Below are 253,865 nucleotides of genomic sequence, written 5' to 3' on the forward strand. Positions count from 1 at the left end.
TGGTTTTCTGTTTCCATTTCTCACTTCTACCTACGTTTGAAGCAGGTCAATTTACTGCATTCCTTTGCTTGGTAAAATCACGAATCAAGGTGAATCTTAAAAGCTGTAGTGCTGCGTCAGATTTGCTACACCAGCCTGGTTTAAGATAACGGGCGAAGGAGAAACCAGTTGTCTGCAGTGAAGCCAGAGGACTTGTTGCAGCGTTTTCTCTGTGTTCTCATTTCCTCTTCACGTTTCTTCCCACCCCAGCCATCACCTGTCCCAAAGTGCAGGCTGGTGTGATGCCAGTATTATCGGTTTTGTTTTGGCTTTTTTGAGGCAGGGTCTCACTCTGTTGCGCAGGCTGGAGGGCAGTGGCGCGGCTCACTGCAGCCTTGATCTAGGCACAGGTGACCTCCTTGCCTCAGCTTCCTTAGTAGTTAGGACAACAGGCACACACTACCACACCCGGCTAATTTTTTATTTTTTGTAGAGATGGGGTCTCGCTCTTGCCCAGGCTTGTCTCCTGGCTGGGATCAAGCGATCCTTTCCTCTCAGCCTCCCAAAGTGCTGTGACTACAGGCATGAGCTACTGTCCTTGTCAGGATTTTAGAACCTACTTAAAAATAAATGGTCAGTAGAAACAGATGTTGATTCAAAATCCTGACATTATTTCCTTCTTAAGGTTTATGGAAATTCTTTGATTTTGGCAAGGCATTTGTCACCATTGAAAAGAATCAGTGTATTTTCTTTGGACTATTATAAGGATATACAAAGCGCATGAGCTAAGTTTTTAGTGCACCTACAGAAGTGCACGTTAATAATGTATGTATCAAAGGCCACTGTAGCATAGACTTCTTTCCGGAGTAAAAAAAATTTTTTTTTTTTTTTTTTTTTTTTTGAGACGGAGTCTCGCTCTGTCTCCCAGGCTGGAGTGCAGTGGGGTGATCTCCGCCCACTGCAAGCTCCGCCTCCTGGGTTCACGCCATTCTCCTGCCTCAGCCTCCCGAGTAGCTGGGGCTACAGGCGCCCGCCACCACGCCCGACTAACTTTTTATGTTTTTAGTAGAGATGGGGTTTCACTGTGTTAGCCAGGATGGTCTCTATCTCCTGACCTCGTGATCTGCCCACCTCGGCCTCCCAAAATGCTAGTGCTGGGATTACAGGCGTGAGCCACTGTGCCCGGCCTTTCCTGAGTAAAATTTTTATAAATGACATGGTTAAGGATCCTGATGTTTATCAAATTTATAGATAACATGAAACTGGAAGTAATTATGAATGCCTTCAGAGATTAAAAGAAAATTCAAGGCCGGGTGCGGTGGCCCACGCCTGTAATCCCAGCACTTTGGGAGGCCGAGGCGGGCAGATCACGAGGTCAGGAGATCGGGACCATCGTGGCTAACACGGTGAAACCCCATCTCTACTAAAAATAAAAAAAAAAATAGCCGGGCGTGGTGGCGGGCGCCTGTAGTCTCAGCTACTCAGGAGGCTGAGGCAGGAGAATGGCGTGAACCTGGGAGGTGGAGCTTGCAGTGAGCCGAGATCGTGCCACTGCACTCCAGCCTGAGAGACAAAGAGACTCTGTCTCAAAAAAAAAAAAAAAGAAAAAAAGAAAATTCAAACAATCTCAGCTAATTAGACAAGTGGCCAAACGTGACAACTTATAAGTCCAGCTCCAAAAGCCAACTGCCTGAGCTCAAAATGGAGGATATATGATTTAATAAGTGTTAAAGAAAAAGACCTGGAGGATCTTATCGATCACAGACTAAACTGGTGCAAATAAGGCTGTCAAGTTTAGTGCCTAAATAAGGAAAGTGATAGTCTGCCCCTTTGTCCTTCAGTTGTTTAGTCTGGGTCCAATTTTTTTTTTTTTTTTTTGGGACGGAGTCTCTCTCTGTCGCCCAGGCTGGAGTGCAGTGGTGCAATCTGGGCTGAGTGCAACCTCCGCCTTTCAGGTTCAAGCGATTCTCCTGCCTCAGCATCCTGTGTAGCTGGGATTACAGGTGCGCACCACCATGCCCAGCTAATTTTTGTATTTTTAGTAGAGACGGGGTTTCACCATGTTGGTCAGGCTGCTCTTGAACTCCTGACGTCGTGATCCACCCGCCTTGGCCTCCCAAAGTGCTGGGATTACAGGCGTGAGCCACCACGCCTGGCCTGGGTCCAATTTTTGAATGGAGATAAGTAAATTGTTCACTCATTCAGAGGGAACTGAAAAATAAGAATATTTTCTTTCAAGGAGCAATTGTAAGATCTCTGAATGTTTAGCATGAAGAGAAGACTTGGGATAGCCACAGCATCTTTTTTTTTTTTTTTTTTTTTTTGAGACGGAGCCTCGCTCTGTTGCCCAGGCTGGAGTGCGGTGGCGCAATCTCTGCTCACTGCAAGCTCCACCCGCCGTGTTCCTGCCATTCTCCTGCCTCAGCCTCCCCAGTAGCTGGGACTACCGGCACCCGCCACCACGCCTGGCTAATTTTTTTGTATTTTTAGTAGATATGGGGTTTCACCATGTTGGCCAGGATGGTCTCGATCTCCTGACCTCGTGATCCGCCCGCCTTGGCCTCCCAAAGTGCTGGGATTACAGGTGTGAGCCACCGCGCCGGGCCTGGAGCCCACAGCAATCTTTAGGGACTATGAAGAAAAGGAGGGATTGGTCTTTTTTTCATCATCCTAGAAGGCAAAGCAAAAACCAATGAGTTTAAGTTACAAGAAGTTAGATTTTTGTCAACAAGCAAGAATTTTCAAACACTTAGGGGGAAAAATGTGTGTAGAAAAAGTGTTGAAGCAGAACCTGGAATTCGCTTGTCTGGAATGTTATCAAGGGTAAATCACATATTGGGGTCACACTAGATGACCTCTAAGGTCTTTCCAACTGTAAGATTTTGTTAACTTAGACACCAGGGACCAAGTATCCTGTAATCTCTTGTTTCTAAAATTGTTAATTATACTTTTTTTTTTTTTGGAGTTGGAGTCTCCCTCTATCACCCAGGCTGGAGTGCAATGGCATGATCTCAGCTAACTACAACCTCCGCCTCCTGGGTTCAAGAGATTCTCCTGCCTCAGCCTCCCGAGTAGCTGGGATTACAGGTGCCTGTCACCACGCCTGGCTAATTTATTGTATTTTTAGTAGAGACAGGGTTTCACCATGTTGGCCAGGCTGGTTTCGAACTTCTAACCTCAGGTGATCTACCCGCCTCAGTCTCCCAAAGTGCTGGGATTACAAATGTGAGCCACCGCGCCCGACCCTTTTTTTTGTGGGGTGGGGGTGGGATAGTCTCGCTGTCGCCCAGGCTGCAGTGCAGTAGCTTGATCTTGGCTTACTGCAACTTCCACTTCCCAGGTTCAAGAGATTTTCCTGCCTCAGCCTCCCAAGTAACTGGGATAACAGGTGCATGCCACCACACCTGGATAATTTTTGTATTTTTAGTAGATGGAGTTTTACCATGTTTTACTGTGTTGGCCAGGCTGGTCTTGAACCTCTGACCACAAGTGATCTGCCCACCTCAGCCACCAAAGTGCTGGGATTACAGGTGTGAGCCACTGTGCCCAGCCAAGTTGCTGATTATACTTAAGGAAGCACAGTGGACAAAGAAGGATGAATTATACATTCTACTTATACACAAATGGAAGTGAGTACCTTATATAAAGGGGAAAATAATGTGTTATTCTTTTTTATTGTGAAAATGGTTTTCCAATGTTTCAAATATACAAGCAGAATTGTTTGTTTGCCAATAAATATAATAAATTGAAGCAGAAGTTCAAAAATTAACAGCCACAATAGTTTATTTACAATTGAACTCTTTATAAGATATTTACAAGACAACCAATTTTACACATCAGAAATGGTATCAAAAGTTATGAATTACAACACAGACAACAATATGAAATGGGCATAAAACAAAGCTGAAGTAGACAGACAAGCAATTTTTTTTAATTTATTAACACTAGCTTAAACTTTGTTAAAGAAAAACAAACAACTATGTTTTAAGAGAACTGCAGGGCCTTCAGTTGAAGATTGAATTCACAGTGTTGTATCCCATGTAGGGAAAAATAAGACTAATTTTCCCCCCACACTCTAACACACTGTAATTTTGCACTTGGAACTTTGCTAATCTACTGTCCAACCTCCTTCTCAACAAAGTCAAATCAAAGGAGAATTAACCTAGAAGAGGGGACAATAAAATAAGAGGTCCTCAGGGAGAGAGAGAACCAAGGAAGTAGAATCTACTTAAGTCTGGCCAGATAGCACCTTGTGGATTCTTCTCAGTCTACTTCAAGTCAGAAACTGGGGAGTCCCCTGGGTAGGGCACAAACATAATGGTTAAATTTGCTAACTCATACCCAAAATTAGAAATCCGACACATGCTGAAATCAAGAAGAAACTGAGAGGGATTAAAGAACAAAGTCAAGAGACACTGATTAGGTCTTTTTTCTTTTCAGACACGTTATGAAGAAATATAACATAGGTAAGAATAAGAAAACTGAACAGCCTGCCACATTAAAATGATGGAGAACAAAGAAAATCTGGCCCAGTTTTTCTAGAAATCTCCTTCTTAAGGTGTGAGATGAGAGCCCCTAGTGGAATTAAGTCCTATTTCTCTCTACATCCTTGCTGCAATGAAGTTTACAGCAGGTTCCCTTATAGAGAGCCCACTCTCCTAAGCAGATGGAGTTACAAATGAAAACCCATAGCCACACACACACACACACACACACACACAAAAGGAGAAATAAGAGCAGCAAGATCATCCAAGAATACCACATGTGCTGCCAGAATAATTCCTTTAAAAGTCAAATCCAGGAAGCACAGATCAACATCTCACAAAAAGCTTTAGCAGTGGGAGGCCCCTGAGGAACTTTTCTTCTCTTCCCACAATGGTATCCCATTCTCTCTCGTGCTCCACTGATGGGCCAGCCACACACCCTACATACCTTGGCTTCTCCTCTAAAAGTGCTAATAATCTGGGGACATATTCTCTTTAAGGATAAAAGCCCCTACCTTCTAGGAGATTAGACCCCTACTTGTTTTCACACAATAGTCCTGAAGACTAAAGAAAGGCAATTCCTATATATTTGAGACCAGAGGTCTTGGCTCTATTTTCCTTTCAGATAGTTAATAGAGATCTTACACTGAGACCAAAGTGGCCTGGGAGTGCTATCCTGATATTTTAACAAAACAGGGGAGGAGAGAGGACCAAGATGGTACACATACAAATTATTTTTACAAAGTGAATGGAGAAGCTCATTAGGTACATCTGTTTGTTTCAAGATGTAGGCATTTGCCAGCCAAAGGAAGCACCTATTTCCACACACTCCCCCTACCCTCCCTAAGTCTCTATCCCACCACCAAGAGCTCAGCTAAAAGGATGAAGCCCAATGAAGGAATACTTGAGAAGTGATGTGATACAAGGACATTTATACAGGTTTTGGCATGCCATCCCAAATGCTAACTGCTTTTGTTTACAGCTGTAACTTGTTCTGAAACTAACCATCCCCACTTTCTTTTCCAAAGATTTTGTTTTTTGAGGGGTAAAGAAATTCAGTTACCCATTAACTGAAAAAATAATCACAGCCAAACATCCCTTCCCACATGACTGTATCACAGAATAGTTTTAAGAGAACAACTATCTTTTCAGACAGTTATCTACCAACTCTCCGACGTCTTTTCTACTCTGTGAAGATGGCTTGCTTCATCGCTTCACTTGTCATTCCTCTTCCGGTCCTAAAGCTCATGGTGAGGTTGTTTGTTTTAGGGTTAAAAATCACTATACCCACTATAAGGAGGGTGTACCAGGGTGAGAAGAGTGCCATGCAGGCACAGCTCTAAAGGAAGGGGTTGCTTCATCTTCCACATGTCTAATGAAGAGAGCCCTTTTACCCTTTTAACATAGGCAAATGTATAGAAACAGACCCCTGAAACTTCTCAATCTGCCATCCTCTAGCTTTAGCTTGAGAGCCCATTTCCCAAAAAAGGGAAAAGAAATCCCAATCACCCTCCATAACTCACAATTAGCCGAATGAAAGAGTTTTTGTGAAATCAGAGTGATGAAAACAAAGTCAAGGGAGTATGAAAGGGTATTATCAGCGAGTGATAACATATGTGAGGACAAAGGTCACATATACAGGTCTCTGCCACTCTCAGGAATGGCATGCTACAACTATCTGAAGACAGGGTTCTTGCCAGCACAGCTATTTCCTACACGTCCGGTGAGGTGTTTGCTTCTTCTGGATCTCCAATCTGCATCGGCTACGCTCATCCAACCAGGGTAGCTCAAAATTCCTGGCAAAAAAGGATGAGGAAATCAACTTGCAAGACTAGAAGGGATTCAGTGTGGACATGATACCAACTACAGAAAAGTCACTGTGTCCCTTACCACTCCTATCCCTGACTAGTTTGGAGTGTCTTTCCTGCCTCAAAGCCAGATCAACTGTGTACCATTAAAGTGATGGAATCATCTATTTCTAACTCAAAAAGCAATCCTTCTAATTATTGGCTTAGGAATCTCATTACAAAAGCTAGTTGCCCAGGTAGCCTCATTTCTGTCAAAGACCCATGGCTATCCCTAAGCCACCTGGTTGCACCTCATATCTAGGCTTCCATGAAGTCTGAAAGGAATGTGCAGGTTACCTGGAATGGGAGAAAAAAAATGTATACTTACTGTGGAGTTAATTTTGGTAATGGTCGTCCAAATGCTACAACAGGCAAGAAGGGGGTAATCATCAAACTTTCAACTATGGGAGAAAGTCAAACGAGAGCTTATTAGTAATACAGATGGGAAATGTCTAGAAGCTATATCTGCTCCAAAATACATTTCATTCATTCAGAGCAAGTTGTACCCTGGAGCCTTGCACCCTCCTCCTCCTTTGAAAAACCTACTCTTGGCTGGGCGCAGTGGCTCACGCTTGTAATCCCAGCACTTTGGGAGGCCGAGGCGGGCGGATCACGAGGTCAGGAGATCGAGACCACGGTGAAACCCCATCTCTACTAAAAATACAAAAAAATTAGCTGGGCGTGGTGGCGGGCGCCTGTAGTCCCAGCTACTCGGAGAGGCTGAGGCAGGAGAATGGCGTGAACCCGGGAGGCGGAGCTTGCAGTGAGCCGAGATTGCGCCACTGCACTCCAGCCTGGGAGACAGAGCAAGACTCTGTCTCAAAAAAAAAAGAAAGAAAAACCTACTCTTTTAGATGGACACAACTTACCATCATCTGGCTCAGGGAAAAATGAGGTAACCTCAGGCTCAGATTCCTGAATTCCTTTCTTTTTATACATTCTGAGCTGCAGTCGCTGTAAAATTCTTTGTTCCCTGATCCTCTGAATATCCCATCTGGGAAAAACAAACCAAACAAAACAAACAAACCCAACATTACTGTTTACCCAAAACCTGCTCTATAAAAGCAACTCACACAATCCAGATGCTAGGAAGACCCTTGCTGACTACTCTAGACAGGGTAAAGAGAAACGACTGCCTGGTTAAGGGAGAGCTGTTTAGGTCTACCGTCTAGATCATGTGTTGATGTTCCACAGAAAGTAGAATTGAGGAAGGTCATACACAAAAAGAGGCCAAACATGTTTACCTACAACAACTACCATTTCCAACTAAGATATTCAACCAACTGGGAAGCCAGTAATGTAAGAGTGTTAAGCACTCCAAGATTCTCCACAGCATGAAAAAGGGAGGTCAGGTTCCCTGATCCTCTGTCCTAGGTCCTAGGGCTCAGTTGTTTCCAGGATGGACATCTCTGGCCTCACCTTTTCCTTCTCTTCTCATCCAGCTCCAGTTTTGCATGCCGCTTTGAAAACACACTGTCATCCAGGTTCTGTGTAAAGAAAAGCAGCTGATAAGCTATTTATCACCATATATTAGTTACACACGTATACTAATTTCCAGCTTCCGGGAATGTAAAATCTTTCACCTTCCGGTTCTACCTGAGTCTGTGGGTTCCATGGACAGTATGGGAACCTCCTGGTAACAGAATCAACAAAACACATACTCCTTTCCCCATCCACATCCTTTTAGAATCTCCATATTTCAAAATCATTTTCATAACTTTCCAAGGTAAACATCACATCAAACTAAAACCCCCAGACTGTCATAAACCCTCCCCGCCTCCATACTTTGTAAGAGTCTGACTTTAAAATAATCGAAACTTCAAGAGTCAAATGAGCTTGGAATATATAATTTTATGGCTGAGGGGTACATGCTTTTTTTTTTTTTTTTTGTAATAGAGTCTCACTCTGTTACCCAGGCTGGAGTGCACTGGTGCAATCTTGACTCGCTGCAACCTCCGCCTCCCGGGTTCAAGCAATTCTCCCTGTCTCAGCCTCCCGAGTAGCTGGGATTACAGGCGTGCACCACCACACCCAGCTAGTTTTTTTATTTTTAGTAGAGATGGGGTTTCACCACATTGGCCAGGCTGATCTCTAACTCCTGACCTCAGGTGATCCACCTGTCTCAGCTTCCCAAAGTGCTGGGATTATAGGCGTGAGCCACCACACCCAGCCCTAACTTTTCTACTTAGCATAAAATCTACCTTTGTTTTAAACATTACCTAGCTATTTAGTTTTTAATAAATCACTTAACTACTCTAGACCTGTTTTTTTAATCTATAAAATGAAGGAGCTGGACTAGATAATTTATCAAGTTTCTGTCTGGCCTTAAAATTATTCAATTCATCCATAGTACTATGACATTTTCCAGTTATACCCTCATGTTCTATTTAATCTCTTACTCTCTTCAATTGAGTGCTCTTGGTTACCTACCTCCAAAAGGTCTGAAGGATTTGGGTCCCTTAGAGGCTCTACTGAGTGGTCCCTCCAAGAAGGAACTGAAAAAAAAGAGAGAGAAAAAGAAAGGGAGGAGGGGTGGAACCACCCTTAAATCCAAAGTCGCACAACTATTCACTAGGATAAGAGGTCTCTCCCCAGAAGAGACAAAGTTACCAAGTGATAGGAATCCATTCTATGGCCTCCCTGAAGCCATATTCAGTGTCCTTGCTATGGTATAAAAGAACCTAAAATGCCATTGCAGTCTGCCAAACTCAGGATCACAAAAACCCTAAACCAATACCTGACAATTCATATAATGATGCTATAGCAGTTCCTGAAAAACAACTGAAATTTGTTGTCATTTTGAAGTCTATAGTAGTGTGATCAACCATACACCAAGAAATCTCACTCTCCCACATCCAGTGGATGGGGAATGCAGCTCCCAACCATCCACCATCCCACCAACCCCCACCCCAGGCCCAGCCAGCACAATTCCTATTCTACTCACCAGCCAAGACTGAAGTTTCTCCTGCAACACTTGATGGCATCAGACACCCTAAATAATGCAGGAAAGAAGAATAATCTCAGTGTAAAAAGAAAAAAAGCCCATACCCCAAATGGAGGAAAGGATCATCACTGAAGTTCTCACTAGGAAGCCATTTTGTTTTTTGAGTTGTTCTTTTGAGAATTTCTCTCTGGGGGAGGGGAAGAGGGAACAACAGACAAAAGAAAAGAAAATAAGCCCACCACTTTTTTTTTTTACACTGAGACGACTTCTTTTCTTCATTATTTAGGGTGGTTTCCCTGCAACAGTTGATGGCCAAGGATATCAAACCTTAAACTCAGAACATGGCAGGTGAGTAAAAGTTGACCCTATTTTTCAAATAAAAGATCAGTGTTCTCAAAACTTACATATGTAGTCTTCTTAAACAGCTCCCTCCTCCCTCCAAACAAACTACCTTGCTGGTCCAGCCTGAACAACATGCACAAAGACTTTGGCTCCCCTAGAACAAGCCATTGAGCCTTCCTCTTGAGATAGGGGCATCAAGAATAAGGATTCACATGTTTATTCACAACTCAGGCTCCTCAAGGCGCTGGGATCTCCCCAGTCAGACTCCTTTGTTTCACTATGCCCACAATCTCAGAGGTGTTTGAAATTGTCTGTACTAGGGAAGACAGGATTTTCAAAAATAGCCAGTCACACAGAACAGCTCTGGACCAAGCCATTACCCAATCCCGGATGGGAAGTTGCTTCATGTTTCTCTTAAGTTGTTACGCAGCATTGCCATGGCAGCAAAAGAGGTTAACCATTAAGGAAGAACCTGTTCAACTGACTGAACCAACAAAAATCTGAACCTAGATCAGGATCCTGATCTATCTCATGTACACAAATGTGAGGCCTAATAGAGGTTAGATCATTAAGACGACTAATCTAGCTTTCCCACTTAATTTTGTCACCAGAACAGCCAAACAAAGCCTGGAGAACGCTCTTGTCTCACTGGAATGGATTTCTATCCCCATCCTGCTAGGCAAGACACAGTGGTAGAAACTTGGGACTGTGGCTCTATCCTAGAAGGCCTCCCCAACCATTACCCCAGAGTAACCGCAGTGACTGACATAGACTAATATTACATGATTGAAGGCACATTCCAGTTACTGGTTGATGTAGAAGATAGGGGAGCATCTCTGTGTGGAAGCCATGAAGAAAAAAAAAAGGGAATGAAGACCAAGGTCCCACATCCCACACCCTCCCCAAGCAGCTCAGATATCCCAAGATAGTCCTTATTGTTTGAAAAATAGTTTGTAGACCATTTTATTTAAATATATGAACAACCAATGGGCTACTGCAATCCAAGTAAACTCTTCACATTTTAGAACCTTTGTGAAGTATAGTAAGATAAAGTAAGACTGTTGGTCTTTGGCAGATTCCTCCTGCCCCCCAGACAGGGACATAGATATACAGATAAATATTTATATAGTTAAAGAGCGGAGGCCCAGGTGAAAATTCCCCACCCCAAGCTGGCTCCCCAACCCAAAAATTACCATTGGCCCCTGAGAACACCCAAAGACCACCCTCCCAGATTTCACACAATATCAATTGCAGGAACAGTCGTGCATGGCAAAGTATAGTTCTATGCATTTCACAGCACAGAAAACCCTTCTTTCAGAGGGCATGCAAGTTGCCGGAGATTACACCCCCAAGTCTGGTGCTCTTGTGATGAGCAACTTACTGGCAAACACATCTCCCAGTGTTGTAAGCAGGCAAATACATTGAGCACATTTTGCTGTAATTCCATCTATTTGCAATGCCTGCACAGTGTCTGTCTCTGGCTGTTAACTTACTCATTCTTGACAGAACTCTGCTTTATTGATTGCACTTTTTTAAAAATGCCAAAGGCATTTTCACACTTGTTAGCTTGACCGCCACCACTAGGGTATAAGAGCAAGTGTTCTCTATGCCTTACTTGCTACAGTCTCCTCCTTCTTTGGAGAGGATTCCCGTAATGGTAACGGTGATGGGGGAGGCTGGTGCCAACGACACAAATACATTTCTGTGGTGGAAAGGTACGGCAAATCTTCTATCTCACTTGAGAAGGCTTTCTCCTTGGGATGGGTGCTGGGTCCCTTTTGGGGAGTGGAGAGTCTTGGTGGGGTGTCCACTGAAGACCGGGGCTTTTCTGGGGTTTCTTGGCTCCTCAATTCACGTTTACAAACAGTTTCAGATAAGGAACCACATGGTTCCTCTTTAATAGGAGAGTGCTTAGGAGTTTTTGTTTTGACTTTTGAAAATTCAGGAGCCAGCTTTTTAACAGGAGTCTTTCTTTCTGTACTTCCAAATGGGGATTTCCTATTAGATAGGGAAGAAAACATTATAAAATTTATTGACACTTGAATAAAATCTAATTTGAACACATTCTGGAGCAAAAGAATAAGCTGGTTCTTTTGCCCCAAAATGACAAGTACTCAGGTACCTAAATGTCTGGTGCTCATTTAGCAGTCATGAGCAGAACAGCCCAGGCTTAGCAGTATATAAAAGAGGCCCATAGTAAATGTTTTTGTTTTGTTTTGTTTTGTTTTGTTTTTGAGACAGAGTCTTGCTCGGTCACCCAGGCTGGAGTGCAGTGGCATGATCTCGGCTCACTGCAATCTCTGCCTCCCGGGTTCAAGCAATTCTCCTACCTCAGCCTCCTGAGTAGCTGGGATTACAGGCATACACCACCATGCCTGGTTAATTTTTTTTGTATTTTTAGTAAAGTCAGGGTTTCACCATATTGGTCAGGCTGGTCTCAAATACCTGACCTCAGGTGATCCACCCACCTAGGCCTCCCAAAGTGCTGGGATTACCGGCATGAGCCACCTGCACCTGGCCAGTAAATGTTGAACAAGGAGTTTCCATGCTTAAGAATATTCAAGGTCCACCAGACGCAGTGGCTCACGCCTGTAATCCCAGCACTTTGGAAGGCCAATGCAGGCGGATCACTTGAGGTCAAGAGTTCGAGACCAGCCTGGTTAATATGGTGAAACCCCGTCTCTACTAAAAAAAAAAAATACAAAAATTAGTCAGGCTTGGTGGCACATGCCTGTAATCCTAGCTACTTGAGAGGCTGAGGCAGGAGAATCGCTTGACCCTGGGAGGCAGAGGTTGCAGTGAGCTGAGATCATGCCACTGCACTCCAGCCTGGGCGACAAAGTGAGACTCTGTCTCAAAAAAAAAAAAACAAAAAGAATATTCAAGGTCCTTTAGCCAACATTAGGTACCACTACAACCCACATTAGGTGCACCTATTTCTTGTAACCTAGAGATCAGTCTCTTTCCTTCCCCCCCCCAACCCTGTACCACATTAATTATAACCTTTATTTCCTTTTTCTTACTGTCTGCTGGCATTCTCTAGCCTCTTTCTTCTTCCCTTCTTCCCCTACCACATCCCAAGAAAGTCATCTCCCTTCTTCTTTACCAACCTAAATTTTAATACTTTTTTGGAATCTCACTCCGTCACCCAGGGTGGAGTGCAATGGCGCGATCTCTGCTTACTGCAACCTCCACCTCCTGGGTTCAAGCAATTCTCCTGCTTCAGCCTCCGGAGTAGCTGAGACTACAGGTGTGTGCCACCACGCCCGGCTAATTTTTCTATTTTTAGTAGAGACAGGGTTTCACTGTGTTAGCCAGGATGGTCTCCATCTCCTGACCTCGTGATCCACTTGCCTCGGCCTCCCAAAGTGCTGGGATTACAGGCGTGAGCCACCACACCCGGCTATACTTCTTTTTCAAGACTGATTTCTACTTAAAGTTTCACAGTTCTAACCCAGGATAATTTTTAATATCCCTGAATCTTACAAAACTTAGTTTAATGTCTGTAATCCCAGCACTTTGGGAGGCCGAGGTGGGAGGATCACTTGAGCCCAGGAGTTCGAGATCAGCCTGGGAAACAAAGTGAGAGCCTGTCTCTACAAAAACTAAAAAAAGTTAGCCCAACATGGTGGTGAGTGCCTATGGTCCTAGCTACATGGGAGGCTGAAGTAGGAGGATCACTTGAGCCCAAGAGGTGGAAGATGAAGTGAGCCATGTTGGCGACACTTGCACCCCAGCCTGGGTGACAGAGAGAGACCCTATCTCAAACAAACAAAAAACCTTAGTTTATATCAGGCGTTGTACATCTACGTATTTTACAGCATTTGCATTCTGAGTTTTCAAAATGTATGCCCATCCTTACAGTTGGGCTAATTTCTTTGAGTCCAAGGACAGTTCCATTTTACCTTTTTTTTTTTTTTTTCAATTGAGACAGGGTATCACTCCGTCACCCAGGCTGGAGTGCAGTGGTGCAGTAACAGCTCACTGTAGCCTCAACCTCCTGAGTAGCTGGGACTACAAGTGCATACCTCCAGGCCCGGCTAATTTTTGGATTTTTTGTAAAAATGAGGTCTCACTATGTTGCCCAGGCTGGTCTCAAACTCCTGGGCGCAAGCGATCCCTCCTTCCCCACTTTCCATACGTTCCATACTCCCCCACCTTGCCCTCTCAAAGGGATTACAGGCATGAGCCACCACGCCTGGCCTGTATTTTACTTTTCTACGTCTACCAGTGCACGACACAATGAAGGAATGTACCACTTCCTAACTTGAAGTGAACTGCTATAGTTTTCTTTAAGAAACTCAGCTGTCACACTTGTTGCCCATTCTCTTTATGATGTAAGCTGCATTCAATAATTATTACTGTGACCAAAATACTCCTAAACAGACTTTTACAGCCTGCATAAGAATGTTTCAAGATAGTTTCTCAGCATAGAAGACTTTTTTTTTTTTTTGACAGAGTCTCGCTCTCGTTGCCAGGCTGGAGTGCAGTGGAGCAATCTCGGCTCACTGCAACCTCTGCGTCCTGGGTTCAAGTGATTCTCCTGCCTCAGACTCCCGAGTAGCTCGGACTACAGGCGCTCGCCACCACGCCCGGCTAATTTTTTGTATTTTTAGTAGAGACGGGGTTTCACCGTGTTGGCCAGGATGGTCTCCATCTCTTGACCTCGTGATCCACCCGCCTCGGCCTCCCAAAGTGCTGGGATTACAGGTGTGAGCCACCACACCCGGCCCTCCGCATAGAAGACTTCTAAAGCAAGTTATGATTGCTATAAAACCAATTCATAAATCCCAATCTCCTACTCTCAATCACTAGTAACAAGGGTCCTCATCAAACAAAGTTATCAGCACACCTTTTATGTCCCTTTCCACTCCGCCCACATGAGAAAGGCTTGGGAGGCAGAGTCTGGGATGTCTCGGAAAGCTCCGGCTGGCACTCCAGTTTAATTTTCTCAGATAGCTCTGTTTCCTCTCTCTCTTCAGTTTCATAGCCCTGAAACAGCTTGTGCCTTTCTTTCTCGTTATCCTTCTTTACCAGCTGCATCCGCCTTTCCATACGTTCAATCCGAGCAAGGAGCTAAAAGAGAGTAGCAAAATGCAGACTTAACACATAAAAAATTAAACACACAGATACTTAACCCCATTTAGGAATCAGTATAGTCTTCTGCCTCTTTCTACGGACCACATCAACTCAACTTTTTAAATAGGCAGACATTAATCTGAACAGTTTTCCTTAAACAAAATAGAGAAGACGAGGTATACTGTTAAATTTTAAGGGCTAACCTAGATGGGAAGAGGCATGGGGGAATTTGTAGTTCATTGTTCTGTAGGGAGATCCTCTCCACTGGGAGGGGCCATAACATGCCTTTTAATGGCATGGTCTCTGCTACTGCTACCTGTGTGGCTCCAAGTTAGTTTGGGAGTTTCCAGAATTAATTATATACATTTTTTGTTTGTTTGCTTTTGTTTTTGTTTTGAGATGGAGTTTTGCTCTTGTTGCCCAGGCTGGATTGCAATGGCTCACTGCAATCTCCGCCTCCGTGCCTCAGCCTCCCGAGTAGCTGGTATTTCAGGCGCCCGCCACCACACCAGGTAATTTTTGTATTTTTAGTAGAGACAGGGTTTCACCATGTTGGCCAGGATGGTCTCTATCTCTTGACCTCGTGATCCACCTGCCTAGGCATCCCAAAGTGCTGGGATTACAGGCGTGAGCCACCATGCCCAGCCTACATGATCTTTTAAGAGGCCCTAAGATTGTCCAAATTCTATCCTTTCTACTTCTACTCCAAAACTCTATACACAACAGCAAAGTGCAAACAGTATATTGAAAAGAAATTAAGAGCTCATACAGTGCCACCAGGAATGGCAGTGTTATTTGAAAGGGGTATGTGTGGGAGGGGGTACTTTTAAAACAATGAACATTTCATTTGGAAAATAGAAATCAGTACCCATAAATTCCAACAATCATGACATAAACACATTGCTTTGTAGTTGAGGTAACACAAAAAATTATACCTATTCATCTAAATATTTATTAAAATCAAAGTTCCTTTAGTTTTAGTTAAAAAGAAGAACTAAAAAACTAAACAGAAAATGGAACTCTATTAGTATTGAAAACTTTGTGTTAGTTTATTTTTGAGAAAAGGTGTTGTGCTACTTATACTCTATTACAAGAATTTTATCTGGGTTAGACAGTGATGTTAATGCTGCCTTCATTACATTCATTGCATAGATTTCAGACAAGGCCAAACAACAACTGGAATAAGTGAAACAAGCTTAAGTAATATTAAGATTGCAATACACAACAGAAGCAGTGAGTACCAAGTTCAGACTGACACTCTATCCTTAACTCACCCCACTTTTCCTGACTAGGAAAGCCTGCAAAGGGGCCATTACCTCAGGAACTGAGCAGAAACCTCCACAATCAGCAGAGAACCCCCCTATCAGCCATACTCTCATTTCATCTCCTTGTATATGTTTTGATTCACAGCCCTTAACCACTGTTTGTGGGTGACATTTCCTTGATTTTTTTCTCCTTCACTGGTCCGTCTTCCCACTCCCCCCATACAAGGATATGCTGTGTTGTAATTACGGTACCATCACACCCCTAGACTGCAGTACAGTCTGAGCAGTGCCACCTCCATGTTGAGTAACTTCCACAAATCAACACCATGAGATATTTTAATGAGACCTGCCCCAGCTCCCAATCCACCTTGCAGAATGCATTCTCCAATAAAACAGCCACCCGATGTGATTCATTTGGAAAGCAAACAAAATGAATAGCCGCCTGCTCCCTTGCTCAGCTCTTAGCGCACACGACGCCAGAGAGAAAGGAGAGAGGGAGAGATGAGGATGGCGGGGAGGGAGGGAGAGAGAGAGACAGAGAGAGAGAAAGGGAAAGAGAGAGGGAGGGAGGGAGGGAGGAAGAGGGAGGGAGAGAGGAAGAGAGAGACTGCTGCAGCCTGAACACAACAATTGTAGAAACCATGTTTATTTTTAGGCAGCTGTAAGGTATGCTAGCACAGTAATACCCCCCACCCCAGCTTCCCTCATATCTGAAGGAATATGCTTTAACGCGGAGATGCCCTTAACTACTGCTGCAGTAAAAACAAGCCTGTGTCGTCCAAGCTCCTCAGAAGTAAAGAAATAATAAACGACTTTCCTACTCCCTAAGATTCTAAAATAAGGATGGGGAGGTCTATTTAATACATTTAATAAGCTTACTTTCCCCTGATGCCCTAAAATCTTCCAGCTTCAAACACCATGCTTATGAAAGGGACCTGGTCAATGGGTCATGTATTAGAACTCAGGTTCCTATTAAAAGCTGTCTGAAATCAAAAGCAGTGATTCTCTTAATATCATTTAAGAAAACTAAAATAGGATTCCATGTAAATCACCTCTACCCCTGTGCCCACTAAAAGGCCTACTGCCCTCCTATCTAAAGATGCTGCAGCAGTGGTGAAAGCAACAGCTGCTTGCTACAGCCCACTCCTCCACCGTGCATTTCTAACGCAATAGCTCTTTAATTTAACCCTTCCATAAGGCCACAACACCTACACCCCACCCTTTCATTTTTAACCCCTCACAGATCACGTCTTTTCCCACTAAACGTCTTTCCCACACGTCTGGGGCTGTCATTTTAAATTAACCCTTTGGCACCTGAAACCCCTCCCCCTCCCCCTGGGAGGCTGCCCTTTAACCCTTCCCTCCAACCCAACGTGACTGTGAGCCTGGCTCCCAGAGACCCAGCGCCTAAGATACTCCTTTGCCGGTGGCCAACCTCCTTTACCCCTAACCCGGGGGTGCCTTAACCTCCTACAGCCCCCTTCCCCCGAGCATGCGCACAACTCGCTCCTCGGCCCGAATGCAGATTAACCCCTCCCGTACCGTGTCTCTCTCTGACTTCAGCTCCTCGATCTCCTTTTCCTTGGCCTGCAGCTGCTGCTGCTGCTGTTCGATGAGGTCCAATTGCAGCAGAAGGATCTGTTTGAGGCAGGCGGCCTGACTGGAGGCTCCCGAGCCGCCACCACCCCCGAGAGGGCTCTTCCTCATACTCTTCCATCTGCCCTCGCTGGCCGCCAGGGTCCCGGCGGTGGCGGTGGGCGCGAGGGGTGGCGGCCCGGGCAGAGGTAGTGGTGGGGGTCCCGCCGGGTCCGAGGCGGTGGCAGCGGGGGAGGCCGCCCCACCCTTGTCCCCAGCCCAGGGCGTAGGCTCTTTGGCCGCCGCCACGAGAGAGCCCGTCTGAATGGGCAGCACCGCCTGATACTTGGGCCGGGGGCTGCAGCCGGCTCCGGCGGGCTCCCCACCAATGCCGGCTTGCTTGGTGGCCGGGGGCGGACAGGGCAAGGGCACCGAACCGCCCCAGCTCTCTTCCTGCTGCCCGGGGGCCGCCCCGGCCGGGAGTAACAAGCCACGGCCCTTGCCGCCGCAGCCAGCCGGGGAAGGCGCGGGGCTCCCGCCCTGGGAAGAGGCCAGCGGGGGCCCCGGCTCCTTGAGCTTACGGTGCCGGGGGAGGAAGTGGGCTTCGGCCGCCCCGGGCTCGTCCTCGGGCCCGCCCAGCGCCGCAGCCCGCTCGTAGTCCAGTCGCTGCTCAGGGTTGCCGCCGGCAGGGGCCGCGGCCGCCTTGAACACCGCGGATCTCATGGTCATAGTGGTCCGGAGCAGCGCCGGGCACCGAGGCAGAGGAAGGGGTGGGGAAGGGGCGAGGTGCGGGGGGTCGAGGACTGAGGGGGGGAGGGGAGTTTGGCGGGCTCGCCTCAGCAGCGCGGCAGCAGGCCTCCGCTAGCGCGGCTCCTCCGGGGCCCGGGCGCCATCCGGCCGGCGTGCGGAGACGTGGAGGCCGCGGCTGAGGCCCGCCGCCGGCCCATGGGGGCCTCGCCGCCGCCTCTGCTGCCGCCGCCGCCGCCTTCGCCTCAGAGGCAGGAGCTCGCACCCAGCCGCCCCCGAGCTCATCCCCGGAGCTCGCTTCGGCCCCCCCTGGCCCGGCCGGGCCCGCCTCGTCTCCCCACCCCGCACCCCCCCTTCCCCGCCCCGGCCCCCCGCCCCGGAGCTCGCCTCAGCCGCCCCGAGCCTCCATTTCCCCCCCTCCTCCTCAGGAGGGGGTGGAGGGCTGGGTCCGCCCAAAGCCCTCCTACTCCGGGAGAGGGGGTCTGTCGCCTCTCCCGGGGGTCTCCGCGGCTTGGAGTCCCCCTCCCCCACAGTCACCCCCGGCGCCTCAGCGTTTCCCTTTAAAAAAACGGAGCCGCTCGTAGCCGCCACCGCCGCAGCCACCGCCGACCGGAGGACGCATGCGCGGGGAGGGGAGCGGGCGGGAGTGCACCGGCAGCCGAGAGGAGGGAGGCGGACCGCGCTATTGTGAAAGGGGCCGCAGCCGCCTCGAGGGGGGCAGGGAGGGGACCGCGGGGGCCGGGGGCCGGGGGCCGGCGAGGGGAGGCCGGGGCTGAGGGGCGAGGACCGAGGAGCGCGCGGAGGAGCGGGGTGAAGGTGGGCTGCCGAGGGAGGGGCGAGCCGGGGGAGGGTCAGGAGGGGGAAGAAGGGCGAGGGCGGCCGCGGGGAGAAGGGGAAAGCGGAGGCTCCCCGGGAAAAAGAAGCGCGAGAGAATGGAGTTGAGAGGAAGGAAGGAGGGTACAGGCGGCCTATGTGTGGCCTACGTGGGAGCGCCTGGAGCGCTCCACGTCCCCGGCCTGTGCCGGGCGGCCCCTTCCCCGGGCACCTTGGCAGTGCGCCTGGCCCAAGCCGGAGGGGCCCCGCGGCCCCGCACGCCTGCTGGACCAGTCAGGATCCAGGCTCCTCTTTGAGCCCGCGGGTGTTTCATGGGGGTGGAAGTCTAACCCCTCCACCCCCTCTCCTCCCCAGCAGTCCCACGCGGGTATGGGAGAGAATGAAGTTCTTTGTCTCTAAGGGATTCAAACCAGAAACGGAGGGACCTCTGGTTCCCAGAGGGAGGAAAATCCATGATGTCTGCTGCCCAGGGAGCTATTGCCACCGCCTCCTTGAGATGAAGTATTGCCAGCTACCAACAGTTCCTTTCCAACGGCCATCTTCCAGCCTTCTTAAACGACTCCTAGCATCTTCGGGAGGTTCCTGAAGGACTGAAGCAAAGGAAATCTCTGAAGGGATTTAGTCCTTGAAAGGGAGTAGGGATTCTTAGGGTGTTCTATGTTGAGCGCTTCTTCCTATCTCTCCAGCTTCATGTATGTGTGTCTTTATGTCCAAGCAATTGAGCCAACAAGTCCTCAGAATTCCTTGTGAAAAAAACTTTTTTTTTATTTTGAGACGGATTCTCACTCTGTCGCCCAGGCTGGAGTGCAGTGGTGCAATGTCAGCTCACCGCAACCTCCTCCTCCGGGGTTCAAGCTATTCTCCTGCCTCAGCCTCCCGAGTAGCTGGGATTACAGTCACGCGCCACCACGCCCCGCTAATTTAGTATTTTTAGTAGAGACAGGGTTTCTCCTTGGTCAGGCTGGTCTGGAACTCCCGACTTCAGGTGATCCACCCGCCTCGGTCTCCCAAAGTGGTGGGATTACAGGTGTGAGCCACCGTGCCCAGCCCTGAAATAGTCTTAATTGCTTGTTTTTCTTTTCTGTCTGAGGTGTGCTTTTTAAAATCTCTATGGAGATGGAGAAGACTGACATTCTCTGGCCTGATGGGAAAGCCTCTCATTAAAACTGTGTCTGTGCTTTGTGGGCTGAAAGCATGAAACACTGGAAATTTTAAACAAATGGGTGTGAATGTGTTAAGAAACCAAGAGAGTCCAGCCCTTTTTTACCAGACTGTATGGCCTCAGATCAGCAAGGGAAGTATTGAGCTTAGGGACACTAAGTAATGGAGTGGGCAGGGATGAGAGGGCACATAGCATGTGGTGATCTCTTTCCATGTCAAGGCTTGTGTGTTTCTGGCACTGGGTCTCACTGTGTCCCCAAGGCTAGAGTACAGTGGCACAATTATGGTTCACTGCAGCCTCAACCTCCTGGGCTCAAGTGATCCTCCCACCTCGGTCTCCTAAGTAGCTGGGACAACAGGCTTGGGCTGCCACACCTGGCTAACTTTTTATTTTTTGTAGAGACGGGGTTTCCTTTGTTGCCCAGGCTGGTATTGAACTCGCTCAAGCGAGCCTCCCACCTGGGCCTCCCAAAGTGCTGGGATTATAGGAGTGAGCCACTGTGGCCAGCCCTCAGTGTCAAGACTTTCTGCACCATCTCTACACTGACAGCTCCCTAATTTATATTTCTTTCTGGACTCATCCCCTAACTCCAGAATCATATATCCAGCTATCTGGTATACATACGCAGTTGGATGTCTAATAGGTGTTTTTTGTTGTTGTTGTTTTTTTCTGAGACGGAGTCTTGCTCTGTCGCCCAGGCTGGAGTGCTGGAGGGCTGGAGTGCAGTGGCACGATCTCGGCTCACTGCAAGCTCCTCCTCCCGGATTCACGCCATTCTCCTGCCTCAGCCTCCTGAGTAGCTGGGACTACAGGCGCCCGCCACTACACCCGGCTAATTTTTTGTATTTTTTAGTAGAGACGGTGTTTCACTGTGTTAGCCAGGATGGTCTCATCTCCTGAGCTCGTGATCACCCGCCTCGGCCTCCCAGAGTGCTGGGATTACAGGCGTAAGCCACCGCGCCCAGCCCAGTCTTCTTCTCTTTGTCACCCCATATCTGATTAGTCAGCCAACCCTACTGCCTTTCAAAATGTATGTCCAAGGCTGGACGTCGTGGCTCGCGCCTGTTATCCCCAGCACTTTGGGAGGCCAAGGCAGGCGGATCACAAGGTCAGGAGATTGAGACCATCCTAGCTAACATGGCGAAACCCCGTCTCTACTAAAAATACAAAAAATTAGCCAGGCGTGGTGGCAGGCGCTTGTAGTCCCAGCTACTCGGGAGGCTGAGACAGGAGAATGGCGTGTACCCGGGAGCAGAGCTTGCAGTGAGCCGAGATCCCGCCACCGCATTCCAGCCTGGGTGACAGAGGGAGACTCCATCTCAAAAAAAAAAAAAAAAAAAGTATGCCCAAAATCCCACAGTTTCTCAACACCTCCACAACTTCCACCCTGGCCTATGCCACACAATCCTATCTCACTTGTTTTAATTGCAGTAACTGTAATTGGTCTCAGTTTCAACCTTTGCCTTCCATCACTTAAGTCTACTCAGCAGCCACAGTGGTCCTGGTAAGATAGGAGTGAGATCATGATCTTTCTCCACTCAGAACCCTCTCATGGCTTCCCATCTCACTTGGAGTAAAAGAAAAATCATTAAGGCTTGTAGGATCTGGCTCCCTGGTACTGCTCTCTGACTTTAGCTCCTACTGTTATTCACTCCTTTCTGTTGGCCTTCAGGCCCTTGCAGTTGCTGTTCCCTCTACCTAGATCCCTCTTCCTTCAGATGTCCACATGACTTCCTCCCTCAACTCCTTCAGCTCTTTACTGTATGTCAGCTGAGACCTTTGGCCCCCCTATGTATACTCACAGCCTTCTCCAAACGGTCTCTTTCCTTTTTTTGCTTAATTTTTCTCCTTAGCATGTATTACCTCTAATTTACCTTATTACCTTATCCTCCCCCACTACAATATAAACTTCATGGTTTTGGGGGGTTTGTTTTTTGAGACGGAGTCTCACTCTTACCCAGGCTGGAGTGCAGTGGTGCAATCTCATCTCACCGCAACCTCTGCCTCCCAGGTTCAAGTGACTCTTCTGCCTCGGCCGCCCGAGTAGCTGGGAGGGATTACAGGCGTGCACCACCACGCCTGGCTAATTTTTGTGTTTTTAGTAGAGACGGGGTTTCGCCATGTTGACCAGGCTGGTATCAAACTCTTGACCTCAAGAGATCCACCTGCCTCAGCCTCCCAAAGTGCTGGGATTATAGGTGTGAGCCACAGCGCTGGGCTGCTTCATGTTTTGTTACTGCCGTATCCTCAGCACCTAGAACCATACCTGCCACAAAGTAGGCATTTAATAAACATTGGTTAAATGATTAAATGAGCTGTTTAGATATATTAAGAGAAAGCATCTATCTACCTTTGACGTTTAGCTTGACTGAGGGTGGCAGTTCTATAAAAAATAGGGCCAGTTGTGGTGGCTCACGCCTGTAATCTCAACACTTTGGGAGGCCAAGGCACGTGAATCACCTGAAGCCAGGAGTTTGGGACAAGCCTGGGCAACATAGTGAGACCCTGTCTCTACAAAAAAATTTAAAAATTATGGCTGGGTGTGGTGGCTCACACCTGTAATCCTAGCACTTTGGGAGGCTGAGGCAGGCAGATCACTTGAGGTCAGGAGTTTGAGAACAGCCTGGCCAACATGGTGAAACCCCTGGTCTACTAAAAATCCAAAAATTAGAGTAGGAGACCGTGTGGCCTAATGGATAAGGTGTCTGACTTCGGATCAGAAGATCGAGGGTTTGAGTCCTTTTGTGGTCATAACGTTTGGCCAGGTGCGGTGGCTCATGCCTGTAATCCCAGCACTTTAGGAGGCCGAGGCAGGCGGATCACCTGAGATCAGGAGTTTGAGACCAGCCTGGCCAACGTGACGAAACCCTGTCTCTACTAAAAATGCAAAAATTAGCCAGGCATGGTGGTGGATGCCTGTAATCCCAGCTACTCGGGAGGCTGAGGCAGGAGAATCGCTTGAACCTGGGAGGCGAAGGTTGCAGTGAGTCAAGATCCTGCCATTGCACTCCACCCTGGGTGACAGAGCAAGACCCCCATCTCAAACAAACAAAAACAAAAATTAGCCAGATGTGGTGGTGCACACCTGTAATCTCGGCTAGTTGGGATGCTGAGACAGGAGAATCGCTTGAACCCGGGAGGCAGAGGTTGCAGTGAGCCAAGATCAAGCCACTGCACTCCAGCCTGGGTAGCAGAGTGACGCTCTGTCTCAAAAAAAAAAAAAGAAAAAAAAAAAATTAGCCGAGCATTGTGGTGCATGCCTGTAGTCCTAGGTACTTGGGAGGCTAAGGCGGGAGGACTGAGCCCAAGAGGCTGAGGTTATAGTGAGCTATGATCACACTACTGAACTGCAGCCTGGTTGATAGAGCAAGACTCTGTCTCTAAAAAAATAGTGAAACCTAGAGAAGAGTAACATTGTCTAGGAACACATTTGAACATACCATCTGGAAGGAATTAAGGAGGAAGTGACAACTGAGGTGGGCCTTGAAGGTTGAGATCAAAGGACATTTCAGGCAGAGGTAAGAACATTGCAGCTGGGCACAGTGGCTCACACCTGTAATCCCAGCACTTTGGGAGGCCAAGGCGGGCAGATCACGAGGTCAGGAGATCGAGACCATCCTGGCTAAGACGGTGAAACCCCGTCTCTACTAAAAATTAAAAAAAATAGCTGGGCATACTGGCAGGCGCCTGTAGTCCCAGCTACTCGGGAGGTTGAGGCAGAATGGCGTGAAACCGGGAGGCAGAGCTTGCAGTGAGCCGAGATCGCGCCACTGCACTCCAGCCTGGGAGACAGCGAGACTCTGTCTCAAAAAAAAAAAAAAAAAAAATTAGCTGGGCGTGGTGGCATGTGCCTGTAGTCCCTCCTAATAGGGAGGCTAAGTCAGGACAGGAGAATCACTCAAACCCAGAAGGCAGAGGTTGCAGTGAGCTGTGATCTCACCACTGCACTCTAGCCTGGGTGACAAGAGCGCAACTCCGTTTCAAAAAAAAAAAAAGGATGTAATTGTAGAAAATGGGAGAAGTTCCTTGAAGTGTAATTCTGGATAGTGGAGGATGTAGGGGATAAAACAGATTGAGGCCAGATTATAAAGGTCTGAAGGCCCAATTAAGGAATGTATAATTTATCAGCCTTGGTGAAACATCAGAGGATTTCCACCAAAGTATAGAATGATTAGATTTGTGTATCTGAAAGCTAACTTCGATATTTGTGTCTCTGCACCAAAAGCCGAAGGCCAACTTGAAGGCTGTTAGTACAGGTGTGAGATGATGAGTGGTTAAGATACTAATAGTATGGGGATATAGAGGGAATGACAGGAGGAGACTCAGCTATTAAGAGCAAAATTTCTGGTGTGAAACTGCAAATAGCAATCACAGTTCTCCCATTTAGTGGCTGTGTGTTACTTAACCTCTACCTCAGGTTGCTTATCTGTAAAATGACTATACTAATACCTTACTTCACAGGGTTATTGTGAGAATTAAATGAGATCCATGTAAAATGTTTATCATAGCATGTCGCACCTAGTAATTCTTGATAATGTAGTTATCACATTATTACTAATTGGCAGCATTTGTTGATCAATAGAAAGGGGGGTGAGGGAGAAGGAGGACTTTACTGTCAAATTTCTAAGACTAACCAGATGGCAATTCCATGAATAAATTACATGTTTTCTTCCTCTCTAGCCCAATTGCGGTTCCAGGCCAGCACCTTCAGTATCACCTGGAAACTTGTTAGATATGCAAATTCTTGGCTTCCCACCCAAGACCTAATGAATAAGAAACTGTGGGGTGAGATGCAGCACGTGGTGTTTTAACAAGCCCTCCAGGTGATTCTGATGTACTTCAAGTTTGAGAACCACTGCTTGGGACTCTACAACTGGGGTTGGTTGACTTTTTTTTTTTTTAAAACGGGGTCTGGCTGTGTTGCCCAGGCTGGAGTCCAGTAGCTGTTCACCGACATTATCATACTGAATTGTAGCCTCGAACTCCCAGGCTCAAGTGATACTCCTACCTCAGCCTCCTGAGTCACTGGGACTACAGGTATGCACCACCATGCCTGGCTAATTTTTACATTTTGTAGACATGGGGCCTCACCATGTTGCCCAGGCTGGTCTCAAACTCCTGGGCTCAAGTGACCCATCCACCTTGGCATCTCAACGTGCTGGGACTACAAGCATGAGCCACTGTGCCTGGTCTCAACATTTTTTTTTCTGGAAACTTTACAGCTCTGAAATCCAAAGTCTAGGATTTCACTGCTCCAGACAAAGTAAACATGCTTTTCCCCACCAAAGCCAAAGCTGGAATTTTTGGATTGGAGGTCTGATCCTGATCTCAATACACAGGATGACCTGGCTAAACCACCAGAAAACTGAAACCTGAGAAGAGAAGGTCTTCTAAGAAGGGAAGGGAATTCTTGCTTCCAAACCATTAAGTTTTAAGCTGTGGTGATCCCTGAACTAAGAAATGTAAAGAAGGGAGCTCTCAAAGGCCAAGAGGGGCAAAGTGGAGTTGCCAGCTGTGAGGGAGCCTAGGAAAATTGTGTTTAGGACCATAAATCAAGTCCTTAAGTCTTTTTTTTTTCTTTTTTTTGAGACGAAGCCTTGCTCTGTCACCCAGGTTGGAGTGCAGTGGTGCAATCTCAGCTCACTGCAACCTCCACCTCCTGGGTTCAAGCAATTCTTTTCTGCCTCAGCCTCCCGAGTAGCTGGGATTCCAGGCGCCTGCCACCATGCCCGGCTAATTTTTGTATTTTTAGTAGAGACGGGGTTTCACCATGTTGGCCAGGCTGGTCTCGAACTCCTGACCTCAGGTGATCCGCCCACCTCAGCCTCCCAGAATGCTGGGATTATAGTCACCGTATCTGGATTGAGCCACTGTGTCGGGCCTCCCTAAGCAATTCTGTCCCTAATAAGATAGTGACCATTCTTTTTGCCTTCTGGCTAAGGGTATGGAAAGAGTTAAAGCCAATAATTTCACCACCCCTCTAAGTCTTATAGAATGGCAGAATTCCATTTCTACGACCTACATTCTTTGAAGGGACTATGTCGTGGAAAGAGGACGCAGCAAGCCTTTTCACTTGACCGGGCTTGATTTTCCCAGACCAAAAAATAGAATGGAAATAAATCATCTTTAAGGTCCCTTGCAGCTTTATGACTGTATAAAGCTACGTTTTCCAGCTAACAGTGGGGCAGAAGTAGGTAGAAAAAAGAGGAGACTTGTTTTGGCCACTCCCCAGGGAAAGAGGATTCATCTGGGTGGTTTCCTGAAGCTCTCGGAAAGGTAACTAGAGACTGGAGTTGTGTGGCTGGTATTACCCCAGTCCTGTGGCACTGAAAGGACACCACGGTTGGAGAGGCCGCCTTTGCCTTCTCCGGGAGGACGGAGGATGGGAAACCAGCGTGGAGCCACAGAGGCTTCCAGCTCCGCAGCCTGGCCTGGCTCGGCTCAGCTTTTTCTGGCAGAAACCATGCCCTGCGTTCCAGGCTTCCGCGAGCAGGATGCTAGTGTGCTGCTCTCCTGCTCCCCTCTGCAGGGGCCTCTCAGAGAGTAGGACACACCCTCCTTGCCTATTTTTCCCCCCTATTAAAAATCACAACTCAAATTTGGGTATTTTTCTCCCTGTGCTAGCCCCGCCAAAACTTTCGGCGCGTTCCGCCCACTCCACGTGGACCTCCCTTCCCTGTCCCAGCAGCCCCTGCGAGAACCCTCACCCCAACATGTGACCAATTGTTATGTTTCCTTCCTGGAGCTCTCTTTCAGCTGGCACCAGCTAACGACTGAACAAAAGTGCCCTCTTCAGGGTGAATGTGAGGCAGCAGCTTGAGGGGAGGAAAGCTGATGAGGGCTCAAGTACAATAGGGGAATGCGGCTGCCTCTGCTTAAAATGATTTCATATCTACATAGCTCCCTGGCTAAGGATTACACGATCAAGTGATGAGACAAATGCAAGAGAAGGATATCATCAAATAAAACTACTTTGGGATGGAGTTGAATAAAGTTTTAATTTCCAGCTGCAAAGTTGGTTACCTCTACTCCAACTCCATTTCCCGTTGAGTTCATGATGTTGGCAGAGCACTCAGATCCTCCCATTCCAGACAAGAGCCAAGAATGCCCTAATTATGGGCTGGGTGATGGGAACAGGGCCTCCTCTGGGTGGGTGAGCTGCTTTTTGCTCATTACCACCACCCCCTTCCCCAGCAACACTCTAGTTGTCTCTTTATGAGCTTGGACTCCTCAAGCTGACATAGTTTCCAAAATGGAATCTCTCCCTCTCTCAGCATTGGGGAACATTTTCCGTGGATGGGAAGAGCCCCAGGAGATCATGTTGGAGGAAGGAGGAGTAGGGCGGGGCAGCAAAAATTAGTCCAGTGGGAAGCCTTGGTACATGGAACAAGGGGGCTAACCAGGGAAAGTTAGAAAATAGGTCAAAGGAAGCCACACAGAGGGAACTAGTTTCCTTGGAAAAAATTCTAAGCTTTGTCCATTTTTCACCTCACTCTTATCCCCTACAGGAGATGTGGGATTGGTGGATTGGGTAGGGAACTGGGGGTGAGGGAATGTTCAAGATCGGAGGCTGACTTGGGGAAGGATTTGTGGGCAAGGCTCAGAGAAGGAAAACTAGGACTAAGTAGTGCAGGTAGGGAGGGGTAAATTTAAAATCAGAATTATTGTGGGGCCATTTCTTCCTCCAAGGTCATAGGGGTCATGAACAGTGGATGGTCCAGAAGCTACAAGCCTGGGAGCCCTAGGAGGGGGATCTCGTAGCCAGGAAGCACACTACCCAGGGGCATGTTAAACAGTAATTTGTGGAAGACAATGGAAGGAGTCCTGGGGCACCTATTTTTCCGTGTGTGTGTGTGTGTGTGTGTGTGTGTGTGTGTGTGTATTTCAACTTTTATTTTAGATTCGGGGGTACGTATGCAGGTTTGTTACAAGGGTATATTGTGTAATGGTGAAGTTTGGGGTATGATTGAACCTGTCACCCAGGTAGTGAGCATAGTACCCAATAGGTAGTTTTTCAATCCTTGCTGGGGCACCTGTTTTCAAGGGAAACAGCCCAAAAGCGATCAAACTAGAATGTTGAGGACTCTAGCCAGGACATTTGCTCCCCTATAACTCAGCATCTGTCAGCGCTCCCATTACCAGGTGCTATTTCCAGAGTCCTGGGCTTAGGGAGAGGGAAAGGGAGGGGCGGAGGTGGAGAGGCAGAGGGAGACCCGATGGGCTCCTCCCCCAGCACAACTGCAATTCCAGCTTTTAGCCACTCAGGGGCTCCCAAGCTCAACCACAGCCCCAGCGTAAGGAGGGAAATTGAGTTAACAAGCCTCCAGAGGACACCTTGGGTCATCAGGGATGACCCTGAGCAGAGGGGTGACCCAGGAGTCATGTGCTCTGAAGCTACAAGCCAATGAGAAGGCCTCCAGCCTTAACCTTTCTCTCTAAAAGGGACTTAGGGCACTGAGAACTCACTCCCCACCTCTTACCCTCACCCCCTTCTCTGTGGTCATTTCCTCCCCCCGCGTTTCCTTCCCCTCCCCCATCCTCGTGGTGGGAACCATCCCCCAGCCTGTCAGAGTCCTGAGGAATGTTTTTGCCTTGACTGGGCGCCAAGCTGTGGACTTCCTGGGCTTTGGGGTGGGACTTGGCCAAGGGGAAACCCTTTGGACCCAAGAGCCACTCAGTTCTGCACAGCCTGCTGGCTTTCTCTCTCTCTCTGCTAAGCAAAAGGCTCATCCATCACTTTGTGTCACGACTGCCTCATTTCCTTCCCCCACAATAGGATTTCCTTGCCAGGGCAAATCACACAATCTGGAAGCAGTGGTCATCCTAATCACTGTGGCTTATAGTGGGAGAGAGGGAAAGCACCTATTTCAGAAGCTGCCTTCTCTGTTCCAGAAGGCCAGTAGCTGGAAGGAGGGATTCAGTTGCCAGGGTCTTGAGGTAAGGACTTTGTAAATGGTAATTAATCTTGGGGGCTCCTTCTGGATCCTTCTCAGAACCCTTGAGTCTAAAGAAGTACAGGGTCTCTATATAGTTAAGCCTGGGAGTAAGTGGATTTCTGCATATCTGACCTTTACCCAGCCTTCATTTCCCTGAAATAAATCAGCTGAAATCCAAACTCACTCTTCCACATCATCTTTCCAGTCCCCTGCAGCAGACCAGTGTAGGTTCAGCAAGAACAGGGAGCAGGCAGAAACCACTCCCAAATCTCATTAATAGAGACTGGGCCTGTCAGGGACCACTGGCTCCTCTCCAAGGGGTCACTGCTCAGGTGTTTTTGCATTTGATCTCTTCTGATCTCTTGTCCACAAAAAGCCCTCAAATGACAAAGTGAGAACATAGTCCTGTGGCATCCCCTGCCTCAGGGTCCAGTCCCTCAGTGCCACTTTTGCAGCCTGTCTGCCTGATGTCATCATCTGTAGACCTGTGCCAGATTCCCAAGTTCCTATCTTGAAACCTCAGCCCCCGCACCCAGGGCCTAGGGGAGAGCCAATGTAGGTCACTGCAGCTGAGCCTGCAGGGCTGTCTGCTCCTTGAGCCCAGAGCCTTTCAGGCACAGAGAGAAAGCCTTGCAGAGAAGCAAAAGAAAGGGCTCTGTGAGAATCAGAGAAAAGCTTATTCCTCAAAAAATGAAGCAGGGAGAGGCCGGGAGTCAGCTGCTCAGACTGAGACAGTAACAGGAGTTCTGCTCCTGAGAACTGCCTGTGATGGGGAGAAAGCCCAAGGAGAGGGGCTGGGCATGGCTCGCATCCCTCCCAACCCCCTAACCCCCATTTGCCTGGGTCAGGGAACCCGTTGGATCTGGTGTCCATCCCTCATTCTCTACTCTCTTTCCAGGCTCAGGTTTCATTCTCAGGAGCTTTTGTGATTTGCCTTAGGGACCCTTTGTTTCCTCTGGCCACAGTTTCTGGGTCTCAGGAAGGTGGAGTAGGCCAGGGATGACCCCGCCCTCCCCTATTGAAAGACTTTTCCTGCTTGTTATCTGCTAAACTCATTTTACCCAGGGAACTTCCAACCTTCTGGGACCTCATTCCTTCTCTTGGTCTCCCTACCCTGGCATCTGAGATCTCAAGGAGTGAGTGTTTGTGTTTGCCTGTGTGCATGGTCCTCATCTTCTTTTAGTTACTCATGGGAAGTCAAGAGCCTATGCCTGGCCAGGCACGGTGGCTCAAGCCTGTAATCCCAGCACTTTGGGAGGCCGAGGTGGGCGGATCACGAGGTCAGGAGATCGAGACCATCCTGGCTAACATGGTGAAACCCCGTCTCTACTAAAAATACAAAAAAAAAATTAGCCGGGCGTGTTGGCGGGCGCCTGTAGTCCCAGCTACTCAGGAGGCTGAGGCAGGAGAATTGCGTGAACCCGGGAGGCGGAGCTTGCAGTGAGCCGAGATCGCGCCATTGCACTCCAGCCTAGGGGACAGAGCAAGACTCCGTCTCAAAAACAAACAAAAAAAAGAGCCTATGCCCGTTAACTAACTTGGGGTCCCCATGGCCAGCAAAAATAGATAAGGGCTTAATTTCTACCTCCAGCCTCAAAACAATTTAAGCCACAATCATTTGTCCTAATAGGAGCCCTGAGACAGGAAGTAGGTAAGATAGAGAAAGGATAAACAAATAAAATTCTAACCTTTTATTTCTTTCATTCTTCCCTCACCCAGTACCTTCCACTCTTCTTTGAGATCTCAGCTACTCATTAGCCTACTACTGTTGTGCCATTTGCCTGCATTTCCAGAATCTGCACACAGGAGGCACTCAATAAATGCTTTTTACACTGAGTCAAACTAAATCTGATTATGCCCTGTGGCTGGACTTTGAGATGAAGCAGCACAAAGGGGGAAGGTAGACATGCCCCTAGATCTTTTTTTTTTTTTTTTTTTGAGACAGGGTCTCACTCTGTCGCCCAGGCTGGAGTGCAGTGCGTGATCTTGGCTCATGGTAACTTCCACCTCCCAGTTCAAGGAATTCTCCTGCCTCAGCCTCCTGAGTAGCTGGGATTACAGGCACACACCACACCTGGCTAATTTTTGTATTTTTTTGTACAGACAGGGTTTCACCATGTTGACCAGGCTGGTGTCCAATGCGTGGCCTCAAGTGATCCGCCTGCCTCAGCCTCCCAAAGTGCTGGGATTACAGGGATGAGCCACCACACCCAGCTGACATGTCCCCAGATCTTGGGCTAGATTCTTCTAGAGGACTGATTGCTAGGGACCAAAGACCTAGAGCAGTGGGTCTCAGGCTTCCCAGAATCCCAAGGGCCTTAACAAAACTCAGATTGCTGGGCTTTGCTCCCAGAGCTTCTGATTCAATCGGCCTGGGATGGGGCCTGGGAATTTTGCATTTCTAACATGTTCCCAGGTGACCCTGATCCCTCTGCTTATCTTGAGAACCATCGTCTTAGAGAACCCCAGCCCCTCACCCCACTGTTTACCATGAGGACTTGATTGGTTCCATTTTTTTTTTTTTTGAGACAGGGCCTCGCTCTGTTGCCCAGGCTGGAGTGCAGTGGCGTGATCTTGGCTCACTACAACCTCCGCCTCCCGGGTTCAAGCGATTCTCATGCCTCAGCCTCCCAAGTAGCTGGGATTACAGGCACCCACTGCCACGCCTGGCTAATTTTTTTTTTATTTTTTGTAGAGACAGGGTTTCACCATGTTGGCCAGGCTGGTCTCAAACTGACCTCAAGTGATCCGCCCACGTTGGCCTCCCAAAGTGCTGGGATTACATGGTTCCAATTTTATATAGGAGGAAGGAACTGGTACCACCCTAACCAGTACAGAGATCTTAGAGAGGGTGAGGGTAGGCGTAGGTGGGTCTCTGATTATCCATTCTGTCTCTTTTTAAATAGTCCATTGATTCCATCCTTATTGAAAGTCACTTCCCCAAAACATGTTTTGCAGCAGCAACAGGAGCACTAGGAATTTCCTGTGACGAGGCAGCGCCAGTGCTGGGGAGGGGTGGAGGCAGTGCTGAGCGAGCGCCTTCCCTTGGCTCGGGCAGGGCCACGTGCCCCACCCCCTCGCTTGCACATGTCTCCACCGCCACCGCCGCAGCAGCCGGGCTGTTTATGAGCGAGTTGTTGTGGTAGAAATGGAGCAGGCTGCACATGCCCGGGCCATGTGACCCCGGCAGCCCGCGTGAGCCTCGAGCCGGCACAAACACACTGGGCCCCTACCTCCACGGGCCAGAGAAACAGGAGGCAAGATGAGGAAGGAGGGAAAGCGCGCGGGGCTCCCTTCTTGTCTCCTTGCGCTTTATCCTGCTTCTGTCTCCTTTTGTCTCTCCTGAGCCACCAGGGGAGCAAACACCCAGAAAAGAAACATGGTCTGCCCAAGCATATTTTCCTCCCAGGCAGCCCCTTGGTGTTTTCACAACCCAGAACCCTAAGCCTCGAACAAAGGACCTTCCCAAGCCAAGAACACAGAACAGCCCACCCCAGCCCTCATGGTGATGTGCTGATGTCAGCCCAGAGCCAAGACTTGGCTTCCCTGTAGCTTGGGCTCCCCAACCCAGGCTACCCTGTCCCCTCTTTCTAGGAAGGAGGATGACACACACACACACAGCAAGTGCCCACTCCTGGGTCAGAACAAGGACAGTTCAGGGATTTGGGGACATGAAGCAAAGGTTCTGCAACAGTGGTCTGTGAGGTTAGTGGACCGGAAAGGGAAAGTCCCTCTGCTATGGAGATGGGGAAGAGCCGAGGGCTGGAGGAAACCTAGAAGGGCTTTCCCAATAACCCATGTGTAGCTGCGGAACAAATGCGGGTGCAAAAGGCAAATTCAGCCTCCATCCCTCATTGAAGTGCCCCCTTCCGTCTGCCCGGCCCTCTAAGCCCCACTGGTCCTTTTCTGGGCACTCTAACCACAGACCCCCACTTCTGGCCCTCTGCTTCTGCCCCCTACTCGTGACCCCATTTCTAAGCCACGGTGCCTCTTGCTGGGATATGAGACTATGCTAGAGTCAGGGGGACAGTAGGTTAGCAGGAACAAGCAAATGAAATGAGCACGACCCACATTTCCTCATCGCACCAAAACTTCGCAGATCCTGCATTGCAGAGCTAGCGCTTTTTTTTTTTTTTTTTTTAATCTCCGCTGGGCCCCTACACACGTCTGCATTTTTGCAACCAGCACAGATTTTTTTTTCCAGGGTGCAAACTGCGCATTCTAATGAGCCAAAGCTCCTTCCTGCGGCATTGAAAATCTCTTTGGAAAATTGCTTCTTCCCCACTTGCCCTCCCCCCAATTTAGAAGAGGAGGAGGGATCCCAAATTTGTGAAGTCGCATCCTCTCTCTCTCCTTCTCCTGCCCCCCCTCCCCCAAGATACCGCAGTCTTTCCAGCCCAACTAACAGCTGCAGACCAGGGGAGAGGAGTGGGAGGAGGGAAAGTAAGCCTTGTTCCTTCTTTCCACTCAGGCTGAGCTGGCCGGGCGGGGGTTGCTTTTTTCCCTGGGTAGCCCATTGCAACCCCCCTTTCCTCCCCATCCCAGCCAGTGTTTATGTAAGCCTCCCAGAAGCTACACAAGGCCCCTAATGCCTGCCCAGGCCACTGCTCCTCCGAGGTCCATTCTGCTCACGAGGACTGTCATGAGCCTCTGACCTCCCCAGGCAGCTGCATGGCGATCTGCAGAGGCCCAAAGGATGGAGAGACACCGGATGAGGAGAGGGTTTGAGATGGAGCTTGGGATAAAGGGTGGAGATGGAAGCAGATGCAGAGCACCCCCTCTCCCTTTCCCCCACCTCTCCCACATTCTCCCTGCATCTGAGTTCTACAGAGGCTCAAGGGCAGCCAATGGGCAGGTGCAGGGGCCTGGAAGATGACACCACTGTGGCTCCAGCAGCATGGCAAAGATTGGGCAGGAGGCCTTAGCATAGCATGTACTGGATGCCAGAAAAAGGGTCATCTGGGGCTTAGTCTCCACTGCCAAGGACAATCCATGCCTCCTCCAGGATCCTGTGATGTGGGTGAGATCCTGGGTTCTGAGAGGGGGGACCCTTCTTCAGGTTCTTCAAAGCATCTGCTGAAGAAGCATTGATTGGCCCAGGACAGTGGCTTTCAGAAGGGCTGGTTTTAGAGGTGCACATTGCTCAAGCAGGTAAATGGGGAAGTGGGATGCTGTTTCCTTAAGGCTTTGGACACAACTTTTGTTGGTCCTTGGTGGCCTTCCACACGCTCCCTCAACCAATCTTCTTAATACAGTCCCTGGAAGGAAGCACCATGGGACTTTAGAGGGCCCTGACCTACTTGCCCCACTCCCCTCACCACCAGCAGCAGACCCCAAATCAGAGGGTTTGGGTAGAGAAGAGAGTTCAGACGCCTGCTTCTGTTAGTCACCTCTATAGCAGTCTGTGGTTTGTGCACCCTGTTCCCGCCCTTTCTACTTTTAGAACCAGATGAGAGAAATGTAGGACGGGGAGTGGGAAGAGTTTAGGGGAAGAGGAAATGTGCCTGGGGTTAAGAGAGAGATTTTGGAAAACCGAGGTACTCCCCGGGACAGGAACAAGGGGTGCTTCAGGCTTCTGTTCTTGGTGATATATCCCACTTCCAAGCATCACCATTGCTTCGGAAACACCAGGATGAGTTTGCTGCTCAGACATTCCCCTAGGGTGGCAGTAATCTGTCTCTCTAGGAGGGGCAGTCTTGCTAGTAGAAAGAGTTTCATCTTCAGGACTGGGGTTGAATCCCCAGCATTGCCATTTTCATTGTGACACTGACAGTGGTAGTTCCAACAGATAGCTGGAGGGGGGATTTAGCCCCTCCAATAATCTCCATCAGCGCTATCATTCTTTGATGGACATCTTCTCAGTCTTAAGTGCTATGCAAATTACAGCTTCAAGACTAATCACCTAGACCCTCTGGCACCCTGGGCAAGTTAATAAAGTTCTCTAAGTCTCAGTTTCCCCATCTCTAAAATAAGAATGAGACCTACAGCATAGGGTTGTTGTGAATATTAAATGAGATAATGTGTACAAAGCACTTTGCACAGTGCCTGGCATACGGTTGGTACTTAATACATATTTATGGCTTCCTTTCCTTGGAAAAAGCAGTAGTGAGGTAAAGATAGAATCTGAGGCAAAACACATCCATGGAACCCAGCCCTGGCTCCTGCCTCGCCCTTTCTTTCTCCATCCCCCTCCCCCCACCACACTGAGAAACAAGTTAGCTCAGACTCTGTCCTTCCTGTGGCATGTTCTTAAAGTTCTCCCCAAAACATCCAGGCTTTGGGTGGGGTAGGGAAAGATAGCTGGCCTTTTAGAGACAAGGAAAAGGCTTTAGGAGGGCAGGGAGTGAGTCTCTCCCAGGCACATGGCTGGTTCCCTGATTCAGGGGCATCCCCAGCATTTCTATACCAGGTTTGCATCACCTGGGCAGACAGGTTTCTACTCTGGGCAATGGTTCCTTGGTGAGAAAGGAGGGGGATGGGAAGGCACCTACAGAAGCCTGACCTGTTTCCAGCAAGGACCCACCCTCAGTCAGTCACTCAGTCAGTCAGTCAGTCAGTCAAGCAGTTGGCCCAAGATTTAGGCCACCCAGAATTTGCACAGGGCGTTGCCCTGTTAGACAGAACAACCTACTGAAAGGGAGAAGAGATCTCAGATCAAACACGCACACCCACACACACAGCATTCACACTCACACACAAACATGCAGTCTCACTCATAGTCATAGAATCACACATACACACACACGTGCACACATCCATAACTGACCAGAGCTTAGTGTTCTCAATACCTTTCCTCCTTCTCCTCTGTCTGCTGTCCTCTGCAGTCCAAATAAATCAAGGCAAATTAACGACATATTTGGAAACACACAGGCAGGATCCAACACTGCCCCTAATGGGAAGGTTCGTCCCCAGAATCCCAGACTCGGGAATCCAAGTGGAAGTGTATGCAGAACCAGGCAGTGCCTTGCTGTACCAGGTTGTGAATATGCATCTATTCTACCTGGATCCAATCTGAGTACTATTTATGAAGAGTTAAGTCCTTTCTTGAGTTGAACTGGGCTATGGGAGAAATGGTGTGTGTGTGTGTGTGTGTGTGTGTGTAGAAGTGCACAGCAGGCCGGGCAGGGTGGCTCATGCCTGTAATCCCAGCACTTTGGGAGGCTGAGGCGGGTGGATCACCTGAGGTCAGGAGTTCGAGACCAGCCTGACTAATATGGTGAAACCCCATCTCTACTAAAAATATTAAAAAATTAGCCAGGCGTTGTGGCGTGCGCCTGCAGTCCCAGCAACTTAGGATGCTGAGACAGGAGAATGGCTTAAACCCAGAAGGTGGAGGTTGCAGTGAGCCACTGCACTCCAGCCTGGACGATAGAGTGGGACTCTGTCTCAAAAAAAAAAAAAAAAAAAAAAGGGAACAGCAATGTCCAGCTGGAGGGGTAGGTGAGGAAGGTTGTGTTGAGATGCACCTGTTGTCTTAAGGTCTTACGGTCAAGGTTGAGGTCAAAGAGAAGCCAAGATTCTACTCCGAATCCCCCAGAGCCAGACAACCCAGCCTTTCCCCCCTCCCTTTGGTGGCTTTGGGTCTCATAATTTCTGCCCTTCTCCCAGCAGCTGCTGATAGAGAAAGGAGCAAGGTACACAGACTGACTAGAAGCTTCTGAAGCCAAGAGAGAACCTGCCTTTTCATTCTGTACTCCTCTCACCAGCTGTAGAAGAAAGATGCCCGAATTACTTATTTGTCAGGGAGAAAAGGAGGGGCCCTATAAGAAATGGAAAGGAAGGAAGGAAGGAGCAAGGGGGTAACCCCTCTCCTTTGCCCCCTCCCTCCCAGCCTCTGCCTTCACACCACACACAGACTGCAGAACAACCCAGGTTTTGCCAAGAGGAGAGTCAGGCTGACTGAATTTCAGCTCTCTCTACCTCTGCTCCCTCCTCCTTCTCACTGGTTGCAGCAGGGAAGGAGTCTTGACCCACCCCGGCTCCCACTCCTAGAGGAACAAACATCCAGCAAGTATACAGAGGGTGGGCAGGACCACCACAGCAGCAAACAGAGCTGTGGGCCTTGGGGAGGACCCAGGGCAAGTAAAGGGAGGGTGCTAGTGGTGGTGCTGGGCTGTGGGGAGCTAGATGCAGGCCAGGGGTCCTGATTTTGAGTCCAGCCCTGACAGACACCTGGGCTCTGGCCCTGGCTCTGACTTGGAGTCAAGGTCACAGAGAGCAGGCAAGGGCAGGACAGGGCAATTCACCTCCTAGCTTTCCCTCCAGAGCCCAGAGGGCGGAGGGCGAGGGGGTAGAGGCTGAGAACCAAGTTTTCCTGAAAAGCCTCTTTCCTTGTTTGTTTTAGCCCCTCCCAGTCCCTCCCACACTCTGCTGCAGCTTCCCAACTCTGGGCCAAAGGGCCAGAGAAAAACCCACTGCCCTCTCTCTCCCACTTTTTTTGGGAGCAGGGGAAAAAAGCTAAAGCCTAGCCCATTCTAGGAAGCTCATCTTCTACAAGGAGTCAGAGGGTGAGTGGTCAAGCTCCTGCAGTCAACCTCACTGTCCTCACTACCCAGTTTACTCCTGTGCTCATATTCTTCTTCTTCTTCTTTTTTTTTCTTTTCTTGAGATGGAGCTTCGGTCTTGTTGCCCAGGCTGGAGTGCATTGGCGCGATCTCAGGTCACTGCAACCTCTGCCTCCCGGGTTCAAGCGATTCTCCTGCCTCAGCCTCCTGAGTAGCTGGGACTACAGGCGTGCGCCACCACGCCCAGCTAATTTTTGTATTTTTAGTAGAGACAGGGTTTCTCCATGTTGGCCAGGCTGGTCTCAAACTCCTGACCTTGGGTGATCCACCTGCCTTGGCCTCCCCAAGTGCTGGGATTACAGGCATAAGCCACCACCACACTTGGCCTTTTTTTTTTCTTTGAGATGGACTCTCACTCTGTTGCCCAGGCTGGAGTGCAGTGGCATGATCTTGACTCACTGCAATCTCCATCTCCTGGGTTCAAGCAATTCTTCTGCCTCAGCCTCCCAAGTAGCTGGGACTACAGGCGTGCGCCACCACGCCCAGCTAATTTTGTATTGTTAGTAGAGACGGGGTTTCACCATGTTGGCCAGGCTGGTCTTGAACTCCTGACCTCAGGTGATCTGCCCACTTCAGCCTCCCAAAATGCTGGGATTACAGGTGTCAGCCACCACCCTCGGCATCCCATATTCTTTTTCTCTGCCTTTTCAGTGGCTTCCATGTTTCCCAGGCATCCATCAACACCATCCTAGGAGCTGCCCGTGGAGAAGGGCTTCCTATGTGAAGAAAACCCTCTCTAGAAGCACTGGGACTGGGGAGGAATTAGCGGGAGCAGCAGGTGGCTCAGGCTCCCTCTCCTTTCACTGCCTGAAGAAGCTTCCATCCCCTCCATGCCCCAAGCCCTCTAACATGATAGATCTCCTCTACTTGAGATTTGTTATTACTCATGGGACAGTTGCTGCTCTGAAGGGAAATGCTGGCTGTTTTTTGTTTGTTTGTTTGTTTGTTTTGGAGACGGAGTCTCAATCTAACCCCCAGGCTGGAGTGCAATTGCGATCTCAGCTTACTGCAACCTCCACCTCCCGGGTTCTAGCGATTCTCCTGCCTCAGCCTCCTGACTAGCTCGGATTACAGGCACCCACCACCACATCCGGCTAATTTTTGTATTTTTAGTAGAGACGTGGTTTCACCGTGTTGGTCAGGCTGGTCTCAAACTCCTGACCTCAGCTGATCAACCCACCTCAGCCTCACCAAGTGCTGGGATTACAGGCATGAGCCACAGCGCCCGGCAATGCTGGCTGTTTCTAACCCCTGTTCAGTATTTCACTTGTACATCTACCCACCTCCCTGTTCGGGGTGGGCAGATGAAACTAGCAATGGACGTCTGACCTTGGGCCGGTCACTTCTCCTAAGCCTCCTGTTGCCCACTAGTAAAAAGAGGGAGGCTTCAGATGATCTACATGTTCCCCTCTGAGTAGTAATCTTCTGTGGAATTCATATTTTACCCTCCAGCACCGAGGGGCAGGGGTGTCACTCTGCCCCCACCCCCTGCCTCACCTCTTCCCCATTACTGGAGGACCTCAAAGCACTTTCACTATTAGTTCCCCTCTGTTGTCCTTTTTATTTCCCAGACAAAGGGAAATGACTCACCCCAAAGTCAACTGGAGTGGGTGGAACGGTGTCATACAAGCAAACAGGGAGTCCCTACAGACATCCCTACCTCTGTGGCAACTCCTTCCCCTGGAGATGTTCTCCCTAAGGCGAGTAGAAGGGAAACGGGGTCACATTTCCTTTCCTTCTCTGGACTTTGCCCCGAAGCAGAGGGCAGCCTAAGCTCCTGACTCCAGGGAAATCTCCCTCCCCGGCTTCTCTCTCTCCTGGTCACCAGTAACCTCAGGACGAGGTCAGTCCCGCAATCACGTGAAGTCCTCACGTTTGCAAGGTTTGCAGAAAGGGCCTCTTAGCTTTGATCTCCCAGACAGCAGCCAAGCTTGCCAGTCCCTCCCCAGAAATTCACATGCCCCTGCCATACAGGCTTTCTAAACACGCCACCCTGACTCTTCAGCGCACCCCACCCCACCCCACTCTCAGCTCCTCCCAGGTCCCGGCAAGCGCTTTGCCAGGCAGAAAGGGGAAAGGCACGCAGTACGCCCACTTTGTCAGTGGACTACAAATCCCGACAGTCTTCTTGTTGCGCAGGCGCACAGAGCTCAACGTGCCGGCTGTTGGAAAAGTGTGTCACTGGGGCACGAGGCGCTCCCTGGGATCACATGGTACCTGCTCCAGTGCCGCGTGCGGCCCGGGAACCCTGGGCTGCTGGCGCCTGCGCAGAGCCCTCTGTCCCAGGGAAAGGCTCGGGCAAAAGGCGGCTGAGATTGGCAGAGTGAAATATTACTGCCGAGGGAACGTAGCAGGGCACACGTCTCGCCTCTTTGCGACTCGGTGCCCCGTTTCTCCCCATCACCTACTTACTTCCTGGTTGCAACCTCTCTCCCTCTGGGACTTTTGCACCGGGGCTCCAGATTCGCTACCCCGCAGCGCTGCGGCGCCGGCAGGCAGAGGCACCCCGTACACTGCAGAGACCCGACCCTCCTTGCTACCTTCTAGCCAGAACTACTGCAGGCTGATTCCCCCACACACTCTCTCTGCTCTTCCCATGCAAAGCAGAACTCCGTTGCCTCAACGTCCAACCCTTCTGCAGGGCTGCAGTCCGGCCACCCCAAGACCTTGCTGCAGGGTGCTTCGGATCCTGATCGTGAGTCGCGGGGTCCACTCCCCGCCCTTAGCCAGTGCCCAGGGGGCAACAGCGGCGATCGCAACCTCTAGTTTGAGTCAAGGTCCAGTTTGAATGATCGCTCTCAGCTGGTGAAGACATGACGACCCTGGACTCCAACAACAACACAGGTACTGAGATTCCTTTACTATCATCTTTTCCCTGTCACTGTCTCCCCACCTCCATCTACACCTTATAACAAGAGGAACTTTGTAAGGGACTGGGGAGTCCCTCGGCCCGGAGATTTGCTAACATGCTGCGGGGCTTTAGTGTGGGATTTCCAGAGCGGCTTGTTCGGGCTGGAAATGCTCTCAGAAACGCCCCATCACCACCCCTCAGAGTCCCAAAGCTCCAGTGAGCCTCGAATCCCGGGGCGGGAGGAAATGGAGAGGAGGTACGGGTGGGGAAGCGAAGAATTTAGGGGGACTGGGAGCTTTGGAACAGTGCCCCAAAACGGCTCCATCTGTCCACTACCTGCAGCTGTAGTATGCCTGGCCTCAGAAAACGGACCCTCTCCCCTCTTGTCTTCCCCCTCCTCTAGTTCCTGCAGGCGCGAGGGAATCTGAGAAGCAGCGGCGCGATGGGGCTCAGGGAAGGAGGGGCTGGGAGAATCGTTCGGATCTCACTGGGGAATCCTCAGTGACAGGAGGGAGCGACACTTGAGGAATCCAGAGCGTGGTGCCCGGCCCGAGGGAGGGCACCTACAGGGCCCCGGCCGCTGGGAGGGCTCACATGGCTCTAGAGCCGGGCCCACGTGCTGCGTTTGTTTTCATTCAGCAGAAGCCGTGGCCGCCACCCCATTGGTCGTTGCCTCCCGGCCTCGTTACATAATGAGCTCCGCCCCCCCGGTCGCCCCGGCAACGCGTGTTCCCTTCTCTCCTCCCCTAGGTTGTCCCGTCCCTGCTAGCGTTCGGGGTCCAGCCCACGACCTGGTCGCCGGGGAGGGGCGGGGAGAAGGCGGGGCGACTGCTCTCGATTGACGGGAAGCGAGGAGGGCGGGGCCTCGAGTTCCGGGGTTCCTCGTTGGGGAGCCACGTGCGAGAGGCACACGTGGAGCAGGGACGTGAGGCCGGCTGAGGGCCCAGCTCCCGCCCTGCCCCGCCCCGCCGAGATCTGGGTGAAGCTGGGCTGACTCACCGCCCCCGCCTGCCTCCTTTTCCGGTCCGCCTGCCCGGCCCCTTCCCCCCCATCACCAAAACAAAGTAACATGGAGCCATTCCTGACCTTTCATGGCCTTCTGTTTTACGCTCCCTAAAGAGACCTCACCCCAACCACCCTTCTCACTCCTTTCCACTTCACTCTTATTTGCACCTACTTCACTGTACTGCATTTAGACTCAGCTTCCTCACATTACAAATTCTCTGTTCCCCAAGCTTCTCTTTCCTTAGTTCTGCGAGCACTGCCTTACCCCCATCTCCACCAGACAAGCTGCAGTTTGCCTACTAAGGGCTCCCCAAAGCAACTGCACCCCACAATCATAGCTGAAATGATATTGTCCTCTCTTTTTTCTCACAAGAAGGAAAACTGAGACCCAAAGAGGCGAGTTGATGTCCTCTAGGTCACAAAATAAGTTGGTAGTGATGAGTTTAGACCTATACCTAGACTCAAATTTTGCGTATGTTCCTCACTTCCACGCTGGAAGCCTCTGCATGAAGGTCTCACTTCTTTTTGGGGGATGGGTGAACTAGGTCAAATTCATTTACTGCCAACTAATGATTCCATCCCCCACCTCAGCCCTGAAACCGTGGGAGCTGATCTGTTGTGCAACTATTTTCCAAGGAGCTGGGTTCACCCTGACCAACCTTGAGCTATTTTAGGGCCGCCCTGCCCAGTTTAGTGTGTGTCAGTGGGTGAGCAAGACATGTGCCTCTGCAGACACAGTGGCATGGTATGTGTTAGCTCACACGTGTCCTGGGATCCTCCCTTCTCCCACCCCACCCATGGCAGACCAATCTAGGTGCTTGGCAGAGGTGTGGCAGGCAGGTCACCTTTTTCTCCTGCGAATACCACGGGAGCACAGCCACCTCATTGGCAGTGTAACCAGAGGGTCAAAGTCCCTGAATGGCCAGAGAGCCAAGGTCATTGTACCAGGCTGAGATCTGAAGGTGGAATTTTAGAGCCCTAGGCTGGACAGTTTGTACTTCCACCTCCTGCAACTCGCACCGCGAAGTCCTTTCTGGACACAGAGATAGAGTCCACTGTGGCTCACTCTCTTAAGAGGCCAGGGGAACCAGGCTGGGCAGATTCCTTCCCTTCAGTTCCTTCAGAGAATATATGTCCCAGACTAGGGGGAAAGTGACTGTCTTACTTTTGTAAACCCTCCATTCTCTTTACTGTTTGCTGCCTATCCCTCCATGGTCCATGGTCTCATTCCTGGAATGGTCTTAGTGTTAAAAATCAGCAGCTGGGTTTTTGTTTTTGGAGGACTGGGCACTTTGAATGGTGCTCAGCTGCCCATCCCATCCCCAGATCTTCAACTGACAACTAAGTCATTAGCTGCAGTCGATATTCCCAAGGAAGGCATATAGGGAAGGGGGGCACCTATGCGAGATGCCACAGGGGTCATGCCTCACACTGAAAGCAGAGGCTGAAGGTGTCCTGCAAAGGGTCGTGGGTGTTGCTTGGCCATGCCATGTCTACTGTGTGTTGGGGAATTGCTTATTAACTCCAAGATTAGGGGCTCCACATGGTGAACTGAGTGGCCAGCAGTGTTCTGGGCAGACAGGTGGGGATGAGCACAGTGGCACCCTAGGTCCTGAGACATGGCGGCTGACACCCCTTCCCTTTTGTTCTCTCTCCAGGTGGCGTCATCACCTACATTGGCTCCAGTGGCTCCTCCCCAAGCCGCACCAGCCCTGAATCCCTCTATAGTGACAACTCCAATGGCAGCTTCCCGTCCCTGACCCAAGGCTGTCCCACCTACTTCCCACCATCCCCCACTGGCTCCCTCACCCAAGACCCAGCTCGCTCCTTCGGGAGCATTCCACCTGGCCTGAGTGATGACGGCTCCCCTTCTTCCTCATCTTCCTCGTCATCCTCCTCCTCCTCCTTCTATAATGGGAGCCCCCCAGGGAGTCTACAAGTGGCCATGGAGGACAGCAGCCGAGTGTCCCCCAGCAAGAGCACCAGCAACATCACCAGTGAGTACCTTTCCAGCTGATTCGGGGGAAGGGAAGCAGGCCAGGGCCAGATTGGGAATGGGTTTTTACGTGACACCAGTCTTGCCAGGGCCTATTCTGGCTTCAGGAATTTCTCCTAGAGTGGCACCAGCCCCTCTTCAGCCCAGTCTTGTCCCTCCAGTTGCCCCTCAACACTGGAGTTCCTCCTTAGCTTTTCCCTCCCTGGATCTCCAGCCCAGAAAGCCTCCACACCTCTGGCCACTCAGCCTGGCCTCTCCTGCTCACCTGCTGCCCGTCTCTTCCACAGAGCTGAATGGCATGGTGTTACTGTGTAAAGTGTGTGGGGACGTTGCCTCAGGCTTCCACTACGGTGTGCACGCCTGCGAGGGCTGCAAGGTGAGGCGGACTGGGGGTAAGGGCAGGGGCAGGTGGCCCCCTCCCCCTGGACACAGAGGCCCAGCCATGATGGAGGTGGTCACTAACCGCCCCTGCCCTCCAGGGCTTTTTCCGTCGGAGCATCCAGCAGAACATCCAGTACAAAAGGTGTCTGAAGAATGAGAATTGCTCCATCGTCCGCATCAATCGCAACCGCTGCCAGCAATGTCGCTTCAAGAAGTGTCTCTCCGTGGGCATGTCTCGAGACGGTGAGGCAGCATCCCCACATCCTCCCCCTTTCTTCCGCCCAAAGTTTCTGAATTAATCCTTCCCTTTAAAAAAGTTACAAATGGAGACATATCATACTGTGAATCACATTTGCACAGGGGATGTCCATCCTTCATTTGCTTGGGTCAACATATACTTCTATCCCATTGGTCCCTCGGGTCACCTCCTACCAGCAATCCCTCCTAGGGAAACCCCCTTGATGGGTGGGGCCTTGCTGGTTTTAGTTTTGATGTGAAACCCCAAGCCTTCAGGGCCTTGCCCTTTCAGGAGGAAGGAAGGAAGAGAAGCACGTGAGCGTTGTTGAGAATTTCCTGATGCTGTTCTCATCCTGTTGCAGCTGTGCGTTTTGGGCGCATCCCCAAACGAGAGAAGCAGCGGATGCTTGCTGAGATGCAGAGTGCCATGAACCTGGCCAACAACCAGTTGAGCAGCCAGTGCCCGCTGGAGACTTCACCCACCCAGCACCCCACCCCAGGGCCCATGGGCCCCTCGCCACCCCCTGCTCCGGTCCCCTCACCCCTGGTGGGCTTCTCCCAGTTCCCGCAACAGCTGACGCCTCCCAGATCCCCAAGCCCTGAGCCCACAGTGGAGGATGTGATATCCCAGGTGGCCCGGGCCCATCGAGAGATCTTCACCTATGCCCATGACAAGCTGGGCAGCTCACCTGGCAACTTCAATGCCAACCATGCATCAGGTAGCCCTCCAGCCACCACCCCACATCGCTGGGAAAATCAGGGCTGCCCACCTGCCCCCAATGACAACAACACCTTGGCCGCCCAGCGTCATAACGAGGCCCTAAATGGTCTGCGCCAGGCCCCCTCCTCCTACCCTCCCACCTGGCCTCCTGGCCCTGCACACCACAGCTGCCACCAGTCCAACAGCAACGGGCACCGTCTATGCCCCACCCACGTGTATGCAGCCCCAGAAGGCAAGGCACCTGCCAACAATCCCCGGCAGGGCAACTCAAAGAATGTTCTGCTGGTAAGAGCATGGGGGTGGGCGGGTGCGTTAAGGGTCGGGGGGGCCTGGCAGAATGGACTTAGTGTAGGGCCGCTGGGGGTTCCTGGAGGCTGAGTGTGGGGATAGCGTCTTCCCAGGAGAAAATGTCTTGCCTTGCAGTCTGGGCTCTGCCTGGGAATCTCTGATCTCCACCTGGCACCTAATTGCTACTTTATCTGAAAGATCCATCCTCCAGGGCCACAGCCCCTAGCCCAGGCAGAATATGGGGTCCAGCTCTGCTTGGGGCGTCCATTTGACCCAGCCTGGCTGACACTCCCCTCCTTCAATCCTTTCCTCCCCCAGGCATGTCCTATGAACATGTACCCGCACGGACGCAGTGGGCGAACGGTGCAGGAGATCTGGGAGGATTTCTCCATGAGCTTCACACCCGCTGTGCGGGAGGTGGTAGAGTTTGCCAAACACATCCCGGGCTTCCGTGACCTTTCTCAGCACGACCAAGTCACCCTGCTTAAGGCTGGCACCTTTGAAGTGAGTGACTGTTTATGCTTCCGGTTTGTTTTTGGTTTTTTGAGATGGAGTTTCGCTTGTCGCCCAGGCTGGAGTGCAATGGTGCGATCTCCACTCACTGCAACCTCCACCTCCTGGGTTCAAGCAATTCTCCTACCTCAGCCTCCCAAGTAGCTGGGATTACAGGTGCCCGCCACCACGCTTGGCTAATTTTTATATTTTTAGTAGAGACAGGGTTTCGCCATGTTGGCCAGGCTGGTCTCGAACTCCTGACCCCAGGTGATCCGCCCGCCTTGGACTCCCAAAGTATTGGGATTACAGGCGTGAGCCATTGCACCCAGCCGCTTCCTGCTTTTGACCTTGGGAAGGATCCAACAGAAAGCCCTGGTGTCTGGGGTGGGCAGGACCTCTGAAAGGTTTTGGAACCCAGTATCTTTGTCCTTATAGCCTGATTGGTGGAAGGGGCTGAGCTGCTCCTGCTGCTGCCTCTTGATGGCTGGGACTTCTGTCATCTCAGCTGGAATTTAATCACAACCCATTACACTGAAATAATGCCTTGGGTGCACTGCTGCCTCTATTCTAGACAAGAGCAGATTAACTTTGGTGAGTGCCTTGCCCAAGGTCACAGGTAGTGACAAAGCTGACACTCAGATTCAGGCTTATCGGATCCCAAAGCCATCCTTCCACCTGGGCTCCCTCATTGCCCATTCAGAAACAACCCCCACTCTGCTGAGAAATCGAAGGCAGCACCACTAAACCCTCTGGCAAACTACAGGGGCGATTTGGCCAGTGCTCCTCCCGCCCCACCCAGGATGACTGTTCCCACTCCCCCCTAGGTGCTGATGGTGCGCTTTGCTTCGTTGTTCAACGTGAAGGACCAGACAGTGATGTTCCTAAGCCGCACCACCTACAGCCTGCAGGAGCTTGGTGCCATGGGCATGGGAGACCTGCTCAATGCCATGTTCGACTTCAGCGAGAAGCTCAACTCCCTGGCGCTTACCGAGGAGGAGCTGGGCCTCTTCACTGCGGTGGTGCTTGTCTCTGCAGGTAGGTCAGGCTCTCGCCTGACCCGGGGGAGGAGGCAGACGCAGTTCAATTCAACACACCTTTTATGGAGTACCTACTCTATGCCAGGCCCTGCACCGGGCACTGAGGATACAGACATGATTCAGACACAGTCTAGCTTGGGAAACAGACTCATGCCCGACTAATTATAAAACAGTGAGATAAGTGTCACAGTAGAAGCATGAACCAAGGAAGCACAGACAACTATTTCTGCCTGGGGGAGCTGGGGAAGGAGGTGACACTTGAGTTGGGGCCTCAAAGGACAAGTAAGATGTTGCCAGGCAGAGAAAGGGGGAAGGGCATCCCAGGCAGAGGGAACTACACAGCAAAAAGCAAGGGAGCCTGGCCGTGTTTGGCCTGTTGAGGAAGGGAAGGTGGTCTTACGGGATGGGAGGTGACCAGCCCTGCTGAGCCCACGCTCCCAGCTTTCAGGCACTTCCTGCTCTTGGGGCAGAGGCCTGGGAGAAGGTATGGCACTCCTTCTCCTTCCCCATCGGCCTTCTGGGGGGCTTCAGGGAGAGGCTGCATTGCCTGCCAGGTCCTCGCAGACCTCCGGTTCCTCCTCAGAGGAGCTCGGGGAGTCCGCCTCACTGCTGTCGTCTTCCCCACAGACCGCTCGGGCATGGAGAATTCCGCTTCGGTGGAGCAGCTCCAGGAGACGCTGCTGCGGGCTCTTCGGGCTCTGGTGCTGAAGAACCGGCCCTTGGAGACTTCCCGCTTCACCAAGCTGCTGCTCAAGCTGCCGGACCTGCGGACCCTGAACAACATGCATTCCGAGAAGCTGCTGTCCTTCCGGGTGGACGCCCAGTGACCCGCCCGGCCGGCCTTCTGCCGCTGCCCCCTTGTACAGAATCGAACTCTGCACTTCTCTCTCCTTTACGAGACGAAAAGGAAAAGCAAACCAGAATCTTATTTATATTGTTATAAAATATTCCAAGATGAGCCTCTGGCCCCCTGAGCCTTCTTGTAAATACCTGCCTCCCTCCCCCATCACCGAACTTCCCCTCCTCCCCTATTTAAACCACTCTCTCTCCCCCACAGCCCTCCCCTGGCCCTCTGATTTGTTCTGTTCCTGTCTCAAATCCAATAGTTCACAGCTGAGCTGGCTTCTGTGGTGTGTGCTCGTTTGGGGGGTGGGGTGGAAATACTGCCAAGGCTGGGGGGGCCACCTCTCCATCTGGTCAGTTTGTGGGGTGGGTACTCTGCCAGCAGATGGGAGGATATAGGGAAACAGCACACAAGTCTAAGGGGGGTGCCCAAGGGGGTTATTTTCATCATATATTTATTACATAAATATATAGTAAAATAGACGAGCAACAATTACCATAAAAATATCTTTCTTTAAAATCCTGACCCAAAACACAACGGGGTGAAAAATCGCACATAACAGACATACTGATTGTCAACGTGGGGCAGGAGTAGGAGCCCCTCAAGTCACCCCTGCCGGTCCCACCCCTCCCTGGGGAAGAGACCTACCTCCTTCCCTGTTTCTGGCCACAACCCCCCTCCCCCAGCCCAGCACCAGCTTCTCATACATTCAGTAGCGCCTCTGGGCAGTGTCCCCCTCCCCCCTGCCCAGGAGTTCCCAGGGCAGGAGTTACTGTCCTCCTTATGGACGGTGTCTCTCTCACACGCCCTGCCCTCTCCCAGCCCTGCAGACCCGCCACCAGGAGAAGGGGTAGGGGCTCCTCCCCCACCCTCCCCAAGTCTGAGCAGGGAGGAGGCTGGATGAGGTATGTGTGTTATGAGTGATGGGAGGGGCAATACTGAGATGGAGAGGCGGGTGGTGGGGGCGGGGTAGTGGTCATGGCTCTGGCACCCCCTTGTCCTGGCCTGGCCCCCTCGTCCTATTCCCAGCAACCCGTCCTCCCACCGATACTGCACCTGCTGCTCCACCCTGCCTGCCCTAGTGCCCCGGGCCAATACTAGGGGAGGCATGCTGAGCACCCACATCGAGGCCATCCCCCTCATTAGCACCAATGGCCCCCAGGAGAGGGCCCTGTCCCCTACTTCCACAGCAGGGACTGGGACAGCTGCCGCTCTAGAGCAAGTGCGTGGCACTCCTGAGTCGCCCTGGCTCCTCCCCTACCATGTGTACTCACTCACACATTCACGCAGAGGAACGCACACATACACCCCACATCACCGAGGGGGAAGGGAGGGGTCCGGGGAGGATGGGATCACAGCTCATATGATTGGGGAGGGTGGGGGAGTCCCAAGTGCCTTATAAGAGGCCAAGGCTCTTCAAGGCCTTTTCTCTGCCGTGTCCATGGCTGAGAATGGGGATGGAGGGGTTGGGGTGGGGATGGAGGGATGGGGAAGACAGCAGACAGGTCAGGAATTCCACTGGGCCCCCAGGCGTGGTAGGAAGGTACAAGAGGGCCTACCCATGGGACTGGAGTAATACAGGAATCAGTACTCCAGGAGAGAGAGAGAGGATAGAGACAAAGACAGCGCGGGCAGCCCGAGGCCCCAGCAGGGTGGGACAGGCACATGCACAGGTGACAGCGAGTGCTCCTCCAGGCCCTCCACCCCTGTTGGAACACCTGAACGATGGGGGAAGGACAGTGCCCTGATGGGCAGCATAGCATTGCCTTCCCATGTCCGTGTGTGCATGTACGTGTGTGTGTGTGTGTGTGTGTGTATGTGTGTGTGTGTGTGTGTAGGGGGCTGTGGCAGGCTGAGGGTCAGGGTGGGGTGGCAGGTTCCCCACTGCTTAAGACATTTTTGCCCCAATAGTGCAAAGCGCAGGAAGCCCTGGCACCCCTCCCCCCACCCCCTGCCCCAATCCCCATGGCTTCCGGGGGCATCTATGTCCACCCATCCATCCCTGCCGACATGCAGCCCTGAGCCCAGCGCCCTCTGGTCTGCTCTGTCCCACCCCCACCTCCTGCTCCCATGGGAGGACCACCTCCTCTCTCCCTCTCTCCCCTGAGGAGTGGGCGGCAGCCACAGGGAGGGGGAGGAGGACAGCTCACCGAAGTGCAGACCAACAGAGCACCCTCACCAGGAGGGCGAGAGGGGCTCAAGCCAAAGTCCCTGAATTAGAGAAAAGAAGAGGGGAAGGGGTCCCGGGGCAGAGGGGCAGCTGGCCAAAAGAGCTTTAAAGAAAAAGGAGCACCGACCACCCCTCCCCTGGGGCCCCAACTAAGTGTCACTTATCTAAACACCCCCATTCTGGTGCCTGCCCGCCCAGAGTTAGTGCAGTGAGTAGGAGCGGGGGAGGAGGGCAGAGGTTAGAAAGAGCCCAGAAGACAGATGGGAAACAGGGAAACAGAGTGCTAAAGGGGTGGAGGGTTCTGGGAGATGCTCACACACAGCCCTCCTGTCCCCCGCCCCTACCCCCGCCCCCACCAATGCAGCAGCATCCGGTTTCTAGCTAATACTGCAGGATATGAGGAGGGTAGGAGCTGGAGCCACAGTTTTTCCTGGGTGGGTGCCAAGGTGTGGAGGGAGGAGGTGGATGGGGAGAGGCCCCTAGGGCTGGGCACTTAAAGGGGAGCTGTGTGGGCATCAGGGCAGGCTGGTGAGGGGCCAGCTGGCATCCAGCATGAGAGGTAGATGGAACTCAGCGGGCACGAGTGGCAGAAAGCAGAGGACATACTAGGGTTGGGGGGTGCCAAAGGGGCACAGAGGGCGGGGTATGGCAAGGGGGGTGGCCAGGACCCTGTTGTGTTAACTCACAGCTCTGATCGGCAGCCCTACCCTTGGGGCTCTGGTGTGGGGGCATTTCTCTCTGATGTGGGGGAAGAAGGGGCAGCTTGCAAAGTGCATGGGGTAGTAAAGGGGGGGTCCTCCCCTCTGGTCAGCCTCAGTTAATAACTTAATATCATCTCTCTCTATCGCTCGCTCTCTTTTTTGTATTTTTCTCTCTGTCTAGTTTTTCTTCATTTGTCTTCTCCCCTTGCTTGGTTTCCAAAGTGCAGTTAGAATGACTATAAATTTTAACCTCCAGGGGAGGAGCCAAGCCGTTCTTTGCACCCAGGCATCTGGGGAAATAGAGAGGCCCTCAGCCTGGAGGGGAGACCTAGGCCAAGGAACTGGGTGGGGGCTCTCTCTCGTGTGTGTAGGGGGTGAGTTGAGGGCATCTTCCCCCAGCCCACATTCCTCCTTCCCCTACGGACAAGGTGGCTTGTCCCCTCTCAGTCCTCCCGCCCTTCCCCTACCTTCTGAGAGGATGGGGTCCTGGGAACTGCAGGACACGGCTCCCGCAGCCTCCCACACTGTCCTTTCCATAGCAAGTTCATTTGTTTGCCCTGTCCCAGGGCTGGAGGTCTGAGGAGGGACCTGGGCAGTGCGGGTGTGTGTGTGGGAGCTGAATCTATCCAAGGACGAGAGGAAGGAGAGAAGGGGTGTGGGGGGGTCTCCCTCAGCCCCCAGCTCTGCCCCTTCTCTCCAGGCTCCTCCCCACCAGCTCCGCACACCCTCTGGCCGCCTGAGGCTTTAGACTTCCTGATCCTCAAAGACCTCGAGGAAGAGTGGGGGGAAGAGTTCGGTGGGGCACTCGACTTTCATGTGGAGGAAGCGGCTGGCGTGGCAGGCCCCGATCATGCGGAGGTCAGTCACCTTCATCAGCAGCTTGGGCCAGAAGTGCGGAATGTTGTGTTTGCGGTGGTTGACGTAGTGCTCGAACGCCAGCAGGTACGCCTCCTGACTCTTCTCGATCTTGTCCACACACAGCAGGCCCGAGCGGTCTGTGGGGGAAGAGGGGCGTGAGGGGCGAGGGGCTGGCCGACGGCCTGGAGATGGGGAGGGTGAGGTGTGGGGGTGTGGGAAGAAAGGACTAGAGGGGAAATAGAGACAGAGAGGCTGGGGGAGGGGAGGGGAGAAGCTCCCTCTGAGGGACGTGGACAGGAGAAGCACAGGGAGAGGGAGGCAGCTGGGAAGTGGAGAGGGGCAGGGGGGTACTGGGGGGAGGGGGCAACGCAAGGAGGACAGAGTGTCAGGCCGGGGGCTGGGGGAGAGAGAGGAGCCTTGGAGTGGGGAGGACTGAGGTTGGTGGTCAGAGAGGTGGGGTGCAGATGGGGGTAGGGAGGGGACTGAGGGGTAAGAGATGGGACTGGGAGACAGAGGAGGGATGGGGGAATGGAAGGTGGCTGAGAACAAAGTGGGGAGTGGGGAACAAAGGGGAATGTGAGTGACAGAGGGACGGGGCAGCGAGAAGGAAGGAGACAAGGACAGGAAAAGGCACAGAGCAGGGATGGGGAGGCAAGGGATGGGCCTGGGGAACGAGTGAGAAGTGGGTGACAGAGCAAGGAACAGGGGACAGGGGATGGCCCAGGTGACAGAGAGGTAGCCCAGAAGAAGATTCAGGAGGGAGTTGAGCAACAGGCCCAGGGTCCAGCCAATCTCTGGGACCCCTGGAAGCTTCTGAGCCCTCCCGGCCAATCAGCAGGTACCTGTCGACATTAGCAGCACAGCCTGCAGCAGAGCCACTTCCGTGTCATCCAGGTTAAAGGCAGAGAGTGACTTGCCCAGTTCAAAGATGGCGTCGGAGACTACGCCCAGGCCGCCATTCTTGAGCTGCTCCCGCTTGACAGCCATCTCCCCACTCAGCGTCAGGGTGTCGCTCTCAGGGTCGTAGCGGACAGCCGCCCGCAGGGACATGATCTCCATGCAGCACCCCTTCAGGAGGATGATCTGGTCTTCGCAAGGCAGCTGTGGAGCGGCAGGGCCACAGGAGCACTCAGCATACCCCTCCCCGCGTCCTTGAGTCTCCCTTAGAGTGTCCTCCGGGAGCCGTGAGGCCCGCGAGGCTCCCATGGACTCTGAACGGCTGACCTTGTGTTGGGCCATGTGCATGCCCTATTCCATTTAAGCCTCACAGTTATGCCTGTGAGGCCCGGCGCAGTGGCTCACGACTATAATGCCAGCACTTTGGGAGGCCAAGGCGGGTGGATCACTTGAGGTCAGGAGTTCGAGACCAGCCTGGCCAACATACATGGTGAAACCCCATCTCTACTAAAAATACAAAATTAGTTGGACGTGGTGGCACGTGCCTGTAGTCCCAGCTACTCAGGAGGCTAAGGCAGGAGAATTGCTTGAACTCAGGAGGTGGAGGTTGCAGTGAGCCCAGATCGCGTCACTGCACTCCAGTCTGGGCAACAGAACGAGACTCCGTCTCAAAAAAGAAAAAAAAAAATTATGCCTGTGAGTTAGCACCCATCATTATCCCCAGCCCACTCCAGATGGGAACACTGAGGCACAGGGGATGGAGGTAACTTGCCCCAGGTCACATGGCTAGTAGGGCAGCCTGTCTCCAGCACTAGTGCTGTGGAAAATGAGAACTTTCAGGCTGCCTGGAGTTGGGTGGCCGCATAGACTTGAAGGATGAGGGGCTGTGGAGGGGAGCACTTGGAGCCGGCTGATTTCTTAGAGCAGCCAGACCCTGGCGTGTGTCTGTGTGCTGGGCGTGTATGTGTCTGTGTGTATCTGTGTATGTGTGTCTGTGTGCTATGTGTGTGCTGGGTGTGTATGTGTCTGTGTGCATCTGTGTATGTGTGTCTGTGTGCTATGTGTGTGCTGGGAGGGTGTGTGTCTATGTATTTGTGTGTTTCTGTGCTAGGTGTATGTGTGTTTGCGTATGTATCTGTCTGTATGCTATGTGTGTGTCTCCGTGTTTGTGCAGGGTGTGAATGTGTGTGACTGTGTACTAGGTATGTGTGTGTGTGTGTGTGTGTGTGTGCTGGATGTGCATGTCTGTGTATGTGTCTGTGTGCTAGGTGTGTGTCTATGTGTGTGTGTGTCTGTATGCGTCTGTGTGTGTGCCTGTATGCTGTGTGTCTATGTGTTTGTGTGTGTGTCTGTATGTATCTATGTGTGTGTCTGCTAGGTGTGTGTGTGTGCGTGTGCCTGTGTGCTGGGTGTGTCTGTGTGCTAGGTGTATATGTCTGTGTGTGTGTCTATGTGCTAGGTGTATATGTCTGTGTGTGTGTGTGTGTGTCTGTGTGTCTATATATCTGTGTCTGTGTGCTAGGGGTGTGTGTGTGTCTGTGTGTTGGGTGTATGTGTATGTGTGTGTATGTGTGTCTGTGTATCTGTGTGCTAGGTGTGTGTGTGTGTCTGTGTATGTGTCTGCATATGTGCCTGTGTGCTGGGTGTATGTGTATGCATGTGTGTGTATGTGTGTGTGTCTGTGTATGTATCTGTGTGCTAGGTGTGTCTGTGTCTGCATGTGTGCCTGTGTGCTGAGTGTATGTTGACCTACAGGAATTGCTCCTTGTCCAGAGAACCTCAGATGAGCCTGTACTGGGTGACCGGGGGAGCAGGTTTCCCTCCAAAACAGCACCACATCTCTCCTCCCTTCTGCCACTCACCTCGGAGAACATGGGCAGTTTTTTGGCAAAGTCCACCACACGGGTGATGGCCGGGGTGATGATCTTGGTAAACTCGCTGAAGGCTTCCAGGTCCACCTTGTCTCCGTCCGGCATGGAGACAATGGGTGACTGGCCAATGTCATCGGGCTAGAGAGAAAGACGGGGGTCAGCTGGGGCCGCAGACCCCTTTCAGCCTGTCACTGAGGCTCCCTGCCCACCAGGGGGAGCTCCAAGGCAGCTTGGGGAAGAGGGGCCGCCGGTGCCTGAGTCCCAGCCCCAAAGCTTTTCCTTCCTCTTGAGCAGAGAATAGACCAGAACCAGAGCTCCAAGTCAGCTAATAATAACAATGGTAATAACAGTAGTAGCAGCTATAATGACTGAATACTTAATATATGATCAGGCATCAGGCTACATGTTTTACATGTCTTATTTCATCCTGACCATAATCCTAAAAGGAATAATTATAATAATCGCCATTTCACAGATGTGGAAACTGAGGCATGGGGCAGCTAAATAATGTTAAAGTCATGTGACCAGCAAGTGGTAGGACCAGGGTTTGAACTTGGGCAGTCTGACTCATGACTGTTACACATCTGCTTGGAATCAGAGCCCGTGCCCTTAACGGTGTGCACTGTGCCGCCCTCCAGCACGCCCCACCATGAACCAGGTGCTGGTTTTCTGCCTTCCTTCACCACGTATAGCCAACTGTCCATCTCCTCCCAAACTGACCTTTTTTTTTTTTTGAGAGAGGGTCTTGCTCTGTTGCCTGGGCTGGAGTGCAGTGGCATAATCATGGCTTACTGCAGCCTCGACCTCCCAGGCTTAGGGGATCCTCCTGCCTCAGCCTCCCGAGTAGCTGGGACCACAGGCACACACCCCCATGCCCAGCTAATTTTAAAATTATTCATAGAGAGGCCAGGAGCAGTAGCTCACACCTGTAATCCCAGCACTTTGGGAGGCCAAGGCAGGCAGATCACCTGAGGTTGGGAGTTCAGACAAGCCTGACCAACATGGAGAAACACCGTCTCTACTAAAAATACAAAATTAGCCGGGTGTGGTGGCGCACGCCTGTAATCCCAGCTATTTGGGAAGCTGAGGCAGGAGAATCGCTTGAAGCCGGGAGGTAGAGGTTGCGGTGAGCCAAGATTGCGCCACTGCACTCCAGCCTGGACAACAAGAGTGAAACTCCATCTCAAAAAAAATTATTTGTAGAGGGTGGGCATGGTGGCTCACACCTTGTAATCACAGCACTTTGGGAGGCAGAGGCGGGTGGATCACTTGAGGTCAGGAGTTCAAGACCAGTCTGGCCAACATGGTGAAACCCTGTGTCTACTAAAAACACAAAAATTAGCCAGGCATGGTGGCCGGTGCCTGTAATCCCAGCTACTCGGGAGACTGAGGCGGGAGAATCACTTGAACCCAGGAGGCAGAGGTTGCGGTGAGCCGAGATCATGCCACTGCACTCCAGCCTGGGTGAGAGTGAGACTCCATATCAAAAAAAAAAAAAAAATTATTCATAGAGGTGGGATCTCTGTATGTTACCCAGACTGGTCTCAAACTCCTGGGCTCAAGCGATCCTCCCACCTTGGTCTCATAAATTGCTGGGATTACAGGCATGAGCCACTGCACCTGGTCCCAAACTCATCATTTACTTAGCAACTAGCTTGACCAGGGCCTAACAATGTCTGGCACCCAGCAGGTGCTCAAAAATACTGCGACATAACTGTATCCTTACCCTCTCCTCCCAGTCACTATGGGCAGGAAAAAGAAGAATGGTTGCCCCCACTCCCTGGAAATTCGATGAGGAAGGCAAGGCCCTGTCCTCATAGAGCTCCCAGTTGTATGGAGTAGACACAGTCCAGACAGCAAGGACACAAACACAAGTGTATTAAATCTGGACAGCAAAAGTGTGAAGAGCATGTATTTTGGGTTGGATTACACTAAGACGACTTCCTGGAGGAGGCAAGACTCCGAGCTCACTCTCCTCTCCCTGCCACCTGGCTGCTGCTTTCCCCATGCCCCCTTTCTCCTTACCAGGAATTTCCGCCTCTGTTTCCAATGGCTGCCCTGGGCATTGGTGCTGCGATGGGCCTCCGTGGCAATGTGGATCAGATCCCACTCTTCAGGAGTGGGCTCTGGTCGCTGCTGCAGTGATCGGATCATCTCCTCCTTCCGCCGCCGCTCCCGGTTCTGCTCAATCAGCTTACGCTTGGCCACCCGCTTCGAGTCATCTAGAACCACTGTGAACAGAGAGGCACAAGGTCTGATGCATGGCACCCTCCATCCCCTTTCCATAATGCTCCCGGAAACTACTCTTTCCAGAGTACAGGTTGGGGAAACCGAGGGCCATGGAGGCTAAATGACTTCCCAAATCACCTAGCAGTTGGGCAGCACAACCTGGATCATGATTAATCCCCGGGACCATGTCAACAACAGTTTGGGCTGATCCAGATGAACATCATGTTCTGATCTAATGGATTATGGTGATGGTGGTTATTCGAAGATCCTGCCACCCAATCCCCAGTCAATGGAAGATGCCCTGTCTCATCTAGAAGTGGGGTGCCTTCGCTGGGAGTCAAGAACAGTGTGCTAGAGTGGGTGCCCAGGAGCTCTTTCTACCAAACGACTCCCTCTCTAAGGCCCTTGAGTGTTGTAAGGCAGGTAGGCACTGGGGCCCACACAGGGATCCTGTTTCCTTTTGCGCAGGAAGGAGGGCAGCAGGGACCGAGACACTGAACATTCTGCCCTCAGCCTGACCTAGACTGGATTGCCACTCTGCCCTGTGGGTTCTGAGGGTACCCTGGAAGGAAGCTGCCCTCCCAGAACTCATCCCCACCCCAGGCCACCTGGCTCTACTCCCTCCACCTGGGTCCCTTACAGTCCATGGCCATGCCCACGGCGATGCACTTCTTGAAGCGGCACAGCTGGCACTGATTGCGGGTGATCTTGTCAATGACACAGCAGCTGTCATATTTGCAGGAATAGGTGGGATGGAGGTTCTTCTGGATTGTGCGGCGAAAGAAGCCCTGGGGTTGGGGGAGATGGAGCAGGCTGTGATCATGACATGGCTTCCCCTTCCTGAACCAACCATGCAGTTTACTAGGGGTCAGGGGTGGAGAGCAAGGAAGGCAAGATCAGTGAGGGGACCTGGCATCCTCCTGACACCATGAGCCCAAGATTACTGGGCTCGAGGACCTGAGAAATATATGCCCTCAGCCCCTAGGCTGCTGAGGGGTTGGGGGTGCCTGGGTAGTGTTTGTGGCAGAGGTAGGAATGATGTCTAGAGCAGGCAGCTTTGAACCTGGGATAATGTGAGGCCTTAAGGAATAGCAGCTTTGGAAATCCAAGTCGCCGGGCGCGGTGGCTCACGCATGTAATCCCAACACTTTGGGAGGCCGAGGTGGGTGGATCAACTGAGGTCGGGAGTTTGAGACCAGCCTGACCAACATGAAGAAATCCTGTCTCTACTAAAAATACAAAATTAGCCAGGCATGAGGCTGGGTGCAGTGGCTCACGCCTGTAATCCCAGCACTTTGGGAGGCCGAGGCAGGTGGATCATGAGGTCAGGAGTTCAAGGTCACCCTAGCCAACATGGTGAAACTCTGTCTCTACTAAAAGTATAAAAATTAGTCAGGCATAGGCCGGGCGCAGTCGCTTATGCCTGTACTTATCCCAGCACTTTGGGAAGCTGAGGCGGGTGGATCACAAGGTCAGGAGATCAAGACCATCCTGGCTAACACAGTGAAACCCCGTCTCCACTAAAAATACAAAAAAATTAGCCGGGCATGGTGGCGGGCATTTTAGTCCCAGCTACTCGGGAGACTGAGGCAGGAGAATGGCGTGAACCTGGGAGGTGGAGCTTGCCATGAGCTAAGATAGCGCCACTGCACTCCAGTCTGGGTGACAGCAAGACTCCGTATCAAAAAAAAAAAAAAAAAAAATTAGCCGGGCGTGGTGGTGGGCGCCTGTAATCCCAGCTACTCAGGAGGCTGAGGCAGAGAATTGCTTGAACCCAGGACACAGAGGTTGCAGTTGAGCCAAGATCGCACCACTGCATTCCAGCCTGGGCGACAGAATGAGAGTCCGTCTCAAAAAAAAAAAAAAAAAAAGAGCATGCGGTTCTATAGTGTAGCAGTTATCATGTCTGCTTTACATGCAGAGGATCCTGGGTTCGAGCCCCAGTGGAACCACGGCGGGGTCCACCCCTTGGCCAGGCGCGGTGGCTCATGCCTGTAATCCCAGCACTTTGGGAGGCCCAGGCGGGCAGATTGCCTGAAGTCAGGAGTTCAAGACCAGCCTGGCCAACATGGTGAAACCCCATCTCTACTAAAAATACAAAAATTAGCTGGGCTTGTGCCTGTAATCCCAGCACTTTGGGAGGCCCAGGCGGGCAGATTGCCTGAAGTCAGGAGTTCAAGACCAGCCTGGCCAACACGGTGAAACCCCATCTCTACTAAAAATACAAAAATTAGCTGGGCCTGTGCCTATAATCCCAGATACTTGGGAGGCTGAGGCAGGAGAATCGCTTGAACCCAGGAGGCAGAGCTCGCGTTGCACTCCTGCCTGGGTGACAAGAGTGAGACTTCATCTCAAAAAAAAAAAAAAAAAAGAAAAAAGAAAAAATTAGCTGGTCGTGGTGGCACATGCCTGTAATCCCAGCTACTCAGGAGGCTGAGGCAAGAGAACTGATTGAACCCGGGAAGCGGAGGTTGCGGTGAGCCAAGATTGTGCCATTGCACTCTAGTCTGGGCAACAAGAGCGAAACTCTGTCTCAAAAAAAAGGAAATCCAAGTAAAACCTCATTTTCCATTTTGCTAAATGACTCTAAAAACAACACTGACCCAAAAACCATTCTATGTTGCCTGTTGTCCATGCAGGTGGAATTCATAAAACAGGGGAACCAAAAAAGTCAAGGAAAGGGACTGAGTATGAACTCTAGAATCCCAATTCTCTACATTGGGATTCACCTTTATTTTATTTTTTTAATTTAATTTTTTTTTTTATTTTTGAGATGAAGTCTCACTCTGTCACCCAGGCTGGAGTGCAGTGATGTGATCTCGGCTTACTGCAACCTCCACCTCCCAGGTACAAGCGATTCTCTTGCCTCAGCCTCCCGAGTAGCTGGGACTACAGGTGCCCGCCACCACGCCCGGCTAATTTTTGCATTTTTATAGAGATAGGGTTTCACCATGTTGGCCAGGCTGGTATCGAACTCCTGACCTCAGGTGATCTGCCCACCTCGGCCTCCCAAAGTGCTGGGATTACAGGCGTGAGCCACCGCACCCAGCCTCACCTTTATTTTAAAGGAAACACCTCAAAACTCAAGATGATTGCAATAATATGAAGAATTAGTATTTTTTCACATTTACAATGTGTCAGTCACTTAGTAAACATAAGCCTTGCTGGCCAGATGCAATGACTCACACCTGTAATCCCAGCACTTTGGGAGGCCGAGGCAGGCAGATCACTTGAGGCCAGGAGTTCAAGATCAAGACCAGCCTGTCCAACATAGCAAAACCCCATCTCTACTAAAAATACACAAATTGGCCAGGGGTTGTGGCATGCACCTATAATCCCAGCTACTCTGGAGGCTGAGGTGGGAGGATTGCTTAGGATTGCTTGAGCCCAGGAGGTCAAGGCTGCAGTGAGCTATGATCGCACCACTGCACTCCAACCTAGGTGATAGAGATCCCATTACAAAACAAACAAACAAACAAAAAAAACCCAAAAGATAAGCCTTGTCTTTCATGGAACATCACAGTGAACCCTCCGGACAACCCTATGTTACTGCCTCCACTTTGCAGACAAGGAAACTGAAGCTTGGTGAGATGAAGCAATTTGCCCAAAGTCATGTGGCCAGTGGGCAGCAGAGTCAGAACTGGGCCTCAGGTATGGGACACCAACGTCTGAGCTCTCAGATTCCAGGGGGCATTAAAATCACCAAAGGCAGCCGAGTGCGGTGGCTCACACCTGTAATCCCAGCACTTTGGGAGGCTGAGGTGGGTGGATCACGAGGTCAGAAGTTCGAGACCAGTGTGGCCAACATCGTGAAATCTCGTCTCTACTAAAAATACAAAAAATTATCCGGGTGTGGTGGCGGGCACCTGTAATCCCAGCTACTCAGCAAGGTGAGGCAGGACAAGTGCTTGAACCTGGGAGGCAGAGGTTGCAGTGAGCCAAGATCGCGACACTGCACTCCAGCCTGGGTGACAGAGTGAGACTCCGTCTTGAAAAAAAAAAAAAATTCACCAAAGGCACCTACCAAAGAAAGAAGATTCCTGGGCCTCACTCCAGAACTACAAAATCAAACTCTCCAAGGGTGAGGCCAAGGCATCCCTGTCTTTTCAGGGTGCTTGCCTGGGACTCAGATGTCCGTGAGAGTAAAAGATCCTTTCTCTATGCTACACTGTTTGTATTGCTTCCAGAAGGATTGTATTGCTTCTGCCAGGGAACTCTAAATCCCTGATGGTCTTGGTTTGGTTGACATCAAGAAAGAGAGAGAAACTTCAAGCCTTAAACTTTTTTTCTTTTTTTTTTTTAGACAGGGTCTTGTTCTGTTGCCCAGGCTGGAGTGCAATGGCTTAATCATAGCTCACAGCAGCTTCGGCCTCCCAGCCTCAAGTGATCGTCCTACCTCAGCTGCCTGAGTAGCTGGGACCACAGGTGTGCGTGCACCACCATGCCTGCCGACTTTAAAAATTTTTTTTGTATAGAGAGGGTCTCACTATGTTGCCCAGGCTGTTCTTAAACTCCTGGGCTCAAGCAATCTTCCTGCCTTGGCCTCCTAAAGTATTGGGATTACAGGCGTGAGCTACTATACCTGGCCTTTAACATATAAATAATTCTGTTTCTTTTTTTTTTTTATTTTGAGACAGAGTATCGCTCTGTCGCCCAGGCTGGAGTACAGTGACTTAATCTCCGCTCTCACTGTAACCTCCATCTCCCAGGTTCAAGAGATTCTCCTGCCTCAGCCTCCCAAGTAGGTGGGATTACAGGCGTACATCACTACGCCCAGTCAATTTTTGTATTTTTAGTAGAGACAGGCTTTTACCATGTTGGCCAGGCTGGTCTCAAATTCCTGACCTTACTCATTCATTCATTTGCTTATTCATAATCCCTCCTCTGTCACTCACAAGAAAATTGCCTAACTTCTCTGAGTCTCAGTTTCTTCATATATAAAATGGGGATAATCATTTTATCTACCTTATAGCACTGTTGGGAGAATTAAATGAGATAATTCACTTGAAGTGTTTAAAACAGTGCTACCAGGTGCGGTAACCTCACGTGATCTGCCTGCCTTGGACTCCCAAAGTGCTGGGATTTAAATAATTCTGTTTCTTGGAAGGCCTTGCATTTTTAGGAGGTGATCCTGGAAAGGCTATCCAGGCTGAAATGATCAAAGTGAAATCTAATTAGGCCTCTCAAGCACTTTGGGAGGCAGAGGCAGGCAGATCACCTGAGGTCAGAAGTTCGAGACCAGCCTAGCTAACATGGTGAAACCCTATCTCTACTAAAAATACAAAAATTAGCCAGGCTTGGCGGCAGGTGCCTGTAATCCCAGCTACCCATGCTGAAGCAGGGAGAATTGCTTGAACCCGAGAGGTGGAGTTGCAGTGAGCCAAGATTGCACCACTGCACTCCAGCCTGGGCAACAGAGAGAGACTCCGTCTCAAAAAAAACAAAACAAAACAATTAGGCCTCCCAAAGTCTATGACCTTGTCATCCCCTCTGCTGGGAAGAACCTGCTGTCCTCTTCTCCTCTGTGCTCCCAGCTCCCACTACACCCCCAGTACTGGCTCTCGCTCTTTCAGGTGCATTGGAAACACTCTGGGATTCTGTTAAAAGGAAGATTCCTGGGCTCCACAAAAGGGCTCTGAGTGAGCAGGGTTAAGATGAAGCCTGGGCAGGCTGGGCGCAGTGGCTCATGCCTGTAACCCCAGCACTTTGGGAGGCCAAGGCGGGCAGATCATGAGGTAAGAGATTGAGACCATCCTGGCCAACATGGTGAAACCCCGACTCTATTAAAAATATAAAAATTAGCTGGGCGTGGTGGCGGGTGCCTGTAGTCCCAGCTACTCGGGAGGCTGAGGCAGGAGAATCGCTTGAACCTGGGAGGCGGAGGTTGCAGTGAGCCGAGATCACACCATTGCACTCCAGCCTGGGCAACAGAGAGAGATGCCGTCTTAAAAAAAAAAAAAAAAAAAAAAAAAAAAAAAAAAAAAGGATGAAGGCTGGGAATCTGCATTTTAACTAGTAGGACAGGTGGTCCATGAACCACATTTTGAATAACACTGATGTTTGTTTCAAGTTGTGTCTCTCTCTCTGACAGGCTGTGAGCAGCTTGAGGGCAGGGTACGTACTACACTCTCACACCTAATAATACACTGAATGAATGGGTGATGGCTGGCATTTATCAAATGCTTCTTATGCACATGGCACTATTTTATTTTTTATATTTTATTATTTTATTTTGAGACAGAATCTTGCTCTGTCACCCAGGCTGGAGTGCAGTGGCACCACCACTGTTCAATGCAGCCCTGACCTTCTGGGTTCAAGCAGTCTCCCACCTCAGCCTCCTGAGTAGCTGGGACCACAGGCATGTGGCACCACACCCAGCTAATTTCTTTACTTTTGTAGAGACAGGGTTTCACTGTGTTAGCCAGGCTGGTCTCAAACTCCTAGGATCAAAGGATGCTCCTGCCTTGGCCTCCCTCCCAAAGGGCTGGGATTTTAGGCACCAGCCACAGCACCCAATGGCACTGTTTTAAACACTTCAAGTGAATTATCTCCCAACCTATTTAATTCTCTCAACGATGCTATAAGGTAGAGAGAATGATTATCCTCATTTTGTAGATGAAGAAACTGAAACTAAGGCTCAAAGAAGTTAGGCAATTTTCCTGTGAGCGGCAGAGGAGGAGTTATGAATGAGCAAATGAATGAATAAGAGAAGAGAAAGTAACCAGGCAGGTACGCCTGTAATCCCAGCACTTTAGGAGGCCAAGACGGGTGGATCACCTGAGGTCAGGAGTTCGAGACCAGCCTGGCCACATAGTGAAACCCCGTCTCTACTAAAAATACAAAAAAAATTAGCTGGGCCGGGCGCGGTGGCTCAAGCCTGTAATCCCAGCACTTTGGGAGGCCGAGGCAGGCGGATCACGAGATCAGGAGATCGAGACCATCCTGGCTAACACGGCAAAACCCCGTCTCTACTAAAAATGCAAAAAATTAGCCGGGCGTGGTGGCGGGCGCCTGTAGTCCCAGCTACTCGGGAGGCTGAGGCAGGAGAATGGCGTGAACCCGGGAGGTGGAGCTTGCAGTGAGCCGAGATCACGCCACTGCACTCCAGCCTGGGGGACAGAGCAAGACTCCATCTCAAAAAAAAAAAAAAAAAAAAAAAAAAAATTAGCTGGGTATGGAGGTGCATGCCTGTAATCCCAGCTACTCAGGAGGCCGAGGTAGGGGAATCACTTGAACCTGAAGGCGGAGGTTGCAGTGAGCCAAGATCGCGCCACTGCACTCCAGCCTGGGGGACAAGAATGAGACTGTCTCAAAGAAAAAAAAAAAAAGTGATGACCTAACAGGTGGGCTTTAGGTGACATAGGGAGTAATATGGGGGCTCAGGTGGCAGGGGAGGGGCAGGATGTAGCTTCCATACCTTGCAGCCCTCACAAGTGATACAGCGGTAGTGATAACCAGTTGCCTTGTCCCCACACACGACACACTGCTCGTCTTTGTCCAGGTAACTAGGGATATACCCTGGCAGGAAGGAAAGGATGGAGGAAGGCAGGCATGGCTTGGAGTCCCAGCAGAGAGGCTCTCACATTTTTCCCCATCCCTCAACTTTTTGTTTCTGGCCCCTCTCCTAGCCCAGCCTCCCTGGTAGAATACTAGAGAGACATGAGGTGAACCTGTCCATCTCTGCCCTAAGAGTATGAAGAATCTCAGTTCTTCTGACTGCCCATTCAGGGCTTTCTTCTTGATCTATCTACAAGGCAGAGGATGGTGGAGAGGGAAAAATAAATGTCAGCTGCTCGCTGGGGATAATATAGCCCCTCAGTCCTTCAGCTCAGGCCCTGATTCTGGTGGGGCCTCAGATGAGGGTATTAGGGGAAGAGGGAAGAGGCCTTCCTGACCTAATCCACCCTCAAAAGCTGGGCACATCCCATATCACCTTTCTCACCCCCAGAGAAGTCCATCCCAAGCCCTCTAGGAGGCTCCCCCCAGGGAACACAGGAACTACTGTTCCATGTCCAGGTCCAGAGGAGCCCTGACTGGGTTTGGTGGGGTTGGGGACGTGGAGAAGGGGCACACACAGCCAGCCTCACCTGACATGCTGGTTTTCAGGGAACATTGGCCGTTCTTTCTTTTTCGCTTTCCATCTGGTGACCTGGCACTGGATGGAGGCAAAGTGGGCAGAATCACAGAGCAGTCTTCGGGCAGCCCCTTTCTCATCCGAGAGGCTTATACAATCCCCCAAGGCCTGATTCTTTCCATTTTGTGTCCTCATTCTACCTCCCGCCCCCCAGGGTCAGCTGACAATGCTTAAAAGGGTCCAGTTATCTGGAAGTTGCAGGGGAGAGAGATAAGGGGTTTGGCTGTGGCACAAGCATATTCTAGAGCCCCAACACACACGCATTCACCCTCCAGAAGACCTGAAGCACGCATAATCCGCAGGACATCCTCATCTTTCAGTACATGACAAATACGCTGGAAGAATTCTCAGGATATGCTTAAAGCTATGTAACCTTTAGAACACACATATACATATGCAACATAACACTGGCACAGATGAATAACCATGCAGCCTTCACTATAAACCCACGGATGGTGAGTATGCACCAGGGCTGACATATCTGTGAAATTTTCAGGGCATTCTTAAATGTGCTATACAACCTCTAGGATATGCCCATGTGTTACACAACAGTCTGCACAGGCACCTCATAAAACCACCCTCGTCCCTCCAGTGTGCACGTGTTGCTTGAGCTCCAGGTCGTACACACATGCTAAATAACCCACAGCAATAGGAAACACTACACCCTCTGCACAGCCTCCATTTAACAGAGCAGCAAACTGAGACTCTACTTGTGCCTGGTGACACCATGAGCCGGAGTCAGAGCCGGGACTGAGCCCCTCTGTGCAACGTATTATTAGCAACCCTCAGCCACTGCACATATATGTTGCCAGGCTCTCCACATACATGTTACATAACCTCGGTGCACACAGGTTACATAAGCCCTCTACATGCATGCAAGGATTGTATAACCTCTCACACCCACCCCGCATGTGGCATGTTGCAGGCCCCTTCCTCCTGGAGCCGGATGCAGCTCCCAACACACTGACACAGTGACCTTGGCCAGGGTCACAGTCACAGACGGCCCTGTGCTCCACGCCCCCTGGGGATTACTCCTGTCTACTTCCTACGAGGCTGAAAGGTCAGGTCTCCCTCACGCCTTCCAGAGGGTTGGGTGCAGGGGAACTCAGGCCACCTAGGCCCCAGTTGAGCTAGCGGCTTCAGCAGTTACCACCAGACTCACAGCCTCCTGAGTGTAGTCCTAGAGATAGCCACAAGGTGGCGCATAGACATGGGGGAGGGGAAGGTGATGGGGGAGGGGCTGCAGTCTTAGGGTACTGGGAACTGGCATTCCTGCCTTTCTCCAAACGTTAGGGGCAGACTCTTCCAGACCCACAGAAGCCTAAGCTGGGAGACACAGGGGCTGCAAGTGACAGCCACATGGCGACAGGTCAGATCGTCCTCAGAGTCCTTCCTGGGGTGAGGCTGTGGGGGAGGGGAGCTACCCCATGCCCTGCCCAGCTGTGAGTTCCATCTACTTCCTCTACCCTCCAGGGACCCAGTTGTGGGCCTTGGGGCTTTGCCTGGCCAGGCCTCTGGCTTCCTGGCTCGGGATCTGATCTCCTAGGCAACAGTCAGCCACACTGCTCCCCGGAGCACCCCCACCCCCACCCTCTCCCTGGCCATAGGCACAGTCTGTACCCAGCTCCCAGGGCACCGTGCCAACTGGGACAAAGCTCTGTGCCACTTGGAGCTGATGGAAAAGGCAGAGACCCTCTGGGCTCCTCAAGGGCAATGCAGATCATAGGTAACCATCCCTTGGTGTATGTGCAGGGCTGACACCTCACCCACGTGGAAGCAAAACCATCATGGTTGGCGTGCACTTTCTGGGAGGAGCCCCATCGCAGTGCCCACCCTTGACCATGAACAAGGAAGAGCTTGTGGGGCTCCCAATAGATTCCGAATATAAGCGTGGGCTATGACCAATAGTTACTGGTGCATGTGCCCTGAAATGTCATACTACGTGAACCGCAGCTTGTGGACAACACACTTGTGGTCAGATAGTAAATGGGCTGGTAGGGAGAGGAAGAAAATAGCAAGGCTGTTTGGATCCCACATGCTCAAGGTGAGGGCAGCAATGGTGGAGGGGACGTCGGGGGCATCTGAGACTGCCCAGCAATGTCTAGGGAAGGGCCCCTTTTGTGCTCCCTGTAATTGCTCTGTATCACTCCCCGCTTCAAAATGAGCATCTCTCAATCCAAGTGCCTGTCACATCTGAACATGACCTCATCTGCCAGACAAAGGTAGGCAGAAGGCTTGCTGGCCTCACGTCCATCCCACAGAGGTGCTTAAAGGTGGTGCCTAAAGGAGAGCTTAGCCAGGTGCCCATGCCTGCTGCTTAGGAGTTGGCATGACCTAGTTGCTGAACCCATTACCTGTTCTCCTCTGGGTCTGACCCACACTCCACCTTGCTTGGCTTCTGTTCCATTCACTTCAATTCCATCCAGGATGCCCTCCAGCACGCCAAGAGACTGGGGTGGGCACACTGGCCCCCCCGGCACGCCCACAGGCCACCCACCCCCTGCCACCCAGGCCCTAGGGCACAGCACCCATGACACCCGCCTCAGCACTTGGCCTTTCACACCATGCCCTGCGCCCCAAGGGGGGCGGGCGGTGGGAGGGGCCAGGGAGTGGCAGGTGAGAGGGCTGGGGGCAAGCTGGGTCTGTGGGTCCCGGGCTGTGTGCTGGGGGAGTAGCTTCGGAGTCTTGTCCTGTCCAGAGATCCCTGTGGAGAGAAGACAGAGGCAGGGGTAAGAAGGTGTCAAGGTAGGAAGGTGGGTAGGATCCCTTTGGTGGCAACATTTGGGGCTTTGGGGTCCCATAACAAGACAGCAGCGGGCAGGAAGGGCAGGCATAGAGAGGAGTCCAGAATAATCCCTTAGATCACAGGTACAGCAGGCGAGATTGGAGATCCACCTTCTAAGCCCCAGACATGGGAAGGAATGGAGGGAGAGAATGAGATCATTCATGTACTAAGTAATACGTCTCAGTCTTCATATTCAGACAAATGCCTGGCCCTTAATGAGCATCTATTAAACACTAGCTATTGTTACCACCACTCTAGAAAAGCTTTCCTGAAACTCATCTGTATTATAGGGGCAAGAGGGGACCAGAGACAAGCAGTTTTCAGCATAGGCAGGGGGGGTATCTGTGAAGGAAGGGTGGGACATAGAGCGGCACGCAGTGAGCGTGAATGCCTATCTTTGTGCCTTAATAGAGAGAGATGTTGAAAGCTGTGGGGAACTGACCTCCCATGCTGCCGGCCAAGTTATGATCCCCAACTCTGGCCCCTCAGGGACTCCAGAGCTTCCCACGCAAGGTCTCGAATCCCACTTCCCAGGCAGAGGACCAGACTTCTCAATTGGTTTAGCTGAGCTGCTATCGACCAGGATGGCAAGAGGGAAAGGAAAGGAAACTAACACACATTAACTGGAGAGAGAATCTGTACCCTCCAAAGCAGGCAGGAAAACTTCACCGATGAGGAAACTGAGTCTCAGAAAGCTTGGTCATTCACTCAAGTTCACACAGCTAGTAAGCAGGTGGCTGTGGGATAAGCCTCACAGCCTGGCCCTAATGCTAGCCTTGTTCTGCTACCTGGAGTCCAGGGCAGTGCCAAGCTGGGCCCACCATTCCTACGGCATTTCACCTCTGACCCTGGGCTGCAGACCTGTGGCTTACTGTCTGTGTGCACACAGGCAGGTGTGGCAGGTAGGAGGGGGACAAAGGGTACAGCTCCCCGACATACGACCTCGACCTCTGTCACGTGGCTGCTGCATAGGAGACCTCACCCCTAGGCCCCCTGGCCCCACCCCCAGGAGCTGATAAGGAGCCAGGGTGGGAAGAGAGAGGGAGATAAGTCAGGGGATTGGGCAGGGCCAGCAGCAGGACAGGGCCTCTGCACCCAGGCAAGCCAGTAGTGTGGAGAGCATGGCCATTGCACAGAAAAGTGGCCCGTTCTGCCTCTGATACCCACCCCAGACCAGGACTGGGCAATGGGGGCTGGACAGGAGACTGGGGTGGGGGGGCATGAGCAGGGAGCCTTAGCCCAGGGAGCCATCAAGAAAGTAGGTCAAGTTTTTCTTGGCTTGTGGAGAAATTCCTGTTATAAATTTATAATGGCGTAGCCAGCCCTAAGGGGTGGAGGTTGGGGAGGAGAAGGAGTGGGTGGGGAAGCCCAGGGGCTGGACACTGGGGCCTAATGCTCTCAGCCAGACAGTGAGGGGCAGGGGGCGAGGGCCGCTACGGGGGTTGGGCTGGACAATAGAGGACAATCTTCTGACTCCACGTCCAGCGAGGCTGCCTGCATATGTCTGTCTGTCTGTCTGTCTGTGTCTGAATGTCTCTCTCTCTGGGTCTGGGTGTCTCCTTCTGCCCCCCAGGCTGTGCCTCGGTGCTTGGCACACCCTGGCTGTGGTGCTGCCCCCGCCTGTCTCCTGCCCGCCTGGCACACTGCCACCACTTGTTTACAGAAGCTGGAAAAATCCACTCGCCAGCTGGAGGCCCAAGCGCCCCCGGGGAGGGGAGGAGGCAGGCACAGAAGTGGGCATGCTGAGAGAGGGGCAGCCCCGGGGAGCAGGCCCTGGGGGCAGCCGAGGAGGACCAGTGTGTGCAGGAATGAGCATTGGCTGCTGTGGGCCGGGCCAGGCAGGGAACACCAGTGGCAGCCACATGGCATGGGCAGCTCCTGCCCCAGGCCAGGGCTCCTGAGGGCCCCCTCCCCCGGGCCCTTGCCACTTACCAGTTGCTACATTGCAGACCTGGGGCAGTGCCAACCTAAGCCACCATGTTTATTTCCCCTTCCCTCTCTCCTACCCAGCCTTAACTCCAAATGTGTCTGGGTACTGCCAAGGGCCTGCACGTGCCCGCTGGGGTGAGGGGCAGGCTCGCTCTCTGCCCCACCCCTCTGTTGAACTGAATGGTGCCCCGGTGCTGGGCAGTGCAGCCCAGGCTACAGTCAGCCCCTGGTAGTGGGCAGAGGAGCAAAGTGCTGCCCTTGCTGCCTAGGGCACCCTCACTGGGTACCCAGAAAGAGGCTGGAACCCCTGGGGACTCCTTGGCATCTCTCCAGGGACACACTTGGGCCTTTGCAGTGATACAGAGGCGAGGCAGAGGGCCCAGCATGTGGGGAGACACACACCACGTAAGCCTGTGTTAGCCACGGGCAGAAAAAGGTCAGCAGGTAAGGGGCATGGGGCAAGGGTACCCACCCTGAAGGGCAGCCTCTCTCCCCTCCTCCAGAGTCCAGCTTAACTCCCCAAACTCCTTCCCGGCACCTCCTCTGCAGAGGTGAGGGAGGCCCCGCCCCAAGGAGGCCGAGGGGGTGGAGCTGTGGGGTTCTGTGCCCAGGCTGGACAGCAGGACAGCAAGACCCACCTGTCGGCTGGCCTGGCCACCCACTCCCTCCTTGTGAGATAAGAGCTGCTGGGTGGCAGTGTAGGCAAAGTGCCTGCGGAGGGGGAAGCATTTCATTAAGCTTAAGTACTTCTGCCATGGGGGGACAGGGACACGGGGCCAATGCGGCATCCACAGGCGCCCCGCCAGGTTCCCACTGCCAGGCCGTCCCAGTCTGCAGTCCTGTGGATCTGAGGACACCCCCAAAGGACTCCTGGGGCTGCCAGAGGGGAGTTTCTGTCCCCAGGACCTAACCCCCAATACTACCCATATTAATCCTCCTGCGTATCTGCTCTGGGCTTTGGCCCCACCTTTCTGGGGCCCCTGAACTTTGTCCTTAGTGCTCTGAAGAAAGCCCAGCCCTCCTTGCGAGCCACAGGGACACATACATGCGGGGCGGCTGAGAAAAGGGTAGAAAGATGGGAGGAGGGGTAAAAAGGCTGGTGGGGGAAAGAGGGAAGAAGGGAGGAGGGGGAAGAACAAAGAAATGGGACAGGGCTGGGGTAGAGCTAGGGGTGACAAGGCAGTAGAGGGAGAGGAAGAAAGGGGAGCCAGAGATGGGGGATGGGGAGAAGGGGTGAGGTAGAAAGGAGGACAGATAAAGGGAGGAGAGACACATGAAGGAGGGGAGACAAAGAGAGAAAGGTAACAAAGAAAGATGGGTGGGGGGGCTTCGCACCCTGTCTAAGTCCCACCCCATGCAGGCTGGGGGGAGGGGGGCGTAGGAATGGTTTCCACGGTGACAGCTGGTTCTTGGTGGCCTGGCATGTGGGCTATTAATAGTTCTGTGGGTAGGTTCACACCTCCCTCTCCCCTTCCCCTCTGCCTGCTGCTAGGGTGGGGGGAGATCCCTCCCCCACCACCCACTCCTGATCACCCAGCCTCCCACCATGGGAGCCAGGAAGGGCGATGCTGAGGGGCCGGGACAGCTGCCGTGGCCCAAACACATAAATGGGCATGCATGGGCACAGGCGTCGGTCGGCAGCACTGCCCCCATGCCAACACGGGCACCACAGGCAGCCACCCACACCAAGGGCCCTTGGGAGTCTGTGGTGGTGGCAGTGCTGCAGCAGCAACACGTGCCCCCATGCTGAGGGGCAGAGGCCTCTCTAGGACCGGGACTCCCTCTCCTTTCCCATACCCCCTGTTCTATTCTCAGGTATTGAGCAGGGCTGCCCCACCCAACTCTCTGTTATCCTAGTGCCAGGAAGGAGAGGAGGAGTGAAGGCGGGAAGGAAGGTACTATTTGGCAGGTGTGATGTGGCAGAGGAGTACACACAGACTCAGGGCCCCAGCCTGGCAGGCATGGGGGAGACAGGAGGAGGGGAGGCGGCACCCCTTGGTGAGCTCTCACTGGGCCCCCAGGAGACAGGTTCTGGAGCTGGGGGGCAGTGACTCATCACCTAGCCACTGTGGGACCTTAGAGGCTAGAGAATGGGAGATGGGGTGGGGATCCTCATAAGGGGGAGATTGGTTACTTAAACAAAGGATCCTCCCCACCCCGCCCCAAAAGAATATAACAGGAAACCCCCCCTGCAGGTCAGAGACAGAAAGACATAAACAGCAGCCTTGACTTGGGCCAGATGCCCAGTATTAACATCAAAGACTGTGCTTCCCACCCGGCTCCCCCATAGCCTCACCCACCTGCTGCTCTCCTCGCCCTCCTCCTGCCCGGGCCAGCTCCAGCCAGGCATCAAGGTGGGTGCCCAGGTCTGGAGGTCTCCTCCCAGGTCACATCCATCCCCCATGACCACTGATGGGTGGTCATGCCCACACCCATGCTGAAGAACTCAGCCCCTCCTTATCAGCCCACAGAACTTCACGCCCCCCTGCCCAATTCCCCTCAGGAATGGAGGCAGGAGATCCAAGTAGCCAAGAAAGCAGAAGCAGGAGCACCCCCAAGCTGGGCACGGCACATTCTCCCCACCCTCCCCCAGCAGCCAGCGGGTAATTGGAGCTGGGAGCTGGGGCAGCTGAATGCTGGAGGCATGAATGTCACGGGGCCAAGGCACTTGCTGCAGATGGCACTATGGGCACAAGGCTTGGGGTCCTCCCTCCTCACTCCCTCATCTAAGGCAGTAAAAGAAGTTGCCTGCAAGCCCTGAGGAGCATGGCCCAGGAGGGGAGGGAATGGTGGAGGGGGAAAGACAGGCAGGGATGTTCTCCCAAGCACCCCAGAGGCTGGAGCTAGCCCCTAACCAAGCAGAACTGGCAGAGGCAGAGAGACAGAGACAGAGACAGAGACAGAGACAGAGAGACAGGGAGAGAAAGGGAGGAGGGAGGGAATAGGAAGGAGGGAGGAAGGGGGAGGGAAGAGAGAGAGAGATTGAGAGTGTGTGTGTGAGAGAGACAGAGAGAGGGAGGGAGAGAAGGAGGGAGAGAGAGAGGGGGGAGGGGGAGAGAGAGGGAGAGGGAAGAGGAAGGGAGGGAGGGAGAGAGAGAGGGAGGGAGAGAGGGAGAGAGAGAGGGAGGGAGAGAGGGAGAGGGAGGGAGAGAGCGCGCGCGTGAATGCAGCTGAGTCTCCGGCACACACACGGACACGTGCAGACACACACACTCACCCCGCATGCGCAGAGCCACAGGGCTCTGGGTACCGTTCCAGGAGATATTCAGAGCCCTCCCCAGCCCACACATGCACAAAAACACTCTCACATGGATGCGTGCACAACACACCCACTCACTGATGTGTACAAAAATGCCGAAAGACACCAAAGCCTCGGTTCCCCTGTTTCCCCACCCCCATGCCTGGTAAAAGAGAAAAAGAAACAGGCAGCTGGGGCTCTGGGAGCCAAGAGCCGATCTCTTCCTTAGAAGAGGAAGAGAGGAGGAGGAGGAGGTGGGCCAGGGGCTTGGTCCAACCATTCTGCTCTTGGCCACTGCTGAGGGGCATGGCTGTGGCTTTGGTACCAACCTTTAACGCCCACCCCCATAACAGGGAAGCAAGGATAGTATTTCCTGGGCACCAGTAACACCCATCTTGCTTCCCTTGTCTACCCAGCAAACTTCTGACCCTCCCTCTGGACCACCTCATGCAATGGCATACTGGAGTGAGGTCCCTATGACCCCAGCTTTGGCCTGCCAAGTGACACCAGGGTGGAACCACATGTGCCCCCACCACACAGCAGCCCCAGATACTTCAGTGAGAGACTGAGAACTGTCTCTGGTTCCAGGCAGCATGTGTATGCCCCACCCTGGCATGTGTCAGTCCCTGGGAAAAAAGGAGAATCCACAGGCATTGCTCACCATGCCAGGATGCAACATGGATTGAACACAGGGGCATCCCACCTTGTATTATTTGCCCTCAACCTGAGTGAGACAGGAACCATTGTCTCTAGATAATGAAAACCCAGGCCCAAAGTCATACAACTAGCGAATGTCAAAAGCCAGGCCTCCCAACTCCCAGCCAGTGATCTTCCCACCATGGTCATGCTTGCCTCCCTCCCCAAGGTACACAACAGTTCTCCAAAGTCCCCTAGACACCTTTGCAGCCATGAGAACTAGAGTTGGGTTTTTTGTTTTGTTTTCTTTTGGTTTGGTTTTTGTTTGTTTTGAGAGGATGTTTGTGGGGGGGTCTCACTCTGTTGTTCAGGCTAGAGTGCAGTGGCACAATCACAGCTCACCGCAGCCTCGACCTTCCAGGCTTAAGCAATCCTCCGGCCTCAGCCTCCCAAGTAGCTGGTAACACAGGCATGCGCCACCACGCCTGGCTAATTTTTTAAAGTTGTTTTTAGAGATGGGGTCTCACTATGTTGACCAGGCTGATCATGAACTACTGGCCTCAAGTGATCCTCCCGCCTTGGCCTCCCAAAATATTGAGATTACAGGCATGAGCCACTGCGCCCAGCTGAGAACTGGAGTTGAGATTGGTTCCCACTCCAAAGGCTTCCCGTCACCCCTACAGGGTATCCTCCCATTGTCCTTGCTTCACCTTGAGGGGCAGGGCTAAATAAAAGGGGTTTGGAGAGGGGATCCTGATCACCAGACTCACAAAGGGAAAGAGGCAACCCAGGACAGACGCTGGATCTCAAAGTGCTGTGCCCACCACACTGGTCCTTACTCAGTGCCTCAGTTTCTCTCTGCCACCACCTTTCACACTAAGTACCACTCCATGGAGGGGAGGGGAATCTGGTGCCTATCGCCAGGGCTGGGTCCTGGTTGACCAATGCTGGGCTCCCAGGAGGGAGGAAGGGCACTGCCTCCTCTTTGAGCCCACACATAAGAAAGAGAGGGGACAGCTTTCCTTGTTCTCTCTCTCCCAACTCCCGAGCTCAGACTCTGAACAGAGATGCAGTGATGCCCAAAGATTTATGCAGGTGCCCCTAGCTGGTGGGGTGTGTCCCAGGCTGAGGGGCCAAGGGCTCCTTGTAAGCTGAAGGGCGAGGGTCAAAGGAGGGTGGGGCAGAGGGGCCTGCCTTGGGCTCTTTCCCATACACTCATTCCAGGTTGCAAAAATTTGTCTGGGAGGAAAAGATTACATGACGGTGAGAAGGCTGGAAATTGGAGACCCACTGCCCCAGGCCCCAGTCTCACTGATGTCTAGGAGATCCAATTCTCCACTAAGCTTCTCTAAGAAATCTGGGAGACCCCAGGCCCACAGCTTCCTTCACCCATCACAACCGCTCACATATACGGTTTGTTATGAACTAGGCACTTTTAAAAACATTTTTCCTCAAAAAAGCTAAATGAGGTAGATATGATCATCCCCAATTTACAGATGAGGCAACGGGGAAGTTAAACCGCTTGCTCAAAGTCACACATCCAGCGAATGACAGAGCTGGGATTCAGACCCAGGCAGTCCAGGTCAATCATGACCATCATGATCACCATCATCATCCCTGTTCTTAGCTGTGATGGCACATCACCTGCTTGACAGATGCCTTGTTCTTTTTTTTCTTTTTCTTTTTTCTTTTTTTTTTTGAGACGGAGTCTCGCTCTGTCACCCAGGCTGTAGTGCAGTGGTACAATCTCAGCTCACTGCAACTTCCACCTCCTGGGTTCAAGTGATTCTCCTGCCTCAGCCTCCTGAGTAGCTGGGATTACAGGACCCCTCCACCACACCCAGCTAAGTTTTGTATTTTTAGTAGAGATGGGGTTTTACCATCTTGGTCAGGCTGGTCTTGAACTCCTGACCTCAGGTGATCCACCTGCCTCAGCCTCCCCATGTGCTGGGATTGCAGGCGTGAGCCACTGTGCCCGGCCCAATGTCTTGTTCTTTCATCCAGCTATGTGTTCCCTGAGACCAAGCCTCAGTCTTTCCCCTCTGTAGGTGCCCTGTGGGTTCTCTGCCAAGTGCCTCCACCTCCAAATAGGCCAAGGATAGAGGGGAGCATGGCAAGAAGTGCCTGGTGCCCCCGGGCTCGATGTCTCCTGCCCGAGTTCCCCCTCCTCAAATTCCCTCTCTGGAAGAGGTACCCCTTCTAGGCTGGAACCTGCACTCACGGGTTGGGGGGCCTCGCTTAGTACACACTTAGTCTGGGCAGCTGTGCCCTCAGAACCAGGCCCTGAGGCTGGGCAAAAAGGACACAGCTGTTGGGCATCTCTGAGGTGGGCCTCAGCTGCCAGGGGTGTGGAGAAAGGCCATTGTGAGCTCTGCAGAGGACCCAACTCAGCAGGGTCCTGCCAGCTCCCGCCACTGCCCATGGGGGCGGTTCTTTCCCAGCTTGGGTCAGTGTGGGGGGAGCCTCTTCACTGGCTTGTTTAAGAGCTGCTAGCTGGCTGCAGCCTGCACCCCGAGGGTGCCCACAGAACTGGTGTCTCCAGACACGCAGGCCCGAGGGGTCAGCATGGGCAGTGGCTGACCCCCCCCTTCCCCCATTCCCAGCCCCTAAAACTTGCTGGCTACAGCTGCAGCACTAAGGAAGTGCAGGAAGTCCTGAGCAGCCAGCTGAGCCCCCCGCCCCCCACCCCAACCTCAAGCTGACCCCAGAGGCTGCGCGGGGCGGGGGGGCGGGGGGCAGAGGGGCGGAGCTTGAGTATTAACAACTGGAAAAGTATGAAGAACATTGCTGCCAGTCTCCAGCTCTGAGACAAGGACAGGGGTAGATGGGGGGTAGCGACAGGGTGAGAGAGAGTTACAGACTGGCAGGGAAACAAGGAGAGAGAGAGAGAGAGAATCAGACACTGCAAGACAGAGCAACAGAGAGAGTTAGAGAGAAATTCCAAGTCAAAAGTACCCATCACTCATACAGACACTCGCCAGCCGATGGCCTCTTAAGGAAAGCTTCCAAGTTTGGACAGCAGGGTCCAGGTGGGAAAAACGGCCAGACTCAAGGTGGGGCGCAGGAACTCAGCTGGGGGTGACTGACTGTTCCCAGGAAAGACCCAGGCAAATGACTCAGAGCAGGAGCAGTTAGACACCCCTGGGCTTTTAGGGTAGGGAGGAGAGCAGCTCTCCCCTTCCCCAACAGTCAAGAGAATCCCAGCTTCTAGAAGTCACTGGACACTGCTTTGAGCCCATGACTCGGCCCTCTGGAACCCCCCTGAACCCACTGTCTTTGCGCTTGTTTCTCTGTCCCTCTAAAAGAAAGAAAGAAAAAAAAACAGCCCATTCCTGCACAGTGGCTGAGCCTAGAGGAAAAAGGGGAGGAGGAAGCTGAAGGGGAAAAGTCTGTGATTGTGTGCATCTAAGTGTGTGCTTGGCTGCACAGGCTGCAGTTGTGTGCATCTGGGGTTGTGTGGACACGACTGTTGGTGTGGACCTGCAACTGTGGGGACCTGGGCCTTGTGAACTCGTTCTGTACCTGAGTTCAGGGGACCGTGTGCAAATGAGTGCACCTGTGTCTGCAGGTTCCACAGTCAATCAACTAACAAGTATTTACAGAGCAGCCCTTGTGCTAGGCTCTGAGGGGGATCAAGAGCTCTTTAAGTGATTCTCCCAGGTCTCCAAGAGCTCACTGTCTAGTAGGGTGGTATCTCAAGCGATAGAGACCAAGAACATGTAATTGGGAATGCATGCTTTGCACCATTACGCAGGAACACCTTTTCATACAGCCAAATTTAATATTCTTGGGAGCAAGGGTTTTGTTGCCTACAGAACCTCAGAGCTCCACAGTAAGAGTCCAGGAAAATACTTGTTGCTAAGTTGTGTATACATGTGTTGATGTGTAACTGTGTTTGCATCTGACTGAGTGACAGCGACTGTCACGGCAAGCAATGATGTCTGTGTGACTGTGCTCATGCGAGCACGTGTGTGCCTGTGAGTGACAGGGTCTTTTGTAATTGTGCTGCTGTGTGCAACTGCTCTGTGTGCATGCATGCATGTGACAGTGACTTTTTATGTGTGGGTGACAGCAACTCCTCCTTGCCCCAGTGTGTGACAGCATCTACGTGTGACCCTGTGCGTGGGTATGTGCATGGATCAGTCCCCATGCTCTTGGTCTCCCATGGGTATATCCCACCCCTCTGAGCTCCACGGTGCAGCAGCAGCCTGCCTCTTCCCTTGTCCCCATGTGGGTGTGTCCAGTAGCTCCTGTCCTTGAGTCTGCCTGGGTGTCCCTGGGTGTGCATGTGGCTGTCTGTGTGGACATATCTCTGTGTCTGCGTGTCACTTTTGCTTCCCCCCTCATTTTGGACAACAGCCCCCTTCATCCCCTCCCCCTCCTGGAGCCAAAGCCAGCACTGAGGGGCAGGCTCCCACCTCACTGGCTTTCCTTCTGTGTCCCCCACCCCCACCCCTGGAACGGTGGTTCTTTCAATTGCCCCTGTCATCCCCCCAGGCCTTTCTTTCACGCTGGACAAGGGAGGGCCCCAGATGGAGAAGGGGCACCAGAGACACGTTGCAAGGGGAGGGAAACAAGGTGGGGTACACACACACACAGGTCCATTTCTCCCTCTCCTCCCCAGCCAGCAACTCTCCTAATCATCTAGGCACCACCAAGTACACCCCTTCCAAACACACATTCCCCCCAAGAGCCGCGTTTTTGCAATTAGGAGTGTTGCAACCAGACAGCCATGCTCAACCAGGAGGCGGGTGAAGGGGGGGGGGACTTCCCTCTCCCCGGACCCGTGCAAGACCACCCCCGCCACCGCACTCATACTGCCCTCCGCAGCTGGAGGCAGATTTGTAAAGGCCACTCGGGCCTCAGAGGCTAGGGGTGGGGGCTGGGGGGGGGGGCAGGCCTCCGGCGCACCGTAAACAAACCGCGGCGCGGCGGGCGGGGGAGCTCCGGCGGCCGGCAACGGGGCCCGGCCCGGGAATGCGCAGCAGACTGGCCGGACAGAGGCCGGGCGGGCCCTCCAGGGGGAGGCTCGGACGCCATCTCCGCCTGCGAAACCCGGGGCCCACCGACCTCCTAGCAACACCTCCCTTTCCCAGGGCGTCAGTTGCAAGCTCCGGGGCTCGTGACAGGGTCACTGGGGCGCTGGGAAAGGCTGAGGCTGGCAGCCGGCACCCCCTGGGCGCCCCTAGCCCGCCTGGGAGCTGGCCACGGAGCCCCGCGGCTTTGCATAATCAATCGCAAGGCATTTGCATATTAATGCCCCCTCGCTCCCTCCTCCTTACCTCGGCGTGGCGCGCTGGACCGGGCTGGGCAGCGACGCGGGGGTCTCAGCGCCCCGTGCTGGGGGCGTCCATGGGGGGCCGGTGGGGCCCGGGCCGCCCGCCTCCTGCGCCCGGGTGTGAGTGCGAGTGAGCGCGGGGGGGGGCGGGGGGCGAGTGTGGCGGCCCCGCGGCTCCTCCGGCAGAGGCGGCGGCCGCTCTGGCTCCTCCCTCCCCCGCCCCGCTCCGGCTGGGGCTCGGGCTCGGCGCGCCCGGCCGGCTCGCGGCTGCTCCCTGCAGGCCGCCTCGCCGCCGCCCGCCCCCGCCCCCCGCCCCCTGCCGCGCCCCGGGACCCCCGCCAGAGGCCCGGCCGCCCCTCGGCCGCCTCTGCCCCGCCCCGCTCGGACTCGCCCTCCCCAGCCCGGGCGGCTCCCGCAGGAGTGGGTACTTGGTGACATATTTTGGAAAAGATGTCATTAAAAAATAGCCTTTGCTTGCCGGGAGAATTGGGGGGTTTTCGGGTATGCACCGTGAGGGTGGAGGAGGAAGTATCGACGAGCCGCCTGCACCTTATACATTGGGGAGAAAGTCTAAACACCAAACGCTTGCAGGTGTAGAGTTTGTTTGGGAGTTCGGGTCCCTTCTCCGCCAGTAACTCACTGTGTGACCTTGACAAATCGCCACTGCTGTCGGGGGCAGAGCTTCCTCAAGCTTCAGCTGCGAGGGCTGGGCAGGTGACCCCTGATGTCCTTTTAACTTCAATCATCTTACGTTGTTAATCCTTGTGGGGGTTCATTCCCCGTTACCTCCCTCCCCTCTCATTTCTAACATCAATACCGATCCACTGCCTCCCCTTTCCAACGTCACCCTTCTCCATATAGGCTCTTTCTATTCTCTGTCACCAGCCATTTCCCCAACAATCTGCTCCCTCTCCTGAGCTCGGGGAGGGGACAAGATCTGCCATACCCCCCTCAATTCCTAGCTCCCGGGTGGTGGTATTTCCCCCCATGTTTGCTCCCACAAAAATCCAAATGGCACCAGAGTCAATCTAAGGAAGACAGTGGGCTGCATACAAATGGACCCCCTAACCCAACCAAAGGAGAGGTCTCCACCACGCCAGCCCCACCCCCAGAACACACATGCACACACCACACACCTGCATTCATGGACATAAAACCAACCCAGTGACGCCAGAGCACCTTTCATCTCAGGATCTCCTAGCGCCAGGCCGAGCCCTAATTACCCCAGCACCCCCCTGGCCCCGCCGGTTCCCCTGCTGTTATTAGCCCAGTTTTACCAGCAGGGGCCACAGCCTTCCCACGGCTCTCAGGGTGGGGCCCTGGCTACATAGTCTGCTCTTGGGGAGGTGTGTGTGTGTGTGTGTGTGTGTGTGTAAGTGTGTGTGTGTTAGGGGGAGCTGCTCGGCTAATCGCCCAGTTTATACTGGGCAGAGTCACTTGGCGAGTGTGGGATTCTGACCCACAGCTTACCCAAGTTGGGCTGCCCTTGCTCATGTCTTAGTCTCAGCCACCTGCATCCTCAGTGCTGTTGGAACCACTTCTTTCACAGGGGGTACTGGAGTTTGTAATGCTTGGCAGAGGGGAAGGCACCTCTCTTGGGGTCCCTGGAACCATGGAGATGAGAAAAGCAGCTGGGATGAAACCTATGGCGTGCAGAGTGCAGTGGTGGTATTGAGGGCATGCCATGGGTGAAGGGAGCCTGTGGTGTGCAGTGGCAGCTGTAATGGGGAATTGAGGCTGCAGCGCACAGAGCCTCCATGCAGTAAGCGAACCTGTGTTCAGTCTGGGCTCACAGGAGACAAGCAACAGCTGCAGTGTGGGGCAGGAGGCTGCAGTGTGCAGTCAGTGCAGTGAGCGGAATGAAGTGCACTGAGGGTGGCTGTCTGCCAGTCGATGCCACCTCCTTGGTGATCAGGTTTGGTTGGAACCCTGGGGAGCAAGGCTGCAGTATGTAGTGCTCAGGGTCTGTACTCTGCCCTGTATGGAACTAGTCCCTTGGGATTGGGCTGCTCAAGGAGCTGGGAGGGAATCCCAGTGCATGAGATACATTTATACTCTGCATCACAAAGGCAGAACTAGGAGGCAGTGGGGAGGACCAGCAGTAATCTGGATCAGGGCAGAAGTGATGGTGTCCAGAGGGGGAGGAGGAAGGTGCTACAGTTTTGTCTCCCTTCCATTCTGGCTTTCCCCACCATCTCTCTCTTTGATGCAAGGCCCTATAATGTTGGGTGGGGAAGACTTTCTGAAATCCTAAACCCAGAGCCATAGAAAATGAAGTGCCTCCTGATCCACTTTTTTTTTTTTCCTGAGGGGCAGAGTGGGGCACTCAAAGACAAGGTTTACCAGTCCCATCTTCTTTTTAAAATTTATTATTATTATTATTATTATTATTATTTGAGACAGAGTCTTGCTCTTTTGCCCAGGCTGGGGTGCAGTGGCACAATCTTGGCTCACTGCAGCCTCCGTCTCCTGGGTTCAAGGGATTTTCATGTCCCAGCCTCCCAAGTAGCTGGGATTGTAGGCATGTGCTAGCATGCCCAGCTGATTTTCGTTTCTTTGCTTTGTTTTGTTTTGTTTTGTTTTTTTGGTGGAGATGGGGTTTCACCATGTTGGCCAGGCTAGTCTTGAACTCCTGGCCTCAAATGCTCCTCCTGCCTTGGCCTCCCAAAGTGCTGGGATTACAGGCATGAGCCACTGTCCCTGGCCACCCCCATCTTCTCTTTACCTCCCTCTTTTTCTTGGGCTCCCAGTAAGGACTAGTGACAGGTCTGGGCAGGACAAAGTGAAGGGCACACTGCCTTCAAAGCAGGCCTCTCCCCAGGTGCCAGGATCCACCCCAGGTCTGGGCTTATAGCCACTGTCCCTGTGTTGCCTCATCTGTCCTCCCACCCCACTCACCCTGCCCACTCATTTCTTGAAGCTGCTAGCTCTTCTCAGATTGAGTTCATCCTCAGCTCCTTTTCCGTCCTTGTCATGAAACCCCCGCCCCCCGCACCAGGGCTGTCCCCTCCCATTCCCCACCTCTGCTTCAGAGCATTCCCCCAATCTATGAGGAGGGTAGGGGTGGCATGAATAAGGCTGGATAGACCCTCCAAGGGGATATGTCTGATGGCCCCTCCAGCTGAGATTTCCGTTGCTAAGGAGGTAGCAGGAACAGCCTGTTCTCTGGGCTCCCATCAGAACAGCCATGCCCAGGCCCCTCCCTCTCTCCCTCCATCTCTCCCTCCCTTCCTTCCAGACTGTTGCTAGGAAGCACCCTAAGATTTCCTGAGGATACGACCCCTAGGAACCAAGGTATCCAGATATCTTTCTGAAGAGGTTTTTTTCAAAGTCTGGCAGCTAAAACTCCACACAGCATCCTCTACCCCTGCTCAAAGCCTTACACATCTCTAGCAGTTTGGGGAAACAGGAGACAGACCCCTCTACCAGCCACCATGGAACAAGCTCTGTGGCCTGGGCCTCAGTAAATCCCTTCTTCTATCTCATCTTGACCTCCTGGACCCTAGGTCAGCAAGTGATGACATGTCCAGCATATACCTCTAGACTCTGCAGACAGAGCTGAACTTATTGGGGGTGCTCTGGAAAGACAGCAGAGGAAACTGAGGTACTACCAGCCAAGAGAACTCAAAGCTCAGATGTTTCTCCCTCCTAGGGGTTTCCCAATCAAAAAAGAGTGGTGCAAATGGAGGAAAGAAAGTTGGAGAGCAGGCTGGGCAAGGTGGCTGACATCACCAGTATTTTGGGAGGCTGAGATAGGAGGATCTCTTCAGGTCATGAGTTCAAGACCATCCTGGGCAACATAGTGAGACCTCCATCTCAAAAAAAAAAAAAAACCACAAATTATCCGGGTGTTGTGGTGCAGACCTTCAGTTCTGGCTACTTGGGAGGCTGACGCAGGAGATGAGAGATTGGCAAATTAGCAATTACCCTGGTAAGAGAAAGCGGCCACTTAATTCTCCCCTTTGTCCCATCAGGCACTATTGCTATGGGTCATGAAAGAGGGAGCCAGGGAAGGGACCAGGCCTGGCTGAGCCTTGCTTTTGGTAGCTGAGGTGAGAAATGAAGGTGACACCTTTTCCAGGCTGTCTTTCAGGGTTTCTCCTACTTTTATTCATTAATCTGACATTTTTTTTTTGTTTTTTTTTGTTTTTTTTTTTCTGATGGAGTCTTGCTCTGTCACCCAGGCTGGAGTGCAGTGGTGCGATCTTGGCTCACTGAAAGCTCGCCTCCTGGGTTAACGCCATTCTCCTGCCTAAGCCTCCCGAGTAGTGGGGACTACAGGCGCCCACCACAACGCCTGGCTAATTTTTGTATTTTTAGTAGAGACGGGCTTACACTGTGTTAGCCAGGATGGTCTCGATCTCCTGACCTCATGATCCGCCTGCCTCGGCCTCCCAAAGTGCTGGAATTACAGGCGTGAGCCACCGCACCCAGCCTGACACTTTTTTTTTTTAAGCATTTAATATGTGCCAAGTATTAGATTCCCCAAATGCTCCTAGCTTCTGGTTTCACTTTCCCTTAGAGTCTTCTCATCCTATCTTTGCCAGCAGGAGAGAGGAGAGGAGGGGGAGCAGGGAAGTCTCCTTTACCATCAGAGTTTGGGGCTTACCTTTCTGCAGCTCTCCCACTCCAGTTAAAGGAGGGGATAGGGCAGTATGATATGGAAGCCAAAAGTATAAAGCAGTGCAGCTCTCAAGGCCTGGAGGGAGGGGCCATCCAAAGGAAATGGCAGGCTGCCCTCCCTTCCCAGCCACTGTCCGGTCCAGGCCTCAGGATCACATCACTTCTCTTCTCTGTGCTGGGAGTATGGAGAGGGAAGGCGTCCTCCAGGGTGTTAGAGGGGAAGCTATTCCAAGAGCTGATTCAAATTCTGCCTTTCACTCTCCTGGGGCAGCGGGAAGACAGAGACAGGCAACTGTGGGGGATCCAGGGGTTGTCCCTGAGTCCCTGAGGTGCAGCCACCTTGCAAGCCTCTTTCCCATCATTCCCTCCCCCAGATAGACAGAAAGCAGGGATTTTGATTTGGTGACTGGTATGAGGAGGAAACTGGTTTGGAGCCAGCTGTGTATAAGTGTGTGGGAGTCACTGTCTTTCTTTTCCCATCCACCTGCTGCCCATAGTGGGGGGACCCAGGCAAGCTTCCAGAGGAAAATGTTCCACTTAGGGAAAGGGAATGACTCAGTTTCCCTATGGAGAGAAGGGAAGCTGACACCCTCTGTGCCTTGTATGCTTTACCAACGATTTCAGTGTTTCTGGGTTTTTGGGTCTGGACTCTTGCCACTTTTCTTTATACTGTTTTCTAGCCTAGATAGATAAGGAATGTTCCCTTCCCCTTGGGTACCCAGAACTCTGTTCCTCGCCACCTCTTACCCCACTCTGGCCTAGCTGCTTTTCTGACACTTCTCCAGGGTTGCCATGTCACTCTGACTGGTTGACTTCCACCTGCCCCCCTTCTCTTTCTAGCCAAGGTAGCCAACAAGATGAAGAAAGAGGTTGGGGCTTGGGACTAGGAGGGCAGAGGTGGGAGCTCAGCCCCTGTCCCTGTTGAGAGGAAATGAAAAGCAAAAGAAAGTGGGATAAGTAGGACGGGGCTTTGAGATGGGCTGGGGGGCTATTTTTTTTTTTTTTTTTTGAGACAGAGTTTCGCTCTTGTTGCCCAGGCTGGAGTGCAATGGCGCCATCTCAGCTTACCACAACTTCCGCCTCCTGGATTCAAGCAATTCTCCTACCTCCATCTCCTGAGCAGCTGGGATTATAGGCATGCGCCACCATGCCCAGCTAATTTTGTATTTTTAGTAGAGACGGGGTTTCTCCATGTTGGTCAGGCTGGTCTCTAACTCCCAACCCCAGGTGATCCACCTGCCTTGGCCTCCCAAAGTGCTGGGATTACAGGTGTGAGGCACTGCGCCCAGCTGGGGGGCTATTTTTTTGTACACCCAAAGGAAATGTTAGCATCTCTCTTCGCCCTTTGGAGGATTATCATGGGGTCCCGTGCTTGCAGTGAGCCAGAGAGCCCAAGGTGGTCCCTAGGAAGATATTGTGGTATGGAAGGAAGAGGTGGTATAGGAAAGGCTGCCTCTGATGTTTACAGACTAGAGAGGCAGGGAGGTCAAAGTGGATAAATTAAAAATGGTCGTTGCCCAGAGCTAGGGAGCCCTTGTACATAGGAGTCCAGCCTTTGGGGAAAGCTTGCCAAGCCTAGAGAAAGGGCTGCTGGTGGGAGGTGGGGAGACAGAGAAGGCAGATGGCCTGACTACAAAAGCCGCCTCCCTGTCACTGCGAAGTGGGGAGGAGGCACCTCCCTAGAAATCTGCCAGGCTCCTTGCCAGAGGGAATGGTTTGAGCTCAAAATATCACCATCCTCAGGGCCCAAATAGTCCCCAGTCCTGTGTGGACTGGACACACAGTTGACAGCTTCTCTCCAAGAGAGGCAGTTTGGGCTCTGAGGTATGCGACAGGGGCTCCAGGATGATCCAGGAATGGCTCCAGGTGGAGGGCCTTAGGCTGCGGCAACAGGCACAGAATGACAGCAGGGGAGCAGGCAAAGGTTGAGCGAGGGGCCTGAGAGAAGAGGGGAAGTCAGATACGTGAGAGACTGAGGAGAAGCAGGGTTTGTGGCAGTCTCAAGTGTGAGTGGAGTGGCCGGGGGTCATCTGGAAGGTGAGGTGAGGAATCTGTATTCTCCCTCCTTCCTGCTTCAGAAGCTTTGGCAACATATGGCAGCTGTTTTGTATACACACTATTCCCCAGTGGTGTCACTTGGGCAGGCACAAAGGGAGCCTAAGGGAGGGGTATGGATTGAATGTATGGGGAGGAAGAAAGGCCATAGGCAGTACCAACCACAGGGGGACATGATCTGACCCTCCTTCAGCCACACTCTCCCCTTTGGAACAGAAGTCCTTGACTCCCAGTTTAGACCATTCTCCAGACACCCAGGGCGCCGTAATTCTCTGCCCAAATGGCCACAGTTTTGCTTCCAGAGCCTTAAGTGGGCTGCTCTCCCAGATTTATCCTCCCGAGGACTGATTTTGCCACTCAAAGGGTGAGCAAAGAATGGTTGCTGGAGGCTGCGCACGGTGCCTCACGCCTATAATCCTAGCACTCTGGGAGGCCCAGGCGGGTGGATCACCTGAGGTCAGGATTTTGAGACCAGCCTGGCCGACATGGCGAAACCCCGTCTCTACTAAAAATACAAAAATTAGTTGGATGTGGTGGCACGTGCCTGTAATCCCAGCTACTTGGGAGGCTGAGGCAGGAGAATTGCTTGAACCTGGGAGGCAGAGGTTGCAGTGAGCCGAGACTGCACCATTGCACTCCAGCCTGGGCAACAGAGCAAGCCTCCATCTCAAAAAAAAAAAAAAAAAAAAAAGAATCGTTGTTGTGGAATACGGATTGAGCTTGAACTTGTAAACTAGGATATTGGGCCCTGGCTAAAGGCCTCCATGTTTATTTATTTATTTATTTTGGTAGAGCTGAGGGTCTCATTATGTTGCCCAGGCTGGATTTGAACTCCTGAGCTCAAGTGATCCTCCTGCCTCAGCCTCCTGGGTAATTTACTCTTATTCCTGGTTGTAAATGTTAGGGATGACCAGTCCACAGCATGGGGAGGGATGAGGGCTATGCATAAGAAGGCTCAGACATTGGAGCCTCTAGAGGTGGGTTACATTTGCTTTTGGGTTTCTCGCTGGGGGAAGGAAAGGCTATGGCCAAGGCCCTGGGCATAATAATTTATATATGGATCTTTGGGATAAGCAAGATTTAAACAACGACAACAACAAGAAATTTAAAAAAAAAAGTTTTTAATTTACAGGAAAAAAAATGGAAGGTAATAAGAGGGTCCCCACATATTCTGCACCCAATTTCTCTTTTTATTGACATCTTAGCATTAGTATGATGCATTTGTAACAACTAATGAACTAATATTGATACATTATTATTAATTAAAGTCCATGCTTTATTTAGATTTCCTTAGTTTTTACCCAGTATTCTTTTTCTCTTCCATGATCGCATTCAGAAAACCACATTACATTTAGTCATCAGGTCTCCTTAGGCCTCTTAGTTGTGACAGTTTCTCAGAATTCCTTTGATTTTGATCACCTTCACCTTAGTTTCCTCTTTACTTTCCCTTGTATCCAAGCTGTATGGAGGGCCTGGAGATTCTGATAGGACTGTAAGATTAGGGGGCGGTGATAGGTGTGCAACTAAGGCACCTCAGTGTCGCTTTTAGAATATAGTTGTGGAAATGAGAATAGCTCTGGTAGCTCCAGGGGCTTAGGAGAACAGAAAGGGCCCAGGAAAAGAGAAAGACCTTATTGCTGAACGCCACACCCTTGCCCCCACGCCACACCCTTGCCGCACCTACTAACTAGGGGCTAACGAACGAAAGGGTGTCGGAATATGATGGAGAAGCCCGGTCGACAGTGACGTCGTGGGCGAAGCCGGGTTGTGAGCGGCCTTTCGAGCTCCCTCGAGTTCCTGAATCTCTGTAGTGCCTCAGCTCCTGGATGTCCTCCCTTAAAGGAGAAGAACAATGCGGGTCGACTAGACTAGTCCCTTAGTTTCCTCGCCAGCGCAGACAAATACGGTTTCAGTCCAAGGAACTACCATTCCCAGAAGACAGCGGGGCGGTCCTTGCTGCACTCCTATTGGTTTGCGTTTGTTACTCCCAGCCAATAGAAAGTGAGCTTCTTGACAAGTGCCAAAATGGCGATGCCTACAACCTAGAACTGGCTTGTGCGGTAGGGTTAAATTTGAGGAGGTGGTGGATGAAAAGGAAATTGGGAGGTATAGTTACAGGGCTGGAGAAGGTGGAGGAAATGAGGGAGCAAATCTGGACTTGGAGTGGTGGTGGGCGAGGGACGCTTTTAGAGCTAAGGGCGTAATTAGGCAACCAGGACTGCCTTAACTCCTTGATGCCCTCTTTAATCTATTAGTCCCTTTGATACTTCTTTATTTATTTGAGAGACGGAGTTTTGCTCTTTTTGCCCAGGCTGGAGTGCAATGGTGCGATCTCGGCTCACTCCAACAACCTCCGCCTCCCGGGTTCAAGAGATTCTCCTGCCTCAGCCTCCCCAGTAGCTGGGATTACAGGCATGCACCACCAAGCCCGGCTAATTTTGTATTTTTAGTAGAGACGAGGTTTCTCCATGTTGGTCAGGCTAGTCTCGAACTCCTGACCTCCAGTGATTCGCCCGTCTCGGCCTCCCAAAGTGCTGGGATTACAGGTGCGAGCCACTGCGCTCGGCCGATACTTCTTTGTGCCCCAGTTTAAGGAAGGGCGGTTCAGAAGAGAGCCTGACAGGATCTTACCTTATCCCTTTAGCTCTTTTTCTTTCAAATTCCTCTGCCTCGCTTAAATCTTCCCGCATCTTCTCCTTTCTATTTAATTCTGCCTTCCCCGGTTCTCCTTAGAACCTCATGTCCTTTTCTTTAGCTCCATTTCTTTCACCTCAAAGCTGGCTGCCACCGCTGCCACCTGCTCAGAGTGAAATCATGAAGGTGGTCAACCTGAAGCAAGCCATTTTGCAAGCCTGGAAGGAGCGTTGGAGTGACTACCAATGGGCAATCAACATGAAGAAGTTCTTTCCTAAAGGAGCCACCTGGGACATTCTCAACCTGGCAGGTCTCAAGTGAACTGGGAAAGAAAGATGGGAGGGATAAACCCAGAGAAGTTGTAATCACTCAGGCGTGTTTTGTTATTCCTCTTGCAGATGCATTACTAGAGCAGGCCATGATTGGACCATCCCCCAATCCTCTCATCTTGTCCTACCTGAAGTACGCCATTAGTTCCCAGGTAAGCTTCCCCCAAACCCCCACCAAGAAGTGAGAGTTTTGGGGGTAAAAAACTTGGAATGCATTTGGGCCCCGGTGGTTCATGGCGGTAATCCCAGCATTGTGGGAGACTGAGGCAGGCGGATTGCTTGAGCCCAGGAGTTCGAGACCAGCCGGGGTAACATGGCAAAACCCAGTCTCTACCCAGAAATACAAAGAGTTATCCCTGCGTGGTGGTGCCCCTGTAGTCCCAGCTACTTGGAAGGCTGAGGTGGGAGGATCACCTGAGCCCTGGGGGGGCGAGGCTGCAATGAGCCATGATCCTGCCACTGAACTCCAGCCAGAGCAACAGAGTGAGACCCTGTCTCAGGAAACAAGCAAACACAATTTGGGGTGCAGTTGTACAATTGTCAGCTTACTCTTTCTAGATGAAAGAGTAAGATTCTAGATTGATCTGTTTGAACAGATCATTTCACTGAGTTTCAGTGTTCTCATAAAAATAATAATACTTCATTTGTTGTGATGAATATTACATTCACTTATTCTGCTGGGAGTGGTAGCAGGTAGCACAGGCCTGTGGCCCCACCTCCTCAGAAGGTGGAGGTAGGAGGCTTGCTTGAGCCCAGGAGTTTGAGGCTACAGTGAGCACTGATTGTGCCACTGCACTCCAGCCTGGGCAACAGAACAAGACTCCGTCTATTAAAAACAACAACAACCAAAAGAAAAAAAGAGGATTACATTCACTTGTTCTATCAACAAATACTCATGAATGCTTTTATGTGCCAGACAGTGCTAGCCCCTGGGGAATATAGCTGTGAACAAAACCTGATGCCAGTACACAGAGAATTTAGTGGGTAATATAGACATGTAAATAAGCAGTCACTAGATGGGTTTATGATAAAGGTTAGGATAGAGTACAGATGCTCCTCAACTTACAATGGGGTGATGTGCTGATATAACACTCATAAGTTGAAAATGTACTTAATACACATAACTTGCCAAAGGTCATCTACCTACCTTTTTCTTCAGACAAGAGTCTTGCTCTATCACCCAGGCTGGAGTGCAGTGGCGTGACCTTGGCTCACTGCAACCTCCGTCTCCCGGGTTCAAGCGATTCTCCTGCCTCAGCCTCCCGAGTAGCTGGGACTACAGGTGCCTGCCATCACGCCTGGCTAATTTTTGTATTTTTAGTAGAGACACGGTTTCGCCATGTTGCTCAGGCTTATCTTGAACTCCTGAGCTCAATCTACCCACCTTGGCCTCCCAGAGTGTTAGGATTATAGGCGTGAGCCATGGAGCTCACCCCTAAACCAAACCACTGCTACATAATATTCCATATGTACTTTTTTTTTTTTTTTTTTTTGAGATGAAGTCTTGCTCTGTCACCCAGGCTGGAGAGCAGTAGCACGATCTTGGCTCACTGCAACCTCCTCCTGTCCCCACCGCTGGGTTCAAGTGATTCTCCTGCCTCAGCCTCCTAAGTAGCTGGGATTACAGGCATGCACCACCATACCTGGCCGATTTTTTTATTTTTAGTAGAGATAGGGTTTCATCATGTTGGCCAGGCTGGTCTCAAACTCCTGACCTCAAGTGATCTGCCTGCCTCGGCCTCCCAAAGTGCTGGGATCACAGGCGTGAGCCACTGTGCCTGGCCCAGCCCATATGTACTTTAATTTAGGTTGTTTGTAATTTTTTACTGTTATAATCAATGTTTCATTGAATATCCTTATACCTACCGGTCTGCATATCTGGAAGTATTTCTCTAGGATAGATACCTCACAATGGAATATCTCATTTGAAGAATATACACATACTAAATTATAGTAGATCCTGCAAATTTCCCCCTAAAAATGATTGGATTATGTTATACCCCATCCATAATGTCTAACAGTATTTCCCCATACCTTTGCCAACGCTGGATATAATATTTTTTTTTTTTTTTGAGATGGAGTCTTGCTGTGTCGCCCAGGCTGGAGTGCAGTGGCGCAATCTTGGCTCACTGCAAGCTGCGCCTGCTGGGTTCACGCCATTCTCCTGCCTCAGCCTCCCAAGTAGCTGGGACTACAGGTGCCCACCACCACGCCTGGCTAATTTTTATATTTTTAGTGGAGATGGGTTTCATCTTGTTAGCCAGGATGGTCTCGATATCCTGACCTCGTGATCCGCCCACCTCGGCCTCCCAAAGTGCTGAGATTACAGGCGTGAGCCACCGCGCCTGGCCAGAATCTTTTAAAACTTTTTCCTGAGGCAAATAATTATATTATAATGTGCATTTTCTTTTCTTTCTTTTCTTTTTTCTCTTTTTTTTTTTTTTTTGAGATGGAGTCTCCTTCTGTCGCCCAGGCTGGAGTGTAGTGGCATAATCTTGGCTCACTGCAACCTCTGCCTCCCGGGTTCAAGCAATTCTCCTGCCTCAGCCTCCCGAGTAGCTGGGATTACAGGCGTGCACCACCATGCCCAGCTAATTTTTGTATTTTTAGTAGATACGGGGATTCTCCATGTTAGCGAGGCTGTTGTCAAGCTCCTGACCTCAAGTGATCCACCCGCCTTGGACTCCCAAAGTGCTGGGATTACAGGCGTAAGCCACTGTGCCTGGCCTATGTATTTATGAATATATAATTTATGTATTCATAAATACACAAATAAATACATCATTTGCCTATTTTTCTATTTTTTTTTTTTGTTATGGCTTTTTATTTTATTTTTTTTTTGTGAGACAGAATCTCACTCCTTCACCCAGACTGGAGTGCAGCTGTGCGATCTTGGCTCATTGCAACCTCTGCCTCCCCAGTTCCAGCCATTCTCCTGCCTCAGCCTCCCAAGTAGCTGGGACTACAGGCGGGTGCCACCACGCCCGGCTAATCTTTGTATTTTTAGTAGAGACAGGGTTTCTCCATGTTGACCAGGCAGGTCTCAAACCTAATATTTAAATCTTCGAAGCAGAAAAATCATGAAGGAAGACAAAAGCCCAGTAAGGGAAAAAAAGGATAAAACTGACAATAAAAACTTGAAAAATCTCTGCATACTAAGAAAAAAAATTACAGGCGGTTCTCCTGTCCAGCCCACCACCCCTGGACTGTCCCTGCATATAAGTTCCCCCTAGCAAAACCCTATGTGTCATCTGCTGTCTCCAGGTCCCTTCAGCCTCTTGAACCTGGTGCCATCCCTAGTGAATAGGGGTCCAGCACAACAATTGGTGAGCCAGTCAAGAGGCTGTGGAGAAAACCCCATCAGTCTAAGACAACGGGATCTGGGAAGGGGAAATCTGAAGGGAAAATCTCACTATTAACAACAACAGGCCTGGTGTGGTGGCTCCCAGCACTTTGGGAGGCCGAGGCAGGCGGATGACCTGAGGTTAGGAGTTCAAGACTAGTCTGGCCAACATGGTGAAACCCTGTCTCTACTAAAAATATAAAAATTAGCTGGGCATGGTGGCATATATCTGTAATCCCAGCTACTCGGGAGGCTGAGGCAGCAGAATCCTTTGAACCTGGGAGGCGCAGTTGCAGTGAGCTGAGATCGCGCCACTGCACTTTAGCCTGTGTGACAGAGTGAGATTCTATCTCAAAATAAATAAATAAATAACAAAATGAAAAATATATTCTCTAATTTCTGCCAACACTTGACTTTTTGTGTTTGTTTGATCCATTTAGAATTTATTGTGATATGAGGATGGGATCCACATTTATTGTGTGTTCAAATAGATGGATAATGGCCCGACTATCTTTATTGAATAGGCCATTCTTTGTCATATCTTAAATTTTAAATTCTCTTGTACACAAGAGTCCATTTTTTGACACCCCAGTATATTTCATTGGTATCTGTCTCTCTTTTTTTTGAGACGGAGTCTCACTCTGTCTTCCAGGCTGGAGTGCAGTGGCACGATCTCGGCTCACTGCAACCTCCTCCTTCTGGGTTCAAGCATCAAGCAATTCTCTGCCTCAGCCTCCCAAGTAGCTGGGATTATAGATGCCTACCACCACACCCAGCTAATTTTTGTATTTTTAGTAGAGACGGGGTTTCACCATCTTGGCCAGGCTGGTCTCCAACTTCTGACCTCATGGTCCATCTGCCTTGGCCTCCGAAAGTGCTGGGATTACAGGCGTGAGCCACTGTGCCCGGCCTCTTTCTCTTTTGTTGCACCAGAACTTTATTATAGCTTCATAGTATGTTTTGATACCTTGGTGGACAAATCTTCCCCTAGTTTCTTTATTTTTCAAAAAAATTTTTGGCTGTTTTCAGACATTTCATTTCCAGACAAATTTTAGAATCAATTCGTTAAGTTACCATAAAAATCCTATTATATTTTAATCAAGATTTTCTTGACTTTGTAGGTTAATTAGGGAAATTTGTGGATTAATTTTAGAAAGATCACTCTGGTTATAGTTTGAAGAACGAGTTGGAGGGAGGTAAGACAGAAGACAGGGATATCATTGAGTCTGGCATAGTTTGTCTTTAAAGGACCCAGATAGTAAGTATTTTCAGCTTTGCAGACTGAATGGTCTCTCTCATCACTATTCTGTCATTACAGCTCAAAAATAGGTATAGCCCATCTGTAAATAAATGAGTATAGCTGTGTTCTAATAAAATTTGTTAAGAAAAACAGTGATGAGCCAAATTGGACTTGCAGGCTGTAGTTTTCCAACCCGATTTAGGCTCTTGCTGTAATTCAGGTGAGAGATGATACTAGCACAAAATTGGGAAGTGGCAGCAGAAAAAAATGATGAATTCAAGAACAGTTTAGGAAGTGGCATTGAAACAATTTGATTAATGGGACCAGCAGAGTGAGAGGAGAAGGGGTCAAGGATAACGCTTAGGTTTCTGGTTTGGACACTAGATAGCTGATGGGTCATGAGACAGTGGAAGAGCAGAGTAGGGTTGGGATGTGGGTGAGGATAACATGTTTGATCTTGGCCTTTTAAATTTAAGAAGACTGTGGGGTATCAAAAAGAGGATACTCGGTAGGCAGTTGAACATAGGTGTCTGGTACTCAAAAGGAGAGTTCTAGACTGGAGCTTTTGGTTTAGAAGTCACCAGCTACTGATGGTAATGAAAGCTATGGGCATGGATGAGATTGTGCAGAGAGAGCAGGGAGAGTGAGCAAAGAAGTGACTAAACCCAACTTCCTGAGGAACCAATCTCATTTAAGAAATACACTTAGGAGGATAATTCCTCATAGGAGTCTGAAGAGAAGGGGTCAGAGAGTAGGGAAGAAAAGTGAGAGTGTTATCAAGAAAAGCCAAGAAAGGATTGAGGGATGAGGGGGGGTTTCAAGGGGTCAGATGCTGCTGGGAAGTCAGGTAAGATCAGAACAGAGAAGGATCCATTGGGTTTAACATGAAGAGTTTGTTGATGACCTTAACGAGAAGATTCATAGAGTGGTCAGGACAGAAGTGATTGGAGTGGGTTGAATAGTCAATGGAAGGTGTGCAGGTAGAGCCAGGGAGTGTAGAAAACTTTTATGTTGTCCGGGCGTGGTGGCTCACACCTGTAATCCCAGCACTTTTTGAGGCCGAGGTAGGAGGATCACTTGAGGCCAGGAGTTCGAGCCCAGCCTAGACAACATAGACCCCATCTCTACTGAAAAAGTAAAATTAAAAAGGCCGGGTTCAGTGGCTCACACCTGTAATCCCAGCACTTTGGGAGGCCGAGGGAGCGGATCATGAGGTCAGGAGTTCAAGACCAGCCTGGCCAACATGGTGAAACCCTGTCTCTACTAATACAAAAATAAGCCGGATGTGGTGGCTCATGCCTGTAATCCCAGCTACCCAGGAGGGTGAGGCAGGAGAATCGCTTGAACCTGGGAGGCGGAGGTTGCAGTGAGCCGAGATCACGCTACTGCACTCCAGCCTGGGCAACACAGTGAGACTCTGTCTCAAAAAAAAAAAAAGTAAAATTAAAAAAAAATAATAATTTTATATGTGTGAAGAGCAGCAGAGATGGGGTGGTGGTTAAATGGAAGTGTGGGGTCTATAGGAAGCTCTTTTAAAAATAGAAGAATCTAGGCCAGGCTCATATCTGTAATCCCAGGACTATGGGAGGCCAGGGTGGGTGGGCAACTCACTTGACCAGGAATTTGAAACCAGCCTTGACAACGTGGCAAAACCCCATCTCTGCAAAAAATACGAAAGTCAGGCAGCTGGGCACGGTGGCTCACGCCCGTAATCCCAGCACTTTGGGAGGCCGAGGTGGGTGGATCATGAGGTCAGGAGTTCGAGACCAGCCTGGCCAACATAGTGAAACCCCATCTCTACTAAAAATACCAAAATTAGCCAGGCATGGTGGCACATCCCTGTAGTCCCAGCTACTCGGGAGGCTGAGGCAGAAGAATCGCTTGAACCCGGGAGGCAGAGGTTGCAGTGAGCCAAGATTGTGCCACTGCACTCCAGCCTGGGCAACAGAGTGAGACTCTGTCTCAAAAAAAAAAAAAAAAAATTAGCCTAGCACGGTGGCTCACACCTGTAATCCCAGCACTTTGGGAGGCCGAGGTGGGCGGATCATGAGGTCAGGAGATCGTGACCATCCTGGCTAACACAGTGAAACCCCGCTTCTACTAAGAATACAAAAAATTAGCCGGGCGTGGTGGTGGGCGCCTGTAGTCCCAGCTACTCGGGAGGCTGAGGCAGGAGAATGGCGTGAACCCGGGAGGCGGAGCCTGCAGTGAGCCACGATCTCACCACTGCACTCCAGCCTGGGCGAGAGAGCGAGACTCCGTCTCAAAAAAGAAAAAAAAAAAAATTAAGCATGGTGGTGTGCGCCTGTAGTCCCAGCTACTTAGGAGGCCGAGGTGGGAGGATTGCTTGAACCAGGGAGCACCACTGCACTCTAGCCTGCATGAGAGAGTGAAACCCTGTCTCAAACAACAAACAGACCAATAGAAGAGTCTTGAGATGTGTAAACACTGATGGGAAAGGGAAGAAAGAGAAAGAGGCTGAAGTAATAGAAGTAAATAGATATGAAAGACCTTTGTGACCTCTCAAGTACTGTGCAAAATTAGTAATTTATTCTTCCTTCAGAGTCAAGAGGCTCTTTGGCCCAATGTTAGGTGAGTAGAGGGCACTTAGGAGTAGTTGGGGTGTTGAATATTCAGAAGAGCAGAGAGGATTTGAGAGCAGCTGCAGGGTCAGGCGGGGCTAGCCACAAGTATGGTGGCCACACAGAGGGTCTCCTGCCCTGGGGGCCTGTGGTGGTTCAGAGCTTCTACTGCGATAGAATGATTAAGACTGGAATAGGCCAGATTCTGCTGTGTAAAACAGTTCGTCATGTAGAAAGCATTTTTGGGTCTCTGAAGTAGCCGTGCTTTATTGATACAGTTAGCAGAAATCTACTGAACAGAATTCAGAATTTGAAGACCATAAATTCATTTTGACGAATGGCATCCCTCGGAACATGCATAATTGGAGGTTTCTCTCCCGGCATTTGAGGGTCAGTGTTTAGTGGGGACATCCAGCTCCCCCTGCAGGTTGGTATCCAGCAAGGTTCAGTTCTTTGCCAAGCACTCGCTATGGGGACATCAGTTATAAATAAACAAAACACTCGCCGGAACGTTATGGTCATCCTGCCCAGGCAGGCTCCCAGCTTTCTGATGGATATCAGACACTAGCTCTGGCCTCACAGTATGGTGGTTCTGAACACTGATGGTATTTAAGCCCTCTGTGTTTTGCTTCTGTTCACCCAGGAGTACTAGTGAAAGATGGCTGAACAGAGCAGTGTATTTTGGTGAGAGGTAAATTGCACATGGACGGAAAGTTTGCCATACCCAGTTGATTGAGCAGATGGCTTTCTTCCTCTCCTTTTTTTTTTTTTTTTTTGAGATGGAGTTGCTCTGTCGTCAGGCTGGAGTGCAGTGGTGCGATCTTGGCTCTCTGCAACCGCTGCCTCCTGGGTTCAAGCGATTCTCCTGCCTCAGCCTCCTGAGTAGCTGGGATTACAGGCATGCGCCACCACACCCGGCTAGTTTTTGTATTTTTAGTAGAGACGGGGTTTCACCATGTTGGCCAGGATGGTCTTGATCTCTTGACCTTGTGATCCATCCGCCTTGGCCTCCCAAAGTGCTGGGATTACAGGCGTGAGCCACTGCACCCGGCCGACAGCTTTCTTTTTTTTTTTTTTTTTTTTTTCAGACGGAGTCTCGCCTGTCGCCCAGGCTGGAGTGCAGTGGCGCGATCTCGGCTCACTGCAAGCTCTGCCTCCCAGGTTCCCGCCATTCTCCTGCCTCAGCCTCTCCGAGTAGCTGGGACTACAGGCGCCCGCCACCACGCCCGGCTAATTTTGTTGTATTTTTTTTTAGTAGAGACGGGGTTTCACTGTAGTCTCGATCTCCTGACCTCGTGATCCGCCCGCCTCGGCCTCCCAAAGTGCTGGGATTACAAGCGTGAGCCACCGCGCCCGGCCTCAGCTTTCTTCTTAAATCTTTGGAGGCTTCCACTCCTTTAGCAGAGACAGCCTAGGAGGTGATTGTCCTGATAGTTTCTATCATTGTATCCTGCTTTTGTATTTTGGTATACTTTGCCACTGATTTTGAGTATACCACTGTAACTGTTTTTTATGGTATTATTTATATTTTATCAGCATGCTGTAATTATTTTTCTTAATATGACAGGATTTTTTTATGTAGGATTTAATTTCAGTTAGGAGAAATTATTTCTTTTGAACTAGATCTCCAGTCTTATGGTGGTGATGAATAAGTTTTACTAACAGAAATTTATTTTAAGGTAAGATTTTTCCAGAAGGCAACTAGTTAGTAGAATTCATCTATTCAAAGCAATAAAAACTTCCTGAGGACCTGTTGTATACCAGTTCTTGGGCTACATGCTAGAGAAACAGATATAAATTCAATACCATCTCTGTTGTCTGGGAACTTACTGTTCAGGTAGAATTTCCCAAAATGTATTTTGGAAATACTAGGTACATGAGATTCCTTGGTCAAGTAAGTTTAAAGGATATTGCTTTATCATCAGTCTTCTTAGAGATTCTCATTGTATACAAGTATATCATGGTTCTGAGAAGTTCTATGGTAACGTTCTCGTTATATGTTTAATCCAGTGTTTCTCAAATTTACGTCACACACAAGCTCAGGGTGTGTCTGTGACATTTCTTTTTTTTTTTTTTGAGACAGAGTCTAGCTCTGTCACCCAGGCTGGAGTGCAATGGCGTGATCTCAGCTCACTGCAAGCTCTGCCTCCTGGGTTCACGCCATTCTCCTGCCTCAGCCTCCCTAGTAGCTGGGACTACAGGCGCCCGCCACCACGCCCAGCTAATTTTTTGTATTCTTGGTAGAGACGGGGTTTCACCGTGTTAGCCAGGATGGTCTGCATCTCCTGACCTCATGATCCTCCCGCCTTGGCCTCCCAAAGTGCTGGGATTACAGGCATGAGCCACCACGCCCGGCCAAATTTTATTTAACTTTAATTAATTTAAATAGCCACATGGGGCTAGTGACTTCTGTATTGGATAGGGCAGCTTTGGAAGCTACTTTGAGACATGCTGAGCTAAAGGTGTGTTTTTATTTATTCATTCTACAAACATCAAGTTTGTGGTGGTCACTGAGTAAAAGCATCCTTGTCCTCAAGGAGCTTCTAATTTAGTGGGGACTGCAGGCACCCGCCGTGTAATGATGAGCCTTAGGTGATTACTTGGAGCACAGAGGAAGGGTTTCAGCTTTGTGGGGGAGGTTGGGGTTGATCAGGGAAGGTGTCCTGGATGGGTCCTAGGGAGTAAGTTCTGGAGAACAGATAAGAGTTTGTACAGTAAAACTTACTCTTTCCTTCTTTCCTTTTCTTTCTTTCCTTCCTTCCTTCCTTCCTTCCTTCATTCCTTCCCTCTCTCTCTCTCTCCCTCTCTTTCTTTTCTTTTGACAGAGTCTCATTCTGTCACCCAGGTTAGAGCGCAGTGGCACGATTTCAGCTCACTGCAACCTCCATCTCCCAGGTTCAAGCAACTCTCCTGCCTCAGCCTCCCAAGTAGCTGAGATTACAGGCGTAGGCCACCACGCCCAGCTAATTTTTGTATTTTTAGTAGAGACAGGGTTTCACAATGTTGGCCAGGCTGGTCTTGAACTCCTGACCTCAGGTAATCCTGCCTCAGCCTCCCAAAGTGCTGGGATTACAGACGTGAGCCACCACGCCCAGCCACTTCCTGTTTCAAGGTGCAGGTACTACCTGCTCAGTGCAGCAAATGTTTGTTTGTCTCTAGTTCTTACCCATTAAAGCCCCTGTTCTTGCTGGAAGCTGTAGGAATACAGTGACATGGCTTCACTCTTGCCCATGCTTCTGCCCACTAGCCGTCAGTTAACCCATGCTTATTGAGGACAGTGAGTAGCAGGCACTTTTTTTTTTTTGAGATAGTCTCGCTCTGCTCCCAGTCTGGAGTGCAGTGGCACGATCTCGGATCACTGCAACCTCCAACTCCCTGATTCAAGCGATTCTCCTGCCTCAGCCTCCTGAGTAGCTGGGATTACAGGCACGCACCACCACACCCAGCTAATTTTTATATTTTTAGTAGAGACGGGGTTTCACCATGTTGGGCGGGATGGTCTCAAACTCCTGACCTCGTGATCCGCCCGCCTCAGCCTCCCAAAGTTTTGGAATTACAGGCGTGAGCCACCGCACCCGGCCTGAAACATGGAGCCTTTGAGTATCCCCAAAATCATCTTCTTGATGGGCTTATGCTGATACCATTTGTAGTGAGTCTGACAGAGGCAGGAACAGGGCAGTGCACAGTGACACTGCCTCTCCTTCCTTGGGTTGAAGAGGGCCTCTGGAAGGGGTTGAGGTTCAGGAGAGCTGCAGCAACTTGAAGCATCAGTGTTTGTTCCTCTCAACTGTGGGAGACTAGTTGTCTAAAGATTATCTTTCTTCCTTCTCTCCAGATGGTGTCCTACTCTTCTGTCCTCACAGCCATCAGTAAGGTATGACCGTAGACACTCAGGAGCTAGGTTGGGGATGACAGACAAGGCCCCACCTCCTTGACGGCCCTAATGCTGTGACCTGTGAGGCTGGATAGGCAGCACATGATGCCTCTGGTTGGCATTGCTGGCCTTCCATGGGAGGGGGATCCTGGCAAGTAGGGGATGGTGCTTGGGAGCCAATGTCCACTGTTGAGGATACTGAGTCTGGAACCCAAGGTTGGAGGAGAGAGGAGCAGGAGTCCTGAACGCACCGTCTACCTCATGTGAGACCTGGGGGTGGACGGGGGCATTCCGTAGCATCTCCACTGTCCTTTCCACAGTTTGATGACTTTTCTCGGGACTTGTGTGTCCAGGCGTTGCTAGACATCATGGACATGTTTTGTGACCGTCTGAGGTAAGGGCAGGGGTAAGGGGGCTCAGAGTACAATGTTCCAGCCTTGTCTTAGTGCAGAGGTGCAGCTCCTAGCACACAGACCGAGACCAACTCCCATTTTTTCTTCCCACCTGCCCATCTACACTCACCTGTCCCGTCCTTTTCCTACTCTCTTAGGACAGAGTGCCTCCTCTCTGTCTGGAGTAGCTCATTTGAAATCTTGTCCAGTAGAAGCCAAAGGGGCTAAGCATCTTACCCAGGACTTTGCTAGCTTCTCAGCCCTAGTCCCTAGTAGGGGAGTGCCAGGGACTCTGGGGAACATTGATGTGGGTCGGATTTCAGCCATTGGAAGAACAGAGGCTGATTTTGCATCCTTGCCTATAGCTGTCACGGGAAAGCAGAGGAGTGCATCGGACTGTGCCGAGCCCTTCTTAGCGCCATCCACTGGCTGCTGCGCTGCACGGCAGCCTCTGCAGAGCGGCTCCGGGAGGGGCTGGAGGCCGGCACTCCAGCCGCTGGGGAGAAGCAGCTTGCCATGTGCCTTCAGCGCCTGGAGAAAACCCTCAGCAGCACCAAGAACCGGGCCCTGCTGCACATCGCCAAACTAGAGGAGGCCTGTATGTCCCTTGATTCCCCTGAGCCCCACCTGCCGCTGCTCCCATAGCCGGTCCTTTAATTGAGAAGGGAGAGGCAGGATGCCATCCCACCTCTTTCCAGGAGGATCTGAAACCATCCCACTTCCTTTTTTTTCTCCCCATAAGCATTGCACACATCCCAGGGACTTGGGCAGGGTGGCACCCGAGCCAATCAACCAACAGGTATTTACTGAGCATTGTCGTACGCCCAGCACTGTGCTAGGTGCTGGGGGCGGGGGGTGGGGGGCTACCAAAGGAGCATGTGGCAGGGTCCCTGCCCTCATCAAGCATAGCTGCTAGTGGGGAGCAAGACTAGTACGTCACAGACGAGGAAAAAATTAGAGGAGAAGACAAGCACAGTGTCCATTATTGTGTTTGTCTCCATGTTACTCATCGCCTGGAAGCAAATGACTCTTGTATTTGAATGTTACCTAAAATGCCCCTTTTAACACAGTGCCTGTCTGCTGTTGGGCCTGTTGTACCATATGCCTCTTGACTCAAGTTCAGATGTTAAGTTTTGGTACTTTCCAGAGCCTGAGAACAGACAGATCACCTGGCGGGAGGGAAGATGCCGGTATTTCCAGCAACAGGGTCCTAAGGCCATAGTCTTGCTCCTTGAAGCCCATGTGGCTTGGGACCACCTACAGATCTCTTATTCTCCAGGAACAAGAATGCTAGAATGGGCTACTCCCGAGGCTTCAGGACCTGGTTGGAGAGCTTGTTTTAGGACTAGTATATTTATTTCTTCCCTAAGTATGTTTTACCACCTGTGAAAAGTCCAAAAAGACAATCTTTATATAAAAATGGACTGTGTTGACGCCTCTTCCCTACCTTGGGCCCTTGATAAATGTTTATTGGCTGAAAATCGGATGAATACTGAATTTTAATGGATCTCAGGTCTTGTCTTTTTTTTCCCCTTTTATGCTCCATGGAGGTTAATGGGCTAGTTGGTGCCATTATTCATCATTTGACCCTCTGGAGTTGTAACTAGGATAAGTAACTTATAATTCAGTGCTAACCGATATGGCTTAGACCATGAGTGTGGGCATTAAGGAAGGAAGTGAGTTAGACCAGTTGGGTGAGTTGCTAAAGGAACTGGGGCTTGAACAGAAGCTTAGAGTGTGGTGGGAGTTTGAGAGAGAGTGAGAGGCCTTCAGCAGGGGAGGGCAGCAAAGGCAATGCCTAGATGAGGGAGTGGTTGAGAATGAGAAGGCCATTTAGGGACCCAGCTCCCCCAGAGGAGAGTGACAGCCTCTGCAAGACTGGACTTTGGGATCTGCCCACTCCTCGAGTGATTTGTGACTGCCCTCCCTGTTCCAGCCGCTGGATTCTGGCCTCCCTCTGCCTCTCTCTCCTGAGCCTGTGTGATGCCTTCTGAAGTCAGCTGGCTGTGTCCCCTGGAAGTCAGGCCTTTGGGAATGGTCTCTGGGGTTTCCAGCTCTAGGTGCCCACCCCGCTTCTGGAAACAGTGCATGCTGCCCTCAGGCCCCTCCCTCCCTGTCATCCTCAGGGGAAGCCTTCCTGTGTGGTTTCATGTGCCGGAGGGGGTGCCAAAATTGAGGAGTTCAGGGCCAGGCGCTCCTTCTCCCCTGTTTCCCATCACGTTTCTGTACTTCCTTCCCTCTGCCAGCTTCTTGGACTGCCATCGAGCATTCTCTCTTGAAACTTGGAGAGATCCTGGCCAATCTCAGCAACCCGCAGCTCCGGAGCCAGGCCGAGCAGTGCGGCACCCTCATTAGGAGGTGCTGGCTCCCTGGGGGATGGTGGTGGAGGGTGGTGGAGGGAGAGGGAGGACACGCCCTGGGGTGGGAAGATGTGGCCCCTGGTGCCATCCTCTCTGCCTTCACCTTTGGCCCCTCAAACACTGTCCCCTGTGTTTGTGACCCCTCAGCATCCCCACGATGCTGTCTGTGCATGCGGAGCAGATGCACAAGACCGGCTTCCCCACTGTCCATGCCGTGATCCTGCTCGAGGGCACCATGAACCTAACAGGCGAGACGCAGTCCCTGGTGGAGCAGCTGACGATGGTGAAGCGCATGCAGGTGGGAGGGGCCGAGTGGCTCTCCCTTCTCCAAGGCGGGCCAGCCTGTTGGGGGCAGGAGGGAGGATTCTTCTGGTCCTCCCTGGGAGAAATGGGGTTTCTCCTGCTCCATGACGGAAAGTGGGTGCCAGTCGTGCACACTTCTGTCATTGGACCTTACGCCCCTGGTTCTCAGCACACAGTTGGGCAGTGACTCTGCCATGCAGTCCCTGACCCAGCCAAATCCTTGGAGTCCACAGAAGGGTGACGGGGTACGGGCACCCTCTTAGGCCTCGTCCTTGGCTCTTCCCACAGCATATCCCCACCCCACTTTTTGTCCTGGAGATCTGGAAAGCTTGCTTCGTGGGGCTCATTGAGTCTCCCGAGGGTACGGAGGAGCTCAAGTGGACAGCTTTCACTTTCCTCAAGGTACTGGGGATGTGGGAGGTGCAGAGCCAGTCTAGGAATGGTTCTTAGCAAGAGCAGTGGCACCCTGGACCTTTGCCCTGTGTTCCTCCCTGTGGGCACTGGGCCCAGCCTGCCAGGTATCCCAGCGCAAGTTCCCATTGATCATTTTCTCTGAAAGTGCCAGGGCTATATTTAGCCCATTTGGCAGACTCCGTTGTTTCTTACCACAGAGGTGCAGTTTAGCTTGGTCATCAGACAGATTGGTGCAGGACAGTGAAGGGAGCCAGGGAAAGGGGCCCCAGTCCTCCTTGAAGCTGGGGATCCACTTTTGCTTATGGCATTTTTTTCTGTTGAGCTAGCAGAGGTGCAGGGTGCTTGTGTCCTGTGCCTAGGCCTGGGGGCATCAGGGGCCTGGGCACCTATTGGCTTTCTCATTTAGCACTAAATGTGCTCTCACTCCCAGGGTAGGACTGTTCCCGTCTCTCTTCCTGGAGCAGGGGGTCGGGGGGATGCCTTCAGGGGTAGATGAAAGAGAAAAGAAATGGATCTTCCTGTTTTTCCCCCTGCCTCACCCCCTAGATTCCACAGGTTTTGGTGAAGTTGAAGAAGTACTCTCATGGAGACAAGGTGAGTTGGGGATTGAGATGGAGGCATGGGAGCAGAAACAAGGGCAAAGGGGAGGGTCCTTCAGGCCCCATCTGGGCAGTGTTCTCATGCCTGGAAGAGAGCCGGATGCGAGTGTACACCTCAGTGTGCACGTGCTTCACAATGTGCATGCTTCAGTATGTGCGTGTGCTTCAGTGCGTGCGTGCTTCAGTGTGTGTGTGTGCTTCAGTGCGTGCGTGCTTCAGTGTGTGTGTGTGTGCTTCAGTGTGTGTGTTTCAGCCTGTGTGCTTCAGCGTGTGCATGTGCTTCAGCATCTGCCTGCGCCCACAACATACATCCAGGCTCCAGGCAGAAAGCAGCCAGGCAGCTCAGGCCGATGCCTCCAGCAGACAAGGTTGCCTGAGATGATCAGGGCCTGGTGGCCCTGGAAACCAGATGGACACTTCTGCCTCTTTCTAGGACTTCACTGAGGATGTGAACTGTGCTTTTGAGTTCCTGCTGAAGCTCACACCCTTGTTGGACAAAGCTGACCAGCGCTGCAAGTATGAGCTCCCCTGGTCACCCCCGCCCTACTGGAAGGCGTTCTGGGCTCTTCCCCTGATCGCTGTGCCAGAGAAGCCTCAGGGGACTCTGTCTCCTTGTTCACTCCCCTTGGCAGGGGCAGGAAGCAGCAGCCCATAGTTGCCAAGTCCCCAGAGACCCTCTACCGTCCCTCAGGCACTCCAGATTGTCCTCATCCTGAAAGAGGGAGGATGCTGCTCAGGGACCTGCCACTCCCACCCCTCACCATCCTAGCCAGGTGCCCAGTTCCCTCAGCATCTTTTTCCCTCACAGTTGTGACTGTACAAACTTCCTGCTCCAAGAATGTGGCAAGCAGGGGCTTCTGTCTGAGGCCAGCGTCAACAACCTTATGGCTAAGCGGTAAGTGGGAGCGCACCTGTGCTACCCCAAGAGCCCCTTGACTTCTCTCTTATTATGGCGGGGCTGCTGAGTACCTTTCAACCTCCTGTCGAAAGTCTGGGCTGCAAGTGACTGGGACCGTGCCTGGGGGTACAGGGAACAGGAAGGAAAAGAAAGCACGGGTGTCTTCAGACCAGAGTTTTACACTCTTAGTCACTGCTCTTTAACTCTTACCCATGTTTGTGATAAAAGTAAAAATCCTAGGCTGGAGGCGGGTGGATTACTTGGAGGCCAGGAGTTCAAGACCAGCCTGCCCAACATGGCAAAACCCCATGTCTACTAAAAATACAAAAATCAGCTGGGCGTGGTGGTGTGTGCCTGTAATCTCAGCTACTCTGGAGGCTGAGGCACAAGAATTGCTTGAATCCGGGAGGTGGAGATTGTGGTGAGGCGAAATCATGCCACTGCACCCCAGCCTGGGCAATAGAGTGAGACCTTGTCTCAAAAAGAAAATAAAAATAAAAATCCTGAATCTTCCTTTAATCTTAAATGTGCTTTCAGAGCATTTTTTTTTTTTTTTTTGAGAAGGAGTCTCGCTCTTTCACCCAGGCTAGAGTGCAGTGGCGCAATCTCGGCTCACTGCAGGCTCCGCCCCCCAGGGTTCACGCCATTCTCCTGCCTCAGCCTCCCGCGTAGCTGGGACTACAGGCGCCCGCCACCTCGCCCGTCTAATTTTTTGTATTTTTAGTAGAGATGGGATTTCACTGTGTTAGCCAGGATGGTCTCGATCTCCTGACCTCGTCGTGATCCGCCTGCCTCGGCCTCCCAAAGTGCTGGGATTACAGGCGTGAGCCACTGCGCCTGGCCCCGCTTTCAGAGCATTTAAGACTAATGATAGGCCAGGTACGGTGGCTCACACCTGTAATCCCAGCATTTGGGAGGCCAAGGTGGGCGGATCATGAGGTCAGGAGTTCAAGACCAGCCTGGCCAACGTGGTGAAACCCCATCTCTACTAAAAATATAAAAATTAGCTGGGCACGATGGTACGCACTTGTAATTCCAGCTACTCGGGAGGCTGAGGCAGGAGAATCGCTTGAACCCGGAAGGCGGAGGTTGTACTGAGCTGAGATCGCGCCACTGCATTCCAGCATGGGTGACAGAGCGAGACTCTGTCTCAAAAAAAAAAAAAAAAAAAGACTAATGATAAATTGCCAGGCATGCTGGCTCACCTGTAATCCCAGGACTTTGGGAGGCCAAGGTGGGCGGATCACCTGAGGTCAGGAGTTTGAGACCAGTAGAACATGGTGAAACCCCATCTCTACTAAAAATACAAAAAAGTAGCCAGGTGTGGTGGTGAGTGCCCAGCTACCCTGGAGGCAGAGGCTGCAGTGAGCCGAGATCGCACCACTGTACTCCAGCCCGGGCAACAGAGTGAGATCTGTCTCAAAAAAAAAAAAAAAGACTAATGATAAATCAGTGATTGCAACATTGACTATGCTTCCATAAACTTCACCCCAACCTCGGAGGTTCTTACATGCTTCCCACCTCCTCTGCACATTTCCTTCCGGGCTTGAATGAGGGAACGTGTCAAGAATTTCTCTTCATTCCTCTTCCCTTCCTTGGCCAACTGGTGATGTCCACAGCAAAGCGGACCGAGAGCACGCACCCCAGCAGAAATCGGGAGAGAATGCCAACATCCAGCCCAACATCCAGCTGATCCTCCGGGCGGAGCCCACTGTCACAAACATCCTCAAGGTGAGTGTGCCCTTCCCTGGCCACCACAGTCTTCTCTTTCTTCTTCCCAGTGCTCCATCTGCTTGCAGATAAATAAACAGAGACCACAGACTTCTGTCTCCTTTAGCTTTTTTTTTTTTTGAGACGGAGTCTCGCTCTGTCGCCCAGGCTGTGTGTTAGCCAGGATGGCCTCGATCTCCTGACCTCGTGATCCTCCCGCCTCGGCCTCCCAAAGTGCTGGGATTACAAGCGTGAGCCACCGCGCCCGGCCTCCTTTTTTTTTTTTTTTTTTGAGACGGAGTTTCGCTGTGTCGCCCAGGCTGGAGTGCAGTGGCGCGATCTCGGCTTGCTGCAAGCTCCACCTCCCAGGTTCACGCCATTTTCCTGCCTCAGCCTGGTGAGTAGCTGGGACTACAGGTGCCCACCACCAAGCCCAGCTAATTTTTTGTATTTTTAGTAGAGGCGGTTTCACCGTGTTAGCCAGGATGGTCTCGATCTCCTGACCTTGTGATCTGCCTGCCTCGGCCTCCCAAAGTGCTGGGATTACAGGCGTGAGCCACTGCGCCTGGCCCCCTTTAGCTTTTATACATAGTTGCTTTGGAGGTAGTGAAAGGGGAGGCAAGGGCAGCTACCACTGAATGCTAACCAGTGGGTGCTTCATTTGTACACCAGGCACTGCAGTAGGCGCTTTCACTTAGGCCGTCTCACATGGAAACAACAGAGACGTGGGTGCGGTGGCTTACGCCTGTAATCCCAGCATTTTGGGAGGCTGAGGTGGGAAGATCACTTGAGGTCAGGAGTTTGAGACCAGCTTGGCCAACGTGGTGAAACCCAGTCTCTACTAAAAACACAAAATTCACTGGGTGTGGTGGTGCATGCCTGTAATCCCAGTTACTTGGGAGGCTGAGGCAGGAGAATCGCTGAACCTGAGGGGGCAGAGGTTGCAGTGAGCCGAGATCGCGCCACTGCACTCCAGCCTGGGCGATAGAGCGAGACTCCGTCTAAAAAAGGAAAGGACAGAGAAGATCCTAGCCGTGACCTTGCCCACTCCAACCTCACCACCTGCATGCCAGTGTAGATGAGAGGGATGGATCGGAGAGCAAGGGTGGGTTTTAGGAATGATTTTCCAGATTGAAGTCAGAAAGATGTAGATTACATTCCAGGTTGTGAAAGAGAGAAAATGTGGCTAGGCTGTATCTTGGGTGGGGGGTCTTCAGTGTTCTTCAGGACTTGATTTCCTGTCCTGTCCCCAGACGATGGATGCAGACCACTCTAAGTCACCAGAGGGACTGCTAGGAGTCCTGGGCCACATGCTGTCCGGGAAGAGTCTGGACTTGCTGCTGGCTGCCGCCGCCGCCACTGGAAAGCTGAAATCCTTCGCCCGGAAATTCATCAAGTGAGGAAGGCCAAGCCCCTGACCCCAGGGCGTGCGGGGAGGCTGCGCGTTGGGAGGAGGTAGCAGGGTAGGAGTCAGGTGCCTGGGTCTGGGTCTCATCCAGACACCCACGGGCCTAGGCAGAGCATCCTGGCTGGAGATCTTGGAGGAAGGGCCTGTTCTTGCGACCTAAGTGTTCCTTTCTCTTCAGCTGAGGATGGAGTGGACATGTTTGGTGAAGAGATGAGGGTAAGGGTTGAGGTGTTGAACATTGGGCACGGAGGAATTCCGAGTATGCCCAGTTATTAATAAGGGGCTCTCAAATTCTGTTGCCTTTTTTGGTTGCCCTGGAATTTGACATATATAGAACAGTTCCATTCAGTGAGCCATTCTCTAGGCCTTGGAAATCTAATAATAAAAATCCTTCTGGCCCGGTGCAGTGGCTCATGCCTGTAATCCTAGCACTTAGGGAGGCCGAGGTGGGCGGATCACCTGAGGTCAGGAGTTCAAGACCAGCCTGGCCAACTTGGTGAAACCCTGTCTCTACTAAAAATACAAAAAATTAGCCGGGTGTGGTGGCGGGCACCTGTAATCCCAGCTATTTGGGAGACTGAGGCAGAAGAATTCCTTGAACGGAGGCGGAGGTTGCAGTGAGCTGAGATTGTGCCACTGCACTCCAGCCTGGGTGACAAAGCGAGACTCCGTCTCAAAAAAAAAAAAAAAAAAACCAAAAAAACCTTTCTTCTGTAGCAATGTGTCTCATTTTAAGTTTAACCAGTAACTCATACTCTAGCGACTGCTCTCTGAGCATGTGTAGCCCCAGCGCCCAGCTACTGCTCAGCTCATGCCCTGGGCAATGCAACCTGTCTCCATTCTTTTCAGTTTGAATGAATTCACAACCTATGGCAGCGAAGAAAGCAGTAAGTCAGCCCTGTGCATCCGCAGGCCCAGTGGGCCCTCAGGAGGGGTGTGGCGGGAGAGTGTGGGAGGGAGGAGGGCTCCCGGGCTCAACACGGGGAGGCTGTGCTCCCTCCTCAGAGCCATGACCAATGGAAGCTTCCACAGAGCTTGAAAGTGGATAATGCTGGAAAAGGATTCTTCCCAGACCATCCGTGTGTCTCTTTCCCCCCTCATCCCTTTATGACTTAGTTGGGTATGCCAGGAGAGGGTGCTGGGGGTCTTTGGTCTCAAGGAAGGGATGATGTTCCAGTTGAGACTCAAGAAAAGGATTCTGAGCCTCAGAGCTTTGAAGGAGCCACTTGGTCCCTGACCTTCCTAGAGGCAAATCCCAATCCCTGTGGACCCAGACACGGGCTCCCCACTGCCCTCATCTGGGAGCTCAGCCTACCTGTCCTTCCACAGCCAAACCGGCCTCCGTGCGGGCCCTGCTGTTTGACATCTCCTTCCTCATGCTGTGCCATGTGGCCCAGACCTATGGTTCAGAGGTGAGAGAGGGGAGCGACCTGGACGGGGGCTCAGGGGAAGGAGGTAAACCGGAACTCTCCCCACCTCACCGCCTGCGCCCCCACAGCCTCTCAGCCAGTTAGTTCTGTGGGCCTCAGAAACCAGGTGCCCACCCAGGCTGGAGTCCGTAGAGGCCCCTTCAGCCCCATGTTCACATTGACCACTAGGTGGCAGCATTGCCTCCCGTCTGGTTCCCTTTGACCAGTTCGCCCCGTCCCCAGTCTTTGGGTTGGGCTGGGCTGGAGCAGCAGCCTGGCGGGAAACAGTGCAGCCCCAGGTCCAGCGCTGGCAGGCGCCGCGCCCTCCCCACTCGGCTGGTGCCCTTCTTCCCCTTTCCCAGGTGATTCTGTCCGAGTCGCGCACAGGAGCTGAGGTGCCCTTCTTCGAGACCTGGATGCAGACCTGCATGCCTGAGGAGGGCAAGATCCTGAATCCTGACCACCCCTGCTTCCGCCCCGACTCCACCAAAGTGGAGTCCCTGGTGGCCCTGCTCAACAATTCCTCGGAGATGAAGCTGGTGTCAGTGGCCCGGGCGCCCACTCCAAGGGTGGCGGTGGGGGCAGGGTCAAGACCCGCTCCCTGAGCCCGTCCCCTGCTCCCCTGTGCTGACTTCTCTGCACACCCGCAGGCAGATGAAGTGGCATGAGGCCTGCCTCAGCATCTCAGCCGCCATCTTGGAAATCCTCAATGCCTGGGAGAATGGGGTCCTGGCCTTCGAGTCCATCCAGGTAGCCCTGCCTTCCCAGCAGCCTTTGCTCCCCTGAGTTACAGAGCCAGCCAGTGATGACTTGTTATATTTCGTAAGGGCAAGAAGACCTTTAATCCAGGAGCTCATGTTTTGATATTGATATTTTGTGTAATCGTTGTCTTAGCCACTCCCTCTGGCCCAGGTAGCTCTGGGAAGATCAAACTTGTGGAGAGAGGTGTGGAATGTGGCCCGGGACTCCACCCGCTGCACTTAGCTGCCCGCAGAGGCTGAGAAGGTGATGTTGGCTCAAGAAAGGGAGATAGATGGTAGCCCATCACCTTTCCGTCTCCCCTAGAAAATCACTGATAACATCAAAGGGAAGGTATGCAGTCTGGCGGTGTGTGCTGTGGCTTGGCTTGTGGCCCACGTCCGGATGCTGGGGCTGGATGAGCGTGAGAAGTCGCTGCAGATGATCCGCCAGCTGGCAGGGCCACTGTTTAGTGAGAACACCCTGCAGTTCTACAATGAGAGGTCAGTAACCCGCCTTCCCTTCTCAGACCCTTCAAGTGTGTTGTGAGAAGTCAGCACATCCAATAACAAGCACCCCTCTCTTTTCTGACCTTTGCAAACATGCTACTTGCTCACTCACTCACTCACTTTCCTATTCATGCGTTCACTCACCTGACTCGGCAAACATGTGCTGTGTCTCTGTGGCAGAAGCGTTTAAATATGCCAGCACCTGCGGTGTTGTCAGAAATGCAGACCCCACACAGGGTCTGCCCGCAGAGACTCAAGTTCAAGACAACTGGCTCCCAAAAGAACAAAGCTGTATGACTGTCTAGGAGCTAGGAACCTGTCTGTAGATTTTACAGGCCATCCCCCACCCTCAGTTATCTCTTAGGACAGTTTCCTGCCCTGGCTCTTCAGAGGCTTGGAGGACTTCCCTGGTGACCAGCTACATTGAGTTCATTCACCCAACCAATAAATTGTTTGCTTTTTTTAATTGTAAAAAACACATAAGATTTGCCATCTTAGCCATGTTTAAGTGTACTGTTCAGTAGTGTTAAGTGTATTCACACTGTTGTGTAACAGGTCTCCAGAACTTTCTTGCATCTCTGAAACTCCATACCCACCGAACAACAGCTTCCCATTTTCCCCTCCCTCCAGCTCCTGGTAACTAACATTTTACTTTGTGTGTCTAGGAATTTGACTACTTTATACTTTTTTTTTTTTTTTTTTGAGACAAGGTCTTACTCTTGCCCAGATCAGAGTGAGTCTCACTGCAACCTCAAACTCCTGGGCTCAAGTGATCCTCTCGCCTCAGCCTCCCAAGTAGCTGGGACTGCAGGCCCACAGCCAGCTAATTTTTCTAGTCTTTGTAGAGACAGGGTCTCACTATATTGCCAGGTCTTGAACTCCTGGCCTCGAGTGATCCTCTCACTGTGGACTCCCAAAGTGCTGGGATTACAGGCGTGACCCACCGTGCCTTGCTGAATTTGACTACTTTTTAGATGCCTCATTTAACTGGAATCATACAGTCCTTGCCTTTTCGTGACTGGCTGACTTCACTCAGCATGATGTCCTCAAAGCTCATCCATGTAGTAGCACGTGACAGGAATTCCTTCCTTTTGAAGGCTGAATAATACTCTGTTGTGGGCCGGGTGTGGTGGCTCACGCCTGCAATCCTAGCACTTTGGGAGGCTGAGGCTCAGTTGAGGTCAGGAGTTTAAGGCCAGCCTGACCAACATGGTGAAACCTTGGCTTTACTAAAAGTACAAAAATGAGCAGGGAGTGGTGGCAGGCGCCTGTAATCCTAGCTACTTGGGAGGCTGAGACAGGAGAATCGCTTGAACCCAGGAAGCGGAGGTTGCAGTGAGCCAAGATCGCGCCACTGCACTCCAGCCTGGGTGAAAGAGTGAGACTCTGTCTCAAAAAACAAAACAAAAACAAAAAAAACCTCTGTTGTGCGGCTATACCACATCTTGATCCCTCTTCTGTCAGTGAACACTTCAGTTGCTTCCACCTTTGGGCTATAGTGAATAGTGCTGCTGTGAACATGGGTGTTTACCAGCCAATACGCTTTGGGTGTTGCCATGTCTTTATGGCAACGTTGAGGATGTCTTTATTTTATTTATTTATTTATTTATTTATTTATTTATTTTTGAGATGGTGTTTCGCTCTGTCGCCCAGGCTGGAGTGCTGTGGCATGATCTCGGCTCACTGCAACCTCCGCCTCTTGGGTTCAAGAGATTCTCCTGTCTCAGCCTCCTGAGTAGCCGGGATTACAGGCATGCGCCACCACACCCGGCTAATTTTTGTATTTTTAGTAGAGGTGGGGTTTCACCATGTTGGCCAGGCTGGTCTCGAACTCCTGACTTCAGGTGATCTTCCTGCCTCAGCCTCCCAAAGTGCTGGGATTATAGGCGTGAGCCGCCACACCGGGCCTCAGGATGTCTTAATAGGGAGAAGGGGAAGCATTGAGCTGAATGAGGTTTGGACGGTCTAGAAAAGCACATCTCGTTTTCCCCTTGCTTCCTTCTTTTTTCCTTTCTTCTCTCATTTCTCCGCCACATCCCCCCACGCCCCGCCCTGCCAAATAGGGAGTTTTTGCTCTGGTGTAACCCATTCTAAGCATCCTAAGTCCTATCTGGGTAAGGGGTAGTGGGAAGTCTGTGGCTCCATTGTGCAGGTGGGAAAAGTGGCTCTAAAAGTCATAGCAACTTTCCCAGAGCCACCCTGCATTCCAGGAACAGTCAGCACTCGCCCGGGTCTGTATTCACTTCTGAAGCCTCTTTCCATGAGGAAATTCCTGGATACACACTTCTGTCTGCCCAGCTACCAGGGGCCGGGAAGAGTCCTGTGGGGCAGCCCTTGGGCCTCTCCTGGAAGGAACAGTTTACTTTGGGAGGAGGCCAGGGCTGGGCGGGGACCCCCAAGCACTCAGCCTAGGGGGAAGTGATTGTGTTTATTTATGTGGCAGGTTGGCAGGGCCCAGGCCTGGGGGATGGGGGAAGTTGGAGAATAAAAGAAAATGTGAATATCAGGCTGGAATGGCCAGGGGGAGGAAAGCCCCTCCCCAGTCTCTATTTATAGGCTTTGTGTCCTGCAGGTGAGAGACCTGCCAGGAGCAGAGCAGGGGCCAGGTCGCCCCGGGGTGTACCCTCCCCCAGCACAAAACTGGGTTAATGCCTCAGGGAGATTTTCATAACCCAAGTCCAGGGGAAAGTCTGGCATGGGTGTTCCCTCCTCTCCCTCCCCACCCTACAGTGGCACCTGACCCTCAGGTCCTCCTGGCCCTCCCCCAGGGTGGTGATCATGAACTCGATCCTGGAGCGCATGTGTGCTGACGTGCTGCAGCAGACAGCCACGCAGATCAAGTTTCCCTCCACTGGGGTGGACACGATGCCCTACTGGAACTTGCTGCCCCCCAAGCGGCCCATCAAGGAGGTGCTGACGGACATCTTTGCCAAGGTGCTGGAGAAGGGCTGGGTGGACAGCCGCTCCATCCACGTCTTTGACACCCTGCTGCACATGGGCGGTGTCTACTGGTTCTGCAACAACCTGATTAAGGTACTTAGGCTGGAGTGGCTGTGGGCTGACATGGGTCCTGTCCCCTGGCTCCCCACACCTGGCCTGGTCTGCCAGGCTTCCCTGAGAGGCTGCCGTGAGCCAGGTGGCCTCCCCGGGATGCCTCGTCTCAGAGTTGCCTCCTTGGGGAGCTCTGGCCAGAGACTGGGATTCAGCCTGAGGCGCGGAGCAACATCTGGGGCCCCATCTGCGGGCCTTACCTGGATAGCCATGCTGGGGCGGCAGGGTGTAGGAGCCCCAGATCCCGGGCCCCCAGCTCCTAAACTGCTCCCCTTCCTGCACACCAGTGCTGGAGTGGCAGGGTGTCAGAACCCCAGATCCCAGGCCTCCGGCTCCTGAACTGCCTCCCTTCCTGCGCACTAGGAGCTGCTGAAGGAGACGCGGAAGGAGCACACGCTGCGAGCAGTGGAGTTGCTGTACTCCATCTTCTGCCTGGACATGCAGCAAGTGACCCTGGTCCTGCTGGGCCACATCCTGCCTGGCCTGCTCACTGACTCCTCCAAGTGGCACAGCCTCATGGACCCCCCGGGCACTGCTCTTGCCAAGTAAGATTCTCTTCAGAGCTTGCCCTGCTCTGCCCACCCAGGGTCAGGCACCCCTCGCCTGGTGCCACCCTGGGAGACTGGGCTTTGGGGAGCCCAGTCAGACACAGAAAGCTCTTGGGGCGCCTCTCACTGTCCCCCTTTTTCTGGAACCCTTTGCCAGGCTGGCTGTGTGGTGTGCCCTCAGTTCCTACTCCTCCCACAAGGGACAGGCGTCCACCCGCCAGAAGAAGAGACACCGCGAAGACATTGAGGTAGGCCCCCACCAGCCGCCCTCGCCGGCTTCACTTGTTCACCAGTTTGTTACAGCATTTCCTGAGGATTCCCCAGGCAAAGGGAAGCAGATGTGGCCCCTGCCCTTGGGGCAGCCATGCCCGGGCATGATTGGTCAGGAATCTGCATGGGTGATTTGTGTGGCCCCAGCCTGCCCATGGGCACAAGGGGCCTGTCAGATTGTGGGAGGGGTTGAGCAGAGAGGGGCTGAGGCCCTGCTGGCCGTGCTGACCTCACTCAAATCGGAGCTCGAGCTCTTTTCCCTGACAGCTGGAAACGGGGGGGTTTAGGGGTGTATAACAGTGACTTTCACACCCTCTAGGATTATATCAGCCTCTTCCCCCTGGACGATGTGCAGCCTTCAAAGTTGATGCGACTGCTGAGCTCCAATGAGGACGATGCCAACATCCTTTCGAGCCCCAGTGAGTGTGTGGGCTGGCGGCGCACCGCTCCCTTTCCTGGGAATTCACTCTCCGATGCTGCCACTCTGCTGCTGCTCCCGCTGCAGGCATCTTTGCAGCTGGTCAGAGAGGGTGTGGCAGGGACCTGCTGTTCTAGCCTCCAAGGGGGTGCTCTGTGTCCTGTCCCTGGAGAAGAGGTTGCTGTTCTCACTCCCTGAGGGTTAAAGCTCCTCTGCCCAGGTCCAGCCCAGCCCACAGTTGTTCCCCCGCAGCCCTCCTGCCCCCTCCCTTACCCCAGGGTTGAGGGGATGACAAGCTACCCAAGTGAGTTCACCGCCTCAGGCACAGCCTGTGCCGTTGACTCACCAGCTCTGACCTTCTTTCCTTCCTTCCTTCCCCCAAAACATGTCCTGAGAGGCCCGGGCTGGGGCATCCATCCCCACCTTCCTGCCTAAAGAGCACACCCCCCCGCCCCACCACTTCCCTGGAGGTCATCCTTTTCACTGTCCTCTCCTCCCTGCCAGGCTTACTGCCAAGGGCTCCTTCTGTGGCCTTTTTCCTGTTTCCAGAGATTTCTCCTGAGCCTGAACTTTTCTCTGAAGCCTTTTAGGAACTAGGGGACCAACTATACACTTGATCAGAAGAAAGATACTAGGTCTGCCAGCTATAAGCGCTGTGACCTTTAGCTAGCGACTGAGCCAGCCCCCGTCTGGGTCTCCTCATCTGTAAATGGGCTGTTGTGAGGAGTAAGCAGCTTAGGAAGTACCAAGATCGGCCCCTGGCCCTGTGTGCTCGCCACACGTTAGTTTTTCTCTCTTATTCCATTGGGATCTCTGTATCTGAGGCCCCTCTGTGCCCTTTTTTTGTTTTGTTTTGTTTTTTTGTTTTTTTTTTTGTTTTTTTGAGTTGGAGTCTCCCTCTGTTGCCCAGGCTGGAGTGCAGTGGCGTGATCTCAGCTCACTGCAACCTCCGCCTCCTGGGTTTAAGCAATTTTCCTGTCTCAGCCTCCTGAGTCGCTGGGACTACAGGCGCCTGCCACAATGCCTGGCTAATTTTTGTATTTTTAGTAGAGACAGGGTTTCACCATATTGGTCAGGCTGCTCTCAAACTCCTGAATTCAGATGATCCACCCGCCTTGGCCTCCCAAAGTGCTGGGATTACAGTCGTGAGCCACCATGCCTGGCCTGTTTTTTTGAGACACGGTTTCGCTCTGTTGCTCAGGCTGGAGTGCAGTGGCACCATCTCGGCTCACTGCAGCCTTATTCTCCTAGGCTCAAGCAGTCTGCCTCAGCCTCCCAAGGAGCTGGGACTGCAGGCTTTGGCACCACACCCAGCGAATTTTTGTGTTTTTTGTAGAGATGAGGTCTCGCTAGTTGCCAAGGCTGGTCTCGAACTCCTGGACTCAAGCGATCCTCCTGTCTCCGCCTCCCAAAATGCTGGGATCACAGGTGTGAGCCACCGCACCTGGCCTCCCTTTGTGCTCTTGATCTCAGGGTCTTCTCTGGGCTCTCCATGTACCAGTTACCTCCGATGGGTGAAGGTCGGGTGGGGGCATCCCTGGGGAGCACCACTTTTGCACTCGGCAGGCTGTTTCCCAGCGCTCCGTCTGCTCCGTCCCACAGCAGACCGATCCATGAGCAGCTCCCTGTCAGCCTCTCAGCTCCACACGGTCAACATGCGGGACCCTCTGAACCGAGTCCTAGGTGAGTTCCCCACCCCTGCTGCTGAACCTGGGGCTAAGCTGGACGAGTCCCTTGCCTCATGGAGGCTGGGAGACCTTGTCAGCTGGAAGGGGCCTTGCGGCACCCCTCCCTTCCCCCTCCATGCCCCTCATTGTTGGCTGTCTTGGCCCCCAGGCTCCTGTCTAGTTCCCCCTCCTCCCCTCCCCTCTTGCTTTTTATATTTTCTCTCTCTGACTCCCCATTTTGGGGACATGCTCAGCATGTGTTTCTTTTCCCTTTTCAGTCCCACCTTCTCCCAGAGTGTGACCTCACCCTCTCTCATGGAACTCCCTCCTGTCACTCTCCCCCCACTCTCCACAGCCAACCTGTTCCTGCTCATCTCCTCCATCCTGGGGTCTCGCACCGCTGGCCCCCACACCCAGTTCGTGCAGTGGTTCATGGAGGAGTGTGTGGACTGCCTGGAGCAGGGCGGCCGTGGCAGTGTCCTGCAGTTCATGCCCTTCACCACTGTGAGTACCACCTTCCCAGCTCTCCCACTGGTGCTGGGGCCTCAGGGCAGCCCTTGGAGCAGGGAGGGGCCTCCTTCCCCCTGGGACAGCACACCCGCCACCAGCTGTCCCGCAAGCAGCATCTGTCTGTCCGTGGCAGGTGTCGGAACTGGTGAAGGTGTCAGCCATGTCCAGCCCCAAGGTGGTTCTGGCCATCACGGACCTCAGCCTCCCCCTGGGCCGCCAGGTGGCTGCTAAAGCCATTGCTGCACTCTGAGGGGCTTGGCATGGCCGCAGTGGGGGCTGGGGACTGGCGCAGCCCCAGGCGCCTCCAAGGGAAGCAGTGAGGAAAGATGAGGCATCGTGGCTGACATCCGCTCCACATGGCGCAAGAGCCTCTGGTGGCTTCCAGTTCCCCGCTCCTGACTCCTGACCTCCAGGATATCTCCCGGTTTCTTCTTTTGAAATTTCCTCTCCATCTGCCGGCACCTGAGGAGTGTGAGCAGCCTGGACCACAAGCCCGTGGTCACCCCTGTGTGCGCCTGCCCCAGCCCAGCAGTAGTCTTACCTCTGAGGAACTTTCTAGACACAGAGTGTGTGTGTGTGTGTGTATATACATATTTTGTAATATGTGAGGGAAATCTCTCTTCGTTCATGTGTAAATAAAGCTCCTCATGGATCCCTTTGTGACTGTGTGTGCTGTTGGTGTTGGTGCCACCCGGGGCAGGGCACAGTGTCCTCTCCCTGGACTCCCTGTGCTGTGGCTGGGGAAGGCTCACTCCCGTGGTGAGGAGGAGGAAGAGGTACAGAGGCGGCAGGGCTCAGGGTCCTATGTGGGCTTGCTCAGCTGGGGAAGGGCCAGGGGAAAGCAGCTTCCCTTCCTTGGAGCCAAGTTGGCCTGCCTGCTGCCCCCTCCCCCAAAGCCAGCTGTACCCTGAAAGGGGAGAGGCTTTGGCTCAGGGCCCCACAGTGCTGGGGCAGGGTGGCCTGCCCTGCTGTCTCCCGAACCTGGTCCAACCCCACCCACACTCTGACTAGTCTGGGATTTGATCTGTTGCCTCCAAAAAAGGACTGGGGGATGGGAGGCGGGCGGGGGTGATGAGGGGCTGGACCTTTCTGTAACCCTTCCTTGCCTACCTCACACATCTCTGAGCCCCTAGATGGATGACTGAGCTGGCAGTGGGCACTTCTGACCCTGCTTTCTGAGGAGCCATGGGCTGGGGAGGTGGGAGGGACGGAGGAGCTGAGGAGGAGAAGGCTTGGGCAGATAGTGGACTGGGGACTGGTGAGGGTACCCCAAAGCCACACAGGAGTCCTTGGCTGCAGGCAGGCCTCACACCTGTGGTGTGGTGGCTGGTCCCCCTACTTGACACAGCTCCCCACCCTCCTGGGCTGTGAGCTTAGTGCTCTTCAGCCCAGGGCAGCCACAAGCAGGACGTGACCAGCTGGGGCGAGTGCAGAGACCAAGTCTGAGGAAAGAAGCTCTGACCCCAGTGGTCACCTTGAACTTGGCTTCCACTTTGTGGGCAACTTGATGGATGGGCTCAAGTTTATGGAAGATGGTAAATGACAAGCCTGGTGCAGATGCTCAGCACTCCCTGGCTTCATCTTGTCTGGCTGTGTCTGGCCTGTTAAGCCCACCCAGACCCCACGCCCTCTCCTTTCCGGTTCCCATGGTCCCCATGCCTCTGTCTTCCGTGCCAGGCTGTGGCTGCTCGAGTGCAGATTCCATGTCTGCCTTGTTCCCTGCTGTGTCCCCAGCACTTAGCCCAGCATCTGCACAGAGTAGGTGCTCAGATAAATATGTGCTAATTGAATGGATGTCAGACGAACTTGAGAACCTTCCTCCTCCTCCCTGGACCTCCTCCCCGACCTCCGTCTGGCCTCTCCCACCCTCAGCCACCTCCCCAGCCCCTGGCCAGGCACCAGCTGGACTCAAGAAGGAGGAAGGACATGACTGGAGGCAAACACTTTATTATCCTGAAGTTCAGTTACAATGCGACAGTGGAGGGGACACTGGTGAGTGGGGGGTGAAGAGGTGGAGGGTGACAGTCAAGCTTCCTTTCACACACACGCCTGACATGATTCCTCCTGTCTGCTCCCTCCCACATCCCCAGTCCCCGTCCAGCAAGGCAAATGTCCAGGCACCTGCCCGGCCCTAAAAAGAGTCACAGTCCTGACCCTCGTTGGGGCAGGGCAGGTGTCCTGAGGGCACCCAGAAAAACAGAAGACACGTTGGTGATGTTCGGGAGTCAAACCATGTCCTGAAAGTCTTATGAAGAAAAACAAGATTCCCCAGCAAATTCGTGGGACCCCAGGGCCATGCCTCCCAGCTCTGGCTGCCTCTGCTTGTCCAGGGACCTCACACCCAAGGGGATGCAGGGGCCGCTGTGCAGTCGGCTGAGGCCAGAGTGAGGGGTGCAAGGACCCAGATGGGGAACACTGCTGTTTAAATATTAAACAGGGATTTCTTGTCTCCCACATGGGAGACCTGATACTCTCAAGGGTCCCAGGTGGGGACCCTCGGGACCAGGGGCTCACTGCGGCTTATCCCAGTGCCCGCTGCAGAGCCAGGGCTGGGGAGCAGTCACAGTAATAAATACTTGGTATTTACCTATCTACCTCCCAGTCCAGGGGATGGGAGGACAGGAGCTTTTTCTCACTGCTACAGGCAGGAGAATGAAACTCAGAAATGCAGGGAAGGACACACAGGCCTGGGGCTCCGTTCTGCTCTTCCCTGTCTTTAAATATGAGGCTTAAATAGGCATAAATATTAAATAGAGATAAATACATGGGATGGGGAAGGCTTGGCTCAGGGCTGGGCAAGGTGGCGTAGAACACGGTACACCAGCTCCAGGAAGCTCTGCAGATGGGAGGCAACCAGGACGCCTCCTGCCCGGCGCTGGAAGGCGGAGGCGAAGGCTGGCATGGCACCCTGGGTGGGCTGTAGGGCAGGGGCCATTCCCAGTTCTTCCATCTGTGGGGGAAAGCTGTGATCAGTGGTTGGGCCCTTCTGAGTGGGCGTTGGGCCCTTCTGAGTGGGCGTTATTACAAATGAGGAAATGCTGGGGGCTGACAGCAGGCTCGGCTGCAGTGCCCAGAATGCCAGCATGACCTTGGCCACCCTGCCCAACAAGGCTCACCTGCTGCCAGATGGTGGTGGCAAAGTCAGCGACGTCCAGCTGCAGTGTGTCCAAGGTGGGGCCCAACTCCGGGGAGATCCCTTCCAGGGCCTGCAGGAGCCCCTGGTAGAGGAAGAGGCCGCTATGGAGTTGGCTCAAGCAGCCTGTCTGTGAGACAGAGTGGAAGAGTTAGGGGGTGCTGCCTGAGACACGTCAGGCCCCCAGCTTGGAACCTGGAGACCTGGGGGAACCCATGGGTGTCCCTCCTCTCCTTCCTCCTCCTCATCAGCCTTATCCTTTCCTGACACTCACCAGCTGCAGGGCCTGGCTGGAGCAGCTGCTCAGGGGAGCCCAGGGGATGCCCAGAGAGTGTCCGAGCAGCACCAGCTCCTCGGGGTGGCACAGCTTGTAGGTGGCACACTGGGGATGGAAGGATGCTGAGTGAGACTCGCCGTGGCCGGGTCGCTGCTCCTTCCCGGGTCCTCCCCGACTCTCTGGTCTTTCCCCTCCCTCCATGTCCTGCCAGGCTCTTCAGTTCCTCTCTGCCCTGCACCCCCACTCTCTGATCTCACAGGAGCCCTTGCCCTTTCTCCTGAATGTGATGCCTCCACTCCCATCCCAGCCAGCCCTCCCGAGCACCGTCCCCACCAAGGTCCTCCTCCCCAAGTCCCTTCCCAGCCTTCCCCAGCTCCACTGCTCCTAATATTCTCCCATGTTCCTTCCTGAGGATGTCGGCCCTGCAGTTCCATCCCCCTTAGCTCTCCCCACCGGGCTTCCCTCCACAGCCCTCTCACCCGCCTCACTCACCAGCTTCTCCTGGAGCGCCGCGCCATCGCCCTGGATCTTTCTCACTTGCTCTAAGCACTTGAGCAGGAAGCTCTGGGGCAGGGAGCTGGCAGGGCCCAGGGGGGTGGCTTCCTGCACTGTCCAGAGTGCGCTGTGCCACAGCAGCAGCTGCAGGGCTGGGGACAGAGTGGGCTCAGAAGACATGCTGTTCCCTATCACCTGAGGCCCTCTCGGGGACACTGGGTGCCTTTAATCCCCATTCTCAGAATGGGGATCCCCAGCCCCTCTGTCACACCAGCCTCCCTCCCATGCCAGGGCAGGCGGCTCTCCCATCCTGGGCCAAGACACTCACCCATCAGCTTCATGGGGCTCTGGGCGGCAGGTCCAGCCATGGGTCTGGGTGGGGCTGGGCTGCAGGCTCCGGGCTGTTTTGGGGCCCAGCTCTAGGGGGGCCTTTATACATAACCCCATGGAGGCCTGGGAGGAAATTACCTGGGGCCACGACTAAAGCTTAGTAATAACTTCCCAGGATTTATGCAAATTTGGTGTCCAAGACAATGCAGGGGGGTTGGCACAAAAAGCTGTTTGCGAAAGTTTTGTGAAATTGTGGAATCTCTGATCCTCCTTTGACGTCGCCTTGCCCCCCTCAAACTCCCTTCCTCCAGCTGCCCCACCCAGGCCTGAATGGCCCCAGGGTGTTTGAACAGAACAGCTGAACAAAGGCTGAGCCGCTGATAGACGCCTGGAGGCGGCAGCAGCCTGAGGGGAAGTGGCAGCTGAGTCGGGGTCTCCCTCTCTGCTCTGGCAGACTTGCGGGGGCAGTATCCTTTGCCCCTCTCCTTTGGGATTCTCAAGCCTGTCTCCCAAGCCCCCAAATTCTAAGAGAGAAGAAAGAAGCTGGTTGCCCCCATTCTTACCCCCAAACTCTCCAGAGGCTGCCTGTCTGGGAGACCTCCTGAGGGCCCCTACCTGAGATAAGGACATTGGGTCTTGGCTGCCGTGCCCACCCCACACTTGGATAGGCACCATCGAAAGTTCCAGGCTGTCCTGCCCCAAGCTGATTAGCTGGGAACTCCCCCAGAAACCCCCCCCCACCCACCATGACTCATTTGGCTAAGCCCCTAGAATCCCGGTAGAGCCCAGAGGAAACCGGATGTCTGTCCCGAATGAGGCAAGACCCTTCGAGGCGATTGGCTCACCTGACCTTCACCTCCTCGTGCACGACCCTGACAGTAGGGTCCCCAAGAGCTTTGGAACTGGGGTATTGGGACACGTGACTTCCCTGGCCATTCACCTTGAAGTGGACACGGGCTGGGGTGAGACAGGGGAAACTGCTCCATCTTCTCATCCTAGAACCATGCAGCGTTAATGCTGGAAGGGACCTTGGAGTCGATTCCAACACTGTGAACTAGGCCAGGGAAGGAAGTGCCTTGCCCAAGGTCATGGTAAGTGACAGAATTACAGCCTGGGCCTCTGGCTCAGGCCTGAACGTTTTCTTTTTCTTTTTCTTTTCTTTTTTTCCAGACAGAGTCTCGCTCTGTCGCCCGGGCTGGAGTGCAGTGGTGCGATCTCTGCTCACTGCAAGCTCCGCCTCCCGGGTTCACGCCATTCTCCTGCCTCAGCCTCCCGAGTAGCTGGAACTACAGGCGCCCACCACCACGCCCGGCTAAATTTTTGTATTTTTAGTAGAGACGGGGTTTCACCATGCTAGCCAGGATGGTCTCGATCTCATGACCTTGTGATCCACCCGCCTCGGCCTCCCAAAGTGCTGGGATTACAGGCGTGAGCCACTGCGCCCGGCCTAGGCCTGAACGTTTTCTACAGGCCACAGGGCCTGCCTGGGGCAGTCTGACTGACCACACCCAAGACTGTCACCTTCTGTCCTAATTTACCCCAGTGTGCCAAGAAACAGACATCTCTGGATGAGAAGTGGACGTGGTGACTGGGTGGGGCCATCTCTGGTGCTTGGGGGCCCCCTGGTGGTCACCAATGGCAGGGACGTCACCTGCTGATCTTACACACTGTTATCTGTTCCCCGGTCCTGCAGCTCCGCCTCAGCTCAGCACCTTGCACTGATGGGGCCCAGCTCTGGGCCCAGCTCCCTGGGAGTAGAGGGTGGGTTTTTGTTGTTGTTGTTGTTTTTGTTTTTTTGAGATGGAGTTTTGCTTGTTGCTCAGGCTGGAGTGCAATGGCACGATCTCGGCTCACTACAACCTCCGCCTCCCTGGTTCAAGTGATTTTCCTGCCTCAGCCTCCCAAGTAGTTGGGATTACAGGCATGCACCACCATGCTCATCTAATTTTGTATTTTTAGTAGAGGTGGGATTTCACCATGTTGGTGGTCAGGGTGGTCTCGAACTCCTGACCTCAGGTGATCCACCTGCCTCGGCCTCCCAAAGTGCTGGGATTACAGGCTTGAGCCACTGCACCTGGCCTTGAGGGTGGGTTTTTAACAGGACCATGGAAGGCAGGAGCTCCACATTCTTAAACATGTTGCCTGGCAACTATTGCATTGCATACCTCTTATACATCAGGCACTTTTTTTTTTTTTTTTTTTTTTTTAAGACAGAGTTTGGCTCTTGTTGCCCAGACTGGAGTGGCTGGAGTGCAATGGCACAATCTCGGCTCACTGCAACCTCCGCCTCCTGGGTTCAAGCGATTCTCCTGCCTCAGCCTCCTGAGTAGCTGGGATTACAGGCATGCGCCACCACTGCCACCACAGCCGGCTAATTTTGTATTTTTAGTAGAGACAGGATTTCTCCATGTTGGCCAGGCTGGTCTCAAACTCCTGACCTTAGGTGATCCACCCGCCTCGGCCTCCCAAAGTGCTGGGATTACAGGCATGAGCCACTGCGCCTGGCCACATCAGGCACCTTTTATTACACTTTTGTCATTTTTTTTGCGGGGGGAAACAGGGTCTCACTCTGTCCCCCAGCCTGGAGTGCCGTGGTACAATCACAGCTCACTGCAGTCTCCACCTCCCAGGCTCAAGCGATCCTCCCACTTTAACCTCCCGAGTAGCTGGGACCACAGGCGTGGACCACCAAGCTCGGCTAATTTTTGTATTTTTTTTGCAGAGAGGGGGTTTCACCATGTTGCCCAGGCTGGTCTCGAACTCCTGGGCTCAAGCCATCCACCCACCTTGGCCTCCCAAAGTGCTGGGATTACAGGTGTGAGACACTTTCGTCATTTCATCCTGTCAACCAACTGGTGTGTTGTAGCGAAGAGAGGGCCTCAGAGAAGTGAAAAAACTTGTTCAAGATCACAGAACTAGCTGGTGGCTGAGCCAGGTAGGATTTGCAGTTAGATCATATTCCTAAGCCCCTGCCGTTTCTGTGACACTACTTTCCTGTCAATAAAGCTGTACATCTTGAATAACTGCTCAATCCAGACTTCAGAGAATAAAGACCAAACAGAGAGTGAGGGCTCATTACCACCTGCCATGACACATGGGGCTGAGCTGGACTGTAGGCTCAGAAGCCACAGTGATCTGACAGGGGGCAGGCTCCAGAGACCCCCGTTATTCATCCTTCCAGCATCCAGAAGGCTCTCCCAGGTATTTCTTCATGGTTAGAAGTGGCTGGCACCTTCCCCTTCCACTTCCTGTTTTCATCTGGTACTGGGCTTAGAGCATCTTTGTACAGGATCTGGAGTAACTCTCATTTGTTGCAGGGGGGAGCGTAGATTGTAAAAAACCCTCCTTGGATGGCAACTTGGTAGTGTCTAGTTAATGTGGAAATGTGTATGTCCCCTGACCAAGCAACTCTACTTTTCCAGTATGCCTCAGAGCATGAGTACGCAGACCTGAGTATGTATACTGATGTACACTGAGTTAGGAATGGCTTTTACACTTTTTTTTTTCTTTGAGACCAAGTCTCGCTCTGTCACCCAGGCTGGAGTGCAGTGGAATGATCTTGGCTCACTGCAACCTCCGCCTCCCTGGTTGAAGCGATTCTCCTGCCTCAGCCTCCCAAGTAGCTGGGATTACAGGTGTGCACCACCATGCCCGGCTAATGTTTTGATTTTTAGTAGAGACGGGGTTTTGCTACGTTGGCCAGGCTGGTCTCGAACTGTTGATCTCAAGTGATCTGCCCGCCTCAGCCTCCCAAAGTGCTGGGATTACAGGTGTGAGCCGTGGCGCCCGGCCGGCTTTTACACTTTTAAAGGGTTAGAGGAAAATTTTTAAAAAGATTATTTTATAAAATGTAAAAATCATATGAAATTCAAATCTCGATGTCTATAAAAAATTCATGTATGTATTGTTTATAGCTGCTTTTGTGCTAGAAAGATAGGGCAGAGTAGTTGTGACAGAGACCATACGGCCCACAAGCCTAAAAAATTGACTATCTGGATCTTTGAGTTTGCAAACTATATACATAGTATATATGTACCAGGAGACATATACAGAGCTGCTTTTATCTTCATTATTATTATTTTTTTAGAGACAGGGTCTCTCTCTGTTGCCCAGGCTGGAGTGCAGTGGCATGATCTTGGCTCACTGCAGCCTCGACTGCCCAGGCTCAAGTGATCCTCCCACCTCAGCCTCCTGAGTAGCTGAGACTAGTGGTGTGCACCACCATGCCTGGCTAATTTTTTTATTTGTATTTTTTTTTGAGATGGAGTGTCGCTCTGTCACCCAGGCTGGAGTGCAGTGATGTGATCTCAGCTCACTGCAACCTCCGCCTCCTGGGTTCAAGAGATTCTCCTGCCTCAGCCTCCTGAGTAGCCGGGATTACAGGCGCCTGCCACCATGCCTGGCTAATTTTTGTATTTTTAGTAGAGATAGGGTTTCACCATGTTGGCCAGGCTAGTCTCAAACTCCTGACCTTAAGTGATCCACTTGCCTTGATGTCCCAAAGTGCAGGGATTACAGGCGTGAGTCACCACGCCCGGCCATAATTTTTTGATTTTTCGTAGAGACAGTCTCCCTATGTTGCCCAGGCTGCTCTTGAACTACTGGCCTCAAGTGATCCTCCTGCCTTGGCCTCCTAAAAAGTGTTAGGATTACAGGCGGGAGCCGCTGCACCTGGCCAGAGATGTTCTTTGGAACATTGTTACAGTAAACCAATGGAAATGCATTTGCAATGCCCGTCAGCATGGGAATAGCTAGATAGATACTGGTCCCTTCATACTATGTATGCCTCCCAACCTGTCCAGAGTGAAGACTCTGAGAGGAAAGGGACTTTGTTTGTTTGTTTATTTATTTATTTATTTGTTTTTGAGATGGAGTCTCACTCTTTTGCTCAGGCCAGAGTGCAGTGGCACTATCTCGGCTCACTGCAAGCTCCACCTCCTGGGTTCACGCCATTCTCCTGCCTCAGCCTCCCGAGTAGCTGGGACTACAGGCGCCCACCACCGCGCCCAGCTAATTGTTTGTATTTTTAGTAGAGACGGGGTTTCACCGTGTTAGCCAGGATGGTCTCAATCTCCTGACCTCGTGATCCGCCCGCCTCGGCCTCTCAAAGTGCTGGGATTACAGGCGTGAGCCACCGCGCCCGGCCGGGACTTTGTTTTATTCAGTTGTATTCTCAGTGCCCAGAACACTGCTTGGCATGGTCATCAACATGATTCGGTCTCAAAAACGATATTGAGCGAAAACAGAGCAAATTACAGTCCTGTAATATATCAGTTACAAGAATTTTAAAACTCAATACTGGCCGGGCATGGTGATTCATGCCTGTAATCCCAGCACGTAGGGAGCCTGAGATAGGAGGATTGCTTGTGAGCCCAGGAGTTTAAGATCAGCGTGGGCAACATAAGGAGACCCCGTCTTTACAAAAAAATTAAAAAATTAGCCGGGCATGGTGGTGCAAGCCTGTAGTTCTAGCTACCTGGGAGGTTGAGGTGGGGGGATCGCTTGAGTCAGGGAGGTTGAGGCTGCAGTGAGCTCTGATCACGCCACTGCAGTCCAGCCTGGATGACAGAGTGAGACCCTGTCCTTGAAAAATAAATAAATAAAATTGATGTGGTTTGGCTCTGTCTGCTCACCCAAATCTCAGGTTGAATTGTGATTCTGAGTGTTAGAGGTGGGGCCTGGTGGGAGGTAAGTGTGTAGCACCTTCCCTTTTGCCTTGTGTTTTTCTCCTCCTGCTCCTGCCATGGAAACGTGATTACTTCCCCTTTGTCTTCCACCCCTTCGTCTTATGATTGTAAGTTTCCTGAGGCCTCTCGAGAAGCAGAAGCCTGTACAGCCCGCAGAACCATGAGCCGATGAAGCCTCTTTTCTTTATAAATCACCCTGTCTCAGGTATGTCTTTATAGCAGTGTGAGAACAGACTAATTCAATAATAACATGAATAAAAGCTCAATATTATTCTTGTTTTTTTTGAGACAGGGTCTCACTCTGTCACTTAGGCTGGAGAGCAGTGGTGCAATCTTGGCTCACTGCAACCTCCGCCCCCAGGGCTCAAGGGATCCTTCCACCTTAGCCTCCCAAGTAGCTGGGACTGCAGGTGCGCACCACCGTGCCTGCCAAATTTTTTTTTTTTTTTGAGATGGAGTCTCTCTCTGTCACCAGGCTGGAGTGTTATGGCGAAATCTCTGCTCACTGCAACCTCTGACTCTCGGGTTCAAGCAATTCTTCTGTCTCAGCCTCCCGAGTAGCTGAGATTACAGGCACGCACCACCATGCACAGCTAATTTTTGTATTTTTAGTAGAGACGAGGTTTCACCATGTTGGTCAAGGATGGTCTCGATCTCCTGACCATGTGATCTGCCCACCTCGGCCTCCCAAAGTGCCGGGATTACAGGCGTGAGCCAACACACCCGGCCCCTTTTAGATATTAAAAAAAAAAAAGTGACACTGAATTTCTTCAGGAAATTAGAAGCCACGCCAACAAGGTTCATCCAGACAGTGGATGAAGAAGCCTCCAGACAGTGAGCAGACGGAAAAATGGCCCATAGACCTTACGTGGGCAAGAACCAGGGAATCATGGCGAATGACCCCAGCTCTCTGGAAGAGGGTGATAAACTCTCTCCGGTCACTTACAACCAAGGCTGGAGATTTATAACCTCTTGTGAGGCTGGGCTCCTCAGGAAGAATGCTCATTACAGCTACAAACATTGAACAGGCTGGAAAGGGCCTCAGGCAGCTGTGCCTGCCATATGTATGTCTCCGGATCACAGGAGGCTGAGGCAGGAGAATCGCTTGAACCCGGAGGCAGAAGTTGCAGTGAGCCAAGACTGCATCATTGCACTCCGGCCTAGGAGACAGAACAAGACTCTGCCTCAAAAAACAAAGCAAAACAAAACAAAACAAAAACCTTTATTGCTAAAAATGCTAACAATCATCTGTGCCTTCAGCAAGTCCTAACCTTTTTGCTAGTGAAGGGTCTTGCCTCATGTTGATGACCACTCACTGATCAGGGTGGTCGCTGCTGAAGGTTGGGGTGACTGTAGCAATTTCTTTTTTTTTTATTTTATTTTTTTTATTTTTCCTAGTGCCTTCAGGTGAAAACAATTTCTTAAAATAAGAAAATAATGAAATTTTCTGCATCAATTGACTTTTCTTTTTTCATTTTTGTTTGTTTTGTTTTGTTTTGTTTTGAGATGGAGTCTCCCTCTGTTGCCCAGGCTGGAGTGCAGTGGCACGATCCCAGCTCACTGCAAGCTCCACCTCCCAGGTTCAAGCAATTTTCCTGCCTCAGCCTCCCAAGTAGCTGGGATTACAGGCTCCCACCACCATGCCCGTCTCATTTTTGTATTTTTAGTAGGGGCGAGATTTCACCACGTTGACCAGGCTGGTCTCAAACTCCTGACCTCAGGTGATCCGCACACCTTGGCCTCCCAAAGTGCTGGGATTACAGGCGTGAGCCACCGCACCCGGCCAACTCTTCATTTCTAGAAAGGTTTCTCTGTAGCATATGATGCTGTTTGACATCGTTCTATCCACAGTAGAACTTCTTTCAAAAGTCAATCCTGGCCCACAGCACCTTGTGAGGCTGAGGTGGGTGGATCACCTGAAGTCAGGAGTTCGAGACCAGCCTGGCCAACATGGTGAAACCCTGTCTCTTCCAAAAATACAAAAAAATTAGCTGGGCGTGGTGGCTTGCACCTGTAGTCCCAGCTACTGGGGAGGCTGAGGTGGGAGAACCTCTTGGACCCGGGAGGTGGAGGTTGCAGTGAGCCAAGATCATGCCACTGCACTGCACTCCAGCCTGGGTGACAGAGCAAGACTCCATCTCAAAAAAAAAAAGAAAGAAATGGAGTCAATCCTCTCAAACTGCTGCTGCTTTATCAACTAAGTATATGTAATATCCTAAATCTTTGTTGCCATTTCAGCAATGTTCACAGCATCTTCAGAAGGAGTAGATTCCATCTCAAGAAACCACTTTCCTTGCTCATCCATAGAAGCAATTCCTCATCTGTTCAAATGTTATCATGAGATAGCAGCAATTCAGTCCCATCTTCAGGCTCCAATTTTTTTTTTTTTTTTTTTTTTTTTTTTGTAGAGACTAGGTCTTGCTATGTTACCCAGGTTGGTTTGGAACTTCTGAGCTCAAGTTATCCTCCTGCCCTGGCCTCCCAAATTGCTGGGATTGCAGGTGTGAGCCACTGGGCCTGGCCTCAGGGTCCACTTCTAATTCTAGTTCTTTTGCTATTTCTACATCTGCAGTTTTTTCCTCCACTGAAGTATGTCTTCAGCGCCTCAAAGTCACCCATGAAGGTTGTAATCAACTTCTTTTAAACTCCTGCTAATGTTAATTTTTTGAGATGGAGTCTCCCTCTGTTGCCCAGGCTGGAGTGCAATGGCATGATCTCGGCTCACTGCAACCTCCGCCTCCCAGGTTCAAGCGATTCTCCTGCCTCAGCTTCCCAAATAGCTGGGGTTACAGGAAAGCGCCACCATGCCCGGCTAATTTTGTATTTTTAGTAGAGATGGGGTTTCACCATGTTGGTCAGGCTGGTCTCGAACTCCTGTCCTCAAGTGATCCACCCGCTTCATCTTCCCAAAGTGCTGGAGTTACAGGTGTGAGCCACTGCGCTCGGCCTAATTTTTTAATTTTTTTTTTTATACAGACGGGGTCTCACTTTGTTATTCAGGCTGCTCTTGGCCTCCTGGGCTCAAGCGGTCTTCTTGCCTCAGCCTCCCAAAGTGCTGGAATTATAGGCATGAGCCACCGCTCCCGGCCTAATCATGAATATTCTTTTTTTGTTTTTTGAGAGAGTCTCACTCTGTCACCCAGGCTGAAGTGCAGTGGCACGATCTCAGCTCACTGCAACCTCCGCCTCCCGGATTTAAGCGATTCTCATGCCTCAGCCTCCTGAGTAGCTGGGACTACAGGTGCGTGTCACCATGCCTGACTAATTTTTGTATTTTTTTTTTTTAGTGGAGACAGAGTTTCACCATGTTGGCCAGCTTGGTCTCAAACTCCTGACCTCAGTTTATCCACCCGCCTGAGCCTCCCAAAGTGCTGGGATTACAGGTATGAGCCGCCACGTCTGGCCCTAATCATGAATATTCTTAATGGCATCTAGAATGATGAATGCTTTCTAGGTTTTAGGTTTACCCAGATCCATCAGGGGAATCACTATGGCAGCTCTAGCCTTACAAAATGTATTTCTTAAAAAAGACTTGAAAATTGAAATTACTTCGGCCGGGCGCGGTGGCTCATGCTTGTAATCCCAGCACTTTGGGAGGCCGAGGCGGGCGGATCACGAGGTCAGGAGATCGAGACCACGGTGAAACCCCGTCTCTACTAAAAATACAAAAAAGTAGCCGGGTGTGGTGGCGGGCGCCTGTAGTCCCAGCTACTCGGAGAGGCTGAGGCAGGAGAATGGTGTGAACCCGGGAGGCGGAGCTTGCAGTGAGCCGAGATCGCGCCACTGCACTCCAGCCTGGGCGACAGAGCGAGACTCCGTCTCAAAAAAAAAAAAAAAAAAAAAAAAAAGAAAGTTGAAATTACTTTTTCATCCATGGGCTGTAGAATGGATGTGTTAGCAGGAATGAAAACAATATTATTTCCCTGGTACCCCTCCATCAGAGCCCTTGGGTAATCAGGTGCATCGTCAATCAGCAGTAATAACTTCAAAAAAAACATTTTATTTGGCCGAGCATGGTGGCTCACGCCTGTAATTCCAGCTACTTAGGAGGCTGAGGCAGGAGAATCGCTTGAACCTAGAAGGCAGAGGTTGCAGTGAGCTGAGATCGTGCCACTGCACTCCAGCCTGGCCGACAGAGCCAGCTAAGGAGTTGGTCTCAACAGTGGCTTAAAATGTTCAGTAAACCATGCTGAGAACAGATGGGCTGTCATCCAGACTTTGTTGTTCCATCCATAGAGCACAGACAGAATAGATTTAGCATCATTCTTAAGAGCCCTGGGATTTTCGGAATGGTAAATGAGCACTGGCTTCAACTTAAAGTCACCAGATACATTAGCCCTAACAAGAGAGTCAGCCTGTCCTTTGAAGCTTTGAAGCCAGGGATTGACTTCTCTTCTCTAGCTATGAAAGTCCTAGGTGGCATCTTCTTCCAATAGAAGGCTGTTTGTCTACATTGAAAGTCTGTTTTTGAGTGTAGCCACCTTCGTCAGTGAGATTAGCTAGATCTGATGGATAACTTACTGCAGCTTCTCCATCAGCACTTGCTGCTTCACTTTGCACTTTTATGTTACAGAGATGGCTTCTTTCTTTCAACCTCACAAACCAACCTCTGTTAGCTTCTAACTTTTCTTCTGCAACTTTCTTTTTTTTTTTTTGAGACGGAGTCTCGCTTTTTCACCTAGGCTGGAGTGCAGTGGCGCAATCTCGGCTCACTGCAAGCTCCGCCTGCCGGGTTCACGTTATTCTCCTGCCTCAGCCTCTCCGAGTAGCTGGGACTACAGGCGCCCACCACCACGCCCGGCTAATTTTTTTGTATTTTTAGTAGAGACGGGGTTTCACCGTGGTCTTGATCTCCTGACGTCGTGATCCGCCTGCCTCGGCCTCCCAAAGTGCTGGGATTACAAGCGTGAGCCACCGCGCCCAGCCTCTTCTGCAACTTTCTCACCTCTCTCTACCTTCAAAGGATTGAAGAGAGTGAGGGCCTTTCTCCGGACTAGGCTTTGGCTTAAAGGAATGTTGTGGCTGATTTGATCTTCTTTCCAGACTCAAACTTTCTCTGTATCAGCAATAATGCTGTTCTGCTTTCGTATCATTCGTGTGTCCACTAGAGCAGCACTTTTATTATTTTTATTTTTTATTGTTTTGAGACAGAATTTTGCTCTGTCACCCAGGTTGGAGTGCAGTGGTGCGATCTTGACTCATTGTAACCTCCGCCTCCCCACTTCAAGCGATTCTCCTGCCTCAGCCTCCTAAGTAGCTGGGAATACAAGCGTGCACCACCATGCCCAGCTAATTTTTTGTATTTTTAGCAGAGATGGGGTTTTACCATGTTGGCCAGGCTGGTCTTGAACTCTTTTTAAAAAATTTTTTTTGAGACAGAGTTTCACTTTTGTTACCCAGGCTGAAGTGCACAGAACACAAAGCAGCTAAATCGTGGGGCAGCAAGTGTCATGGGAGGCAGCCTGTTACCCAGGCTGAAGTGCAGTGGCGTGATCTCGGCTCACTGCAACCTCTGCCTTCTGGTTTCAAGCGTTCTCCTATCTCAGCCTCCCAAGCAGCTGGGATTACAGGCGCCCACTGCCATGCTTGGCTAATTTTTTTATTTGTAGTAGAGACGGGGTTTCACCATGTTGGCCAGGCTGGTCTCGAACTCCTGACCTTGTGATCCACCCGCCTCAGCCTCCCAAAGTGCTGGGATTACAGGTGTGAGCCACCGCGCCCAACCTGGAGCCGCACTTTTAATTTCCTTAAAGAACTCCTCCTTCACAACTTGGCTACCTGTTTTGTGCAGGAGACCTGCCTGGCTTTTGGCCTCTCTCGGCTTTCAACATGCCTTCCTCACTAAGCATAATCATTTTGACCTTTTGATTTAAAGTGAGAGATGTATGATTCTTTCTCCCTTTTTCTGTTTTCTTGTTTTGAGACAGGGTCTCACTGTCGCCCAGGTGGGAGTGCAGTGGCAGGATCTCAGATCACTGCAGCCTCTGCCTCCACCTCCCAGGCTCAAGGGCTCCTTCCACCTCAGGCTTCCTAGTAGCTGAGACTACAGGCACGGGCCACATGTCCAGCTAATTTTTATATTTTTTGTAGCGATAGGGTTTCATTGTGTTGCCCAGGCTGATCTCCAACTCCTGAGCTCAAGGGGTCCACCAGCCTTGGCCTCCCAAAGTGCTGGGATAACAGGCGTTGAGTCACCAGGCCTGGCCAATGACTCTTTCTCTCACTGGAACACTAAAGAGGCCATTGTAGGGTTACTAACAGGCCTAATTTCAGTATTATTTTGTGGCTCAGGGCATGGAGAGACTCAAGAAGAGGGAGACAGGGAATGGATGGTGTGTGAGCAGTGAGAACACACTCAACATTTATTAAGTTCACCATCTTTTTTTTTTTTTGACAATGTCTCACTCTGTCACCCAGGCTGGAGTGCAATGGCACGATCTTGGCTCACTGGAACCTCTGCCCCCTGGGTTCAAGCAATTCTCCTGCCCTCAGCCTCCCAAGTAGCTGGGATTACAGGCGCTCGCCACCACACCCAGCTGTTTTTTTGTATTTTTAGTAGAGACGGGGTTTCCCCATGTTGTCCAAGCTGGTCTTAAACTCCTGACCTCAGGTGATCCACCTGCCTCGGCCTCCCAAAGTGCTGGGATTACAAGCGCGAGCCACTGTGTCCAGCTAAGTTCATCATCCTATATGGGTGCAATTTGTGGTGCCCCAACAATGACAATAGTAACATCAAAGATCACTGATCACACATCACCGTAACAGATACAATAATGAAAAAGTTTGAGATATCGAGAGGATTTACCAAAATGTGACCCAGAGACGCTAAGTGAGCACATGCTGTTTGGAAAGTGGCACCAACAGATTTGCTTGATGCAGTGTTGCCAGAAACTTCAATTTGTCCTTTTCTTTTGAGACACAGTCTCACTCTGTTGCCCAGGCTGGAGTGCAGTGGTGAGATCTTGGCTCACTGCAAGCTCTGCCTCCCGGGTTCAAGCAATTCTCCTGCTTCAGCCTCCCAAGTAGCTGGGATTACAGGCGCCCGCCACCACACCCAGCTGATTTTTTTATTTTTAGTAGAGACAGGGTTTTGCCATGTTGGCCAGGCTGGTCTCAAACTCCTGACCTCTAGTGATCCACCCACCTCAGCCTCCCAAAGTGTTGAGATTACAGGCATGAGGCACCATGCCTGGCCAAACCTTCAATTTGTAAAAACTGCAATATCCATGAAGCACCATGAGGTGTAGTGGGAGATGAAGGTCTGCAGCTGGTGATGGACACATGGTACACCTTTCCTAACAAGACCTTACCAAAGCCACACAGGTACGAAACAGAGTAAACCTAGGCCCCCAACCCCAGCTCAGGGTCCCTTCATCCTCCCCTGGGCACCTCCCCATCTGCAGACCCATCGCCCTCAGATTACACACCTGGGGCTAGTACTCTAAGGCCAAAAACCCCAAAATCTGAGCCTGCCAATACTGCAGTGAAGTATAGTAACTGATGCACAAGCGCTTTGGAGAACGTTTTATTGTTTAAAAATCATAATAGAAGCTTCAAAAAACATACAAGCCAAGACATCCCAGTTCTAGTCCCCCACTCCCTAAAGGAGTATACAGAACTATCTTTCCCCTCCTGCTCCCACACCGCTGGCCAGGACCCTGCCCGGGGAGGTCGCCTGCCCACCCTCCTGCCTGCTGTACAGTAAGTCACCGGCTGGGGAGGAGCCCTGGGGTAGGTCAGGGTGGCTGGCTCCCAGCACCCCCACCCCCTGCACAAATGCAGCGTATGAGCTGTGTGTGGGAAAACGGGGACAGTGCCCTGGGCAGGGGACCCCCAAGGGGGAAAGAGCCTGTCCCCATTCCCCCTACCCCTCCCCAGCCCCCCAGCTCAAGGGAAGCTGTCATCATCATCTTCCGCCATCTCCTTGGCAAACTCCAAGTCCTGCTGTTCTCGCTCACGCCGTTCCTGGGGAGAGAGGCAAGTGAGGCCAAAGCTTCAGAGCAGCTCTCAGCCCTTCCAGATACTTCCCCACCTCCCCTTCTGTGTGGAAGTTTGACCTTTTGGTCTCACCCAGAAAGCAGAGAGCTTACCTCTGCAGACTCCAAGTCCTTGTTGTATGATTTGGGAGGAAACCTCATGGCCTGGGGCACAGCAAAGAGAGGAGATGAGGGAGGGAAGGAAGCAGGTGAGGCACTCACGCAACCTGCACTCCCTGTGTCCCCTCTGTGAGCTAGACGCCAGGCAGGAAACGGCGGACCCCTCTCCAGTTAGTCTAGTGGGGGGCTAGGCATCAAAGGAATTATTACAGTGCCCTGTGGGAAATGCTGAAAAAAGAGGAATAAACGACCAACTCTCTTGACTGGGCAGGGAGGAGGAAAAGGAGGAACACAGTGGATGTGGCAACAGGGAGAGGCCTTCCCGGTGGATGATTCCATGTGGGAGGGGCCTGGCCTGCACTCAGTGGGGCTGGCTGCTGGGTGGTGGGGCAGGAGCGGGAGGGGAGGCTTGACCTAAGGGACCAGGTCACAAAGGGCCTTGCATGTCACGTGGAGTAGGGCTTAGCCGGATTTTAAGCAAGGCAGCAATATCCTAGTTTCCTGGGAGGAGACCAGAAAAAAACATGGCAAGCAAATAGTAACAGCACCAAACTCAGTGCTTAACTGAGGATGAGGGCTCACCCTTTTGTGGAGCTAGATACCAGCGCCATCTTTTTTACAATTTAGACTTCACTAAGTGCCTCAATACAGGGACTTCTTTCAATCTTACCAACCCTGTGAAGCAAGCAAGACAGGTAACACCTCCCTATCAGCTTCAGAGATGGAGAAACAGAGCTCTGAGAAGTTAAATGCCTCAAATTTGGAACCAAATGTAGAAACCTACCCTCTGAATCCCTGCCTGGTCCTCCCTGGTGACCACATCATCCCTTAAATGCAATAGGAGAGGGCAACTGGCTATGGAACTATGGCCAAGTCCCCTCCCCATTCTGGGCCCCATGCGCTGCAGCTCAGTGATTTTACAGAGATTGGCTGGGACGTGGGCAACAAATTAAGCCAGTCTTCTCTGAGGAATCCATGAGTGTGGAGGGAGGGGCGTGCTGTTGCCAGGTGTGACTCTGCAGCCACGGGCTTCTCACCTTGACAGACATGTTGTGGATATCTAGGCAGAAGGAGATGCGCTGGTGGAAGGCTAGCTGGGGCTCTCGGGTGGAATAGATGTCAATCATCTCCTTGGATTGGACATAGCCCTTCTCGTGGTTGATGCTGGCCTCAATGACACCATCCCGGATGGCCTGCAGGCCCCCAAAGAGGAAAGTTCACCAGCACGCCCAGCTTCTTTTTTTTTTTTTTGAGATGGAGTCTCGCTCTGTCACCCAGGCAGGAGAGTGCAGTGGTGCGATCTCGGCTCACTGCAACCTTTACCTCCCGGGTTCAAGCGATTCTCCTGCCTCAGCCTCCCGAGTAGCCGGGATTACAGGCACCTGCTACCAGGCCTGGCTAATTTTTGTATTTTCAGTAGAGATGGGGTTTCGCCAAGTTGGCCAGGCTTGTCTCAAACTCCCAACCTCAGGTGATCTGCCCATATCAGCCTCCCAAAGTGCTGGGATTACAGGCATGAGCCACTGCGCCTGGCCCAGCACGCCCATCTTCTAAGTCAGAGAACATCTTGTTCCATCCCATTCCTCTGCCCTCCTTATATTCTCACACTCACAGGCACTACCATAAACTCAACATGTGCACACACCTACACTCACACACTCACACGCACATCCATGCTCTCTGGCAACTTCTTGGCTTCACTGCAAATGACGGGCACTCCCTGAAATGACTATGCCATTTTGCTTTACCTATTCCCCTCCTTGGCCAAACACCTCCCACTCCTGCCTCCTGAGATTGGCAGGAAAGTGACAACCTGGTCACTGTGGTTCCTGAACCAGCCCCACCTTGGCAACAATGAACTCTGCATCTTCGGGGCTATCCAACTGCAGCTTCTGGGCGATGTCAGCCAAGGAGATTCGGGAATAGGAGAGGCTGATCATGCGTACACCTGGGAGAGGAAGGCGTGATGGGGTGGGCAGAGTGGGCACAGACCCTTCACTTGCCCAAGGATACCCACTAGGTTTGCCCCGGCCTGGCTTTTGCTCCTCCAACAGCCCCTCAGATCCTGATCCACACCTGTCTTAATCACGTTGTGCCGCAGCCGGATAATTAGGGTGTAGGTCCCATCTGCTTGAAACTTCTCCCCAAACTGATCCAGGACCTGGTTGAACTTGGCTAGGTTTCCTGTCCTGACAGCTGCAGGGAGAACAGGAGTAGACTGGATGATGCAAATGGGCACAGGCATGTAAGAGGCCCCAGTGAAGGGGGCCTAGCGGGCTCTGGGGTGGGGAAGCCAGCCTTACCTTGAGTCAGAAGGAAATAGGGCATGAGTGAGCGCTTGAGGGAGGGCTGGCGGAACTGCAGCCGGTCAGGGATCTCCCCCAGCAACAGCTCCACCACGATGAGAAGCTTGTGCACCTGGACAGAGTGACAGGGGAACACAGTGGGCAGGGAGCCCCACGGGCAGAAGAAGACAATGAAATGTGGCCTAAATTCTGCCAGATGTAGTGGGAAACAGGGAAAGGGATCACTGTCTAGGCCCAGAGAGAGGAGGAAGCCCTGAAAACCTGTGCTGGGCATAGAATCCAAGCTCTGCCTTTGGAGCCGGGTGATGGGAATGTGGCCCTTTGGTCACATTTGGTCGCAGAGCCGTCAGCTGCATTTCACCTGGCCACCCTGTGCATAGTCTGCTCTGAAATGACAGTGCTCTAAAGTGAGGCCAGAAGGGCGGGTGCTGTGGCTCAGCAACAGCGAGGGACCAGGGCTCACAGGCCTGGAGAACAGAACGTGTGTCAGCCAGAGATGCTCATTAGGGAGGCGGACTGTTACTAGCGGAGAGGAGGTCATCAGTGGGTAGAACTTGTTATCTGGGTAGAGGCATAAGTGCAGGAAGGGGCCTGGCTTCAGTGAATGAGCACAGTATCCAGACACAGAAGGGTAACTGGAAACCCGGGCCTGTCTTCCTCCACAGGACCGTGAGGTATTTCTGAGTGGTGCTGACCGTGGATTCAGCATCGCACAAGAAGAACTACAGTGGAGGGAACGACGGCCCCCAACTCAGGAGTTCACCAGCAAACAGAAGGCACGGAACACAAAGCAGCTAAATCGCGGGGCAGCAAGTGTCACGGGAGGCAGGGGTTACAACGGGAGTGTGTGATCATACCCACGGCCAGGCAGACCCTTCACCCTCCACAGGCACCCACGAGGCTGCCCTGTCCACTGGAGTAACCCATGTGTGAGGGGAAATCCCTGGAAATGGTAATTTATGAAGTGCCTTAAGGAGTCTGACAAAGCAGAAAAAGGAGGAGGGTCAAGGGTACAGATTGAAAAAGAGGCAGAAAAGTGTGGGTGCCTGGGGAGCTGTTAGGAAAGAGACAGCTGGGACCACGGTCTGGGGACTATGCCATTGCCATTTTGCATGCCAGGCTGAGCAGTATGAAGTCTGCATGTAGAACACTTGGTGTCTAGTCTCTATTCACTAGCTAGGAAACACGGAGCAACTGGGTCCTTAGTTCCTCATCTCTAAAACTACCAAATGACAGTAACAATACCTAGCCTGTCTACCTCACAAGACCGTTATGATACCCTACAGCAGCGGGGAGCAATGGAAGCTTCCCAGGCAAGGCAAGGACAGAGCTGGACCTCTGTTTAGTAAAGCAAGTGAATGTAAGCTGGGCTGCTGGAGAGGAAGATGACCAGGCAGAAGTGTCTGGGAATGTTAGTGGCTCAAACCATGGCACTGGCAATATGAAGGAACAGGCAGACACAGAAGATGTGCAGACAATTCAACAGACAACCCAGTGATGGGAAGGAGGGTGGGGGAGAGTCAGAGATGATCCCAAGGCCCTGATCTGGATCGGGAAGTCAGGAGGAAGGAATGGTAAGGGGGCCAGGAGGGGTCTCTTTGGGACACGCTGTAGAGAGAGACATGGGGGGTGGAGGGGGAGCTGGATCTGCAGGCCTGATGTTCGTGAGAGGGGTCAGAATTAGTGTTATGGGCTAAACTGTGTCCCCCTCAAGTTCATGTTAGAGACCCAAACCCCAGTACCTCAGAATGGGACTGTATTTGGACACAGGGCCTTTAAAGCGGTAATTATGGTAAAATGAGGTCATACGGGTGGACCCTAATCCTACATGACTATTGCCCTTCTAAGACAAGAGCAGGACACAGACACGCACAGAGGGAAGACCATGTGAAAACACCAGGAGATGGCCATCGACAAGCAGACGAGAGAGGCCCTCAGAAGAAACCAATCGTGTCACACTTTGCTCTTGGACTTCGAGCCTCCAAAATGAAATCAATTTCGGTTGTTTAAGCCGCCAAGTCTGTGGGACCTTGCGGTGGCAGTGCCAGCAGAGTAACGGAGTTAGTAATGTACGGGCTGAAGAGCATCATGCAGGCGAACACTGAAGCTGGGAAAGCAAACAAGGTCACTCAAGGAGAGAATGAGGGTTTTACTATTGACAGAGAAGCTCTCAGAGTGCTCTGCTGAGGCCCAGGTGGTGAGAAGGAGCAGAGAGAACACTGGAGGGAAGGGACTGGCCAGTGCACTGTTGGGGAGGGAGCCAGGGGAGACAGGAATGGCCGCCTGAGAGAGGAAGCAGCAGCGCTGGGGGTTTTCTTCCCGGAGACTGAAGCAAACAGGTGATGGGCCAAGGCTAGAAGAGAGAGGAAGGAGTGCGATGGAAAACACAGGTAGTGAAGCTGGTGTTAAGTAAAGACAGGGAGGGTGAAAATGGGTGGAGAGAGACATTCAAGTTTACAAGAGACAAGGCAGCTGCAGGAACGAATGCTAGCCGGCCTCCAGCTTTGAACAGGATGAGCCAGCACCGCCCTCCTCAGAGCGCTCTGTGCACCAGCAGCACTGGCATCACCCAGGGCCTGTTAGGAACGTAGACTCTCCGAATCGGAATCTACAGCTTCATCAGACCCCCAGGTGATTCTGTAAGCTGGGTGGTGACAGGGGTACGGCAAGGGTGTGTGAGGGCAGAGGGCAGAGGGCTGGTTGCAGGCCTTCTCCCAAACATGCCTTCACTCCCGCCCTCTCTCTCCCTGCGCTCCCTCACCAACAGCCCAAGACCTCCTTCCAGCTCTCTACGCCTTCCTGCCACTGAGATTTAAATGCCTGAAAGCCTCTCTCATGGTACATGACACATTTTATATATGTTAATTACTTGTATTTTTAGTGATTTTCAAAAGAAACTTTAGTGTCTCTCATATTGTAAGCAATCCAACATTTAGCTCACACACCCTGCGTGTCTGAAAAGCCTTTACTTTGTGTGAAAATCCTACCCATCTTTCAAAGACCAGTTCAATTTTAATGTTTCTTTTTTTCTGAGACAGAGTCTTGCTCTGTCACCCAGGCTGCAGTGCAGTGGCACGATCATGGCTCACTGCAGCCGCGACTTCCTGGGCCCAAGTGATCCTTGCACCTCACCCTCCCAAGTAGCTGGGACTACAGGTGCGTGCCATCACGCCCAGCTAGGTTTTTTATTTTTGCAGAGGCGGGGTCTCCATATGCTGCTCAGGTTGGTCTCAAGCAATCCTCTTGCCACAGCCTCCCAAAGTGCTGGGATTATAGGTGTGAGCCCTGTACCTAGCCAACTTTTTCTTTAAGATCCTTTCTCTTTCATTATTTGATCAAAAACAAATCTGACTTACTCTGAACTTCTGAACAGAAATAAAATGAATCTACTACTACATTGACCTAATCAACATACATGTCTCCCGTTCCCTGTCAAGGCACCACGGAGGTGGATGTTGTGTGAAGGTAGGAGCAGAGGTTTGAATTTGGGAAGACTGGGTCTACATCCTGGCTACTGGGCTCTGTGACTTCACATACACCCTCAAGCTTTTTGAGACAACATTCTTTATCTCTTTGAAATACTCTAATAAGAAATACCTGGCCTGGGCCAGGCGCGGTGGCTCACGCTTGTAATCCCAGCACTTTGGGAGGCCGAGGCGGGCGGATCATGAGGTCAGGAGATCGAGACCACGGTGAAACCCCGTCTCTACTAAAAATACAAAAAATTAGCCGGGCGTGGTGGCGGGCGCCTGTAGTCCCAGCTACGCGGAGAGGCTGAGGCAGGAGAATGGCATGAACCCGGGAGGCGGAGCTTGCAGTGAGCCGAGATTGCGCCACTGCACTCCAGCCTGGGCGACAGAGCGAGACTCCGTCTCAAAAAAAAAAAAAAAAAAAAAAAAAAAAGAAATACCCAGCCTGGAGCGGTGGCTCACGCCTGTAATCCCAGGACTTTGGGACGCTGAGGTGGGTGGATCACTTGAGGTCAGGAGTTCGAGACCAGCCTGGCCAACATGGCGAAACCCCGTCTCTACTAAAAATACAAAAAATTAGCTGGGTGTGGTGGCAGGCGCCTGTAATCCCAGTTACTCGGGAGGCTGAGGCAGGAGAAGCCCTTGAACCCCAAAGACAGGGATTGCAGTAAGCCAAGATGGCACCTCTGTCTCCAGCCTGGGAGACAGAGCAAGACTCCGTTTCAAAAAAAAGAACCAAAAAAAAAAAAACCAAAAAACAAAAAAAAATTAGTTGGGTGTGGTGGTGGGCGCCTGCCCAGCTACTCAGGAAGCTGAGGCAGGAGAATCACTTGAACTCGGGAGGTGGAGGTTGCAGTGAGACAAGATCACGCCATTGCACTCCAGCCTGGGTGACAGAGGGAGACTGTCTCAAAAAACAAAAAACGAAAGAAAGAAAAGAAAGAAAGACCACTTATTTTCCTCCCTTCCTATCCCTTACAGTGCCTAATACCAAGGTTGATGCTTAAATACTTGCTGACTGACAGCTCTTAAGTGGCCAAGTTTTCTGTTTACTTGAGCCGCTCAGCCTTGCAGAGATTTTCTGGGTTCCTTGGCCACAGACGATACAGTTTCCAAATGTGAACATGAAGGACCAGATAAAAGCCTGGGGTTTATATCAACACAATCTAGGTCCAAGCCTGGAATGACTGTCAGGAGCGCTGGGGAATCAGGAATATTCTAAACCTATCTGCCAAGGAGAACACTCTGAATATCCACTGCCAGAGGTGCAGGTAGTGTCTGCTTTGTGACACCCACAAATAGATGTGAAGCAACCTTTTGCAGACATGGCGGCTCGCACCTGCAATCTCAGCCCTTAGGGAGGCAGAGGCCGAAGGACTGCTTGAGCCCAGGAGTTCTCACCTGAGCAACAGTGAGATGCCCGTCTCCACACACACACACAAAAGTTTGAAGCCCTTCTGGATAGGAAGGTTAAGGATGCCTTTCCTAGCCCCTAGCATAGGGAAGAGAACTGAAGTGGTAGGGAATGAGTAACAGGCAAAGGGGCCAGGCATGGTGGCTCACACCTGTGATCCCAGCACTTTGGGAAGCTGAGGTGGGAGGACTTCTTGAACCCAGGAGTTCAAGACCAGTCCGGGTAACATAGCGAGACACCATCTTAATTAAAAAAAAAAAAAAAAAAAAAAAAGAGGCAAAGGGATGATGGTGGTTGTGGCGCACCGTCTGTTTGAAGCCAACAGCTGTGTGCTGAGGGGCCTTGCGAAGGGCATTGGTCATTGTTCTCCGGGCCTCTGAGTACTCCAGCTGGATGGCTTTGATTCGCCCTGGGAGTGGAGGAGAGGAGAGTTGGTCAACAGAGTGGGGTCATCCAACCCCCCGCTGACAAGCCAGGGTGCCAAATGGGCCTCTTATGCACCACCCCTTGGAAAATTTGCACCAGGCAGGCCTGAGACACCTTCTGATTTGTGGGTTGGGCCCCTCTGCTCACCTGTGTAGTAGAGGTACCTGGCCCACTCATTGTTGTTGGCCTGCTCTGGGAACACAGACTTGGACACCAGCTTCTCAGCCTGGTCATACAAGCTGTAGTGTAGGTAATTCCGCAGCAGGAGGTTCAACAGGGTGGCCTGCCCATCTGCATCATGCCGAAGCGTAGCTGTCCGGAGCCGAGCATGCAAGAAGCTTCAGGAAGGAAAGAAGAAAGATGTCAAAGGCTTCAAATCACAACTCTCTGAACTGCCTTTGACTCTTCACTCTCTCAATTCCTTAAAAAAGTTATACAAATTGCTTTTCTGGTTATTTGCTGAATACTGTTAACTATCGAGTGCCTAAGGTGTATAGCACTATTCTGGGTGCGAAAAAAGGACAAAACCCTGCCCTTAGGGAATGCAGTGCAGTCGGGGAGGCAATGGTCATGAGGAAGAAGCACAGCCTGCAGTGTGGCAGAAGACGGGAGGCCTATGAGGCCAGGGGAACTGCAATGGGGAATGCAAGAGGTGAGAAAGATGAGTTGAACTTTTCAATAGCTTGGCCAAGGCAGGACTCACTGAGAAGGGATCAGTTAAGGGAAGGCTTGAAGGAGGCGGACAGAAGAGTGTCCTGGCCAGAGGGGCAGCCAGTGCAAAGGCTCTGAAGAAGAGTGTGCCGGGTACGCCAGAGGAAAAGCAGGCCAGTGGGGCTGAGGAGCAGGAGGAGGTGAAGTCTGGGAGGTCAAAATGGAGCAGATCATGTCAGGCCTTATGAGGTATTGTAAGGACTTTGCCTTTCCTTGAGATGGGAAGCCACTGCAGGTTTTGAGCAAAGAAGTAAAATGTTTTCTAGCCTGTCCCTCCACCCCTAACCCACCCTCAGTCCTACCTTGATGTGGGGTGAAGGGAAGAACCTGGGGACAGTTCTTTACAGCCCAGCAGTGACCCACTTCTTCATCTAGCATCAGTCTCTCTCCCACACCTCTCACGTGGCGCAGGGCATGGGAACCACTGCCCCTCTTCCCTGCTTACATCTACAGGCTCATCGCCCTCTGTAGGTCCACAGCTGTGTGCTTGTGACTGACCAAGTCTCTGACCCCGCGGGCCCCAAGTGAGATCCTTGGCTGCCTGTACCTGCGCACCACATCCAGCTTGTCCAGGAACTCATAGACCCGGGCGTGATAATAGTAACACTTTGCGGCTACAAGGTCTAGGGCCCGGCGGTTCTGAGTACTGATCTTCTGCATCAGGTCATCAGAGATCTTCTGTGCCTGGGGAGGAAGCCAAAAGAGAATCAAGTGGCAGTTCCTCAAAAGGATAAACATGGAGTTGTCATTTGAGCCAGCAATTCCTATCCTAGCCAAGAGAACTGGAAACTTAGGTTCACATAAAAGCATGTACACGAATGTTCACAGAAGCATTATTCATAACCAAAGAGTAGCAACAACCCAGGTGCCCGTCAGCTGATGAACAGATAAACAAAATGTGGCACATCCACATGAGGGAATACTACACAGCCTTAAAAAGGAAGGAAGTACTGACACACACTACAACATGGGTCAACCTTGAAAACATGATGCTAAGTGAAGAAAGCCAGAAACAAAGGGCACACGGTGTGTAATTCCATTTACATGAAATGTCCAGAGTAAGTAAATCCTCAATAGAGACAGGGCAGATTAGTAGCTGCCAGGGGCTGGGTAAGGGGAAAATGAAAAGTGACTACTAATACATATGTTGTTTCTTTTTGGGGTGATGAAAATGTTCTGGAATTAGGGGTGGATATACAACTTTGGGAATATACTAAAACCCACTAAATTGTAGTATACTTTATTTATTTGTTTGACAGAGTGTCGCTCTGTCACCAGGCTGGAGTGCAGTGGCGCAATCTTGGCTCACCACAACCTCCGCCTCCCTGGTTCAAGCAATTCCCCTGCCTCAGCCTTCTGAGTAGCTGGGGCTATAGGCACATGCCACCACGCCCGGCTAATTTTTTGTATTTTTAGTAAAGACAGGGTTTCACCATGTTGGCCAGGATGGTCTTGATTGTCTGACCTCGTGAATCGCCCGCCTTGGCCTCCCAAAGTGCTGGGATTACAGGCGTGAGCCACCATACCTGGCCTGTAGTACACTTTAAAGGGGTGAATTATATCTCAAAAACAAACAGCCAAGTACAGTGGCACGTGCCTGTAATCCCAGCTACATGAGAGGCTGAGGCGGGAGGATTACCTGAGCCCAGGAGTTCAAGACCAGCTTGCTTAACATAGCAAGACCCCATCTCCAATAAAAACAAAACAGTGGGCTGGGTGCAGTGGCTCATGCCTGCAACCCTAACACTTTGGGAGGCCAAGGCCAGGAAATCACTTGAGCCCAGGGTTGGAGACCAGCCTGGCAAGAAGGTGAAATCCTGTCTCTACAAAAAAATACAAAAATTAGCTGGGCGTGGTGGCACATGCCTGTAGTCCCAGCTACCCAAGAGGCTGAGGTGGGAGGATCACTTAAGCCGGGGAGGTCAAGGCTGCAGTGAACTGTGATCACACCACTGCCCTCCGGCATGGGCAACAAAGCGAGATCCTGTCTCAAAAAAACCCCCAACCAAACAACAACCAAACACAGTGTGGTAAGGAAAGGAAACAAACCAGGGAATTAAGGAGTGGGACTTGCTTCCTGAGTGTGCCCCTGTGACAGTGGCTATGATGAACAAAGAAGCTGGCCCTAGCTGGGAGAGTGGTGGAAGTGCAGTTTGCAAAATGGAGCTATTAGTCCATAATAACAGCTACCATTTATGAAAATATCATGAAAGCTTACTATATGCAGATCATTGTGCTAAGTATTTCTAAACAAATTATTTTATGTAATGCTAACCATCTTGTAAGGTAGGCACTATTATCCCCATCTTACATATAGCTGGGAGAAATTAATTTGCCTAGGGTATGGCTGGGATTGGAACCCAGGTCTTTCTGTCTCCAAATGCCCCTACTTTTCCCCAAGAATGCACTACGCTGGAATCCCCCACAGACCGGTACAGCATGACCACTGCAAGCCCTGTCCCACAGTGCTCAGAGCAGGAGTGGGTTCTCCCGGGATGTGGGATCAAACGCATACCTCTATGGGGAAAGAGTGTGGGGGACAGTTCTTAAGAATCAGTGATTATTTCCATTTCTTCACTAGGGACGAACTCCCCGCCAAACCCCTTCAATCACTTGGGGCTTATGAATCGCTCTCACTGCATCCTGGATACCTCTTTGTAGCGCTTGCTGTTCATCATGAAGATGACCACGAGGAGTTGGAGATAGGCTTCCACTTCAGGCAGGAGGGGTGTCGACGCAGCTTTTCCCGTGCGGGGACGGAACTGTAAATCAGCCTCTGTGTCCATGGGCTAGGAGAGGACAGAAGTTACCATGGAAAAGCTCAGTCAGATCAAGTAACCAAGAATTTATTGAGCATCCACTATGTATTTCAACATATTTACTGAGTGTCTACCAAGTGCCAAGATTTTGTTAGGTGCTAGGGATAAAAAAATAAAGATGACAGTCTTTCCCAAAGAAATCAAGGAGGAGCTGGGTGTGGTGGCTCACGCCGGTAGTGCCAGCTACCTGGAAGGCTGAGGCAGGAGAATGCTTGAGGCCAGGAGTTTGAGACCAGTCTGGGCAACACAGTGAGACCCCATCTCTCAAAAAATAAAAAAGAACTAGCCAGGAATGGTGGCATGCACCTGTATTCCCAGCTACTCGGGAGGCTGAGGCAGGAGGATTGCTTGATCCAGGAGTTTGAGGCTGCACTGGGCCATGAGTGTGCCACTGTGCTTCAGCCTGGGTGACAGAGAAAGACCCCATCTCAATAAAACAAAACAAGTCAAGGAGACTGGCAATATAATATTAACAAACATAATAAAGTGTTACAGGAGAATAATAAATTTCTTTATAGAACATAATGGAGACATAAAGGACGACGTAAGGAACCTTCAAAGAGGCTACAGCCTAAGTGGAGACATTAAACCACCACACCTGGAACCACTGCAAATACTACTGGACAGGGCTGAACGAAATAATTCCAGAGATGAAATCAGAATAATGAGACCAAAAAATTGTTTCTTGTGGGAACAAAGAAAATTTAGGGAAAGTCAACATATAAACAAAACTTATTTTCATATTTTGTCACTGACACTGGAAAAAATAATGTGTTAGTCACCCCCCAAAATAATCACGTTTCATGAGTTTAGAGATGTGAAGGTCAGAAAATATTCAAGGTGGAGTTGGGGGAACAGTACGTTTTTCCCCTTTCCCAGACAAGAAACTCTTCACTACCCTACCTCCAGGGATGTTCTGAGTTTCCCCATCCACGGAGCTGACTGAGTACACAGGATTTTAAGGAAATGCAGGTGCTGGAAGGTCAGTGGAATTGGAGAAGGCTGAGACCTGGACCATGCCATGAATAATGAGGGAAGAGTTTACAGCTACAGAGGATAAGGAGAGGTCTCTCCTGGCACGGAGGCGCCACCACCACCAAACTGACTTCGTCTACATTCACTACGTGTCAGGCACTGCTCTAGGAGCTTTACACTCCCCGCTGCCCAATCCGTTCATCACATTTAACAAATGAAAAAAACGAGGCACAGCAAGATGATGTCACTTGCCCAAGTCCCACAGGTACTAACTGTCAGGGTTTGAATTAAAATTCAACTCTACCTCTAAAATTTGTGGGTTTTTTTGTTTTGTTTTGAGGTGGGGGGTCACTCTGTCATCTAGAGTGCAGTGGTGCAATCTTGGTTCACTGCAATCTCCACTTCCTGCATTCAAGTGATCCTCCTGCCTCAGCCTCCCGAGTAGCTGGGACTACGGGCAGGTGCCACCATGCCTGGCTAATTTTTGTACCTTTTGCAAAGACAGGGTCTCGCCATGTCACCTAGGCTGGTCTCAAACTCCTGGGCGGGCAGATCATTTGAGTCCAGGCTGGACTCAAACGATCTGCTCGCCTCAGCCTCCCAAAGTGCTGGGGTGACAGTGTTAGCCACTGTGCCCGGCCCTGACACCTGTGCTCCTCCTAACCACTGTTCTCTACCTCCTCCATGGTGAAGCTTCAGAGGAAAGAGGCAGCAGCACCTTCTCTCTCCTAGAACAACAGAGAGGTCACCCAACGCAACCTCAACTGGAGTAGGGAGTACAGGCTGCAGGGTAGTGGGAAATGAGTTTGGCTGGGAGGGTCCTGATCCCCTGACTTGGAAGAATGACACTACAGGGCAGTGGACGGTTCCCTTGTCACTGTGCAGATGAGTATTCAAATGGACTGCTTTGGCTTCTCTCCTCATGCTACCACAGGTAATAAGATGGGACTTTAGGATGGAAAACAACGTTGTTCCTGGGGATCTGAGGCCAGGCCTGCACCCTTTAAGTTGGCCTGACTCACTCACCTCTTCCAGGAAGGGGAGCAAGAAGTCTCGAGTGGCATTATTTGAAGTGAAGAAGCCCTGCACAGCCTTATACAGAACATAGTGGTTGAGGTGGCGTGATGTGGAAGGCAGCATCCGCAGGGCCCGCAGCACGAATCTCGGCTCCTTGCCTGAAACCGCTTTTTCTAGCTGTTTCACGTGCTCCTTGATGTCTGAAGAGAAGCAGAGAAGAAAATGATGTCACTTTCACTCCTAGTCCCCCACCACTCCAGGCAAGGAGTTCTTTTTTTTTTTTTTTTTGAGACAGAGTCTCGCTCCGTTGCCCAGGCTGGAGTGCAGTGGTGCGATCTCGGCTCACTGCAAGCTCTGCCTCCCGGGTTCACACCTTTCTCCTGCCTCAGCCTCCCGAGTAGCTGGGACTACAGGCGCCAGCCACCACGCCTGGCTAAATTTTTTGTATTTTTAGTAGAGACGGGGTTTCACCGTGTTAGCCAAGATGGTCTTGATCTCCTGACCTCGTGATCTGCCCACCTCAGCCTCCCAAAGTGTTGGGATTACAGGTGTGAGCCACAGTGCAGGCCAGGCAAGGAGTTCTAAGGAGCCTCTCACGGAGGGGCAAAATGCGACCACTCACCTTTTCTGCCCTAATGGGGTACACAATATTTACAGATTCCACACATTGATTTTAAGACATAACCAAGTGGCAAGAAAAAAATACAGTGGCGGTGCAGGGTGGGGTAGAGGATGACAGAGGAAGAAAAGAAAAACCAATTAACTAAAGAAACCTGGAGATTTATCAGATCTTAATGGAAGACTTTCTAAATGTAAACAATGGGAGAAATCACATACACACAAAAGATTAATGGGCTTGACTTCATTAAAAAAACCCTTTTAGATAACTGTGTATACAAAAGAAAAATATTTTCAACAAATGTGATCAAAGATTCATATTTTTATTCTATAAAGAGCTTGTATAAATGGTTAAGAGATATAATGGTATAATGATTATATTGCCACAATTTCAAAACAAAAATGGAGACGAACTAACATACAAAGAGGAAAAATAGCTAACAGACAAAAATTATATTCCATTAGTATTTGAGTAATTGCAAATGGAAACATTTTTAAACTACCAAATTAGTAACATTAAAAAAATTATAGGCGGGGCACAGTGGCTCACGCCTGTAATCCCAGTACTTTGGGAGGCTGAGGAGGGCGGATCATTAAGGGTAGCAGTTCGAGACCAGCCTGGCCAACATGGTGAAACCCAGTCTCTACTAAAAATAAAAAAATTAGCCGGGAGTGGTGGTGGGTGCCCATAATCCCAGCTACTTGGGAAGCTGAGGCAGGAGAATCGCTTGAACTTTGGAGGCGGAGGTTGCAGTGAGCCGAGATTGCGCCATTGCACTCCAGCCTGGGCGACAGAGCAAGACTCTGTCTCAAAAAAAAAAAAAAATTATAGAGTACAGTGAAAACTACATTTCTCCTGGTATAATGTAAATCAGCACAGTTTTTCTGGATGATAACTATCAAAAACCTTTAAAATGTTCAGTCTTTTAAACTCAGGCATATAGGTTTTGGTGGGAATCTGTACTGAAGAAATAATTATAAAAGTAGATTTTTTAAGTTGGGCACAAAGATGACTGCTTCAAAGCTATTTATGATAGCAAGAAACTAGAAACAGTTTAAATGCAAAGCAATAAGGGAATGCAATCAATGAGTAGTTTCTTAGGCACTTCTGTATATTCAGCGATTAGCACAGGGTATCTGGGCCACACTAATGATATAATAACAACAGCTGATATTTATGTGCTAGGCACAGTTTTAAGCATTTTAATCTTCACAACAACCCAATAAAGTACTGTACTATTACTCGTATTTATACAGATGAGGGAACTAATTCCAGAACTTGTACCCTTAACCACTATATTGGGTATTCAATAAATGTTTCTGGAATAAATTGAATGCTGATTATGTTTACAAATGTTAATGAAAACACATAAAATTCAAAATTTATATTTAGTTATGCCTTGATACAAACTGTATACATAACTTGCTCTCAATTATAGGACAGCAGCTCAAAAATTCACAAGAAAAAATGTGAACCATATTTTTTATCCCCTGCTTTTAACTTCTCATACATTCCAAAATTTCTGCAATGAATATGAATTACTTTACAACAAGAAAATGAAGTGCCTGTAATAAACACACCCAGTAGGCAATGCTGAGTGGCCACCTTTGACATTGGCTGTCACTACTTTAGGTAAAAGGATCTCTATTAGATATCGATCCTGTTGCTCAACTTTACAGTAAGAGCTGATGTAGTCAACACCACCACATCCTCAAAAGCACCACCTAGGAGGATAACTTTGCTTATCTCAATGTTTTTGAGCTAGTTTCTCACGCATTTTAGTGAAAAGAAAACCTAGTAAGTAGTCTGGTCCCACTTGATCCAGAACCAGGAAAATGGCACCAGGATCACAGTGGGAACCTCTCACTTTACCCACTTCAAATGGAAACAGGATGCTCTAAGTGGGAAAAGTAAAACATGAACTTGGAGGAACAAGAGGACTACAGATACTCGAAACAGGAACCTCGGGGAAAATAAATAGGAGACACTGGTGTATAGGAGTTTAGGCCAAAGGTGAGTATTACAAAACCAAACAAAGATGACACCCGAAAAGTTTTAAGTGTGTGTGTACTTAAACCCTTTAGAAACAGAGGGGCAGTAGGGACCTGAAGGGAGGAGACAGCAAGGGGGCTGTTGGGACACTTCAGTTAGAGAAGTAGGAAACAAGATACTAGGTCGAAATGGTTCATTCGGGGGAGTGTGCTAAAAGCAGCTAGGACAACAAAAATCTGCTGTAGAGTTTTAAAACTCAGGAGTCAACATTCTAGGTCATCCTGGCCCTGTTTACACACAGACACAAACACTGGTTTCTAGCGGGATCAATCAGTCATATATTGGAGGCGCTAAAATCAGTCGGGTGGGATATAAACGGAATAGGTCAGAGGGGAGGGCTTAGAAAGGGGAGGACTTAGAAGAGGGAGTCCCCAGGCCCACTGGGGCCTAGATATAGATGCAACCCCAGATATAGGGATGGAGGGGATGGGAGGGGAGTGGTTCCTAGCCTGGAGAGAAGGTTCAGTCATTGGGCCTGGAGTCGAGAGTGTCAGGGCAGTGGGGGCAGGTATCTGGGGGTGATCCCAAAGAACTGAGGATGGTGGAGGCTGCTCTGGCTTCCCAGCCAGAAGCCAAATCACAGGGGTCGCTGTCACCCGCGATCGCGCACGTTCCCGGCCTGGGCTGCCGTACCCTCCAAGGTGACGGTGTCCAGCTCTCGCTGGGAGTGCTCAGCCGCTGCCGTCGCCGTCTTGCCGTCTGCCTCCCCCGTTGACCCGCTACCCGTCGCTGCCTCCTCTTTCATCTCCACATCCTGGGGGGCCGGGGGCGGTGGGGGTTCTTGTTCTCCTCCGCCGGGCGGCGGTTTCGCCTTGTCCGCGCCGCGGCGCCGCGCCGAGCCCTCCTGCTTCATGGCACCCGGGGTCGCGGCCTAGTCCGGGGACCGAGGCCGGGGCCTCGCGTGAACCCTCGCACCGGGGACCAGGAGCCGAGCCGGGCCTGCACACGAACGCGAGATAGCGTCGGGCCGCACGATGACGGAGCAGCTGCAAACCCCTTCCCGGCGCTGGGTCTTCTGGGAAACGCCAGGCCCGGCAGGCCGATGGCCGAGTCAACAAAGGGGAAATAAATCAACAGCCGAGGTGCAGGATGAAGGAGGAGCTTCGAGGAAGGAGCGGGGAGGAGCCTGTATGGGTTCGTGGGGCTTTCTTTCGAGCGCTTAAATGTGATGCTTTTATGTTCCTCTCGAGTGCATTTCTGCGGGCGTCCACGAGAGGTCCCCTCAGGCTCCAATCTGGGTTACAAAGGACTTTAAGAGCGTCTCAACCAGCGTGGAGTGGGTACAGCCTATCCGAGCGCGGGGCGAGATGACGTCACGAGTTGCCGGGCGGGTTTTGCGCCCAAGTTCGCTTAGTTTTCCCCGGTCCCGGGAGGGTCTCCTTCCAGATCCGCGGGACTTGGGCTCAACGGCTGCCGGGCGCATCCGGCAGGAGGGAAGGAAAGAAGGCTGCGAAGGAGGGACGTGAAGCTAGGGCTGTTGGGCTTAAAATAAACCGAACTGGAGAGTAGGACGAACCCTATGGGATCCGGACCTCCTTGGTTAGATTTTAGTTTAGTGCTGAAGATAAGGCATACAATTTCTGCAGGCTGGGAGTGCCGATAGGTAGGAGCGTGCGTTTGCGTAGAATCACTCCAGTTTAACAAAATATAGGGGTCCACCCTATGTACGGCCCAGGGTTAGCAAATAGGGGGGTGAAAAACAGCTCAAGAATGTAGTATACGGGGGAGTCAGATGGTTAGATAACCAGACGCTGTGCTCTGGGCTGCGGTGGATTGGTAGTGTTGAGGAAAGGGTGGGAGCCCCTATTGGCAGACGCTTTAGGGAGCCCATTGAGAGGGCTTTTATACGTCCAGACAGACATTGTGAAATGGGGAACAGAATAATGGGGTGCCTAAGGAGAGAATGATGGTTTACCTAGTGGTGTACCTAAGGGGAAGCAAATTGGACAAGAAACCCTACCCACTTATTTTTCAAAGGACTCCCCCACTGGTTCTGCAGGAAAGGTGAAACAAGGTGAAGGATATAGCTCCCAATTTCTTAGAACACAAAACAAAAACTCTCTCCCTACCTTGACTTTTCTCTCTCCCATAAGTGGAAGTCCTGAGTTTTAGACCTTTCATGGACCCTACAAGACAATCTAGTTCTGTTGTAAGAACCTAGAAGGCAGGAAATATGTTTTGACCTCCTCCTCCTTTACATACATAAAGGTTATCCTGCATATCTTTTGCATCCTCTTTCATAGGATTGCAGGATGTTCCTTGCATTAAAGAGCCACTTGCTAACTGGAAAGATATGTGCTCTAGTTTTAGGGAACATGCCATGACCAGTTCCTCCTCAACTGTCCTCTCACCCTCCAGGGCTGGGGGATGAATAACAGGACTTTTGAATCATCATTGGAATAAACTCATTAGAACCTCTTCATAACACCATATCTGCAACTGAAGGTGGGCGAGAATGGTAAGGAAGAAAACAGATGAGTTATGTTCATCCTTAACAATCAAAGGAGTTACTCTTCTAGATAGTTAGGGTGTTAGCTCATCTCTCTATTAAGTTTACATCACAAGGAGAAAACAACCAGGTCAGCAGATAACAACCCAGTATATCCATGAGCAATAGAGTGAGGCTTTGGAAGGTGCTCAGAATCAGGGAGGCTGGCAGCATAACACAAAGCTTCTGGCAGTTGGTCATGAATTCTTGGTGGATGAGGGAACCAGGCTGGGCAGGGGGCGACTAAGACGCTGGGGGAGAGTCTGACTCTAGGGACCAAAATCCTTAGAGAAATTCTTCCACTCATAAAACTTTTTGTTTGTTTGTTTGTTTGTTTTTGTTTTTGTTTTTAAACGGAATCTCGTTCTGTTGGCCAGGCTAGGGAGTACAGTGGCGTGATCTCGGCTCACTGCAACCTCCCCCTCTGGGGTTCAAGCGATTCTCCTTCCTCCTTCTCCTGAGTAGCTGGGACTACAGATGTGAGCCACCACGTCCAGCTAATTTTTTAATTTTTTTTTTTAATTTTTAGTAGAGACAGGGCTTCACCATGTTGGTTAGGCTGGTCTTGAGCTCCTGACCTCAGGTGATCCTCCTGCCTCGGCCTCGCAAAGTGCTGGGATTACAGGGATGTGCTGCACTCATATAACTACTTTTTTAAAAATTATTTTTATTTTTTGAGACAGGATCTCGCTCCATCATCCAAGCTGGAGTGCAGTGGTGCTATCTTGGCTAACTGCAGCCTCAGCCTCCCAGGCTCAAGTGATCCTCCAACCTCAGCCTCCCGAGTAGCTGGGACCACAGGCACATGCCACCATGTCTGGCTAATTTTTTTGTATATTTTATAGAGATGGGGTTTCGCCATGTTGCCCAGGCTGGTCTTGAACTCCTGGATTCAAGCGATCTGCCCGCATTAGCCTCCCAAAGTGCTGGGATTACAGGTGTGAGCTACTGTGTCCGGTCCTAATACTGCTTTAAAAGAGGTTGGTGAAAGATGTTCAAACCCAGCTTTTAGGCAGAGGAGGATGATATAAACCCAGCAGTTTGATGAGATTGTAATATCCATATTAGTAGTAGATCCATATGCCAAGCCTACCCACACTACTTCCTCCTACAAGAACCCTAAATTTCAGGGCAGAACAGAGAAAGGTGAAACAATATCACAATTTAGTTTTTAAAGTTTTGGGTTAGTCTTATTCTTGGGTCCCCCCCTTTTTTTTTAAAGGCCCATCTGCATTTTCTGTTCAATAAATTTGAAATTTGTCTTATTTTTGTTTCGGGCTTCTACTACATATCTCTAGGTCTTTCCCTCAACCCAGAGCTAGGGGACCCCCAAAAGCTCTTTTTTGAAGACAAACTGCTTTGATATCTTCTCACTTAAGACTCTAGATTCCATTAAAGAAAACTAGTTGAACAGAAAAAAAAATCTAGATTCCACATTCTATACCCTCTGAGCATTTTCCAGCTTGCCTGAGGACAGTATAGCATCAGATTCATGTACATATGATTTATATGCAGTATAACAATTTCTTTTTCTGGCACAAAACAAAAACTCTCTCCCTACCTTGAAACTTTTCTCTCTCCCATAAGTGGAAGTCCTGAGTTTTAGACCTTTCACGGACCCTACAAGACAATCTAGCTCTGTTGTAAGGACCTAGAAGGCAGGAAATATGTTTTGACCTCCTCCTCCTTTACATATATAAAGGGTATCCTGCAAATCTTTTACATTCTCTTTCATAGGATTGCAGGATGTTCCTTGCATTAAAGAGCCACTTGCTAACTGGAAAGATATGTGCTCTAGTTTTAGGGAACATGCCTTGACCAGTTCCTCCTCAACTGTCCTCTCACCCTCCAGGGCTGGGGGATGAATAACAGGACTTTTGAATTAAGAAATTAAGAATTTCTGTATGATAAATTCTTTAAAGAAAAACACCAAAAGACATATCATCCTAAGATTGACATAATATTTTCCATTAATTCTAGTAGAGCTTGTTTTTTGGGGAAGTATAAGTAGGAGGGATTAGGATAGGAAATTAATCTTTTTTTTTTCTGAGTTTTGCTGAAATGGCTCATAGTTTTAAAAGTCTGAGTGCTTCTATTTCTAGAACATTTAAGCATAGGCCGGGCATGGTAGTTCACGCCTGTAATCCCAGCACTTTGGGAGGCCGAGGCGGGCAGATCACTTGAGGCCAGGAGTACGAGACCAACCTGGGCAACATGGTGAAACCCCGTCTCTACTAAAAATACAAAAATTAGCTGGGTGTCATGGTGCGTGCCTGTAATTCCAGCTGCTCGAGAGGCTGAGGCAGGAGAATTGCTTGAACCCGGGAGGCAGAGATTGCAGTGAGCCAAGATCACACCACTGCACTCCAGCCTGGGCGACAGAGCGAGACCATCTCAAAAAAAAAAAAGAAAAAAAGAAAGAAAAGAAAAGAAAATTTAAGCATCAGCAGATGGGCTTAGTGGGTTGCGGAGCTGGAGGGGTAGGGGGTGATATATGGTTGGGCAGGTGGAGATTGGTTATCATGGGTGACCAGCTGAGACTTCAGATGTCTTCAGCTGATGGCTCTGAAATGCCCTTAGGTGGTAAGGACACAGCACTATGAGGTTGGGAAGGCATTAGGGAGTCATGAAGCAGATGTAAAAGGCAAATTAGGAGGCCTTGGTCAGCTGCTGAAGGAGAGAGAGGCCAGCATAAAGAGCACAGAGGCGAGGGAGGGTGTCTGGGTCCCACATATATTGGGGGCCCGATCTCTGCACTTCCAGGCCACTCAGCCCGACTAGAGCCTCCGTGAGGGTCAGGTCCTCGTCCCCAAGGGAGGAGAGCAGCTCAGGTTGCAGGGGGAAAACACCCTCTTTATCGTGCAGGAAGTTCTGTTCCATTGCGCTCTCCACCTGGAGGGAATCAAAACAGCATGAAAAGAAAGAACTGGAAACCTCTCTCCTCTCCTAACTCACAAAAATCACAAGAAGCTTACATTCCCCTCATTAGAATTCCTTATTTTACTTTACATTACAACCCCATCTGGGCCTTTGAACAGCCCTATACAGTGGGCAGCGCATTGATTTTTAGCCCCATTTTACAGAGGAATAAATTGAGACAGACTCAGACACGTTAAAAAATTTGTTCATAGGCCAGGCGAGGTGGCTTACACCTGTAATCCCAGCACTTTGGGAGGCTGAGGCGGGCAGATCACCTGAGGTTGGGAGTTTGAGACCAGCCTGGCCAACATGGTGAAACCCTGTCTCTATTAAAAATACAAAATTAGCAGGGCGTGGTGGTGGGCGCCTGTAATCCCAGCTACTCAGGAGGCTGAGGCAGGAGAATCTCTTGAACCCGGGAGGCGGAGGTTGTGGTGAGCCAAGATCGCACCATTGCACTCCAGCCTGGGCAAAAAGAGTGAAACTCCATCTCAAAAAAAAAAAAAAAAATTTGCGGCCGGGCGCGGTGGCTCACGCTTGTAATCCCAGCACTTTGGGAGGCTGAGGCGGGCGGATCACGAGGTCAGGAGATTGAGACCACGGTGAAACCCCGTCTCTACTAAAAATACAAAAAATTAGCCGGGCGTGGTGGCGGGCGCCTGTAGTCCCAGCTACTCGGAGAGGCTGAGGCAGGAGAATGGCGTGAACCCGGGAGGCGGAGCTTGCAGTGAGCCGAGATGGTGCCACTGCACTCCAGCCTGGGCGACAGAGCGAGACTCCGTCTCAAAAAAAAAAAAAAAAAAAAAAAAAATTTGCTTACAATATTTGGCTAGGAATAAGCAAGGCCAGAGTTTCTGTCTCTTCTCCCAAGATCAGGCTAAATAAACCCAGATTATTGCCCAGAAATTCAGTCTTCTACCTCTTGTGAAATAACAAAAAAGGAGAAATAGAGAGAGAAAGGAGGAGTGGGCATAAGCCCCTGGGATAAGACGGGGGTCCTCCAGAATGGCTCCATCCTTAGGCGAAATCTACATCTCCACTGGCTGCAGCTACTCCCAGACTCTCCCCAGCATCTGCTGTTTTTCCCTCACCAGCTTTAGCTGCACGGGTAGGATCTTCTTCTCCATGGATTTCACCAGCAACTTCTGTTGGGCTTCACTTAGCTCTGGAGTAAAAAAGCAGAGAAAGATGTGTGTTGCTGGTGCAGAGGGGACTACAGCCTCCAAATAGCGCACTTCCAGAATTTCAGCCTTCATTCATTGGATGTAATTACAATGCAGGTGTTAAGGGAGCCATAGCTGGGGGGGTCCGCTTTGGTCTTGGAGTCGGAGGGCAGGCTTCTTAAGGGAACAAACATTTTGGCTTACAACTGAAGGGCCAGAGAGTTTTTCTAAGTGGAAAACTAGAAAATGTGGAGGGAAGAAGAGCTTTTAGGGGCAAGATAAGAAAATGTTACTCCCTGAAGTTAAAGCTAACAGGTATCAGGATAGAAGTGATGAGCTTAGCTATACACACAGAAATTTTAAATATGTTGCTGATAAAACTAGGGTTATTCAACCTCTATTAGCAAGACTAGGCTGTCTTCTCAGACCACCCAATGTGACCAAGCAAATCCTTAGGAATGAAACCAATTTTTTTTTTTTTTGATGGAGTCTCGTTCTGTTGCCCAGGCTGGAGTGCAATGGAGTGATCTTGGCTCACTGCACCCTCCCCCTCCCGGGTTCAAGCGATTCTCCTGCCTTAGCCTTCCAAGTAGCTGGGATTACAGGCAGCTGCCACCACGCCCGGCTAATTTTTGTATTTTTGGAAGAGGCGGGGTTTCACCATGTTGGCCAGGCTGGGCTCAAACTCTTGACCACAGGTGATCCATACGCCTTGGCCTCCCAAAGTGCTGGGATTACAGGCGTGAGCCACTGCACCCAGCCATGAAACCAATTTATAAAAATGTAGATATAAACTACTTAACTGTGGTATAATTTGTCATTCATTCATTCATTTATTTATCCATTTGGGAATTGATTCAAGCGATTCATTCCTATTACTGAAAAGATCTATAAATGAAGACCTTATTCCCCACTTACCTGTTAGGGCTCCAATGAAATAAAGGATGGCGCCCACGGCCTCCTTTGATAGCAGGACATCTTTCGGGAGTGCCTCCAGGGTCACTTCATGTCCCTTGTCTAGAGCCCCTTCAAGCTGTGGGGGAAGGTGGGCGACTATTGAAGATAACATAGGAAAGGGCCCAACCCAGGGCCCAGCACATAATAACCCCTTGACATGCGGGAACTCTCTCCATTTCCTGATTTCTTTTTCGAGGCCTCATGTCCTGAACAGTACTGGACTCCTGGGTTCCTTGTTCCCTGAGTTTTGGACTCTGGAAAGGGAAGGTTCCAGCCCCTCCAGCAGACGGCCCTTCTGGCCATCAGAGGGAGCATGTGCCTTGGGGGAACCCACTCTTTGCCCTTTTCCAGGGGACAAAGGGAGGAGCAGTGGCCTGGCAGCCTTGGGGCATGTGGCCAGCCTTGGGGAAGGTATCTAAGATGGACTCCCCTGGCCACTCACCTCCTGCCCCTGTCAGATCTCCCCACCTGCTGCAATACCCGCCCCCACCAAACCTTCACCAAAACATGCCTTCTCCCACCCTTCCCCACTTCCACTAGGTCCTCACCGCGAGCTCAAGGTCTTGTAGCTCCTTTTTCTTCCCTAGAAGTTTGCTGAGGGAGCTGAGCAGGGAGCTTTGCCCTACTCGGCTCAGCTTCTCCACTTGTTGGGTCTCTCTCTGAACTTCTTCTTTCAGTGCCCTGAAGCCTTCATGTACGTCCCCTATGGGGACGATAATGGGACACACAGCCCTCCATCGGGCACCTTCCCCTCCAGTCAGTATTCCCCCTGCAGGGCTTCTACACTCAGCCCCCATTTTTCTTTACCAAGGAATGTGGTGACAGAACTATCCACCAACCCTAACCTGAGGGTTGGGGCGAGAAGGTGGCCCAGGGTGCATGTATCATCTAACCCAACAGTTAATCTTCCCGAGATCCCAGGCCTCATCCCATATCAGTACACACTTGACTTTTCTTTGAGACTCCAGCAAAAAGTGGAGAAAGAAGGTCTGTTTTCCCTTCTCATGAGTTAGTTGACAAAGAAGAATGACTTTGCCTTCTCCTCTCTCTACCCCTAATGCTACCTCCATGCCAAAGTCTTGGGAGAAACTCACAAAGTTCCTTACCAACATCAGATGCCTGGATAACTGAGAAAAAAAAAAAAAAAAAAAAGAAGATAAGAATGCAATCCTTCAGAATGGCAGCCATACCCAGGGGATGAGACACTAAGGAAGATGAGGAAATACATCCTGCCTGTCTCCTGGGGGAGCCCAGCTACCTTGTTCCTGGCATTACTGTGACTCAGTGGCTCTGGCCCCAGTTGCTGGGCGGCCGAGTTGCAGATGCGTATGTAGCAGGTTATAGCTACTAAGACTCTCAATTTTTTTTTTTTTTTTTTTTTTTTTTTTTTTTAGGCCAGGTGCAGTGGCTCACACCTGTGATCCCAGCACTTTGGGAGGCCAAGGTGGGAGGATCACCTGAGGTCAGGAGTTTGAGACCAGCCTGGCCAACATGGTGAAACCCTATCTATACTAAAAATTAGTCGAGTGTGGTGACCCGCGCCTGTTATCCTAGCTACTCAGGAAGCCGAGGCACAAGAATTGCTTGAACCCGGGAGGCGGAGGTTGCAGTGAGCTGAGATCTCACCATTGCACTCCAGTCTGGGCGACAGAATTGAGACTCTGTCTCAAGAAAAAAAAAAAAAGGCCAGGCGCCGTGGCTCACGCCTGTAATACCAACACTTTGGGACGCTGAGGTGGGTGGATCACCTGAGGTCAGGAGTTCGAGACCTGCCTGACCAACATGGTGAAACCCCTTCTCTACTAAAAATACAAAAAATTAGCAGGGCGTGGTGGCAGGTGCCTGTAATCCCAGCTACTCTGGAGGCTGAGGCAGGAGAATCACTTGAACCGGGGAGGTGGAGGTTGCAGTGGACTGAAATTGCACCACTACTCTCCAGCCTGGGCAACAAGAGTGAAACTCCATGTCAAAAAAAAAAAAAAGAATTTTTTTTAAATGGAGACAGTGTCTCACTATGTTGCCCAGACTGGTCTTGAACTCCTGAACTCAAGGGATCCTCCTGCCTCAGCCTCTCAAAGTGCTGGGATTATAGGCATGAATCACTGTGCCTGGCTGCTACTAAGGCTGTTGAGGACAAAGGTCTCAGGCATCAGACCACCTGGGCATCTTGTCCAAAGACTCCCCCTTTCCACACTGTTTTTTCCCAAGCTATTGGAATTTCTGCCATGTTTCGGGGACAATTATTTGCTGAGTTTCGCTCTGCTATTTCCCTGTCAGTCCTGTCAGAAGGAAAGAAAAAGACTGGAGTTTTAAAATTCTGAGTCAAGAAAGTTTCAGTGGAATGAAAGGAAACACTTATGGATGACCTTCTCCTCTCCTGACTTTTCTGAAGACAGAAAAAATGCACATCTGTCAGCACAAAACCCATTTTTGCCTTTTCATCTAAAACAGTCTTCAAGGCAGTTTCATCAGTGATCATTATAAAAACACAGGGAGATTATGCTAGCTCATCCACCCCCACAATTCGAGAGCACACTCTGTCTCCAAGTCTTACTTCTGCTTCTGACTGTGCCTTCCGGTCTCTGTCTGTCTGTTTCTAGATCTCTCTTGGACAGTATTTATATGCCTCTATCTGTCTTTCCTAAACTTGAGACTAGGTATTCTTAGGGACTTGGGAAATAAAAGCAGAGGCTCCTTGGGGGATTATAGTATAAGCTAGGAGAGGGTGGAGGATTTTGGCAGATAATGTCAGGGGTAGGGCGGAAGATGTGGGAAGCCCGTAAGCAATTTCACTTACCTCCAGGAGGGAAGGTTTGCATGTTATCATTGCAGATATGTGGAATATCTGTGAAGGGCAAGGGAGGGAGGGCAGGAGGACACTTAGCAGCTGCCCTACATTCCCTTCTTCAGTCTCAAGCCAAAGGGCTCTGCTAAGGGCTAGGACCTTGCACCCCAAATGCTTCATTTAATTCCCGGCTTCAACCTCCATTGCTGGAAGCAATCTTTTCTTCCTTGATAAATTCTCTACTATAAGAACACTACTTTCTACCTTCCAGTCCAGTCTCTGTCTGTTTCATCCTTTGGCCACAGACTTCTTGAAAGCAGAGGCGGTGCATGTTCATCTTTGTACCCCCTCCCCCAATGATCACAGTGCCCAGCACCCAGAAGATGCTCAGAATCCAGGAGCCTCTTCACCCTTCTCTCCAGAGCAGGCTCCATGGCTGCAGTCGTATCACAGTACAATACACCCCCCTACTCATTCTCTGACATTTCCGCAAGAGGGGACCAGGGTGCCTCAGTATTGGTGCAGGTAATTCTCATCTTGTGGGGAGAACATGCGGGTCTCTGCTCACCCCACTCATCTTTGCCTTTGACCATCAGCTGTCTCACTCGAAAGGCCAGGATGCAGCCCTTGGGGATGGTTACAGCCTCCTTGTGGTTTATGGATCCCTAGAATTAGACAATGAGAATTTGTGAATCTCTGGACATCTTAAGTATGAGATATTGGGAGTGCGAGTTGGGGGAGGTGCAGGGTCAGGGCTGAGAGCCTTCAGGGAGATAAGAAGTTGGAAGCCTTCAATGGTGTCCCTGGTCTGGACTCTGAGGAAGGACTTCAAAGTCCTTGCGCTCATTTCTGCTGATTTTCCCTGTAGTGACCTGTATCTGTCTTCCTGGTTCAGATACATGAAGGGAACCGGGCAGACCTGCTCCATCTCCTGCCTGTACATCACCCTAGAGCTTCCATCCAAGCCCTGGCTCCTTCTTCCTCTTCACTATCTGTCCCATGCTTACCTCTTTCAGGACACCTTCCATGACTAACCCCTACTCCCAGCTCCAAATCCCAAATCATCCCTTGAATATTTAGATGCAATAAATAGAGGTATGGAGACCATTCCTTATTTCCATTGGCTTTTCCAAGCCTGTGTTCTCTGGGCTTTAGCCTCTGTGTCTCCTCTATGAACCTGAGGACTTTCTGAGAGTAAAGTTGTCTCCTCTTTGGATTGGGAGCACCATGAGGGAAAACCCAGGAATGTGACTTTCCCTTTCCCCAGTAGTTCCCTGTGGCATCTGGTGCAGCGATCTGCCCTCACTGGGTGCCACTGACCAGGGAGGGGGCATGTGTCTGGGGTTTGGATCTTGAAGAGCCGGGGGAAGGAGTGGCCCTTTTCAGCATCCTCGGTGGGTGCTGATCAGGCAAAGCTAATGAAGCCTCCAAGGAAGAGCTGAATGTAAATGTGTATGTGTGAGTGTGAGTGTGGGTGTGAGAGTGTGTGTGTGTGTGTTTGAATCAAACCTGTAGCCCCAATGGGGCGAAGAAGGGGAGGGAGAAGCAGGCCTCTGCCTTGCCGGCTCGCTCCAGTGTGACCTCCTGCACCGTCTCCACCACCTCCATCACCACATACAGGTTCTCCCCTTGATCTTCCATCTCCTTCAGGAATGGGTGGTCTGCTGCCAGCTTCCTGTGGCAGGAGAAACATAAGGGAACCGTTCAGCGCTCCTTCCTGCCTGTACCACATCCTCCTCTTTCCTTCTGTCCTTCCCAGGAGCTAGACATTGTGGTGGCAGGGAAGGAGTGAGGACTCTGGACTAGGGCTGAGGTTGAAACCCAGATCTCATGCTTACCGGCAGGGCAGCTTCTCTGAGTCTTAGTTGCCTCATCTATGAAATGAGTATAATGATGCTGACCTCCTGGGTTGCTCAGAGATAAACTCGGCAATTGTCTGGGCCAGCACCTGGCCGGGAACAGGGCCTCTTGGGTGCTTCTTACCCCCGTTTCCTCCAGTTCAGGGGTAGATGCGCCCCCCTCTTTCCTCCCTATTCATCTCTCTGGGATCCTTTCTCTCCACGTCTTATGCTCTCTCTTGCTGTTAACACCAGTTCCTCCCCTCCACTTGCTCCTTCTGTCTGCTTCCATATATAAACGTGTCCCTAATCCTAACAAATTTGTTCGCTTTGATCATGCCACTCCCTCAAATTACTATCCTATTTTTTTCCTTCATTTCATTGGCAAATATATCAAAAAAATTCTTTTTTTTTTTTTGAGACTGAGTCTCACTCACTCTGTCACCCAGGCTGGAGCGCAGTGGCATGATCTTGGCTCACTACAACCTCTGCCTCCTGGGTTCAAGTGATTCTTCTGCCTCAGCCTCCCGAATAGTTGGGATTACAGATGTGAGCCACCATGCCTGGTCCACCTAAATTCTTTATAATTTGCCTTCTATTTCCACTACTCAGCTGAAATTACAATGATCTCTTACCTATCAGTCTCAATGACGTTGCCTAACTCTGTGCAATGCTCGATCCTGCTGTGGAAACTCTCCGTGCAACGCTGGCTTCTCTTGGCTTCCAGTCACACTGTACCACCCTGGCTCAACTCCAGTACTTCTAGTTTCTAAATCTTATCCATTCTGTCTGCACCTCATTTTCCAGTTTCTTTGGTTCTCTAAAATTTTATGTTCTGTAAGATTCTGTTCTCAGTCCTGTTTTCTCAACTCCCTCCAAAAGCTCCCCCCACCAAACTCACTCCTACAGTTTTTTCTTCTTTTTTTTAAGGTCTCACTCTGTTGCCCAGGCTGAAGTGCAGTGGCTCGATCATAACTCACTGCAGACTTGAGCTCTTGGGCTTAAGTGATCCTCTTGCCTCAACCTCCTGAGTAGCTGCGACTCTAGGCGCACCACCATGCCTGGCTAATATTTGCATTTTTTGTAGAGATAGGGGTTTCACTCTCTTGCCCAGGCTGGTTTGAACTCCTGGGCTCAAGCAATCCTGCCTTGGCTTCCCAAAGTGCTGGACTTACGGGAGTGAGAGTCCTCCCCTGGCTCCCAAAGTTTTAATCTTTATATTGCTGATTACCTTGTGTATATCTTCATTTTGACCTCTCTCCTGAGCTCCAGGCCCTTATTTCCAACCACCTGTTAAACATTCTCAGCTGATGTCTCAGCAGAACCAGAAACTCAAAACATCCAAAAGGAACTCACAATCTCCAAATCTACCTCTAACCTGTGTCTTCCTGTTTGTCACCTGTAATGGTACCTTTAATGTCCTATAATGTCACAACCTGGGTAAAATCTCACAGTCACCTTTGACAAAACCCTTTCCCTCATCCTGCAATCAGCTACCAAGCTCAGGCCATTCTATCACCATTGGCAATGGGTGGTGCATCCATTCCTCCCTCTTCACTCCTCTTGCCCTTCCCCAGCTCGGGTCCTCAGTTTTCATTGCTCATGGGATAGAAGAACAGTGTCTTGGCTGGGGGTGGTGGCTCACGCCTGTAATCCCAGCACTTTAGGAGGCCGAGGTGGGCAGATCACCTGAGGTCAGGAGTTTGAGACCAGCCTGGCCAACATGGTAAAACCCCATCTCTTCCAAAAATACGAAAATTAGCTGGGTGTGGTGGTGTGCGCCTGCAATCCCAGCTACTCAGGAGGCTGAGGCAGGAGGATTGCTTGCACCCAGGAGGCGGAGGTTGCAGTGACCTGGTATCATGTCACCTTACTCCAGCTTGTGCGACAGAGAGAGACTCTGTCTCAAAACAAACAAACAAACAAACAAAAAAGTCCGGGCGCAGTGGCTCACGCCTGTAATCCCAGCACTTTGGGAGGCCGAGGCAGGCAGATCACCTGAGGTCAGGACTTCAAGACCAGCCTGACTAACATGGTGAAACCCCATATCTACTAAAAATACAAAAATTAGCCGGGCACGGTGGCTCACGTGCCACCTTACCTCCTTCTTTCAACCACTACTTAACTGGGATTACTTCCCTGTAATCCCAGAACTCTGGGAGGCCGAGGCAGGCGGATCATAAAGTCAGGAGTTCGAGATCAGCCTGGCCAATATAGTGAAACTCTGTCTCTACTAAAAATATAAAAAATTAGCTGGGCATGGTGGCAGACACCTGTAGTCCCAGCTACTTGGGAGGCTGAGGCAGGATAATTGCTTGAACTCAGGAGGTGGAGGTTGCAGTGAGCTGAGATCATGCCACTGCACTCTAGCCTGGGTGACAGAGCAAGACTCCATCTCAAAATAAATAAATAAATAAAATTAAAAAATTAAAAAATTATCCGGGTGTAGTGGCGGGCACCTGTAATCCCAGCTACTCGTGAGGCTGAGGCAGGAGAATTGCTTGAACCTAGGAGGCGGAGGTTGCAGTGAGCCGAGATCGTACCACTGCACTCCAGCCTGGGCAACAAGAGCAAAAAACCGTTTCAAACAAAAAAAGAAGAAAAGTGTCTTGCCTTGTCTGACTGCTTCAAACCCCTGTTCCTGTTCCCCTATCTGACACACTTCCTCCACCTGGCTGGATTAGTCATGGGACACATCAGAACATTTTCAGGATCTTCCTGGTGCCTACAATTCAGTCTCCTGGAGCTGCCACTTGCCTCTTCCATGGTTTGGGTTCACCTGCATTTCCTGCTCGTTCTACTCAGATCTTTTCTGTCCCTGCCATGCTGGCTGTTCCTGGCCCTTGGTGGTTTTGAGATTGCTGACCTGTGTGCCTTCATAATACCCTTCTCCCAGCCCTGCATGCCCAATTTCTGCTCATCTTTGAAGGCCCAAAACAGAGGCTGCCATGTCTGTGAGATCTTCCCTTGTTTCTCCAGCCAGAAGTCCCTTTGACCCGCCACAAGACTCAGTCAAACCATCCCTACAGCACTCAGCACTTCTTGGCTTTGGTTATAATTACTGTTGCACAGGTTTTTAAAATTTTCACCTTCCTAGACTGCAAGGTTCTTGGACAAAGATGTTCTAGGTGCACCCCAGCCCGTAGTAGAGTGCTTTACTATATACATTCTTGCTGGATGACTACCCTGGCCCTTCCTTCTGGCCTTCACAGTCCTTACCTCCTTCTTTCAACCACTACTTAACTACTTAAAAGTCAGTTCCCGTGTCAAGCCAAACATCCGTGGTGCCCAGCATCAATGTGGCACCTGCCACACCCTTTGTGCTGTGGGGCAGCATTCCTGAGGGCGTGCTTAGTGTGTATGGGGGTCAGGCAGGAGGCTTCAATTATGGGAGCAGAACACAGTGCTCAGGTCTCAGCTGGGGGCCGTTAAGACCCATCCCTCCTTTTTCTAGTGTATTGCATAGTCAGAGTTAGAAAGAGCCTTAGAGATGATCATCCAATCCTGTCATTTTGCAGAAAAGAAAACTGAGGTCCCAAGAGAGGTGACTTTTCCAAGATCACACAGCAAGCTAGTGTGGACATCATCCTTCCCGTGCATGTGTGACAGTGGGGAGGTGGTCCTGGGGAGGGTGGCAGTACTGGGAGGTGTGACTAGGAAATGGCCTGGGTGTAGCCATGGGCCAGAAGGGTTGCCTTCAAGAGCTCCCCTGTGGTGACCACATTGGCAAAGGTCAGTGCAGGGGTCCTACCTTTCAACTCAAGGCCCCAAGCACCCTTTCCATGCACTGCCCCACCCACATCCCGGGCGACCCTCGGTCCTGCCCACTCTCACCTCTCCTGTAAGGTCTCCAGGGCCTTGGGAGCCACACTGAGTGTCTGGACCTCCAGAGTGCTGTTCTGCGACAGCCCTGCCGTTCCCTTCACCTTCACCGTCTTTGGTACATCCACATCTCCCTCCACTCGGGTGTCCAGCATATTCTTAAAGCCAAAATTCCCAGTGTCTGTTGGGTCTGCAGGAGGGAAAAGACGAAAGGGGCTGGGCTGGCTGGGCGCAGTAACTCACGCCTGTAATCCCAGCATTTTGGGAGGCCAAGGTGGAAGGATTGCTTGAGCCCAGGAGTTTGAAACCCGCCTGGGCAACAAAGCAAGAACCCATCTCTACAAAAACAAACAAGTAAATAAATAAAAGAGGCTGAGCTGAGAGGTATCCCCCGACCCCCAGCCTCCTCAGCTCCTGGTGATGACTTTGGGCTAGATGACATCTAATCACCTCTGGCCAGAGGGAGCTTTGAGGTCCTCCTTGCAGGCCAGGTGCCCAGCCCCCGTCCCTCAGTATCCCTCAGTTCCCAGTCCTGCTCGAGGCTGACCTGAAGGTGAGCTGCCGGGCTCAAGCACATCCAGCAGTGTGTAGTCGGTGCGGACGTACCGGGCCCCCCAGAAGAGCGTGCTCTTCCTCTTCCTCAGCACCAGGCAGAAGGGATGGAAGCGCTTGAAGTCGATGAGGCTGTCAAGGGGTGTCAGGTCCCCTCGAGGGTTTAGCTGTCTGGCCAGGGCCCGGGTGACATTTTCAAACATGGTCATTGTCTCTGTGGAGGTGGGGAGACAGGAGAGTGTCAAGGTCACTGCCAAGGAGCCCGGGATATGGGCTGGGCCCCTGCAGAGAGGGTTTACCCGGCTCTGGGGCAGGGAGAGCTCTTAGAGATGCCTGGATTGTCTCATATCACAGCTGGAAAGAACCAAGGGAGTCTACATTTTATGATGAGGAACCTAGGGCTGGAGAGTGGAAAGAGTTGCCCCAAAGTCCCATAGATGGCCAGCAAAGCGACACCTCCTTTTTCTTTGTCAAGGGCATTTTTCTCACTCCACACTCATTTTCTTCACTGCCACGGAGCCCAGCTGGAGCTTTTCTTTTCTTTTCTTTTCTTTCTTTCTCTTTCTTTCTTCCTTCCTTCCTTCCTCCCTCCCTCCCTCCCTTCTTTCCTTCCTTCCTTCCTTCCTTCCTTCCTTCCTTCCTTCCTTCCCTCCTTCCTTCCTCCCTCCCTTCTTTCCTTCCTTCCTTCCTTCCTTCCTTCCTTCCTCCTTCCTTCCTCCCTCCCTTCTTTCCTTCCTTCCTTCCTTCTTCCCTCCTTCCTTCCTTCCTCCCTCCCTCCTTTCCTTCCTTCCTTCCTTCCTTCCCTCCCTCCCTCCCTCCCTCCCTCCTTCCTTCCTTCCTTCCTTCCCTTCCTTCCTTCCCTCCGCCTCGCCTTGCTTCGCTTCACTTTCTTCTCTTTTCTTCCGAGACAGGGTCTTACTCTGTTGCCCAGGCTGGAGTGCAGTGGCGTGATCACAGCTCACTGCAGCCTTGACTGCCAAGGCTTGATTGATCCTTCCACTTCAGCCTCCTGAGTAGCTGGGACTGCAGTCATGCACTTGGCTAATTTTTAAATTTTTTTGTAGAGACAGAGTCTCACTATGTTTCCCAGGCTGGGCTCAAATTCCTGGCTCAAGTGATCCTCCCACCCCAGCCTCCCGAAGTGCTGGGATTACAGGTGTGAGCCTCTGTGCCCAGCCAGGATCCAGGCATTTTGATGCTCTTCACCTTTGCCCCCTCTGCTTACAATACCCCCTTCCGGATCTAACACTCAATTTAGGTCACCTCCTGGGACCTCTTCCCTCAGTCCTCCAGGCAGCTGGTGACTGTATCTGTGTTTCCAAAGCGCTCTTCTGATGCACCTTCCTGTTGTTATGATCTGCTCACCTGACCCTATCAGCTCCTCATCTGTGACTTCCCAGAGGGCAGGAAATGGGTCTTAGTCACCTCTGCAGCAGAAAGTACCACACCTGGCACAGAGTTCGAGCTTGGCAAATGTGTGTGGAAAGAATCAATGAATGTGGCCCTGAGAGGTGTGCGCTAGGGTGAGAGGGCCCTGGAGAATGTGGGGCCCATGGGAACCTGAGGGGCAACATTTTTTTTTTCTTTTTGAGACGGAGTTTCATTCTTGTTGCCCAGGCTGGAGTGCAGTGGCACGATCTCGGCTCACTGCAACCTCCATGTCCTGGGTTCAAGTGATTCTCCTGCCTCAGCCTCCCAGGTAGCTGGGATTACAGGTGCCTGCCACCATGCCCAGCTAATTTTTGTGTTTTTAGTAGAGATGGTGTTTTGCCATGTTGGCCAGGCTGGTCTCGAACTCCTGACCTCAGGTGAGCTGCCCATCTCACCCTCCCAAAGTTCTGGGATTACACGTGTGAGCCACTGCACCTGACCTGAGGGTCAACATCTTAAGTCTCTGTCTTTGAAGTTTGAGTCCAGGTGCTCTGGCTGGGTGGCCTATCGGCACACCCCAGTTATCCCCGTGGGTGGAAGAGGCCACACCAGCTGGCGTGGAAGCACCCCACATCCACCACGGGCACTTCACAGCAGCAGGGGGGCAGGAAGCACGGCACAGATGCGTGGGGCTGTTCTGCCAGCTTGAAGGTGCTTTTTTTTTTTACCCTCATTCCTGGGAGGGCCAGGATGGGGCAGGACAACCTCCTGGTGCCACCTGGGTGCACCTGGGAAGGGCTTGGGCAACAGCAGCCTCCTCTTCACCGGAGAGATGTCCACAGGCCTGCCTCTCCCTTCCCTCCTCAAGGCCTATAGGGATACTTATCCCACTGGACTCTAGGGGAGTTCCGTGCCCTTCTTGGTCCCCCCATCTCCCTGTGTCCTCAGAGCACCCTTGCCTTCCCTGCTGTCATCAAGTTCTTACCTGGGAGCGGGGCTGGGTCCTGTCCAGCACCTGGGTCTGGGGTGAGGGCCTAGGGCTCGCTGGGTCTGTAGGTTGAGAGGATGACTGTCCCTTGCCAGGACAGGCTGTTTTATGCAGGGACAGAGGCTTCCAGGGACCCCGCCTGCCCTAGTGACCCCACCCCCCTCCCGCTCCACTTCCGGGAGAACAGCATCAACCTGTTTCACATGTGCCCTGGCCTCCTGAGGGCTGAGGGGGTGGATAGGGAGCTGCCAGGCAGGTGCCAGCGTGGGTGGGGGTAGCTAAGGCTGATAGAGAGGTGGCAGCTGGAGGTTGGCTTGTGGATCAAGAGGAGAGGAAGGCAGGTGCCTTTGGGAGGGGTGCAGAGGGAGGCAGTGGGAGTGTGTGTGTGTGTGTGTGCTTATGTGTGAGTGACCAGGGATGGCATCTTTGTTCTGTTATCATCACCGTCATTGGGGAGCATCTCAGATTCATGGTGGGGGTCTGCAGGTGTCCTGGGATAGGGATTCCTGTATGTCCACACATTCCAGCAGAGAGCAGAGCATCTGCAGTGCCGCCCTCCATCCGGGGCTTGTCAGCCTGTGTGTATTGCTGCCTTACTCCATTTGTTTTAGCTACATAGACATAGCTCTGATACCACTAGAAGCAGATGTCTGAGTAGGCAGAGATGGAGTTAGAACAAATGGGTTTCTGTTGTTTAGTGTTCAGCGTCTCTGCTCCTCACAGAATATTGTATACACACATAAGCATATCTGTAGGCAGGGGCACAGCGTAATTCATGGAAAAGCCCAGGAGGCTTGTCGTGGGCTTTCAGATGTCACCCCAGAGGTCACTCAGGTCCTCCTCTTAGCTTAAATCTCTGCCTAGAAGGAACTTTAAAGGAATTTCAAATGTTGCCTACATGGTCACATTGCTAGAGGACAGAATAAGGGACTTACAAGCAAGGCCCTTACAGTGTTGGGCTATGTGGCCATGCATATGTGCAGGTATAACCTGACACAGCAGAGCCTTCCTGCTCCCACCTTGAGGCTCTTCTCAGTACCACTCATTGAAAAAGAAACGCAACCCTGAATGCTGTGAAGAGTAAATTCCATCTTTTTTTTTTTTTTTTTGAGAAGGAGTCTCACTCTGTCCTCCAGGCTGGAGTGCAGCGGTGCAATCTCAGCTCACTGCAACCTCCACCTCCTGGGTTCAAGCAATTCTCTGCCTCAGCCTCCCGAGTAGCTCGGATTACAGGCACGTGCCACCACGCCTGGCTAATTTTGTATTTTTAGTAGAGACAGGGTTTCGCCATGTTGGCCAGGAGGGTCTTGATTTCCTGACCTCATGATCCGCCTGCTTGGGCCTCCCAAAGTGCTGGGATTACAGGATGAGCCACCGCACCCGGCCAATTCCATCTTTACTGAAGGTTTCCTTGAGGGGCTGATGGTGAATGAGACTAGACCATTCCACACTCAGGAAAACTCCCTAAAATAGTCATCACTCCACTTGTGTCCCCAAAGTCTCATTCAATATGACAGATGTTCCCAAATATCTCTTCTCTATGTCTTGAAACAGAACAAAGCCAAACCTTGCCCCTGCCTCTCTGGTTTTCTCACTCTCTTTTTCTTTACGTTCCTTCCCATCCACCCTACACCTTTTTGAGACAGGGCCTCGCTCTGTCACCCAGGCTGGAGTGCAGTGGCTCCATCACGGCTCACTGCAGCCATCCAATACTTCATCCTCCTTCCACAGCTCCAGCCATTCCAGCAATCAAACGTCCCTTCTCCTTAGGAGAGGCAGAGGTGGGGGCTTGAGTGTGTAGGAAGGTTGTCGTTAGGCTGGGTGTGGTGGCTCACGGCTGTAATTCCAGCACTTTGGGAGGCCGAAGTGGGTGGATCACCTGAGGTCAGGAGTTCGAGACCAGCCTGGCAAACATGAGGGCAACATCATCTTTACCAAAACTACAAAAATTAGCTGGGCATGGTGGCAGGTGCCTGTAATCCCAGCTACTTGGGAGGCTGAGGCAGGAGAATCACTTGAACCCAGGAGGTGGAGGTTGCAGTGAGCCGAGATCGCGCCACTGCATGCCAGGCTGGGCAACAGAGCAAGACTCCGATTAAAAAAAAAAAAAAGTTGTCGTTAGTCATCTGGTCCCTATCACAAGCACATATTTACATAGAAACCTATTGTGTGTTACAGTCTTTTCATCTCTGTCTGTTTTCCTGGTTCTTCCTGGATTTCCACCTCTTTCTCCCTGTATCTCTCAGCCACTACACTGACATGACACCTGCATTTCAGCATATAGTCCTGAGGCTGTGCAGTCTCCGTATGCCTTAATCAGCTCCGGGTAAGGTAATCCCACTCCCACCTTCTCACCAGCCTAGCATTGCCTCAGTCAGACTTTTGGGAGTTTCTTCCCAGTGACTACCCTTCTCCCACTGGCTGCAGGCCAAGGTTCCTAGTCTAGTGGATTCTGCAAAGATCTGGAGAACAGTGGCATCTAAAAGCCGCACGTGGCTCTGCTCTCCCTGAGGACCCGCAAAGCCCATCTAGTCAGCTTTCTCTCCTCTGACCAGGAAGTCTTGCTTCTCTCATTTCTCCCGCCTTCGCTCTGATCTCAGAGCACTCTGCCGGGCCTGTCCTCACACTCCTGGTGTCATCCCGACCCTGCTTGCACCACATTGCCCCATTCCCCCAGACTGCCTACTGGTATTCCAAGCAGGGGGCTTGGTGAGTTCAAGGCAGGGAGGAGATATATGGGCTTTCGGGGTTAGCCAGGTTGAAGTTTTTGTGCTTTTGGAATGAAAATATCCACATTTAGGCTTGTCTTGGTGGTGCTCCTTCCTCCCATCCAGGGTGCCCTGCCTCTTTTTCTTTCTTTTTTTTTTTTTTTTTTTTGAGATGGAGTCTCACTCTGTCTCCCAGGCTGGAGTGCAGTGGCATAATCTCGGCTCACTGCAACCTCTGCCTCCTGGGTTCAAGCAATTCTCCTACCTCAGCCTCCTGCATAGCTGGGATTACAGGCACATGCCACCGCTCCCAACTAATTTTTGTATGTTTAGTAGAGACGGGGTTTCACCATGTTGGCCAGGCTGGTCTTGAACTCCTGACCTCAGGTGATCCACCCACCTTGGCCTCTGAAATTGCTGGGATTACAGGCTTGAGCCACTGTGCCTGGCTGCGTCTTTTTCTTTTCTTTCTTTCTTTTTTTTGAGACAGGTTCTCACTCTGTTGCCCAGGCTGGAGTGCAGTGGTGCAGTCATGGCTCACTGCAGCCTTGACTTCCTGGGCTAAAGGGATTCTCTCATCTCAGCGCCCGCTCCCTGCTCCCAGTACCTGGAACTATAGGCATGTGTCACCACGCCTGGCTTTTTTTTTGTTTTTTTGAGATGGAGTCTCGCTCTGTCTCCCAGGCTGGAGTGCAATGGTGCAATCTTGGCTCACTGCAACCTCTGCCTCCCGGGTTCAAGCGATTCTCCTACCTCAGCCTCCAAAATAGCTGGGATTACAGGCACGCACCACCATGCTTGTCTAATTTTTTGTATTTTTAGTAGAGACGGGCCATCTTGGCCAGGCTGGTCTCGAACTCCTGACCTCAGGTGATCTGCCCGCCTCGGCCTCCCAAAGTGCTGGGATTACAGGCTTGAGCCACTGCGCCCAGCCATGCTGGCTCACTTTTCAATTTTTTGTAGAGAAGGGAGTCTCCCTATGTTGTTCAGGCTGGTCTTGAACTCCTGGGCTCAAGCAATCTTCCTGCCTCTGTCTCCCAAAGTGCTGGGGTTACAGGCGTGAGCCAGTGCACCCGGCCTGGGGCAGAATTTAAATTGTACTGGCGGATATTTAAGTTAGACTGCCTTGTAAGGACGCTTCAGGTCAATTAAAAGAGACTTAATGCTGAGGCAGGAGGGCATGGGGTGAGTGCTGCTCAGGCAGGCGGTAAACTTTGCTCTCTACCTCCCTCTGGTGATCAATCAAGGTAGTGATGGATAATGATCACCTCTGATTTAGAGACCAAGCTTGTGACCACGCAGGGTTGTTAGGAGAGGGCGATCAGAAGAGGGAATTGATTTAGGAGAGGAAGCCCCAGGGACCTGCCCCGTGGGACCCTTTCTGTCTCTCTGACCCATAGAGTGCACTGCAGACAGACACAGTCATTGGGACAGGGCATTATTTCCTTACTCATTTTCCCTTTTATTATTGTTTTTGTTGCTGTTTTTTGAGATCGAGCCTCACTTTCTTGCTGGCTGGAGTGCAGTGGCACAATCTTGGTTCACTGCAACCTCCGCCTCCCAGGTTCAAGTGATTCTCCTGCCTCAGCCTCCCGAGTAGCTGGGACTACAGGTGCGCACCACCACACCGGGCTATTTTTTGTGTTTTTAGTAGAGACGAAGTTTCACCACATTGGCCAGGCTGGTCTCGAACTGCTGGCCTCAAGTGATGCGCCCGCCTTGGCCTCCCAAATTGCTGGGATTAAGGTGTGATCCACTGTGCCTGGCTTCCTTTTTATTATTATTGAGTTCCCCCTCAGCAAGGGGCCAGAGGAAACAGAGAAAAGTAGATAATGGGCATTCATGGAAGTCACAAACTCTGGCCAGAATGGGAAGAAGCTGGCACTCTTGGAGTTGGGAGGGCAAGGAGAATGTTGTAGGATTTGGAGCCTACTTGAAGGGTGCAGGATAACTGGAGCATTTGCAAGAAGTGACCCCTCACACGAACATATTCCCAGACCTGCCCTGAACAAAAGGAGGTGGAATGGTAATGGTTAGGGATGAAGACAGGCTGGGCTGGGGCATGACTGCCTGGTGGAGGCACAGGAAGAATGCTTCCTAGGGATGCTGTGTTTTATCTCTCATATGGGAGGTTGGATGTTTGGGGTCGCAGATCACAGATTGTGAGCTATACTTCCATAAATTCTCCTTTCTGAACAGAGTAAAGCTGCCATACTCTTTCCTTATTCTCTAAAAAGCTTTAATGTTTCTTCCCAAATTCCCAAATCAGCTTTGGAGTCCAAGACCTCCCCAAACTCTGACTGAACAGACATCAGTGTTCAGCTCTAAGTGTGTCAAACTCAGTATCCAGCTTCAAGGTGTCAGCCTTCACTGCCCCCACCCCTCCACTGCCAATCCCCTTACCCATCAGCCCCATCTGAGCAAGGAGGCCACTGCCAGCCTCCAGCCCAAATCCAGAGAAGTCTCCTCTGTCAGGTGATCCTCCCAGCAACCCACCTCTTCCTGAGCCCCTGCTGATGCATGGGAGCACGTGTTGGAGCTTCTCTGTATTTTTTTTTTTTTTTCTTTTTCTTTTTTTTTGAGATTGAGCTTCGCTCTTGTTGTTCAGGCTGGAGTGCCAATCTTGGCTCACTGCAAACTCCGCCTCTCGGGTTCAAGCGATTCTCCTGCCTCAGCCCCCAGAGTAGCTGGGATTGCAGATGCGCGACACCACACCCGAATAATTGTTGCATTTTCAGCAGAGATGGGGTTTCACCATGTTGGCCAGGCTGGTCTTGAACTCCTGACCTCAGGTGATCCACCCACCTCGGCCTTCCAAAGTGCTGGGATTATAGGCACGAGCCACCACGCCCGGCCGCTACTCTGTATTTTCACCAGCTCCCCTAGGCTTGTCCTCAAGCCCCACCCTGTCTTCCCTAGCCATGGGCGGGCAGGGCTGGGGATCCCTGATGAATAAAATATCTGGAGAGCCAAGTGTTGTTGGCCAGCACCCAAAAGTTGGAGAGGCTGGCTTACAGGACACAGAGCAGTGTCGAGGCATTTGGCTCCCAGGTGTAAGGAGGATCTGTCTCGTTGGTCTCCTTGTATGTCAAGGCCACAGAGTCCCATCAGGGCCTGACCACTTTCAGCTCCTCACTTCAGAACCCCCTGAGCAGCTCAAAGTAAAGACAGAAGGGCTCCACCTCTCCCTGAAAGAAATTCTAGTCCAGGATGGTTTCCATCTGCACAGTGGAGAAAAAACATCACAGGATGCTTTGCATTTAGGGAGCCACAAACTTCAGAAGTGGTCTGCAGTAAAATTGTATTATCTATCTATCTATCTATCTATCTATCTATCTATCTAATCTGTCATCTATCATCTATCATCTATCTATCTGTCTATTTTTGAGACAGAGTCTTCCTCTATCGCCCAGGCTGGAGTGCAGTGGCACGATCTCGGCTCACTGCAGCCTCTGCCTCCCAGGTTCAAGCAAGTCTCTTGACTCAGCCCCCCCGAGTAGCTGTATGTACAGGAACATACCACCATGCCCAGCTAATTTTTGTATTTTTAGTAGAGATGGGGTTTCACCAGGTTGGCCAGATGGGTCTCGAACTCCTGACCTCAGGTGATCTGTCTGCCTTGGCCTCCCAAAGTGCTGGGATTACACGTGTGAGCCACCATGCCTGGCCTGCAGTAAAATTTTAAATTTTAATTTTCAGTAAAAATTTAAATTTCAGCCCCTGTCCCTGTTCTGCAGTGAGCAGATATCTGCAAACCTACCTCCAAAGGCCAAGGGAATTGAAAGGCCAAAGAAAGAGGCTGACAGGTCAGGGGTGGTGGCTCATGCCTGTAATTCCAGCACTTTGGGAGGCTGAGGCAGGCGGATTATCTGAGGTCAGGAGTTTAACACCAGCCTGGCCAACATAGTGAAATCCTGTCTCTACTAAAAATACAAAAATTAGCTGGGCATGGTGGCAGACGCCTGTAATCCCAGCTATTCAGGAGGCTGAGGCAGGAGAATCGCCTGAACCCAGGAGGCGGAGTTGCAGTGAGCCGAGATCACACCATTGTACTCCAGCCTGGGGGACAACAGCGGGACTTCGTCTCAGAAAAAGAAAGAAAGAAAGAGGCTGACAAATCCAGCTTCTTAGAAAGAAACATTTAATAGGGACTTATGAACAAAAGTGGTTCCCCACACCTGCTGTCCAGAAAATATCTTTTCTATGACAAGCTTTTAGAGTAAAACAGGTGCAGCCAGTCGTGGCTCAGACTGTCTTGCAAAAGTCACGACCACTGGGGAGGTTAGATACACATCTGTATGAGGGAGTATCTGTGTTACAGGCATTGTTACTTTATGAGGGATTGGTATGGTTTGGCTGTGTCCCCCACCCAAAATCTCATCTTGAATTATAATCACCATAATCTCCATGTGTCGGGGGTGGGACCGGGTGGAGGTAATTGGGTGATGGGGGTGGTTACCCCCATGCTGTTTTCATGATCATGAGTGAGTCTCATGAGATCTGATGGTTTCATGAGATCTGATGGTCTGGCATTTCCCCTGCTTGCACTCACTCTGTCCTGCTGCTCTGTGAAGGTGTCTGCTTCTCTTTTCCCTTCTGCCGTAATCGTAAGTTTCCTGAAGCCTCCCCAGCAATGTGGAACTGTGAGTCAATTAAATGTCTTCCGCTTATAAATTACCCAGTCTCAGGTATTTCTTCATAGCAGTGTGAGAATGGACTAATACAAGGGTTATCTATGCTACAGGCATTGTTTAAAGACTTTGCTGCTGGAATCAGGAATCCAATACCAGTCACCATGGCAGTTTTGCTTCAAGATGGCATCACTTTGCCATTCTTTTACTTTTTATTTTTTATTATTTCTTATATTAAATAGAGATGGGGTCTGGCTATGTTGCCCAAGCTGGTGTGGAACTCTTGGCCTCAAGCAATCCTCCTGCCTCGGCCTCCCAAAGTTCTGGGATTATAGGTGTGAGCCACCGCACCCAGCCTCTCTTTCTATTCAACAAGCTATTTTATTACAGTCCCCATCCTTGATCCCCCCTCTGCCTGTTAATGCTAGAGTGAAGCAGAGATGGGCAAGGATTAAGAATCCGGAGACCTAAGTTCTGTAGAGAGTTCTGCTAAGAGCCTGCTGTGTGGCCCTAAAGTCTTGTGTGCTCTCTGGGCCTCAGAGTGCCCATCCACAAGTGTGGGGGTGGAGCTGGATGAGCTCAAACTCAATTTTCTCCTCGTTGTCATCCCCCAGGCCCCTCTCCAGCTCCATCTATTGGGAAAGGATCCCCTTCTCCCTGGACATGGCCAGCAGCTGCTGTTGCACCTCACTCAACTCTGCAGAGGGTAAAGGAGAGGAGAGGGCATGAGGGACAGGGCATGCTCTCCCTCCTTCTGTGGGCAGGGCATTGTAAAGTGGCTCTGTGGGCCAGACGTGGTGGTTCACACCTGTAATCCCAGCACTTTGGGAAGCTGAGGGGAGCAGATCACTTGAGGTCAGGAGTTTGAGACCAACCTGGCCGTGATGGGGAAATCCCGTCTCTACTAAAAATACACAAATTAGCTGGGTGTGGTGGTACATACCTGTAATCCCAGCTACTTGGGAGGCTGTGGCAGGAGAATTGCTTGAACCTGGGAGGCAGAGGTTGCAGTGAGCTGAGATCCCACCACTGTACTCCAGCCTGGGCAACAGAGAGAGACTCCGTCTTAAAAAAAAAAAAAATGTGGGCCGGGCGCGGTGGCTCACGCTTGTAATCCCAGCACTTTGGGAGGCTGAGGCGGGCAGATCACGAGGTCAGGAGATCGAGACCACGGTGAAACTCCGTCTCTACTAAAAACACAAAAAATTAGCCGGGCGTGGTGGCGGGCGCCTGTAGTCCCAGCTATTCAGAGAGGCTGAGCCAGGAGAATGGCGTGAACCCGGGAGGCGGAGCTTGCAGTGAGCCGAGATCGCGCCACTGCACTCCAGCCTGGGCGACAGAGCGAGACTCCGTCTCAAAAAAAAAAAAAAAAAAAAAATGTGGCTCTGGGAACTGGGGTTAGCTCCCATGTGTGTCCGTGGAGGGGAAGTGGGCTGCAGATTCATTTTTTCCCCTCCAGGAGAGGATGAGAGGAAATTCCTGGAATGGTATGTTCCCTTTTCTTTTGGGAAAAATGAGCTGGGGTAGGGATGGTAGATGAGCTTGCCTCTCTTGCCTTTTCCTTGGAGGAGGGGACAATAGGGTCTGCACCCTGCCCACTCTGCTTGTAGCTTGGTATCAGGGCTGGCTTCATGGGCATGCAACCTGTGCAGTTGCACACGGCCCCATGCTTGGTTTAATGCTCTGCTGCTACTGTCTTGAATATATATATATTTTTTGAGTTTTGCTCTTGTTGCCCAGGCTGGAGTGCAATGGCGAGGTCTCGGCTCACTGCAAACTCCGCCTCCCGTGTTCGAGCGATTCTCCTGCCTCAGCCTTCCAAGTAGCTGGGATTACAGGCTTGTGCCACAACGCCTGGCTAATTTTGTATCTTTAGTACAAACGGGGTTTCACCATGTTGGTCAGGCTGGTCTCGAACCCCTGACCTCAGGTGATCCGCCCCCACCTTGGCCTCCCAAAGTGCTGGGATTACAGGCGTGAGCCACCACGTCTGGCCGAATATAATTCTTAATAACTTTTGTAGCAAGGAGTCCTGCATTTTCATTTTGCACTGGGACCCTTAACTTTTGTGGTAGGTCTTGCTTGGTACCATTGGGCCTAACCTAGGAGGCCTGGTACATCAGGGATGGCCCTCACCCTCATTCCTGACCCTCACCACACAGAGCCCCCAGCAGGTACAGAATGTTCCTCCAACATGGAGCTGAGGTTGCTGGAAGTCTCCTGCAGTCCCGCAGCCATTCAAAGACCCCGTTCCTACCCCCAGTTCTCCCTCTCAGAACTGGCTCCTGTAGATCCAGAACTCGATCAACCTGGCAGAGAGATGGGAAGTGATGATCCCCCTGAAATTTGCGAGACAGGGAGCTTCCTGAAGGGAGGGGGACGCAGTTCTTCACGCTCAGAATGGCCATTCCATCAGGGCCAGGGCCCAGTCTCTCTTTCGGCCGGTAGAAGCCTACTCAGGTGGGTTGAGATCTCCCAGGAGGAGGCCGATCACGCTCCATCCAGCCCATCTCTGGCCCTACCAGCTTGTATCCCCGCCCTCAGCCATCTTAAGCCTAGCCTATCATCCCCCACCATCCACCTTCCTACTCTCTAGCCCGGCTTGGGCTTCCGGCGCAAGTCTGGTCCTCAGCACTTGAGCCCTGTCCCCGATCCCACCCCTCCCCTGGGCAATCCTCTCTGCCGCCTGCTACCTTAAGCCCCGCCTCTCGTCCCTTGTAGTCCGGCCGTCCATCTAGCCCCGCCCTCCGGACGCCATCACCATCTCTGCCCCGCAGCCCGCAATTCCGCCCACCCCGCCCCAGCCCCGCCTCTACCCCAGCTCCGCCTCCGCCCAGCCCCGCCCTCACCGCACCAGCCCAGCTTCCGCACCAGCCCCGCCCTTACTGCCCAAACTCCGTCTCGGCCCCAGCCCCACCCACACCGCCCCAGCCCCGCCTCCGCACCAGCCCCGCCCTCACCACCCCAGCCCCGCTTTCACTCCGCCAGCCTCGCCTCTGCCCCAGCCCCGCCCTCACCGCCCCAACCCCGCCTCCGCACCAGTCCCGCCCTCACTGCTTAAGCCTACCACACCAGCCACGCCTCCCCCAGCCACGCCCACACCGCCCCAGCCCCTCCTCCATCCCAGCCGGTCATTCTCTCCGCAGGCGATCTGCCGCCCGGGTCAGGCCCTTTCGCACCGCAGCTGGTCCTTCACCTCCACCTGCCGCGCCCGAAACCCGCTGTGCTCCTGTGGGGCCATCTTGGGCCCGGACTGAACTGTGGGTTCAGGACAGTGGTGACTGGGACCCTACCCCTCTCCACCCTCTTCGACCTCACTTTACTTAGCGAGTCCCTCACTCCCAGGCACAGAGGTTTCTTTCTGGGATATGGCGCCCTGCTCCCCCGTGCAGACTCTCCTCACCAGGAAAAGATGGTCAGAGCAGGGTCTTGCGGCGAAGGGGCGTTGGGGGCTCAACGCCTTACAACGTTTTCCGATGGGCATTGAGGATCCTGTTAAGGGGAAAGGGACACACCGTGTCACCATGGATGACTGTCAGATGGAGAGCGAAATCACGAGGACGGAAAGCCCGAACGGAAGAGGTGTCCTGCGCCACGGTGCCGCCCTGGATGGGCCTAGCCTCAGCCTACCTGGAACAGCGCGGTGGAGGCTTGCGGGGAGGATGCACCGAAAAGGCCCAAGAAACCCGTGGCTGCCATCACAGTCAGCACTACGTCCCGCGAATGTCCAGGGGACCCCTCTGCATCCCACCCACCATCACCCCAAAGTCTTTCCCTTGCGGAGGGGCTCTGGGCTTCAGCTCCTGACTTGACAGGTTTCTTTCCTTTGCTTAGGAAAGGGGCCTCTGTGTCCCTCTTACCTTCTAAGGCTTTGTCCACCCTTGGGGTGGGGATGGGGAGAAGAGCCCTCTGCTTCTCTGACCTTCTGAGGGCATTTTCAGCTTCTTGTTCTTGGGTGGGGGATGTCTGTGAAGGTCAGAAATGGCCAGGCGTGGTGGCTCACGCCTGTAATCCCAACACTTTGGGAGGCTGCGGCAGGTGGATCCCATGAGAACAGGAGTTTGAGACCAGCCTGGCCAACATGGTGAAACTGTCTCTCCCTATCTCTCCCTTATTTCATTCCCCTGGAAGGGGTGTATGTGTGTGTCCCAGAGGGACAGGGCCCTTTGGATTCTCTCCCATCTCTACTAAAAACACAAAATTAGCTAGGTGTGGTGGTGTGTGCCTGTAGTCCCAGCTACTCAGGAGGCTGAGGCAGGAGAATTGCTTGAACCCAGGAGGCGGAGATTGCAGTGAGCCGAGATCGCACCGTTGCACTCCAGTCTGGGCGACAAGGGTGAGACTCTGTCTCAAAAAAAAGAAGAAATGGGGCACTGGGCACTGGCTGTCTCTGACTTCTCTGTCCCTTCCCACCCCCACCCGCCCCTGCACCCACTATATATAGTGTTGCCTCCAGGAGTGGACAGGTAGGTGCAGGCATTAGGGAGCCACACAGCAGGGGATGTGGAATAGGGATTGGGAGGGACCCTGGAGGGGGTGGAGTCGCCAGCTGGTTTGGGGGGCAGAGCCCAAAAAGAAATGGAAGACTCCAAACTTCCAGACTTCAGCTCAGCTCTGAGGGCTTGGCTCTGGGTAGGAACCGTCCCTTAGGGAGCCGCCTCCCCTCCCTTCCCCTCCCCTCCCCTCCCCTACCCTCCCCTCCCCTCCCTCACACTGTACTCTGTGACTCCAGCTCTTTTCCCCAGTGACTCACTGCTTGGGGAGAAAGGCCATGATGATGCTCCCGTGTGGAAACAGACAGCCCTGGGAAAGACAGCTGTCCACAGGGCAGGGAGGGGAGGAGAGGAGATGGGAGAGAATGAAAGAAGGGAACCCTGGCAGATGGTGGGAGAACCCTGGCTGCGGTGGAGCTGCCTGGGGAAAGAGCCGGATGGGAATCTCAAAACCTGGGCTTTGCTCACGGATTGACCTTGGGTCAGTCCCTGGACTTTTCCAAAGTCCAGTTTCCTAAACTCTACGAAATGGTGATTGCAATAGCAATTTTGCCTTCCTCATGGGATTCTTGTGAGATGATAGATGAAAAAGTCCTTAGAAAAGATAAAAGTGTGAAAGGAAATGGCATAGAATGCAGAGGAGAGTAGGGGCTGCGTGGGGGAAGGAGATGGGCAAGTGTGCATGGAAGGGGTGGGGCAGAGAAGGCATCTCAGAGATTCCCAACCTTGAGCCCCACAGCAGTGAGATTGGGGATGGAGCTGCCCCTCTGGCCTTACCCCCCTTCTTCAGCATCTCCATGGTCTTGGTCCCAACGTATAGATTCTCCCCATCCTCCGGAAGCTTCTGGAGGAAGGACTGCTCTGCCTACTTCAGCTTTGTGGAAGGGGTGGGGCTAGACTCAGAGGCTGTCAGAGGCTGCGAGTGGGTAGACCCTCTGCCCATTTCAGCTGCACCCTGGGCTCATGGTTGTCTCTCCCTATCTCTCCCTTATTTCATTCCCCTGGAAGGGGAGTATGTGTATGTCCCAGAGGGACAGGGCCTGTGGATTCTAGTCCTGGTTCTTTCCTACCCTCCCTATGTGACCTTGGATAACTCGCTGCCCCTCTTTGGGCCCTTTTGTAAAATAGAGATCCCTGCCAACTTGAACAGTCCGTGCGGTTCTGGGTGGGTCCTGCTCCTCTGTGCCAGCCCCTAGCATCTGGCCTGGAATCCTCAACCTGCCTCCTCACCCCACCCTGCAAGCTCACCTCTTCCTCAGGTTTTCCAGATCATTCACGATGATGGCTGAGGTTTTGGATGTCCAGGGAGTTTTGACATTTGCCTTCGACAGTGACAGAGGCATTCACCAGGACCCCTGTGACTGCAGTCTTGGTGATCTTGAGTCTTTTCTTAGCTCTACAGGACAGATGTGCCCTGTGCTCGTTCCCACACACCCTCTGCTGGAAACGTTCCCTGATAAATTGCCTTGGCCCCAAAAGTGAATGAGAATTGAGGGCTGACCTTAGGCATTAGTATTCGTGTGGGGGCTTAAGTTTTGTTTGGTGTTCTGAAAGAGGAAGATGGCAGTTGTCATAAGTTTAGAAACATATATATATATATTTTTTTGTTTTTTGAAACAGATTCTCACTCTGTCACTCAGGCTGGAGTGCAACGGCATGATCTCAGCTCACTGCAACCTCTGCCTCCCGAGTTTAAGTGATTCTTCTGCCTCAGCCTCCTGAGTAGCTGGGATTACAGGCGCCCGCCACCATGCCCAGCTAATTTTTGTATTTTTAGTAGAGACGGGGTTTTGCCAGGTTGGCCAGGCGGGTCTTGAACTCCCGACCTCAGGTGATCCACCTGCCTCAGCCTCCCAAAGTGCTGGGATTACAGGCGGGAGCCACCGCGCCCGGCCGAAATATATATTATGATTGGGGAAGATCAACTGCATTACAGGGGCCCGAGGCAGGCACTTGTGTGTGTGCACACATGCATGTGTGGTGGTAGTGGGACATAAAAGCTATGATCGCACCACTGCACTCCAGCCTGGGAGAAAGAGTGAGACCCTGTCTCTAAATTTAAATAAATAAATAAATAAATAAATAAAAAGACTGGGCTTTTAGGCTGGTTTGTTTTGCATGGCCCCAGGGGCAGATCTTCCACCGGTGGGAAGAAGGAACAAGGAAGTAGTTGAGGTCGAAGTAGCATTTTCCAGTAGTCATTCTGCTTTATTTACTTCAGTCGTGGTAAGATGGAAATTCTTTCTCAAGTGCATCACCAGCTCCCTGCTTCTGAGAATGGACACTCCAAGATTTGAACTTTTCTGCAGGTAACCCAAAGTCAATGTACGGATCTCATGCATTTTGCCAATGCCCATAGGCCCCTGTGAGGCAGGGGGAGTCAGTTTTCCACACAGGGCCATTTAAGAGACACTAAAATGCCCTATGACAATGCCTTTTGAGTTCTTAGACTTTTAATCATGTCCCTCCCCGCCGTTAGGGTGTACTTTCTCACTGCTGTTATTCTGACCCTCTGTAATATAATTTTTGCTACTTCAAAAATACTGTTTCTAACTTGTTATAAGCAGGAAGCCACAGTTCTGAAATTATTAGAACTCTTGTAAACTAAGAATAAATGAGTTCTGAGCGAGGGTTCCTGTGAGCAAAGTACATGACCCTTTGTCCGTGTTTGATTGGAATGCTCCTTATGGGTTCACATGGCCCCTGTGCACAGCCCTGTCTTCCTGGACGGTTATCACTGATACACTAGCCTGTCAGGTCCCCAGGGTCAGGCATAACTTCCTGATCTTTGTAGCTGCAGCGCCTGCCATGCATAGGAACTCAACAGATGGTGTTTGTTTGTTTGTTTTGAGACAGAGTCTCATTCTGTCACCCAGGCTGGAGTGTAGTGGTGTGGTCTTGGCTCACTGCAACCTCTGCCTCCTGGGTTCAAGCGATCCTCCTGCCTCAGCCTCTTGAGTAGCTAGGATTACAGGCCCGCACCACCACACCCGGCTAATTTTTGTATTTTTAGTAGAGACGAGGTTTCACCATCTTGGCCAGGCTGGTCTCGAACTCCTGAGCTCAGGGCCCACCTTGGTTTCCCAAAGTGCTGGGATTACAGACTCGAGCCACCGCGCCCGACCAACAGATGCTTGTTGAATGAAGGGGTGGGCTTGTGGTGGCATCCATTTGGCAGCTTGGGGGCCTCGTTCTACTTTCCCTTTGCCTTCCTGGTTTGGGGTGACTGTTCCTTGGAGGTAAGAGAGGTTGATAATGGCAGATTCTCAGAGAGCTAAGGCGAAACCATTTCTAGCAGTTTGAACTTCCTTTAGTCCAATAGGGAAGGCAGTCTCTCCCTTTGGAATAAGCTCCCCGGGTTGCCTCTGGCTTTGATGCCCCTCACTCTGTAGGAGACCTCAGTCTTGGGGTTGTGCTCTCAAAGCCTCTGTTTGTGAGCCCAATTCAGGAAGGGGTGGAGCTTCACTCCCCCTCAGCTGGGGGCTCCATCAGGGTACCCTTGGCTTTCTCTGCCACTCCAGGCCTCAGCTCTGTAGGGCAGGAAGAAGCTGGTGGCGGAAGGGCTGTGTGGGCCTGTCATCGCCCAAGGGGTTCATGTTGCGTGCTGCCTAGACAGAGCCGATTTATCAAGACAGGGGAATTGCAATAGAGAAAGAGTAATTCATGCAGAGCCGGCTGTGTGGGAGACCAGAGCTTTATTATTACTCAAATTAGTCTCTCTGAGCACGTTGGGGGCAGAATTTTTAAGGATAACTTGGTGGGTTGCGGGGAAGCCAGTGAACCAGGTGTGCTGATTGGTCACAGATGAAATCGCAGGGAGTCAAAGCGTCTTCCTGTGCTCGGTCAGTTCCTGGGTGGGGACCACAAGATCAGAGGAGCCAGTTTATTGATCTGAGTGGGGCCAGCTGATCCATCAAGTGCAGGGTCTGCAAAATACCTCAAGCACTGATTTTAGGAGCAGTTTAGGGAGCCTCCAGCGGCATGACTCCTAAACCATAATTTCTAATCTTGTGGCTGATGTTAGTTCTACAAAGGCAATCTAGTCCCCAGGCAAGAAGGAGGTCTGCTTTGGGAAAGGGCTGTTACTGTCTTTGTTTAAACTATAAGTTTTTCCCAAAGTTAGTTCAGCCTATGCCTAGGAATGAGCGGGGACAGCTTGGAGGTTAAAAGCAAGATGGAGTCAGTTAAGTTAAATCTCTTTCACTGTCTCAGTCATCATTTTGCAAAGGCAGTTTTAGGCCTCTCCCTCTCCTCCCGTCACAGCCCACTGGCTCCCTGATGCTGTACGTGGTGACAGGCTGGGACCTGGGCCCAGGCAGCGGGAATTCTTGCCTCAGGCCTGGGCTAGCAGTAGGCTGGGCTGTCTTGGTTCCTGAGCCAGGTTCTGGCATTTCCTGGTGGGAGAGTTTGGGACTGACATAGTGTGTCTCCCAGAAGAGCGTGCCTTTTCGCTCCCTCTGTCACAGGCAGAAGGGCAGAAGTGGGCAACATCGCTGAGGCTGTCCAGCTGCCTCACGAGGCTTCCGTGGTTTCTCAGAACCCAGGGTCCTGTGATCCCTGGTCCATGGCGAGGTGAGGATGGGAGTGAAGCCAGTTACGTCACCCCGTCCTGCCTGCCCGATGGAGAAGCACAAACCCGGGGTCAGGATGCTGAGGGAGCAGCCCGGGATTCTGGGGCAGTCGTTCCGTGCAGGAGCCGCTCTGAGTGTGTCGGCATAGCCCTGACCAGTCCAGCAGATGGAATCTGGCGGCAGGGGCTGGGAAGCAGAAGGGGAGATGGGAACCTGGCCTCCAGCCCAGCAGGAGCACCCCCAACCAAAGGGGTAGCAGAGGGGCTGAAGACAAGCTCAGCACCCGTTCTCTTCACCAACAGGCCACAGGTGCCCAGGAAAATGAGCAATAAGAGATCAGAGCATTGATAAAAGTGACTTTATTGAGTTGTCCAGGGATGTTCTGGGGTCTCCTCACTACCCCCAGCTCTCCAGTCACCCGTCCCCAGCTCAGTCATAGAGGAGACCACCTTCCCCCGACAAGAAGGAGCTCAGGAAACTAATCAGTGTATAAAGGAGAGGATGGAAAGAGATAGGGAGTCTCTGGATAGGGACCTTGAGTCGGAGGAGGGGATCCTCAGTAGAGGGCACAGGAAGAAGAGGAGCCTGGGGACAAGAGAAGCAAGAAGCCAGGGGAGGCTCTCAGTAGAGGCAGAGGGAGAAGAGAGGAGGAGCCTACAGTGTCCTTTTAAATCTGGCCACAGCCTGGCTTTTGACCTCGCCTCCAGCTTGGTCCCACCCACCATCCCCTTGCCCCTCTTTGCACCCTCTCTTCCAGCCCCGGGTTGAGTCTTGCTGCTGCCCAGACATTCTGAGTTGCACATCTTCCTTTCCTTGTCCACACCTTTCATCTAGGGGCCCTCTCTCCTCTCTCTTTTCTGTCCAAAGCTCTCCCTATTCTTTTTTTTTTTTAAGAGAAGGTCTCGATCTGTGCCCCAGGCTGGAGTGCAGTGGCGTGATCTCGGCTCACTGCAACCTTCACCTCCTGGGATCAAGTGATTCTCCTGCCTCAGCCTCATGAGTAGCTGGGATTACAGGTGCCTACCACCATGCCCTGCTGATTTTTTGTATTTTTAGTAGAGATGGGTTCCCTGGAGGTAAGAGAGGTTGATGATGGCAGATTCTTAGAGAGCTAAGGCGAAACCATTTCTAGCAGTTTGAACTTCCTTTAGTCCAATGGGGGAGGCAGTTCCTCTCTTTAGAATAAGCTCCCCGGGTTGCCTCTGGCTTTGATGTCCCTCACTCTGTAGGAGACCTCAGTCTTAGGGTTGCCCTCTCGAAGCCTCTGTTTGTGAGCCCAATTCAGGAAGGGGTGGGGCTTCACTCCCCCTCAGCTGGGGGCTCCCTCAGGGTACCCTTGGCTTTCTCTGCCTCTCCAGGCCTCAGCTCTAGGGCAGGAAGAAGCTGGTGGCGGAAGGGCTGTGTGGGCCTGTAATCGCCCAAGGGGTTCATGTTGCGTACTGCCTTGGGTCATCCACCCACCTGAATCAGTTCAGGCCAGGTGCGGTGGCTCACGCCTGTAATCCTAGCACTTTGGGAGGCCAACACGGGCAGATCACGAGGTCAAGAGATCAAGACCATCCTGGCCAACATGATGAAACCCCAACTCTACTAAAAAATACAAAAATTAGCTGGGCTTGGTGGCACGCACCTGTAGTCCCAGCTACTTGGGAGGCTGAGGCAGGAGAATCGCTTGAACCTGGGAGGCAGAGGTTGCAGTGAGCCGAGATCCTGCCACTGCACTCCAGTCTGGTGACACAGTGAGACTCCATGTCAGAAAAAAAGAATCAGTTCAAACATCCTACAGCGAAGCCTTTAAAATCGCCCTGGGCCAGGTGCAGGCTCCCTCCTCAACCTGCCCCCAACAGCCCCTCCTCCCTTGCTCCCACCCCACCTGCTGTCATTCTCTGTTCTGGGTTTTCTGAGTCTAGCACAATCCAGGCACAGAGTAGGCACCAAAAAACTCCAGGCACCAAAGATGGTGTTGGTTAAGACGACACAGAGAGAGAGAGAGAGAGAGAGAGCCAGCACAGGTATTTAGGGGGAATAAAGGAGGAAGGGGTGGGATGGGCTTGGGGGCAGGGGTGAAGCTGCACAGGAGGCAGAGGGGTCAGAGGAAAGGAGAGGGCATAGGGGCAGGAGTGTGGGGTGTGGCTGGAGGAGGATCCTGGATCATCAGACCACTGTGCTGAGGACGGAGGAGTCCTCGGAACGCACGGGCAGCACTGTGGCCCGCTTGAGGGAGCGCCGGGTCTCATCTCGGTTCTGCCACACATAATGCACCAGATAAGCCACCACAAGTGTCAGCCAGCCCCCCATGGTGACCAGCAGGGCCACATCGGTGCTCCTCCGGGCCCCACCCCACCCCGACCCACACAGTTCTTCCTCCCCTGCCAGCAGCAGGAACTCCTGCCCCACGAGATCCGGTCGGGCTCCTGAGCCACACACGATGCCTGTCCCAGTGCCCGGCACCAGCCTCACCTGCCGGAGCACTTCCTGGAGGGCGCAGTCACAGTGCCATGGGTTTGCGGATAGGTTCACTTGGATCTGTAGTCCCACGAAGGCCTCCACGGGCACTGAGGCCAGCTGGTTGGCAGAGAGGTCGAGGTGGCGCAATGTGCCCTCCAGGCCCTGGAAAGCTGCCCCTGAGAGGTGGGCAAGGGCATTATGGGACAGATCCAACTCCTCCAGGACAGGCAGGTGCTGGAAGGCACCAGCAGGCACCGATGCCAGCTGGTTGGCATCCAGGTAGAGCTTGCGGGTGTCATTGGGGATGCCGGAGGGCACAGCACTCAGGCCTGCCTGGCTGCAGCGGAACGTCTGTTCACCTGCTTCCTTTGCCACATAACAGCCCCGGGGAGGCACCCGGGGGCTGGGCATAGTACCCCCTGTGCCTATCACCAGCAGGAGGGACAGGAGGTGACCTGCTGTTGGGAGCATGGCCATAAATTGGCATAGTCCTGGAGTGGAGTAGGATCTGGGGAAGAAAAGGCCACATAAAGGAAGAGTGAGTCAAGAGAATCACATGCCCCACTGTCAGCTTTCTCCTCCTGAGGTCCCTCTGGGGGATCTTTTTGGGCTGGGGCCTCTACTCTGGGGGCTTCTCTCAAGCCTGGGTGACTTTTTCACTCCTTATTGGGGTCTCTCTTGATTTAAGGCTCCTCAATAGGGTCTTTTGGGTAAAGGGTCTCTTGCACTTGAAACTCTTTTAGGGTCTGTTGATTCTAGAAGGTTAATCTATGAGGCCTTGTTGGTCATTCTGGGTCTGGGGGTTTCTAAGTTTCTGCCTCTGTCCCTGTGTTGATTTCTCTACTGGAATAAAGTCTTCTTCCCCTACCTACCTGGGTGGCTGCCAAGTGGGCTAGGTAGGCACCAGAGGGTCTGGTTGGCACTCGCATGATGGAGACAAGGGGGACAGATGAGTGATAGGGTGTCAGGGCGTCCAGCCAGGCCAGGTGACTAGGTAAAATGGACCTCTGGCCCCCCTTTCTATGCCCATCTACCCCTTTTCCGGGAGCATCCACCCCTCTGCCTGCCCCAGCTCTGTTCTCTCTGCCCTGCACTTCCTCCCTCCTCCTCCTCGTCCTCCTCCATTCCTCTCACCCCTGTTGGTGGCAGAGCCTTCTCCAGGGCAGGTGCCCTCTCCCTGGACGTAGGCTCCCTGCTGCTGGGCTCTGGAGACCCGCTTCCTCTTCCAGAAGCCCTGTTTGCTTGTAGCTGCTGGAAGTTGGGGGCTGGGACCCAAGAGTGTTGGGTTTCCTGGCATGTGACTCCGGGCCCAGGTGTCGGATACCTGAGCCATGGTGTGGCCAGGCAATGACAAGAGAGGGCAGATCCTGGACCCTTATGAACTCTGTCGTGGGGAGACCAGGACCCAATTCCATTCCCTGCACCAGGCTCCCCTCACAAGGCCTTGATGCTGCCAGCTTCCATCGCTCCCCAAGGCTGAAACTCTGCTTCCCAGAACCCCTCTTCCTTACCCAGAGCCTAGCTGGGCAGAAGGATCCCTGCTTGGCAGGCCTGGCAGGCAGAACTGGGTGGGCCCCATCTCACATCCACTGTCTCCAGCAATCTGTATTCCCCCAACTCCATTCCTCCCCCTACTCCTTTCTGCCCTTCTTTCACGCCGTGGCACCTTCTTCCACGCTCAGTGGCCCCTTCTTCCACGGTGAGCAAACTTCCCCTAGCCTTTCCTTGGAGAACATGTCTGTCTGGGGTTCTTCATCTCCTGGCTCCTCACAGTGCCCAGCCCTCTTGCCTGCCAGGGATGCTGTGGTTCAACTTTAGTTTGTTCTCTGCGTGGTGGATTGATTGCCTCTCTAGGAGTTGAAAGGAGTTCCTTAAGGCACCTGAAGCCTGATGTGGTCGTCCCTGAGTTTCCCTGCTGATTTTATGATCTGGATGAGAACTGACTCAGGTTCTCTCAGTTTGCTGGAGCCCTGGACTCTCAGGTTGGCACTTTGAACTCTCCCTCAGGCCTGGGCACCAAAGAGGGCTTGGATGACTTGTTCCCCCAGGGCGTCCCTACCCTAGGCATCATTTGCAGGCCACACCACTCCGTGATACCACCCTCTCCTAATGTTCACTGGGTAGTGGGAAGGAAGGATTTCAAGGCAGAAGATGAGATTAATGTGTGACCTGGGCATGTCACCTGACACTGCTGCAGGGTTGGGAGGACCCACCAGGGTGGAGTGGATGTGAAGGTACTTTGTGAAGTGCTGTGCAAAGGCTAGTTGTTAGGATTACTGACTTTCAGAACACATCATGGTCTTCCTCCATGATTTCATTACCCATGCCAGGCTTTTCCCACCCACCTTCTCTCGTATGCTGTGCAGGGGCAGGGGTGACAAGGGGTCATAGCTGTGATCCATGTGGATGACCCGTCTCATTCCTTAGCCCACGGTGGCTTATCCCCTGCAACTCCCTTGACCCTCAAGTCCAACCACATGGTGCCTCCTGTGGCACCATCCTACCCACACTATCTCCAGTTTGGTGCTGGGTTTCAGAGCCTCAATGATTGATAGAGCTCAAAGGAAGGGACCAGCCAGTTGAACCCTTCTTAGTTTGCAGACCAGTAAACTGAGGCCCAGAATGTGACCCGAGGTACACAATGAGTCAGTGGCCAAAGACCAGAGCCCAGTTTTCTGACTCCTTGTCCAACCACTTTCCATTGCCTTCTAGCAGCTCTTACCTCTGTGCCACGCTTACCAATACCCTACATCCTTGCATGTTGAGCCTGATGGTACCTACGGTATTGTATTGTATGGAACCTGGAAGCCCTCCTGCCAGGTCAGAGAGGTGGAAGAGTACGGGAGAGTGGGGTGTCACAAAGCCGGAGGATATACTTACACGAAGGAAGATGAGGTCATATGCATTGGAGACCTTTCTGAGAAGGATTTTTCTTGCTGGATTTTGCAAGACTATGGGTGACCAGGACTGCACACGGAATTGTAGAGCTGAGTGCAAAATAAAAATGGGGTGTGTGTGGGGGGGGTCCCTTGTTTCAAAAACCTGTTAAGAATTTCTTCTTCTTCTTTTTTTTTTTTTTAAGATAGAGTCTCACTCTGTGGCCCAGGCTGGAGTACAGTGCTGTAACCTCAGCTCACTGCAACCTCTGCCTCCCAGGTTAAAACGACTCTCCTGCCTCAGTCTCCAGAGTAGCTGAGACTACAGGTCCCTGCTGACCACACCCGGCTAATTTTTGTATTTTTAGTAGAGACAGGGTTTCACCATATTGGCCAGGCTGGTCTCGAACTCCCAACCTCAAGTGATCCACCCACCTCGGCCTCCCAAAGTGCTGGGATTACAAATGTGAGCCACCACACCCAGGCAAAAACTTAAGAATTTCAAGGCCTTGCCAGGTATGGTAGCTCACGCCTGTAATCCTAGCTCTTTGGAAGGCCGAGGTGGGTGGATCACTTGAGGCCAGGAGTTCGAGACCAGCCTGGCCAATATGGCAAAACACCATCTCTACTAAAATTACAAAAAATTAACTGGGCTGAGGTGGCGCACACCTATAATCCCAGCTCTTTGGGAGGCTGAGGCACGAGAATCACTTGAACCCAGGAGGCAGAGGTTTCATTGAGTCAAGGTTGTGCCACTTCACTCCAGCCTAGGTGACACATCAAGACCCTGTCTCAAAAAAAAAGAATTTCAAGGCTGGGTGCAGTGGCTCATGCCTATAATCTCAGCACTTTTGGAGGCCGAGGACCAAGGAGCCTCATGAGTTTGAGACTGGCCTGTGCAACATAGTGAAACCTCGTCTCTACAAAAAAAAAAAAAAAAAAAAAAAAAAAAAACAAAAAAAATTATCCAAACGCACTTTCTACAAAAAGAAAAAATAAATTAGCAGACCATGGTGGTGCATATTTTAGTCCTAGCTACTCGGGAGGCTGAGGTAGGAGGATGGCTTGAGCCTTGGAAGTGGAGGCTGCAATGAGCTGTGATTGCACCACTGCACTCTAACCTGGGTGACAGAGTGCAACTCTGTCTCTAAAAAATAAAAATAAAAAAGAATTTCAAGATGACGACAGCAGCAGAGTGTAAAACCAAGTGCAGATCTCTTCTGAGCACAGGGCATGAGGTCTTGTGGGACCTCGTCGGCTGCATGCCTGTGAGGCTGGCCCTGTAGGTTACCTTTGAACAAGCAGTTTCAGAAGCATGATGGGGACCAGACCAGATGGTAGGATACCAGATGATATCATCTCTGAGGATGTACTCACCACGGACTTACTCCTGTGATGTCAACAGGGGAATTTTGCAGACTCACGTTTGTCTAAGGAATCAGATAACTTTCTACACTTAGGCAGGAGAAGCAACAAGCAAACCTTTTCTCTGAGGGCCGGACACTCTGCTGCTGGCTACTTGGTGTCCATTTTGGGACTGTAGCTGAATGTGGGACAGAAAGCTGAGCAATCCTCCCTTTCCCCCTGTGCCTCTCTCACACTGGGCAGGGGCTTTAACTGAGGCACAAGAGTTGAGCCTGGCTGTTGATGGAGGGTTATTTCCTTCTAAGACTAGGGCAGCTTCCAGGAAAAGAGTGGAACTAGGGTGTCCAGCACAGCAGCTGTGGGAGAAGCAGGAGCCCAGTTGGAGCTGCAGATGTGGTTAATTAAGGGAGTCTGAGTACAAACTCAGTGAAGGAGGGAGATCTGAGGGGAGGGAGGAACCACACTTAGGACAGTGCACACTGCCCACTAGGGACTGCAGAGTTGGAGCAGAAATTCTCTGCCATCCATTTATTTATTCATTCAGTGATGATTTCCTGTGAGCCTTGTGTGCTAGTTGAAGGGGACATAGACAGGGTTCTTAAGGTGCTGGGTCTATGGCAGGGTTCTCAAAACACCCTGCACATTCAAATCACTTGGGGAGCTTTTACAAATTAGTTATGCTGGGGCTTCATCTGGACCAATTACATTAACATCTCTGTGCATGGGGTCTAGGCACTGGTTTCTTTCAAAAGCTCCCCAGATATGTCTAACGAGCAGCCTGAGTTGAGAATTGTTGGTCTGGAGGGAGACACAGACATGTCTCCACAATGCTTTGATGTGATGCGTACATTAATTGATGTTTGTACAAGGAGCTGTGAAGCACAGAGAGAGAATAAGTATTAATAACATGGCAGAACCATCCCTTCCCTCCTACCAGATAACACACATGGCTTTGGGAGTGGCAATGCACTCAGTCCTTGATGATTCAACCTGATTGATCTTCTCAGCCCATCAGAAATCCTGTTGTCTACTTCTCCAATCTCCTTTGCAGCTGAGGGTGGCCCAATTTTGGTCAATGACGTCTAAGCAGAAGTCTGCAGAATAGGTTTGTGGGACAGTCTTTGATTTGCTGGTAAGAGAGGATAGGGCTGGGCTCTGCTCTTCTCCCTACTTTTTTTTTTTTTTTTTTTTTTGAGATGGTGTCTCTGTCTCCCAGGCTGGAGTGCAATAGCGTGATCTCGGTTCACGACAAACTTCACTTCCTGGATTCAAGCGATTCTCCTGCCTCAGCCTCCTGAGTAGCTGGGATTACAGGCCTGCATCACCACACCCAGGTAATTTTTGTATTTTTAGTAGAGATGAGGTTTCGCCATGTTGGCCAGGCTGGTCTTGAACTCCTGACCTCAGGTGATCCACCTTCCTTGGCCTCCCAAAGTGCTGGGATTACAGGTGTGAGCCACTGCACCAGCCTTTTTTTTTTTTTTGAGAGAGGGTCTTACTGTGTTGCCCAGGCTGGAGTGCAAACACAGCTCACTGCAGCCTTGACCCCCTACCAAACTCAAGCAGTCCTCCTGCCTCAGCCTCCTATGTAGCTGGGACCACAGACATGTGCCACCACAGCCAGCCAATTTTTTTTTTTTTTGTAGAGATGAGGGTCTCACTTTGTTGCCCAGGCTGGTCTCAAACTCCTAGGGCTCCTGCCTCGGCGCCCCCCAAAAGTGCTGGGGATTACAGGCGTGAGCCACCATGCCTGGACCCTACTTTGGACATGAAAGGGTCAACTCAGGCCATCTCGTGGCCATGAGACAACAAAGCATAAAGGGAAGGTTGACTATTACTGAGATGTTGGCCTGGAAATCACTGAGCTACTCAACCAACACCAGCAGCAGCCACCTCTAGACTCAATACATGAGAAAGAGAACCCCCTAATTTCAGTGCTTCTCAACTTGGCTGCACACTGGTATATAGGCAGTTTTGAAAACTCCTGATGCCTGGGTACACCCATCGGGCATGTGTCTGGTGATGGAGATTTTTTTTTCTTGTTGAGACAGAGTCTCACTCTGTCGCCCAGGCTGGAGTGCAGTGGCACCATCTCAGCTCACAGTAGCCTCTGCCTCCTGGGTTCAAGAGATTCTCCTGCCTCAGCCTCCCAAGTAGCTGGGATTACAGGCACACGCCACTGTGCCCAGCTAATTTTTGTATTTTTAGTACAGACGGGTTTTCTCCATGTTGGCCAGGCCAGTCTCGAACTCCTGATCTCAGGTGATCCACCTGCCTCAGCCTCCCAAAGTGCTGGGATCACAGGTGTGAGCCACCATGCCTGGCCAGGTGATGGGAATTTTCAAAAGTTCCTCAGGTGATTCTAATGGCAACCCAGGGTAAGAATCATTATTTGGGTCGTCTGTTGATTTCCGCTGAGAGCATCCTTAACTGGTACACTAGCTTTTCCAGGGTATAATCAAGGAAGGCTTCACCAAGGAATGACATGTTAACTGGCCTTTCAAGGCTGGGTTAATCAGGTGGAGAAGCAGAGTGTGCAAGAGCAAGGGAGCATGAAATGGCTTGGCTTCCAGATCACTGCGTGGATGGAGGGGGTGGTGGCAAAGGCCGGGGGTAAAGAAGTAAAAAGGGAGCAGATCCTTGTGGCTTGTATGCCATGCATGCATTGGGACTTGATTCCATGGCTTATGGATTAAAAAGGTTTTTAGTTTTTATTATTTTACTTATTTATTTTTTTGAGATGGAGTTTCACTCTTGTTGCGCAGGCTGGAGTGCAATGGCATGATCTCAGCTCACTGAAACCTCTGCCTCCCAGGTTCAAGCGATTCTCCTGCCTCAGCTGTCAGAGTAGCTGGGATTACAGGCACCCACCACCACGCCCGGCTAATTTTTGTATTTTCAGTAGGACGGGGTTTCACCATGTTGACCAGGCTGGGCTTGAACTTCTGACCTCAGGTGACCTGCCTGCCTTGGCCTCCCAAAGTGCTGGGATTACAGGCTTGAGCCACTGCGCCCGGCCTATTTATTTTTTTTAGACAGAGTCTCACTCCGTCACCCAGGCTGGAGTGCAGTGGCTTGATCGCAGCTCACTGCAATCTCTGCCTCCTGGGTTCAAGCGATTCTCCTACCTCAGCCTCCCGAGTAGCTGGGATTACAGGTGTGCACCACCATGCCTGGCCAATTTTTTTTTTATTAAAGGCCTCTGCTATTATTTTTTTTTAATAGAGACGAGGTTTTACCGTGTTGGCCAGGCTAGTCTTGAACTCCTGACCGCAAGTGATCCTCCGACCTCGGCCTCCCAAAGTGCTGGGATTACAGGTGTGAGCCACTGCGCCCAGTCAAATTTTTATTTTTATTTTTTTTGAGACAGGGTCCCACTCTGTCTCCCAGCCTGGAGTGCAGTGGTGGCATCACAGCTCACTGTAACCTCAACCTCCCCAGGCTCAGGAAATCCTTCCACCTCAGCCTCCCAAGGGATTAGAACCAGAGGTGCATGCCACCATGCCTAGATAATTTTTTTTTTTTTTTTTGTATTTTTGTGTAGAGATGAGGTTTGGTCATATTGAGCAGGCTGGTTTCAAACTCCTGGGTTCAAGTGATCCACCCACCTCGGCTTCCCAAAGTGTTGGGATTACAAGTATGAGCCACGGCATCTGGTCGGATTGAAAAGTTTTAAAATTAGATTTGATATTTGGATCACTCTGTTGGTTGTGTCGGGGATGTATCGGTGGCAGGAAAACCAGTCATGGCAAAGGTCTAGGTGTGAGATGATAAAGACCTGAGGGACACATGGCATGGGACTGCAAAAGCCATCACTGGGGAGTCCCACGCTCTGTCTTGGCCTGTGAAGTGCCTGGGAAAATTCTCGGGCTAGGCCCAAGACCAGCAGATGTTTATGCCACGGGGCACATCCTTTCTGTTTTCTGGACCCTCACAGTCTCTGAGATCCCTTCTAGCCTGATGCTCCACGTGTCTAGAATGGCAGGCAGGGAAGAGACTGAGGCATGGCAGGGCCCTGGCTCCCAAGTTCAGGGCTCAGGAAAGTGAGCCTCTTAGCCTCCCACCCTCGGCAGTCTGAGTCACAGCTCCTCCCTCCAAGGGTGGTAACTCTATATTCCCAACATGTGACCACAGGGGAAAGAAGTTCAGCAGGCCTCCATCCCCTTCCCTCCCTGATGTTGGAGACCTCCAGGTCCAGCCTGGATGGGGGGATAACTGAAAGGAAAAAGATAGACAGACAGGTAGGTAGGTAGGTAGGTAGGTAGGTAGATAGATAGATAGAGAAGATAGATAAGGAAAGGCTACATTCTTTATCTATCAGGTCAGCCAGGGACCCATCTAATGCCAGGTTACTGGGCAGTTTCGGGGAGAGGACAATAAAGGCCTCTGCTATTGTTGTTCCCTGTGGAACAGAGCAAGGGGTGTATACATACACTTCATGCTGCCATGCTTGGAGGTACTCTCTCATTTACTTAACACATATCTGAGCATGTACTGTGTATCAGGCCCTCTTAGGCATTGGGGATTCAGAATTGTTGTTTTTTTCTTTTGTTTGAGATAGGTCTTGTTCTGTCATCCAGGCTGGACCACAGTGGCATGATCACAGCTCACTTGCAGCCTCAGCCTCCTGGGTTCAAGCCGTCTTCCCACCTCACCCTCCCACGTAGCTGGGACTACAGGCGCACACCACCACACCCAGCTAACTTTTGTATTTTTGCGTAGAGCCACCGCGCCTGGCTGAGAACTAAATGTCCCCCAACCAATGAGGGAAGACTGGTGTGTGCACAAATGTAGCCATCTGATCACCTAAGGGTGGGCTTGGGCTGAGGAATCTGCCAGGGTCACAGGAGCCTGGAGGATGAAGCAGTGGACTCTGCTTGGACACTGGGGAAGGCTGCACCGAGAAGGTGACAGGTGAGGTAGGCCCTGAGGGGTGTATAGGAGTCCACCAGATGGAAAAGGGTACGAGGCGGAGGCAAGAACAAGGGAGAGCTGTGTGGCTGTGGTCTGGGACGTGCAGTTCTGTCAGAGGCGTGTGAACCAGAGCAACTGCGTCTTAAATAGAAGCTGGGTAAAATGAGGCTGAAGCCTACGGTTAAGGCATTCTAAGTCACAGGATGAGATAGGAGGTCAGCATAAAATACAGGTCATAAAGACCTTGCTGATAAACCAGGTTGCAATAAAGGAGTTGGCCAAAACCCATCAAAACCAAAATGGCAATGAGAGTGACCTCTGGTGGTCCTCACTGCTACACTTTCAGCAGCGCCATGACAGTTTACGAATGCCATGGCAACGTCAGGAAGTTACCTTAAGTGGTCTAAAAAGGGGAGCATGAATAACCCACCTCTTGTTTAGCACATCATCAAGAAATAAACATAGAAATGGGCAACCAGCAGCCCTCGGGGCTGCTCTGTCTATTGAGTAGCCATTATTTTATTCCTTTACTTTCTTAATAAACTTGCTTTTACTTTGCACTGTGGACTCAGCCTGAATTCTTTCTTGCGTGAGATCCAAGAACCCTCTCTTGGGGTCTGGATCGGGACCCCTTTCTGGTAACAGTTCCATTACATAGTTCAGTTAACATTTATTGAGAATTCACTCTGTTCAGGAAATGCAAATGTGAGACAGGGAGCAAGTCTAGTAGCCCAGGCGGAGGTGGTTCTGTAACAGACAAATAAAGCCCTTTGCCCAGTGCCTGGGACATAGCAAACAATAATGTTTGCTGTGATTGTTACTGAAGGAGGAGCTGGCCTTAGGCAGAAGAAGGTGATCTGGGAACAGTGGCCACCCAGATTTCTAGACAGGTGAGGCTAGGAGTAGGAATTCAGTTGGTAGGGAGCTAGGGGGTCTTGTCTTGAACCTACTGTTTTTATATCCATTGTCCTTTTGATCTGAAATATTTTCAGTTTTCTAACTGCTTTTGTTCATGAGAGAGTGTCAATTGTCCATATCAAAGAATATGCAGGTTGAAGGGTTCCTAAGTTACCTCCCTGCACTTGGTTCCCCAGGGAGGTTCTTGTTCCCAGGCACTGGCTGGGGGATGGGGGCCCAGTGGCCCTGACCGGTTCAGCCCTTTCTCTCCACAGCCCAAAATAGCCAACTACAGGACTGGGCGAGGGAGGCAGAACAGAGTCCAGCTGGCGATGCTATCAGTCCCGCACCCACTCCTGGCTTCTGACTGGCTCAGTAGTTCTCAGGAGGGTCATTCGCTGTTCCTTTGTCTGTTTAACATCTGCCTTCCCCTCCCCCTCCTTCTTCCCACCACGTGCCTGGGGTATCCCCCACCCAAACAAAAATAAAAACACAACTGTCAATGTACCTCCAAGCATGGCAGCAGTTCTTTCCTTTCTTGCACTTGCTCTGGACATGACCTCACCACCCTCCCTTCAGGAAGAAGGTGGGGGAGGAGGGGAGGAGTAGGAGTGCAGAGGTGGCATTCTTTCCCCCAGGGGAAGGGGATCTGTTTCTTTTTTCTTTTTCTTTTTTTTTTTTTTTTTTGTTTTTGAGACAGAGTCTCGCTCTGTTGCCCAGGCTGGAGTGCAGCGGCACGATCTCGGCTCACTCCAAGTTCCACCTCTCAGGTTCACGCCATTCTCCTGCCTCAGCTTCCCGAGTAGCTGGGACTACAAGGCGCCCGCCACCACGCCTGGCTAATTTTTTTTGTATTTTTAGTAGAGACGGGGTTTCACCGTGTTAGCCAAGATGGTCTCCATCTCCTGACCTCGTGGTCTGCCCGCCTCGGCCTCCCAAAGTGCTGGGATTACAGGCGTGAGCCACCGCACCCAGCCGGAGGCTCTGTTTCTTGACATCCTTTCTCGCAGCTTCTGAACATGGCCAGCAGCATCCCAGGAACATGTTCCTTGTTTACCATCCTATCTCAGCCCACAAGACAGTGTATCTCTCACAAGCAGAGGCCCCATCACCACTCCTAGATCACCAGATGAAAGCACACTGAGGCTGGGGAATGTGTCTACCTTAGCAGCCTAAGGAACTCCCAGAGGGCAGGAAGAGCCTGTGACAGACTCATTTTGTTTTGAAACAATTTTCATAAAAAATTTAAAAGTAATATCACATTACGTAAAGTTTGAAACTAGAGAATGAAAAAGATCACCCCAAATCCCTTCATCCTGATTCAAGGTTTTGTTGTTGTTGTTTTTCTTTCTTTCTTTCTTCCTTTTTTGAGACAGAGTTCTGCTCTTGTTGCCCAGGCTGGAGTGCAATGGTGCCATCTCTGCTCACTGCAGCCTCCGCCTCCCACGTTCAAGCAATTCTCCCACCTCAGTCTTCCTAGTAACTGAGATTACAGGGGTGCACCACCATGCCTGGCTAATTTTTGCATTTTTAGTAGAGACGGGGTTTCACCATGTTGGCCAGGCTGGTCTCGAACTCCTGACCTCAGATGATCCACCTGCCTCAGCCTCCCAAAGTGCTGGGATTACAGGCGTTAGCCACCGCGCCCAGCTGTTGTTGTTTTAAGAGACAGGGCTTGCTTTATCGCCCAGGCTGGAGTGAAACATGAGATCATAACTCACTGCAGCCTCGAACTCCTTGGGCTCAAGCGATCCTCCCGCCTTAGCCTCCTGAATAGCTGGGACTACAGGAACACGCCACCATGCCCGGCTAATTTATTTTTATTTTTTATAGAGATGGTGGTTGAGGTGGGGGGGGGGTTCTCATTACATTGCCAGGCTGATCTTGAACTCCTGGCCTCAAGCAATCCTCCCGCCTCAGCTTCTCAAAATGCTGGGATTACAGGCTTGAGCCACAGTGCCCGGCCCAAGGTCTGTTTTTATTTTGTTGAATTTCCATAACCCAGTAAAGTAGATGCTCAACTATCATTCAAACGTGGAATTAATTAATAAAAGGCAACACATCCTGAGCACTTAATTATGTGCCAGGAATTGTTTCAAGTGTTTCATTTCACATTTACTGACCCATTCAATATCCACAACATGAGGTGGGTATTATCATGATCATCGCCATCTTCATTTACTTTATTTTTTCTGAACACCAGTGTCACTTGCCAATTCTTTTAGCAACGAGGTAACTGAAGCACAGAGAGGTTCAGTAACTTGCTTAAGGTTACACAGCTGGTAACTAGAGGAGCTGTGAGTTGAACCCTGGCAGTCTGGCGCCAGAAGATGTTACCAGTGCTGCTCTGTTTTGGCTTATCTTAATCATTAATGTATATGCAGGTTTAGACTTTTTATTATGAACAGTTTTAAACATTAAAAAAGTAGAGAAAATAGCCCAGGCATGGTGGCTCATGCCTGTAATCCCAGCACTTTGGGAGGCCAAGGTGGGCAGATCACTTGTGGTCAGGAGTTCAAAACCAGCCTGGCCAACATGGTGAAAACTCGTCTCAACCAAAAATACAAAAATTACCTGGATGTGGTGGCGTGCACCTGTAATCCCAGCTACTCGAGAGGCTGAGGCAGGAAAATCTCTTGAACCAGGGAAGCGGAGGTTGCAGTGAGCTGAGACTGCACCACTTGTTCCAGCCTGGGCGACAGAGTGAGACTCTGTCTCAAAAAAAAAAAAAAAGTATAGAAAATAATATAAGGAACTTCATGTCCTCATCACACAGCTTCCATAATTATCACCTCACGGCCCATCTTATTATTTCCCTATGGTTCCCAGTCCAGATTATTTTGAAGCAAATGCAATCACTGTATCATTTCATCCGCAGATATTTTAGTATGTATGTCTGAAAGGAGGACTTTTTTTTTTTTTTTGAGACGAAGTCTCACTCTGTCGCCCAGGGTGGAGTGCAGTGGTATGATCTTGGCTCACTGTAACCTCTGCCTCCCAGGTTCAAGCAATTCTCCTGCCTCAGCCTCCCGAGTAGCTGGGATTACAGGCATGCACCACCATGCCTGGCTAATTTTTTTGTGTTTTTAGTAGAGATGGGATTTCACCATGCTGGCCAGGCTGGTCTCAAACTCCCGACCTTGTGATCCGCCTGCCTCACCTCCCAAAGTGCTGGGATTACTGGTGTGATCCACCGCGCCCGGCCAAGGAAGACTTTTTTTTTTGGAGATGAAGTCTCACTCTTGTCTCCCAGGCTGGAGTGCAATGGCACGATCTCTGCTCACTGCAACCTCCGCCTCCTGAGTTCAAGCGATTCTCCTGCCTCAGCTTCCCAAGTAGCTGGAATTACAGGCGCCTGCCACCACGACCGGCTAATTTTTGTATTTTATTTGTTAAGGGAATTGGGTGTTTGTCCTAATTTTCTTCATTCTAGACTTTGCTGACTATATCCCTGGGGAATGTATCTTATGCTATTTTGTGTCCTTATCTTTTCATATAACTTAGCAAACATTTCCCCATACTGCCACAATCTGTCCTAAATGGCTTCATACTATTCCATCCAGTGGGTATACTGTAATTTTTTTCTTGGGCATTTGGTTGCTTTCAGTTTTTCACTACTATAAATATTGCTGGAATGAACATCCTGACACACTGCAGCTTTTCCTGTACATGGGATGACTTCCTTAGAATATGCTACCAGAAGTGTAATTATGGCTCTGAGGCATGAAGAATTTTTCAGCTTCTTGGCACACAGTGACAATTGTTTGTCCAAGGGTTTGTGTGTCCCCCAGCACCAAATAAGAGAGCTGTTACTCACTCTGAATAGTGCTTAGGGCTAGTCACAGCTGAAGAACGTTTGGGGAAGACATGGTAATTATGAGGGCAAAGAGAGAAGGAGAAAGATGATGACAGGGACTCCGGCTAAATAAAGCAGAAAGTGATCTGCAATTTACCACAAACGTAGAGTGAGTCAGAACTCTGTTCATTCCTATTGTGAAAAAAAAAAATCCTTGATAACAGGAGTTATTAATAGTGCATGACATGTCCAGTAATCTTTCTGTTAGATTCTGCATTAGTCAGAACCTTGTTTGAGACGTGGACTCAGTCTGGGTCACTGAACTTCATAGAGATGTCAGGAAACTGACTAAGATCCAGAGGGCTCGATCAACTTGATGGAGGATGAAGAATCCCAGAGAAAAATCAAAGGAGTCAAGCAGGCACACTTCGGAAAAAACAGAGACACCTTTCTTGCCTTAAGGCTGGGGAGGTTTCCGTGAAAAGAACAACACTGGATTTGCTTATGTCTGCAGAAAGATGACTATAAGGAAAGGCACCTCCACAAACCAGGAGAAACTTCCATAGGACATAGGCAGAGCTATTTCAGACTCGGATGATTATTTCGATCTTGGGATGAGCCCTTTTGGGGCCACTGGCCCTGGAAATATTGAAGAAGCTGCCTGTTCTGCTCTGGGTGGTCCAAATACCCACCTGCCTGGTGACCACTAAGTGCCTCTGGGGGTCCCACTCCAGCTGTGTGACAACTGTTTCCTGGCAGCCCCCTGGGGAAGGAAGGGTAGGTATTGTCCGAATGAAGTGCTCCCCAGTTTCCCTGGGCTAGCCTTTTCCTTCCTGTTCCCTCACTTTCAGTTCAGGGTGCCATGAACTGCCATTCAGAGTCAGGTTGGCATGCCATGACATCATCTGATCTTGCTATTCCAGCCCTGCCCTGCATAGAGTGGACTTAGAAAGAAGCTGGATAAGGAGTTGAAACTACCCAGACAAGACCTCTTGGTGACATGGAGAATGGGAGTGACCGAGGAGACCTCAAGAGCCATTTAGTTCAACCTCCTACAGTAATATTAAGTAGATTCCTACAATGCAACAGGTGCTTTACATACATTCTTTTGGGTTCCCACAACCTCGGAGGTGGGGTTTCACAGGTGTGGAATTGGAGATTAAGACAATTTGCCCAGGGTCACACTGCCAATAAAGGAGGGCCTACCCCATGTCTACCAGGCAGTAAAGTCTGTGCCCTTGCCTTTAGACGATGCAGATGTGAAAATTGCAGACCAGAGCCTCTCATTCAAAGCCACATAAGCTGACCTGAGACAGAAACTCAGGCTCCTTACTACTGATCAAGGAATCTATGATACGTAGCCTCTTCTCACGTCAGGTGCGGGGCGGCCAAGGATGTGGCCCGGTCCGGGGCAGCCTGGGCCAAGCGTGACTGAGAAGGAGAAGGCAGGCTCCGTTCTGGGCCCTCCAGACCCTCATCCCAGCCAATGTTGTGAAAAGCGCTCTCCCAGGACGGCCCAGCAGGCAAAGGGCCGGGCTAGTCTGTTTCTGGAGGAGCCAATCTGGGGCCAGGGCGGAGGCAGCCAGGTGCAGTGGAAAAACCCTGCACTTGGGGTCAGAATATCTGGGTTTCCATCCAGTCTAGGACCCAGCAAAGACCTACAGCAAGTTACTTACAAGTTCAAGTCTCCTCATTTGCAAAACTGGGGCACGGATAAAATACACTTGATGGGCACAGAAGCAAAAGTTGGAATTGTTACGCCCCAAAATTCTATCATCCGATCTGACCATCACGTCACGGTGCAACTTCCTACCGTGCGTCCCCTAAGAGGCCGGGAACGGAGCCCGGGAAAAACTACAACTCCCAGGAAGCGTCGGGCGGGCCGGCCCGGAGCCAGCGGAAGAAACTACAACTCCCAGGAGGCATCGGGAGTGCCGGCGCGGGGTGGTGACGTACGGGGGCCGGCGCTGAGCGCTGATTCGGCCGGAGCTGCCAGCGGAGAAGCTGCAGCCGCGGGTGGTTACAGCTGCTGGAGCAGCAGCGGCCCCCGCTCCCGGGAACCGTTCCTGGGCCCTTGATCTCCGGCCCCACACGGTGAGCCCGGACGGAACCAAGAGGCCCCAGGGCTAGGGGAGGGGCGGGAGAGAAGGTGGGGGCTGCTGGGGAGGCGCCCCGGGCTGGAGAGACGGGGGCAGAGGGAGTGGGGGGTGGAGGGGGTGCATCAGCCGAGGGGGTGCATCGCCTGCGGAGGTGGCCAAGGAATAAAGTGCGAGCGGGAGGCCGGAGGTGGAACGTCGGGAGGAGCGCCTCGGCTAGGGGTGGGAGGCGGGGAGCGGCTCGGCTTCGGGGATAAACGTTTGGCTGCCTCCAGGGCTGGGTGAACGCGTGGAGATGGCTGTGGGGTCCCGGACCGGGCCGGGTTCCGAGTGCGAAGACCCAGGCTGGGGAACAGAGCGGGACCCCTCCCCCCGGCCCCGCGCCGGAGGTTTCACTCAGAAAACCCCAACAACAGTGAGGACTCCGCCTCTTGGCTCCTCCTCTCCTGTGCTTAGTGCGGGATCGCCTGGGCACTCGCTTTCTGCTCCTACCGCCCTCCCCCAGTCGGGGTGGCTGGGCCAAAGTTGAGAGATTATCAGCTGTGGTCCTGCAGCTTGGGGGGTGGGCGGAATGGACATGGCATTGTGACGTGCTGCCCCGGACTCCCCGTTGGGGTCCCCATCCAGGCCTGGATGTTTTGTGCTCTTCTTCCAGAAGACAGGAGGTTTGCTGTTGTGAGGGCTGCTCTTTCCTGGGGGAGAGAATGGGAAGGGCTCACCTGGTGGCTGCCCTGGTGGTGCTCAGCCTTGGCTTGAGTGTCTGGCATACTGGCTGGACCCGGATATTTGTATGTGGAGCCAAGAGGGTGGGGAGGGAAGGAGGGGGAAAGAGCTACCAGCAAAAAAGTGGTTAACAGAACAGAGTTGCTGCAGGCTCTGGTTTGAGGCAGGTTATGAAACCACATCAGGGCCCAGCACTAAGCAGCCACCTGCCAGCTATGGCAGCAGAAGTTTTCAGCTCAACTCCTGTAGACTTAGTCGACCTCTGCCAGCCTCTTCTCTGTTTCTCCCCATCTAGGGGAGGGGCCAGTTGGTTGTTTTACTAATGGAAGTGATATGTATCCATAGTCACACGAAAGTCTCAAGAGTGTTTCCTCGTTGCCGGTCTTTTTGTTAGTTTATTGATCTCTTCTTTTTCAGGGGTCTCTGGTGGTTTCCTGCTCTGAGGGCACCTAGTGTTTAGGCTTCAGGAAGAAGCTTCTGAGGGTGTCGGCTAGGACCTAGATCTAGGCTTTTCCTAGGCTCATCAAGTTTTGTTGGCTGCCCTGTGAAAGCCAGAAAGGCGTATGGGGTCCTGCGATCTGGGATTCCTCACGGCTTTTGACACTCCTGGACAAATACTAGGAAGGGTTAGTGGGCTTCCTATACCAGCACCCCTGTAGGTGCGGGTTACAGAGAGGTGATGGGGTGGCAGTTTCAGGTCAGGCTTGGGAAGCTCTTTCCCTCTCCTTAGTCAGAGGTAAGTCCTTCAGAGCCCTCACTTCTCAGCCACATGCTGCCCTCCCCTCTCAGACGGAGGCTTTTGCGTAGTAGCTGTCCCAGGGGCTGCTAGAATAACTGAAGCCCCAAGGCCCTGGGAAGATAAACAGTCCGAGCCAGCTCTGGCTTTCTAGATCTTTGAATTTCTGTTAGGCTCAATTATCCACCCTAATGGGCTGCGCTGATGGGTCCCAGGAGCGTCACTTCAATAAGAGTGCGCCCCAGGCTGGCACACAGGTGTTTGCTTGTTGGGATGGTGTTGTGGGTCACATTTCCTCTGAGGTCTCTAAGCTTGGAGCTGTCTGAGAAGAGGAAACTCGCTTCTGTTATCCTGGAAGTAAAGAACTGGCCCCTGAGGATGCAGGCTCCTGTGCAGGTTTGGCTAGGATCCTAGTCAGAGATAGATAGCATCTGGGTCTGAAGGGGTTGCCACAGGGGCGTGAGGGAGCTGGCCTTCTGGGTACTTCTAGAATATCTCCATCTGGGACTCTTTTCTGCATTCCCAGGAAAGATGGGGCTGTTACCATGGTGATGACCTTACGGTCTTTAGCAAGCAGGACCCTATCTCAGATAGGGAGGTGAGCCAGTACACAGGTGCCATCTGTCTCCACTTTCTCCTGGTCACAGGGCCCTCAGGGATCTGGGGACGGCCAAACTCTGCACAAGGGGCAGATCATTCCACTCCTTCCTTCTCTACTTCCCTCTGCTCACTGTGGGTTGCGGCCACCTCTTGGTTCCTCCTGCTGCAGGACCCCTACCGTTGGTGCTGGGCAGGGGAAGGCATGGTGCTAATATAAACCTGGAAACAGGTGCTGAGAGGGGAGACTGAGGTGAGGATGGGCAGGACAGAGAAGAACAGGGGCAGGAGGGAGGCCACAAGTTCGAGTCTGTGCCCTTGGGAGACATACGTTGAAGTGGATTCCAGCTCTGTATGGGAGTTACAGGTGTTGGCCATGTTCTCTATCCTCGCCTCTCTTGTGGGGAAAAGGGCCCTGGTGGTTTGGCAGCGGAGTGGGTGGCATCACAAGGGTTGGCCTGAGTGGCTGCCAAATGGAGAATACATCCGGATGGATTGTTGTGTCACCCAGGAGGGGTGCCTTCCAGGTCTGGGCGAAGGTTGTCTCTAGTCTGTTGTTTTCTGCTTTCTTCCTCCCTTCCCACTTCCCTCTTTCTACCTGATGAGTCCTCCTAAGTTGGGGTTTGGGGAGATCCAGAATTGAAAAAATTAGAGGAGGTGAGTGGATGCAGTGACCTCAAAATAGTTCATCCACTGCTGCCTGTACCCACAAGCTTCACTTCCTTTCCCTCCTGATGGGAAGAGCTTAAGAGTAGATGTCCCACATTAGGCCCTCAGTGAGACACAGTCCAGCAGGGGTTGTGCTGAGTGAGAATTCTCTCCCTGGGGCTTCGTCGGCAGAGGGTCCTCATGGGAGTGCCATAGGGGGTGAGGCTGGGGAATGGGCCTTGACTTCTCTGCCCTGGGGCTGCATGCCTCTTGATGACCTGTCCTCCGATGCCCTGCCAGGGCCCTGTCCCAATGGGGTGGTGCATGGGGCAGCCTGTTGTTTATCCCAGCCCAGCAGCAGGAAATGAGTAGAGCTAAGTCCACATGGACTTTCTCCACTTTCCATGCTTGAGAATCAAAAGAGTGGAACTGCCTGGAGTTCTCAGGGAAACAAGGGCCTCCCTCCCAGCGGGATCCGAGGGTGAGAGGGAGCAGGGAAAGCAGTGTGACCTGTCTGACCTGTGCTGCTTGTTTGCAGAACAGCGGAAAGGGGCAGCAGGATGAATGTGGGCACAGCGCACAGCGAGGTGAACCCCAACACCCGGGTGATGAACAGCCGTGGCATCTGGCTCTCCTACGTGCTGGCCATCGGTCTCCTCCACGTCGTGCTGCTGAGCATCCCCTTTGTGAGTGTCCCTGTCGTCTGGACCCTCACCAACCTCATTCACAACATGGTGAGAGCCTGCCTGCTGTCTGCCCCTGCCCCTGCCCCGTGGGCTGCTCTTTGGCAGGGCTGAGGGATAGGAGGAGCCTGTCGGGCCTGGCCCAGATGTCAGGGTGATGTACTGACATCTGCCTCCAGAGCCCAGGCCTAGCCCTTATCTCTCTGCCTTGCTCCCCCTTCTGGGTTCCTGCCCTGTGTACCATGACAGGAATCAAATCTGCAGATTTTTCCACATCTCTAGGGTGGGGTGGCTGTTGGCCTGGAAGATGTGCCCCTGAGAGCTGAACAAAGGGCTCCAGAGAGTTCCCAGGACCCGGGAGTCCTGGTGCCTGGGCTGATACAGAAATGCCCCTTTCTCAAGTTAGTTTCTTGAACCGTCTTCCACTTTTGCCCTTCTCTGCTCCCTCACCACTTGCTACCTTGCACTCTTTGGCTGGTAAGCAGGGCTTAGTCCCATCCACTTGCCTCCTCCCAACAGGCACAGGGGACTATGAGTGGCCTGGAGGGGCAGCATCTCGGTGCCTGTCTTGTGGCAAACTCCCACCATGCATTCTCATGCCAGGCCTAGCCCGTCCCCCAGGGAGTCCCCTTGTTCTTCTCCTGCCATACTCCCAGGTGCTCCATCCTGACCTCCAGCCCATATCCCCCTGCCCAGCAGAGGGAGGCTCTAGATCACTGGGAGTTACTTCTGTCTGTGACTGGGTGGAGGAGCTGGGCAGGGGAGCCTTTTCCCTTTTGTATCCTCTAACAAAGACTTCTTCCTCCAGGGCATGTATATCTTCCTGCACACGGTGAAAGGGACACCCTTTGAGACCCCAGACCAGGGCAAGGCGAGGCTGCTAACCCACTGGGAGCAGATGGACTATGGGGTCCAGTTCACGGCCTCTCGGAAGTTCTTGACCATCACACCCATCGTGCTGTGAGTGCCTGGGCTACAGGAAGACACCAGCAGGCAGGGCAAGGCCTGGAGGACCCCAGGGCCCAGCCATGCTTATTAACCCTGCCGTGGCTCCTGTTGTAGGGATGAACAGAGGAAGTTGGAATATTCCTGGGTCTTACACTGGGCTCAGGCTTTGGGCCTCCCTGGCCCCGTCTTTCCTCCATTGGAGCTTCCTTCCTGCTAGTGAGATAGGCCTACAGGCTTGGGGTGAAGCTGGGAGGTGGGGGCGGCGCTGGGCTGGGAGGGGCCTTTTTAGCCTGAGAGCCCTTGCTTCTTACTCTGGTCTGGGGACCTCTTCTGTAACTCCTTAGCTGTCAGGATTCTGCCTTCCCCCACCCAGGAAGTGAGGGAGGAAAGGGTCCTCCCAACAGTCTTTTATATCTCTCCCCACCCTTCCCCTCCCAGGTACTTCCTCACCAGCTTCTACACTAAGTACGACCAGATCCATTTTGTCCTCAACACCGTGTCCCTGATGAGCGTGCTCATCCCCAAGCTGCCCCAGCTCCACGGAGTCCGGATTTTTGGAATCAATAAGTACTGAGAGTGCAGCCCCTTCCCCTGCCCAGGGTGGCAGGGGAGGGGTAGGGTAAAAGGCGTGTGCTGCGACACTGAAGACAGAAAGAAGAAGCCTCTGGACACTGCCAGAGATGGGGGTTGAGCCTCTGGGCCTAGTTTCCCCCCTTGCTTCCCCCAGTAGCCAACTTGGAGTAGCTTGTAGTGGGGTTGGGGTAGGCCCCCCAGGCTCTGACCTTTTCTGAATTTTTTGATCTTTTCCTTTTGCTTTTTGAATAGAGACTCCATGGAGGTGGTCATGGAATGGGCTGGGCTCCTGGGCTGAACATGGACCACGAAGTTGGGACAGGAGGCCAGGGGAAAAACCCCTGCTCACTTGTTTGCCCTCAGGCAGCCAAAGCACTTTAACCCCTGCATAGGGAGCAGAGGGCGGTACAGCTTCTGGATTGTTTCACTGTGATTCCTAGGTTTTTTCGATGACACGCAGTGTGTGCTTTTGTGTATGGAAGCAAGTGTGGGATGGGGCTTTGCCCTTCTGGGTAGAGAGCTGTCTAATCCAAGTCCCAGGCTTTTGGCAGCTTCCCTGCAACCCACCCTGGGTCCTGGTTGGGAGTGGGGAGGGTCACGAGGGGAAGATGGGGTGGAGTGTAGATGGCTTGGTCCCAGAGGTGAGGGGGCCAGGGCTGCTGCCATCCTGGCCTGGTGGGGGTTGGGGAGCTGTAGGGGGGCTAGTGAATGGAGACTTAGAAGAATGGGGCCACGTAGCAGCAGAGGACTGGTGTAAGGGAGGGAGGGGTAGGGACAGAAGCTAGACCCAATCTCCTTTGGGATGTGGGCAGGGAGGGAAGCAGACTTGGAGGGTTAATTTACCCACAGAATGTGATAGTAATGAGGGCGGGAGGCTGCTGTGGGTTTAACTCCTGGGTTGGCTGTTGGGTGGACAGGTGGGGAAAAGGCCCGTGAGTCATTGTAAGCACAGGTCCAACTTGGCCCTGACTCCTGCGGGGGTACGGGGAAGCTGTGACAGAAACGATGGATGCTGTGGTCCTCTGCAGGCCCTCACCCCTTAACTTCCTCATGCAGACTGGCACTGGGCAGGGCCTCTCATGTGGCAGGCACATGTGGCGCTGTGAGGCCACCCCACATGGGGTCTGTGGTGAGAGTCCTGTAGGATCCCTGCTCAAGCAGCACAGAGGAAGGATCAAGGCGTGGCCTGTAGGCGCTGTCTCAGCCTGCAGAGAAGAAAGTGAGGCTGGGAGCCTGAGCCTGAGCTGGAGCCTTCTCCTCTCCCCAGTCGGACTAGGGGCAGTGTTAATTTTGAAAAGGTGTGGGTCCCTGTGTCCTCTTCCAGGGGTCTGAGGGAGCAGGAGAGGTCACTGGGCCTGTTTTCTCCCTCCTGACCCTGCATCTCCCACCCCATGTATCATAGGGAACTTTCACCTTAAAATCTTTCTGAGCAAAGTGTGAATAGGATTTTTACTCCCTTTGTACAGTATTCTGAGAAACGCAAATAAAAGGGCAACATGTTTCTGTTTCCCTGTGTCTGGCCTCTGCTTCCTGGAAGGCTGAAGGGAGGGGGCAGGGATGTGGGCAGCGGCTCCCACTGAGGTGCTGGTGGGGCATCAGTGCAGCTCTGACGGTGGCGGGAGGGGCGCTGGGACTGCTGGGCTTTCTGCTGGCTTCAGCAGGGAAATCCCCCAAGGGGGCTGTGAGGGAACTGGCGGCGGCAGCGGTAGTCTGAGAGCAAAATTCTCTGTGCTTTTGCCTGGCTGTTCTCCGACAGGTCTTGCGCCTTGGCCCCAGAGGCTGGGGTGACCTGTGCCATGGCCAGGGAGGAGGACAGTCCAGCAATGGTTTACATGTGGAGCCAGGGTCCCAAGTGGTGCCCGGTCCTTCCTGGTGAATCCCCAGCCCTTCTCCAGTTCCTCACTTCTCTCCCCAAGGCCTTTCCCCAGTCACCTCTCCCCTGGGAGCACTGCCTTTCCTTCTAGCCTTTCAGTGGAGGGGACTTTTCATACTTCCTCCTCTCACCATAAGCCTGAGTGGCAGGGGAAGATGTTCTGGGGACTTTCTGAGGCCAACATGGCTAGGAGAGAGAGGAGTCCTATAGCAAGGAATCCTTATCTCACGAGGGCACTGACCTTCCAGCGTGTTCTGGGGAGTATCAGCTGCTATTCCCAGGAAAGGCACAAAGTCCCAGATAGAAGGGAGGAGCGGCCCTAGCAGCCTGGGGTCTCTGGCCCCGGTCCACCATCACAGCACCCTTGGAGTGAGTGTCAGGGAGTGTGGGATATTTGCCCAAGTTCAGCCACCACCCCTCTCCGAGTAGAGCCCACACAGTATTGGAAAGAGAAATATAGCCACTGCTTTCACTCCTGGGAGTAGGGGTGCCCTGGTTGCTTTCACCAGCCTGCAAGAGTATAGTCAGGGTGAGGTGCTGGAGAACATCAACAATGATCTGGGTTCAAATCCCAGCTTTGCCACTTATTAGCCATGTTGCTGTGTCAACTTCTCTGAGCTTCAGTTTCTTCCACTGTTGTGTAAGGATAATGCCTCTTAGGGCTGTTGTGAGCATTAGCACAGTGGCTGGCATATAGTAAATACTCAATATATGGTAGCCATATTATTATTATTGTAATTGTTACTACCACCACTGTCGTCTATTTTTTATTTATTTATTTTTTTGAGACTGAGTCTTGCTCTGTCACCCAGGCTGGAGTGTAGTGGCGCCATCTTGGCTCACTGCAACCTCCGCCTCCCAGGTTCAAGCAATTCTCATGCCTCAGCCTCCCGAGTAGCTGGGATTACAGATATGTGCCAAAACATCTGGCTAATTTTTTTTTTTTTGGTAGAGACAGGGTTTCACCATGTTGGTCAGGCTGGTCTTGAACTCCTGGCCTCAAGTGATCTGCCTGCCTCGGCCTCCGAAAGTGTTGGGATTACAGGCGTGAGCCACCACGCCTGGCCTGTCATCCCTTCAAATGTTCTTTCAGAACTGAGGCATGCAGAGGCCGGAAGACAGGCTGGGCTCACCCGGGTGGTTATCTCTCAGAGAGGACATGGGTGAGGTCAGAGGCCTCTCCCTGGAGAAGGAGGTAGGTGGAGAAGCCAGGTGGCATCCAGATAAGGAATACCAGCATCTCCTTGAGAGTGTACACAGGAGCACGGGATGGGGAGGGAAGCTGAGTGCTCCTTACAGGCCCACCCTGTTCCCTCCAGGTGTTAGCTGCTGTTGTCCTGGGTCTTCAGTGTTGACCATCGCATGGCATTTGGGCAGCTGGTTCTGCTGGGTTATGGTCCTCATATCCCTGGCACAGACACAGCCATTGCCTGCTGGCACTTGATACCTACTCATATTCCATTTCTCTATTCCAAACACACTGGATTGCATGGCCCAGGGCGCTGCGGTGTGCACCATTGTCTGGCCCACACTCACCTAGAATACATATCAGGATCTCCTACCCACTCCTTGGGTACAAGAAGAAGAAGGGGTTCTGGCCCTAATCTGCTTCCAGCTCAGTTATAAGGTGGCTTATCTGGCCGGCTGCAGTGGTGGCTCACGCCTGTGATCCCAGCACTTTGGGAGGCCGAGGCGGGCGGATCACGAGGTCAGGAGATCGAGACCATCGTGGCTAACACAGTGAAACCCTGTCTCTACTAAAAAATACAAAAAATTAGCTGGGCGTGGTGGCGGGCACCTGTAGTCCCAGGTACTTGGGAGGCTGAGGCAGGAGAATGGTGTGAACCCGGGAGGTGAAGCTTGCAGTGAGCCGAGATCGCGCCACTGTACTCTAGCCTGGGCGACAGAGTGAGACTCCGTCTCAAAAAAAAAAAAAAAAAAAAAAGGTGGCTTATCTAAAGGCTTGGGAGGTGGGGCACCCAACCCTACCCACCTGTCCAGGAAATTGCACCTGGATAACTTTCAATTTCATTATTTTAGCTTCCTGAGATTCAGAGGCCAGGAACTGTGCGGAGATCTGTGGGGATTCTCACAACTTCCATTTCTGGTGAACAGCTGAGGTCAGAGAGGAGGTGGGTACCACTTGAGATGGGCCTGTGGTTCCTTCCCGGGCACTGTCTTTCCAGACACCTAGAATTCCCGGGTTGGTAGTGAACTGAGAGTCAACCACCATGATGGGGGCAGAGACAGAGGAGGAAGCAGCGAGTGGATAAGTGCCTGGGCCGGGCAGAAGGGATATAGGGGAAGGTGGCCAAAGGTAGGATGGGGAAGTGGATCCCAGGAAGCTTTTGTTTCTTCTGAGGCCAATTTACCACCACCTCATTGGGAAATTGTTGGTAGGGAGGCACCCATCCAATTGCCTTAAAGAATACAGCAAGGCAGGGAGCCCAAGAATCAGAGCCAAGGGAAGAAAAGACCAGTTGAGGTTAGTAATGTGAAGTCTGGCAACCGTGCCCGTCATCCCTCCCTGGTTCCTCTGTTCATCAACGTTGGGGCTAGTCTGGCTGGGGCATGGTGGGCCTGCCTTTCCATCCCTCAGGCCCCTTGGAACAAGGGGGCAACTCTACTGTGGGAGATGTAGAAAATGGGTCTCACTTTCCCTATTTGGGGCAATAGCTGCTACTTTTTTCCTCCAGATGGGTTCCATGAGGGGCAGAGGAGAATCTGGGATCTGTGATGTTTAGCCCTCTTTACTGAGTTATGGCTGCCTCACGTTCTAGAAGTAAGGCAGGCAAATCATTCCAGGTACTGGTTGTCTTGGAACCTTTGGCTCTTCCTTGACCTCATGTCATGTGCGTCCGTGTGAAGAGAGTCCACGAAACGGGCTTTATGTGAGCAACAAGGCTGGGTGCAGGCAGGCTGAGTCCGAAAAAGGAGTCAGCAAAGGGTGGTGGGATTATCATTAGTTCTTATATGTTTGGGATAGGCTTACAAAGTACATTTTCAAGGGCGGAGAAATATTACAAAGTACCTTCTTAAGGGCCAGGGAGACTATTACAAAGTACCTTCTTAAGGGCGGGGGAGACTATATCGCATCAGTTAGGGTGGGGCAGGAACAAATCACAATGGTGGAAGTTGTGTTAAGGCTCATCAGTTAAGGCTATTTTCACTTCTTTTGTGGATCTTCAGTTGCTTCAGGCCATCTGGATGTATACATGCAGGTCACAAGGAATATGATGGCTTAGCTTGGGCTCAGAGGCCTGACACCTCAGGCTGCCAAATGTGAAAGGTTTAAATACTTGAACCAATTCCCTCCTCCCAAAAACTGAAATTGGCTTCTGTTTCTGAGTTGGTCCAGGTGCAATGTTCAGCGTATTTGAGGAAATCACAAGAATTGTAGTTAAGGAGATGGATGCTGGAGGGGATATGATTGCCGTTAGAAGCCTCGTTGATGCTGATAGATTCCGCTGCTTCCATCTGGTGGGGGAGAAGAGAACTTTCTTTGGATGCCGGCACTACACGACAGGCCTCACCCTGATGGACATTCTGGACACAGATGGGGACAAGAGGTTAGATGAACTGGATTCTGGGCTCCAAGGTCAGTATAAGGTAGATGACAGGTGGCCAGCCAGGAGGCCTTGACCATTTGTACTCCATCTCCTTCTCAATTCCCCATTGTTATCAACCAAATCAACCAATCAACAATGAAACTGTGGAATTTGTTTGTACACATCCACACACCTTAATTTAAGAAATGCACAGAAGAGCTGCATGGTGGGAGGAGAGTGGGAGAAGTGGAGATTTATTTCCATTGGAAACCATTCCTAAATTGTCTTATTTTCCATTTTTTTCCGTTGTAAAATAATCTGCTTTTAATTTAGCAGAGCTCTTCTCATGTGTTTATCATTTAAATGCATAAGTAAATGAGGGCAGTTTGCTTACTGGTTAAGAAAGGATGCAGGCTTTAGGGCTGGAAGCACCTGGTTTCAAAGCCTGGCTCTGCCTCTTATCAGCTGGGTGACCTTTGGACAAGTTGTTTTATTGCTCTAAGTTTCAGTTTCCTCCTGTGTCAACTCTAGAGGACTGTTGTAAGAATCAAATGAGGGACGGGTGCGGTGGCTCACTCCTGTAATCCCAGCACTTTAGGAGTCCGAGGTGGGCGGATCACGAGGTCAGGAGATCGAGACCATCCTGGCTAACACAGTGAAATCCCATCTCTACTTAAAAAAAAAAAAACGAAAAATCAGCCAGGCGTGGTGGCATGTGCCTGTAGTCCTGGCTACTCAGGAGGCTGAGGCAGGAGAATTGTTGAACCCGGGAGGCGCAAGTTGCAGTGAGCCGAGATCGTGCCACTGCACTCCAGCCTGGGAGACAGAGCAAGCCTCTGTCTCAAAAAAAAAAAAAAAAAAAAAAGAAAAAAAATCAAATGAGAACAAATTACGTGAATCATTTATCACAGTGCCTGCCACAAAAGGAGCACCCAATAAAAGTTATCTCCCATCATCCGGTGGTCGTGGTGGTGATTCTAATTATCCTTTCATGTTCCCTGGCTATCAAGACTGAAAGGGAAGTTGCTGATTAGCAGAAATCCCTAAGGTATTGAGGGACTTTATGGAAGAGTCAATTATTCCAACCCCCTGCCTCTGATCTCAGTTATTCCTGGGGTACTTGGGTTTCAGAAGCCCCAGGGTTAAGTGTTGAACTCTCACTTGGAGCCCACGCTGGAATATGGTGAGGAGTTCATTATATTTCATAATGTGAAAAAATATTTCATAATATGAAAAATGGCAAGGAGTTCATAGCTCAGACCTCTCTGATACAGTCCATTTCTTTTTATGAGGTCTCATGCCAAGAGATGGAAAAGAGCTCTAACAGCGCTGAGCAGTTTTAGAGTATTACAATGTGCCAGGAATGCTTTAAGTGACCAAGAGCAGTACCCAGATTACTTGGAGGTGGTGGACCTTTCCACAGCAGAGTTTCGTTAAGCAAGCAAGGGGCTTTTGGAGAAATTTCAGATTCGCATTTTTCAAAGACTGAGTCAATTCTCTCAAAAGTAAATTGTCGAGAGCCAATTTGCTAAAAGCCAGCTCTCAAAAAAAAAAAAAATCAGTTTGCCAAATGATCAATTCACTGAAAATGGAAAAATACTTCAACCCAGAACTAGGATGTTTTGCCACAATAATATTACTCCCCAGGGACAGGGCAAAGTGTAAGTCTGGAAAAAAAAATTGACTAAGTCAGTCAACTTCCTTTAAGGAAAAGCTCATCTGTGTGCATACAAAATTCGGAGGCAGAGGTGAAACCAAACTTAGAAAATCCTTACAATGATGGGAATTGGTAATTTGATTTTTAGCTTGGTCTGCTCCCTATTTAAATGGGTTATTTTGTAACTGTATAATGCTGATGGTGCAGTTAAAGTGTGCATAGGGCTGGGCACGGTGGCTCACGCCTGTATTCCCAGCACTTTGGGAGACCGAGGCAGGTGGATCACTTGAGGTCAGGAGTTCAAGTCCGGCCTGGCCAACATGGCGAAACCCCGTCTCTACTAAAAATACAAAAATTAAAAATTAGCTGGGCATGATGGCGCATGCCTGTAATCCCAGCACTTTGGGAGGCTGAGGCGGGCGGATCACTTGAGGTCAGGAGTTCGAGACCAGCCTGGCCAACATGGCAAAACCCTGTCTTTACTAAAAATATAAAAATTAGCTGGGCATGGTGTCGCATGCCTGTAATCCCAGCTGCTAGGAGGCTGAGGCAGGAGAATTGCTTGAACCTGGGAGGTGGAGGTTGCACAGTGAGCCATGATTATACCACTACACTCCAGCCTGGCCACAAAGCAAGACTCCGTCTCAAAAAGAAAAAAAAAAAAAGTGTGCATAGGGTTTTTTGTTTGTTATTAAAGTCCATAGGATTTTGTGTTTGTTATTAAAGTCCATACTTTATTCATATTAACTTTTTTTTTTTTTTTTTGAGATGGAGTGTTGCTCTGTTGCCCAGGCTGGAGAGCAGTGGTGTGATCTCGGCTCACTGCAACATCCACCTCTAGGTTCAAGTGGTTCTCCTGCCTCAGCCTCCCTAGCATCTGGGATTATAGGTGCCTGCCACCACACCTGGCAAATTTTTTGTATTTTTAGTAGAGACGAGGTTTCACTATGTTGGCCAGGCTGGTCTTGAACTCCTGACCTCAGGTGATCCGCCCGCCTTGGCCTCCCAAAGTGCTGGGATTACAGGCGTGAGCCACTGCGCCCAGCCCATGTTATCTTAGTTTTGACCTAGTGTCCTTTTTCTATTCCAGAATCCCATCCAGGATCCTACATTACATTTAGTTGTCATGTCTCCTTAGGCTCCTCTTAGCTGTGACAGTTTCTCACACTTTACCTGTTTGGGATAATCTTGGCAGTTTTGAGCAGTACTGGTCAGGGATACTGTAGAATGTCCCTCTGTTGGAATTTGGCTGATGTTTTTTCTCATGGTTAGACTGGGTTCTGGGTCTCGGGGAGGAAGACCACAGAGGTAAAGTACCATTCCTATTACATCACATCAGGGGTACGTACTATCAACATGACCTATCACTGTTGATGTTGACCTTGGTCACTTGGCTGAGGTAATGTTTGTCAGGTTTCTCTACCAGAAGTTACTCTTTTTCCTCTTCTTCATATAGTACTCTTTGTGCACATAGTTTTTATTTTTCTTTTTCTCTCTGATATTTTTCTTTTCTTTTACACTGCTCAAGAAGCAAATGGTCCCTAAGACATTAGTGTCTCATGTACACACAAATAGTGATCTCAGGCACTGTTTCTAATTCTGTTACATTTCCACTAGTTCCAAAATGGATTTGTCTTTGGAAATCCAGCCCTGCCTCCAAAACCTAGCAGTGGGAGCTCTCCCTCCCCTGTAGGTTCCCATCTGGGAGGTTGGAGACAAAGGCACACAGCCCCTTCAGCATGCCCACACATCCTCCACGAACCCCGGGGCGGCAACTGACTCCGAACCAAGGCCCTTATTAGTGCCTGATCAATCAGGGCAGAGTCCATGCATGTGGGTGACTTTCCAGGGTTGCCTCACTTCATACTTGTGTGGTTCATACGAACAACAGCGACAGAACTGCTTTTTTTAAATTTTTGGAGATGGAGTCTCGCTGTCGCCCAGGCTGGAGTGCAGTGGCTTGATCTTGGCTCACTGCAATCTTTGCCTCTGCCTCCCAGGTTCAAGCGATTCTCCTGCCTCAGCCTCCCAAGTAGCTGGAATTATAGGCACGTGCCACCACCCCCGACTAATTTGGTGCAGATGGGGTTTCACCATGTTGGCCAGGTTGGTCTTGAACTCCTGACCTCAAGTGATCTACCCGCCTCAGCCTCCCAAAGTGCTGGGATTACAGGCGTGAGCCACCCCACCGTGCTCACCCAGAGCTGCTTAATTTTTATTTCCCAATTGGCTGGGGCTCCTACTTCTTTAGCTTTACTTTTTTGTCTCGTTTCAGCCTACAAGACTGGCTTACAATTATTAAGCAGTTAGAATGTATGCCAGGCACTTGGTTAAGTGCTTAACTGCATCATTATATTTAATTTCTTCATTTCTTTTCTTTTCCTTTCCTTTTCTTTTTCTTATTTTGTTTTGTTTTGAGGCAGAGAGGCAGAGTCTCACTCTCTCCTCCAGGCTGGAGTGCAGTGGTGTGACGATCTCAGCTCACTACAACCTCCGCCTCCTGGGCTCAAGCGATTCTCGTGCCTCAGCCTCTCAAGTAGCTGTGATTACTGGCACACACCACCAGACCTGGCCAATTTTTGTATTTTTTAGTAGAGACGGAGTTTCACCATATTGGCCAGGCTGGTCTCGAACTCCTGACCTCAAGTGACCTGCCTGCCACAGCCTCCCAAAGTTCTGGGATTACAGGCATGAGCCACTGCGCCCGGCCTTAATTTCCCTAAATATAGGAAGTAGACATTAGTAATATTCTCCTACTATAGATGAAGAAAGAGATTCAAAGAGGTCAAGTGACTTACCCAAGGTCATGTGGTAAGAAGGTGGAGGAGTGGGCTCAAATCTGGGATCCTGTGACCCCAAGGTAACTGTGCTTCTGGTGAGAACAGCATTTCCTGGACAGCCACAGCTGGGTGCTCCCTCAGAAGGGAGGGGGATGGTGGCATGGAGCCCCGGATAGGGCTGCCCCAGGTAGGGTTTTTTGGAGAGAGATCTTTTGGGGATCCTCTCCAGAGTGACCTTTACCATTCTCTTTCCAGGTCAAAAGGCTGAGTTTCAAATTCTGGATAATGTAGACTCAAAGGGAGAGTTGATAGTGAGATTACCCAAAGAAATAACAATTTCAGGCAGCTTCCAGGGCTTCCACCGTCAGAAAATCAAGATATCTGAGAACCGGATATCCCAGCAGTATCTGGCTACCCTTGAGAACAGGTGAGGTTGGAGTTGGGCAGCAGGGAAAGGAGGGGAAGAAGCCCATCTTGGGCACCAAGGGATTCAAGGGTGGCAGACCGGCTCTTTTTAAAATTTATTTATTTTTATTTTTCTTTTCCCTGCTTTTCATGGGCTTTGTGGGGGACTGGCTCTCTAGGGCAGCCTCTCACTCTCTACTTCCAGGATTCCCATAGCCTTTACGCAAGCATGCCTTCCTCTGCTCTGCCTCCAGAAAGCCTTCTCATTCACCCAGGAGCAGCCTCCAGGAAGACTTCTGATGCCCCCAGTTCACTCATATCCCTGCTGTCCCCCAGTTTGGTTAATTCCTCTGACTTGGACAAACCTGGTTGGTTTTTTTTTGTTTTTTGTTTTGTTTTGTTTTTTTTGAGACGGAGTCTCGCCCTGTCGGCCAGGCTAGAGTGCAATGGCACGATCTCGGCTCACTGCAACCTCCGCCTCCAAACCTGGTGGTTTAAGAGGCACTCTCCTTTGCTCTCCTCTGCTCTCCTGCACTGAGCTGCCCACATCAGTATTTTGTGCTTGTTTCCCTCTGCCTTGTGGGCAAGCCAGTGGCCTCCATGTTCGTCTTTCCCACTGGACTGGAAGCAACTTGTGACAAGGGACTGACTTTACTAACCTCTCTGTATTCACCCCAAGAACACAGTAGGTACTGAGTGAAAGAGAGCTGAAGTGAAGCAGAAGGAAAGCAAAGAACCCCTTGGAGGACGTTTCCTGCACGGAGTGCAGCCACCCCACCCCAGCAGGATGGCACCAATCCAATGCCACAGAGGTTCTGGTAGCTGGTGGGCAGGTGCTTCCAATTCAAGAGGGCATCACTAGCCATCCCCTCAGCAATAGTTCTGTTGTTGTTTTCCTCAGCTGGGATTGTTGGAGATTGAAGAGTAGCTCAGGGGAAGGTGACCCACAATTTTCCTGGCCTTGCTCTCCTTGAGTGGAGCGGGTACCTTTTTTCTTTTCCTTTTCTTTCTTTTTTTTTTTTTTTTTGAGACGGAGTTTCACTTTTGTTGCCCAGGCTGGAGTGCAATGGCACATTCTTGGCTCACTGCAACCTCTGCCTCCTGGATTCAACAGATTCTTCTGCCTCAACCTCTTGAGGAGCTGGGACTACAGGTGCCCGCCACAACGCCTAGCTAATTTTTGTATTTGTAGGAGAGACAGGGTTTCATTCACCATGTTGGCCAGGGTTTTTTGGAGAGAGATCTGGTCTCGAACTCCTGACCTCAGGTGGTCCACCTGCCTTGGCCTCCCAAAGTGCTGGGATTACAGGTGTGAGCCACCATGCCCAGGCCACCCTTTTTTATTAATAAATTAAAAACAAAGGCTTACAATAAAATTTTACTGGTCCTTTGAATTACCCCTCCCTACCACAGTATTGCTGGGGAGAGGCCTTCAGAATTGTTCTAAGAGAGCTCAGTGTTTTCTATTATAGAATGCTTGTTTGTCAGGTGGGTGAGGGTATTGGTATCTATATGTGGGGTGGGGCACTGGATAGGTAGGAGAAAGTCATCGGAGGCAGGGACCCATGTCTTCCTTGGGGGCCTTTTGATTGCAAATAGAAACTCCATCAGACTGTTTTAGGTCTCAACATGAGTTTCCCCCAGCGGGAATGGAATCAGATGCTTCATGAGCCTAAGGGCAGGTGATGCAGCTGGCTCCAGGGACCAGCGCAAAGAGCTGGAGCCCCTTGTCAGAGAATAGGGTGTCTTGGGCTTCACAGATGCCTATCTCAGTGTCATGGGAAGGGCACTCTCTTTGGACTTACATTGACCAGGGTTTGAATCCCAGCTCTACACTTACTAGCTGTGTGACCTTGGACCATTCACAACCTGTCACTAAGCCTCAGTATCTTTACGTGGAAAGTGGGTGTAATTCTGCCTACCATCATAGGATTGTGAAGGTTAAATGGAAAAGCGTGTCTCACAGCTGGCACATTGCAATCTTCCATAAATGCTAGTGAATTCTTGCCCCACGTTGTTTTTATTTATTTATTTTGAGGTGGAGTCTTGCTCTGTTGCCCAGGCTGGAGTGCAATGGTGCAGTCTTGGCTGACTGCAACCTCCGCCTCCCGGGTTCAAGTCATTCTCCTGTCTCAGCCTCCTGAGTAGCTGGGATTACAGATGTATGCCTGGTGATCCACTCACCTCAGCCTCCCAAAATGCTGGGATTACAGGTGATAGCCACCGTACCTGGCCTCTCGCCCTACTTTGTACCCCACCCCTACCTCCACCCCGAGGTGGGTAAAGTGAACTGTGATGGGGTGCTGTGTTCCTTGGTTTTCCAGTCTCAGAAGCGATTAATCTTAAATAGGAGCTGGCTCATGGAGAGGGAGAAGAGTCAGTGGGAGGTAAGGCCCTGAGATCCTCAACTCTCATCTCTCTCCACTCTCTCCAGGAAGCTGAAGAGGGAACTACCCTTTTCATTCCGATCAATTAATATGAGAGAAAACCTGTATCTGGTGACAGAAACTCTGGAGACAGTAAAGGAGGAAACCCTGAAAAGCGACCGGCAATATAAATTTTGGAGCCAGATCTCTCAGGGCCATCTCAGCTATAAACACAAGGTTAGGATCCTGGGAGGCAGGGACTGTGGAGGCCAGTGTTGGCCCATACCCCGCAGGTCAAGGCGATGCCAGCCTTAGACTCTTCCTTCACACCTCTCCGAGCAGCCCTGCTGCTCTTGGCCACCTTGCCCCAAGAAAGGTTGGGTGGCATTGCCCAGTCCCTCCCTTGTTACTCTCTAGCAGTGCCCTCTTTGCATTTGCATTTCTTTCTTTCTTTTTTAAATAGAGATGAGGTCTTGCTATGTTGTCCAGGCTGGTCTCAAACTCCTGGGCTCAAGCAATCCACCCACCTTGTCCTCCCAAAGTGCTGGGATTACAGGTGTGAGCCACGCGCCCAGCCTTCATTTTCTTTGTACGTTTCCCATGGTTCATCATCACACAGGTGTATTTTTGCTTGTTTATTGTCTGTCTCCTTTCTAGGAGGTAGGAGGACAGGAGCCACGGTGCCTAGAACAAAGCAGCTCCTCAGTAAACATTTGTTGAATGAACAGTGGCAACAAGATGAGTTTTGGCATCAGACGTGGGTTCAAATTTCAGCTCTGCCACTGTTTTTAGCTGTGAGACTGGCTCACCTGCTGACCTCTCAGAGCCTCAGTTTTCTTGTCTATAAAATGGGGATACAAATGACTGCCTCACAGGATTGTTTGGGAGATCAGGCAAGATAATGATGTAAAAACACCTGGGGATCCGTCAATGTGAGCTCCTTTTTCTAGGGCCAAAGGGAAGTGACCATCCCCCCAAATCGGGTCCTGAGCTATCGAGTAAAGCAGCTTGTCTTCCCCAACAAGGAGATGATGAGTAAGCAAAGGCTGATGGAAAACAGGATGGGGGGCCCTAAACACACCAGTGAGGTGGGGGGTGGGATTCAACCAGGCTCTGTCAGCCTAGGGTGGGTGGCTGGTGAGCTTGGAGGTTGGGGAAGGGTCCAGGGAAAAGGGTGGGTTCAGCACTAGGAAGGACTGAGGCTCCATGCTCTGACCTGGGGACCTGGACCCGCTGACCCAGGACTTGCCTGAACATGACATAAGAGTCGTTAACTCCTCTCCCAGTCTCCAAATAGAATAATTGTCTTTTTTGGCTGGGCGTGGTGGCTCATGCCTGTAATCCCAGCACTTTGGGAGGCCAAGGTGGGCAGATCACCTGAGATCAGGAGTTCGAGACCAGCCTAGCCAACATGGTGAAACCCTGTCTCTACTAAAAATATAAACATTAGCCGGGTGTGGTGGTGTGTGCCTGTAATCCCAGCTACTTGGGAGGCTGAGGCAGGAGAATTGCTTGAATCTGGGAAGCGGAGGTTGCAGTGAGCCGAGATCTTACCATTGCACTCCAGCCTAGGCAACAAGAGCAAAACTCCATCTCAAAAAAAAAAAAAAAAAAAAAAAGAACAGTTGTCTTTTTTTTTTTTTTTTGATTGGAGGCTGGTATAGGGATTGAGAGGGACTGGAGAAAGGGAACTTACAGAGTGAGAACTGGTCTCTCCAATAACTTGTTTTTTCCTCCCTTTTTGGTGCTGGTTTAGATATTCATTTCAGGGGCAAAACAAAATCCTTTCCAGAAGGTGAGTGAGCTGCTGGGCTTCCTGTTCGTCATTTCAGAATGGGCAAAGACACTATTTTTAAAAATGGAATTATAGAGTGGTTAGGTCCAAGGATGTGGTAAGACGCACCCACAGCGGGGAACCATGGCAAACGCAGGAGAAAAATTAGCCTGTTGAAGAGTCTGGATTGTACATTGGACTAGGGTTTCCAGGCTGCTCCTAGGACAACTTTATGCTGGCAGTCAGCAGGATCCTGAGCTTACAGCCCTCCCTGAAGGCTTGTTGACCTAGGAAGCACAATTAAATGACTTGGCCAGTTCCAGCATGACAGCACTGGCTGTGAAAAGGATCCTGGACTGGAGTCAGGCAGTCTCAGGGTCTAGTCCCACCCTGCCACTCACTAGCTCTACAGCCTCCTAAGTCACAGTTTTCCTGACTTTATTTTAATTTAATTTAATTTTTTGAGACGGAGTCTTGCTCTGTCGCCCAGGCTGGAGTGCAGTGGTGTGATCTCGGCTCACTGCAACCTCTACCTCCTGGGTTCAAGTGATTCTCCTGCCTCAGCCTCCCAAGTAGCTGGGAATACAGGTGCCCACCACCACGCCAAGCAAAGTTTGTTTTTTTTTTTTGTATTTTTAGTAGAGACACGGTTTCACTATATGTTGGCAGGCTGCTCTCAAACTCCTGACCTCAAGTGATCCACCCACTGCAGCCTCCCAAAGTGTTGGGATTACAGGCGTCAGCCACCGTGCCCAGCCTTTCCTGACTTCAAAATAAGGGAGTGAGACTAGAAGGTCCCTGTGATTCTGAATTATGTGGCTTCCTCTGGAATTTCTAGGTTTTCCCCTTGATCCCAGCAGGGTTGTACTGCCTAAGAGAGCTTGGAAAGGGATAGAGAAGTCTGACCCAAATTTGTGGAGCGATTGAGTGTATGCTGCCCCCTTTCTGGGCCTTGGCTTCCTCCTCAATCGTCTAGGCACAGTCCTATGACTGCCTGTTTTTGAGGATGTGGGAAGGGTCTGCAAGTACAGTGCTTTCCCATTGACACACACTGATGAGGATGCAGGCTCCCTGGCACCAGCAGTGAGGGCTTAGATTGCAAGAGTAAAAACTTCCATCACTGGAAGAGAAGTCTGCAGGGGACTGGAGGTGATCTGAAGATTCTGAAATAACTCTTCCTCTCTCTGCAGAGAAGGATGGTGCTTCATCCTGTTTAGGTAAGGGTGATAGACAAGTGTGTTCAGGGTGGCTGCACCAACCCACCCTGAGTCCATGTGACTCAAGACTGCTGCTCAGATGGGGTCAGCTGAGTGGGCAGGAAGGTGGGGGCACTGCCTAGCAGGTTTCAACTTTAGTCTGGAGGCTGCATGTGTCTCCTCTAAACACAGTGGTTCTCATTGGTTATACCCTGAAATCACACCAGGAAACTTTAAAACTAGTGACAACTGAGTCCCGTCTCCAGAAACTCTGACTTAATTGTGGGGGTGTGGCCTGGACATCAGGATTTGTAATAACTCCTCAGGTGATTCTCATGTAGTCAAGGTTGAGAACCACTGCTTTAACTTTCTCCAAATCCCAATTACTTCTAGTGTGGCCCGAGGACTGCACTTTGAATGGCAAGGGCCAAATAACCAAGTTTTTGTTTTTTTCCAGGAGGTGAAGAAGAATTTGGGGTTGGGACTAGACCTGGGGTGAGCCGGGGAGATGGGAGATGGAAGTGGGGTCAGTGGGAGGCAATGATGGTAGGTATCTTGGAAGAAGGATGCTTAATTTTAACACGGAAAGACTGGAAGAAGGGAAGATACAAAGAGGTGGTCTCCAGAAGACAGTCAGACAAATAACAGAGCCTTAGAAATAAAGCCTTTTGGGCTGGGTGGCCCAGGTTCTCAATTGCTGCCTCTATAGGAAAGTCTTTGAGTTCGGAGGATTCCAGAAACACGAAGGAGAAGTTGGAGGACATGGAGAGCGTCCTCCAGGATCTGACGGAGGAGAAGAGAAAAGATGTGCTAAACTCCCTCACTAAGTGCCTCGGCAAGGAGGAGATTCGGCAGGATCTAGAGCAAAGAGTAAGGGACCCTAAGAAGGCCTTGGGGCAGAGAGAGAGAGGAGCCAGAGGGGATGGCAGTTGGCACAATGAGGATAATCTGCTATGGTGAGACTGCTGCTCATCTCCCACACCTCCTGGCCCTAGGTATCTGAGGTCCTGATTTCCGGGGAGCTGCACATGGAGGACCCAGACAAGCCTCTCCTAAGCAGCCTTTTTAATGCTGCTGGGGTCTTGGTAGAAGCACGTGCAAAAGCCATTCTGGACTTCCTGGATGCCCTGCTAGGTGAGGAAGGGTCTCGCTGTAGGCTGGGGTGGAGGAAGTGTGAGCAGAGAGGCCTGTGGGGAGTCACATCTTGGGAGGAGGGGCTGCACGTTGCCCTTCACAGTTTGTGGGGGGCACCCCTTCATGTCTTCCTCAGGCCAGGCATTGAGGGGCTGGTTCCTCGTCTGTGACTCCTGCAGGCCAAGAGGGAAGCAGGAGTCACAGCAGAGGCCCATTTGGAGTAACTCTCATCTAGCACTCCCAGGGGCTCTCTGGAACCTTTTGATGACGCATGTTCTGGGTGTGATCAGCCACTGAGGCCCTGTCTCACCATGTATCTCTCCTTTTTACCACTCTCTTTCTTTGCCCCCAGAGCTGTCTGAAGAGCAGCAGCTTGTGGCTGAGGCCCTGGAGAAGGGGACCCTTCCTCTGTTGAAGGACCAGGTGAGACAGCCTAGGCTGAGGACCATGGTCATAGTGGAAGGGAATGCCCATATTCTCAAGGGACCCAGAAGTCCCAGGGTACAGCCCCTTCTTATTCCATAGTCTTCTGCCGGCTCACATCCATGCAGCTGGTTTGTGACAATTCCCTGGACAGAGAGTTGCCAGGACAATTTGTGGTGGGTTCTTTAGGCTCTGTTTTTTATCTATGGGCAAGAGAGGGCTGCAAATTGGTTAGTCCCAGGACAGCAGCTGGTGTGATCTTGAGTTCCCATGCAGATTGACTAGTTGAGCCTGCCACTATGTTGAGAGAGTATGAAGCTCTCTGGGCCCTGCAGGAAAGAGTGCCATGATGGATTATTACGTCTGCCTCTCGGCTCAGCAATAAGGAGTGTGGCCAACTATTTGCCATTTCTGGTATATCGTTGTTCCTGGCTCTTACAATCTGGTGGGTTTCCTTCCAGGTGAAACCTATCGTGGAGCAGAACTGGGATGAGCTGGCCAGCAGTCCTCATGACATGGACTATGACCCTGAGGCACGAATTCTCTGTGCGCTGTATGTTGTTGTCTCTATCCTGCTGGAGCTGGCTGAGGGGCCGACCTCTGTCTCTTCCTAACTACAAAAGCCCTTTCTCCCCACAAGCCTCTGGGTTCTGCCTTCACCAGTCTGTCCTCACTGCCATCGCCACTACCATCCTGTCACCAGTGGGACCTCTTTAAAACGAGCAGCCAACCATTCTTTGATGTATCCAGTTCGCTCCATGTTAACATCCAAAACCAGCCTGGATTTCATGCATGGACTTCTGATTAAAAGTGGCAGGTTGTGCATGTTAATTTTGTCTTTTGAAGCCTCACTAAATGACAGTAAAGCAATAGAAAGCTTTGTATAAACCTACAAGGATAAAAAGAATGCAGCAGCAGATAAGAAACTTTAATACATCTTTGGAAGCTAGAAAGCAATGAAAGGAGTGCAGGCTGGGAGGTGTGGGACTGAGGGGTAGACAGGAGATTGCTGTTTTTATCATCAACCTTTTATTTATTTATTTACTTATTTATTTATTTTTGAAACAGAGTTTTGCTCTTGTTGCCTAGGCTGGAGTGCAATGGCGTGATCTCGGCTCACTGCAACCTCTGCCCCCTGGGTTCAAGCGATTCTCCTGCCTCAGTCTCCAGAATAGCTGGGATTACAGGTGCCTGCCACCATGCCCGGCTAATTTTTGTATTTTTAGTAGAGATGGGGTTTCACCCTCGTTGGCCAGGCTGGTCTCGAACTCCTGAGCTCCAGTGATCCACCCCCATCGGGCTCCCAAAGTACTGGGATTACAGCCGTGAGCCACTGCGCCTGGCCAGCCTTTTAGTTCTATTTGATATTTTTAAAGAAACTATAATTAAAAGTTAAAGAAATGTATGCTTGTTATAAACCATTCAAACATTTCCCAAATATAAATTAGCAGGTGAAGTTACTCTGTGACCTACCCTTTCTTTCTAGAGACCCAGAGAGGTAAGTGAAATATTAGAACATTAAAGTAATTTTGCCCCAGGTGAGAGGGATTGATATTTGCAAATCCAGGCAAACTAAGTTTGGGTTTGGCTAGCCTCCTGGACTGATGGCTCCAGAAGCCAAGGCCAAGGGCCTATCCACGTTTGGGAGTCTAGTAAAAGGAAACCTGCCCTACCATATTAGACTAATCTCAAAGGCTACGCTGTAAGGGTTAGGGTGAATCAGCAGTAAACTGAATGTTCTTACTCCACCCCCAGGGGACTACAGGGAAGACTCTCTTGGTACTGAGTGAGGAAGAGGTTAGCGAAAGGAAAGGAAAAAAAATTCTGAGAAAACCACAGACCAGTCTTTTCTCAGAACTTAGCCTGCATTTATATCCTCTGAGAATTCCAGAGAATTTCAAATTGTGAACTTGGTTTTTGGGGGTCTTGGATTGAATATACCCCCAGATGCCTGTCAGAACCAAACACGAATTATCTCTGGAGGAAGTAATCTTCCACAAATATATATATATATTTGAGACAGAGTCATGCTCTGTCACCCAGGTTGGAGTGCAGTGGAGCAATCACAGCTCACTCAGCCTCCATTTCCCAGGCTCAAGCGATCCTCCCACCTCAGCCTCTTGAGTAGCTGGGACTACAGGTGTGCACCACCATGCCTGGCTAATTTTTAAATTTTTTTTGTAGAGATGGCGTCTCCCTGTATTGCCCAGGCTGGTCTTGAATTTCTGGGTTCAAGCGATCCTTCTGCCTTGGCCTCCCAAAGTGTTGGGATTACAGATGTGAGTCACTGTGCTTGGTTAGCTAAGGCACATATGTTTTCCTTTTGAGAGATGCGGTGTTGCTCTGTTGCCCAGGCTAGAGTGCAGTGGTGCAGTCATGGCTCACTGCAGCCTCTACCTCCTGGGCTCAAGTGATCCTCCCATCTCAGCCCCCTGAGTAGCTGGGACCACAGGTACACACCACCATGCCCCATCTAATTTTTTATTTTTATTTTTTGTAGAGATGGGGTCTCACTATGTTGCCAGGGCCTCACTATGTTGCCAGGGCTGGTGTTGAACTCTTAGGCTCAAGTGATCCTCCCTCCTCAGCCTCCCGAAGTATTGGAATTATAGGAGTGAGCCACTATGCCAGCCTAAGGCACACACTGTCAAGTAACTCAAAAGTCAAGGGAGAAATCCTAATGGAAGTTATAAGATTTTTTTTTCTACTTAACGATAATAAAAATATACATACCAAACTTGTGGAATTAAGCTAAAGTCGTTTGTTTTTAGAGAAAATATATGTATCACCTTGTTTGTTTTAGAAAAGAAAAAAAGCTAAAAAAATCAAAAAGCTAAGTATTCATGTCAAAAAGCTACCAAAGAAAAGTCCAAAACAAACCCCACAGCAAGCTGCTCCCTTCCCCTCCAAAAAAGCCCCAGCAAAATAAATCCAGGAAAAACAGAAGAAAAAGCACACAAATTGATAAAATAAGAAACAAAAACGTTAAGAGGATCAATAAAGACAGACATTGGACCTTTAAAATGACTCACAAATCTCTGACAAGAGTGATATTTAATTTAATTTATTTATTTATTTTTGTTTTTGAGATGGAGTCTCACTCTGTCTCCCAGGCTGGAGTGCAGTGGTGCGATCTTGGCTCACTGCAACCTTCACTGCCTGGATTCAAACAATTCTCTCGCCTCAGCCTCTTGAGTAGCTGGGACTACAGGTGCACACCAACACACCTGGTTAATTTTTGTATTTTTTAGTAGAGACAGAGTTTTGCCATGTTGGCCAGGCTGGTCTTGAACTCCTGACTTCAGGTAATCCACCCACCTCAGCCTCCCAAAGTGCTGGTATTACAGGTGTGAGCCACCGCGCCCAGCTTGACAAGAGTGATAAAAAGAGAGAGGGAGCAAATATCATCAGTTTTAAGAGTGAAAAGGGAACAGTTCCAAAGATGCTACAGGCATTTAAAAGACAGGAGGATATTAGAAAAGACTTTATGCCAATAAATTTGAAATTTTAGGTGAAATTGGTGTTATCCTAAAAAAATATAATTTCCCAAAGTTGTCCCAGAAAAAAATAGAAAACATGGGCCCGGCACGGTGGCTCACGCCTGTAATCCCAGCACTTTGGGAGGCCAAGGTGGGCAGATCACGAGGTCAGGAGATAGAGTCCATCCTGGCTGACACGGTGAAGCCACATCTCTACTAAAAATACAAAAAATTAGCTGGGCGTGGTGGCAGGCACCTGTAGTCCCAGCTACTTGGGAGGCTGAAGCAGGAGAATGGCGTGAAACAGGGAGGCGGAGCTTACAGTGAGCCGAGATTGTGCCACTGCACTCCAGCCTGGGTGACAGAGTGAGACTCTGTCTCAAAAAAACAAACAAACAAACAAACAAAGAAAACATGAATAATCCTCTAAGAAAAAAGGATACTCTATCAGGAACAAAATATTGGCCAAGCATGGTGGCTGACACCTGGAATCCTAGCACTTTGGGAGACTGAGGTGGGTGGATCACTTGAGGTCAAGAATTCGAGACAAATCTGGGCAACATGGTGAAGCCTGTGTCTACTAAAAATACAAAAATTAGCTGGCCATGGTGGCGCATGCCGGTAATCCCAGCTACTTAGGAGGCTGAGGCATGAGAACTGCTTGAATCTGGGAGACAGAGGTTGCAGTGAGCCGAGATCACGACACTGCACTCCAGCCTGGGCGACAGAGTGAGACTCTTTCTCAAAAACAAACAAACAAACAAAATATTCCTACAAAGAAAATTCCAAGCCCAGATGGTTTCTTCAGCTATCCAATTAAGCATTTAAGAATAAGTAACTCTAATTTCACACAAACTTTTTCAGAGACACTTTCCAATTCATCCACAACACTAGCAAAACTTAACAAGAACAGTAAGAGAAAGGAAAATGCAGACCAGTCTCATTCATGAGCTTAGATGAAAAACAGAAAAACAAATCAGCAAACCAAATCACCGTAGAAAAAGAATAATATAAACTGGATTTATCTGGGATTTCAAGGCTGGCTTAACATTGAAAAATCAATGTAATTTACCACAAACAATTTAAGAAGAAAAATGACGGGATCATTTCAATAAAGACAAAAATGCATCTGATAAAATTCAATATCCATTCATGATTAAAATTCCTAGGAAACTAGGAACAGGGCCAGGTGCGGTGGCTCACACCTGTAATCCCAGCACTTTGGGAGGCCGAGGTGGATGGATCACTTGACATCGGGGTTCAAGACCAGCCTGGCCAACGTGGTGAAACCCCATCTCTACAAAAATACAAAAATTAGCCAGGCTTGGTAGTGGGTTCCTGTAATCCCAGCTACTTGGGAGGCTGAGGTGGGAGAATCGTTTGAACCCGGGAGGTGGAGGTTGCAATGAGCCAAGATCATGCCATTGTACGCCAGCCTGGGGGAAAGAGCCAGACTCCGTCTCAAAAAAAAAAAAAAAAAAAGAAAAAAAAAGAAAAAAGAAAACTAGGAACCGGAGGAAACTTCTTTAATCTGATAAGAGTATGTACAAAATATATATAGTAAATATCATATTTAATGGTAAAATGTTGTAAGCTTTCTCTCTGAAATCAGAAATAAGACAAGGATATTCACTATCACTGTCTATTTGACATTGTACAGAAGATCTAGCAAATGGAGTTAAACAAGAAAAAGCAACAAAATATGTAAGAATTGTAAAATATTGCATTACTTACAGATGATCTAATGTGCACATTGAAAATCCAGAAGATTTACAGATAAATTATGAAACTAATAATTTAACAATTTTCTAAAATCAATATATGGACCAGTTGTAATCCTATATATACCACTAACCAATACAAAATGAAATTTGAAAAATACAATGATAATAGCACCAAAAATATGAAATATTTAGGAAAATGTTGAACTGAAGTTCTGAAAGAGCTGAAATACATTGTTATAAAATCCTACTGAGGCCAGGTGTGGTGGCTCACGCCTGCAATCTCAACACTTTGGGAGGCTGAGGTGGGTGGATCACCTGAGGTTGGGAGTTTAAGTCCAGCCTGACCAACATGGAGAAACCCCGTCTCTACTAAAAATACAGAATTAGCTGGGCGTGGTGGTGCACACCTGTAATCTCAGCTACTTGGGAGGCTGAGGCAGAAGAATCGCTTGAACCCGGGAGGCAGAGGTTGTGGTGAGCTGAGATCACGCCATTGCACTCCAGCCTGGTGACAGATCGAGACTCTGTTTCCAAAAAAAAAAAAATCTTACTGAGAGACCTTAGAAAAGACTTAAACAAAAGAAGAGATACTACATTGAAGGATTAGGAGACACAACATTGTAAAAACGTTAATTCTTCTCAGATTGATTTATGGATTCAGTACAATCCCAATAAAAATCCCAACAGTAGAGTGAATGAGTGAGTGTGTGTGTGTGTGTGTGTGTGTTTATGTAGGTGTGTAATTTAATAAGCTGATTCTAAAATGCAAAGGGCAAAAACAGCTATGAGGCTCTTGAAGAAGAACAAGGTGGAAAGACTTGTTCTGCCAGATCCAAGACTGATTTTGAAAGCTGTAATATTTCAGTGTGGCACTGGAACAGGGATAGACAGAAAAACAGAATGAAAGAGAGATCTCAGAAACAGATCCCCATGTAAAAATGGACATTTGATATATGAGAAAAGTGTCACTGAAGATGAGTGAAGAAAGCCTAGACTTTTCAATAAACGGTGCCAAGACAAGTGGATAAGCATGTAGATAAACAATGAAATTTGGCTGGGCATGGTGGCTCACACCTGTAATTCCAGCGTTTTGGGAGACTGAAGTAGGAGGTTAATTTGAGCCAGAAGTTTGAGGTTACAGTGAGCTATGACTGTGCTACTGCACTCCAGTCTGAGTGACAGAGTGAAACCCTGTCTCTAAAAAGAAAAAAAAAAAATTAGCCAGGTGTGGTGGCTCACGCCTGTAATCCCAGCACTTTGGGAGGCCGAGGTGGGCAGATCACCTGAGGTCAGGAGTTTGAGAACAGCCTGGCTAACATGGTGAAACCCCGTCTCTATTAAAAATACAAAAATTAGCTGGGTGTGGTGGCAGGCGCCTGTAATCCCGGCTACTCAGGAGGCTGAGGCAGGAGAATCGCTTGAACCCGGGAGGTGAAGGTTGCAGTGAGCTGAGATCACGCCATTGCACTCCAGCCTGGGCGACAGGTTGAGACTCCATCTCAGAAAAAAAACAAAGGATCTCTATCACACAGTATACATAAAAATTAAATTCCAGATGGGTTATAGATCTAAATGTGAAAGGTAAAATGATAATTATATTAACATTAAAAACTTATGTTCACAAGATATATTGTAAAGAGGGTAAAAAGCCCATGAAATGGGAGAAGATATTTAAAACACATGCAACTTACAAAGGGCTAGTATCCAGAATGTTTAGAGAACTAATACAAATCACTAATAAAAAGATGACCCATTAGAAAAATAGACAAAATATTTGAACGGCACTTTCCATAAAGGAAAAACCAAATGGCTAACAAATGTATAAACTGATGCTTGACTCCATTACTAATCAGGGAAATACAAATTAAAACCACTATGAAATAACATTATTCCCTCACTGTAAAATCTAAAAGTCTGACAATATCAAGTGTTGGTGAGCACCTGGACAAATGGGAACTTTCATACACTACTGCTAGGAAGGTAAACTAGTACAGCCGCTTTGAATAACAGTTTGGCATTACAAATCAAAGATTTGCCTACCCTGTGTTCCAGGAATTCAACGTAGGTATAGACCCTAGAGAAACGTATGCACATGTCGATCAGTGGGATATACTCTTAAGAAAGTTCTTTAGTAGAATGTCGTTAACAGCCAAAAACTGGAAACAATCTGAATATTCACCAACAATAGAATATGGATAAACAAACTAAGGTATATTCATACAATGGAATACTATACAGCAATTGATATAAATGAACTAAAGCTACAAGAGATTAATCTTTGGAAAGAAAGTACAAAAGAATATATTCAATATTATTATCTCCACATAACATTCAAAAACAGTAACTATATTGTTTAGGGATCTACACTTTGGCGGTAAAATTCCAAGAAAGGTAAGGAGATAACTATTATGAAATCATCCTTTTTGGTGGAAAAGTGATATGATTAGGAGAATCATATCTGAAAGGGGTGGAGCATCTGAAAGGGGTGGGTTTCAAGAATGCTAACAATATTTTATTTCTTCACCTGGGTGGCGGGTAGCTCAGGAGTTTATTTGATAAATTATTCATTAAGCTACAGTTTTATGTTAAATATACTTTTCTGTATCCATGATGTACTTCACAACATAAAAGATGAAAAAACAAGAGAATGGCAATGCTTACTGTTCTATTTGAAGTTTTTGTGTGTGTTGTGGCAGTGTAAACCCCTCCTCCATCTGCTTTCTGAAATCTTTTCTCAAGTCTACCACCCATATCTCCAAGGGACAGAGTCCTAAGCTGCCATCTAGGTTACAGTGGCATCTAATGAAACAGTACAGTACTGTGCTGTACTGACAAAAGGGATGAGAAAATGGTCTTTGACAAAGATGTACTGTACTAGAAAATGATAGAGCCAGGGCCAGGCATGGTGGCTCATGTCTATAATCCCAGCACTTTGGGAGGCTCAGGCAGGTGGATTACTTCAGGCCAGGAGTTCAAGACCAGCCTGGGCAACATGATGAAACCCCATCTCTACTAAAAATACTAAAAATACAAGACTTAGCGAGGCATGGTGGCATACGCCTGTAGTCCCAACTTCTCGGAGGCAGGAGGCTAAGGCAGGAGAATAGCTTGAACCAGGGGGGCGGAGGCTGCAGTGAGCTGTGATCATGCCACTGTACTCTGCCTGAGTGACAGAGTGAGACCCCATCTCAAAAAGAAAAAGAAAAAGAAAATGATGGAGCCAGGACCAGAATCAGAAAGCCAGTGCCTTCCCCTTCCATCATATGTTGCAGATGTCTTCCTCACTTGCTTTCTGTCACTCAGGGTAGACATGCTTTGGGAGATGCTTTAGAAACCATTGGGGCCGGGCACGGTGGCTCACGCCTGTAATCCCAGCACTTTGGGAGGCCGAGGCAGGCAGATCTTGAGGTCAGGAGATCGAGGCCAGCCTGGCCAATATGGTGAAACCCTGTCTCTACTACAAATACAAAAATTAACTGGGCGTTGTGGTGCATGCCTGTAATCCCAGCTGTTTGGGAGGCTGAGGCAGGAGAATCGCTTGAACCAGGGAGTCGGAGGTTGCAGTGATCTGAGATTGCACCACAGCACTCCAGCCTGGCTACAGAGCGAGGCTCTATCTCCAAAACAAAACAAAACAAAACAAAACAAGAAAACAAAACAAAACAAAAACATTGGATAGTAGGCTCAAACAAAGCTGGGCCATATGGAAATAAAAGGGAGGCACATGTACATATCTCCAGATTCAGTCTTTCCTCTCCATTTAAAATTTGGTTGACTTCCTTCTAAGTGAGCCACACTCCAGGAAACCCTAGAAATGAGGTAGGGTCCAGGAATCTAAATTGGAGCTGTTCAGTCAAAGCTGTGCGAACTACCTCTTCAGAGAAGGGACTTCAAGCTCTTTTGGACTGAAGTGTGCTTCCTCTACTCTCTGCACTGTGGGCAAAACCTCAATGGCTGGTGTTACAAAGCTCCTTTTGGCTGGCTGGGGTGGCTCACGCCTGTAATCCCAGCACTTTGGGAGGCCGAGGCGGGGGATCAGGAGGTCAGGAGATTGAGACCATCCTGGCTAACATGGTGAAAATCCATCTCTACTAAAAATACAAAAAAATTTAGCTGGGTGTGGTGGCTACTGCCTGTAATCCCAGCTACTCGGGAGGCAAGGCAGGAGAATCACTTGAACCAGGGAGTCGGAGGTTGCAGTGAGCCGGGATCGCATCACTGCACTCCAGCCTGGTGACAAAGCGAGATTCCATCTCAAAAAAAAAAAAAAAAAAAAAGCTACTTTTTAATTTATTTTTTCTTCCTGTTTCCTTATCTTGTTTTCCAAAGCTTCATTGCTCTTTATTTGCTTCTAGATTCTGATACCAGATATCAATGTGTTGTTACCCTGGGATGATCCAAAGTGATAGCATAGCATCTGTTTATCAAACTCCACCTCATAGCTGAGCCCATTGCAAGCAGTCTTTGTAACATGAGATCACTCTGGAACTGTACTTTCTTTTTTATTATTTTATTTTATTTTTTTGAGATGGAGTCTTGCTCTGTCACCCAGGCTGGAGTGCAGTGGCGCAATCTCGGCTCACCGCAACCTTCGCCTCCTGTGTGCAAGCGATTCTCCTGCCTCAGCCTCCCGAGTAGCTGGGATTACAAGCTCCTGGCTATTTTATTTATTTATTTAAAAAAAATTTTTATTTTTATTTTTATTTTTAGTAGAGGTGGAGTTTCACCTTGTTGGCCAGGCTGGTCTCGAACTCCTAACATCAAATGGTCCATTCACCTCAGCCTCCCAAAGTTCTGGGATTATAGGCATGAGCCACCACGCCCAGCCTGGAACTTTACTTTTATACCAACCATGTTTCTACAACTGCAGGGGTCTTCAGACCTGCAAAACTCCTTATTGTGCCATAGCTGTCTAAAGCTATATTACCTCTTGGCAGCTACAATTCTCTGACTTAGGGAGAGACATAAAAGTTCTTTCTTTGACTAATTAATGTTCAATTCTGAGTAACGGATGACTGGTGAAATAAGCAGCTTGCTACAGTGAGATCCAGAATTTCCACTCTAGGCCACTGACATCTGCACAAGCCTGGCAGTGATATAAACGTTTTTCCCCATTTATAACGTTACAAATATTTTTTCTTGAGATCAGGTTTTGGTTTTGACTGTCAAGCTTTCCACTCACAGAGCTAAAGGTAATCACACTAATCTGTCAGTTTATGCTCTTCTTTCTGAGGGACTGAAGAAGCTTATGAAACATAAAAGGAGGAAGAAGGCAGGAAGGACCCTGAGACACATTTATCAGATGCATGAGTTGTGGGGTAAGGAAAGCTTGCCAAAGGGGAACACAGCTCAGATGCTAATAAAGCAGCAATTTAAAGAGTAAAAGGAAACGGGAGGATGAAAAACAAAAGATAGAAGGAGAAAACAGCTTCCTGGTTTAGGAAAAAGAGAAATTCGCAAACTCAACAGCAGTGCTTACATTCTGTGGAATTTTCTAAGGAGAGGGGAAGAAAAGTCAAAGCAGAATAACATCAGTCAGAGGCCAGGTGCGGTGGCTCATGCCTGTAATCCCAGCACTTTGGGAGGCCAAGGTGGGCAGATCACCTAAGGTCAGAAGTTCGAGACCAGCCTGGCCAACATGGTGAAACTCCATCTCTATTAAAAATACAAAAATTAGCCATGTGGTGGCAGGTGCCTGTAATCCCAACTACTCAGGAGGCTGAGGCAGGAGAATCACTTGAACCCGGGAGGCGGAGGTTGCAGTGAGCTGAGATTGCGCCACTGCACTCCAGCCTGGATGACAGAGCGAGACTCCATCTTAAAAAAAAAAAAAAAAAAAAAAAAAGAATAACATTAGACAGGAGCAGGTGGCAATCTTTTGGAATGCAACGCCATCAGTAGTTCACCCTTTGACCGACACTGTAAGTTTTCCCTCAAGGGTTGGTTAAATTTTGTGTTGTATCTTATTTGCCTAACAGCCACTTCCCATTAAACTGCTTTGTTTGAGGATCTCATGTGAAATGTTAGAAATAATTACTGGTGTTTAAGATAAAACTTACTATGAAGGACAGAATAGTTAGTAAGGAAGAGAGTCTAGATACTGGAGATATTCAATGCCAAGTCTGCCACATACCAGCTATGTGACTTTGGGCAAATTACTTCCCTATTATGCCTCCATTTTGATGTGTATCAAGTGTGAATAATAAGAGTATCTGCCTCCTGTGATGAATATGAGGACTACTGAATACATCGGAAACATTCCGTGCAGTTCCTGGCATGTGGTACTATATGTACGCATGTTCATTATAATGTGGGAGTACATGCAGCGTTTCCTTTTGAACTCCGTAGGCATGTCTGTTTTTTTTTTTTTTTTTTTTTTTTTTTTTTTTTTTGAGACGGAGTTTCACTCTTGTTGCCCAAGCTGGAGTGCAATGAGTGATCTCAGCTCACTGCAATCTCCACCTCCTGGGTTCAAGTGATTCTCTTGCCTCAGCCTCCTGAGTAGCTGGGATTACAGGTGCCTGCCACCAGGCCCAGCTAATTTTTTTTTTTTTTGTATTTTTAGTAGAAACAGGGTTTCACCATGTTAGCCAGGCTGGTCTCGAACGCCTGACCTCAGATGATCCATCTGCCTCAGCCTCCCAAAGTGCTGGGATTACAGGCGTGAGCCACTGCGTCCGGCCAGGCATCTGTCTCTTTAGGATGGTTGGGGTGGTAGTTCTACTTCAAAAGGAAATTAAAAGAAGGACCATTAAATGTTCATACGGTCTTTCTCACTTTTATAAAGTTCTACTGTTTCAAAATGAGACGTGCTATTATTGAAAAGAATAATGCATTAGCATATTTCAGGATAACCTAGTCATTAACCTGTGTGCCCAGTTTTTTTTATGCCGACAGAATAAAACTATCCAAACAACAGAGATTCATCCTCACTGGAATAGACACATATTTTGGATGTGGGTTTGCCTTCCCTGCTCATAATGCTTCAGCCAGCGCTGGCACCTGTGAACTCACAGAATGCCTTATCCACCATCATGGCATTCCACACTGCGTTGTGTCTGATCAGGGAACTCACTTCACTGCAAAGGAAGTGAAGCAGTGGGCTCACGGCCGTGGAATTCGCTGGTCTTACTCCACTCCCCAACACCTAGAAGCAATTAGCTTAACGGAAAGGTGAAATGGCTCACTAAAATCTGTTACAGTGTCGGCTGGGAGACAACACCCTGAAAGAAATGGGTTCTGCTTTACAGGATGCAGTTTAGGTTTTGAATCAGAGGCCACTGTCTAGTGCTGTCTCCCTCATAGCCAGGATAGTCCAGGAATCAAAGAGTGGGTGTGGGAGTGGCTCCTCTCACTATTCCACCCAATAACCCACTTGCAGAATGTTCGCTCTCTATCCTGGTAACTTTGAACTCTGATGGTTTGGAGATCTGTGTTCCCAAGAGGGAGATGCTTCCACAAGGAGACACCACAATGGTTCTTCCCTGGTTTGGAAGATGAGACTGTCACCTGGACATTTTGGGCTCCATATGCTGTTGAACTAAGCAGGGAAAAAAGGGGATGAGGTGAGAAGGAGAGTTAATCTACTGGCTGGAGAGAATGATCCTGCTGACCAAGGGGAAACTGAGTTGCTACACAAGGGTAGAAAGGAGGACTGTCTGGAACCCAGATTCTCTGAGGTACCTCTAGTTCTTCCATCTCCAATAGTAAAGGTTAATGGAAAACTACATAGCGACCAAAAACAGGTGTGGGGAGGAGAAGAGGTAAGAACGATGAAGATTCAGACACTTTGGCAATAAAATTTCAGTCATTCCACCACATAAAGAACCCACAGCAACTGAAGTTCTGACTGAGGGCAAGAATAATACGGAATTGGCTTCCTGCGGAAGGAAGCCATAGGTATAAACTACAACCTTAATGACCAATCACAGAAACAAAGTAGCTTTGCATATTTTCTCTTTGCTTCTTGTATTCATACCTTTATTTATTTATTTATTTATTTATTTATTTATTTATTTATTTATTTATTTATTTTGAGACAAAGTCTTGCTCTGTCGCCCAGGCTGGAGCACAGTGGCACAATCTCGGCACACTGCAACCTCGGCCTCCTGGGCTCAAGTGATTCTTCTGCCTCAGCCTCCTGAGTAGCTGGGATTACAGGTGTGTACCATCATGCCTGGCTAATTTTTGTATTGTTAGTAGAGACAGGATTTCACCATGTTGGCCGGGCTGGTCTCTAACTCCTGACCTCAGGTGATCCACCCACCTCAGCCTCCTGAAGTGCCGGGATTACAGGTGTGAGCCACTGTGCCCAGCCAATACCTTTATTTTAATATGCTATCCTTCTTCTCTCTCCCTTCCATTTTTTAATATACAAATTGCTGGAAGATAATTTTACAGTTTAGTCTTTAGGTAAGAATATTCAGTGGAACGGTGACTGAATTTGAGAAGTATTTAAAATAGTCAGCAATAGAAACAATGACTGTTGGGACTACGTATCTTTACATTTTGGGGAAACAGCGAGTACTTTTAAGATGGATAGTTGTATCTTCTTAGATAGAATATAAAATTGTGGCCAGGTGAGGTGGCTCACGCCTGTAATCCCAGCACTTTCAGAGGCTGAGGCGGGAGGATCACTTGAGCCCAGGAGTTTGAGATCAGCCTGAGTTCTAGAGAGAGAACTTGTCACCATAAAAAATTTTTAAAAATTAGCTGGGTGTGGTGGCACATGCCTGTAGTCCCAGATACTTGTGAGGCTGAGGCAGGAGGATCACTTGAGCCCAGGAGTTCAAAGCCTGCAGTGAGCTATGATCGTGCCACTGCACTTTAGCTGGAGCAACAGAGACCTTGTCTCAAAAAATAAAAATTGTTTTGTCCATGAACAAGAGTTCAAATGTGTATAGAAAGGTGCATGCGGATGTTGAATAGCCAGAAGGTTAGACTGTGACAGTTAGCAACTTATTGTCTCTCAGCTCCAAATTCATCCTTTTTGCCTGCTCTATGAAAATGAATCTGGGCTCTGAAAATATTTTTCCTCTGCCAGCTGGCACAACAATGAACTGTCAGAAAGGGGTGCTGGAGAGACACTGTAGGTTCTGAGTTCTTGCTTTGGCAGGCTCTGGTAGCATGTTCAACTTCTCCATTGTCCATACCGTGCAGTGCCTGGTGGCCAGCAGCATCACTGACAAATCCTCCTCCTTCTGTGGATTTATTTATTTATTTAGAGATGATGTGTCACTGTTGCCCTGGAGTGCAGAGGCACAATCTGGCTCATTGCCATCTCCGCCTCCTGGATGCAAGCGATTCTCCTGCCTCAGCCTCCCAAGTAGCTGGGATTACAGGCACCCACCACCACACCCGGCTAATTTTTGTATTTTTAGTAGAGACAGGGTTTCACTATATTGGCCAGGCTGGTCTCGAACTCCTGACCTGAAGCGATCTGCCCACTTTGGCCTCCCAAAATGCTAGGATTACAGGCATGAGCCACCACGTCTGGCCTCCTTCTGTGGTTTTATAGCAGAGTGTCTCTAGTGAGAAACTTCCCTATGTACAGCTTTTCCTGGCACCCCAGAGGATGGGTCTCTGGCAAGTTCTAGAGAGTGTATTTTTAGCACGACAATGGCTTTTCTTCCATCTGGTGACCCATGGTTATGCTCATTTTAACAAGCTGGACCTCAGCCCTAGGGGATGGTGGATTTTCTTAGACACTGTCAGTCCTAGTGGGATTGCCTTAAAAATATATGTATATCTGTTATTCCTCTATTCTTTAGAGTTCTCTTTACATCTTACTAGCCAATTCCTTATTATTCCAATCCCCTGTTATATTTAATAATTCCTCATATTAAACTTCCTCTAATCAAATTACTGTGTATTTTCTGTCTCGAGATTGGACCCTGACTGATGCACATACAGTTAATAGATGGAAAATAATACATATTGCCATATTAATATAGTGGAATAGAGAAGGAATGGAATCAGATCTTCATGTGTTAACAGAATTTTTTAAAATATGGGTAAAGAAAGTTGCAAAGCATACGCATTACACCTTTGATGTAAAAATTAAATGATTAAAAAACTTAAGGCTGGGCGTGGTGGCTCATGTCTATAATCCCCAGCACTTTGAGAGGCCAAGGTGGCAGATCACCTGAGGTCAGGAGTTTGAGACCAGCCTGGGCAATACAAAAATTAGCTGGGCGTGGTGGTGCACCCCCAGTAATCCCAGCTACTCAGGAGGCTGAGGCAGGAGAATCGCTTGAACTTGGGAGGCGGAGGCTGCAGTGAGCTGAAATCACACCACTGCACTCCAACCTGGGCAACAAGAGCAAAACTCAGTCTCAGAAAAAACGAAAACAAAAACAACACCCACCCCCGCAAAAAAAAAAAAAAATTAGATGGGAGGGATACCTACCAATTTCAGAGTAGTGATTAATTCTTGGGGGGGATAAGGAGAATAGTGGTAGAAGAAAAGTATAAAGAGGCTTTAAATGAACCTGTAATGTTTTGTTTTTAAAGGTCTGAAGTAAACAAAAAACTGTAAGAATATAATGAAAATGAAAGGCAAGAGTCCATAATCTGCAACTGAAACAATTTGGCAGAAAAAGGTCAGCCTAGATTACCTATGGACATCTTCTCTTCTGGATATTCTGAGCAGGTTAATACACAGGTAACCTAAGAACACATATCTTGGTAAGAATTTCAGGATAGTCTGCTTTGCAGCTGTTAAGAAAGCCTAAGGTAAGATAAAAATGTCCAGTGACAACACACAGGCTCTTACAAGAGATTTTATTAATCATTGATTAGAAAGGTACATAAACTGTTAGCCTTTTATTCCCCAGTAATACCTCTGATAGCCTAGCTAATATGTCCATAGAGGCTAAAGGTTTGTGCTCTTGAAAGTTTGTAATCAGTGATTTTCTTATACTTCAATAAACTAATGCTTTCACATATGACCAGAACATTTTACTAAATCTGAACTAAGTAGATCCATTAGTTTTTCTAACTGCTTCAGACAGAAACGTTTACAACACATGAAGATATGGCAGCTGCAGTTCAAAGCATTAAGCTATTAACACCACATACACGCCAAAATGGTTGTTGAAACAAGCAAATGAAAACCAAATGTTCATTAGTTTATTGTTAATAATATAATAGTGTGGGAAAATACTCTTTCAGAAGTACAAAATACAGAATTCTCAATACTGACTCTTTTGGTAGATACAATCCTGTGAAATGTGACTTCTAAGTACTACAAACGTACACATACAGAATCAAGATGAAAAAGAGGGAGGCCAGGTGCGGTGGCTCATGCCTGTAATCCCAGCACTTTGGGAGGCTGACGTGGGTGGATTGCCTGAGCTCAGGAGTTTGAGACCAGCCTGGGCAACACGGTGAAACCCCAACTCTACTAAAATACAAAAAATTAGCCAGGCATGGCAGCGTGCGCCTGTAATCCCAGCTACTCGGGAGGCTGAGACAGGAGAATTGCTTGAACCCAGGAGGTGGAGGTTGCAGTGAGCCGAGATCGTGCCACTGCACTCCAGCCTGGGCAACAGAGGGAGACTCCATCTCAAAAAAAAAAAAAAAAAGGGAAATGGTGGGATTTTTTTCAGCAGCAAATTGTAGGAATCCTGTTACAACTTCTGTTTCCATTGAATAAGTCAGAAGATATAATAACTTTGTTGCCATTTTAGGGCTTTGTGTCTCTGCTAATGAGATAAAGAATATTACATTCATTTAATTTGGTTGCTAATGGGTCAACATTTGCAAAATATTAATTCAACACAAGCTTTTAATTCTGCTGTGTTATAATCTTTAGTTTACTATGGATCGGGATTAGGGGATGGAAAAAGTGTGAATCAATGTATCAAGGGGCAAATATTATCTCTCTCTCTCTCTCTCTTTTGACAGAGTTTCACTTTGTCACCCAGGCTGGAGTGCAGTGGTGCGATCTCAGTTCACTGCAACCTCAGCCTCCCGAGTTCAAGCAATTCTCATGACTTAGCCTCCCAAGTAGCTGGGATTACAGGTGTGTGCCACCACATCTAGCTAATTTTTGTATTATTATTTTTTTTTTTAGTAGAGATGGGGCTTCGCCATGTTGGCCAGGCTAGTCTCAAACTCCTGGCCTCATGTGATCCGCCCACCTTGGCCTCCCAAAGTGCTAAGATTACAAGTGTGAGCCACTATGTCTGGCCTTTTTTTTTTTTTTTTTTGAGACAGGGTCTCACTCTGTCGCCCAGGCTGGAGTGCAGTGGTGTGATCTTGGCTTGGCTCATTGCGACCTCCGCCTCCTGGGCTCAAGCGATCCTCCTACCTTAGCCTCCCAAGTATCTGGGACTACAGGTGTGTGCTATCACACCCAGCTAATTTTTGAATTTTTTTGTAGAGACAGGGTTTCATCATGTTTCCCAGGCTGGTCCTGAACTCCTGGGTTCAAACGATCTGCCCGCCTCAGCCTCCAAAAGTGCTGGGAGTACAAGCATGAGCCACCATGCCTGGCTGCAAATATTCTCAAGATTCAAAATAAGTAGCAAGTAGGATATAACCACAAGTTTACTTCTGAATGCAGACTCAATTTAATTGGTTCAATTACTTACTACAGCTATTTTATGCATAGAAATGTGGGGGGCATTCAAAGGTTAGTATGAGGAAGTTCCTACTCACAGGAGTTTATTATCTAGTAGGGGATGGTGGGGAAAGGATACAGAAGATAGAAAAGACATTAAACCCAGATTCAGTGCTGGAAGAGATAATATGGATTTAATATAATCCTTTCATTTTACAAATAATGAAAGAGGCTTAAAAATGTTAAATGACCAGTCTGGGCAACATAGTGAGGCCTCATCTCTACAAAAAAAATTTTTTTAATTAGCCAGGTGTAGTGGCACATGCCTGTAGTCCCAGCTATTCCAGAGGCTGAGGCAGGTGGATTGCTTGAGCCCAGGAGGTCAAGGCTGCAATGGGCTGTGATCACACCACTGCACTCCAGCCTGGGCAAGAGAGCAAGATCCTGTCTCAAAAAAAAAAAAAAAAAAAAGAAAAAGAAAAAAAAAAGTTAATTATAACAAAAATGTGGTTGCATGCTAAAATTAGCAGTAGCAGATAATACATTTATGGAAGAAATTGATCAGTGTGGGTAGAAGTGTTGTGAATAACGTGGAAACAAAGATGGAAGGGCATTCTACATATGAGGAATAAGTGTAGTCTGTCTAGGAGAAAGCAAGATGAGTCTAGTTACAGAAAAGGGTTCAAACTGAAAAGACCTTTACATTCTTAGAGCTGGAAGAGAACTTAAGAGATTTAGTCCAATCTGTCCCCCAGTGTAGAATGATAGGAATCAAGGTGGAAAGGTCAATGGAAACCAGACCGTAGAAGGCTTTGGATGCCAATTTTGGGTTTAATCTTTTATGCCAGGGGTTGCCAGCCTCTTTTCCCCTCCTTTATGAAGCTTTTTTTTAGACTTCCCCCCACAATTGCCTTCCCATGAAATTTTAATACCACAGATAAACTGTGTATCTGCTCATGTAACGTGTGATCCTTTTTTTGTGTGTGTGACAGTCTCCCTGTTGACCAGGCTGGAGTGCAGTGGCACAATCTCGGCTCACTGCAACCTCCAGCTGCTGAGTTCAAGTGACTCTCCTGCCTCAGCCTCTGGGATTACAGGTGTGTGCCACACCTGTATTATCTCTTCCAGCACTGAATCTAGGTTTAATGTCTTTTCTATCTTCTGTATCCTTTCCCCACCATCCCCTACTAGATAATAAACTCCTGTGAGTAGGAACTTCCTCATACTAACCTTTGAATGCCCCCCACATTTCTATGCATAAAATAGCTGTAATAAGTAATTGAACCGATTAAAAACATGCCCAGCCAGTTTTTGTATTTTTAGTAGAGACAGGGTTTCACCATGTTGGCCAGGCTAGTCTCAAACTCCTGATCTCAGGTGATCTGCCCGCCTTGGCCTCCCAAAGTGCTGTGATTACAGGCATGAGCCATTGTGTCCGGACTCGTGTGACCCTTTGAAGAGCCACAAACATACGAAAAAATGCTCAACATCACTAATCATCAGGGAAATGCAAATTAAAACCACAATGAGAAAACACCTTACCCCAGCCAGAATGGTCATTATTAGAAAGTCAAAAGACAATAGACGTTAGTGTGGATGTGTTGAAAAGGAAACACTTACACACCACTGGTGGGAATGTAAATTAGTACAACCTCTATGGAAAACAATATCAGATTTCTCAAAGAACTAAAAGTAGGCCTACCATTCAATCCAGCAATCCCACTACTGGGTATCTACCCAAAGGAAAAGAAGTCATTATATCAAAAAGACACCTGCATGCATATGTTTGTTTGTTTGTTTGTTTTGAGATGGGGTCTCACTCTGTCATCCAGACTGGAGTGCAGTGGCATGATCATGGCTCACTTCAGCCTCTGCTTCCCAGGCTCAAGTGATCCTGTCACCTCAGCCCCCTAGAAGGAGCTGGGACTACAGGTGTAAACCACCAAGCCTGGATAATTTTTTGTATTTTTGGTAGAGACGGGGGTTTGCCACATTGCCCAGGCTGGTCTTGAACTCCCGAGCTCAAGCAATCCACCAGCCTTGGTCTCCCAAAGTCCTGGGATTACAGGGATGAGCCACTGCATCCAGCCAGCATGCATATGTTTATTGCAGCACAATTCACAATTGCAAAGATATGGAACCAACCTAAGTGCCCCTCAACTGACAAGTAGATAAATCAAATGTGGCATGTATACACAATAGAATACTACGCAGCCATAGAAAAGAACAAAATAATGTATTTTGCAGTAACTTGGATGGAATTGGAGGTCACTATTCTAAGTGAAGTAACTCAGAAGTAAAAACCAGGCTGGACACAGTGGATCATGGTTGTAATCCCAGCACTTTGGGAGGGGAAGGCAGGCAGATCACTTGAGGTCAGGAGTTTGAGACCAGCCTGGCCAACATGGTAAAACACTGTCTCCACTAAAACTACAAAAATTAACTGGGCATGGTGGCGCATGCCTGTAATCCCAGCTACTTGGGAGGCTGAGGCAAGAGAATCACTTGAACCAGAGAGGCAGAGGTTGCAGTGAGCCGATATTGCACTACTGCACTCCAACCTGGGCAAGTGAGACTCTGTCTCAAAAAACAAAAACCAAAAAAAACCCCCAAATACTGGCTGAGTGTGGTGGCTCACACCTGTAATCCCAGAACTCCGGGAGCCCAATGTAGGTGGATCACTAGAGCTCAGAAGTTCGAGACCAGCATGGGCAACATGGCAAAACCTGGCTCTACCAAAGAAAAAAAAATTAGCTGGGTGTGTTGGTGCATGCCTGTGGTCTCAGCTACTCAGGAGGCTGAGGTAAGAGGATTCCTTGAGCCCAGGAGGTGAAGGCTGCAGTGAGCCGAGATCATACCATTGCACTCTGGCCTGGGTAACAGAGCAAGACCCTGTCTCAAAACAAAGCAAAACAAAACAAAATACCATATGTTCTCATAAGTATGAGCTAAGTAATGAGTATGCAAAGGCATACAGAATGGTATAATGCGTATGAGTATTGGAGACTCAGAAGAGGGGAAAGTGGAAGGGGAATGAGGGATAAAAAACTACATATTGGGTACAATGTACACTACTTGGGTGAGGGGTGCCCTAAAATTTCAGACTTCACCACTATACAATTCAACCATGAAACCAAAACCACTTGTACCCCTAAACCTATTGAAATAAAATTAAAATAAAATAATGCCTAAAAGTAGCATCAACATGTGATTAGAATAAATAGCTCTATGCCAGAGTAAAATTGTCTATTTCAAGAGACAAAACTGTAAATATATAACACACTTAGAAAACCACAGCAGGATACACAAGCAGTACTGGTAAAATTTAGCCCCCAATATGCGGTGGAATTAGAACTGCTTTATTTTGGAAAGATGCAGGTTGAGTATCCCTAATCTGAAAATCTAAAATTTGAAACTTTTCTAAGTGTTGACATGATGTTCAAAGGAAATACTCATTGGAGCACTTTTGATTTCGGATTAGGGATGCATTTTTGATTTTTGCATTAGGGATGCTCAACCACTAAGTATAATGCAAATATTCCAAAATCTGAAATCTGAAACACTGCTGGTCCCAAGGTTTTTTTTTGTTTGTTTGTTTTATTTCTTTTTATTATTATTATTATACTTTAAGTTTTAGGGTACATGTGCACAATGTGCAGGTTTGTTACATATGTATCCATGTGCCATGTTGGTGTGCTGCACCCATTAACTCGTCATTTAGCATTAGGTATATCTCCTAATGCTATCCCTCCCCCCTTCCCCCACCCCACAACAGTCCCCAGAGTGTGATGTTCCCCTTCCTGTGTCCATGTGTTCTCATTGTTCAATTCCCACCTATGAGTGAGAACATGCGGTGTTTGGTTTTTTGTCCTTGCAATAGTTTACTGAGAATGATGGTTTCCAGTTTCATCCATGTCCCTATGTTTTTTTTTAAAGAGGGTCTTGCTCTGTCACTCAGGCTGAAGTGAAGTGGCATAATCATAGCTCAGCCTCCTGAGTAGCTGAGACTACAGGTACATGCCACCATACCGAGCTATTTAAATTTTTTTTTTTTTTGTAGAGACGGGGTCTCACTATGTTGCTCAGGCAGGACTCAAACTCCTGGCCTCAAGTGATCCTCCTGCTTCAGCCTCCCGAAGTGCTGGGACTACAGATGTTAGCCACCATGCTTGGCCCCAAGTATTTTGAATAAGGGATACTGAACCTGTATGGTGATTGAAAAAAGTAATGAGATATATTTATCAATGTTAATTAGCAATCTGTTATAGTTATGCAGGAAACAAAGCCAGCTCACAGTGAAAATAAGACATCACTATCTTGACAGAAAGTCCTTATTTCAGAATAGCTATCTATTAGCAACTGGTTATCATTAGGTTAAAGGAAGAAAAAAAAGTATACCAAGCTAACACTGATCAAAGGAAAGCTTGAGTAGCTATATTAATTTTGGACAAAGTAGATTTCTGAACAAGGAAAATTATCAGGGATGAAGAAGGGTATTACATAATGATAAAGGGGTCAATTCTCCAGGAAGACATAACAGTCCTTTATAGGTGCCTAACAACAGAGCATTAAAATACGTGGGTTAAAAACTAACAGAACTGCAAAGAGAAATAGACAAATCCATTATGATCCTTGGAAACATCAACACTCTTCTATCAGTGACGGACAAATGCAGCAGGCAGAAAATCAGTAAAGATATAGTTGAACTATGGAATCATTAATCAACTGGATCTAATTGACATTTACAGAATCTCCATCCAACAATAGCAGAATACATATTCTCCTAAAGCTCACATGAAACATTCACCAAGATAAACAACATTCTGGACATAACAGAGTACCTGAGCAAAAAAATTTTTAAGAGATGCTTATGTTGCCCAGGCTGGTCTCAAACTCCTGGCCTTAAGCGATCCTCCTACCTCAGCCTCCCAAGTACTTATCACATTTAAAACAATAAAAGCAAGCCGGGCCTGGTGGCTCACGCCTGTAATCCCGGCACTTTGGGAGGCCGAGGTGGGCGGATCACCTGAGGTCAGGAGTTCAAGACCAGCCTGGCCAGTATGGTGAAACCCTGTCTCTACTAAAAATACATAAAAATATTAGCCAGGCATGATGGCGGGCACCTGTAGTCCTAGCTACTCGGGAGGCTGAGGCAGGAGACTCGCTTGAACACGGTAGGCAGAGGTTGCAGTGAGCGGAGATTGCACCACTGCACTTCCAGTGGGCGACAGAGTGAGACTCTGTCTCAAAAAAAAAAAAAAAAAGAAAGAAAGCCATACACAGTATGCCTGCAGACCACAATGGAATTAGACTAAAAATCAATAACGGAAAGATAGCTGGAAAATTAAAAAATATTTGGAGATTAAACAATAGGCATCTAAATAACACATGGGTCAAAGAAATCTCAGAAGAAATTTTAAAATATATTAAACTAAACAAAAATGAAAATACAACTTATAAAAACTTGTGGGATTCAGCAAATGTTTAGAGGGAAATTGATAGCATTGAATGCACATATCAGAAAATAGGAAAAATATAAAATCAGTAATCTAAGCATGTGCCTTAGATTAGAGGTACAAGTTTCTGGAAACTAGAGGAAGAAGAGCAACACAAACCTAAAGCAGGCAGAAAAAAAGAACTAGTAAGAATTAGAGCAACAATCAATTAAATTGAAAGCAGGGAATCAACAGACAAAATCAAGGAAACCAAAAGCTAGTTCTTAGAAAACATCAGTAAAATTGATAAAACTCTGGCCAGGCTAACCAAGAAAAAAAGGGGGAAGACACAAATTACTAATATCAGAAGTAAAAGAGGGATTATCACTACTAAACATTAATGTTATTAATGACATTAAAAGGATAATAAAGGAATATTATAAATAATTCTATAATTTGATAATTGAGATGAAATGAACAAATTACTTAAAGGACAAAACCTACCAAAATGTATACAAGGAGAAACAGATATTCTGAATAGGTCTAGATCTATTAAAGAAATTGAATTTTTTAAAAATTTTTTTATTTTTATTTATTTTTTTTGAGACAGGGTCTTGCTCTGTTGCCCAAGGCTGGAGTGCAGTGGCATGATCTCAGCTCACTGCAACCTCTGCCTCCTGGGTTCAAGCAATTCTCGTGCCTCAGCCTCCTGAGTGGCTGGGATTACAGGTGCCCGCCACCACGCATGGCTAATTTTTGTATTTTTAGTAGAGACGGGGTTTCACCATGTTGGCCACGCTGGTCTCCAACAACTGAGCTCAAGTGATCTGTCAGCCTCGGCCTCCCAAAGTGCTGGGATTACAGGTGTGCACCACCATGTCCAGCCAGAAATTGAATCAATAATTAATAATCTTCCAAGACAGAAAGCATCAGGCCCAGATAGTTTTTTTGTTGTTGTTTTGTTTTTTAGTGGCTTAAAACAACACAAATTCCCCAGGAGTTCAAGATCAGCCTGGGCAATATAGTGAGACCCCGTCTCTAAAAAACAAAACAAAACAAAACAAAATCACAAAAATTTGCCATCTTACAATTGTGTAGGCCAGAAATACAATATGAGTCTCATTGGGCTAAACACAAGGTGTTTGCAGGACTTTGTTCCTTTTTTGGAGGCTCTACAGAAACCATTTCCTTGCCTTTTCCAGCTTCTAGAGGCCACCTGCACTCCTTGGCTCATGGCTGTCTTCCTCTGTGTTCAAAACCAACAACATAACATCTCTCTGACTCTGTTTCTGTCATTCCCATCTCTTCTCTTTCTTATTTGTTTCCATCTTCCTGTTTCATAAAGACCCTTGTGTTTACATTGTACCCACCAAGATAATCAAGTATAATCTCCCTATTTTAATGTTTAGCCACATTAATTCTGCTGTAACTTTATTTAATTCACCTTTACATGTAATTCAACATATTCACAGGTTTTGTGGATGAAGATGTGGACATCCTTGAGGGGCCCTTATTCTGCCTGCTACACTATTCCAGCCCCTTCACTATGATTTTTAAGTACATTCCAGTATTTGTTAGAGGCCCAGACAGCTTTACTGGTGAATTCCACCAAACGTTTAAGAAATAAATGATACGTATTCTCTATAATCTCTTCCATAAAAACTGAAGCAAAGGGAATACTTCCTAACTCATATCCTATGAGGCCAGCATTACTCTAATACTAAAACCAGATAGATATTACAAAAAGTAAAACTCCAGACTAATATATCATGAACATAAATGCAAAAATCCCTAACAGAATATTAGCAAACTAAATCCAAAAATGTATAAAAATATTTATTCACATAGCCGAGAAGGATTTATTCCAAATATGCAATGCTGGTCCAACATTTAAAAATTAATTAATGTAATCCATAACATTAACAGGCTAAAGAAAAATCACATGATCATATTAATAAATGCAGAAAATGCATTTGACAAAATCTACTACCCATTTGTGATAAAAATTCTCAGCAAACTAGGAATAGAGGGCACTTTGGGCGGCCGAGGCAGGCGGATCACGAGGTCAGGGGATCGAGACCATCCTGGCTAACACGGTGAAACCCCGTCTCTGCTAAAAAAAATACAAATTAGCCGGGCGCGGGGGCGGGCGCCTGTAATCCCAGCTACTCGGGAGGCTGAGGCAGGAGAATCGCTTGAACCCAGGAGGCAGAGGTTGCAGTGAGCCGAGATAGCGCCACTGCACTCCGGCATGGGCAAAAGAGCGAGATTCTGTCTCAAAAAAAAAAAAAAGAAAGTCTACAAAAAGTCTATAACTAACATCACACTTAATGGTGAGAAACTAGATGTTTTCCCTTTCTTTTAGACTGGGCATGAGGCAAGGATATCCCCTCTCACCACTCTTATTCGACATTATACTCAAAGTCCTAGCTGATGCGATAAGATAAGAAGGAAAATAAAAGGTATACAGATTGGAAAGAAAGAAATAAAACTGTCTTTGTTCACAGATGATATGATTGTCAATGTAGAAAATCCCAAAGAATAGGCAAAAAATTCCTGGAACTAAGTAATTATAGTAAAATCACAGGATATAAGGTTAATATACAAAAGTCTATTGCCTTTCTATAGAACAGCAATGAACATTTGGACTTTGAAATTAAAAGCACAATATCATTTACATTAGCATGAAAAAATTTAATATTAAGGCATAAATATAATAATAAATGTATAGGATCTATATGAGGAAAACCACGAAACTCCAATAAATCAAAGAATATCGAAATAAATGGAGAGATATTCCATTCATAGATGGGAAGATCTAATATTGTTATCATGTTAATTCTCCCCAACTTGACATATAGATTCACTGTAATCCTAAACAAGCTCCAAGCAAGTTATTTTGTGGTTATCAACAAAATGATTCTAAGGTTTACATAGAGCAGCAAATGACTCAGAATAACACCAAATTAAAGAAGAAAGTCAGAGGACCGACGCTACTCAAATGTGAGACTTACTGTACAGTAATCAAGACAGTGTGGTATAGACAAAATAATAGACAAAATGATAATGGAGCAGAATAAAGAGCCCACACATAGACCCTTACAAATGTAGTCAACTAATCTTTGACAAAGGAGCAATTGTTATTCAATGGAGGAAGAACAGTCTGTTCAACAAATGGTGCTGGAACAATTGGATATCAATATGCAAAAAAACGAATCTAGACATACAATTTATACTTTTCATAAAAATTAACTCCAAATGGATCTTAGACTTGCATATAAAGCATAAAACTATATAACTTCTAGAAGATAACAGGAATATATAGTTACCTTAGGTTTGGCAATGAGTTTTCAGATATGACAACAAAAGCATGACCCATGAAAGAAAAATTATTAAGTTGGACTTTATTAAAATTAAAAACTTCTTCTCTGTGAAAGGCATTGTTGAAGGAATGAAAAGCTGAAAGAATAAAGCGAAAGAAATTTTTTGCAAATTTTCACAAAGAATGTGAAAAAAATCTTTGCAAACTTGTATTTAATTAAAAATTTAGAAAAAAAGAAAAGAAAAGATGTCACCTTGTCAGATGTCAGTCAGCTCAAGCTGGTTGATAATGTTGTCTATGTCTTCTACATCCTTTATGGTTTTTGTACCAGCTGTTCTATCAATTATTGAGAGTAAATTATTGAAATATTTAATTATTGTCATCAAGTTATCTATTTTCATTTTTTTAATTCTTTACATTTTGACTTGAATATTTTGAAGCTCTGTTAGGTGCGGATACATTATTTCTTCTTGATGTATTTAACCTGTGTTCATTATGAAATACCCCTTTCATGCTGAGTAGTACTTGCTTTAATATCTATTTTGCCTGATATAGACATATTCACTTGAGCTATATTATGGTTACTAATTGTATAGTGCCTATATTTTTTATTTTTACTTTAGGAGTATTAGTGTCTTTGAATCTAATGCATTTCTTTTGCAGGTAGTGATGGTTGAATTTTTCTTTTTACTCAGTCTGTCTGACAATTTCTGCCTTTTGATTGCATTAGAACTATAACATTTAATACAATTATTGATATGGTTGTACTTAAATTTACCATTTTGCTAATTGTTTTCTGCATTTCTCCTGTCTTTTTGTTGTTGTTGTTGTTATTTTATCTTTAACTGGCTTCTTTTTTGTTAAATAATGTTTTCCAGGGTAGATTTTTAGTTTTTCTGTTTTTGAGTTGCATTATTTCAGTTGTTTTCTTAGTGGTAGTGCCAGTGATTGCAATATGCGTATTATCCTATCACAGTCTACTTCAGATTAATATGGAAACTTAGTTCTAGGAAAATACAGAACCTTGCCTTCAACATTGCTTCACTTTCTTTCTTGTCTTTTGTAATTTTATCATATATATTACATGCATATATGTTGCAATCTATTAATGTAGTATTTAATTTATTGTGTTAATAAACTTAACATCTTTTAAAGTTACTAAGAAAATAAATTGGAATATTAACTAAAAAAAATGTGTATCCAAAATATACAAAGTCCAGCCTGGGCGATGGAGCAAGACCCTGTCTCAAAAAAAAACAAAATATATATACACATATATATATGTGTGTATATATATATGTGTATATATATGTGTGTATATATATGTATATATATGTGTGTGTGTATATATGTATATATATGTGTGTATATATATGTATATATATATATATGCAAAGAACTCTTAGAATTCAACAATAAGAGAATGAAGAACCCAATTAAATAATGGGCAAAGGATATGAACAGACACCTCACCAAAAAGATACACAGATGGCAAATAACCATATGAAAAGATGTTCAACATCAGATGTCATTAGGGAATTGCAAATT

The 253,865-nt window shown here is 50.3% G+C and overlaps 10 protein-coding genes and 2 non-coding genes across 35 annotated transcripts; 6 read left to right on the forward strand and 6 right to left on the reverse strand.

The window, feature by feature from the left end:
- Positions 1 to 3,744: 3,744 nt before the first annotated feature.
- Positions 3,745 to 18,879, reverse strand: MSL1 (MSL complex subunit 1). 2 transcript variants are annotated; one of them, XM_003278262.3, is made up of 9 exons: positions 17,483 to 18,879; positions 14,449 to 14,672; positions 11,212 to 11,594; positions 9,255 to 9,302; positions 8,741 to 8,805; positions 7,730 to 7,797; positions 7,180 to 7,304; positions 6,639 to 6,711; positions 3,745 to 6,259 (listed from the first exon to the last, which is right to left on the reverse strand). In XM_003278262.3, exons 1-9 carry the CDS (start codon positions 18,242 to 18,244, stop codon positions 6,169 to 6,171), a joined length of 1,839 nt encoding a protein of 612 aa, XP_003278310.2. In that variant the 5' UTR covers positions 18,245 to 18,879; the 3' UTR covers positions 3,745 to 6,168. The 2 variants fall into 2 exon arrangements, with proteins under 2 accessions (XP_003278310.2, XP_030664127.1); XM_030808267.1 differs by lacking the exon at positions 9,255 to 9,302.
- Positions 18,880 to 39,943: 21,064 nt separating this feature from the next.
- NR1D1 (nuclear receptor subfamily 1 group D member 1) lies at positions 39,944 to 47,886 on the forward strand. The gene is made up of 8 exons (XM_030808090.1): positions 39,944 to 40,602; positions 43,273 to 43,611; positions 43,898 to 43,986; positions 44,090 to 44,234; positions 44,591 to 45,234; positions 45,556 to 45,741; positions 46,557 to 46,767; positions 47,397 to 47,886. Exons 1-8 carry the CDS (start codon positions 40,572 to 40,574, stop codon positions 47,594 to 47,596), a joined length of 1,845 nt encoding a protein of 614 aa, XP_030663950.1. The 5' UTR covers positions 39,944 to 40,571; the 3' UTR covers positions 47,597 to 47,886.
- Positions 47,887 to 48,050: 164 nt separating this feature from the next.
- On the reverse strand, positions 48,051 to 78,568 carry THRA (thyroid hormone receptor alpha). The gene is made up of 9 exons (XM_030808091.1): positions 78,344 to 78,568; positions 66,828 to 67,177; positions 64,427 to 64,494; positions 63,757 to 63,857; positions 56,980 to 57,127; positions 56,136 to 56,341; positions 54,102 to 54,248; positions 52,185 to 52,443; positions 48,051 to 51,479 (listed from the first exon to the last, which is right to left on the reverse strand). Exons 2-9 carry the CDS (start codon positions 66,878 to 66,880, stop codon positions 51,229 to 51,231), a joined length of 1,233 nt encoding a protein of 410 aa, XP_030663951.1. The 5' UTR covers positions 66,881 to 67,177; positions 78,344 to 78,568; the 3' UTR covers positions 48,051 to 51,228.
- Positions 58,219 to 58,291, forward strand: TRNAV-UAC. Its single transcript has one exon. It is a non-coding gene; the product is annotated as a tRNA-Val (tRNA).
- An 8,445-nt stretch (positions 78,569 to 87,013) lies between the features above and the next one.
- MED24 (mediator complex subunit 24) lies at positions 87,014 to 116,886 on the forward strand. 14 transcript variants are annotated; one of them, XM_030808301.1, is made up of 27 exons: positions 87,014 to 87,077; positions 87,773 to 87,961; positions 88,050 to 88,132; positions 98,981 to 99,019; positions 99,340 to 99,413; positions 99,777 to 100,009; positions 100,154 to 100,210; positions 101,658 to 101,769; positions 101,919 to 102,069; positions 102,363 to 102,476; positions 103,035 to 103,082; positions 103,521 to 103,603; positions 103,896 to 103,982; positions 105,605 to 105,716; positions 106,913 to 107,091; positions 107,953 to 107,990; positions 108,433 to 108,515; positions 108,875 to 109,053; positions 109,163 to 109,262; positions 109,578 to 109,753; positions 112,528 to 112,792; positions 113,174 to 113,355; positions 113,516 to 113,606; positions 113,948 to 114,047; positions 115,649 to 115,729; positions 116,069 to 116,217; positions 116,357 to 116,886. In XM_030808301.1, the coding sequence occupies exons 2-27, from the start codon at positions 87,832 to 87,834 to the stop codon at positions 116,471 to 116,473; spliced, it is 3,063 nt and encodes a 1,020-aa protein (XP_030664161.1). In that variant the 5' UTR covers positions 87,014 to 87,077; positions 87,773 to 87,831; the 3' UTR covers positions 116,474 to 116,886. The 14 variants fall into 14 exon arrangements, with proteins under 14 accessions (XP_030664161.1, XP_030664166.1, XP_030664163.1 ...); XM_030808303.1 differs by having other exon boundaries at positions 87,030 to 87,077; positions 87,795 to 87,961; XM_030808305.1 differs by having other exon boundaries at positions 87,030 to 87,077; positions 87,795 to 87,961; positions 106,949 to 107,091.
- LOC115833614 lies at positions 108,253 to 108,356 on the forward strand. Its single transcript, XR_004029005.1, has one exon. It is a non-coding gene; the product is annotated as a small nucleolar RNA SNORD124 (small nucleolar RNA).
- A 1,268-nt stretch (positions 116,887 to 118,154) lies between the features above and the next one.
- Positions 118,155 to 120,530, reverse strand: CSF3 (colony stimulating factor 3). Of its 4 annotated transcripts, none has more exons than XM_003278259.2 (5): positions 120,457 to 120,530; positions 120,126 to 120,280; positions 119,631 to 119,738; positions 119,340 to 119,486; positions 118,155 to 119,173 (listed from the first exon to the last, which is right to left on the reverse strand). In XM_003278259.2, the coding sequence occupies exons 1-5, from the start codon at positions 120,494 to 120,496 to the stop codon at positions 119,009 to 119,011; spliced, it is 615 nt and encodes a 204-aa protein (XP_003278307.1). In that variant the 5' UTR covers positions 120,497 to 120,530; the 3' UTR covers positions 118,155 to 119,008. The 4 variants fall into 4 exon arrangements, with proteins under 4 accessions (XP_003278307.1, XP_012353057.1, XP_003278308.1 ...); XM_012497603.2 differs by having other exon boundaries at positions 120,117 to 120,280; positions 120,457 to 120,503; XM_003278260.2 differs by lacking the exon at positions 119,631 to 119,738 and having other exon boundaries at positions 120,457 to 120,503.
- Positions 120,531 to 133,656: 13,126 nt separating this feature from the next.
- Positions 133,657 to 151,234, reverse strand: PSMD3 (proteasome 26S subunit, non-ATPase 3). Its single transcript, XM_030808312.1, has 12 exons — positions 150,684 to 151,234; positions 147,389 to 147,579; positions 145,220 to 145,357; positions 143,116 to 143,252; positions 142,005 to 142,195; positions 141,737 to 141,840; positions 136,545 to 136,659; positions 136,318 to 136,437; positions 136,086 to 136,189; positions 135,279 to 135,434; positions 134,236 to 134,286; positions 133,657 to 134,110 (listed from the first exon to the last, which is right to left on the reverse strand). The coding sequence occupies exons 1-12, from the start codon at positions 150,901 to 150,903 to the stop codon at positions 134,033 to 134,035; spliced, it is 1,605 nt and encodes a 534-aa protein (XP_030664172.1). The 5' UTR covers positions 150,904 to 151,234; the 3' UTR covers positions 133,657 to 134,032.
- A 3,772-nt stretch (positions 151,235 to 155,006) lies between these two features.
- On the reverse strand, positions 155,007 to 166,783 carry GSDMA (gasdermin A). The gene is made up of 11 exons (XM_030808142.1): positions 166,570 to 166,783; positions 166,035 to 166,212; positions 161,872 to 162,037; positions 160,931 to 161,027; positions 160,375 to 160,422; positions 159,931 to 159,963; positions 158,684 to 158,704; positions 158,126 to 158,280; positions 157,539 to 157,653; positions 156,549 to 156,622; positions 155,007 to 155,430 (listed from the first exon to the last, which is right to left on the reverse strand). Exons 1-11 carry the CDS (start codon positions 166,781 to 166,783, stop codon positions 155,188 to 155,190), a joined length of 1,344 nt encoding a protein of 447 aa, XP_030664002.1. The 3' UTR covers positions 155,007 to 155,187.
- Positions 166,784 to 187,490: 20,707 nt separating this feature from the next.
- LRRC3C (leucine rich repeat containing 3C) lies at positions 187,491 to 190,734 on the reverse strand. Its single transcript, XM_003278256.3, has 2 exons — positions 190,665 to 190,734; positions 187,491 to 188,292 (listed from the first exon to the last, which is right to left on the reverse strand). Exons 1-2 carry the CDS (start codon positions 190,688 to 190,690, stop codon positions 187,491 to 187,493), a joined length of 828 nt encoding a protein of 275 aa, XP_003278304.2. The 5' UTR covers positions 190,691 to 190,734.
- A 12,825-nt stretch (positions 190,735 to 203,559) lies between these two features.
- ORMDL3 (ORMDL sphingolipid biosynthesis regulator 3) lies at positions 203,560 to 210,145 on the forward strand. 4 transcript variants are annotated; one of them, XM_003278252.4, is made up of 6 exons: positions 204,364 to 205,583; positions 205,835 to 206,037; positions 206,391 to 206,441; positions 206,971 to 207,166; positions 207,924 to 208,075; positions 208,502 to 210,145. In XM_003278252.4, exons 4-6 carry the CDS (start codon positions 206,993 to 206,995, stop codon positions 208,635 to 208,637), a joined length of 462 nt encoding a protein of 153 aa, XP_003278300.1. In that variant the 5' UTR covers positions 204,364 to 205,583; positions 205,835 to 206,037; positions 206,391 to 206,441; positions 206,971 to 206,992; the 3' UTR covers positions 208,638 to 210,145. The 4 variants fall into 4 exon arrangements, with proteins under 4 accessions (XP_003278298.1, XP_012353209.1, XP_030664004.1 ...); XM_003278250.4 differs by lacking the exons at positions 204,364 to 205,583; positions 205,835 to 206,037; positions 206,391 to 206,441 and adding an exon at positions 203,560 to 203,726; XM_012497755.2 differs by lacking the exons at positions 204,364 to 205,583; positions 205,835 to 206,037; positions 206,391 to 206,441 and adding an exon at positions 203,594 to 203,726 and having other exon boundaries at positions 206,976 to 207,166.
- A 2,381-nt stretch (positions 210,146 to 212,526) lies between these two features.
- On the forward strand, positions 212,527 to 226,623 carry GSDMB (gasdermin B). Of its 4 annotated transcripts, XM_003278248.2 has the most exons (11): positions 212,527 to 212,641; positions 213,859 to 214,107; positions 218,750 to 218,921; positions 221,334 to 221,502; positions 222,216 to 222,300; positions 223,022 to 223,060; positions 224,230 to 224,256; positions 224,945 to 225,105; positions 225,231 to 225,369; positions 225,722 to 225,792; positions 226,254 to 226,623. In XM_003278248.2, exons 2-11 carry the CDS (start codon positions 213,873 to 213,875, stop codon positions 226,404 to 226,406), a joined length of 1,251 nt encoding a protein of 416 aa, XP_003278296.2. In that variant the 5' UTR covers positions 212,527 to 212,641; positions 213,859 to 213,872; the 3' UTR covers positions 226,407 to 226,623. The 4 variants fall into 4 exon arrangements, with proteins under 4 accessions (XP_003278296.2, XP_003278295.2, XP_003278294.2 ...); XM_003278247.2 differs by lacking the exon at positions 223,022 to 223,060; XM_003278246.2 differs by lacking the exon at positions 224,230 to 224,256 and having other exon boundaries at positions 213,868 to 214,107.
- The last annotated feature ends 27,242 nt before the right edge of the window (positions 226,624 to 253,865 follow it).

This window comes from Nomascus leucogenys, unplaced genomic scaffold (genome assembly GCF_006542625.1).
Source record: "Nomascus leucogenys isolate Asia unplaced genomic scaffold, Asia_NLE_v1 Super-Scaffold_285, whole genome shotgun sequence".
Lineage (NCBI taxonomy): Eukaryota > Metazoa > Chordata > Mammalia > Primates > Hylobatidae > Nomascus > Nomascus leucogenys.

Coding starts and splice junctions, on each gene's coding strand:
- MSL1 (XM_003278262.3), bottom strand. CDS start 18,244: ATGACCATGAGATCCGCGGTGTTCAAGGCGGCCGCGGCCCCTGCCGGC. Junction 8,806..9,254: donor AGAAACTTCAGTCTTGGCTG/GTGAGTAGAATA, acceptor CTTTTTTTTCAG/TTCCTTCTTGGAGGGACCAC. Junction 6,260..6,638: donor TTACCAAAATTAACTCCACA/GTAAGTATACAT, acceptor CTTTTTTGCCAG/GAATTTTGAGCTACCCTGGT.
- LRRC3C (XM_003278256.3), bottom strand. CDS start 190,690: ATGCATATGACCTCATCTTCCTTCGT. Junction 188,293..190,664: donor ATGACCTCATCTTCCTTCGT/GTAAGTATATCC, acceptor TTTCTTCCCCAG/ATCCTACTCCACTCCAGGAC.
- THRA (XM_030808091.1), bottom strand. CDS start 66,880: ATGGAACAGAAGCCAAGCAAGGTGGAGTGTGGGTCAGACCCAGAGGAG. Junction 64,495..66,827: donor TCAGACCCAGAGGAGAACAG/GTAATGGGTTCA, acceptor GCCTCCATCCAG/TGCCAGGTCACCAGATGGAA. Junction 52,444..54,101: donor AACTGCCCATGTTCTCCGAG/GTGAGTGGCAGA, acceptor GCCGCTCCACAG/CTGCCTTGCGAAGACCAGAT.
- PSMD3 (XM_030808312.1), bottom strand. CDS start 150,903: ATGAAGCAGGAGGGCTCGGCGCGGCGCCGCGGCGCGGACAAGGCGAAA. Junction 145,358..147,388: donor TGCTCCCCTTCCTGGAAGAG/GTGAGTGAGTCA, acceptor GTCCTCTCCTAG/CCCATGGACACAGAGGCTGA. Junction 142,196..143,115: donor AAGCTGGATGTGGTGCGCAG/GTACAGGCAGCC, acceptor TCCTTCCTGAAG/CTTCTTGCATGCTCGGCTCC.
- GSDMA (XM_030808142.1), bottom strand. CDS start 166,783: ATGACCATGTTTGAAAATGTCACCCGGGCCCTGGCCAGACAGCTAAAC. Junction 159,964..160,374: donor GCAAACCTTCCCTCCTGGAG/GTAAGTGAAATT, acceptor TTCTGTCTTCAG/AAAAGTCAGGAGAGGAGAAG. Junction 158,705..159,930: donor GGAGAAGGTCATCCATAAGT/GTTTCCTTTCAT, acceptor TTTTTTTCTCAG/TTATCCAGGCATCTGATGTT.
- GSDMB (XM_003278248.2), top strand. CDS start 213,873: ATGTTCAGCGTATTTGAGGAAATCACAAGAATTGTAGTTAAGGAGATG. Junction 214,108..218,749: donor ACTGGATTCTGGGCTCCAAG/GTCAGTATAAGG, acceptor TTCTCTTTCCAG/GTCAAAAGGCTGAGTTTCAA. Junction 225,370..225,721: donor CTTCCTGGATGCCCTGCTAG/GTGAGGAAGGGT, acceptor CTTTGCCCCCAG/AGCTGTCTGAAGAGCAGCAG.
- NR1D1 (XM_030808090.1), top strand. CDS start 40,572: ATGACGACCCTGGACTCCAACAACAACACAG. Junction 43,612..43,897: donor GAGCACCAGCAACATCACCA/GTGAGTACCTTT, acceptor TCTCTTCCACAG/AGCTGAATGGCATGGTGTTA. Junction 43,987..44,089: donor ACGCCTGCGAGGGCTGCAAG/GTGAGGCGGACT, acceptor CCTGCCCTCCAG/GGCTTTTTCCGTCGGAGCAT.
- ORMDL3 (XM_003278250.4), top strand. CDS start 206,993: ATGAATGTGGGCACAGCGCACAGCGAGGTGAACCCCAACACCCGGGTG. Junction 207,167..207,923: donor CCAACCTCATTCACAACATG/GTGAGAGCCTGC, acceptor TTCTTCCTCCAG/GGCATGTATATCTTCCTGCA. Junction 208,076..208,501: donor ACCATCACACCCATCGTGCT/GTGAGTGCCTGG, acceptor TTCCCCTCCCAG/GTACTTCCTCACCAGCTTCT.
- CSF3 (XM_012497603.2), bottom strand. CDS start 120,496: ATGGCTGGACCTGCCGCCCAGAGCCCCATGAAGCTGATGG. Junction 119,739..120,116: donor AGGAGAAGCTGGTGAGTGAG/GCGGGTGAGAGG, acceptor TTCCATCCCCAG/TGTGCCACCTACAAGCTGTG. Junction 119,487..119,630: donor CCAGCCAGGCCCTGCAGCTG/GTGAGTGTCAGG, acceptor TCTGTCTCACAG/ACAGGCTGCTTGAGCCAACT.
- MED24 (XM_030808297.1), top strand. Junction 99,414..99,776: donor ATGTTTTGTGACCGTCTGAG/GTAAGGGCAGGG, acceptor CCTTGCCTATAG/CTGTCACGGGAAAGCAGAGG. Junction 112,793..113,173: donor TCTGCAACAACCTGATTAAG/GTACTTAGGCTG, acceptor CCTGCGCACTAG/GAGCTGCTGAAGGAGACGCG.